The sequence below is a fragment of the Elephas maximus genome, chromosome 9 (genome assembly GCF_024166365.1).
Source record: "Elephas maximus indicus isolate mEleMax1 chromosome 9, mEleMax1 primary haplotype, whole genome shotgun sequence".
Classification (NCBI taxonomy): Eukaryota; Metazoa; Chordata; class Mammalia; order Proboscidea; family Elephantidae; genus Elephas; species Elephas maximus.
The window spans coordinates 100,233,958-100,437,291 of record NC_064827.1 but is presented as its reverse complement, the minus strand read 5'-3'; the positions used below and the strand labels follow the sequence as shown (position 1 = coordinate 100,437,291).

Genomic DNA, 203,334 nt, shown 5'->3' with positions numbered 1-203,334 from the left:
TGCTCCTTCAGCCATAGCTCAAAGGGAGGCAGAGCAACCAGAGCCTCAGAGCTCTACTGTTCGTATCGCTTTCCAAAATAGACACAAAATTTTCTCAAAGGCAAATTTTTGAGAACCAACAGAAATGAAGTTTTTTTTTTTCCTTTTCCCTTTTCTTCTTCTTCTTTTTCCTGCTTATATTCTAGCTAAGCCATAGATAACAATAGAGAGTCTGTATATACATGCAAAACAGAAATAGAAGTCTCACTTAGATTTCTTAGGAAAATCAAGATTCAGCACCTCTTGGGTACGGTATGGGATAGGGACATGGGATAATGAGCAGGATAGAGCCAGGGCAGGGCCAGGAGGGAGATGGCTGGGATTGGGGAAGCTGCAATAGCCAGATAGGGTTTCCAGGCACAGAGGGAGGGGCAGGTGGGTGGTAGAGAGAGAGAGAGAGAGAGTGTGTGTGTGTGTGTGTGAGAGAGAGAGAGAGAGAGAGAGAGAGAGAGAGAGAGAAGGGCTACAGGATAATCCTTGGGCCTTCCATTTTCAGATCTATCTCTTGGGCTACCCCTACAGAACTTAAGGACAAGCTTCTAGCCCTAGAGCTGAGAATCAGAGAACAGGTTGGGTGAGGGTAGCAGAGACACATGAAGGAGGGGAGGAAGACTCAAGCTAGGGCAACAACAAGGGGAAGAGACACTCCGATGGATCCTGAGCTTGTGGCCGGCAGCATGCGGCCTTCCAGCATTATTCCAGGAAGGCTGACTCTGGGACCCAGGGATTCAATCCACTGTGGGGCCTAGGGAAGATATAGTATAAAGGTCCCCCTGCCTGGAATGAGGATCCTGATAAAAGACACCCTTGAGAAGAGGAAGTGACCTTGGGTAGAAGGGGCTATAGAGAAGGCTTTGGAAAAGGGATTTAGGGAGGGAATTTAGGGAGACAAAGACTAGATAGTCAATTCTAGCTTCTGTATTTTGGTTGTGTGACTTGATTCCCATGAGTTAGAGAACTGATCTAGAAGAATCTAGAAAGTGGAGCCTATGCTACCTTCAAATAGTTTTCCCCACAGGCAATCTTAGGAGGGTCCCATTAGGCCCCAAACTGTCTTCTTCTTCCTTGGAAAAATGTCTTTGGGCTGTGATAAGTCTTATTGAAGCAGAATGTTCTTTGCCTCCCTGTTTTCTATCTTTATAAAAAGAGGTCAAGCATTTCTATCACATTTTCTCTAAAGTTTACTTCTTTTGAGTCTTTCATTAGAAAACAGATTCTGCTTTCCATCCAAGTAAAATAATTGGTTATGAAATCAATTACTCCAAACCCATGGTCATAAGCTTGAAAATGAAAGCAACAAAGAGCCTGTATAGCTCCATAACTCAACTACCCAGGAATAACCAATTTTAGCTTTGGATTTTTATTTTTTCAGAATCAGAATAATGCTAATTCCTTCAATGTGGGGCAAAGGGGCTAAGCTGAAGGTCTCTCAGAGGGCTCTGATTTATGGTTTCCCACAGTAAAATACACCCACCTCCCTCTATGCTCGGCTTTCTCCCTCCACCATTCTCCTACCCCTACCCTTCTCCCATGGTGGTTCTGGGCTCTCCTTTAGGAAGACCCTACTTTCCCTGGCTGCCTGGCTTTTCTCCCTCTACTCTTTGGTGCCTCCTAGTTGGCTGTAAGCACCCAGTGTTTCTGATACACAGTCTGAGAGTCTTGTCTCTCATCAGCTGTTGGCCATCCCCAAGGGCCCTTGGCAGGGTCTATTGATTTGGCCCAACAACATTAAAAACCAGTTCTTTTCAACCATGCTGACTTTTGGTTTCTCTAAACAGCATGGCTATCAGATCTCTGGTGTCCAGCCCACAGGTCCTGGCAGAGCACTGAGTTTCCAAAAGCTTGGCCTACCGTATCCAGATCAAATTTAAATAGGGTGCAAATTGCTTCCTTCGCTGGAGTCTACATGGGCTGTCCTCAACCTTCCCCATCAGCAGATCTCCAACCTTGGCTAGATCCTTTCCCAGACTTGCTAATTCTAGCTTGAAAGAAAGAGCCTGTGGTCTTCCAGGGGAGAATTCCATAAACAGCACCATCACCTGTTCCAAGGACAGGAGGAAGGCATGTGCTCTATCCTCCTCACAGACGTTCCTTTCTGTCTAAGCAGAGCTGGGCTTCCTTTGATCTCTGCCTGTTCAGTTGCTAACCAAAAAGTCAGAGTTTGAATCCATCAGTAGATCCTTGGAAACCCTATAGGGCAGTTCTCTGTTCTGTAGGGTTGCTATGAGTCAGAACTGGCTTGAGGGCAACAGGTTTGAGTTTTTTCTCTATTTCACAAAGGTCTTCCTTTATTTGCCACTGAGCTTCTGGAAAAGTGGATTTCCCAATTTTTCCTGGCCATGTATTTTTTAAAGAAGGATTACCTCCTGCCCTACCATCGAAAGCTTACTTTGGGGGTTTTCTTTTGCTTACTACTTGAGAGCTGACTGCCCCGCTTCCATTTCTGCCACCAACTACTCAGGTGACCATGAAAATGAAACAGTTCTTCTCTGTCCCTGCTGGCTGCCCTAGTGCTGGGCCTGGCTCTGCCATTTACGAAGAAAGTCCTGGCTCCAAATATCAGCACTACCACTTTTTGGCTATGTGAACCTGGATGCGGTGTTTGATTAAGTCTTGTCAGTTTCTTTGCCTATAAAATGAGGATAACCCATATCTATCTCAGAGGGTGGTTGGGAGGAACCCAAGAATGTAAAACGTCTGAAACAAACGTTAGCATGTTCTCCCTGCCAAATTAATTCTTTACCCTCTCCATTTCAAATGACTGTTCCCATCCCTCCTCCTGAAGGAGGCAGTCCCTAAGCTGTTCAGCCACCCCCACGGTGAAAAACCAGAGTATCTCACAACTCTGTACCAACTCCACCTTACACAAAATTCCTGGGGAAGCGGGTTAGTCCAGTTTAGTGTTTCCCAAAGCATGTACTGAAGAATAGTTGCTCTGCCAGCCACGCTTAGAAAAAAGGTTTCATTGGAAATAAATGTGAGGAATGCTGCATATTATATCATTACCTTGAAGAGTCACAGTACACATTAGCTTACTGAAGTCCTTCAGTAAAGAAAGGCATTCGGAGCCCCAAGTAGTATGAATGGTTAGCATGCTTGGCTGCTAACCAAAAGGTGGCAGGTCGAGTCCACCCAGAGGCACCTCGGCAGAAAAGCTTGGTGATCTACTTCTGAGAAAGCAGCCATTGAAAACTCTACATGGGATTGTCATGAGTCAGAGTAGACGCCATGGCAACTGGGTAAAGACATTAAGTCAAGTGTTCTACTTACTTACTGGACTGTGGGCCCTCTTCTTTTGTACCACAACTTTTAGTATCCGAGGGACATATCATCATCTGCTCACTGTGGCCTGATCGTCCCAGCCCCTCTCCCCTTGTTAACAATAACTTATGATCCAGGTTGGACAGGAAGAAGTACATTCTAGGCTAACATAGGACCAGCCACTCTTATTTATTATGTGCCATGCAGGTAATAACACAGAAGACCTATAAACAGATTATACTAAAAAGGCATGATAAACGCACAAGGTACTGAACCAGCTGCCATCACAACCCTATGCGTGTCAGGGTAGAACTGTGCTCCAGGGGGTTTTCAATGGCTGGATTTTCAGAAGCAGATTACCAGACCTTTCTTCCAAGGCACCTCTGGGTGGACTTGAATCTCCAGCTTTTCAGTTAGCAGCTGAGCATGTTAATCATTTGCATCACTCAAAGAATCCAGATAAGGCACTAACCAAAATCAAAACCAAACTCACTGCCACTGAGTCGATTCCAACTCATAGCAACCCTATAGGACAGAGTAGAACCGCCCCCATAAGGTTTCCAAGGAGCAGCTGGTAGATTCGAACAGACAACCTCTTGGTTAGCAGCCATGCTTTTAACTACTGCGACACCAGAGCTCCATATAAGGTATTAACCAAACCAAACGCACTGCCGTGGAGTCGATTCCGACTCATAGCGACCCTATAGGATAGAGTAGAATTGCCTCATAGAGTTTCCAAGGAGTGCCTGGAGGATTCGAACTGCTGACCTGTTGGTTAGCAGCCATAGCACTTGACCACTATGCCACCAGGGTATTAAAAAAAAAAAATTATTATTTTTTTCGCGACCCATAAATTATCTCACTCCATTGAGCTGAGCCTCCCCAAAAAAACTCTAAGGGAGGTTGTGCAAGTATTACAGCTTCCATTTTTACAGTCAAGCCAAAACCAAGCTCACTGCCATACAGTTGATTCCAACTCATAGTGACTTATGGAATAGAGTGGAACTGCCCCATGGGGTTTCCAAGGCTGGAACCGCCAGCCTTTCTGTTAGCAGCCAAGTGCTTTAACCACTGTGCCATGAGGGCTCCCTTTTTACAGTCAGGGAGGATTATATCATAGTCCTCCTCATTAGCACAGAAGCAGTCCCTCTCCCATTTCACCACCATGCCACCTCTTGAAGATGGAGCCATAAGGCTTGTTGTGGCTCCCCAGGGTCCAGACCCAGCTTTCAAGTCCAGCTGGGCTGAGGGTTGTCTGCATCAATTCTGAGGTCCCACCCTATTCCACGGAAGCCTGCATAATTTGCCCAATAAAGGATAAGGTGAAGCAGGGTAAGAAATCTGTCGTCTAACCCACGTGTATTATGTTCAACGGAACATGATTGCTTTATAATTGGATTTTTTTGTTCTTCTGAATCCAAAGTGTAAACACGGAATTGGAGTTAAGAGCTTCTTACTTTTAAAACTCCAAGCTGTGCCACTGGCCCATTCCTCTTAAGGGGTTATCTTTCTCTGCACTCAAGCTCCATTTTCTAGACATGCTTCTATTAACTAGGCTTCAGCCAGAATTAACTCCTATAGACACCGTGGGCCACTGCTTTGGGGAATGAGTAGGCGAGAAGAACGAGGCTGCCCTCCAGTGGCGAGCCTGCAAAGAGCAGACACGCTTCCGAAGCCGATGCTTTTCTTCAAGGAATTGAAGGCTGGTCTCGGTATTTCCAGCGCCAAGGCTCCACTAGAGAGGAAACTAGGGTGCGGGGTGTGAATTCTTTCACTATTGCCAGGTTAGGGGTGTGTAAGAAAAAAAGAATAGGCAAATCCAGTGTCTCCCAACCTTCCAATCCTATACCCACCACCAACACCAGTTCCTGTCTATCGACTCAGACCCGTGAGGACCCCATACGTGCCAGAGCGCAGTTCTGCACTGTAAAAGGGCTGATTTTTAGGGGGCACATTGCCAGGCCTTTCTTCCCAGGCTCCTCCGCCAACCTTTCGGTTATCGTCGAGTGCGTTGCTAACCGTTTGCACCACCCAGCCCGACCCTATAAAGACTCCCGGAACCTGGACGGGGGAAATTTTGATTTAACAGGCCAAGAGTGGGAACCTCGGGGTGTCTAATCAGCGTGCCAGGTGATTCTGACCATCTGACAAATTTGGAGATAACGGATTGGGAAGTAACTTTCTCTTTCCCTTTGCTGAGTCCCCAGCAGGGGTCTAGCTCTAGAGAGTCACAGGAACCCAGAAAGTCGCTCTGTTTCAGCAGCATTCGCGAAGCCCCCCGCCGCGGGCGTCTCCAGGCAGCCACCGACTGACACCTCCCAGTGGACGCGGATCCGCCCCCGCCACCGCCCCGGTTTCCATGGCGACCAGGGCCGCGCTGAGTTCAGCAGGCGTCCTTCGGCCCAGGTAAGTTTCCACTGCTCTGCCCCTGGCGCCCTCCGCTCAGCTTAGAAGGGGGCATTCCCATCCAGGACAGGCAGGCTGAGCTAAAAAAATAAATTTCATGATTATTTTACTTATCGATTTGAGTTCTTTTGTGCGCATTCTTATTAAAATTAGGCTTTAAGGGTTTAAGCTTTTAAGGGGAAGGGAATATATGTGACATGTATTTCCAATACTTATACCTAACCTTTTAACTTCAGATTCAAAGGTTTAGGGCAGACTGGCTGACTGACCCTCTGGCTGGAAAATTCATGAGATCTACCTGCCTTAGCAGTTTACCTCGGCGCGGTGGCGGTGGTGAAAGGGGAGGCTCAGGTATGTGGCTTATTTGTGCGCAGTCACCCGCTACGCTGAGGTGGTTCCCAGACCGTAGATTTCCTGTCTCCTTCTTGACTGTCTCTCCAAGGGCAGCTGCCTCAACCGATCCCAGATGGCAGGTTGGGTTCTCAGGTGGCTGTGCTTGCTCTCAGAGACACCTTGGGGTGAGCATGAAGCTCAGGGACCCTAGTGTCTATTCTAATCAACTTTCCTTCGACAGGGACACACCTTCTGGAGGTGCTGGTTTTTCCGCTTGTCAATCCTTAGCCCGGACTTTACCCCCAAAAGAGCTTTAGCTGGCTTTACCCCCCAAAAGCATGTTTCAGCTGGTCGGGTCGCTACCCCCAGGGGTCTTTCAGCTTTAACTTTTGGAATGAAATGATGGACTTTGAGGACTTGGAGGACTTGGAGGACTTCGAGGACTTCGAGGACCTCTGGATGGCCTCTGATTCAGGGGTGCTTCATGGGATCAGTTTGGTGCTCAGGCTGGCCAGTGTCTCAATGAGAACCTAGACATCCAAGGAAGCTGGCTGATGAAGATGAGACGTGGGGATTGCTGGGGGGAGGGGGCGTGGCCTTTACATTGCACAGGGGAACTGCTGTTTTAGGTTCTCCCCCGTCTGAAAGTAGAGTTTTCCTACGAAACCTTCCCTAAGCCCAAGGTTAAGGAAAGACGCAATTATCATGCATTTATATGGGAAGAATTTTTGAGTGTTCCCAGACTCAGAAAATAACCTACCAAATCATACCAAGTAACACATAAAACCCTTAGGAACTCTTTTAGGGTTTTCTGATACCTTTGGATGGTTCTTGCTAGGACACACCAAACAAATCCAGATAAAGCACAGATGCTCACAGACACAGTTCAAAGCTATGGTAGCTTGATGCTGAGATAATGAGTGTAGTTCCCAGGAAAGGAGCTTGGCAATGTCACCCTTGCTGTGGGGGTTATGCACTGCCTCTTTAACCACTTAGTGCAAAACAAACGCTGAACGCTATTTCTACTTTTTGTATTCGACAGTAGAGGAAAGGGAGACACAGAGAATTTCAGAAACTTGTCCAATAGTAGATTCCAGAATCAAACCCACCAGAGTCTAGCTTCCAAGCTCACATTCAGTACTCTGAATTTAACTTGATTTCCTTTTGCCTGCATGGAGTTTTAATCTCCAGTCCTCATGATGTAACTGAATTTGTTCACTCATTTAGCAGTGAACTCTTTAATTGCTGTCTCTGCCTCTTGCCTGTGGTTCCAAAGGGATAGAAACGATCACATCTGTTTGACTGTTTTATTAAGTTCTGTATCTGGCACAGAATAGTCTCTCAGAAAGTTTGATGAATGAATAAAGAGCAAAGACATTGAGTGCTTGAGAAATTTTGCACCTGCCATATAAATTAAGAGGAGAAAGGAACAAAACCAACATTTATAATGACCTTTTCTGGGCCAGACATCTAAGGTGTTTTATCCCTATTCGTGACTGCATTGTGCGATGGGAAAATAGTGTCGGTCCCACTTCATTTTTATTTTATGAATGAGGAACTGAGGTTAAGTCATTTGCTTAAAGACACACGGCAAGTTTGTGCTGGAGCTGGGATTTAAATCCAGGACTGTTTGCCTGCCTCCAAAATCCACACTCTTTCCACACGTCATGCTGCCTGCCGGAACATCTGGGGTGATGTGGCCAAAAAGAAGGGAGAATTTTTTTTTTTAAAGTGAAAATTTGATTGTAGGTGCATTATTCTTCCGCCAGTCAAGAAGAGTGTGATGAGATCCTGCCGTATGTCAGGCATAAAGAGGGGAAGAAATCATGTGAAAAATAACAGAGCATCAAGGCTGGGGAGAATTACTCATTTAGAGGGAGTTTTTCTTTTAGCTTGGTCCTAACTTTGGGAATCCTGAAAATTCTATATTAAGTTAAAAATGAAACCTGTTGCCATGGAGTCGATTCGGACTCATGGTGACCTCATGCATATCAAAGTGGAACTCAGCTCCACAGGATTTTCAGTGGCCGATTTTTTGGAAGTAGATCACTAGGCCTTTCTTCTGAGGCACCTCCGGGTGACCTTGAACTGCCACCCTTTGGGCTAGCAGCCAGGCACATTAATCATTTGCACCACCCAGGGACTCCGCATTACGTTAAGAGCTGGGGAAACCAGGAGCGTTTTATCAGTTACTTCCCTCTTAGGCTAGCTTTGTGTTGTTTTCCCTTTTAAACTAAGAAGGTATTATGTAAACATAAGAAACAGAACAGTAGAGTCTGTTGTATTATGGGGGACTAAAGCAGTGTTTCTTTTTAAGCCTGTGCTATGTTTCCTGGTTTATCTTCCTAGAAGAAGAATGCCTTTTACATTTTGTCACTTACCAGAGTACATGTGGTTTGGATTTTAGGTAAAAAACAACCTCTGTGTCCAGTCGTGCCTCCTTTACATATCTGTTTTCCCCGGTGGTGCAAGCAGTTTGCAATTGGCTGCTATCCTAAAGGTTTGTTGTTCGGACCCACCCTGTGGCACCTTGGAAGAAAGGCCTGGCAATCTGCTTCTGTAAAGATTACAGTGAAGAAAATGCTATGGAGCAGTTCTGCTCTGTAAGACATGGGGTCACCGTAAGTCAGTGTTGACTTGACAGCTATGGATTTGGTTTCTTTTTTACCATTTAGTTGCCATTTTCCTTCCCCTACTTCCCCTCTCATTGCCACTACTTTTTGTACAAACCACCCCTTGCCCCTGCCACCATTTCTGCTCTGTCTACTGGAGGCTTTGGGAGGACAGTTGGTTGAGCAATTTCCTCGGACGCTCTGGAGGGGACCAGCAGCTGGTTTATGCCTGTAGGTGGCACATGCAGACTGCAGCCTATGGAGGGGTGGGAGGTGAGGCTTCCATCTTCCAGGTTGTCAGTGAAATGCAAGGAAGAGCTGTTGAAACAATTAAGGACTGAGCTCCATGAAGAAATCTTGGCATTTGACAAGAATAAGATAGAGGCTTATTAAGCAAACATCTGTTTCTCTATGTGTACTGACACTGCCAGCTCTGCACCATGCTGTTAAATAACTTTAAAGGTTTTTTTTTTTTTTTCCCCCTGTTAGTGTCATATGTTTCTTTTCCATGGGCAGGCTGGTCTGTTTGTGTTTGAATTAATTGCCTGTCAATCTGAGATCTGAAAACATGGTTTGAACTATGCATTAGTTATTTCAATGCAGAGCCGGCTAAATAATTAAACATGAGAGGCAGTATACCCCAGAGCTAAGAACACAAAGTCTCAAACCAGTCAGCTCGGGCTGGAATTCTGGCTGTCCCACCTATGAGGTGTGTGATCTTAAGCAAGTTACTTAACCTCTCTGTGCTTCTGTTTTTAAATCAGAACCTGTTAGCAATTGTTACACAGTTGCCAAGAGACCCTACTAGATCATGATTTTTATATATATATATATATATATATATATATATACACATGTAGCATGCAAAAGCTGTAAAATGAATAAAGAAGACCAGAGAAGAATTGATGCCTTTAAATTACAGTGTTGGCAAAGAATATTGAATATACCATGGACTGCCAGAAGAACAAACAAATCTGACTTAGAAGAGTACAGACAGTATGTTCCTTAGAAGCGAGGATGACAAGACTTCATTTCACTTACTTTGGACATGTTGTCAGGAGGGACCAGTCCCTGGAGAAGGACATCATGCTTGATAAAGTAAAGCGTCAGTGAAAAAGAGGAAGATCCTCAACGAGATGGATTGACACAGTGGCTGCAACAATAAGCTCAAGCATAACATCAATTGTGAGGATGGTGCAGGACCGGGCAGTGTTTCCTTCTGTTGTACATGGAGTCGCTATGCATCAGAACTTACTTGATGGCACCTAAAAACAACAACAACAACAAATATATATATATGTGTATATATATATATATATATATATATGTTGTTTTAGTTGCTGTCGAGTCGGTTCCGACTCATAGCGACCCTGTGCACAACAGAACGAAACACTGCCCGGCCCTGAGCCATCTTTACAATCTTTGTTATGCTTGAGCTCATTGTTGCAGCCACTGTGTTAATCCACCTCGTTGAGGGTCTTCCTCTTTTTCGCTGACCCTGTACTCTGCCAAGCATGATGTCCTTCTCCAGGGACTGATCCCTCCTGACAACATGTCCAAAGTAAGTGAAATGAAGTCTTGTCATCCTTGCTTCTAAGGACCATTCTGGTTGTATTTCTTCTAAGACAGATTTGTTCGTTCTTTTGACAGTACATGGTATATTCAATATTCTTCACCAACACCACAATTCAAAGGCATCAATTCTTCTTTGGTCTTCCTTATTCATTGTCCAGCTTTCACATGCATATGATGCGATTGGAAATACCACAGCTTGGTCAGGTGCACCTTAGTCTTCAATGTGACGTCTTTGCTCTGCAAAACTTTAAAGAGGTCCTTTGCAGCAGATTTACCCAATGCAGTGTGCCTTTTGATTTCTTGACTGCTGCTTCCATGGGTGTTGATTGTGGATCCAAGTAAAATGAAATCCTTGACAACTTCAATCTTTTCTCCATTTATCATGATGTTGCTCATTGGTCCAGTTTTGAGGATTTTTGTTTTCTTTATGTTGAGGTGCAATCCATACTGAAGGCTGTGGTCTTTGATCTTCATTAGTAAGTGCTTCAAGTCCTCTTCACTTTCAGCAAGCAAGGTCGTGTCATCTGCATATTCCAAGGGTTTGTTTTTCCTATTTAAGTTACTGGTTTCCAGATTTCTGTGGTCGTTGGTATGCAACTTCCTAAAAATGGGTGTGTCTTCATGATGGCATTGTTTACAGTCAGAAAACTGTGGAAAAAGCACTGGGCTTGGAATTGAAAGTCACGGGTTCCATCATAACTTGTCCACTTACTGCCTGTGGGTATAGCTGTGGTCCCACTCTTCCCTGGGCCTGTGTGTCCCTCTCTAGCAAGTGACCAACACGGTTGGCCCAGATGTGAGTGAAGCCATCTTTTTCCATTGTGGCCCTAATGACACTCTAATCTGCAGTGTGACAAAAAATAAGGTCAAGACAAGGCAAAGTGCAGTGTAATTAGAAATGAGTAGAAAGTTGAGACCATAAATGCCCTTCAGAATACTTTTTGCAGTCCCAGTAGATCTCTCCTTGATGAGTCACTCCCATGCAGCTGAGGCTGTTGGGACCAGTCTAGAATGCAATGTTCTTGGCTTCAAAAGAGAATGGACAGAAGCTGGGCACTGAGGGAGGGAGAATCTCTTATGTTTCAACTTGGCTGGAGTGTGAAAAGCTGGCTCTTTGGGAGTTTCAGTTGTTATTGAGAACAACCAGTTCACTATCCCCATGGAATCATGTTCACCTTTCCATGCTGGCTGACTTCATGGTGGTAGATCAGTTATTTATAGAGCATATACTGGAGAAATTTGATTGGGGTCTGAGGATTAGATGGTCATGATATATCAAAGTTAATTTCCTGATCGTGCTGTTTGTATTGTAAGTTATGAAGGAGAATGCTCTTCTTTGCAGGAAATTTGTAAAAATGTAGTCAGAGATACTGGAGTATCAGGTCAGCAGTTTACTCTCAGGGGAAAAAAGATTTTTGTACTTAAAGTGACCAACTACCCCTGTTTGCCTGGGACAGTCCAGTTTTAGCATTGGCAGTCCCGTGTCAGGGAAATCCCTCAGTCCCAGGAAAACAGGACTGAAATGTATGAGGAGTTTGAATCCTGCTATCCGCCCAGTCTCTCCCAAACCCTCCTTGCCATGGTTCCTGAACCATCTTGCAAACCTGAAGCTCTGCAGAACACAGTCTAAAAGCCACTAGGCTAAAAAATATTTGTTATTTATAATCACTCCCTTGCTTTTTGAAATGGATGGGTCTCATTTCCCTGGAAAATTCCGTAATGCAAGTATTTATTGCTTCAGGGACAGACATGGTGTCTCCAGAAATTATTTGTCCAGGTGTATAAATGCATGTTTAAGAGAAAGTGTCTATTTGGTATTATTGGTATCAGTATTATGTAGTATAGTGTTAAAATTTAGTATCATTTAGTAACATCTAGGGATATATTATTCATGACATTGATTTTTTATTGGGCAGAGAGTGGAATGCACCCTGGGGACACTAAGCAGAACAACTTTTCAGGGGTTTAAGGAGGGGGAGAGTAGTGGCTGAGTCTAGGTCAATGGAACTTGACCTTTTGAATATAAGGTCCTGGTTTCAACCTGAAAAATCTTTTGCAAAACCACACTGACAGTACTTTTAATACCTACTGTCTTAGGTAGGCTGGGTTCTCTAGAGAAGCAAAACCAGAAAAGCATATATATATATATATCAAGGAAATGGCTAACGAGGTTATAGAAGCTGGAATGTTCCAAGTCTGTGCTTCAAAATAGAAGCTTCTCCTGATTCTCGTAGCTGCAGAGGCTGGTGAACCCAAGATGGGCAGGTTAGAGAGCAGGGCTCTTGCTCACAGGCTGCAAAGATCGATGAATCCCAAGACCGGCAGGTGAGACCACAGGTAAGCTGCTAACTCAAGTCCCAAGAACCAGAGGTTGGAAGAACAGGAGCTAGCTGCAGGATCCAGCGTGAGCAAAAAGCCCCCAAGCCTTGCCAGACTATCCACTTATATTCAGTGCAGGCCATATGCTAAAGGAAGCTCCCTTTCAACTGATTAGCTGCTCACAGCAGATCCCATCGTGGGTGTGATCACATAATATCAAATCTCACCATGGAAGTGATCACAACATCATACAACTAACTGCCAAACCACTGAGAATCATGGCTCAGCCAAGTTGACACACAACCTTAACCATCACAGCCACTGACTGAGAAAATACACGTCAGATTGCTTCTTCAAGTTTTATATGAATATGTATTTTATGAATTGCAGTGTTATTTATTATTCAGACAGTTCTAAACTCACATTAACCAGTTGCTGTTGATTCCGACTCATGGCTATCCCGTGTGTATCAGAGTAGAACTGTACTCCATATTCTTTGTTTTTCAATGGCTGATTTTTTGGAAGTAGATCTCCAGGTATTTCTTCTGAGGTGTCTCTGTGTGGACTTGAACCTCTAACCTTTCAGTTATCAGCCAAGCGTGTTACCTGTTTGCACCACCTAGAGACTCTGAGTTCACATTAAGATTCTTCAACTGCTTGCAGTAATTGTAACTCACTACCTACCTCCAGGGTCTTCAACCCTCTGCTTGGCCAGTTCTTCTGTGTGACCTTGAAAGAGTTGGAACAGAGCCTGATTTCCCTACATAAGCAAGGTGTGGGAAGTTGGGGTGGGGTCCTGCATGGGAGAAAGGTGGAGAGGTAAGGAGAAACCCTCGTTGATTGGAATCAGAGATACTTCACAGGAAGACATGTTGAATAGAGGTTTATGAAGTTGTACCTGGTGGGTTATGCAGTTTACCATTTCTAGGAAATCTTCAGAGAGGCTAATATAAAATTATGAATGTGCAGTGTATTTAGATTTCTTGTAGAAAAAAAAATAAGGGGCCAAGTTCAATGTATTGACTGTGTGGGGCCAAACCAGACTCAGCTGCATGTCCTACAAAGTAGCCATACAACTGGCATCTGTTTGCTTACCTCTCCCAGCTCTAGACTCTAAGCTTTTAAGCTCTATGCATTTGTTCCTCTTGTGTGGAACACATAATAGATCCTCAGTAAATGCCGACTGAATTAAGAAACTTGGTTCTAGACCAGAGCATGGAGTAGATACCAAAAGTTTTGAAATAACCTGCTTGAAATTGAGACCATTTTGATGAGGCCAAATAGGCACTTAAAAAAAATATCAAATGATATTTGGGACAGACATTCTTACCCCAATTTAGAATCACGCCAGGTCTGGGGACAGGGGCAGTGAGAAACTCAGAGATGTTTGTTTCACACAGTCCTTGATCATAAAACACAAAGCAAAACAAACAACAAACCAGACGGTGATTAAAAAAAAAAAACAAAATCATTTAAAGAGCCACTTCGAAATGTCCTGGTTTTCACGGCACCCTGGTGCAAGGGCAGTCCTGACCCAGTCCTTAACCACTGAGCCCCCTGGGAGAGTCCACAAGATACATCTTAGTATGTGTGATTCACAATGGAGTGGTAGCAAGAGCCTTGGATTTGGGACCAGAAAATCTGACTTCCGGTCTTGGCTTGCCATGTAGGAATTCTGTGTCTGGACAAACCCCTTAGAACTTCAGGGCACATCTGAAACCCTCTTGGGGTCGCTAGGAAGATCAAAGGCAAGATTGAGTGAAAACGGCTGTACACTTTCAGGTTATTGACATCAGTCATTATTGCATTCATTCATTTAGAAATTTTCCAGGGGAGAACATGTATGGCCTCTACGTGCCTTTCAGTTTGTCATACTGTCGGAGCTTACGTGTTGCTGTGATGCTGGAAATTATGCCATTGGTATTCAAATGCCAGCAGGGTCACCCATGGTGGACAGGTTTCAGCCAAGCTTCCAGACCAAGACTAGGAATAAGGACCTTGCAGTCTACTTCTGAAAAAAATTAGCCAGTGAAAACCTTATGAATAGCAGTGGAACGTTGTCTGATATGGTGCTGGAAGGTGAGCCCCTCGGGTTGGAAGGCACTGAAAATACGATTGGGGAAGACCTGCCTCCTCAAAGTAGAGTCAACCTTAATGACATGGATAGAATAAAGCTTTTGGGACCTACATTTGCTGATGTGGCATGACTCAAAATAAGAAGAAACGGCTGCAAGCATCCATTAATAATTGGAATGTGGAGTGTATGAACTATGAATTTAGGAAATTGGAAATCATAAGAAATGAAATGGAACACATAAACATCAATATCCTAGGCATTAAGAGAGCTGAAATGGACTGGTATTGACCATTTTGAATTGGACAATCATATGGTCTACTATGCTGGGAATGACAAACTGAAGAGAAATGGTGTTGTGTTCGCGGGCGAAAAGAACATTTCAAGGTCTGTCCTGAGGTACAACACTGCCAGTGATAGGATAATATCCATACGCTTACAAGGAAGAGCAGTTAATATGACTATTATTCACATTTACGCACCAACCCCTGAGGCCAAAGAAGGAGAAATTCTTACCAACTTTTGCAGTTTGAAATTGATCAAACATGGAATCAAGATGCATTGATAATTACTGGTGGTTGGAATGCAAAAGTTGGAAACAAAGAAGAAGGATTGGTAGTTGGAAAATATGGCCTTGATGATAGAAATGACGCTGGAGATTGCATGATAGAATTTTGCAAGACCAATGACTTCTTCATTGAAAATACCATTTTTCAACAATTTAAACAGTGAGTATACATGTGGATCTCACCAAATGGAATGCACAGGGGTAAAATCGATGACATCTGGAGAAAGAGATGATGGAAAATCTCAATATCATCAGTCAGAACAAGGCCGGGGCCGACTGTGGAACAGACCATCAATTGCTCATGTGTAGTTCAAATTGAAGTTGAAGAAAATGAGATCAAGTCCACAAGAGCCAAAGTATGACCTTGAGTGTATCCCACCTGAATTTAGAGACCATCTCAAGAATAGATTTGATGCATTGAACACTAATGACCGAAGACCCGGTGAGATGTGGAATGACATCAGGACATCACATGTGAAAAAAGCGAGAGGTCATTAAACAGACAGGAAAGGAAGAAAAGACCAAAATGGATGTCAGAAGAGACTGTGAAACTTGCTCTTGAAAGAAAAGTAGGTAAGGGAAAGGAAGAAATGATGAAGTAAAAGAGCTGAACAGAAGATTTCAAAGGGTGGCTTGAGAAGACAAAGTAAAGTATTATAATGAAATGTGCAAAGACCTGGAGATAGAAAATCAAAAAGGAAGAACATGCTTGGCATTTCTCAAGCTGAGAGAACTGAAGGAAAAATTAAAGGCTTGAGTTGCAATATTGAAGGATTCCGCGGGGGAAATACTAAATGACACAGGGAACATCAAAAAAAAAAAAAAAAAGATGGAAGGAATACACAGAGTTGCTGCACCAAAAAGAATTGGTCAACATTCAATCATTTCAGGAGGTAGCATATGATCAACAACTGATGGTAGTGAAGGAAGAGGTCCAAGCTGCACTGAAAGCATTGGCTAAAAACAAGGCTCCAGGAACTGACGGAATACAAACTGAGATGTCTCAACAAACGGATGCAGTCCTGGAAATGCTCACTTGTCTATGACAAGAAATTTGGAAGACAGCTACCTGGCCAACTGACTGGAAGAGATCCATATCTGGACCCATTCTGAAGAAAGATGATCCAAAAGAACGTGGAAATTATTGAATAATATCATTAATATTACACACGAATAAAATTTTGCTGAAGATCATTCAAAAGCAGCTGCAGCAGTACATCGACTGGGAACTGCCAGAAATTCAGGCCGGTTTCAGAAGAGGACGTGGAACCAGGGATATCATTCCTGATCTCAGATGGATCATGGCGGAAAGCAGAGAATACCAGAAGGATGTTTACCTATGTTTTACTGACTATGCAAAGGCATTCAACTGTGTGGATCATAATAAATTATGGATAACATTGCAACGAATGGAAATTCCAGAACACTTAATTGTGTTCATGAGGGCCCTGTAGTTAGACCAAGAGGCAGTCATTTGAACAGAACAAGGGGATACTGCATGGTTTAAAGTCAGGAAAGGTGTGCATCAGGGTTGTATCCTTTCACTACACTTGTTCAATCTGTATGTTGAACAAATAATCTGAGAAGGTGGACTATATAAAGAAGAATGGAGCATCAAGATTGGAGGGAGACTCTAATAACCTGTGTTACGCAGATGACACAACCTTGTCTGCTGAAAGTGAAGAGGACTTGAAGCACTTACTGATGGAGATCAAAGACCACCTTCAGTATGGATTACACCTCAACATAAAGAAAACAAAAATCCTCACAATTGGACCAGTAAGCAACATCATGATAAACGGAAAGATTGAAGCTGTCAAGGATTTTATTTTACTTGGATCCACAACCAACGTCCATGGAAGCAGCAGCTAAAAATTCAAAGGACACATTCCACTGGGCAAATCAGCTGCAAAAGATCTTTTTAAAGTGTTAAAAAGCAAAGATGTCACTTTAAGGACTGAGGTGCACCTGATCCAAGCCATGGTGTTGTCAATTGCCTCATGCATGTGAAAGCTGAATTATGAATAAGGAGGACTGAAGAAGAATTGATGCCTTTGAATTACAGCGTTGGAGAAGAATATCGAATATACCATGGACTCCCAGAAGAATGAACAAACCTGTCTTGGAAGAAGTACAGCCAGAATGCTCATTAGAGGCTAGGATGGCCAGACTTTGTCTCACATATTTTTGACATGTTATCAAGAAGGACCAGTCCCTGGAGAAGGCCATCGTGCTTGGTAAAATAGAGGGTCAGCAAGGAAGAGAAAAACGCTTAATGAGATGGATTTACACAGTGGCTGCAACAGTGGGCTCAAGCATAACGATGATTGTGAGGATGGCTCAGGACTGGGCAGTGTTTCGTTCTGTTGTACATACTGTTGCTATGAGTTGGAAACGACAGTATGGCACTTAATAATAGTAACAACACCATGTATGGCAAAGATATACTGAGGAACTCTACGCATGGAAGGGTATTTTTTTTATATCAGTAATTTTTAAATTTATAGAGGCACCTCAGAGGAGACTTGGGTGAATTATGTGGGGAAAGAAGGGGCATTTTGTTTTACAAACCTGGTTTACATTAGAGATACAGGGCTTTGATCCTCTCTCCCTCCCTTCTTCTCTTTCTTTCTTCCAGCATGGGTTTACCAGGGATCCAGTTTTGGTGAGAAGCATGTTAGGTTGGCAGGTGGCCCCTGAGGTCCCTTTGTTGCTTTCTTACCAGTTCTGGAGCCTTTTCTCCATCTTCATTGTACGGTTGCTTACTATCCTTGCCTGGATTCTGACAAGGTATGTAAAAAAAGGTATGAGATTGTTGGATCCGAATAAATTTTCCTTTCCTGTCTTGTCTTTTTTCCTCCTCCCCTTTTAAGCTTTCTTCCTTTGTTCTTTTTTAATTCTTATGCCATTTATAAAAAATAAAACTAACTTATGCACTTGGTTAAAAAAAATTGTACAGTAGAAAAATCTTGAAATAAACCAGGCTACACTTATTTAAAAGTCATCTTATACTTTATGCAAGTTACATAAGGATATATTACATAAGAATATATTTTATATTATATATTTTATAATACTGGCAAATATTCCCTGTGAAAGACAAAGTTAACCTTTCCTTTTCAGTGACTGAGATCCATACTTGACTGAATGATAAAATTGTGATGGTGACGTTTTCCCTTAATACACTAGTTGCCTTGCTCTTTTGGTTACAAACATGCCCTCAAGTACTTATCAAAATGTTTGTTGGGTTTTAGGATGTTAGTGGACAGAATAGACCCACATTGTGGATAGAAGAATCATAGATGGGGTGTTTTTCTTAATGTCTCCTTTTATTTGCAGATGGATCCCTTACCCCCCACACTGACTGTGCCTTCTCCATGGAATGAGGTAGACACACCTCGAACCCGTGACCTGAAGCACTTACGAGCCAAGCGTGTGGCTTACTATGAAAGCATTGGGATCATCAAGGATGATTCATCCAGATATGGCAGCCAACCAGTGTTGACAGCTTCCCAAGACACCAAAGTGAGCCCCTTGGAAAATGAGAACTTTGGGCTAAGATGCCCTCAGAAATTACCCAGTTGTTCAGCAAGTGGAAAGAGTTCTCTGCTCCATCCAGCGTCCAAAGTGAACGCTACTGAAGCAATACGACCCCTGGACCAGAGGACTCAGGAGGAGCACTGGAGAAAAAGCCACCTGGCCGAACTGGATCTCCATATGTTGGCTGATGCACTGGTCCCTGAGACACAAAAACTGCGGCATGTTATCGACTGGGCTCACAAGTTCCTATCCAACCCTCCGGAAAAGCATGGGCCAACGAGTCCCGCGAGTTCTCTAGGACACTTCCGGCCTAACCTTTACCAAAGTTCGCAAGATCTAGGAAGTAAGAACAATGCGCCTCTGAGGTTATTTGTTTCTCCACCCCTGCTCTGGAAAGACCAGTCCAGTACACGAGCAGACACTCGCAGCTTCTCTCCAAGTCCCCAAAGTAACTTGTCAGAAATGGGCCTGTCTCCAGAGTTTTCAGGTTCCTTTCAGGAGATGGGTTTTCCTGGCAATCAGTTTTGTGGGTGGCAAGAAACTGCAGTTAGGAACGTGAAGGAGGGAAGAGCTACTGATAGCTTAAAGCAGATAGAGTCTGCTCGACAAAAGGACAGAACAGGAAATAAATGTATTCAGAGCTCAAGTGGAGAAGAGATGTTTCCTGAGGGGCTGGGGATTCCGTCACAACTCAGACATGCTTACGAAGAAAGTAAGGATTTAGGGGAAGCTGGACAGAGCCCACCCAGAAATGGTTATTTTTGGACCCCACTGGTAGATAGTTCTGATGAGGAACCTTTAGATGAACCCAGGGAAAGTAAGGGGACACCTACAAGGGGTGCTCCATGGAGAAAGTGTAAAGAGTTTTGGGGGACTGCCTTAGCTTTCACTAATGATAGCGCACAGATGTCTCGAACCACAGTATTAGAAAGTGGTGTTTCCTCCTCTGGAGAGCCATACCTAGAGGCCGACTTCAGGAAAAAGTTCAAAGGAGCAGGACCTGTGGGGACACCCAAGGTCACCAGAGCCAAGTTCAAGGCTGATGGCTCCAGAGATGAAGGCCCCACTATAGACCCCATCCAGAACCTACCTGGGAGCCAATTTATGTCTCCCTGTGCCAGCTCCAAAGGAAAGGGAAAGGAATCAGACAATGTGGGGTTCACTTTGGGGTCCCCCCATACTGATAATAACCATAGGAAAGAGTGGAAACTTGCCATCCCATTGAGAGTGGGGGACACTGTCATGGACCAAGTGCCAAGAGGTAGTCAGAACATTATTATGCTGAGCTCTGCTATAAAAATTCAAAGGCAATTTGATCCAGTTCATTATGAAAGTCATTTGGCTCCTCAAATTGCCAGCCTGTCACTGAGTCTGTTAGAGGACCCCTTGGAAAATGTTTCGTCTTATGTACGTTGGGACTCCGATGTCTTCTGTGAACCCGCTGCAGACACACCTGGCACTTGTAGCAGCAGCATGTGCTGCAGCCAATCACCACCACCTGGGATGGAGAGCAGATCGGTACAAACACCCCAAGGGACCACTGGGGAGACAATTCATGAGCAGAAGGAAGAGACACCACCTTTATGTCACCCCATTTTCAGAGACATTTCCCACCATGCTTTGAAGGGATCTTTGCTCCAGGAAGTGGGAGGCAACCCCTCCTGGGGTGGCGACACACCACGTAAGCCAGAGCCAGGGGCCAGTGTCCTGGAGACATACTTCTATTGCTTGCATGTGTTGAACAAGATCAGGGGCCTCCCCTCAAAAGATGAGAACTCTTCTTTGCCTTCCCAGGGACCTAGACTGTCTGAATCAGAGTGGATTACCACATCTCCAGAAGGGAAAGGAAGGTGGAAAGGGGTCAAACTGGACAGGGAGACCAAGGAATGGAGGGAAGGGAGTGAGAGCCATGAAGCTGTGGATGGTGAGGAAAGAATCTGTCCTGAAGGACAAGGCTGTGGTGAAGAGGCAGCTCCTCAAGAGATAAGCTTTTGGAAACCTCAAGGCAGCTATGGTATGACACCAAAGTGGGGGTGGAGGGGAGGAAGTCTCCTGAGCAGCAAACTTATTGGGCCATGTCACATGGCCACTGGGGATGAGACACAGGCTTCTGGCTTCATCACGTGCTTGCTCTATCAACTCTTAGCTTCATTATCCATAAATACAAAATGGGGATAATTATGAGGGTACCATGTAAACTGTAATATACAAATTAGTTTTATTTTGGCAGTCCAAAAGCCATTAGCTAATGAAAAGTAATCTTAGATAATAGTTATTCTGAAAGATAAAAGTGATGATATTCTCCTGGTTGAATATAAAGCTCTCAGGTGCTTGCTTTTTCCATGAGTGTGATATGATTCTATTCATTTAGTTACCTAGAAGTTTGTATGGAAAGAAGCATTTCATGCCTTTCATCTAAAATACATTTTAATAACCAAGTATGAGAAAATAGATTCTGCCTCTCCAATCTGAGTGCTGTGTAGATAGAAAATGATTAATTCATGTTCGTTTTATAGGACAAACCCAGATTATGAATTTAAAGCATCTTCCTAGCTCTTTATGCAAAAAATGTCTTACGTAAATTCATTCTATTTGTTTTTTTGGAACTAGGATACATGATTTATTACACATGATAATAAAATATAACATTCCAAGGTTATTTTGAGAAACAGTTGATATCTATCTAAAATGGTAAAAGTTACACAGTATTAAGTATGTGTAGTGGTTAAGAGCTACAGCTGCTAGCCAAAATGTCGGCAGTTCAAATCCACCAGGCGCTCCTCTGAAACTCTATGGGGCAGTTCTACTCTGTCCTATAGGGTTGTTATGATTTGCAATCAACTCGATGGCAGTGGGTTTGGGTTTTTTTTTTTTTTTTTCTTTTTTTGGTTTTATAATGTTCTTACAAGATTTGGGAAGCTGAGTGAGATGCCTTCCATTAGCGCAGAGTTATCGAGTTGATCTATGTGCAAAATAAAATCTATGTGCTTAATACTAAACGTGATGGATTTTTCACTTTTTATTTTACTCTTTTAGGGAGATTATGTTCTGCTATCCCCAAAGTGACATCCAGGATGACCAGCTGTAGTGGATACTGGGAAATGTCTGATACTACATGTTCATCTCATGTGCATGGAGAAGTAAAGCCAAGGTTTGACTACTGTTTTGTTTTGTCACGTAATATTAACATTTTAAATGGCTGAGTGTCAGTAGTGGCCATCTTCTGAAAAATGAGTTAATATTCTAGATTACACAAGGTCGTGAAAGTAATTAGCCATTGCATGTCTATGATGTGTAAGATATTGTATAGGGAGCTATAAGGGACATCAAAGGGAAGAGTGACAGGTACCCCAGAGCATGAAGTTCCATGAGGAAAGTGCAGATAAAGTGCTTGAGGATCAAAAAGAGAAGTGATGGTAATAGTGGAATCAGGAAAAGCCTTATTCAGCAGATTTGAGGGGGCTTTGAAGGATGAATAGGAGTTCAACAGGAGAGAAAGGGAATTCTAGTTGGTGGAAATAGCATGAGCACAGTCAAAGAGGTAGGATGTATGGCTCTTGTTAAAAAAGAGTCAGTTGTCCAATGTTATTGGATATCTTAGTCAGGATTCTTTTGGCTACAAGTGATAGAAACACAGCTCAAATTGGCAGGCAACAGAGAAGTATTGGTTTGCTTACTTGAAAATTTGTCCAGGTTTCACCCAGTACCTGAACACAATGACATCTCCCCTATTTCTTTCCTTGCTTTTAAGATGGCAAGAAACTTCATCCATTTTTCACCTTCTATTTGGCCCCGAGGAAACCTTCTGTAGATGTTTCTCCTAAAGCAAACTACTCCAAACAGTCCCTCAGCTTTGTTGTTTGTTTGTTCTGGGATCCTTAACCAGCGAAGGGATATAGAAATTAAAGTTAAAACACTTGGTTATGAGTTATAGCCCTGCCACTTGTCAGCTGAGTGGCTTTGGTTAAATGACCAAGTTACAAAGTTAGCCAAATTTCCTCACCTGTAAAATGGGTATAATAGCTATTTGGCCTACCTACTTTGAAAGATTATAGAAAAAAAAAAAGATTATAGTGAAGATTAAATGAATAAAGTATATGGAAAGTTATTATGTTCTATACACATGTAAGATATAATTAGTAAAACCAATAATAATGTGGCTATTTAGCACATCCCAACTTACCCTAGAACCATCTGACCTTTTTGGTGATATGTTTATAGCCCTTTTGTGAACAGTTCCATGTCATCATTGTCATCATCGTCATCAAGTCAGTGAATGCTTCCTTAGTGCTTACTCTGTGTGTGTCAAGCACATGATCTGCAGTGTCTCATTTATTCCTACCAGCAGTCCATTTTACAGAAGAGGTCACTGAGCTCAGAGAGGTGAGGACCTTCTCCAAGGTCATGGTGGGAGAACCAATGTCCAGACTCAGAATCTCATGCTTTGAACCTCTCCTCAAGTACCTTTCTAAGACTTCAGGTACCACATTTCTTAACCAGTTCATAAAAAAAACAAAAACAGACAAAACCCCCAAAACTAGACCTGTTGCCATCAAGTTGATTCCAGCTCCTAGTGACCCTATAGGACAGAGTAGAACTGCCCCATAGCATTTCCAAGGCTGTAATCTTTTCAGGAGCATATCACCAGGTCTTTCTCCTGCTAAGTGGCTGGTGGGTTTGAACCCTTGACCTTTTAATTAGCAGCCAAGCGCTTACCCACTGCGCCACCAGGGCTCCTAACCAGTTCATGCCCATGTCTATATCACAACAGCTTTAAACAGTTTCATATCCTGCAAAGATCTGTTCAGACTTCGGTTACCTTGAAAGTCATCCCTAGAATGTGACTGTGAACTTTTGGTAGAATGTATTTCACTGTGACAACACCTGTGTGTTGTATGATGCTGGTGTAGCCCTGTCTTAAATTACAGCCACTGTACACTATTAAATTAAATGCTTGGGTTTTTTTTTTTTTTGAGCTTTATGACATGGAACCCATTTTCCTTGTTTCATCCTATGACTTTGGAAGTATAAGTGGTTTAACTCTCTGAAACCAAACTTATCAAAAGCACTTTTCCCCCGGGAACTTTTGATTCTTGCCCAGAGATGAGTTTGGAAATAGAAATCTGTTGTCCTCCTAGTTTTCTACGAGCTACAATCAGCAGATGTTTGGACTTGAACCTTAAGCTGTATGCCCAGACCTGGTCTCTGGACTCCAGACACATATATACACCTTCTTAGTTGACACATCCATTTGAATGTTCCACAAGAACTCCCAACTTGGCAGGTCCAAGACTGTGTCCATCAATAACCCTGCCCCCACCCCAAAAACCCCTGCTCCTCTTTCATGTACTCCATCTAGTGGCTGGTAGCACCACTGCACACCCACCTGCCCACACCAGAAACCTGACAGTCATCCATGGCTCCTTCTTCTTCCTCACCTTCCATATTTGGTCCATTTTCAAATCTTGTCCGTTTTTACCGCTTAAATGTTTTTGTGACTCCAGCTAGTCCTCTTCATCCTAACCCCCACTACCATCACCTCTCCCCTGGAGGACTTCAGTAGTCTCCTACCTTGCCTTCCTTTAATTTAACCACTTTGACTCTCTTCCTGATCTGTTCTCCACACTGACATTAAAGTGATCTTTCAAACACCTTAGAATGTCACTCTGCAGTGGGTTGCCATAGCCCTTAGAATAATGATTAACCACATCAGCTTGGAAACCCTGGTGGCATAGTGGTTAAGAGCTACGGCTGCTAATCAACAGGTCAGCAGTTCAAATCCACCAGGCGCTCCTTGGAAACCCTATAGGGCAGTTCTACTCTGTCCTTTGGGTTGCTATGAGTTGGGATTAACTCGAGGGCAATGAGTTTGGTTTGGCTTTTTTTTTTGGTAGGTCTCAGCCAGGTTCCCCTCCTGACTCTCGCCCTCTTCATGCCAGCCACAGAGGCCTTCTTCAGCTCCTCTAGCGCAGGGCTTTTCCCTCACCTCACCCCCAGCCTTCCCACTTGCTGTTCCCTCTACGTGGAGTGCCTCCCCACCCCAAGACCCTCACTCACTTAAGTGATACTGACTCTTCAGATCTGAGCTTAAACACCCCAGTGGAGGTGCCACCCCACCACCCTCAGACTGTTTGCTCCCAGGGTGTTTGTTTTTCGAGGACTTACCTAAAATGTAATGAAATAGAGTGTAAGAAGGGTCCACAAGGGCAGAATCAAGTCTGTCCAGCTCACCAGGAGCTAGTACTGTGCCTATCACTTAATAAGTGCTCAATGCCTATTTACTGAATAAATGAATAAATGCAGGGATAAAGGAAAAGTTTGTTGGACGCTATCCTCGTATTCAATCACTGGTATCTGACATCTACTATATATATGGAATATATAACATACACATATATATTCCATATCTATGTAGTAACTTCCGTGTTGCTTTAAGAGGTAAGAGTTGGGTCCTTTGAAGAGAATAATCCAGATAACCACACCTTTCTCCTTCAGGCACTGGTTTCTTTAAAAGCTTTTCAGGTAGAAATTTTCTAAAATATCTTAGGAAGCTTTCTATCCTTTAGTCACAGTTATTGTCTTGATGATTGATCTTCATTATGAACTCTTCACTATCTATAGTTGTGTGTACTCTTTCTTATCATCATCTATTATATCTCCGAATCATTGCTGTCGCCTGACTCTGACATCTAATTCTTTGCATCACTCTCCTTCCAATCTGTTTTAGACTTAGAAATTAATTAAAGATACTTGTTAAGACTCTCTGTTAAATAAGAGTTAATAAGGGCAGGGCTTCATGGTGCAGTGCTATGTTTGCCTTTTTTTCACTGATGTCCTGGGCTGACTTCTCGTTGCTTGAAATAGTCACAAGTCTGACCATCTGGGATGAGGGATGCCTCTTTTTACACTACACATTAAAGAGCTAAAGCGTCTAAAAGAGAACACAAAACACTGGATAAATTGAATTGAGGAGGACACAAACCAAGCATGAAATTGCACCAAAGAACTTTCCCATCTAAGTATAGTGGCATCTTCAGAAGGTAACTAATTCGTAGTTAGGAACAGAGAAGTAGAAAAAAAAATTCCGTTAATATTTACAGTTAGCCCAGCCGTTATATATTGGTCCACATGATGATAAATGTTTTATTCCAAAAATGTCTCTCACAGTCCTGTTTTTTAAAATTTGAAATAAGGCAAAAAAATAAAAATAAATAGTTGCGTCCTAGATACAATTGGTGTTTGGAGCTGTCTGCATTAACAAGACTCTCCAAATAGAATGCCCAAGCCCTGGCGTTCTCCACTTTTGAAGGCACAATTCAAAATTGTTTTCAGCAAAATACGACGATAAGAATGCACTTCCCCCTCTCCTAAACCTCCTGGATTGGGCTGTTGCTCAGCATTGGTTGCATCTTTTTGGTGGCCTGGTTGAGGCTGAATGAAGTGGGTCATGGGCAGGAGACCATTTTAGACCAGGCAGGGCCAGACGAAGATATTTTCCTGCCCTGGGCAGAGGGCAGCAGTGGTGCCCTTTAATATAACAGCTCCAGAAAAAAAGTTTACTTATTTGTTTACTTTATTTAAGTAACAAACTGACAAGTTGAAGAAAATAATGTTATAAAAATACACGTGGCCCCTTGTCAATGCACGCTTCCTGATAGCTTCCGCCACCCAACTGGCACAGCAGTCAGTGATGCCCTCGCTTCTGTCCAGGTTCCTTCAGGGCCCTTCACAGGACCTCGCTTGTGATGCATACCTGCTAAATTGCCTGGTGTCCTCCTGGTAAAGTGATGAACTTTTTGAGTGAGATTAAAACAGTAATGAGTTTCTTAGAGACGAGAGTATTTTCTACAGCGGGATTCCACACACCCTATTTATGCCAATGCTCCACAGTGCATAGTTTGGGAACATCTCTATAAACTTAAGGAGCCCTGGTGGTGCAGTGGTTACGTGCTCAGCTACTAACCAAAAGGTGGGTGGTTTGAACACTTCAGCTGCTCTGGGAGGAAGACAGGGCAGACTGCCGCCATGAAGATCATGGAAACACTATGGGGCAGTTTTACTCTGTCCTATAGGGTTGCTATGTGAGTTGGGATCAACTCCATGGCACACATCAACAGTATTTTATATTTAGCCTGTTTTGATAATATTTTAGTCAAATTAATTTTTTGACATATATTGAATTTGGTGCTGCATTAAGCCTAGTGCCCTAGGCGGCCACCCATATAGCCTGTCGCTTAACCTGGTTCTGAGACAACCAACACCCCTTCAACAGATTAAGCTGGTCTGACCTGCTAGGCAGGTGTTCTTCCTCCCCAGTTTCTCTGGGATTCTGCCAAACCCTACATGGGTTGACGCAGATGACCTTTCTAGAAGGAGGAGGACCATCTTTCCCTCAAAGTCTATGAGTAGCTGGACTCCCGGTTAGTCTTGCTCCAAGCTCATTCCAGACAGTGAGAGCCTTTAAGCACAAAGTGCCAACAGAGGGCAGATGCCCTTGAAGCCATGGCCCCAGCTCTGGAGAGAAGCCTACTGGAGGCTGTGTTCAGAGCACAGCTTCACCTCAGTCCTCATTGTCTGGGTAATTTACAGTAACTTCTGGGCCTTGTCTTACTTCAGGGAACAACCAACATAGGGCAGTTCAAACCCACCAGCCGCTCCTTGGGAACCCCCTGGGGCAGTTCTACTCTGTCCTATAGGGTCACTATGAGTCAGAATCTACTTGACAGCAATGAGTTTGGTTTGGGTTTATTGAGCAGGTGCTAGGGATACAGCAGTGAGAAAAATTGGCAAAAAAGTTCCTCCATTTGTGGAACTTAGAGCCCCTGGGTGGTGCAGTTAATGCACTTGGCTGCTAGCCAAGAGATTGGAGGTTTGAGTTGTATCAGAGATGCCTCAGAAGAAAGGTCTGGTGATCTAATTCTGAAAAATCGGCCAATGAAAACTCTATGGACACACGTGGGGTTGTTGCAGGACAAGGCTTTCCAGCTCGGGACCAAGTCCTGTTTAGGTGCTTGCCTCCTACTGACCAAGAATGACCAGGAGAGGCTCCGAAATTCCACATGAACAAAGGTTTATTAGTGACAGAGAAGAAACAAGAAAAAAAAAGGCTCGCGAGCCAGGGACGGAGAGGGGCTTCCGACTACGCTAGCCTCCAGTCTTTCTGAGAAATAGAGGGGTTAAGAAATTAGCTGCGTGCGCACCTGGAGTCCAAGGTGGAGTCTGTATGGACAATGTCACGTCAGCGCTGCGCAGTCTCTGTGGCCAATTGACAAGACTCAGGTCTCACCCATTCTCACTGAGCATGTCCCGGGGATTGGCTGATTCTGTTCCTCTTTGGAAAGCAGCTTGTAGGGAAGATATGTGGAACTTCACGCGTCAGAGTCCAGAATGTGGGTTGTCTTGTAACACCACCCCCTATGGTGGGGTCCTGAAAAACAACTTACAAGAGGGATATGCAGGACGCCACCCCCATAGTGGGGTCCTGAAAAACAACTTGAGAGAGCTATGTGGGGTGCTACCCTCATAGTGGGGTCCTGAAAAACAACTTGAGAGAGGGCTACGTAAGACTTTGTGCATCACGGGCTGCACGTGTGTGTTGTCTTGTGACATCACTCACCGGATAGAGTCCCAGATCAATGGGCCTGGTATTCTGGCCTTGAGGCTGTCCAGACTTCTGTCCCTGTCTCAGGGTCACCATGAGTCAAAGGCAACTGTTACCGGTCCTGGAGCTTACGTTATAGCAGAGTGAGAGAAAACAAAACAAACAAATGAGTAAAACTAAAGCATATGACGTGGCAGAAGGTGACAGGTGTTTTGGAGGAAAATAAACCAGCAAAGAGGAAGAGGAACTCTGGGGGTGGGGATTGCGATTTTAAACGTGGTGGCCAGGCATCTGATAATTGAGTGAGGAAGTGAGGAGAGGATCTGAGGAAGGACCTTCTGAACTGGGGAACCATGGCGTGCAAGTGCCCACACTGGGAGCCTCCTTGTTGGTTTTTCTGCGCATCTTTTCAGAACTTTATGTGTGTGTGTGTGTGCATGTGCGTCCTTAACAAATTCACAAGAATGCCATCATACAGAACATATTTTCCACTACTTTTTCCTTAAATGTGTCTTAGAGGTCGTTGCCAGCCAACATGCAGGAGTGGCCTATTTTTTAAGGGGCTGCTTTGTATTCCGCCTCGTGGGCATGCCCTATGCATTTTAACCAGTCCTCCGTAGAAAGTGCTTTTAGGCGGTGGCTGGTTTCATAGTCCGGCTCCAGGCCCTAGAAGCTGAGAGGCATTTTCCCTACACTGTTTCTGCTCCCCTTTCCTGTTTCCCTCCGTGGCCACGTGATTGTATCTTGGCCTTTCTCTTGCTGACACCTGTGAAAACCTCCACTTTTTCTCTCCTTCTAGCCCTTAGCTCAAAAAACAGCTGTCCACGTTGGTTCCAGTTTCCGGGTCCTCAGTACAGTGTCAGGCCCTTGCCTGTCAGCTGCTCCTTTGCTCACTGATGCCAATGTGAGAAGAAAGTCTGTAGGAGGAGTCAGAAGGGCACTGTGCTGGGCATGTCACTGACAGTGTGGGTGCCACTCACCCATGTCCTCTTGCTTCATTTCTTCCTCAGTCTGTACTTGATTCTGAACTGAACTTGCCAGGAATCTGAATGGGCCTCAATGACACTGATCATGACAGTCTCATTCTGGCCTCTAGAGGGTGACGCTTTTTCAGCATGTGATTGGCTGGGCTGGCAATCCCTGCTATAGACAGGCTGGAGCAGTGTGAGCCATTTACTAACTGCAAACACACAGATCCATCCCTTTTGTTAAAAACATTGAAGTCTCTAGAGCAGATCTCTAATGGGAAAATAAATTGCAACACCTTTTCCCAAGGTTGAGGGCTTTTTTTTGGTCTACCCAGATGTTTTCAAAATACATGGGGAAAGTGATAATTTCTGAGCCTCTGCCTATCAAATGTACAGCCCAGTTTGTTTCCTGCCCTAAAATCCTGCCAAACTCTATAAGAGCATTGCATCTTGTTTCTCCTGTGAAAGGCCTTGGAAATGAATTACAAAAGTAATTTGGGATGGAAGCCTCCTATTGCTTCATACAGTCTTTTGACTTTTGTGACATCGTACGTAACTGTTTGTATGTAGAGGTGTCTTTTGTGGTGGTCCTCTTTGCTTCTTTCATTGTCTGGATACTTAAGGGTTTAGCTGTTTTTATAGTAAAGTGTTTTCTCTATGGAGAAGGCATCAAAGGTGTATATTTTGTCTCTCTTCCCCAATCAATTTTTAACATTTTATATTGTGTGGGAACAGAAAGCTGCCCTATCTGCCTTTTCTCGTCCTCTTGGCTTTGTTTTCTCCATCCCTGCTTGTTTAGGAGCCTGCAGTGCCCGGAGCCCTGGTCACTGAAATGTGCTCCGTGGAGTGCTTTGCTGAGGCCAGAGCATAGCCTTGTTTTCCAGGCCCGTGCGGTGGCACTCACATTGCCTGCGGAGCACAGTGGAGGTTCAGTGATAGGATTCTTACCTTCCTTGCTACAGACTCACTTTGAGTCCCACCCAGTGCATCTCATGAGCAGCCACTACCCGTGTGTCGGTGGAGGCTCGTATGTTGCTATGATGCTGAACAGGTTTTAGCAGAGCCTCCAGACTAAGATGGACTAGGAAGAAAGGCCTGGCAATCTACTTCTGAAAATCAGCCAATGAAACTCCTTTGGATCTCAGTGGTCCCATCCTATTGTACATGGGGTCTCCATGGTGAGACTGACTGGATGGCAGCTGATAACGTCAGCTGAAATGTTATTGGGATGAGGTGAATGGACTTTGTTAAAGTGCTAGGAGAAAACCTGAGGTCTTTCCTAATCCTAGTAATTGGCTTTCTTATCAAAAACCTTCCCTGCTTATCTCCACGTGGTGCTGCGTGAATCGGTCCAGTGGGTTAATGAAAATGGTGGAAATGAGGGGCATTGCATTATACATAGGGAAAGAGGTTCCTGTATGCAGAAGGAAAGGGACAGAACTGTTGATGCACGTTTTTTAGACACTGGAGAGGAAGACATGATGACTGTTGAGTTGCCTTTACCTGATCTGTATGTTAAGGAGTCCTAGTTGCCCAGTGGTTAGAGCTAACTGAAACCACCAGTGGCTCTGCAGGAGAAAGATGTGGCAGCCTGCTTGCGTAGAGATTTACAGCCTCGGAAACCCTGCAGGATTGCTATGAGTCAGAATTGACTTGACGGTAGTGGGTTTGGGAAATCTGTGTATTAGATTGTCTCTTACCTTTGAGCATAGTGCTACATAGTCATAGCATTCGGGAGGCTCTTTATTGCCAAACTGCATGTCTTTGGGTATTTAAACAAAGGAAACCTTATATGGGAGTCCTGATATTATTTAAAAACAAACAAACAAAAAAAACATTGCCGTCAAGTCAATTCCGACTCATAGCGAACCTATGGGACAGGGTAGAACTGCCCCATAGAGTTTCCAAGGAGCGCCTGGCAGATTTGAACTGCTGACCCTTTGGTTAGCAGCCGTAGCACTTAGCCACTACGCCACCAGGGTTTCCCTTGATATTATAGATATATATTAAAGGGGTGTGAACTGTGATCACTTAACTATGTAAACAAAATGGTGCAAAAAGGCAACAAAAAGTTCCTTTGTTCTGGGGGCAGCTCTCAGACCAGCGTGTAAAAGCTGTCATTTGCTCAACCAGGGGAGAGAATGTGAAGAGGGAGAGGAGATTTTGTGAGCCGGGTGGGATTGTGATGACAAGGTTCAGGAGATGTCCAGTTGAACTTCCAACAGTATATTCTTTATGATCTGCAAGTGCAAAGCAGTGCTGCCATCAAGCAATTAATCGATTCTCTGTGCTTTATTGCCATAGATCTCAGAGCGCTGCAAGAACAAGCTCGGCTGAAGCAGAGGAGAGAGCTCCCACTGAGGTTTATCCCAGTGCGTACGCCATTGGTAGGTGGCCAGGTCGTTAATAAGCAAAGTGGTCAAATCCGTCAACCTGATGATATGAAGAGAGACTGGTTACACATGCCAGACCCAATTAAAATTAAAACACCAAGAGAGAACTGATAAGAAGGAATGAAGAAAGGGAACCTGGATCTGTGATTCTCAAACTGCTAGCATGTTAGGAACATTTTCAGATGAGCACTCATGAAATCTGTGATCTCAAGAACAATTGTTAAAACTCCACTTCCAAAATTATTTATGGAATCATTATTGAATGCCACCGGCATCGCCTTTCATAATATGCAGCAATTCCCTTCCTCTTGGGGCCCATGGGTGGTGCGAACAGTTAGCACGCTCAGCTGCTAATTGAAAGGTTGATGGTTTGAGTCCATCCAGAGGCACCTCAGAAGAAAGGCCTGGCAGTCTACTGAAAAATCAGCCCTTGAAAACTCTATGGAGCACGGTTGTACTCTGACACACACAGGAGTTGCTATCTTAGTTATCTAGTGCTACTATAACAGAAATATCACAAGTGGGTGGCTTTAACAATCAGAAATTTATTTTCTCACAGTTTAGGAGATTAGAAGTGCAAATTCAGGGTGCTGGCTCTAGGGGAAGGATTTCTGTCTCTGTCAACTCTGGAAGAAGGTCCTTGCCTCTTTGAGCTTCTGTCTCTGGGTGATCTCCATGTGGCTTCGCATCTCTCTTCCCCTATCTCTACTTCTCTCATGCTTGTTTAATCTCTTGTATCTCAAGAGAGATTGACTCAAGACACAACCTATATTAATCCTGTCTTTTTTTTTTTTTTTTTTATTGACATAGAAAGACAACCCATTCCTAAATGGGATTATAACTACAAGCATAGAGGTTAGGATTTACAACGTATATTTTTGGGGACACACGTAAGTCCATAACAGTCACCATGTCAGAATAGACTTGCCAGCAACTGGTCTCTTCATCTTGCCACCACTTGAGGAGGGGGAAGCATCAGGTTCAATGCTAGAGCCACAGGTGATGGAGCCGCATGCCCATCAGAGCCTCAGCCCAGACCTGTCTTCACACTGGTCTTCCTGTGGTTCCTGTGGGCTGTGCTTATGTGATGACGGAGGAGGCGCTTCATGAAGTAAGGAAGCAACTGCTCTTACCAGTGACAGTTCTGCCCTGGTGGGAGCATGCCTTCCCAGGGTGGGACCCTCGTCCGTGGGCACAGCGCACATTGTGCCTTGGGCTCTGCCACTGGCTGTTCAGTTCTGTGCTTTCAGTGACAAGATCACAGAAGAACAGTTCATTTTTTCTGCTTAGGGAGCCATATGCTCTTCATTAAAGGGACGACTCTAGAGAGTTTTTGTCATTCTAAGGTGTTGGGTAAAGATTTAATTGATCTGACAGTGTTGACTTCCCACGTCTGCAGTTAACTTGCCTTCTGAGTTCCTGTAAAGACTGATTTGCACTTATCACAGCTGGAAGGAAACATCCAGATGTTGGAGTTTTAGGGGGGCAGTAATTAACAGCTCTTTCTTCCCTTCCCAATTATGGAACCACAGGAATCGGACAGAGAGAGGGGAAAATATCAGCTTTGTTAGCACAGCAGTGTGGCTCTGGCTATGGATCCGAAGTTGGCACCAGACTCAGGAGACAAAATAGGCTTTACTCTACCATTAGGTTTAGGTACCTTTCTGGAAAACCACAAAGCAGGAGGCCGAGCAGGCCTTATTAGGAGGCTGGCTGCTGCCCAAGCACATCTTTTTTGCCCATCCCCCACATGAGGTGTGTACAGTTGCCATGGACTAGAATCACGGTGTGTGGGATCACCTTGACACAGAGAAGCCGTAGCTCTGTTCTCCCTTCTTTTATACCTTTCTAGTCATGCAGCCTGCGGCCTACCTGTCAACCCACGGCTCCCCCAGCCCAGGTGCAGATTCACTCAGCAAAGAGTGGAAAGACATTTCCCATTTATCTTAACTCTACTGTCTCTAAAGGCACAGTTCTGAGTGAGACCAGGCCATTCCTGGGTTTGACATTAACTTTTTCCTCACCATTACTAATTTAACATGTCTCCAATTGAACTCCTGATACCCTCCATCCCAACCTGTTCCTGCACCTCCCCGTCTTGGTCAAGTCCAACTCCATCTGCCAGTCGCTTAGGCCAAGGTCCTCAGTAATCTGCAACTCCTTCTTTCTTTCATGGGCTATGTCTACTGCCACAACCATGGTCCAAGCCACCATCTTCTCTTCCTGATTGATGGCAAGAGCCTCTTAGCTGCTTTTGCCTTTGCTCATTGCCTTCCCACTGACCACAACGCCCATCAACAGGCTATTTTAAACATGCCAGCCAGAGTGAACCCTAAGAAAAAAAAAAAGAAAAAGAAAAAAGGAATATATTATTCCTCTGTTCAAAGCCATCCAGCGAGTCCCCATCTCACACAGAGTTAAAGCCAAACCCCTCACCACCTCTCTCTCGTCCTCTCCCACACCCCCTTCCTCTTTCCACGGCTCTCTCTAGTCAACTTGCCTGCTGTATTTCTAGCACTTATAGCTACTTGATGTATTACATATTTGCTGTTTTTATCTTTATCATTATGTTTTTTATCTTTATTCCCTGATAGTATGTTAGCTCCATGAGGGCAGGAACTCTGTTTTTTGTTTGTCTGCTTTTCCACAGCTGTATCCTCAGTGCCTGGAACAGTGCCTGGCAGGTATAGGAGGTAAATAAATATTTATTAATTAAGGAACAAATGAGTGAGTAATTGACCGACTGATATAGCTTAGAAGCCTGGCCACAGTGGGCTTCCTCCATCTTCACCCCTAAATTAGAGCTCCCTCCCTACCCAGTTGTTAGCTCACTAGATAACCTCAGGCCTTCCTGATGGGACAAGACAGCGGTCACTGCCCCTGCTTTTCTGTCAGGCACACTGGAAAGAGAGGGCTCTAAGGGGTTGAGCAGACTTAGTTCTCTTTCAAAATTAACTAAAAAAGACTTTCCATCAAGTCGATTCTGACTCCTGGTGCCCTCATGTGTGTCAGAAGAGGACTATACTGCACAGGGTTTTCAATGGCTGTTTTTCAGGTGTAGATGGCCAAGCCTTTCTTCTGAGTTACCTCTGGATGGACTTGAATTGCCAACTTTTTGGTTAACAGCTGAGTGCACCAACCATCTACACCACCCAGGGACTCCATTACAAAATTACCAAACAGAATAATTCACACTCTCTCAAGGGATGAGTGATGGGTGGGAGAGAAGGCAGAGAATTAAAAGAACTTAAGTCCCACCGTTTAGAAGCATGGAGCCACAAGGATAGAGGTTCCCCTGACACATGACCACCTCAATTTAGTGAGAAGATGCTGGCAGACCAAGTGCCTGCTCTGTAGTGGGCCTCTAGAGAAGGCCAAGTCTGTCGTAGACAGTTGCAGTGTCACCTCCAAGTGGGAGAAGTCATAGGAAACACCCAGTGCCCAGATGTAGGTTTCTAGTACTATTCTTTGGTAAAAGGAACCAAGGCTCCTTGGAAAATGGCTGATGCTAGGACTGGAGCAGGGAATATTCAAGTCTAGACAGTAAGGAGTGCTCAAGAGACCAAAGGATGGGGTGTGTTAAAGGAACACCATGTCAAAGGGAACCAACTGAAAGGGCTCCCCGTGGCCAGAACTGGAGCAATTTGAGTAATAAAATAAATAGCATAGTATTGGATTATAACCCAAAGTATGAACTAAATATCCATGAGCCTACACTGTTATAAATAAACAAGTGAATAAGTGGAGTAGAAAATCTAAATCTTCCTTAAAGAAGAATTCCAGATAACTTTTGTACTAATCATCAATTTATGTAATAAGGAAGTGTGGGCTGTACTTAGTGGCTTATTGGAGTATGGGAAAGGGGAAAAAGTAACCTTACAGCGGAGAAAACTGAGAAACACTACCTCAGCCAGGTGGTTAAGGTCAACATCATCAGTGACGATCATGTTGATAGCATATTCCCTTGATGTGATGTGATGAAAATAGCACTTTAGCTCTTTTGGGACTTCCTCAAAACCCATAACCCCAGTCTAACCACGAGAAAAACATCAGATGAAGCCAAATTGAGGACCATTCTCCAAAACACCTGACCAGTACTCCTGAAAAATCTTGAGGTCATTGAACACAAGGAAAGTCTGAAAAGATGTCAAACTGAGAGGAGACCAAGGAGACATGCTGACTGAATGTAATGTGGTGTCCTGCGTGGGTTCCTGGAAAAAGACATTAGTGGGAAAATGAGTAAAATCTGAATAAAGTGTGGAATTTAGTGAAGGGTAAACCACCAGTGTCAGTTTCTTAGTTATGACGAGTAGACCATAGTAATGGGAGATGCTAGCAACAGGGGAGACTGGGCGAGGGGCAGACAGGAGCTCTCTGTATTGTCTTTGCAGCTTTCCTATAAATCTAAAACTATTCCAAAATTACAAGCTTATTTAGAAAAGTGATGGAGACTTAGTAAGCACTTCCATTTGCAGCTCACCCAAGCCCACATAACCTAGAACTTCGTAGGTGGTTGATTCTTGGTGGGTCTCTATTGGATGTGACTGCAACAGCCTGGCCATGCCTTTTATATCACCAGACACTAGTCCAGTTGTTCCACCTGTTTATGCAAATGCTGCATTCCTCAGTCCTTCCTGTTTTGTCTTCAGCCATTTATGACCAGGATATGCCTGACAGCTGTCAGATGAAATAAGTGAATCCCTCTGATGGTTTTCCTGTATTCATCTCTGAAAATTCTTTTATTCTTTGTCTGTTAAGAAGTAATAAAAAGGTAGCTCTTAAGTGGGAGGGGCTCTTTCTGCAGGGAATTATAATTGGTGCCTGCCCCTTCATCACCCTGTAACGGGAAAATATAATCAATAAAAGATGTCCCCTGACTACTGAAAAGCCATGCTCTTTGCTGGAGCCCTTGTTAGCAAATTGCTTTTCCTAGTGACTGAAATTCAGATACTGTGGATTCCAAAAGACTGAACCAGTCAGTCTTAGAAGTACAACCAGAATGTTCCTTAGAGAGGATGGTGGGAATTTTACTTGCTTACTTTGGGCATATCATCAGGAAAGGCCATCTCCAGAAAAGGACACCATGTTTCATAAATTGGAGGGTCAATGAAAATGAGGGAAACCCTCAATGAGAGGGAGTGACACAATGGCCACAGCAGTGGACCCAAACATACCGATGATGGTAAGATGGCACAGGACTGGGCAACGCTTCGTTCTGTTGTACCTGAGGTCGCCATGAGTCGGAGCCAGCTCTGTCGCAACAGTCTTAGTTACCCAGTGCTGCTATAACAGAAATACTACAAATGGATGGCTTTAACACACAGAAATTTATTTTTTCACAGTTTAGTAGGCTGAAGGCTGAAGTGCTAGCTTAGGGGGAGGCTTTCTCTCTGTCAGCTCTTAAAGACCTTATCTCTTGTCTCTTCAGCTTCTGCTTCCTGGTTCCTTGGAAATCTCCATGTGTCTTGGCATCTATCTTACCTTATCTCTCTCTCTGCCCCTATTTTAATCTCTTTTGTATCTCAAAAGAGATTGACTCAAGATAAACCCTACACTAATCCTGCCTCATTAACATAACAAAGACAACCCATTCCCAAATGGAATTATAACCACAGGCATAGAGATTAGGATTTACAACACATATTTTTGTGGGACATAGTTCAGTCCATAACAGCAACTAACGACAACGACAATAGTAATTGGAAGTTCAAAATTTAGACTTCTCACACTTTTCCAGGATAAGTTTTTGCTTTTTTGAATTGGGTGTTGTTACTATGTCTTCCTTGGTTTGGAAGGACATGTGCTCATTGGACTAGAGGGATTCTTGGCTGTTTGATTTCCTCAGATTGAATTTATATGCTACATTTTTTATCTTCTAGGATCTGCAGACAGACTATTTCGCAAGAATGTACTTCAAGGTGTGGAGAGAGAAAATGAGGTACCCAGCCTGTGCACTGTGTGAATAATCTCCCTCCTGGTCTCAGGATTCGAGGGAAACAAGGAACAAGGGAAAAACCTTGCTTGAGTAAATAACCCTGTTACCGTCGAGTCGATTCCGACTCATAGCAACCCTATAGGACAGACTAGAACTGCCCCACAGGTTTTCCAAGGAGCTGCTGGTAGAATCAAACTGCCGACCTTTTGGTTAGCAACTGAGCTCTTAATCACTGTGCCACCAGGCCCGACCGCTGGAGTAGGAAAGTCATTTGGTAACTCGATGGGGTTGGGGAGAACATTGTTGTTCTCTTAGAGAAGGTAGAAGGTACAGACTAGGGGGACACACTGGAGTGAGAGGGAGTTTGACAGTGATAGGGAAGCAGGGGTTTAAGACATTTCATTGGAATTGGATCCTCTTTGGTAATTTTAGAAAGACTCTGGTAAATATTTGAATTGATTTTTAGATTATTTTTATGGTTGAATTGATGTTTATTGAAATGAGACACAGAGAGACAGGCTCTAGAAGAAACACAATTACATTTTTGTTACCTTAACCCACAGGATCTTGGATGGGAGGTGAGCATCTCAGATTTATCCTGGAATTGAGATAAGGGTGTACTCTATCCCGTCTGCCTTATCTATGGGATTTATAAGTTTACGGAGTGAGCAACAGTGAGATGTGCAGCAGCATCTTTGTTAGAGTTAGTCTGGAAGCCAGAGGGTGCCATGATGAAATTGGGACACAGCTTTTCAGAGAACATGTGGTTTAGGGCTAGATGCAGTCCTATCTCCACTTGGTTTCAGTGGTGCCCCAGTTCTGTGTGGTATTATGAGTGATCTCTAAAATGAGGAAGCCTGAAAAACTTCCTCATGGAAGTCTCATTTGGGAACAAAATTTTAAAAATAATGGTCTAATTTTTAAGGGGAGTCCCTGAATGGTGCAAATGGTTAATATGCTCGGCCACTAACTGAAAGTTTGGAAGTTTGAGTCTACCAAGAAATGCCTTGGAAGAAAGGCCTGGCAATCTACTTCCAAAAAATCAGCCATTGAAAACCCTGTGGAGCACTGTTCTACTCTGACACACATAGAGTTGCCATGAGTTGGCATTGACTTGAAGGCAACTAGTTTCATGTTTTAAAACATTTTTATATTTACAGGAAAAACCGAGCAGATAGTAAAGAGAATTTCCATGCATCCCACACCCAATGTCTCAATAAACTGGAGTCATCCACAGGAGGGCAAGAAGGCTGGTGACAGACACTTTACCCAGTTCAAGGCTTCTTTCCAGTCCTCGCAGCTGAGGCCATGTCTCCTGTCGTGGGCTGGGCCATGGCTGTGGGACTGCAGTCTAACAGAGACCCATGGAATCTCCTACCAGCCACGAGTGATATTTGTGAACAGCACCTCACCAGAGATTGGAGTAGAAGACCTTGAAATGCCCCAGGGTCATGAATTCAGAGAGGCTTAGAAATCTTCAGTTGAGCATTCTCTGTTGATTTTTTTCAGTTTTGTTTCCAAACTTTGGGATGTGGGCTCTGTGTTGTGGGTGAGGTGGGCCAAGGTACATAGTGGAGAAATGAGATAACTGGTCTCCTCACAGTATATGTGCTTTGTGCAAATGCTGTGCATTTCATATTTGTTTTTAAAATGTGTGACTTTTCCTCTCTTCACTAGTCTTTTAGTTACGTGTTGTCCTTTGTTCCATTCTAGGAGCACAAAAGAGACGATGATTTCTCAAGGTGGCTACTGCTGCCTGAGGAAATATGGATTTGCATTTTTTCTCTTCTGTCGCACAAGGAACTTGCTCGGGTTGCACAAGTCTGTCACCACTTCCACTGGCTTGCAAGTGATGAAAGCCTCTGTAAGCAGACAAAAGACTAATTGAAATGAATAGGCTATAATCAGGAAGAAGGTGTCCCTATGGCTTTGTCAAGTTTGCTTTCTAATTTTCCCCTTGTCTAAGGAGGTACTGGCCATTATTGTATACGGTAGAAGTCCCTGGGTGGTGCAAATGGTTAAATGCTCTGCTACTAACTGAAAGTTTGGAGGTTTGGATCCACCCCAGGGGTGCGTCGGAAGAAAGCCTTGGTGATTTATTTCTGGAAGATCACAGCCATTGAAAACCCTATGGATCACAGTTCTAGGCTGATGCACATGGAGTTGTCATGAGTTGGAATTGACTGCACACTGACAAGTTTGGTTTTTTATTATGTAGATTGATCTAGTACTAATATTTACTCATTTGTTCCCATCCATCCAACATATAAATTAGATGCTATGAGAAAAAAAAAAGAATGAGACATTGGGTCTACCCTGAAAGTATTTTTACGTTAATAGGGAGACAGATCTAGAGTCAACTTATACAGACACAATTAATAATGATGATATTAGTAATTCTGACTCTTATAATAATTTATTGAGGATTTACTATGCACCAGGCATTGCACTAAGTGTTTTCATTTATTTCCCACACCAATAATATAAGTTAAAACTTTCTCCATCTCCATTTTAGAGATGGTGGGAGTCAGTTTTGGCCTATTGTTGAATATAGCCAGTCTTATGCCTTACTATTTTTAAACAGATGAAAAGAGAAGTATTGGGTAACTCTGGAGGGAGGCACAATTAACTCCAACTGGGAGTAATCCATTTGTGCTAAGTAACCCATTTTGAAGAAAGAATAGTGTTTTGAGTGGTGGAGAAAAGGAAAGTAGAGGGAAGAAGGGCATTCTAAAGAGGCTAACCAGCAATAAGGAAAGCAAAGAGGCGTAGTTTCAGTTAAGGATTATGCTTGGCTACTGATTACAGAGACTTAAAATAACAGTGGCCAAAACTGGAAAGAGATTTATTTTTGTCTCACATGATAAAAAATCCAGAACTAATTTGCACAGGACTGGCTTGACAATGTCATCAAGAAGGCATGTTTCTTCTCTATTTTGGTTCTTCCATCCTTAATTCATGGCTTCAAGGTCACTTCATGGCCACAGCATGGCTGCTGGAGCTCCAACCATCATGTCATGGTTTCAGAAAGAAGAAAAACAACATAGGGAAAGGGAAAAGGCAAACAATCATCTGAGTAAGCCCTCTTTCAAGGTTTTTTTTTTTTTTTCCCTTAAAACCCCATCCAGTGACTTTTATATCTCATTGGCCACCCCTGTCTATAAGGTAGGCTAGGAAATGCAGGATTTTTTTTAAATGTGGGTGTATTGTTTCCACCAACATTATGCAGATTCTGTTAGGAGGAAAAGGCACACAGACATTGAGGTGGTAATTAGCAGTTCTTGGTCCAGGTGTGAAAATGTGCTTGGGGAAGAGTGAGCAGGCTGTGTGTGAAAAGTCTTGGTGAGAAGTGCTGTGGAGAAGGAGGCTGGGGTCAAACCTGGAGGGAGGGCCGTAAATACCATACCAAGAAGCTTATATTTTATCTTTTCGATAGTTGGCAACATTTGAAGGGTTTTGAACAGGGGAGTGGTGGTTTCAGGAAAATCCACCTGGAAGCAACGAGAAGCATATAGCTGCTGTTGAGTCAATACCTGACTCATGGCAATCCCATGCACAATGGAAGGAAAGGGTGCCCAGTCCTGTGCCATCCCTGTTATGGGTTGTGGATTGGACCGCTGTGATCCGTATGGTTTTCATTGGCCGATTTTCAAAAGTAGAATGCCAGGCCTTTCTTCCTAGTCTGTCTTATGCTGGAAGCTCCACTGAAACCTGTTCAGCGTCATAGCAACAAGCAAGCCTCCGCTGACAGATGAGTGAATGTATATGAGGTGCATAAGCCGGAAACCAAACCCAGGTCTCCCGCGTGGAAGGCGAGAATTCTACCACTAAACCGCCACTGCCTTGGAGCATATGTTGTTGCGGTTCTTGTTGTTAGGTGCCATCAAGTTGGTTCCGAAACACTGCCCAGACCTGTGCCATCTTCACAATCATGGCTATGTTTGAGCCCATTTTTGCAGCCACCGTGTCAATCTATCTCTTTGAGGGTCTTCCTTTTTTTTCTTTCACTGACCTTCTACTTTACCAAGCATGATATCCTTCTCCAGGGACTGGTACCTCCTGATAACATGTTCAAAGTACGTGAGATGAAGTCTCTCCATCCTCACTTCTAAGGAGCATTCTCTCTGTACCACTTCTAAGGCAGATTTGTCCATTCTTCTGGCAGTCCATGGTATATTCAATATTTGTCACCAACACCGTAAGTCAAAAGCATCAATTCTTCTTCAAGCTTCTTCATTCATTGTCCAGCTTTCGCATGCGTATGAGGTGATTGAAAATACCATGGCTCGGGTCAGGTGCATCTTAGCCTTCAAGGTGACATTTTTGCTTTTTAGCACTTTAAAGAGGTCTTTTGCAGCAGATTTGTCCAATGCAATATATCCTTGGATTTCTTGACTGCTGCTTCCATGGGCGTTGATTGTGGATCCAAGTAAAATGAAATCCTTGACAACTTCAATCTTTTCTCCATCTATCATGATGTTGCTTATTGGTCCAGTTGTGAGGATTTTATTTTCATTACGTTGAGTTGTAATCCTTAGTGAAGGCTGTGGTCTTTACTCTTATCAGTAAGTGCTTCAAGTCCTGTTCACTTTCAGCAAGCAAGGTTGTGTCTTCTGCATATCGAAGGTTGTTAATGAGACTTCCTCCAATTCTGATGCTGCATTTTTCTTCACATAGTCCAGCTTCTTGGATTATTTGCTCAGCATACAGATTGAATAAGTATGGTGAAAGATACAACCCTGACGCACACCTTTCCTGACTTTGAACCACACTGTATCGCCTTGTTCTGTTTGAATGACTGCCTCTTAGTCTAGGTACAGGTTCTGCGTGAGCACAATTAGGAAGCATATGATAGATAGATAAGATCCTGTTGGTAGAGGGAGTACTTGGAGTCTGGAGCATACTTCGGGCAGCAGATGAGGACAGCAGAGTGCAGACAGTGGGTGTGGAGAGGATGGGAGGCATGCTGAGACTCTGCAGCCAGAATCAACAGGTCTGGGTAGCTGTTTGGAGGTGGAAGTGGGGTGGCCACGACGACTCTGAGGTTCATTATCAGGGACATACTGGCTTCCCTAACTGTCTTGTCACGGCCTCTCTCCCCTGTTAGAGAAACCGTGCCTAATAATGTATCGAGTACTAGTCCCAGAAGTCTACTCTGATATTTCAAAGGCAGGGAACAGTTTCTGGCAAGAGGCCTGGTAATTATAGTGAAGAAGGAGGTTCCTAATTTAGGCCACTTTGCTTTTTGGATCATTATCTTACTTTTGAGAGCTCATTGTAAGCTTCTTTCTTAGGCAGTAGGAAAATCATAGGCTTCCACAGGGGTCTGCAAACTATGGCTCATGGGCCAACTTTGCCAGCTGCCTGATTTTTTAAATAAAACTGTATCAGAACACAGCCATACCCATTCATTTGTGTGTTGTCTATGGCTGCTTTCCCACCATGACAACAGAGTTGAGTAGTTGCAACTGCAAAGTCTAAAGTATTTGTTCTCTAGTCCTTTATAGAAAAAGTTCGCAGACCCTGGCGTAAAACTTAAGACTCTACCTGATTCCTCTTCTTTCAGGGGTTTTTCTAAGAAGGAAAATACTGTGGCTTCTTTTGCTACTGGCCCTGAGATTAAGGTGCTTAATTAGTAGTTCTTATAATGTTTGGAGGAAACCCTGGTGGCGTAGTGGTTAAGTGCTACAGCTGCGAACCCAAGGGATGGCAGTTCAAATCCACCAGGCTCTCCTTGGAAACTCTACAGGGCAGTTCTACTCTGTCCTATAGGGTCGCTATGAGTTGGAATCGACTCGACGGCACTGGGTTTTTGGTTTTGGGTATAATGTTTGGAAACCCTGGTGGCATAGCAGTTAAGAGCTACAGCTGCTAACCAGAAGGTCAGCAGTTCAAATCCGGCAGGCACTCCTTGGAAACTCTATGGGGCAGCTCTGCTCTGTCCTTTAGGGTTGCTATGAGTCAGAATCGACTCGATGGCAATGGGTTTGGTTTTGGTTTATAATGTTTAAAGGAGGTCAGTGGTGGCTCACTGGTACAATTCTCGCCTTTCATGCGAGAGACCCAGGCTCAATTCCTGGCTAGTGCACCTCATGAGTAGCTACCGCCTGTCTGTCAGCGGAGGCTTGCGTGTTGCTATGATACTGAACAGGTTTCAGCGGCGCTTCCAGGCTAAGATAGACTAGGAAGAGAAGTCAATGAAATCCCAGTGGATCACAATGGCTCCGTTCATAACCATCATGAGGATGGTGCAGGCAGTGTTTTATTCCAGGGTCGCTATGAGTCGGGGGCTGGCTCAGTGGCAGCTAATGAGAACAACATAATGTGTGAGCTTTCTTTAAAAAGCCAAGTTTTAACAATAACAACTTCAAATAAAACAAGAAAATATAATAAAATGTTGATTCAGTGCTTATACACCCAAATGATTATCCAGATTATGTGGCCATAGAAGCATATGGTAAATTAGTTGAGAACCCTGATAGGGCTTTTTTTTTTTTTTAATGTTTCACATTTCATAGTATTTTGTTTCTTATTACCATCTCAAGTGTAAATATTAAGTCCTCAAATTTAAATTGTTCTCCAGTGAAGTAAATGATAAAAGCAAAGCGCTTCATTATTTGTGGCTAATTTTAATTAAAGGTCAGTTTATGATTTTTATTTTTTTTTATGATTCAGGACGTCATTGTGCATTTCAACACTGGGACAAATATTTGCATGGAATGGAAACAGAGAAGAAGTCTTTCAGGAGACTTTCATTATGCAAATGTTGCTGAGTCAGCCCCTCTAACTGCCACTGTAGCTTCACATTTACTAAACTACCTGTTGCCTTTTAGTTGCTTCCGGTTCAGAGAGTCTATAGGACAGAGTGGAACTGCCCCATAGGGTTTCCAAGGAGTGGCTGTTGGGTTTAAACTGACAACTTTTTGGTTAGCAGTCGAGCTCTTAAGCTACTGTGCTACCATGGCTCCTTACTAAACCAAAAAAAAAAAAAAAAAAGAGGAGAGAAATTTAGGAATGAATCAGACACCTCTGAGCTTACAGGTGCATGTGGCTGTACACGGTCAACCCAGAATTCCATCTGGCCTGCGGCCACCAGTTTATATTGAGAAACAGCCCTGTGAGACTCACCGTATTTTCCATAATCTTGCTGTACCTGTAGCCCTCAACAGACTGGAATTTTGAGTTGGCTCCATCAGAGTCCAGTTGAGGGAAAGGGTTGTGGAAATAAATGAAGACCACCCAAATGAGAACAAGCAAAGGAGTCCTTGGGTGCTGCAAACAGTTAATGCCCTTAGCTGCTAACCGAATGGTTGGTGTTCAAGTTCACCCAGAGGCACTTAGGAAGAAAGGACTGGTGATCTACTTGGAAAAATCAGACATTGAAAACCTTATGGAAACAAGGGTAGACTTCAGGCATGCCCTGAATGGAGATTATTGGCATGGGGGAACCTGGAGGCAGGCTAACTAGGAGCAGGGCATCCTGTGTGATTGGTTAGGGAAATGTACAAGACTTTCTTTGGTTGGTAGTAAGTTGGAAAAGGGGGTAAAAATTAGGGAAGCTGTCAGTTCCTGATCAAGTCCTGGCTGTTTTGGGAGGGTCAGAGTTCTATTTTTATATGGGGTCTGGCCATTGTCCCTTTGTTCATTCAGCCTCTTAGGGTATTTATGGACGGGTGGCTGAAGGCTTTCCAGTTCACCTGTTCTTCTTGGCACCCTGAAACCTGTCCCTGTTTAAGCTTAGACCTTTGAGAGTTACCTGTCTCCAGGCCTTGTGAAGTCCTGCAGTGGAATTTAGTCTGGCCTGTAGCCATCAGCTTATATTGAGAAACAGCCCTGTGAGGCTCATTGTGTTTTCCATAATCTTGTTGAGAACGTAGGACTCTACATAGTGTCTCCCTAAGGGGACCCACGGAGAGGTCTCAGTGCCAGAAATAGTTGTGACTCTTTTCTTTTATCTCGTGGCACTGAATTTGTAATGGACCATGCGTCTTTAGAAAGTTTGGGGGTATTCATTTTGTTGACCAAGCACAATGCTGACTTCCTTAAGCTTTGCTATCCTTGTTTTCTCTTTGCATTAGTTTTTGTTCCTATTTAAGTTACCATATTTATTTATTTTTTAATTTTTATTGTGCTTTAAGTGAAAGTTTACAAATCAAGTTGGACTCTAATACAAAAATTTATAAACACCTTGCTATGTACTCCTAAATGCTCTCGCCCTAATGAGACAGCACACTACTTCCCTGCACTCTCTCTTTTTGTGTCCATTCGGTCAGCTTCTGACCCCTTCTACCCTCTCATCTCCCTTCTGATGGGAGATGCCAACATGGTCTCATGTGTCTATATTTACATTTATCTCATTGTCTGTAAGCCTCTATGAACTGCTCGAGCTTGTGTGAGGGTTAAGGCTTTGTAGAGAGCTGAGATTCTTAAGCTTGAGCTAAGCATGCATCAGAGTCACCTGGAAGGTTTGTTACACTACAGATCACATCCCCCATCTCCCCTGACCCCCCAACCCCTCCAGTCTCGGGCAGAGCCTGAGACTTTGTGTTTCTAACACATTCCCAGGAGATGCTGATGCTGCTGGCCCAGGGACTATACTTTGAGTACCACTATCAAAAAGAAACAAAATAAAACTGATTATTTATAATAGCAGCCCACATATCAAGCAACCAGTAGTGTGTTTTGTTTGTTTTAATTCTTAATTATGCAACTGGTACTGAACAAGGTGTGGGGTGAGGTGGTTCTTGCCTTAAGGGAGTGTTCTGACTGGCTGCAGAGGTGAGAAACACGAGTAACTCAGAGAAAAGAATGAAATCTCCAAAACCACAGCTCAGGGATGAGGAAGATCAATGTGAGATTGGGTCTTTAGGAAGGGACTCAGGGAGAAAATAGGGTTGAGCTGGTCTTGGAAGGGTTAAATGGTGGATTAAAAAACAGTGAGAAGAGGCCTTCTGATTAGAGGATCAGCTTGGGCAAAGGTTTGGCATTGGAGAAAGGCCGTTAAAAAACCACGCAGATGTTTAACTCCGTAGAGCTGTGTGCCCTGCGTATGCCCAGGGGAGGGGGTCCCCGCACTGCGGGATCAGCTTTGGTTTCATCTTCTACCCTATTTTCCATTTTATCAGATTCCTTGTTGTTGCCTGACAACATCCTGCATTTTTCAGTGTGGTTCTCTCATTCCTTTTGTCTTAATTTCTTAGTGCTGCTATAATAAAAATACCACAAGCATGTGGCTTTAGCAAACAGAAAATTATTTTCTCGTGGTTTAGGAGGTTGGAAGGGCACTGGCTCTAGGGAGATGCTTTCTCTGTCGGCTCTTGGGGAAGGTCTGTGTCTCTTTTCAGCTTCTCTTCCTGGGATCCTTGGCCACCTTCCTGTGGTGTGACGTACATCTCCCATCTGTGCTTCCTTGCTTCTGTGCCTAAGCTACTTTTATACCTCAAAAGTGATTGGTTTAAGTAAGACACACTGATATGGCCTTGTTAACCTAACAAAGAAAGCCCTATTCCAAATGGGATTACATCCACCAAAACCAAACCAAACCCACTGCCGTCGAGTTGATTCCGACTCATAGCGACCCTATAGGACAGAGTAGAACTGCCCCATAGAGTTCCCAAAGAGCGCCTGGTGGATTCGAACTGCCGACCTTTTGGTTAGCAGCTGTAGCACTTAACTGCTACGCCACCAGGGTTTCCATTACATCCACAGGCATATAAAAAACCAAACCAAACCAAACTAAATCCATTGCTGTGGAGTTGATTCCGCCTGATAGTGACCGTATAGGAGAGAGTAGAACTGCCCCACAGGGTTTCCAAGGAGCAGCTGGTAGATTCGAACTGCCCACCTTTTGGTTAGCAGCCAAGGTTTTAACCACTTTGCTAACAGGACTCCACCCACAGGTATGGGGCGTAGGATTTACAACATAAAGTTTTTGGAGACCGAATTCAATCCATACCACCCCTGTTACCTCCTTCACCTGAAATATACTTTTCTCCTCTCTCTACCAGTCTCACAAGGCCCAGTTCAAATGCCAGCACCAACTTAATTAACATAGTCCTGGTTCCTCCCCAGACCTTACTTTAGTGATTAGCTCATAGCTTGCATTGAAGAAAACAGCATTCTTTCACCCATTTACTTCTGTCCAGGTTTTACTCGTGGGGACAGTGATGATTCGCTGGTAGAATTCTGCCTACCTTAGAGGAAACCGGGTGCCTGGCCAATGCATCTCGTGTGCAGCCACCATCTGTCCCCTTTCTCAAAGTGTGGTCCACAGACCAGCATTATCAGTCAGTGTCACCTGGGAACGTGTTAAATGCAGATACTCGGGCCCCACCCCACTACTGAATGGAAACTCTGTGGGTGGGGCCAGCTAATTGGAAGTTTGACAGGCTCTCCAGGTGATTTTGAAAAATGCTGCTCTAGGAGGAAAGCAGGTGATTTTGAAAAATGCTGCTCTAGGAGGAAAGCGGAAACCCTGGTGGCCATGGGGCAGTTCTACTCCTGTCTTATTGGGTCACTATGAGTCAGAATCCGCTTGATGGCAATGGGTTTGGTTTTGGGGTGTGAGAAGAGCTAAGTATTGGCAAGTGGGCAGGAAAACCCTCCCAGAGGGACTGTTCGCTCCTCCCAGAAGAAAGCTTGCTCTCTAATTACCAATACTCCTTTTTAAGAGTCGAGATTCTGCATTTCTTATAAGATGAACAGTTTTAATTTCCTCAACAGTTTGTTTTAAAAACAAAACGAGGATGTTTTCTCCATATGTTTAACATTTCAATGACTTATTTGTAGTACAAATGCCCTGACCACTTTTAAAAACGACTGTAATTCAACCATAGATAGTGAATGCGTTAGAGTGCTGTAACAAATCGGATAATAACCACGATTTAATAGAAGTCAAACTGTCTAACAGTAGTAAGAAAAATGCTGCTGATTAATTTCGTTTTTCTAAAAATCATGCTCATTTAAAGGGAACCATGTCCTTTAAATGGATGTAGTCCTTGGGTGGGCAAATGGTTCACATGCTCAGCTGCTAACTGAAAGGTTTGAGGTACGAGTTCACCCGGAAGCACCTTGGAAGAAGGGCCTGGTGATCTACTTGCAAAAATTCAGCCACTGAAAACTCTGTGGAGCACAGTTCTGTTCTGATACATACGGTGTCTGTCTCCATGAGTCCGAACAGACTTCACAGCAACTGGTTAATGGTATCTCCATGTCTAAAATCTTTTAATACCTTGCTTAATCTTATGACTTACTCAGAGGAAAAATTGAGAAAATAAACCACTTTAGAAATACTGCAATGTTCAAAACCCAAACCAAACCCATTGCCATTGATCTTATAGGCCTTATAGTACAGAGTAGAACTGCCCCATAGGGTTTCCAAGGATCGGCTGGTGGATCTGAACTGCCAATCTTTTGATTAGCAGCCAGCCTCTTAACCACTGTGCCAGGGCTCTGCAGTGTTCAAGGATTTGAAATATATTGCCAGTGAGAATAAGCTTGGCCATATGCATAGAATACACAAGGTGCTTTTTCCACACAAACAAAAATGTATGCACATATACATACAAATATATATGTGATATGTAATATAAACCAAACCAAACCTATTGCCGTTGAGTTGATTCTGACTCATAGCGACCCTATAGGACAGAGCAGAACTGCCCCATAGGGTTTCCAAGGAGCACCTGGCGGATTTGAACTGCCGACCCTTTGGTTAGCAGCTGTAGCACTTAACCACTATGCTACCAGGGTTTCCATATAATATAGCATAGTTTATAATATATATCATATATGTATAAATTTTAGATTAAAATAGTATCTAAGTAGTATTCTCTTTGTTAATTATTTTCTTTTTCAACTTCATTGAAGTATAATTCACAAAATAAAACTGCATCCATTAAAATATACAATTTGAGGAATTACACTCATTAAATCACCACCATAATCAAGATATGGAGCATTTTCACCCTGCTCTGAAATTTCTTTATGTAACTTTGCAGTCTATCCCGTCCTTCACCCCTGGTCTGGGACAATGCTGATCTCCTTTTTGTTAGTGTGGATTAATGAGCATCCTATATAAATGGAATCATCTAGCATATACTCTTCTGGCTTCTTTTGCTCAGCATGACTACTTAGATTCGTTCATGTTGTTTCATTTGTCAGGAGTTCATTCCTTTTCATTGCTGAGTAGTATTCCATTGTATTTATATAACACTTTTTATTTAACCATTCACCTGTGGATAGATATTTGCAATCACTGGATTGTAATAACACAGTTTTTGACTATTGCAAATAGCACTGCAATGAGTGTTGATGTGCAAGTCTTTGTGTGGATATCTTTTTTACTTATTTTGGGTAAATATATAGTGAAGAATGGTTGAGTTGTATACGATAGGTAAACATGTTTACGTTTTTTTTTTTTAAACTTAGTTTACCAGAAAAGTTTGTACAGTTTTACATTCCCACCAGCAGTGTTTAAGAGCTCTAGTTGCTCTACATCCTCACCATTACTTGGTATTATCAATCTTTTTATTTGTGGTCAAACTAATGTGTGTGTAGTGATATTTCATTGTTTATTTGATTTTCATTTTCTTGATGACTAATGACATTGAACACTTTTTCATTTTATTTGCTTATTATACATTTGTATACCTTCTGGAAAGTTTCTGTTCCAATAACATGCCTATTTTTTTTTTTTTTTTTAGTTCTTCTGATTAAGTTGTAAGGGTTCTTTATATATTCTGCTTACAAGTCCTTTACCAGCTACATGTTTTGTACATATTTTCTCCCAGTCTGTGTCTTGTCTTTTCATTTTCTTCATGGTGTCTTTCAAAGAACAAAACACTTTCATTTTGATAAAGTCCATTTTTATCTTTTTTCTTCTATAGCATGGTCTTTTTATGTTTATGACATTGTTGCCAACTGCTAGGTCATAATATTCGTATGTTTCATGTAGAATTTTTATAGTTTTAGCTCTTACATTTAGGCCACTGATTTATTTCATGTTAATTTTTTCAATGACGTGAGAATATGGATACAGATATCCAATTTCTCCAGCACCATTTTCTGAAAAGATTATCCTTTCCCCATGGAATAGCCCTGGTACTTTTGTTGAAAATGTATTAATCATATGTGTATGTGGGACTTATTTCTGTACTTTTTTAATTCTCTTCCATTGCTCTATGTGTTTATCCTTATGCTAACACTGCACTGTCTTGATTATGGTAGCATCATAGTTAATCTTGAAATTAGATGGTATGAGTCCTGCATCTTTATTCTTTTTTTTTTCAAAATTGTTTTGGCTATTTTAGTTTATGTGTATTTCCATGCTTGTCAACATCTACAAAAATTCTCCTGAGATTTTAATTGGGATTGTGTTGAATCTAGAAATTCACTGAAGGGAAAATTGACATATTTAACAGTATTGAGCATTCCAATCCATGAACATAGTGTATCTCTCCATTTATATAACATTCAAAAATAATTTTTCTCAGCTGTGTCCTCAACATTTTGTTTTAGAGGTCTTGCATATCTTTTGTTACATTTACTCCTAAGTATTTTATGTTTTTGATTTGTGAATAGAATTGTTTTGTAAATTTTATTTTTTAATGTATTCTGTCGGTATGTAAAAATACAACTTTTTGTATAAACCTTGTATTCTGTTACCTTGCTAAATTTGCTTCTTATATTTAACACTTATTTTCTTAGATTCCTAAGGATGTAAACAACAATGTTGTCTGAAAATGACAATGTTGTCAGTTTTACGTCTTCCTTTCTGATCTTTTTGCTTTTATTCTTTCCTTCATACAATGGCTAGGATCTTCAGGACAGTGTTGAATAGAAGTTTTGAGAGCAAATATTCTTGCTTTTTTCATGATCTTTGGGGAGAAGAGTTTAAAATTTTGCTATTGAGAATTATGTTGACTTTTTTATAGATAACCTTACCAGATTGAAGCAGTCTTTTTCTATCCTAGTTTACTGAAATTGATATTGCATTTTGTCAAACATGTTTTATGCATCTTTTGAAATAATATGATTTTTCTCCTTCGTTCTGTCAATATGAGAAATTATATTGATTAATATTTGAATGTTAAACTAACTGAAGGGTTGGTGGTTCAAATCTACCCAGAAGTGTCTCAGAAGAAAGGCAGTAATCAACCTTTGAAAAGCCTATGGGGCACAGTTCTACTCTGACACAAATGGGATCACTATGAGTTGGAATCAATGGAACAGGAACTGGTTTATCCTCAAAAGGCTGGGAAGCTCACTGCTCAGCCTCTCAGCTGCCTTTTCTGGTAGGCATATATCCCTAGAGGAAAAAAGCTCAAATGCCAGATTTACCATGGTAGATTCCAGCTTTTCTAGGGTTTTAGGGTGTAATCCCTCACTATTTAGCTAGCTCTTTAACACCTTTAGGATGGAAGTGAATGGAAGAAATGATGAAGTAAAAGAGCTGAAGAGAAGATTTCAAGGAGTAGCTTGAGAAGTAAAGTATTATAATGAAATGTGCAAATACATGGAGTTAGAAAACCAAAAGAGAAGAACAGGCATGGCGTTTCTCAAGCTGAATGAAAAGAAAAAATTCAAGCCTCAAGCTGTAATTTTGAAGGATTCTATGGGCAAAATTTTGAATGATGCAGGAAACATTAAAAGAAAATGAGAGGAATACATAAAGTCACTGTACCAAAAAGAATTGGTCGACCTTCAACCATTTCAGGAGATAGCATATGATCAAGAACCAATGGTACTGAAGGTAGAAAGCCAAGCTGCACTGAAGGCATTGGCAAAAAACAAGGCTTCAGGAATCAATGGAATATCAACTGAGATGTTTCAACAAATGTGTGCAGTGCTGGAGGTGCTCATTCATCTATGCCAAGAAATTTGAAAGACAGCTATCTGGCCAAGTGACTAGAAGAGATCCATATTTGTGCCCATTCCAAAGAAAGGTAATCCAACAGAATGCAGAAATTATTGAACAATATCATTAGTATCACATACAAGTAAAATTTTTCTAAAGATAATTCAAAAACGGTTGTAGCAGTGCATTGACAGGGAGCTGCCAGAAATTCGAGCGGGATTCAGAAGTGAATGTCATTGATGATGTCAGATGGATCTTGGCTGAAAGCAAAGAATACCAGAAAGATGTTTACCTGTGTTTCATTGACTATGCAAAGGCATTCGACTGTGTGGATCAAAACAAACTATGGATAACATTGCAAAGAATGAGAATTCTAAAACATTTAATTGTGCTCGTGAGGAAGCTGTAAATAGATCAAGAGGCAGTCATTAGAACAAGGTGATACTGCGTGGTTTAAAGGTTTAAAGTCAGGAAAAGTGTGCGTCAGGCTTGTATCTTTTCACCACATTTATTCAATCTGTATGCTGAGGAAATAATCCAAGAAGCCAGACTTCATGAAGAAGAACAGGGCATCAGGACTGAAGGAAGACTCATTAACAACCTGTGATATGCAGATGATACAACCTTGCTTGCTGAAAGCAAAGAAGACTTGAAGCACTCAGTGATGAAGATCAAAGACCACAGCCTTCAGAATGGATTACCCCTTAACGTAAAGAAGACAAAAATCCTCACAACTGGACCAAAAAGCAATGTCATGATAAACGGAGAAAATATTGAAGTTGTCAAGGATTTCATTTCACTTGGATCCACAATCAACTCCTACAGACGCAGCCGTCAAGAAACCAAACACATTGCATTGGGCAAATCTGCTGCAAATGACCTCTTTAAAGTGTTGAAAAGCAAAGATGTCACTTTGAGGTCTAAGGTGCGCCTGACTCAAGGCATGATATTTGTGATCGTTTCATATACATGTGAAGCTGGACAATGGATAAGGAAGACTGAAAAACTGATGCTTTTGAATTGTGGTATTGGCGAAGAATGTTGAATATACCATGGATTGCCAGAAGAATGAACAAATCTGTCTGGGAAGAAGTACAGCCAGAATGCTCCTTAGAAGCAAGGATGGTGAGACTTTGTCTCATGTGCTTTGGACATGTTATCAAGAGGGACAAGTTCCTGGAGAAGGACATCATGCTCGGTAAAGAAGAGGGTCAGTGAAGAAGAGGAAGACTCTCAAAAAGATAGATTGACCCAGTGGCTGCAACATGGGCTGAAGCATAGCAACAATTGTGAGGATGGCACAGGACTGGGCAGTGTTTTGTTCTGTTGTGCATAGGGTCTCTATGAGTCAGAACTGACCCAGGCCACCTAACAACAATAACGAGAGGCTTGAGACGAGGGCTAGGTATCACTCTCCTCATGGTTGTTAACTATAGTACATCAGTGACTCTTTCAAAAAAAATTTCTCTCTGAAGTCCAACTTCTGACCTCTTCAAATTTAACCCTTTCATCCTCTCAAGGTAGGTCAGTGTTAGGATTACAGAACTGGTTTTCAGAAACTCCCTTTATAAACATTTGCAATCCAATTAATTGGCACATATTGCCTTGAATACTGAAGTTGAAATATGTCAATATGCCATTATGTATTTTACAAATGTTTTTCCAGCTTGTCATTTGCATTTTGCTTTTTTATGGTACTGTTTTGATGTAGCAGTGTTTTAAATGTTTATGTCATGAAATCTTTTTTGTGGTTTCTGACTTTCTGTTCATTAAAAAAATACACATTTTGTACTTAGAAGGTTTTTTAAAAAAGGTTAACCTGTATTTTCTTCTAGTGCTTTTATGAATTCCTTTTCTACTTCTAAATATTTAATCCATCTGGCATTTGGTGAGTTAGGGATCTAACTTCTTTTTTTCCCCCCAAATGATGAGTCATCCAAATACTTTATGTATATCTATACCTATACCTATATCTATATCTATATCTATATCTATATCTATATCTATATCTATATCTATATCTATATCTATATCTATATCTATATCTATATCTATATCTATATCTATATCTATATCTATATCTATATCTATATCTATATCTATATCTATATCTATATCTATATCTATATCTATATCTATATCTATATCTATATCTATACCTATATCTATATCTATATCTATATCTATATCTATATCTATATCTATCTATTCCCTCCTCACTCTGACCCCTAGATTTATATTCTATTTCACTGATCTGTTTATTCTGCTAACAATGTAATTGATGAATTGAACTCAAATATATTTGTCTAAGTATTTACACTAATTCTGATGATGTAATTATTTGGTTGACAATTGCTTTTAAGTTAAATAACCTTATCTAAGATCTGGAAACCCTGGTGGCATAGTGGTTAAGAGCTATGGCTGCTGACCAAAGGGTCGGCAGTTCCAATCCACCAGGCACTCCTTGGAAATTGTATGGGGAAGTTCTACTCTGTCCTGTAGGGTTGCTATGAGTCGGAATCGACTTGATGGCAATGGGTTGGGTTTTCATTTAAGATCTGCCAAAGTAATTATACTTAAATTAAAATTTTGTAACTTGAATTATAGATTCTCTTTGACTTCCAGTGTAATTTTTGGTTGTCGAATGACAGAGATAATATGTGTTTTTGGGAAACTACCAGTTCTCATTATCCAGTCAGAGGGAGGTGTATGGCTGTAAACAAAACACATTTGAGGTTGTGCCAGCTTCAGTCGTTGGTCTGAATTTCACCTGCTGACAGTTCAATAATCTGGCTTCTGTGACATTCTCACAATGAAATTCGAAGTTAATAATTAACTCCCTGTGTTAACAAACTGAGTGGCTGGAAACAGCCGACTCTTTTGTTCCGGATACAATGCAGCAGTATTTGAGACACCAGGCACATTGCTTTCATGGTGCATAGAGCTCCTGTGCTTGGATTCTGCAGGTGAAGCCAGATGTTTTGAGTAGTTGCATGGTTACAGGGCAGCCAAGGGGTACATGCCAGCATCTTTGAGCCATGTCAGAGTCTCCTTTATCTGAAGTGGAATTCAAGTAGCAGTGACTCAAGAATACCAACGATCATGAAGATGGTGCAGGACCTGGCAGTGAGTTTGGTTTTGGTTTGATTGTAAAAATGGAAGCTGTAATATTTGTACAGCCTCTCTTAGAGTTTTGGGAGGAGGCTCAGCTCAGTGGAGTGGGATAATTTATTGGTCTCTAGTACCTTATATAAAGCCCTGGTGGCACAGTAGCTAAGAGGACAGCTGCTAGCCAAAAGATTGGCAGTTCAAGTCTACCAGCTGCTCTTTGGAAACCCTATGGTGCAGTTCTACACTGTCCTGTAGGGTTGCTGTGAGTTGGAAGCAACTCAATGGCAATGGAGTTTTTTTTGTTTGTTTGTTTAGTACCTTGTGTGTAGCCCTGGTGGTGTAGTGGTTAAGAGCTCAGCTGTTAACCAAAAGGTCAGAAGTTTGAATCAACCAGCTGCTCCTTGGAAACCGTATGGGGCAGATCTACTCTGTCGTATAGGGTCACTATGAGTCAGAATTGACTTGACAGCAATGATTTTTGGTTTTATGCAAATAAATGGAGTCCCTGGGTGGCACAAACAGTTAAGTGCTTGACTAGTAGCCAAAAGGTTCGTGGTTTGAACCCATCCAGTGGCACCTTGGAAGAGAGTCCTGATGATCTGCTTCTGAATGGTCACAGCCTTGACACCCCTATGGGGGAGTTCTGCTCTGTACTCATGGGGTCGCCATGAGTTGTCTGACTTACTGGCAACTAACAACAACAATGCAAGTAAACATCATGGCTATTATAGCAAAAATCACAAAGGTACTACTTGAATGACTGAAGTTTGAGAACATAGTTGTAGACAAGGTTGGTGCTAATGAATAGTTGTTGGCAAGATATGACATCAAATTTGTGGATTAGAAAGATCACATGGGTTGCCATGTAGAAAGTGGGCTTTCATAGCAATGCTGGAAAGATATTGGTACTGCCAGGCCAAGTTTTGGAAAGTAAGGCCTAAAGACTTTAAGTGAATTACCTGCGAGATTTGCTTGTTTGTGATAGAACCAGCATATGCTAGCTCCCAACACCGAAGTTTAAGGCCAGTGTTCTTGTCCCTATGCCATTTTTTCTTCTGGGATAAACTGGAGTTAGTAACTTTGCCTCAGTTCCCTTATTTTAAAAAAAAAGGGAGTCAAAAATAAGTCTGATTTTGTGCCAGGCATTCTTCTGAGACCTTCAAGTATGTTACCTCATTGAATTCTCCCAACAACCACATGAAACATGTGCTGCTATGACCCTACTTTGCAAATAAGGAAATGGAATCCCAGAGATTAGCTTTTCCAAGTCATGCAGCTAGTAAGTGGCAAAGCTAGGATTTGGACCCTGGTATTCTGCTCCAGACTATTGCTCTTAAACACCTAACGCTCTACAGAGAGGTTCTGTTTCTCTAATGCGTGTATCAACCTCAACTGTAAACAGAGGTACAGAGAGCCTGCAGCGTCTGTTCAGTAGTGCTGGGATGTGATACTGACGTTGTATCTGAGTGTCACCCTGAGCTCCCCATCACAGAGCTGAAGGCGAGTGCATCAGTGAATCAATGACTTCCCTGCCCAAAAGCTCAGCCAGGGACAGTGTTTGCCTTGCGGTAACTAAACAAATCCTTTGTCTGCCAGGTGACCAGGGTGGGGCAGGGCGAGGTAGGTGGGGAGAGGAGGAGCTGTGGTTGTCAGAGTTTGTATGAACTCAGTCTGAAGAAAACTGCTCCTGAAAATACACCACCACTGATGGAGGAGACTGATCAAGGCCCTAAGACTCAAGAATTCTCTATCCCTACACACACACACACACACACACACACACACACACACACACACACACAAGCCATGCTGATGGCGATGCCACAATCCCCACAATGTTGAACTGCTGACGTAACTGCAGAGTCGCATGTTACTTTACACCCTGGCCCGCTGGGCTCTGCGTCAGTGGGCAGCCCACAGCTAGTTCCTGGACTTGTCTTTCTGGTTGATTGTTTGGAGAAGACTTAAGGGTGTATGGGTGCTTTTCTCATGACTTCCTGTCTCTGTTCTCAACCCCGTGTGTCAAATGCAACAAACAGTTCTAAGCAGGCCATGCAAGCTTCCCTCCCCAGCAGTGTCTGTATCTGGCTGCCTCAGGGGAGGTCACAGTCACCCTTGTATTTGCTTTGTGGACAGGGGCCACACTGTTTTGTTTCACAGTATACTGGGACACTCAAGAGTTAAACAAACAGCTCTAGGGTGAGAGGGGAGGACTCCATGGCTTCCAGGTGCTGACTTGGGACAGCAGGACCACCCTGGCCCAGACTGACCGCTGTTATGCTTATTGCTCATGGGGTAGTTAAGCCGAGGGCTGTGTGCTTTGTCATTCAGGGGACAGTGTCCAACCCTGGTGAGGACTGACAATGGCCAGGCCTCTAGGAGCATCCTTTCAGGTTCATGCTTTTGTTTCTGTATAACCTGGAGCTTCTGCAGCCTACTGTCCTTTTAATGTACTTGGCGTATCTTTTCCTTTATGTCCTGTTTATTCTGTATTTTTGTCCTAAAAAGTAACTTAGGTCTCTATACCTTAAAACAAAAAAGTGTTAACAGAATATTTTTAAAAAATAGCATGAACAGAATAATTTGCAGGATACACTCATATTCTTTAATTATTTTCTTGGCTGTATTTGTCTCTAATGCCAGGTCTGGCAGCTTTCTGAAAACTATTTTTATATGGCCTTCTTCTTCTCATTTTCTACAGACTTCTTCAAAATTGCATCTTATGTTTATGAAATGTGAAATGATTGACACTTTCAATTGATTTTCCTCTGTAAACTCTCGTATGTTTGATATATTATGTTCTCTGTAGGTGTTAGGATACCTGGTAAACTCAAAATGAATCCTACTAAATAGAAAATCCCCTCAATTCTAATGCTTACTGGATTGAAATCTGTAAATATATCAGCCATTTACTTTCATAAATGTTGTTTCCACTGAACAAATATTTTTACAAGACAAACTCATCAAATAAGTAAGTTAAGATTATTTTGACTATTTTGCCAAATTTAAATGCTGCTAATTTGTTCTTTCGGCCTTGGAGTGGCTGGTGGTTTCAAACCGCTGACCTTTTGGTTTTTATTATCACCATGCACTGGCGCTTCTGAACAATGTCAGTGATAACATATTAATTCTTGAATAAAACCTTTTGAAGGTCCAAATTCTACACCATTGGTGCAGTTGCTGTTGAGTTTTAAACATTAACACACAAGCTTCAAATTAGCCCATTTTAAACGTTATCTTTAACAGTGAGTCCCCGGGGGGTGCAAATGACTAATGCCTTCTGCTGCTAACAGAAGGGTTGGCAGTCCTAGTCCACCCAGAGGCACCTCAGAAGAAAGGTGTGGCTGTCTACTTCTGAATAATCGGCCACTGAAAACCCTACAGAGCACAGTCCTACTACACGTGGGGTCCTCATGAGTTGGAGGTGACTCGATGGCAGCTACTGGTGGTGGTGGATCCTTTAATAGCTACTGCAGTCTACTTGGAAATTAATGCCGAGATCTCCCAGTTACATAGTGGGCTCCCGACACCCATGGACTTAGCTATAGGCTTTGATTTAGAGAGCTGAGTTCATGATGGTTTGGAATCAGAGGAGTTCACTTTGGTTGTGGTTTGTGCCTCCAACCCTCGTAGAACAATGCCTTCAAGCATTTAAACAGTAGGCCCAAAATAAACAGTGATAGCACAGTGATTACGAACATATAAAAACAACTGGGAACTGCTTCAGTTTTGGTATTCTATAGGGCCGCTATGAGTCAGAATCGACTTGACAGCAATGGGTTTGGGGTTTTTTTGGATTTGTGTGACCACATGGAGATTTTACAATTAGATCACTGAGCGTTTCTTCCGAGATGCTTCTGGGTGGATTCAAACCACTCAGGGGCACTTAACAGTTTGCATCACCCAGGGACTCCTCTGCAGAAGAGAGGGGTTGTTAGAAATTATCTGCTCCAGTTGTGCAGTATGCTAGGTGTGCCACAGCTCCACGCAGTAGCCAGAGTGATCTTTTTTAAAAATTCATGTCTGATCCTTCCTTCAAACCAATGGGTTCAAAACCCTCATCACGGCCTACAGGGGTATGCGCAGCCTGACCCTGTCTGCCTTGCAGCCTCGTTATGGGTCACTCCCCGCCTTACCGTCTAAATGCCTGTCACACCAGCCTTTGTTCATTTCCCTGAGCCAAGCTCATTCTTGCCTCAGCGTCTTGTTACACTGTCCCCTTTGTCTGGAACCATCTCCCCAGGTGCCATCTTCCCCCTTTCCCACGTAACCCCCCCCTTCAAATTTCAGTGTAAACATCTCTTCCTGGCAAACCGACTCTAACTCCCTAATGTCAGTTTCACCTATTAAAAACAAAAAACACAACAATAATAATAACAAAAAAACTGTTTCTGTCTAGTCAATTTCAACTTAGGTGCTTGCCTATTAACCTAAAGTTTGGCAGTTTGAACCTATGCAGTGGCACCACATAAGAAAGGCCTGGCAATCTGCTTGCATAAAGTTTACAACCAAGAAAACCCTGTGGAGCAGTTCTACTCTGTAACACATGGGGTTAACACCTGCTATAATCTCCCAGCTCCCTGTACTTATTTAACATTTATCACAGGTCACTAATTTTATAACACATGTGGTCATTTAATGTCAGTCACCCCTGTCTAGACTGTAAGCTGCCTGAGGACAGGCACACATCTGTAATGGCTACATCTCCACCATGCCTATGGCGGGCACATAGTTGGTGCTCAGTAACTTCTGTGGCTCATGACAGAACACCCAGAGACAGGCCCTTCCCCAAAGGCGCTGTCAAAGGGCGCTCTTTACCGTCGTTTTTTTTGTTTCTTATTTCCAGGGAAGCAGATCCGAATTGCAGACTGCCATGCCTTGAAGGATGACTGGCTGGTGGCTCTGGCTCGCCGCCACCCACGTGCTCTCACGCTGCATCGCTGCCGCGATGATATTGGGGCTGTGACCAAGGATGGACTGAAGCGACTTTTTTGGCACTGTGGGGATTTTCTTCAGGTATTGAGTACTCGCCACATTATATGACACATTTTTCTCTCTGAAGTCACTGGGTGGTACAAATGGTTAAGGAAGATCGCTGCTAACCAAAAGACTGGAGGTTCAGGCTACCCAGAAGTTCTTTGGAAGAAGGGTCTGGCGATCTGCTCCTGAAAAATGAACCATTGAAAACTCTATGGAGTGCAGTTCTACTCTGACACACGTGGGGGCGCCATGACTCAATGGCAACTGGCGGTGGTGAGCACAGAATTTAACATTGTTTTTGCATATACACTCACGGTAATTTTTGCACAGTTTCAATGTGTACTGAATTTCTCAGAAACGCAACTGCAAGGTTTATTGAAGAAAGAGCTTGCTTAGTCTTGTTTGAAATTTACCAAGAGATGTTCACGTCTTCAGAAAATCACATCATCGATGACATCACTGTGCGTTGTATTTGGGTCACCAAGACAACACACCTAAAACAGTCTTCATTTATGGAAAATTATCAGGCTCCTGCCACTGTAAAAATGATCTGGAATATGTTTTTTATTTTGTTACATAATTGTTCTTTCTGAGGTGGAAAGAATGGGATTGCAAGATGTTTCAAGCCAGGTTTACAGATATTACCTCCCAGAATATTACAGGAAAATATATATGTGACACATGTGTGAAGTCATATAATTGTGGTGTCTGGGAGGTATGGAGCATAACGCTATTGTAAAATAATCTGAAGATTCTATTATTACCTTTTAAAATTTCTGTTAAGATCATTAATTTTTTGTTACCCTTTTCTTTATTCTCATGCAATTGCTAAGGGATCTGTCTGCCCTGCATGCATTTGTCCTCAAGGTTTCAACAGCTCAATGCTTTAGCTGCCTCTTCAGTTAAGGGTCTTCAGTGGCAGGAAATATTCCTGGGAGTTTACATCTAATGGCAGTGTGACACGGTGGAATGGTAAATTCCTTGTTCAGCATAGGCATACTTGTAAAGGCTCCTTTGAAAATGTGAGTCTGACTGAAACTGTCAGCAAGAATTTTGAATTTTCCATGAGAGTTTCCCTTCATCAGAGTTTACAGATTAACAGTTTAGGAGGACAGAGTGTGTCTGCTCCCTGTTGATGTTCATGAGTCAATTCGTGTGCAAATACTGAATTCCTTCCTGTGAAAGAACTGCTAACCAAAAGGTTGGCGGTTCAAATCCACCATCTGCTCCTTGGAAACCCTATGGGGCAGTTCTACTCTGTCCTATAGGGTCACTATGAGTCAGAACTGACTTGATGGCACCTAACAACAACAACAAAATAACAAACAGCAGCAGAGCTACTCTGTAGAATAGTAAAATTATGAAATAGTCACTCAAAGGGTCATGCATATGTGTGTGTGTATCGGTGTATGTGTGTGTTTTTTAATTTTTTTTAGTCCAGGGAACCAAAGCACGTACCCATTGCTATTGAGTTGATCCCAACTCATGGTGATCACATGTGATACAGAGTAGAGCCGAGCTCAGTAGCGTTTTCTTGACTGTAAACTTTATGAAACAGATTGCCAGACCTTTCTCCCATGGTGCCACTAGGTGGGCTTGAATTGCCAACCTTTCAGTTAGTAGATGAGCATAAACTGTTTGCACCACGCAAGGCAGACTCCTGAGAACAATCATACCTTTTCTACATTTCTGTTTCATCATTTGGGGCCGAAAATTGGTGATTGAAAAGTTTTTCAGAGGAGCCCTTGGTAGGGGTATAGTACTCTATGAATAAATCAGAAGGGTCTTGGTTAATATCAGGAGTGAAATCATCCTGAATCAAAGGGGCTAAAACATCAAGAGAACAATCAAATCTGTGAAAAAGTACATGGAAGGGGCGGCGGAGCCAAGATGGCGGACTAGGCAGACGCTACCTCGGATCCCTCTTACAACAAAGACACGGAAAAACAAGTGAATCGATCACATACATAACAATCTACGAACCCTGAACAACAAACACAGATTTAGAGACGGAGAACGAACTAATACGGGGAAGCAGCGATTGTTTCCAGAGCCTGGACCCAGCGTACCAGTCAGGTATGGCACAAGCACAGAGACCTGCTCCACCCCCCTGAACTAACCCCGGGAGGGGGACCAGCCGGTTCCACGGGCGGTGTGGGATGCAGCCGGTAGGAGAAGTCCCCGGGAGGCAGTGACTGATCTTGGAGCAGAAAGAGCAGCATCCGAGCCGGGGAACCGTCCCGCAGGGATTTGGACTGGATGCAGGTACGCCATAAACACGGAGAGTTGCTCCACCCCCCTGAACTAACCCCGGGAAGGGGACCAGCCGGGTCGCGCGGGCGGTGTGGGACGCAGCCGGTAGGAGAAGTCCCTGGGAGGCAGCAACTGGTATTGGAGTGGGGAGAACAGCGTCCCAGCCGGGACACTCGGTCACGGCACAAGCACGGGGAGCTACTCCACCCATCTGAACTAACCCCAGGAGGAGGCCCAACTGGTTCTCGGAGGTGGCACGGCCACGTGGCTGGAGGGACGAGAAGTCCCCGGGAGGCAGCGACTGATTTTGGAGTCGAGAGTGCACCGTCCCAGTAGGGGAGCCTTGACGCTGGGCGTGGGGCTGGAAGCGGAGGATCTGACCGTGACTCCAGCGGGCCAGACCCCCCGGGGGCAATCTCCACACAGCCAGCACACATAGGCGACGCGCCAGCGGGAATCTCAGATATAATAGTCATTCCAAGCAAGATAAGCAACTCTGGCTATATTCTGAGGTGCTACTCTCCTATCTCTCTGTTCCCTCCCCCACCCTCCCCAGGCGGCTTCATTAACATCTGAATAGCCTGAGCCAGAGGGAGAACTCTGATAGGGATCTGACTGCAGTTTTTTTTTAGCGGATTTTATGGAAAAACTAGTTTCCCAATGATGGCTCGGAGACAACAATCCATATCAAACCACTTAAAGAAGCAGACCGGGACAGCTTCTCCAACCGCCCAAACAAAAGAATCAAAATCTTTCCCAAATGAAGATACAATCTTGGAATTATCAGGTACAGAATATAAAAAACTAATTTACAGAATGCTTAATGATATCACAAATGAAATTAGGATATCTGCAGAAAAAGCCAAGGAACACACTGATAAAACTGTTGAAGAACTCAAAAAGATTATTCAAGAACGTACTGGAAAAATTAATAAGTTGCAAGAATCCATAGAGAGACAACATGTAGAAATCCAAAAGATTAACAATAAAATAACAGAATTAGACAACACACTAGGAAGTCAGAGGAGCAGACTCGAGCAATTAGAATGCAGACTGGGACATCTGGAGGACCAGGGAATCAACACCAACATAGCTGAAAAAAAATCAGATAAAAGAATTAAAAAAAATGAAGAAACCCTAAGAATTATGTGGGACTCTATCAAGAAGGATAACCTGCGGGTGATTGCAGTCCCAGAACAGGGAGGGGGGACAGAAAACACAGAGAAAATAGTTGAAGAACTCCTGACAGAAAACTTCCCTGACATCATGAAAGACGAAAGGATAGCTATCCAAGATGCTCATCGAACCCCATTTAAGATTGATCCAAAAAGAAAAACACCAAGACATATTATCATCAAACTCACCAAAACCAAAGATAAACAGAAAATTTTAAAAGCAGCCAGGGAGAAAAGAAAGGTTTCCTTCAAGGGAGAATCAATAAGAATAAGTTCAGACTACTCAGCAGAAACCATGCAGGCAAGAAGGGAATGGGACGACATACACAGAACACTGAAGGAGAAAAACTGCCAACCAAGGATCATATATCCAGCAAAACTCTCTCTGAAATATGAAGGCGAAATTAAGATATTTACAGACAAACACAAGTTTAGAGAATTTGCAAAAACCAAACCAAAGCTACAAGAAATACTAAAGGATATTGTTTGGTCAGAAAACCAATAATATCAGATATCAGCACAACACAAGGTCACAAAACAGATCGTCCTGATATCAACTCAAATAGGGAAATCACAAAAACAAACAAATTAAGATTAATTAAAAAAAAAATATACATAACAGGGAATCATGGAAGTCAATAGGTAAAAGATCACAATAATCAAAAAGAGGGACTAAATACAGGAGGCATTGAACTGCCATATGGAGAGTGATACAAGGCGATATAGAACAATACAAGTTAGGTTTTTACTTAGAAAAATAGGGGTAAATAATAAGGTAACCACAAAAAGGTATAACAACTCTATAACTCAAGATAAAAACCAAGAAAAATGTAACGACTCAACTAACATAAAGTCAAGCACTATGAAAATGAGGATCTCACAATTTACTAAGAAAAACGCCTCAGCACAAAAAAGTATGTGGAAAAATGAAATTGTCAACAACACACATAAAAAGGCATCAAAATGACAGCACTAAAAACTTATTTATCTATAATTACCCTGAATGTAAATGGACTAAATGCACCAATAAAGAGACAGAGAGTCACAGACTGGATAAAGAAACACGATCCATCTATATGCTGCCTACAAGAGACACACCTTAGACTTAGAGACACAAACAAACTAAACCTCAAAGGATGGAAAAAAGTATATCAAGCAAACAATAAGCAAAAAAGAAGAGGAGTAGCAATATTAATTTCTGACAAAATAGACTTTAGACTTAAATCCACCACAAAGGATAAAGAAGGACACTATATAATGATAAAAGGGACAATTGATCAGGAAGACATAACCATATTAAATATATATGCACCCAATGACAGGGCTGCAAGATACATAAATCAAATTTTAACAGATTTGAAAAGCGAGATAGATACCTCCACAATTATAGTAGGAGACTTCAACACACCACTTTCGGAGAAGGACAGGACATCCAGTAAGAAGCTCAACAGAGACACGGAAGATCTAATTACAACAATCAACCAACTTGACCTCATTGACTTATACAGAACTCTCCACCCAACTGCTGCAAAATATACTTTTTTTTCTTGCGCACATGGAACATTCTCTAGAATAGACCACATATTAGGTCATAAAACAAACCTTTGCAGAGTCCAAAACATCGAAATATTACAAAGCATCTTCTCAGACCACAAGGCAATAAAACTAGAGATCAATAACAGAAAAACGAGGGAAAAGAAATCAAATACTTGGAAAATGAACAATACCCTCCTGAAAAAAGACTGGGTTATAGAAGACATCAAGGAGGGAATAAGGAAATTCATGGAAAGCAACGAGAATGAAAATACTTCCTATCAAAACCTCTGGGACACAGCAAAAGCAGTGCTCAGAGGCCAATTTATATCGATAAATGCACACATACAAAAAGAAGAAAGAGCCCAAAGCAGAGAACTGTCCCTACAACTTGAACAAATAGAAAGTGAGCAACAAAAGAATCCATCAGGCACCAGAAGAAAACAAATAATAAAAATCAGAGCTGAACTAAATGAATTAGAGAACAGAAAAACAATCGAAAGAATTAACAAAGCCAAAAGCTGGTTCTTTGAAAAAATTAACAAAATTGATAAACCATTGGCTAGACTGACTAAAGAAATACAGGAAAAGAAACAAATAACTCAAATAAGAAATGAGAAGGACCACATGACAACAGAACCAAATGAAATTAAAAGAATCATTTCAGATTATTATGAAAAATTGTACTCTAATAAATTTGAAAACCTAGAAGCAATGGATGAATTCCTGGAAAAACACTACCTACCTAAACTAACACATTCAGAAGTAGAACAACTAAATAGACCCATAACAAAAAAAGAGATTGAAATGGTAATCAAAAAACTCCCAACAAAAAAAAGCCCTGGCCCGGACGGCTTCACTGCAGAGTTCTACCAAACTTTCAGAGAAGAGTTAACACCACTACTACTAAAGGTATTCCAAAGCATAGAAAATGACGGAATACTACCCAACTCATTCTATGAAGCCACCATCTCCCTGATACCAAAACCAGGTAAAGACATTACAAAAAAAGAAAATTATAGACCTATATCCCTCATGAACATTGATGCAAAAATCCTCAACAAAATTCTAGCCAATAGAATCCAACAACACATCAAAAAAATAATTCACCCTGATCAAGTGGGATTTATACCAGGTATGCAAGGCTGGTTTAATATCAGAAAAACCATTAATGTAATCCATCACATAAATAAAACAAAAGACAAAAACCACATGATCTTATCAATTGATGCAGAAAAGGCATTTGACAAAGTCCAACACCCATTCATGATAAAAACTCTTACCAAAATAGGAATTGAAGGAAAATTCCTCAACATAATAAAGGGCATCTATGCAAAGCCAACAGCCAATATCACTCTAAATGGAGAGAACCTGAAAGCATTTCCCTTGAGAACGGGAACCAGACAAGGATGCCCTTTATCACCGCTCTTATTCAACATCGTGTTGGAAATCTTAGCCAGGGCAATTAGGCTAGACAAAGAAATAAAAGGTATCCGGATTGGTAAGGAAGAAGTAAAGTTATCACTATTTGCAGATGACATGATTATATACACAGAAAACCCTAAGGAATCCTCCAGAAAACTACTGAAACTAATAGAAGAGTTTGGCAGAGTCTCAGGTTATAAAATAAACATACAAAAATCACTTGGATTCCTCTACATCAACAAAAAGAACACCGAAGAGGAAATAACCAAATCAATACCATTCACAGTAGCCCCCAAGAAGATAAGATACTTAGGAATAAATCTTACCAAGGATGTAAAAGACCTATACAAAGAAAACTACAAAGCTCTACTACAAGAAATTGAAAAGGACATACTTAAGTGGAAAAACATACCTTGCTCATGGATAGGAAGACTTAACATAGTAAAAATGTCTATTCTACCAAAAGCCATCTATACATTTAACGCACTTCCGATCCAAATTCCAATGTCATATTTTAAGGGGATAGAGAAACAAATCACCAATTTCATATGGAAGGGAAAGAAGCCCCGGATAAGCAAAGCACTACTGAAAAAGAAGAAAGTGGGAGGCCTCACCTTACCTGACTTTAGAACCTATTATACAGCCACAGTAGTCAAAATAGCCTGGTATTGGTACAACAACAGACACATAGACCAATGGAACAGAATTGAGAACCCAGACATAGATCCATCCACGTATGAGCAGCTGATATTTGACAAAGGACCAGTGTCAATTAACTGGGGAAAAGATAGCCTTTTTAACAAATGGTGCTGGCATAACTGGATATCCATTTGCAAAAAAATGAAACAGGACCCATACCTCACACCATGCACAAAAACTAACTCCAAGTGGATCAAAGACCTAAACATAAAGACTAAAACGATAAAGATCATGGCAGAAAAAATTGGGACAACCCTAGGAGCCCTAATACAAGGTATAAACAGAATACAAAACATTACCAAAAATGACGAAGAGAAACCCGATAACTGGGAGCTCCTAAAAATCAAACACCTATGCTCATCTAAAGACTTCACCAAAAGAGTAAAAAGACCACCTACAGATTGGGAAAGAATTTTCAGCTATGACATCTCCGACCAGCGCCTGATCTCTAAAATCTACATGATTCTGTCAAAACTCAACCACAAAAAGACAAACAATCCAATCAAGAAGTGGGCAAAGGATATGAACACACATTTCACTAAAGAAGATATTCAGGCAGCCAACAGATACATGAGAAAATGGTCTCGATCATTAGCCATTAGAGAAATGCAAATTAAAACTATGATGAGATTCCATCTCACACCAGCAAGGCTGGCATTAATCCAAAAAACACAAAATAATAAATGTTGGAGAGGCTGCGGAGCGATTGGAACTCTCATACACTGCTGGTGGGAATGTAAAATGGTACAACCACTTTGGAAATCTATCTGGCGTTATCTTAAACAGTTAGAAATAGAACTACCATACAACCCAGAAATCCCACTCCTAGGAATATACCCTAGAGATACAAGAGCCTTCATACAAACAGATATATGCACACCCATGTTTATTGCAGCTCTGTTTACAATAGCAAAAAGTTGGAAGCAACCAAGGTGTCCATCAACGGATGAATGGGTAAATAAATTGTGGTATATTCACACAATGGAATACTACGCATCGATAAAGAACAGTGACGAATCTCTGAAACATTTCATAACATGGAGGAACCTGGAAGGCATTATGCTGAGCGAAATTAGTCAGAGGCAAAAGGACAAATATTGTATAAGACCACTATTATAAGATCTTGAGAAATAGTAAACCTGAGAAGAACACATACTTTTGTGGTTACGAGGGGGGGAGGGAGGGGGGGAGAGGGTTTTTTATTGATTAATCAGTAGATAAGAACTGCTTTAGGTGAAGGGAAAGACAACACTCAATACATGGAAGGTCAGCTCAATTGGACTGGACCAAAAGCAAAGAAGTTTCCGGGATAAACTGAATGCTTCAAAGGTTAGCGGAGCAAGGGCGGGGGTCTGGGGAACATGGTTTGAGAGGACTTCTAAGTCAATTGGCAAAATAATTCTATTATGAAATCATTCTGCATCACACTTTGAAATGTGGCGTCTGGGGTCTTAAATGCTAACAAGCGGCCATCTAAGATGCATCAATTGGTCTCAACCCACCTGGAGCAAAGGAAAATGAAGAACACCAAGCCCACACGGCAACTAAGAGCCCAAGAGACAGAAAGGGCCACATGAACCAGAGACCTACATCATCCTGAGACCAGAAGAACTAGTTGGTGCCCGGCCACAATCGATGACTGCCCTGACAGGGAGCAAAGCAGAGGACCCCTGAGGGAGCAGGAGATCAGTGGGATGCAGACCCCAAATTCTCATAAAAAGACCAAACTTAATGGTCTGACTGAGACTGGAGGAATCCCGGCGGCCATGCTCTCCAGACCTTCTGTTGACACAGGACAGGAACCATCCCCGAAGACAACTCATCAGAAATGAAAGGGACTGGTCAGCGGGTGGGAGAGAGATGCTGATGAAGAGTGAGCTAATTATATCAGGTGGACACTTGAGATTGTGTTGGCAACTCTTGTCTGGAGGGGGGATGGGAGGACAGAGAGAGAGGGAAGCCGGCAAAATTGTCAAGAAAGGAGAGACTGAAAGGGCTGACTCAAGAGGGGGAGAGCAAGTGGGAGTAGGGAGTGAGATGTATGTAAACTTATATGTGACAGACTGATTGGATTTGTAAACGTTCACTTGAAGCTTAATAGAAGTTAAAAAAAAAAAAAAAAAGTACATGGAATGCAGTAGCAGAAAAATCTCCCCACCAATAATTTTCTAAAGCCTGGATTAGTTCATTTGTTTTTATCCCTTTGCAAATAATTTCGAATCATAGGGACATGCAGGTGCTCCGGTAAAATGGGTTTGTTATTAGGCCTGCTCCATAATCCAGTGTTGGATCTTGGTGACAGATGGTCTGTTACCATTCTCTAATTCCCTCCTTTGGAGTTAATTGTTGCTGTTTAATAAGTAACTTTGAAATTTCATATGGATCACATCTTGGTGGGCATTTCCCAAGGTTCCGTAATATATGTGCCATGATTGTCCTTCCAGTGACATCTATTCCCTCCTTTTTATCATGACGTCGAGTCAGTGGGTGGCTGGGAAGCAGCCTGTTTAGCTACTTTATTGGGTAGGTTGTTCCCTTTAATTTCTTTGGTTTGGGGAACCCCCTTTGGTTGGTGAGCTGAATTTTAATTACCTGGCAATCTCAGAGGGGAGCAAAAGGGCTTCTAAGAGGTATGCTATCAAGAAGCCATTTTTAATCTGGATTCCAGAGGAATTTTTTTTCATTTCTTTAACACGCCAAAATCATGAACAATCCTGAATCCATACCTCAAGTCCGTATAAATATTTATCGACCTTCCAGAAGCCAGTTTGAAAGCCCTCATGAGAACAGTCAGTTCAGCTTGTTAAGCTGAAATGATTTCAGGAAGGGTCGCATTTTCAAGAAGTTCAGCAGACGTGGTGGTAACAGTGTATCCTCCCTGGAAATGAGAACTGGTGAGGTCAGGTCTTATAAATATGACCCATCTACAAACAAAACTAGATCTGGATTAAGAAGAGGAATTTCCTGTAAGTATTTCCTAGGAGTTAAAAGTTGGTCTGTCAAGTCCAAACAATCGAGGACAATGATCATCATCACTGGGTGGAGGTAAAAGAGAAGCTGGAATTAAACAAGCCACAGTGTGTAACTGAATATTAGAGGCAGTTAAAAGGAGAATTAACTCCACCTTCTATGCACAAGTTCCATCTGTAACACCCGTCCACCACTTGAGGTCATCCTCAAGTGGCTTCTGTGATTCAAGGTCACTGTGATTTCAGATAATTCAGTTTTAATTTAACTTCTCAAAACTTTCCAAGTTCCATTTGAAGAAAATTCCTGTTGTCTGGGATGCTGAGTTGCTAGGTGAGAAGGTTGATTTCTCTGTCTTTTTTTTACTTCAGATAGGGAATAGCTCCTTGATATTCATGTGAGGGGTCAATAAAAGCAAATGTGGACTGGCTTATCTATCTGTAAGACTGACATCACAGGGAATGATGTCCAAAATTGTCTCAGTTCTAAAGGTTGAGAGAATCCAGTTTCGCTAAGAAAAAATAGTAGACTGGAATATCCAACACATTCTCTGGCTTTTTATTTCAAAGGAATAACATTTTTATGAACAGAATTACATCCAAATATCTATTTTGGAATTCTTGGTTTTCTGAAATTGGGTTTGCCAAATTTCTCTCACCAGCATCTCTCACCTCTGCCTCTCTGTGTTGGTAATGTTGCTCTAAGTTACTCTCAGATATGGTATCAAGCTCAGGAATAGATTAAAGGCCCCAGACCAGATCCAGTCCTTGACTGCTTTTTTTTTTCCCACATTTTGTTAAGCAAATTTAAAAATATACATAAAAGTTGAAAGAATTGTATAGTTAATGCCTATATACACTCCACCTAGGTTTTGCAATTACATAACACTACAACAGATTTAGAAGTCCTGGTGGCACAGTGGCTAAGTGCTCATCTGTTAACTGAAAGATCAGCAATTTGAACCCTCCAGCTGCTCTTTGGGAGAAAGATATAGCAGACTGCTTCCATAATAATTATAGTTTTGGAAACCCGATGGGGCAGTTCTCTGTCCTATAGGGTCACTATGAGTTGGAATCAACTTGACAGCATACAACAGCAACAACAACAACATAATAGCTTTATCACACATCTGTCTAGCCATTCCTGTCTATCCATCAACCCATCTTATTTTTGATAAATATCAAAGTGTGTTACAGACATCTAGTATCCTTCACCCCTAAGCATTCAGCATGTGTATCATTACTTTTTTTTTCCCCAAGGTAAAATTTGTATACAACGAAATATGCATGTCATAAGTGTACTATTTGTTGAATTTTGACGGATGTATACACCTGTGCAACCCACCCCTTTCTAGATATAGAACATTACCATCATCCCAGGAAGTTGCCTCATGCCCCTTCCCAGCCAATCCCCACCCACAACCACCCACAGACACAATCACTGTTCTGATTTCTCCCACGATAGTTGAGTTTTACCTTGCTAGAAGAGAGTAATTTTTAAGCTACAAAATTAATATATATTTATTAAAGAGCATTTTAAAACATTTAGAAAACATAATGGAGATATAACATATGCAAAACATTTTGCAGTTGTCTTTTTTACTTAAGCATTTTCTCAGTGAATTAAAGCCTCTTCATAAAAATAATTTTTAATACTACATAACTGTTGACTCTTTGGACAGGCTCTTATAATCTTAAAGTGACTCTTGAGTTACTTCTCTCTTCTCATGTAATCTGATGCCATCTGAAAGGAGCTGTAGTGGATTTGGTAAACAGGCCTGAAGGGAGAAGAGCTGGTCTAAACAGAAACAGACTAGTTTTCTTTGCTCCAAATATTTTCTTCCTCCTTCTTTTGTAGGGTTGCTATGAGTCGGAATCGATGAGACGGCAATGGGTTGGTTTGCTTTTTGGTTCTTTTGCTGGGCCACTTATACCTCAGCTATTGTCTTCCATGTTGATTTCTCATACTCCCCTGAATCAGTTGTTGTTGAGTTGATTCCGACTCATGGAGACCCCATGCGTGTCAGAGTAGAACTGTACTCCGCAGGGTTTTCAGTGGCTAATTTTTTGGAAGTAGGTCACTAGGCCTTTTTTCAAGACACCTCTGGGTGAACTCGAACCTTGAAACTTTTGGTTAGCAGCCAAGCACGTCAACCATTTGCACCACCCAGGGACTCCTTTCCTCCTCCAACCCCCTCATTAAAATGCCCTTCTGATCATGCTGTTTCTGAAGGACTTCTAATTCATGCTCGCTTGGTTTTAATCTCCCAGGAGCTGAATGTGACAAGCTGCAGTGGCCCTGGGTTCACGGGAGACAAAGTCCTGCTCCACGCAGGGGCCCTTTGCGCTAGACTGACAGCAGTGGACATAAGTTGGTCTGGAGCCACAGATGTGGGTGTGATGGGTCTGATAGACGGCGCTTCAAGGTACTGCACCAAACATGAACCTGTCATCCCCCAAATTAAGTAACTGATAATAAATTAAAAAAATAAGATCTAATACTTCTTGTTCTTATTATGTGCTAGGCACTGTTCTAAGTGCTGTACCTGCATTTATTATTTTAATGCCCAGAACAAGTCTATGAGTTTTTATTATTTTCCTCATTTTCGATGAGAAAAATGTAGGCACAATGAGATTAAGTAATCTGCCTAAAATAGTAGAGCCTGTATCGGAACCATGGCATGGGATTTCAGAGTCTGATTGTCCTCTGCTTTTTGTCTGTTTCCTACAGAAAGAAAATAAGGTGCTAGCTCACTGAGGGTGTTTTTGTTTTTCTTGATTTAACGTTTATCTCTAGCAGAGCTACGTTGTTATAGAATCAGCTCGTTAGTCTCGGTTCAGCACCATGGGGCCATGTTTCTGGATGGACCACGGTCTAGAGCTGGAATCAGAACATTTTTCTCTAAAGGGCCAGATAGTAAATACTGTAGGCTTTGTGGGCCATGCAGCCGCTGTCATAACTACTCAACTCTGCTTTCACAGCAGCCATAGATAATATGTAAATCAATGAGCATAGCTATGTTCCTATAACACTTTACAAAATCAGGTAGCAGCCTTCATTTGGCCCATCAGCCATAGTTTGCTGACCTCTGATCTAGAAAAGTGCTTTTTAAAAACATTGTGGGTAAAAAGAGAGAGTGGAGGGAGAGAGCAGGCTGTCTCATTAGGGGGAGAGTAATTGGGAGTGTGTAGCAAGGTGTATATGGGTTTTTGTGTGAGAGACTGACTTGATTTGTAAACTTTCACTTTAAGCACGATAAAAATTATTAAAAAAAAACAAAAAAACATTGTGGGGAACAACATTGAGAATCAAAGACTTTGAGAATCTAATAAAACCAATGAATGCTCTACCAATAAGTCACATATATACATACATATAACCTTTTACATATGTCACATATCTACACATATATATCATAAATACTGATATGTGTACATCTTATATATTTACATTTATTATATATATTTATATATATAATTGATATGGATATTTACATATATTGATATATTGCCTTGAAAATTTATTCTCTTCAGAAAAATCAGAATATAAAACAATCTTTACAAATAGTTATATCTCAAATATTTTTCATTCAAACTGAAATAATTCCAGATTGTACAATAAAAACACAAAGCAAAAATTAAATCCGTCCCAAAGCAAGTCTAATATGAAGGTTTGTATTGAATGGCCCTCTTCAACATCCTAACAGTCATGACTCATTCTGATGCTAACAGAAGCTGAGAGTTGAGAACGCTGGTTTATAGAGGTGCATAAACGGAATCAGAACTCTTACAGGTCTCTTTATCAGATAATGGGTCGTCATGTAACATGGAGTCCTGGATTTCTCAAATGCTCTTAAACTGAATTTGTGTTGCATCGCTTCCTTTGTTCTTACAGCAATGAGGTGATCCCTACCAAGCTGTATTTTTATTTTGTTTTGTTGTTATCGTTGGTGCTGCCTATGGCAGTGAGAAAAGGATTACAGATCTACATTTCCATTCTTAAGGGTCACCCCTGTTGCAGAACCTTGCACAAGAGCTGGGTGATGTTTCTGATTATCTGCAGAGCTCTACTTGCAGAAACACTTCCTCTAGCAATAGAAAGTTGGCCTGGTCCCTGTATCCATCAGGCGAAGCTAGGTTCTGCTGTGGTAACAAAGAACCTCCACATCTCAGTTGTGTAAATCAGCAAAGGCTTATTTCTTACTCATGCCCTTGCTGGGTGGGCTGGAGGCTCTCTCCACATCATCTTCGTGACTCCAGGGCCCAGACCACTCCAGTGACACCGCCTGGAGCACCGGCACCTGTCGTGGAAGAAGGGAATCAGAGCGTGGGGAAGTGTGCACTGGATTGTAAAGGAACTGGTTCCATTCCATGGCCAAAGCAAAGAGCTCCATGGGGTGGGGAATTGCAGTCCTACCGCATCTCTGGACTAAAGAGAAAACAAAACCTTTGTGAGCAGCCCTCTTGACTATTACAATTGACCTTCTCTACTCTCTTTTTAAGGATCCCTGATGGCTCAATGGTTAAGTGTTTGGCTGCTAACAGAAAGGTGGGCACTTCAGACCCAACAGCTGCTTCACTGGAGAAAGATGTGGCAATCAGATTCCATCAAGATTTATAGCCTCAGAAACCCTATGGAGCAGTTCTACTCTGCCCCCTAGGGCCGCTATGAGTCAGAATTGACTTGAAAGCAATGGGTTTGGTTTTTGGTTTTTCAATCTCTTTTTCTTAGAGTAGACTTGTGGACAAAAGTAACTTTAGTTTTCCATCTGCATCTCTGGCTTCCGAACACTAGCTCTATGAAAGTGGTGATAACTCATCCAGCAGAAGGCAAGGCTTCTTTCAGATTTGCTAATAGAATATTTGATACCAATTGTGATGGTTAAGATTGTGTGTCAACTTGGCTGGGCCATGATTCTCAGTGTTTTGGCAGTCGTATAATGTTGTGATCATGTCCCTGTTGAGATTCAATGTGTGATCACCCACATGTTGGGATCTGCTGTGAGTAGCCAATCAGTTGAAAGGGAGTTTCCTTGGGTGTGTGGGCTGCGTCAAATATAAGCAGACATTCTGGCAAGGCTTGGGGGCTTTTTGCTAGTGCTGGATTCTGCAGCTGGCTACTGTCCATCTGACCTCTGGTTCTTGAGACTTGAGCTAGCAGCTCACCTGCAGTCTTGCCTGCCAATCTTGAGATTCATTGACCTTCAAAGCCTGTAAGCAAGATCCTTGCTTTCTGACCTGCTGATCTTGGGTTTGCCAGCCCCTGTGGCTAGGTGAATCAGGAGAAGCCTCTATCATGACCCACCGACTTGGGATACTTCAGCTACTACAACCACGTGAGCCATTTCCTTGATATAAATCTCTCTCTGTATATATAAATTTATATGCTTTACTGGTTTTGTGTCTCTAGAGAACCCAGTCTAAGAAATTTGGTACGAAGAGTGGTTCTAAGGAAACAAAATTGTAAGGATGGGTTTTCTAAATTGGTTCTCAATTCTGATTAGTCTTAAAGATATTGATGGCTTTGCTTCCAGTAGTAAAGAGGGGACTGCTAAGCCATGGTGTGAGATGGCAATAGAAATGTGAAAAATATCAATACCAACAGATCAGGTATTAGTGAGAGGCAAGGCTCTGGGTGATGGCATGTGTGATACCTTTCTACAATTTTGTCAGAATGAGAAGTATGAGGAAGCTGGTTCCTTGGTCCTACTTTTGCTGAACAAACTGGTGAAAGAAAGAGATGTACTCAGGGCTTCAGAGCCAAAGTGCGAGTGCTGCATAACGACCTCAAAGTTTCCACTTGTGCTTTGAAAGAAAGCCTTATTTCTTGTAGTAACAGAGCTGAATTGCTGAAAATAAAACCCAGAGTCTTATTGTAAGAGCTGCTGAATTACAATGCTAACTCAGCTCCCAACTTCGAGAGGTGTCTGAAGTTAAAGTGAGGGCATTTATTGGGAAGAAATGGGATCCTGAAACTTGGGATTGGGTACATATGGCCAGATAATCAGGAAGCTGGAGACATTGAACCCTAAATTCCATTGAATCACTGCCACCAACAGAACCAGCCCTGTCCCTCCCATCTAAAGAGATTACTCCGTATTTGTCTCCTGATCCACCCTGCCCAGTAAAACCATTAACCCCTCCATTCCCATCTATTGAGATTAGCCCAGCTGCCTCTAAAGAGCCCTTGTGTGGGTTATTGCCTGGGGCACCACCTGAGGCAGGGGCTTTGCAAGACAATGTTGAATGTTCTCAAAACACTTCTCCACTATCAATGTTGGCTTCTAAGCCTATAACTAGACTTAAGTCCCAGTGAGCCCGAAAAGGTGAAGTACAAAATGTTACCCAGGAGGAGATATGCTACACTTCAAAAGTGCTTGTCTTTTCTAATATGTGCAGAAACCTGGGAATATGTGTGGGAATGGCTATTAAGTGTGTGAGGATAATGGTACAAGGAATATAAAGATGGCTCAGTGTGAGTTTATTGATATGTGTCCACTATGCACCGATTCTTCATTCAGTGTTTCAGCTTGAGAAGTTAGGAAAGGATCTAATAGTTTATTTGGTTGGGTTGCTGAAGCATGGATTATGTGGTGGCCTACACTAAATCTAGTTGAAGCACGAGACCTGCCTTAGTATACTGTAGAAGAAGGTATCCAAAAGCTTACGGAAATTGGTATGCTAGTGGATTTATCAGGTTAGACCCACAGACCCACACATGGAGTGCCCAGAGGACACACCTTTTACTACAAGTGTAAGGAAAAAATTTTTGAAGGGAGCCCCAGCATCCTTGAAGACTGTTGTGATTGCTATTTTATGTAAATCAGATTTGACAGTGGGAACTGACCTAACTGAATTAAGATACGTAACTACAGTGGGGCTAGAGTAGTAGGGGCCAAATGGCTGCACTAAATTGACAAAGTGGGCATGGTTACAGTAATGGACAGTGGAATCAAAGCAGTGGTCAGAATAGTCTGACTCATATGGAATTATGGTATTGGCTAATTAGTCATGATGTCCCTAGGAGAGAAAGAGATAGGAAATCTAAAAATTTGCTTGGTCTGTCTAACTCAAATTGCCAGAATAGAGAGTCACAGTCCTGCAATCAATTCCAAGACTTGAGTGAGTTTAAAGGCTTACAACCCCTTGAACGAAGGGGAGGTCAGGTCCCCTTGAGGAAGGACTGCAATACACTGCCAAAAATTTATACTGTTAATCTTTCTCCCAGCCTTCCCCAAAGGAATCTACAGCCTTTTATGAGAGTGACTGTTCAATGGGGAAAAGGAAGTAATCAGACTTTTCAGGGATTACTGGATACTGGCTCTGAACTGACATTAATTCCAGGAGACCCAAAATGTCACTGTGGCCCACCAGACAGAGTGGGGGCATATGGAGCTCAGGTTATTAATGGAGCCTTGGCTTATGACCATCTTACAGTAGGTCCAGTGGGTCCCCAAGCCAATCCTGTAGTGATTTCCCCACTTCCAAAATGCATAATTGGAATAGATATACTTAGCAACTGGCAGAACCCCAACACTGGATCCCTGACAAATGGAGTAAGGGCTATTATGGTAGAAAAAGCCAAGTGGAAGCCATTAGAACTGCCCCCTACCTAGGACAATAGTAAACCAAAGGCAATACTGCATTCCTAGAGGGTTTGCTGCTACCATTAAGGACTTGAAGGATGTAGGGCCTGTGATTCCCACCACATCCCCATTCAACTCACCTATTTGGCCTGTGCAAAAAACAGATGGATCTTGGAGAATGACAGTAGATTATTGAAAACTTAACCAGGTGATAACTCCAATTGCAACTCCTGTTCCAGGTGTGGATTCATTGCTTGAGCAAATTAATACATCTCCTGGTACCTGGTATGCAGCTATTGATCTGGCTAATGCCTTTTTCTCCATACATGTTTCGAAGGACCATCAGAAGCAGTTTGTCTTCAGCTGGCAAGTCCAGCAATACACCTTCAGTTACCTACCTCAGGGCTGCATCAACTCTCCAGCCCTATGTCATAATTTAGTCTGTAGGGACCTTGATCACCTTTCCCTTCCACAGATGTCACACTGGTCCATTACATTGATGACATTATGCTGATGGGACCTAGTAAGGAGGAACTGTCAATGACTCTGGACTTATTTGTAAACCATTTTCATATTAGAAGGTGGGGAATAAATCCCGCAAAAATTCAGACATCTTTCACTCTGTGAAATTTCTAGGGGTCCAGTTGTGTGGGGCATGTTGAAATATTCCTTCTAAAGTGAAGAAGTTATTGCATCTGACTCTTCTCACAACTAAAAAGGAGGCACAATGCCTAGTGGGTTTCTTTGGTTTTTGGAAGCAACATATTCCACATTTCAGTGTGCTACTCCAGCCTATTTATCAAGTGACTCGAAAAGCTGCTGGTTTTGAGTGGGGCCCAGAACAAGAGAAGGCTCTGCAACAGGTTCAGGCTGCTGTGCAAGCTCCTCTGCTACTTGGGCCATATGATCCGGCTGATCCAGTGGTGCTTGAACTGTCAGTGCCAGGTAGTGATGCTGTTTGGGGTCTTTGACAGGCCCCTCTTGGTGAATCATAGTGCAGACCCTTAAGATTTCGGAGCAAAGCCCTGCCATCCTCTACAGATAACTACTCTCCTTTTGAGAAACAGCTTTTGGCTTGTTACTGGGCCTTAGTAGAGACTGAACACTTAACCAGGAGACACCAAGTCACCATGTGGCCTGAGCTGCCCATCATGAACTGGGTGTTGTCTGACTCACAGAGTCATAAAGTTGGATGTACACAGCAGCACTCCATCATTAAATGGAAGTGATATATATGAGATCGTGTCTGAGCAGAACTGAAGGCATAAACAAGTTGCATGAGGAAGTGACCCAAATGCCTATGGCCTCCACTCCTATTATATTACCTTCCATCTCCCAGTCTGAACCTATGGTCTCATGGGGAGTTCTTTATGATCAGTTGACTGCAGAAGAGAAAGCTTGTGCCTGGTTTACAGATGGTTCTGCATGATAATGCAGGCACCACTCAAAAATGGACAGCTGCAGCACTACAGCACCTTTCTGGAAACTTCCTGAAGGACAATGATGAAGGGAAATCCTCTCAATGATCAGAACTTCAAGCAGTGCTCCTGGTTGTTCACTTTGCTTGGAAGGAGAAATTGTGTGCCATTGTATACTGATTCATGGGCTCTTGTCCATGGTTTGGCTGGATGGTCAGGGACTTGAAAGGAACATGATTGGAAAACTGGAGACAAGGATTTATGGGGAAGTGGTATGTGCATAGACCTCTCTGAATGGACTAAAGAAGTGAAGATATTTGAGTCTCATGTGGATGCTCACCAAAGGGTGACCTCAGCAGAAGATTTTAACAATCAAGTGGATAGGATGACGAGTTCTGTGGAAACCACTCGTCTTCTTTCCCCAGTTACTCCTGTCATTTCTCAATGAGCTCATGAACAAAGTGGCCATGGTGGCAGGGATAGAGGCTATGCATGGACCCAGCAACATGGACTTCCATTCACCAAGGCCGACATGGCTACAGCCGCTGCTGAGTACCCAGTCTGCCAGCAGTAGAGACCAACACTGAGTCCCCATATAGCACTGTCCTTCCAGATGTTCAGCCAGCAACCTGGTGGTAAGGTGATTACATTGGACCACTTCCATCATGGAAAAGGCACTGTTTTTTTTCTTATGGGAATAGACACTTACTCTGGATATGGACTTGCCTTCCCTGCACGCAATGCTTCTGCCAAAACTACCATCATCTGTGGACTTACAGATTGCCTCATCCACCATCATGGTATCCCACACAGCATTGCCTCGGACCAAGTGACTCACTTCACAGCAAATGAAGTGCGGCAGTGGGCCCATGCTCATGGAATTCACTGGTCTTACCATGTTCCCCATCATCCTGAAGCAGCTGGCTTGATAGAACAATGGAATGACCTCCTGAAGACAGAATTATGGTGCCTGCTAGGTGGCAATATCTTGCAAGTTTGGGGCCATATTCTCCAGGAGTCTGTATATGCTCTAAACCAGTGTCCAGAATATGGTGCTGTTTCTCCCATAGCCAGGATTCATGGGTCCAGGAATCAAGGGGTAGAAATGGGAGTGGCATGACTCACTATTACCCATAGTGACCCATTCCCAAGATTTTTGCTTCCTATCCCCGTGTCCTTATGCTCTGTGAGTTTAGAGGTCTTAGTTCCAAAGGGAGGAATGCTTTCACCTGGAGATACAACACTGATTTCATTTAACTGGAAGCTAAAAATGCCACCTGGCCACTTTGGATTACTTATGCCTCTGGATCAACAAAGAAGGGAGTTACCATACTGGCTGGTGTGATTGATCCTGATTACCAGGAGGAAATCGGATTGACATTACATAATGGAGGTAAAGAATGCAGGAGGTTCCTTAGGGTGTCTCTTAGTATTACCATGCCCTGTGATTAAAGTCAATGGAAAACTATAGCAACCCAATTATGACGTGACTACTAATGGCCCAGACCCTTCAGGAATGAAGGATTGGGTCACCCCACCAGGCAAAGAATCATGACCAGCTGAGGTGCTTGCTGAGGGCAAAGGGAATATGGAATGGGTGGTAGAAGAAAGTAGTTCTAAGTACCAGTTATGGCCATGTGACCAATTGTGGAAATGAGGACTGTAATTGTTATGAGTGTATGTATGTATGTATGCATCAAATATTTTTGTTTTCTTCACATATAAAAATTAAGATGTAAACAGGGTTAGTGTATTTTCGGTTGTATGTGTATTTGTTATATCATGTTAGGTGCAAGTATGACTTTAAAATTGTCTCTATTCAGAGATTATGTACAGTTTAAGGAGTTGTGTACAGGTGCCAAGTTGACAAGGGGTAGACTGTGGTGGTTAAGATTGTGTGTTGACTTGGTTTGGCCATGATTCTCAGTGTTTTGGCAGTTGTATAATGTTGTGATCACTTCCCTGTTGAGATTCAATGCGTGATCACCCACATGATGGGATTTGCTGTAAGTAGCCAGACAGTTGAAAGGGAGTTTCCTTGGGCGTGTGGCCTGCATCGGATGTAAGTGGACATTCTGGCAAGGCTCCTGCGCTTTTTGCTTGCATGGGATACTGCAGCTGCCTCCTGTTCGTCTGACCTCTGATTCTTGGAACTTGAGCTAGCAGCTTACCTGTGGCCTTGCCTTCCAGTCTTGGGATTTATTGATCTTTGCAGCCTGTAAGCAAGAACCCTGCTCTCTGACTTGCCAATCTTGGGTTCACCAGCCACTGTAGCTATGTGAATCAGGAGAACCCTCTATCCTGAGCTACAGACTTGGGACATTCCAGCATCTACAATCCCGTGAGCCATTTCCTTGACATAAATCTCTCTATATATTTATACGCTTTACTGGTTTTGCTTCTCTAGAGAACATAACCTAAGACGGGTGGCTTTGCATCATATTGCATCATATCGGGGACTCACAATGTCTTTTTTTTCAATCAGTGAGTTAAGGTGATGACTGCCTGATCTCTCCTTTTTAAGGTTCCTTCATTAGTGCTGTTCACAAATTAGTGCTGTTCCTTCTGGGCACAAGTATGATTGAAACTCCAAAACTCACTTGTCATCAGGAGTGGCCATGTGTCTTGATTTGGCTGATAAAATAGGACACCTACAGATGGAAGCTTCTAAGGGCCATTATGAAAATCATCATATGTCCTTTTCTGCCTCAGAATCATGAAAGAATGTGTTGAGATGGATCCCTGAGTGACTCTGAAGGGTCTTTTGTCAACTGGTATTGGACATAAACTATGAGTGAGAGTGCAGGGGAATGGATCACTTTTATATGGCCTTTCTCACCACGATTTTATAACTCCCACCAAACGATTGGGTGGGACTTTGCAGATAAGGTGCTTGTGGCCCACCAAGAGGATTGGACAGCTTGCTAATAGTGAAAATAAGGTGCGTGGCTAATGAGGCAGGATTTATAACACATGGGAAAATCACATCAGATGACAAAATGGTGGACAGTCATACGATACTGGGAATCATGGCATAGCCAAAATGATATACATTCTTGGGGGGCACAATTCAATCCATAACACAGAGGTAAGACACCTCTTTGCCTTTTTTGGTTTTTATGTAGCCAATAGGAAGAAACTGGTCATATAAATAGCACTGTGTGCCTGTGTCCCATTATATTTGGTGATAAAACTAAAATAAGATTTTATGTAAGACTCATTGTATTTCATTTCTACTTTAATTTCTCGCTGATGATTCGCCTGGTGGTGACCAAAGAGGATCTGTATAATGATCATGACTACAGTGTATGTTTTCATTAATTTATCTTCATAGGGAACTGTTCTTGGCTTAACAACATGGTGCTGATGGTGGAAACTATATCTGATCATGCCCAGAAGCATTTCATATCATTTACGCTTGTTTGGAGAGAACTGAAGATGCAGTAAAAAAATTTGAAATGAAAATATGTTTACTGTAAAAATTAAGTCAAAGCAATAAGAAAGAAGTAAAAATATATATTTGTGTTTGATTTATTGACTCTCTTCAAAATTCGTCCATAAACCAAAATTAGAATCCATTGCTTACCAAAAAGAAAATTTCTCTTTAGATGTTTTAGAGGTGATTTGGAGGGTAACAAATTGCAAGCTCTGGTATGAAATCCTTCTTTTTCAATTAAAAAAAAAATTGAGATGTAATTTTTTTTTTTTTTTTTAAATCTTTCAGCCTTCAAAGACTCTCTGTCAGTGGATGCCAGATTACAGACAAAGCCATTAAGGCTTTAGTTAAAAAGCATGGACACAGGTAATAATGTTAAACTTCTCATTTACGTGCTGCTTTACTTTTATGGGAGCCCTGGCGGTGTGGTGGTTTAGAGCTCAGCTGCTAAACAAAATGTCAGTAGTTCGAATCTACCAGCAACTCCTTGGAAACCCTATGGGGCAGTTTTATCCTGTCCAGTAGGGTCACTGTGAGTTGGAATTGACTTGATGGCAACTTGTTTGGTTTGGTTTTACATTTATGCATCACTGTAAGGTTGCTATGAGTTGAAATTGACTCGACAACAATGAGTCTGGTCTAGTCTATCAGGTTACAGAGTGAATTCTTATGTCTTATATTATTTGGTATTTTCATCAAGCAACTATTGGGGTAGCCATTGTCTACATTTATTAGCTGAGTAAACTGAGGCTCAGAGATACAGTAAATTACAGAAGCTAGACCTTTTAGCCTCAAGCACAGTGTTCTTTCTGTTACAGCACAGCTCCAAGGAAACATTTTGAAAATAATTCTTACCTCTCCGCTTGTTCAGAATATCATTTATTATAGAGGAATACTAATCACAAATGACTAGAGACTTCTCCCTTCGTGATTTGGTTTCCACTGTCTTGGACCGAAAGAGATAATACCATGCATTTACTCTACTACTCTGGAAAGATGAAATGATTGTGTTTTCAGTAGCAATCCTTCTCCCACACTCTGAAGGAGGAGTTATCATCCACTGCCTGCAGTAGGAAAACCCATGCACACGCACAAAAACACTCCAGACTTACTGAATTTTAAAAGGAGGGATGAGGCTTGACTTCTCTAACCTGAAGGCTCACTAAGGCGTGGCTTGGGGAGTCTTCAGATAACATGGTGTTAGAACTCCAAGTCTGATCTCTCAGATTATCACTTGTTGCTCACACATCCTGCAGGAATTGTTTAGAAAGGACATTCACAAACAACAGTGTGGACTTGTTTCATATTTTTGAGGTCAAATGATGCTGAGGTTGGTAGATTTTTATTCTTCCAAATTGAGTCTGCCGCAGATTGGTAGACAATCCAAAGGAGTCTAATGAGTTTCACCCTCTGAGAAGACCAAGGTTTAGGTTCTATTCACAACCGACCTCTGCACAAACAGAAAGTTTATCTCAGTAAGTTCCTGTAGAGAAAGGCTATTTATTACCTTCTCCTCAACATTTTGTTTGTTTTTTAATGAAATTTCCGAAAGCCGTTGGCCTCGGAGAGTCTGGTTGAATAGTACATCAAATGTGGTAGTGTGTTAAAAGCATGGCAAATGATGGCCTCACCATGAACAAGAATCAATTGAAACATTCCCAGTCTTTGGTCAACTCTCTTCCTTATGATTTTGTAAATCGTAAAGAATAAGGATCAGTTTATGTTATGTTTCTGAGAAGAACAACATGGGAGCTCTCTATATTTGCTTAGGCCTGTAGGTATATCTGATGCCTTAGACTTTCTAAATTATGAGGAGATAAATATTCTACTAAACGAACCCAAGTAATTGGTCAAATTATTATGAGGGCCAACATTGGCTGGATGGATTGTATTTTGTTTATAGGATACCTATCTTTTTACCCATTGACATATTACTTGTTTTTTCTCAAATCCTACTTCTTTGTGCATCCTTCCTTAAGGAGTAGGGAAAAAAAAATATGGGAACCATGTAAACATATTCATTAGTTATGTAAACTTGGGAAAGTTATGTACTTTCTGAGTCCCAGTTAACTGATTTATAAAGTGTGGATCATAATAGCTATCATGGAGAGCTGTTGTGCAGATTAAACACGATAAAGTACATAAAGCCCTCAGCACAGTGACTAGTACTTAGTACGTGTTCAGTAAATGCTAGTTCAATTGTTTTATTCCAGCCTGTGTTGATTATCCCTTTCTCTGCATGCCTGTGACACATACCGTTTGTTCCCTAGTACTTCTATAAAGATAATCTTGTCTCCTTAATCAACTTTTAAAGCAACAATGCCTTTTGCATTTGCTGAATCTGGCACAACGCAGGAAATAATTTGGGGAAACACCAGGAATTCTCCCAAGGTCAACAGTCTATGAATTGTGTAATAGCTTGATTGGTAGAAAAACACACTAAGGACCGTGGCCCTTGTGATAAAATTGACTGTAGCTGGTCAATAAAACCTCATCAAATGGAGTTTTGATTGGCAAAGTAGACAAGTAAATTAAAGAAGGCCAATATTTCTTAAGTAAATTGGCAGCCAGGCTGTGGTTTCTCTGACTTGTCTCAAGTCTCCTGAATTCTAGTCCTTGAACAATCTCGATGTAAATCAACATTAAATGGAAACATAAAGCTAGAAATGAGGTCTTGGGGGGAAAATTCCAAAACGGTTTCTGTTGCTGCAGGATGGAATCTTGCTTCACACATGCCAACACCATTCCCCTTCGAGTTGTCATTCCCAGCATAGTAGACTATATTATTGTCTGATTCAAAATGGCCGATAGCAGTCCATTTCAGCTCACTAATGCCTAGGATATTGATGCTTAGGTGTTCCATTTCATTTTTGATGATTTCCAATTTTCCTAGATTCATACTTCGTACATTCCAGGTTCCGATTATTAACAGATGTTTGCAGCCGCTTCTTCTCATTTTGAGTCGGGCCATATCAGCAAATGAAGGTCCCGAAAGCTTTACTCCACCCACATTATTAAGGTTGACTCTACTTTGAGGAGGCAGCTCTTCCCCAGTCATCTTTTGAGTGACTTCCAACCTGGGGGGCTCATCTTCCAGCACTATATCAGACAATGTTCCGCTGCTATTCATAAAGTTTTCACTGGCTAATGCTTTTCAGAAGTAGACTACCGGGTCCTTCTTCCTAGTCTGTCTTAGTCTGGAAGCTCAGCTGAAACCTGTCCTCCATCGGTGGCCCTGCTGGTTTTTGAATACCAGTGGCATAGCTTCCAGCATCACAGCAACACACAAGCCCCCACAGTACGACGAACTGACAGACACATGGGGACATAGTGGTTTTTATAATGACTAAATTATATTCATTATTTTTAAGCTTACATAATTGTTTTCTATTTAGATATCAGATTATTATATTCATATATTATTCATATTTTATTTGTTGCTGTTACTTGCCCTCAAGTCAGTTTTAAATCATAGCAATCCTATGTGCAACAGAACGAAACACTGCCTGGTCATGCACCATCCTCACAATCATTGCTATGTTTGAGTTCATTGTTGCAGCCATTGTGTCAATCCATCTTGCTGAGGGTCTTCCTCTTTTTCACTAACCCCCTACTTTATCAGGCATAATGTCCTTCTCCAGGGACTAGTTCATCCTGATAACATGTCCAAAGTACATGAGACAAAGTCTTGCCATCTTTGCTTCTAAGGAGCATATTGGCTATACTTCTTCCAAGACAAATGTTCTTCTGGCAGTCCATGGTATATTTAACATTCTCCGATAATACCAGAATTCTTCTTCTGTCTTCCTTATTCATTGTCCAGCTTTCTCATGCATATGAGGTGATTGACAACACCACAGCTTGGGTTAGGTGCACCTTAGTCCTCAAAGTGATGTCTTTGCTTTTTTAACACTTTGAAGAGGTCTTTTACAGAAGATTTGCCCAGTGCAATACGTTGTTTGATTTCATGACTGCTGCTTCCATGGGCATTGATTGTGGATCCACATAAAATAAAATCCTTGACAACTTCAATCTTTTCCCTGTTTGTCATGATGTTGTTTATTGGCTCAGTTGTGAGGATTTTTCTTTTCTTTATGTTGAAGCGTAATCCATAGTGAAAGCTGTAGTCTTTAATCTTCATCAGTTAGTAAATATTTTATTTTACCTTGTATATTTGTTAAAAATTGACTTTTAAATGCATCAGGATATTTAAATATAATACTTATTTTTAAGTGTAAAAATAATGCGTTTTTTAAAATTAGAACACACAGAACTGGTTGGGTTAGGAACCAAACCATACTAACCCTTCTTACCTTGAAGATCTTCTGTTTATTTTCCTTCAAAAGTTTTTAAAAATTTTATTGTACTCAATAAGGCTCTTTGTCTTTATTTGGTTTCTGTTGAAGAGTTTTTAACTTTTTTTATGTTTTTATTTTCTTAGCTACTAGGGGAAAGAGATTTAATGTTACAACTACAACCCAGAAAATCCCCACTCACTCTATTTTGGTGACTAGTGCACAGTGTGGATTCAGCATAGCTTTTCGAATGGGGCCAATTTTCTAATACTGCTTGCTAGGTAGTATCAGAAGTGTTTGCTCAATAGTATCCTGTTGATTCGGGATGCTGTCTTTATCATATAGAACATTTTCTTCCTCGTCAGGATATGTTTAATGGCTTGTTGTTATTAGTCGCCATGAAGTTGACCCTGACTCATGGCAACCCAATATGTCCAGAGTAGAACTGCTCCATAGAATTTTCAAGGCTGTGATCATCAGGTCATCAGGCCTGTCTTCTGAGGTGCCTCTGTGTGGGTTCAAACCACCGTTTTGGCTACTAGTTGAATGCTTAACCATTTGCGCCACCTAGAGATTCCTTGTTTAATGGCTACTTATTACATTACATTGATTTGTCTGTCAATTTTTGTGCTTATATCACTTTTGTCTATTATATATTTATTGTTCTTCTTGGTTCCTGGAATACTACCAACCCAGAATCACTTTAAAAGAAACTCCTGGTTTAGGGTTTTTCATACCAAACCAAACCAAAAAAACCTATTGCCATCAAGTCGATTCCAACTCATTGCAACCCTATAGGATGGAGTAGAACTGCCCCATAGGGTTTCCAAAGAGCGGCTGGTAGATTTGAACTGCCCGCCTTTTAGCTAGCAGCCCGAGCTCTTAACCACTGTGCTGCTAAAGGTCCAGACTAAACAGATGGTATAAATTTAGGCCACAAAGCAAAGTGAGGGGTAACTTATGGCTATGCATGCTGTGGGAAGATAGCCAAGTTCTGTGGTATCTCCCTTTTGGGGTGAGCACTGATTGTTCCCTCACTGAATGGAAGCCATTTAAGGTCCTAGCTCCGTGTATACACATCTGTGTTCTGACTTCCCTCTTTGTACGTTCCTAGGCTTTGTGTACTGTCTGGTGGTTGTTGTTCTGATGGTCATCATCTGTCCACATAGAGGTGGCCATTAGCAGAGGCTGATTCGTGCCAATTGCTCTGAGACCTTAACAACGCTAACCACCAGGAGTTTGAGTCATTTAATTTTCTTTATAAACATAATTGTCTAAGCAATAAAATGCTTTATTTGATAACTTTCTAAGAATTCAATGATGGCATAGATCTGTGGGTTCTTATCAATTTGATATAAAAAGTACCAGATGTGGCCAGCAATATGTTCCTTCCACTTTGGAAATGGATTCATTGGAATGATAAACATTTAGTCTCTTGGTAAATCCATAAACCCTTTTTTAATGTTAGGGGAAAGGCATTCAGTCTCACTGAGGAGAGGATACACAGCATTGTGTCCAACCGGAAATGTGCATGACGTTTATAAGATGGGTGAAAGCTTGCACAGTGGTAGAAATGAGAATTTTGATTAACAAATTGTCAGCATGCGGCACGTTCCTCCAATTTTCAGCAATTTAAAACCCCAGCATTAATCAGCTTTTATGGAATGCCACCCACTGTTCATATAGCAGCCAGGACGGCAGTAGTGAAGATTTGTAGAGCTAGCATTAGATCAGAGATCGCACTGACTGGAGCGTCTTTATTTTGTGTGATTTTTTTTTTTTTTTAATTTAGCAGTTGGTCAAAACATGCCATATCCTCCTCAAATGACTTCTCTGAGTGTTTTCTTTCAGGACATTAAATGATACTAACAAGTCAGCAGGCTTCCCACCAAGTGGACCTTTGGTGTATGTTCTATGAGCACATTAATATGAAGTCAGAATTATGGGAACACAGGGAGTGTTCACTACTCAAAATTGTCTTTCTCGGCAATGGGAAATAAACCATCTCATTGCTTCCAAGAAACTTAACTCATTTATAAAATAATACTTCTTGTTTTTTAAATTAGTTTTAATTTATCCATTTTTTAAATTACTTATCAGGTTCCTGCAATGTGCAAGGAGTTGCGCGGACTAAAGGGATGCATAAGACATGGCCCTGCTATAAAATGGGTCACGATATCTGCATATGCTCCACTGTTTGGTCCATACATGCTTTTACCTCCTTTATATTCTTGGTCAGAGGCCCTGGATGGCACAGTTAAATGCTCAACTACTAATTGAAAAATTACAGTTTGAACCCTCCTTGAGGCACCTCAGAAGAAAGGCCTGGGGATCTGCTTTTGAAAGGATAAAACCAAACCAAACCTGTTGCCATTGAGTGGATTCTGACTCATAGTGACCCCGTGGGACAGAGTAGAACTGCTCCATGGGGTTTCCGAGGAGCGGATGGAGGACTCAAACTGCCGACCTTTTGTTTAGCAGCCAAATGCTTAATCACTACGCTACCAGGGCCTCAAAGGATACAGCTCTTGAAAACCCAATGAAGCACAGTTCTATTTGACACACATGGGATTGCCATGAGTCTGAATAGACTCAATGACAACTCCTTGGTTTATGTTCTTGGTCTATACAGAATTGAATAAATGTGCCAATACTCTCTATACTTGAACCTGGCTCACTCCTCTGTCTATAAGCCATTGCTTTAAGTTTTTTTCTAGTATTAATGCCAGAGACTGCCAGTTCATCACTACTGGTGTTTTTGGTTTATTTTGGTACCAAACTATATACATTTTCAGAAAGACTATTCAACGTTAGGTAGCATAGACTGTCATCTTAATGGAGAAAAAAAAAATCAATCGATACAGGACTTTTGTGTTCTGGGTGACTTTGTTATTGGTAGATAACCAAGAGTAGTCCTGTCAAGCAAAACAGGATGTGAAATGGAAGTTAAATCACGTGTGGTTGATAGAAGAGAGTGCCAGCCTGTGGGTTGCCCTCAGTAGAGCAGTGTCTTGGTCTCCTAAGTGTGCTGTAACAAATTTCTACAAAGTGGATGGCTTTAAAAAACATAAATTTATTGTCTTACTGTTTTGAAGGCTACAAGTCCAAATCAGAGTGTTGGCTGTGTTGATTCCTTCTGAGGCTTGAGGGAGGAACTGTTCCATGACTCTCTTCACTTCTGGTGGCTCCTGGTAATTCTTGGTGTTCTTTGCTTTGTGTCTACCTCTGTTGATAAATCACGTGGCTGCCCTTCCTCTACCTCTCCATGTCTGTTCTCTTTTATAAAACATCACTTGGATGGGATTAGGACCCACCCTACTCTAATATGACCTCATGGTAATTGATAGTATTTCCAAAGACCCTATTTCCAAACAAGGTCACATTCCTTCACAGTTATGAGGCATTAAGATTTCAAATTAATTTTTAAGTGACAAAATTTCTGTAGCTACTTGGCCCAGGGTGGTGTTCTTCTCAGCTTCATGCCCTGCAGTCAAGGCATGGGGTGGTGGAAAGCCTTTGTTGTTATTGAGACTTATAACTAAACTTCTGGCTATGATTATTTTTAGTTAGTGATTTTGACGGGAGAATTTCAGGGTATGACAAGTTCTAAATAAAAGAGTGGGTAGCTGAAGGGGAGCAGAGGAGAGGATGAGGAGGTTAGGAAACTGAGGTCAGGGTATTGGATGTGTTACCACTTGGCTGTTGAAGTCACCCAGGGTATGGGCAAGAATTGGGGTGGAGAGGAAAGCTGCAATCAGGTGCCAAAATCTTCCATGAATGATGGTGATTGGGGGATAATGGTAAATTGATGTCTGGGAGCTCAATAAATGACAGCTAAGAGGCAGGGGAGAGGGTGATAAACAGAACATCCTATTTAGGGACGGTAATTGTTGGCAAACGATTTTGCATTGGGCAAACCTGCTGCAAAAGATCTCTTTAAAGTGTTAAAAAGCAAAGATATCACTTTGAGGACAAAGGTGCACCTGATCCAAGCCATGGTGTTTTCAATCGCCTCATATGCATGTGAAAGCTGGACAATGAATAAGGAAGGCTGAAGAAGAAGTGATACCTTTGAATTATGGTGTTGGCAAAGAATACTGAATATGCCACAGACTGCCAGAAGAAGGAACAAATCTGTCTGGGAAGAAGTACAGCCAGAATGCTTCTTAGAAGCAAGGATGATGAGACTTCGTCTCACATACTTTGGACATGTTATCAAGAGGGACTGGTCCCTGGAGAAGGACATCATGCTTGGTAAAGTTAGGGGGTCAGCAAAAAAGAGGAAGACCCTCAATGAGATGGATTGACATAGTGGCTGCAACAATGAGCTCAAACATAGCAACAATTGTGAGGATGGTGTATGACTAGGCAGTTTTTTGTTCTGTGGTACATAGAGTCACTATGAGTCAGAACCAACTCGATGACACCTAACAACAACAGAAACAATTACTGGCAAGTAATCATGGAGAGCATAAATGCCAAAAACCTCATGTCTTTATTTTCAGCCACATGACAGTGAGGAATGAATAGTCTCCACTTGTGAGTGATGTGGGAAAGTATTTCCATTAGGGATGTTGCTTAAGGCAAGGTGGAGGGATTAAACAGAAGAGCAAACAAATTCACAGAGGGTTTAATATTTGAAACAGTATTTCCATAGGCTGGGTGGCCCAAACAGTTAAGTGCTCAATTACTAACTGAAAGACTGGCTAATCAAATGGACCCAGAGGCGCCTCAGAAGGAAAGTCTGGTGTTCTGCTTCTGAAAGATCACAGTCTTGAAAACCCTGTGGAGCAATTCTCCGAATCACATGGGGTCCCCTTGAGTTGGAAATGACTCGATGGCAACTAGTTTGGATTTTTTGGATTCAGTGGAAGGGGTTGGATAGAGTGGAGAGGGATTGGATAGGTCAGGGGCCCCAGAAGAAATGAGGGTGGAGGAGAGGATGGATGGACAGAGACTTACACTTTGTTATTTGCTGATGAAAACATGAATGGAAATGCATGGTGGGTTGCATGTAGTCTCTTTGAGGAGAGTAGATATTGGGCCTCATGTCCAGACGACTTCTTTGGGCTTAGATGATGTTGGTCGCTGCAGTTGCAGTCCTCGATCACCTAAACTCAGGTTCAGTTTCTGTAGTTACTTGACCTGGAGTGGTGTTCTTCTTGGCTGCATGCCCTGTAGCCAAGGCATGGGATGGTGGAAAGCCCTTGTTGTTTTTGAGCTTTTGAACCAAACCTCCTGGCTATGATTAGTTTTTAGCTTTTATATCCCAGCATGTAATTGCTTGATGTCACTTGGCTAGGATCTATAATGATATAATCATACATTTTCATAGGATTTACAGGCTTTTGAACAGCTTACAAGTGACTTTCAAGCACATGGTCCCATATAATGTCATACAGTTCCCTTTTATAAAAACACAACATTTTTTTCTTGTGGCTTATTCACACTCTTGGGAAAAATCAGGCTTAGAAAAGGGACTCATATTTTGCGTTTATAATTTTTGTTAGAGTAATTGGTTTTTCAAGTAGAAACAAAAAGCACATTGTGGGAGCACTTAAGGTGTTACCCGTTTACCAGTTTCCATCCAGTTGATTCTAATTCACGGCGACTCCATGCATGTCAGAGGAGAGCTATGCTCCACAGGGTTTTCAAAGGCTGATTTTTTTCAGAAGTAGATTGCCAGGCCTTTCTTCTAAGTGGACCGGACTTGACCCTCCAACCTTTCTATCAGCAGCTGTGTGAGTTAACCATTTGCACCACCCAGGGACTCCACGTGAAGTGTACTCTTTTGTAAATCATCAGTGACCCTGAGTGCGTGAAGTTGAAACTAATTGTGCGAATGTATCTTCATGCTTTTCTTTGGTTTGATGATGGTTTCTTTCCTATCTTTGTTACCTAGAGCTGCCATAACAAAAAGTACCACAAGTGGGTGGCTTTAAAGAACAGAAATATAGTGCTCTCTTTGGCTACACACATACTAAAATTGGAAGGATACAGAGAAGATTAGCTTGGCCCCTGCACAAGGAAGACACCAAATTCATGAAGTGTTCCATATTTTTGGGGAATTCACTAACTAGGTAGTAGACAAGGATCAACCTCAGTGAAGGGAAGGACAACACACAATACAGGCAAGTCAGCACAGCTGTACCAAAGCAAAAGCTAAGAAGTTTTCTGGACACATCTAGACACCTTGAGGGAGAGAGTAGCTGGTGCTGGAGCCTGAAGACCATAGTTTTGGGGGACATTAGGTCAATTGGCATAACAATATTTATTAAGAGAGAAGGAGGGGCCAAGATGGCAGAATAGTCAGATGCTTCCTGTGCTCCCTCTTACAACAAAGACCCCTCCCCCAAAAGTGAATCGATTATATATGACAATCTAGGAGCCCTGAACATCAAAGACAAAGTTGAGGAGTAGGACTGAGCAGCAGGGGGAGGGAGAGACGGTTCAGAAGCAGCAAAGATTTGCCAGACCTGACCTGAGCAGCACCCTACAGGCTGAATCGGCAGGCACATGTGGGCTGAGGCAAGCAGTAGCACTAGGGGTGTGTTTTCTACATCTGGAGAAACTGAGTCCGCACAAGCCTCTGGTGCCAGGGGGAAGAGGTGCTATATCTGTTAAAGTTAAGTGAAAGCATCTAATCTACTGTGCAGGATTAAAATAACCTTACCCCTCTGGGAAGTGCCTCTCACCTCTTCACCTGCTCCCTCCCTGCTCTGCTCCAATCCCAGTTCGGCTTCAGTGACTATTGTGACCCCTGGCCTGGAAGTGGGACCCGTCAAGTGCCCCAAGTCATTCTCCCAGCTTTGGAGAGGGAATAGATTAACAAATAAATAACAAATGGGAAAAATAACCTTTCAGCTCCCTTAAGCCAGGACTTCAGGTCAGGCATGACCCCTTTACCTAGGCACAGGTAAAAGGGGTTCACAGACTTTAAATGCCTTTCACCCTGCCTAGACCTGTTTGGGCCCATTTAAACAGCATAGGCCCCCATTAGCATAGTACAAACATGGTTTATACCTGAAGCCTATTTTCAACTGCATCTGCTAAGGGGGAGTGGAGATTCATGACATTTGGCACTGCCCTGCCCATTAAGTACAGCTCTCACTTACCCACATCAGGGGCCTGAGGACTGGTGGCTTCACTCACTTCACCTAGCCACCCATGACGGGGGTCTGAGAATAAGTGGTGTCTCCCAGTCCTTACAGCCAATAGCATTTGTTATTGCTGTTAGGTGCTGTTGAGTTGGTTCTGACTCATAGTGACCCTATGTACCACAGAAAGAAACACTGCCTGGACCTGTGCCATCCTTACAATTGTTATGCTTTAGCCCATTGCCAATAGCACTGGGTGGCCAAAATCCAGCTGCAAAACCCATTTACCTATGCACTCCAGAGAACAGGGACATGCTTTCCACCCAGGTACTCAGGGACAGCCGTCAGCCCCCTACCTTGTTGAGCACATAACCCCCATGGCAGCAGATACCGGTGCCTGCTGCAATCACCCCTACATAGCCCTGCCCATCTAGGACTGTAGGTAAGAGCCTGCACCACACACTCAGTGATCAATGACCTGAACACCTGAGCTGAATCCACACAAAAAAAGTGAATGGACTCCTGGGCTCACATACCTAGAGGCAAGTCTAACCATCTAGTGACAGGACGTGAGAACTTCAAAGATGCCAATAACCAAAGCAGCTCAAATGGCCAGCCTCTGTGGGCATATCAAAACAAAACAAAACAAGAATCTAGGACACAGTAAGCAAACATAAAATCAATAAATATAATAACTTATGGATGGCTTGGAGACAATAGTCAATATCAAATCACATAACGAGGCAGACCATGATGCCTTCAGCAAGCAACCAAAATAAAGAGCCAGGAAACCTCCCAGAGGAAGAGAATGTCTTGGAATTACTAGAGAAATTCAAAAGATTAATATACAGAGCTCTTCAAGAGATCAGGAAGGAGTTCAGGCAAAATGCAGACCAAGCCAAGGAACACACAGACAAAGCAACAGAGGAACTTAAGAAGGTTTTACAAGAGCAAAATGACAAATTTAACAGGCAGGAAGAATCCATACAGAGACAGCAAATAGAAATCCAAAATATTAACAATAAAATTTCAGAATTAGACAATTCTGTAGAAAGAGCAGAATTGAGGCAATGGAAGTCAGAATTAGTGAGACTAAAGTAAAGCACTTGACACCAAAGTTATTTGAGGAAAAATGAGCTAAAAGAATTAAAAAAAAAATGCAGAAACCCTAAGAATCATGTGAGACTCTATTAAGAGGAATAACCTATGAGTGACTGGGGTACCAGAACAGTGCAGGATAACAAAAAAATATGGGGAGAATTGTGGAAGATTTGTTGGTAGAAAACTTCCCTGATATGAACGATGAGAAGATATCTATCCAAGAAGCTCACTGAACCCCACACAGGGTTGATCCTAAGTCCCCAGGACATATTATAATCAAACTTGCCAAAACCAAAGACTGGCTAAGGATAAAGGAAAAATCATCTGCAAAGAAGAGTCAGTAACTCTAAACTCTGACTACTCAGCAGAAACTATGCAGGCAAGAAGGCAAAGAAATCACGTTAATGAAGCCTTGAAAGAAAGAAAAAAATAATTGCCAGCCAAGAATTATATAACAAAACTGTCTCTCAAATATAATGGTGAAATTAGGGCATTTCCAGATAAACAGAAGTTAAGGGAATTTCCAAAGACCAAACCAAAATTTCCAGAAATACTAAAGAGAGTCCTCCAGTTAGAGAATCAATAACATCAGATAACAACTCAAGACTAGAGCACAGGACAGAACAACCAGATATCAACCCAGATAGGGAAGTCATGAAAATAAGTTAAAGCTAAAACATTGAAAATAGAGAAACAGACATCAATATAAAAAAAAGATGACAACATTAAAACAAAAAAGAGGGACTAAATAATGTAATCAAAGAATTTTTATATGGAGAAGTTAAGGCGATATCAAGGAACAGAAGATTGGTTTAAACTTAGAAAGATAGAGGTAAATTTTAAGGTAACCACAAAGGAAACTAACAATCCTACACATCAAATAAAAAAGAAGAAAAACACAGACTCAGCAAATACAAAATCAACAACAATGAAAAAGATAAAAAGAAAATACATAAAGAAAAACGACTTAGCACAGAAAATTAAGTGGAATAAAGAGACTATCAACAACAGACACAAATACATCAAAAGGACAGCACTGAACTCATATTTATCAATAACTATGCTGAATGTAAATTGACTAAAGGCACCAATAAAGAGACAGAGTGGCAGAATGGATTAAAAAACATGCTTCTTCTATAGCTGCCTGCAAGAGACACACCTTAGACTCAAAGACACAAATGAACTAAAGCTCAAAGGATGGAAAAAACATATCAAGCAAACAACAATCAAAAAAGATCAGGAGTGTAGATATTTATCTCTGAAAAATAGACTTTAAAGCAAAATCCATGAAGAAGGATAAGGAAGGACACCATGTAATGATTAAACGGCCGATACACCAGCAGGACGTAACCATAATAAATACTTACACACCCAACGGCAGGGCTCCAAAATACATAAAACAAATTCTAACAGCACTGAAAAGAGAAATAGCTTCACAATAATAGTAGGAGACTTCAACACACCACTTTCAGTGAAGAACAGAACATCAAGAAAGAAGCTCAATGAAGACACAGAAGATCTATATGCCACAATCAACCAACTTGATCTCATAGACATATACAGAACACTCCACCCAACAGCAGCCAAGTATACTTTCTTTTCCAACACACATAGGACGTTCTCCAGAATAGACCACATATTAGGCCACAAACCAAGACTTAACAGGATCCAAAACATTGAAATATTACAAAGCATGTTTTCTGACCATAAAGCCATAAAAGTAGAAATCAATAACAGAAAAAGCAAGGAAAAAAAACCAAATACATGGAAACTGAGCAACACTTTGTTCAAAAACTACTGGATTATAGAAGAAATCAAGTACAGAATAAAGAAATTAATAGAATCAAATGAGAATGAAAACACATTGTACCAGAACCTTTGGGACTCAGCAAAAGCAGTGCTCAGAGGTCAATTTATAGCAATAAATGCACACATCCAAAAAGAGGAAAGGGCCAAAATCAAAGAATTATCCCTACAACTTGAATAAATAGAGAGCAGCAAAAGAAGCCTTTGGGCACCAGAAGAAAGCAAATAATAAGAATTAAAGCAGAATTAAATGAAATAGAGAATAGAAAAACAATGGAAAGAGTTAACAAGACCAAAAGCTGGTTCTTCAAAAAGATCAATAAAATTGATAAACCATTAGCCAAACTGACAAAAGAAAATCAGGAGAAGAAGCAAATAACCCAAAATAGGAAATGAGATTGGCAATATCACAACACACCCAACTGAATTTAAAAGAATTGTAACAGAATACTATTAAAAATTGTATTCCAACAAATGTGAAAACCTAGAGGAAATGGGCAAGTTTCTAGAAACACACTACCTACCTAAACTAACGCAAGCCGAGATAGAAAAAAATAATAAACCTATAAAAAAAGAAGAGATTGAAGAGGTAATTAAAAAACTTCCAACAAAAAAAATGCCCTGGCCTTGATGGTTTCACTAGAGAATTCTACCAAACTTTCAGAGAAAAGTTAACACCCATACTACTAAAGTGTTTCAGAGCATAGAAAATGATGGAATACTCCCAAACTCATCTTATGAAGCCAGCATAACCCTGATACCAAAACCAGGTAAAGACACCACAAAAAAAGAAAATTACAGATCAATATCCCTCAGAAACATAGACACAAAAATCCTCAACAAAATTCTAGCCAATAGAATGAAACAACATATCAAAAAAATAATTCACCATGACTGAGTGGGATTCATACCAGGCATGCAAGGATGGTTTAACATTAGAAAAACAATCAATGTAATCCATCACATAAATAAAACAAAAGACAAGAACCACATGATCTTATCAATTGATGCAGAAAAGGTATTTGATGTCCAACACCCATTCAGGAAACACTGGCAGTGTAGTGGTTAAGACCTATGGCTGCTAACCAAAAGGTCAGCAGTTCAAATCCACCAGGTGCTCCTTGGAAACTATGGGGCAGCTCTACTCTGTCCTATAGGGTTGCTATGAGTCAGAATCGACTTGACGGCAATGGGTTTTTTTTTTGGTGTTTGTTTTAACACACATTCATGACAAAAACTCTCAGCAAAGTAAGAACAGAAGGCAAGTTCTTTAACATAATAAAGGGCATTTATACAAAGCCAACAGCCAACATCACCCTAAATGGACAGAGCCTGAAAGCATTCCCCTCGAGAACAGGAATCAGACAAGGATGCATTTCATCAGCACTCTTATTCAACATTGTGCTGGAGGTCCTAGCCAGAGCAATTAGGCAAGAAAAAGAACTAAGGGGCATCCACATCGGTAAGGAAGAAGTAAGAGTATTCCTATTTGCAGATCGTATGATCTTAGACACAGAAAACCCCAAGGAATCCACAAGAAAACTACTGGAACTAATAGAAGATTTCAGCAAATAATCAGGATACAAGATAAACATACAAAAATCAGTTGGATTCCTCTATACCAACAAAGAGAACGTTAAACAGGAAATTACCAAATCAATACCATTTGCAATAGCCCCCAAGAAGATAAAATACTTAGGAATAAATCTAGCCAGAGACGTAAAAGACTTATACAGAGAAAACTACAAGACACTACTGCAAGAAACCAAAAGGGACCTATATAAATTGAAAAGCCTACCTTGCTCATGGATAGGAAGACTCAACATTGTGAAAATGTCATTTCTACCCAAAGTGATCTACAGACACAGCGCAATCCTGATCCAAATTCCAATGGCATTTTTTAATGAGATGGAGAAACAAATCATCAACTTCATATGGAAAAGGAAGAGACCCCAGATAAGTAAAGCATTACTGCAGAAGAAGAACAAAGTGGGAGGCCTCACACTACCTGATTTTAGAACCTATTGTACTGCCATGGTAGTCAAACAGCCTGGTACTGGTACAACAGATACGTAGACCAATGGAACAGAATTGAAAATCCAGATGTGAATTTACCCTTCTATGAGCAGCTGATATTTGACGAAGTCCCAAAGTCTGTTAAATGAGGAAAAGACAGTCTCTTTAACAAACGGTGTGGGCAAAACTGGATATCCATCAGCAAAAAAATTGAAACAAGACCCATACCTCATGCTATGTACAAAAACTAATTCAAAATGGATCAAAGACCTAAATATAATGTCTAAAATGATAAGGATCATGGAATAAAAAATAGGGACAATTCTAGGAGCCCTAATAAATGGCATAAACAGAATATAAACTCTAACTAACAATGCACAAACACCAGAAGAGAAACTAGGTAACTTGGAGCTCCTAAAAATCAAACACTTATGCTCATCAGAAGACTTCACCAAAAGAGTAAAATGAGAACCTACAGACTGGGAAAAAATTTTTCACTACGTCATATCTGATCAGGGTTCTAATCTCTAAAATCTACAAGATACTGTAAAACCTCAATAACAAAAAGACAAATAACCCAATTAAAAAATGGGCAAAGGATATGAACAAACACTTCACCAAAGAAGACATTCAAGCAGCTAACAGACACGTGAGAAAATATTCAGGATCATTAGGCATTAAAACAAACAAAAAAAAAGAAAAGAAACAAACAAAACCTGTTTCCACCAAGTTGATACAGACTCATAGTGACCCTATAGTGCAGAGTAGAACTGCCCCATAGAGTTTCCAAGGAGCGCTTGGTGAATTCCAACTGCCGACATTTTGGTTAGCAGCTATAGCACTAACCAAAATGCTTTAGAGAAATGCAAATCAAAACTACAATGAGATCCCACCTCACCCCAACAAAGCTAGCACTAATCCAAAAAACACAAAATAGTAAATGTTGAAGAGGTTGTAGAGAGACTGGAACTCTTAAAAATTGCTGGTGGGAATGTAAAACGGTACACCCACTTTGGAAATTGATTTGGTGCTTCCTTAAAAAGCTAGACATAGGAACACCATACAGTTCAGCAATCCCACTCCTTAGAATATATCCTAGAAAAATAAGAGCTGTCACATGGATAGATATATGCATACCCATGTTCATTGCAGCACTGTTCACAACAACAAAAGATGGAAACAACCTAGGTGCCCATCAACAGAAGAATGGATAAACAAATCATGGCGTGTTCACACAATGGATAATTATGGTGTGCTTACACAATGATAAAGAGCAACGAACAATCCACAAAACATCTCACAATATGGATGCATCTGGAAGCCATTATGCTGAGTGAAATTAGTCGCAAAAGGACAAATATCATATGAGACCACTATTATGAGAACTCAAGAAAAGGTTTAAACACAGAAGAAAACATTCTAATATGCATCAATTTGTCCCAACCCACCTGGAACAAAGGAAAATGAAGAACACCAAAGAGGCAAGGAAAATATTAGCCCAAGAGACAAAAGGGCCACATAAACCAGAGATTCCATCAGCCTGAAACCAGAAGAACTACATGGTGCCCAGCTACCACCAATGACTGCCCTGACAGGGAACATGAGAGAGAGTCCCTAATGGAGCCGGAGAAAAGTGTGGTGCAGAATTCAAATTCACATAAAAAGACCAGACTTAGCGGTCTGACTGAGACTAGAGGAACCCTCGAAGACATGGCCCCTGGATTCTCTGTTAACCCAGAGCTTAAACCATTCCTGAAAGCCAACTTTTCAGACAAAGATTAGACTGAACTATAAATCATAAAATAATACTTGTGAAGATTGTGCTTTTTAGTTCAAGCAGATGCATGAGACTAAATGGGCAGCTCCTGTTTGGAGGCAGGATGAGAAGGCAGAAAGAGACAGGAGCTGGTTGGATGGACATGGGAAACCCAGGTTGGAAAGGGGGAGTGTGCCATCACATTACAGGGATTGCACCTAGTGTCCCATGACAATGTGTGTATAAATTTTTGTATGAGAAATTAAACTTGAGCTGTAACTTTTCACCGAAAGCACAATTAAAAAAAAAAAATTATTAAGAAAATGTTCTGCATGCCACTTTGGTGCGTGGCATCTGGGGTCTTAAAATCTTGCAAGCGACCATCTAAGATGCATCAATTGGTCCCAACACACCTGGAACAAAGGAGAATGAAGAACACTAAAGACACAAGGAAAATATTAGTCCAGGAGACAAAAGGGCCACATAAACCAGAGACTCCACCAGCCTGAGACCAGAAGAAGTAGATGGTGCCTTGCTATCGCCAATGGTTACTCTCGCAGGAAACACGACAGATAGTCCCAGACAGAGCAGGAGACAAGTGTGGAGCAGTACTGAAATTCACGTACAAAGAGCAGACTTAATGGTCTGACAGAGACTGGTAGAACCCCCAAAAATGTGGCCCCCACATGTTCTGCTAACCCAGAACTAAAACCACTCCCGAAGCCCTCTCTTCAGACAAAGGTTAGACAGGACTGTAAAACAAAAAATAATACACATGAGGAGTGTGCTTCTTAGTTCATGCCGATACAGGAGACCAAATGGGAGGCTCCTTTCTGGAGGCAGGATGAGAAGACAGGAAGAGACAGGAACTGGTTGAATGGACACAGGGAACCTGGGTGGAAAGGCGGAGTGTGCTGTCACATTGTGGGGACTGCATCTAATGTCACAAAACAATACATGTATAAATTTTTGTATGAGAAATTAACTTGAGCTGTAAACTTTCACCTAAAGCAAAATAAAAAAATAAATAAAGAACAGAAATGCATTGTCTCATACATCTGGAGGCTAGAAGTTCACATCAGTGCATCTGCAGGGCTGTGCCCTCTCTGTGTCAGCTGTAGAGAAACAATCCTTTCTTGTCTCTTTCAGCTTCTGGCAGTCCTGAGTGTCACTTGGCGTTCCTTGGCTTCTGGATGTATTGTCACATGGTGTCTTCCCCCGGTGTGTGTGTCTCTCCATGTCAGAAAAGATCAGATTTAGGACCCATGCTGCTCTGGTATGGCCTCATTAACATAAGAAAAGAAAACCTCCTATTCCCAAACAGGGTCACATTCATAAGTACAGGGATGAGCACTTCAACATATCTTCTTAGGGGGCACAATTGAAGTGTAACACCTCCACTCTTTACTTTTTCACTCTTAACGTAGTGCTCCTCAGTGCAGGATTGTATTTTGTCTCATTGTACTTTATGGATTCCTTTCGAGGTTGGGGAAAGTGGCAGATATTCTGAACATTTGACTGGTAATAAAAGGGTCAGTTTGGGCGGAAAAAAAAAAAAAACCCTAAAAAAACAAACCGCTCAGAGGGAGCCAAACCAAAAACCAAACCAGTTGCTGTCGAGTTGATTCCAACTTGTAGTGACCCCGTGTGTTTCAGAGTAGACTTGTGCTCCATAGGGTTTTCAAGGCTGTGACTGTTTGAAAGCAGATCACCAGGCCTTTCTTCCAAGGTATCTCTGGGTAGGTAGGTTCTAACCCCCAGTCTTTTGGATAGTAGCTAAGCGCCTAACCGTTTGCACCACCCAGGGACTCCAGAGAGAGCCAAGGGACGTGGAAAGGGCATGAGGTATTGGAACCCAGGCTGGCCTCTTAGAGACGCTCAAGCTTTGAGTAAGCTTCACAACAGCTCTTGAACCCATTTCCTGCCTGTTAACAATGAAAATAATGATAGCTGTTCACCTGGAACAATATAGACGTTTAGTGCATGTGAGGTTTTCATTTCCTCCTCTCAGCTAAATATTTGCTTACACTTGACTCCAAAGTGATGTTTGAAAGTGTAAAAAGACTGCAAAGAGGTGTTTTGTCCAAGACAAACTGGGCAAGCATTAAATGACATGGCCGATTTTATTTTACTCTTTCTGGATATCCTGATACTAGTTGGAGCAGTTTAATGTTGTTAGAGAGCTGCAGGATTCTAATGCCGTTGTAGGTCCTATTAAAGTAAAAAAAAAAAAAGTACACGAAGTTAAATGAGGGTTTGAAAGTTGATGCGTTCTAGCAAGAATTGAACCTTTTGGAGATGAAGAATTGTTTCTTTAGATGAGACCAAGAATTTTTCAGAATTTGCCACTGAGATTTTCTTTTTTGGGATGAAAGGGAAATAATTCTTTGTAGTTGAATCGTCTGACGTCGTCAAGTATATTAGCATGGATTCATCCTCTCTCCTTTCCTTTAGCAGGCACATTGATTACCGACTGCTCTGTGATTGCATAAGGCGTTTTGATCAAAGGGCCACTTATATTGTATGTTTTCTTTTATTGCACAGACTAACAATGTTTTTTGCCATCTCTTTCAGTGGCTTTCCAGCCACCATGAAGACAAGACTCTCAGAGAATTGGTTCTATTCTAATGTCCTCTATTGACTGGCCTAAAGTCATGGTTCATGGACTTTTTAAAAAAGATTACTATTTCTTCAAACAGGGTCCCTAGGTGGCACAAATGGTTTGTGCTCAACTACTAGCCTAAAGCTTGGTGGTTCAAACCCACCCTGTGGTATCTTGGAAGAAGGTCCTGGCAATCTGTTCCTGCTAAGATTATAGCCAAAAAAAAAAAAAAAAACCCTATGGAACAGTTCTGCTCTGTAACACATGGGGTCCCCAATAGCTAGAGTGTGCCTAAAGAAAAATTCACTGATATCGTTAAGATCAATATATTTTCCTTTTCTCTTTTCTTTCTGTGGATAGGTCTCATGCGGGTTTTCACACCAAGATTTCTAAGTGCTGTGTTGAAGGTTTCTTTCCTAACTTGGCACAGAGAGAAATGTCATCTGGACCTTGTTTCTGAAGGATGTTTGAACCTCACTAAATTTTTTTTAATTAAGCAGCTTCCACCACCATTCAGTGAAGCTCCTTTGAGAATGAAGGGACTTTGATTAGGGAAGCACTCTAATTGGATAGGACCTCTCATCATGAAACAGTCAGAACATGTTGATTATACTTTTATTATCAGCAATTCCATTGCTTGACACAAATGTATTTTAATAAGAATTTGGTTAACGTAAATTAGCCTGGAGATATTTGGAACCATCAAAAAGATCAAGTTGCCTCAACGGTTCAGCTAAGAGGTATTTAATTATTTTGTACTGGTTCTGGGACAGATTTGTTTAAAACCTCATTATTCAGAGCCAAACCCACTTATCCAAAATGTAGTCATGAGCCCAGTACCCCCCAAGTGACTTTGCTAACCATTAAAGTCACCTGGATGTCATTAGAAAATCCAGCAGGTTGGTGGGTCTCAAATGTGAGCAAGCATGACAATCACCTGGAGGGCTTGTTGAACCATAGGTGGCTGGGCCCCATGCCCAGAGCTTCTGATATAGTAGGTCTTGGGGCGGGCAGGAAGGTCTCAAGAATTTGTATTTCTAAGAAGTTGCTGCTGGTCTAGGGGTCTTAAACCAAAAAAACCAAACCTGTTGCTGTCGAGTCAATTCTGCCTCAGAGTGACCCTGTGTGTTACACAGTAGAACTGCCCTATGGGCTGTAATCTTTAAGGAAGCCGTTTGCCAGGCCCCTTTCCCAGGAAGCGCTGGTTGGGTTCTTACCATCAACCTTTAGGTTAGCAGCCAATCACAAAGTGCTGGTGCTACCCAGGCACCTTCCAGGGGCCTTGGGTAATAATTTACCAGGAAGTCATACAAAAAGAGGGGTGTGTGGGAATTACTTGATTTCTTCAGAGCTGACTCACGAGCTTGGAGCCTGAGATGGTTAAGATTGTGTGCCACCTTGGCTGGGCCATGATTCTCAGTGTTTATATGTGATCACTCCCATGATTGAATCTGCTGTGAGTAGCCAATCAGTTGAAAGGGAGTTTCCTTGGGGGTGTGGCCTGCATCCAAATATAAGTAGATGTTTTGGGTTTTTTGCTCACACTGGATCCTGCACTGCCTTCCGTTCATGTGACCTCTGGCTCTTGGGACTTGAGCTGTCAGCTTTTCTGCGGATCTTGGAATTCATAGATTTTCACAGCCTGTGAGCAGAAGCCCCACTCTCCGACTTGCCAGTCTTGGGTTTGCCAGCCCATGTGGCTACGTCAATTGAGAGAAGCCTCTATCCTGATATACAGACTTGGGACGTTTCAGCATCTGCAATCGCTTGAGCTATTTCCTTGATATAAATCTCTCTCTCTGTGTATTTATACACTTTACTGGTTTTGTTTCTCTAGAGAACCCAGCCTAAGACAGAGCCTTATAATGAGTAGATGATATATGACTTATTATCTTCCCTGGCCTTTACTATGCCCTGAATTTTCTAGGTAGAAGGTCCTAGAGTTTGGAGGAATTTGGGGCTGATCAAGAAGAGGGGAGCTAGGGTTGCCCAACAAGCTATTCACTGGACCCAAAGCACTGAGAGCTGCATGCTGGAGGCGTCTCCCACCAGCAGCGGCCTGAAGGCAGCAGCTCCTTCCAAAACCAAGACCTGTTGCTGTTGAGTTGATTCCGACTCAGAGCAACCCAGTAGGACAGAGTAGAAGTGCCCATAGGCTTTCTGAGACTGTAAATCTTTATGAAAGCAGACTGCCACATCGTTCTCCCATGGAGCAGAAGATGGGCTGGAATTCCCAACCTTTCAATTTTCAGCTGAGTGCTTGACCACTTCGCCACCAGGGTTCCTAGCAGCTCCTTAAGGACCTTATCATTACAGGGTTTTAGAGGACCTTGTTGGCACAGTGGTTAAGCACTTAGCCGCTAACCGTAAAGATCAGTAGTTTGAACCCAGTGGCCATTCTGTTTCCCTAAAGATTTGCAGCCTTGGAAACCCCATGGGGCAGTTCTACTCTGTCCTCTAGGGCTGCTGTGTGTTGGAATTTGACTGGATGGCAATAGGTTTGAGTTGTTTTGATTTATCTTGTCTGTGACTAGCAGATATTAGGTACGTAAAACAGGCAGGCTGTAAGTGGTTAAAAATCTGCTTGTTTGGGCTATTCTTAAAACAACTGTGGCTTTATGGGCTAATGGACCTCAGCTTGCTGTGAAGAAGTACACAGCTTGGGGCCATTACACAGAGGACATCTTTGACTCATTTGTGTTTGTGGTTAGTTGCTGTTAAGTCGATTCAGACTCAGGGCGACCCTACGTGTGCAGAGTAGAACTGTGCTCCAGAAGGTTTTCAAGGCTGTGACTCCATAGAATTTTCAAGACTGGGAAGCATATCTCCAGGCCTGTCTTCTGAGGCACTTCGGAATGGGTTCAAACTGACAACCTTTTGGCTAGTAGAGTGCTTAGCCATTGCACCACCCAGGGACTTATTTATACAACAGCCCCCAAAACACATGCAAGTAGTAATCCTAGTCTGAGAAATACGTGCAAAAAAATACACTGATAGTATTAACTCTCAGTACAGATCCACTAATACCTGCAAGCCTTAATGCTTCAAAGCAATCAGGTGGGCAGGTTTTATAGGGTCTGTAAGTAATTTGGAAACATGATGGGGAGGTGGGGGAGAGGGTCTATAGTCTTGTGGTATGTACTTTTAATTTGGAAGAAATATGAAAATATTTTCCATAAGCCTCCGCTGCCATCGAGCCTGCGTTCGCAATGTCATGTAACATTCTCAGATATTACATTAAAATGCAGACTTGCCACCAGGATAAACTGGAAATGTCCCTCAGCTGACTTTAGGTCTGCTCTTTTGTGCAGTGGATCTGGGAGCAGAGGACACCATGTCATGACTTCTTTTTCTTCCTCAGCCTCCACAAGATAGAAGTGTTTGGCTGCCTTGCTCTTACAGAAAGGAGTGTGGTCTCCCTGGCCCTACAATGTCGACACCTACAGACCCTGAACATTGGGAGAGTTCCCAAGATTCCTGAGGCCTGCCTGGTCAGGAGCCTGGAGAACTTACAAGAAGTAACTACACTTAATATTGCTGGCCTCAAAGTGGTGAGAATTCTTGGACTGAGATTGACTTTTTCATTGGTCTTCCTGTTCCTATATTGTTAGAATCTAAAACTAACAATGTTTCCATAGCTCCCCACCTCATCATGAAGCAATGCTCTGAAATATGCATTTAAAAAGAGGAAGAATTCCATAGTATCCATGTGATAGAAAGGGTTTGCACATTGGTTATGTCTACTCAAAAGAAGAAATATTTGAAATTGGGGGAGCAGATATGATTACCCTAAGGAAATATTGCTGTTTAGTCATAGACCAGATAATGGAGCTAAAAGTTGACCCATTAGCTGGACCTTTTGCCACTTTTGTGACTGATCAATAAAACCACTGAACAAATGAAAGATAATGTGAAAGATAATGTTAAAGGTAATGATAATAATAAGATGAAAGAGTTGTTGTAGAGTCAATTCTGACTCATGGTGACCCCACGTGTGTCAGAGTGAAACTGTGCTCCATAGGGTTTTCAATGGCTGAGTTTTTGAAAGTAGATTGCCAGACCTTTCTTCCAAGGCACCTCTGGGTGGATTTGAACCACCAACCTTTCAGTTAGCAGCCAAGCATTTAACTGTTTGTACCACCCAGGGACCCCAGTAATGAGATAATGATAATAATAAAAAAAAAGATAATAGCTATCATTTATTGAGCCTCTTCCATGTTCCAGGAACTGTACAAGATATTTGCTAAACACATTATTAGTTTCTCATCTTTCCTACCTGAGAAGTAATGTTATCCCTAATTTACAGGTAGTGTGATTGATTTCTGGGGGTAAAAGGATATATGGCACAGGCCCCAAAGCTAGTAAGTCATAGATCCAGATTTACTTATTTTTCATCACTATATCCCACTGGTTTACTTCTAGATGGAAGGAAAGGGAGCCTGTTTTCCTCCTCCAAATATTAGTAGGCAAAACATGGTATAACAACTGGAAGGCTGACTTGAATCAAATGCAATGTTGATCACAATTTTATATGCTGACGGTGATGAACAGATTGTCATCTTGTGGTATTTGTAAGCTTCATGGTGCTGGTTGAATGGAAACCGCTGAAGGGGTGTTCTGTGTAAGTAGTTGAATTTAAATTTTTATGGACTCGGTTTTCTCTGTTACTATCTTCATCTTGGCGTTCTTCCTTGAACATTGCTCTGAATGAAGTACTGAGAGGAAAAACAATAACACGTTTCTTCTTTCTTTTTAATCAAAATGCCATGCCTGTGAGAAGAATTCTCAATTAAAAGTTGACAATATGTTTTCAGAAGTATTTCACAAACTCAAAATTCTGGGAAGAAATTAGCTCTTACTCTTAGCTCCCTTTAACTCAGAATAAACTCACACAATAGAAATAATTTTACTCAATTTCTAGGAATTTAATCCATGAAGAGTGCTTAAACTAGCCTTATGTCTATCCCGTTGGATTACTTGGTACCTGAAATAAAATGACGGATGCTGTGCAAGGGAAGAGGCTACTGTGTATCACATTTGAGGTTCCTTAATCTAAGCACAATATGGGATTAGAACTTCCATGACTCTGATTTATACAGTGAACTGAGGTTTCTGTAGATTCTGTCACTAAAAAGCCGTGCAGGATCATAGATTAGGGCCCAGCCTAAAGGTCTCTGGAAGCTCTGTTGTTGTTAGTTACTGCAGAATCAGCTCCAACTCATAGAGACCCCAAGTACAACAGGAGGAAATGTTGCCTGGTCCTGCACCATCTTCAAGATCATTGGTATTCTTGAGGCTATTGTTGTATATTTTGAGTGCCTAGTCCTAGATTTGACTATTAGCTTTGCTGTTTACTTAGGGGCAGCCTCAACAGGACATTTAACACTCCCACTCTACCCCCAGAAGCCCTGGTAGTATAGTGGTTAAGTGCTTGGCTACTGCCTGAAAGGTTTTTGGTTCAAACCTACCAGCTACTCCACGGGGGAAAGATGTGGCAGCCTGCTTCAGTAAAGATTTACAGCCTTGGAAACTTTATGGGCTAGCTCTACTCCGTGCTATAGGGTCACTATGAGTCAGAGTCGACTGGATGGCAACTGGTACTGGTAACCCCATCCCCAAAGAGCCCTGGTGGAGCAATGGTTAAGCACTCGGCTGCTAACTAAAAGGTTGATGTTTGAACCTATTAGCTGCTCTGCTGGAGAAAAAACCTGGCGATCTGCTCCCATAAAGGTTTATAGCCTAAGAAACTGTATGAGGCAGTTCTACTCTGTTCTAAGGGGTAGCTATGAGTCAGAATTGACTTGATGTCAATAACAACAACCCCACCCCCACAAATTCCTACTTTACAAAGTGGGAATATTAACTTCGATTTTGTAGGACTATAGTAGGGATTAGAGCGAGTGCATATAAAGGGCTTAGCTCAGAAGCTGACACACCTTAGACACTCCTCAAGTGGAAACTGTAAATATGACGATGATGATGATGCTAACTCCTCTAAACATATTCATATTTACATCTCTAACACACCATCCATTCACTGCCCTGTCTTCTGTGTGCAGAGGGTCTTGTGCTTGAGAACAAGTGTTGGTTTGTTTCCTCCGGTAGGTGACAGATTGCATTGTCCATCTGGTTGTGACAGAGTGTCCTAAACTGGACCATCTGGTCCTCAACTCCTGCTCTCAGGTAACAGATGCCAGCTTGGTGGAAATCAGCACCTATCTGCGATCCCTCAGGTATTTCTTCCCCAGTGAGCATCCTAACCAGGCCCCAGGGCAAGTTATCACTTTTTTCTTCAAGACTGTGGGTTTGGTCTTTGGATTTGTCTTTATTTAAAACACCTGAATACACTGTTGGCAGATGGATGAATAAGAAATGGTCACCTGTTTCCTGGCTGGGACTCTGCCTGAGACATTTTTGCATCTTGGCAGAGTGGCCAGTACCACTCTGTGGAGTTACCTGACCCATCAGTGCTGAATGGAGTAGAATGGGATGTAAAGGAATACAGGTGTGGCTCGGGGATGTGTGAGATTTTGTTTGACCAAAGATTTATTTTATTGTGGGAAAATATATATAACAAAACTTGCCATTTTAACCATTTTTAGGTGTATATAATTCGGTGACATTATTACAGTCACAATGTTGTGCAACCATCACCACTATTTCCAACACTTTTTCATCACCCCAAACAGAAACTCAGTACCGATGAAAGATTTTTTGAAGGACAAATTTATGATACGATTTCAATAACAGCCCTGGCGCCATTCTGTATTCCCAATGGGCCTGTCTCCCGGTTCTACAACTTCCTTTCACTGTCAAACGTAGGCAATAACTGGGATGGAACCAAGAGATGAGGGAAGGCAGGGTAGTCAAAGAAGAAATGTTCTCTGTACAGAAGGCCACTTACCAATGAGTGTTCATTCACCAGTGCAAGGCATGGCATTAAAGGTGATGTTCCAAAGGGTCTGGGCCACATCATCATTTGCTTAGTTTATTCCCATCTTATCCCTCCTCCCCATTTCCTTATAATTCAAAATTACAGAACTGCAAAGGACAATTGGGAACAACCTCCTGTCTTTAGATAAAACGGCTTTATTAGCCTCTGTGCCGGTCACTGTTGCTCCATAACAAACCTTGGAATTTAGTGTTGTCAAATAACCATTCTGTTAGGCTTACAGCCTGTGAGTGGCACAAATGGTTAAGTGCTCAGCTACTAACCAAAAGATTGGTGGTTTGAATCCACCCAAAGGTGCCTAGGAAGAAAGGCCTGGCAATCCTCTTCTAGAAGGTCACACAGCCATTGAAAAACCTATAAAAGGTAGTTCCATCTGAAACACATGAGTCACCATGAGTCGGTTTTAATTTGACAGAAAGTGGTTTGGCTTTTGATTTTATTAGGCTCACAGATTCTGTTGTCTGGTAAATTTGACAAGGCATAGTGGGCATGGCTTGTCTCTGTCCCACAATAGCTTGGGTCTCTACTGGGGAAACCCAAAGGCTGGGGATGACTTGAAGGCCAAAGACTAGAATCATCTAGAGGCTCTTCACTCACATTTCTGGCATCTGAACAGAGATGACTGAACTTTGAACTCAGCTGATACTGCTAACCAGAGAACCTGCACATGGCCTCTCCTTTTGGTTTGAGCTTCCTCACAGCATGGCAGCCTCAGGATAGTGAAATTTCTTATGCGGCACCTCAGGACTTTTAGAGAGTCCCAGCAAACCAAGAGGAAGCTGTATCACCTTATATGACCTACCCTGGGACATCGTATAATATCACTTCCTCTGTACTCTGTTGATTAAGGTAATGCAGGCATGCTCAGCTTTGTGGCGGAAGGCACACAGACCTCACCTTTCAATTGGAGAAATGTCAAAGCTCCTGTGGCCGTTAGAAAAGGGCCATTGCTCCATTCTTTAGTTGAGGCACCTAAGAGGATCAACAATTTGTCATATAATTTCCAAATTAATTATAGATTTATAATTTTTGAGCTGAAGGAAACCTTAATAATTTCCTAGTCCAAACACTCGTTTAAACAATAATGACATTATCAAGACCCAGAGAGGTGCTGTGACTTGCCCAAGGTCACACTGCCAGGCAGTGGCAGGACTGGGCTTAGACACCAGGTCATCTGACTTTCAATTCTCTCCACCACACTGAATGAATAGTAGCAACTAAGCGACGCTCAATACAATCAAATCTTGCTCATGGAAGAAAACTTGGTATGGGAAATGACGCCATCAATAGCGTCTAAAACTGCACAAAATAGTGACCACCACCATTTCATGAGGGAAAGGGTAATGGCTGGAAAGCCCATCGAAATGCCACCTCTCTAATAATACTGCCTTCCATTTGATTAGCACTTTCACAACACACTTACATTAATCATCATGATAAGTCCAAGTGTTAAGCAGTGATTTCCATTCCCAAATGTTATGGTTTGAATCAGGTTCCCCCAAAATATGTATCGAAGTCCTGGCTCCTGTACCTGTGGATGTGGTCCTGTTTGGAAGTATAGTTTTTCTTTCATTATGTTGAGGTCAAACCAGAGCAGGGTGGGTCCTAACCCTACGGATCACAGCAATCTGATCCTGAACTAGTCACAGGGATGCAGCAGGCCCAGGCACCATTTTGCTTAGCGTACATGGAGTAGCCATGTGTCAGGGGCTGTCTCCATGGTAGCAAACAACTACAAAGTGAAGGGAATGAGGGTTTATGAACTGATTCCACAAAGTGACCTTGGACATGGCAGAGGAAAAGAGATAAGTAACATAAAGGATAATAATATGGGCGGCGGGGGTTTTATCCTCGCTAGAGCTTGTGTAGGTGTCTGCATGCATCCTCTTCTCTACAGGAAAAGCTGAAGCTATTCTTTTTCCTGTAAAGATGCCCCAATGATTTCTCAAATCGTTTTTCATTTAGAAAATTCTTCCTCCTTTTTTTCTTGATTTTGATACTTATGAATACTTAAATGAAAGCAGCAAAAAGATTTGAGTTTTATTTGAGCTCTGTTCATGGAAATCCTGTTTATATTATCTTTAATACCTTCTTTTTATAACTCTCTTATGATCATAACATTTGACAGAAATGTAGTGAAGACTAAACTAGATCCTTAGAGCCATGGCGCTTAATGAGACAGGTATGGGGAAGGTAGCAGACAGCTCCTTCTCCACTGTGGAAACGGAGACTTGGGGCAATGCACGATTTGATTTGAATTGCTTTGGTATAAATCTTCTTTACGACAGCAAACTCCACTGAAGTGTCATCTCATCTGGTTAAACATGAAGCTAATGTTTCTCCATTTAAAAGCCTCACATCTTGTTCTGGTAGCCAGGAGAGGCGAAGCCGGTATGACAATTTATTCAACGCCTCTACTGGCCTGTTTTGCTTAAACTGTACAGGTATCTCGATGTGAGTGGATGCCAACATGTGACCGATGCAGGAATTCGTGCTTTGGCAAGAAGCTGCCACCAGCTCAACTATCTGGACCTGAGCTCTACAGGGATAAGCAAAAGAGGGTAGGGGATTTGTAGTTTATTTGGTGTAACTGTGTTTCAAGAGTTTTGGAATATTATTCAGCAATGAAAAAGAATGAAGTACTGTTACATGGTACATTATGAATGAACTGTGAAAACATTATGGTAATTGAAAGAATCCAGACACGAAAGCCCACATATTGTGTGATTCTCTTTATAGGAAGTGTCCTGAATAGGTAAATCCATAGAGACAGAAAGTAGATTAGTCACTGCCAGGGGGTAGGAGGAGTGTGGAATGGGGAGTGACTGCTAATGGGCCTGGGGTTTCTCTTTTGGGTGATGAAAACATTCTGGAATTAGATAAGGTCATGGCTGCACAACTTTGTGAATATGCTAATAACTACTGTATTGTATACTTTAAAATGATGAACTTTATATTATGTGATTGAAGAGCTTTATGGCTTTAGCTCTTATATTTAGGTTTGGATCCATTTTGAGTTAATCATTGTACATGGTGTGAGGTACGGGTCAAACTTTTTTCTTTCCATGTGCAAATTATGGATATATATTTTAACAAGTAAGTTCTTGAGACCTGCATGGTCATACTGTAAGGAATAAACTTATGACCTTCATTTTTGTCCTTATTATCTTATTTTTAGATCTTTTCCAAGTAGTTGAAGTTGCTATGTACATGGCCCATGATTTTAAAAGATTAATTTTACTCCTTCACATCCTCCATAACACATAGAACATTTAGTACACTACTAGGTCATTAGAGTAAAAAAAAAAAATTAGTAAGCGCTAAATAATTCTTAGTTGGTAGCTTAAAGCATTGTCTTTGCCAGAAACACTTAGGGAATTTTTTTTGAGATGACAGTAATGAAATAAAGAATACAGAGGGTGTCTTGATTTGCAATGTGTGCAGTGCTAAGGGTCACAAGCATGTCATTATGTTTGAAGTTTGACTACATCATTTTTTAATGATGCTTCCGCCAGGCGCTCCTTGGAAACTCTATGAGGCAGTTCTGCTCTGTCCTATAGGGTTGTTATGAGTTGAAATCGACTCGACAGCACTGGGTTTACTGGGTTACATTATTTTATCTCATGTAAACTGAGATTTTATATCTGTAAAATGATAACAATAGTTTAGAATAACTAAATTTATAGAGAATAAACTTTCTAATGATTGTACGTCATCAGTGGGCTCCCAGCCTCGAGGTATTATTATTGCTATTTTTAGTTTGAGGCAAAATGAGAGAGCGTGATGATGGCTCTGGTTTACTGGAAGCGATTTTATTTTCCTGGAAACATTAAGTGGTGTTCTCTTAACTATTTGTTCTTATTGATGTATATATTTTTTAAAATTAAAATAGAAGACTGCTTTGTGGTTAAGTCTTTATTCTCTGGACTCACAAAGCTGAGTGCTCCTGGAATGGAAGCAGGAGTGAAGTTCTTGTCATTTGATTTAATAGGTATATTGCAAGCCTATGTTGTTAGGTGCTGTCGAGTCGGTTCCGACTCATAGCTACCCTATGTACAACGGAGTGAAACTCTGCCTGGCCCTGCACCATCCTCACAATCATTGCTATGTTTTGAGCCCACTGTTGCATCCACTGTGTTAATCCATCTTGTTGAGGGTCTTCCTCTTTTTTTCTGACCCTCTCTACACTACCAAGCATGATGTTCTTCTCCAGGGACTGGTCCCTCCTGATAAGATGCCCAAAGTATGTGAAAAAACCCTCACCATCCTCACTTCTAAAGTTCATTCTGGCTGTATTTCTTCCAAGGCAGGCTTGTTTGTTCTTCTGGCAGTCCGTGATATATTCAATATTTTTTGCCAACACGGTAATTCAAAGACATCAATTCTTCTTCAGTCTTCCTTATTCATTTTCCAGCTTTTGCATGCATACAAGGTGATTGAAAATATCATGGCTTGGATCAGGAACACCTTACTCCTCACAGTGACATCTTTGCTTTTCAACACTTTAAAGAGGTCTTTTGCAGAAGATTTGCCCAGTGCAATACATCATTTGATTTCTTGACTGTTGCTTCCATGAGCGTTGATTATGGATTGAAGTAAAATGAAACCCTTTATAACTTCAATATTTTCTCTGTTTATCATGATGTTGCTTTTTGGTCCCATTGTGAGGATTTTTGTTTTCTTTATGTTGAGTTGTAATCCATACTACAGGGTGTAGTCTTTGATCTTCATCAGTAAGTGCAAATCTTCTTGGCTTTCAGCAAGCAAGGTTATGTTGTCTGCCTATCACTGATTGTTAATGAGTCTTCCTCCAATCCTGATGCCGTGTTCTTCTTCATATAGTCCAGCTTCTCAGATTATTTGCTCAACACACAGATTGAATGAGTATGGTGAAAGGACACAACGTTGACACACACCTCTCTTGATTTTAAACCACAGAGTATCCCCTTGTTCTGTTTGAATGACTGCCTGTTTGTCTATGTACAGGTTCCACATGAGCACAATTAAGTGTTCTGGAATTCCCATCCTTTGAAATGCTGTCCATAATTTGTTATGATCCATACAGCTGAATATCTTTGCTTAGTCAATAAAACATATGTTAACATCTTTTTGGTATTATCTGCTATTAGCCAAGATCTGTCTGACAGAAGCAATGATATCCCTTGTTCCCTGTCCTCTTCTGAATCAGGCTCGAATTTCTGGCAGTTCCCTATTGAAGTACTGCTGCAAACATTTTTGAATTATCTTCAGCAAAATTTTACCTGTATGTGATATTAATGATATCGTTCGATAATTTCTGCATTCTGTTAGATCCCTTTCTTTGGATGTTGGATCACCTTTTTTGGAATGGGCACAGACACGGATCTCTTTCAGTCAGTTGGCCAGGTAGCTGTCTTCCAAATGTCTTGGCATCTACAAGTGAGCACCTCCAGCACTGCATCCATTTGTTGAAATATCTCAACTGGTATTCTGTCAACCCTGGAGCCCTGCTTTTTGCCAGTGCCTTCAGTGAGCTCACACTTCTTCCTTCAGTGCCACTGGATCTTCACCATACGTTACTTCCTGAAATGGTTGAATGTCGACCAATTATTTTTGGTACAGTGACTCTGTGTATTCCTTCCAGCTTCCATCTATATTTATGGTGAGCTGTTTGCAGTGAGGACAGAAAAAATATCCAAGGCAAATTCTTCCCTCAAAGCACTTATCATCTAATTAAAAAAAAACTCATTACACACACCAGCAAAATCTAAATGGCTTACACACATGTTTTGAAGAAGAAAAACTAGATGTAGCTTTATGATTGGAAGGTGCCTTCTAAGAAAAGAGTTTAACCTCAGATAGTCCTTGGACTTGTAAGATTGAGGTGGACAAAAAAAAAAAAAAAAAAGGAAAAAGGAAGTCCGAGTGTGAGTAAGATGATCCCACAGTATAAGTTAAAAAAAAGAAATTTTTGGGGGGGTAAAATATATCTAACAAAACACTTGCCATTTTAACCATTTTGAAATGCACAGTTCAGTGACATTAATTACATTCACTGTGTTATGCTACCATCACTGTTATCTATCTCCAAAAGTTTTTCATCACCCCAAACAGAAATCTAGTAGCCTGTAAGCAATAAGTCCACATTTCCTCCTCCCTCCTCCCCCTTACCCTCTGGTAATTACTAATACACTTGGTCTCTCTGCATACACCTATTCTAGATGTTTCTTATGATTATCATAATACGATGTTTGTTCTTTTGAGTCTGACTTACTTCAACTAAACATAATGTTTCCAAGGTTTATCCATGTGGTAGTATTTATCAGAACTTCATTTCTCTTTATCCCATTGTAAGTATATACCACATTTTGTTAATCCATTCATTTGTTGATGGATACTTAAGTTATTTCCGTCTTTTGGCTATTGTAAATAATGCTACATTGAGCAGTGATGTACAAGTATTTGAATCCCTGCTTTCAAGTATTCTGGGTATCTATCTAGGAGTGGAATTGCTGGGTCATATGGTAATTCTACTACTATATGACCCATATAGCAATTCTACTACTATTTAGAGTATTCTTGATTGACAGTTTTTTTTTCTTTCAGCAGTTCAGATATATCATTCCATTGCCTTCCAGCATCCATGTTTCTGAGGAAAAATCAGCATTTATTCTTATGGGGGACCTTTTGTATCAGACTGTTTGCTTCTCTCTCTCACTGCTTTCAGGATTCTCTCTTTAATTTTTGAGACCCTGGCTATGATATGTCTTTGTGTAGATGTCTTTGGATTTATCCCACTTGAGGTTCTTTGAGCTTCTTGGATTTATAGATTCATGCTCTCATTTAGATTGGGGAAATTTTCTGTCATTATTTCTTCAAATATTCTTTCCGTGCCTTTCTCTCTCTCATCTCCTTCTGGAATTCTTATGATGTGTATCTCTTCTTATTGTCACATAATTCATTAAACTATACTCAGCCATATTGAGCCTCCGTTCTTGTTGCTCTTCAGTGTCTGTAATTTCAACTATCTTATCCTCTAATTCACTGATTCTTTCTTCTGCCTGATTAAATCTGCTGGTAAGTCCTTCTATTGTGTTTCTTATTTCAGTTATTGTCCCTTTCAGTTGCAATATAACTTTTTTAGATCCTCATTTTGTTCTTGGAAACCCTGGTGGCTTAGTGGTTAAGTGCTACGGCTGCTAACTAAAGGATTAGCAGTTCAAAACCACCAGGTGCTCCTTGGAAACTCTATGTGCAGTTCTACTCTGTCCTATAGGGTTGCTATAGGGTCTCTATGAGTTGGAATTGACTTGAAGGCACTGGGTTTGGTTTTTTTGGTTTTATTTTGTTCTTGGATTGTTTTCCTTGTTTCTTTTAGCCCTTTGTCTATGTTTTCCCTTAGTTCTTTAATTATGTTTAATGTTGTTGTATTATATCCTTCCTTTTTTTTTCCATTATTTGCTCATCCCTAGATGTGCTTTCACTCCCTTTGTCATGTTAATTTGGATGGGCCATTATTTCTATGTTCTTTGTGTGAATGGTGATTTTTTGTTGGGGCATTGGAATTTTTGAGGGTGTTAACTTTCTTGCTTTTCTCCAGTATTTGTTGTTTTTTCCCTCACTCCTTTCTGCAAGAAACTCTTAGGTGGGCAGAGCATTTGGCTTTTGCATACTGTTTCCTCTCCCTGTTTGTGATAGCTCCTTCCCCTCTGTGGTTTAATTGGGATTCAAAAGTTCCAGATCTCATTTTTCAACTTTCAATTTCTCCCAGACACACCAGAAAATATGCTGTGGTCAGTCTGTCCACCAGCAGGCTCCACAACTCAGGCAAGGTATTGTGTACTAATCAACCTGTCCGCCAGGGGGTGCAACCCCTTCTGCCTGGTTATTATTCCCTTCCCGTCTCTGTTTCTGTGATCATGTTTTTAGTCAGAAAATCCACACCCAGCAAGCTCCCTGTTTTGCCTGAAGTTTCCTTCCTTGTTCTGTGGGGGCTGCTTATGTGTGAGCTGTCAATTAGGGGAAGCACAGGCAGACTTTCCTCTGTTCCAGGAGAAGGAAGGGCTGGCACTCCCAAGAAGGACCTCCAAGAGATCTGTCTTGTTGGTTTCAGAGCCCCATTGTCCCTGTGCTGGGGAAGCAGCCTCCATTTAGGTGACCCACCTCCTGACCCCACTGTAGAGAATCTTCTGTAGGAGTTTGTATTTTTTTTTTTTTTTTTACCAGCTGACAGTTGCTGGTTAGGGGAGGGGTATTCACACTAGGAACAGACCGCCAGGGAGGTCAGCCTTGCTGCTATCAGAGCCCATGCCATAGTATGTTGGCTCTGGGTGTAGCCTACATTCAAGATGCCTGATTCCTAGCACACAGCAGCCTCAGTCAGCTGTCCTCAGTGCTAATATATGCAACCCATTGATTTGTTGATTCTTGCCTGTCTGCAGTTCTCTGCTGCTTTCCTCTGCACCCTGATTCAAAGTTCCTCAAAGCCCAGTACCCTTTCCTTTTGTATTTCATTTTGTTTTTGTGGCGGAGGTTCAGAATGATGGGTTGTTTATGCTGCCATCTTCCCAGAATTCTCTGTCCATTTGCTGATGATTCCTAACTTTAATTTTTTTAAATATATTCTTAACGGAGTTTTGCATTTCTTGTGTGTGTGTGTGCGTGCCTTTTTTACTATTGAGGTACATCTTCATTTATAGATTTGTAAGCATTCTTTCCCTCATGTGTATGTCAGTTTGTCATTCTGTGGGGGTTTGTGTGTTGCTGTGTTGCTGGGAGCTATGCCAACAGTATTCAAACATCTGCGGGGTCACCCTGGTGAACAGATTTCAGCTAAGCTTCCAGACTAAGACAGAGTAGGAAGAAGGACCCGGTGGTCTACTTCTGAAAAAAAAAATTAGCCAGTGAAAACCTTATGAATAGCAGTGGAACTCTGTCTGATATAGTGCTGGAAGATGAGCCCCTCAGGTTGGAAGTCACTCAAAAGATGACGAGGGAAGAGCTACCTCCTCAAAGTAGGGTGGACCTTAATGACATGGATGGAGTCAAGCTTTCAGGACCTTCATTTGCTGATATGGCATGGCTCTAAATGAGAAGAAACAGCTGCAAGCATCCATTAATAATTGGAACATAGAATGCACCAAGTGTGAAAGTAGGAAAACTGGAAACATAAAAAATGAAATTGAATGCAAAAACATTGATATCCTAGGCATTAGCGAGCTGAAATTGACTGGTATTGGCCATTTTGAATCAGACAATCATATGGTCTACTATGCTGGGAATGACAACTTGAAGAGGAATGATGTTGCATCCATTGTCAAAAAGAACATTTCGAGATCTATCCTGAAGTACAATGCTGTCAGTGGTAGAATAATATCCATAGGAAGACCAGTTAATACAACAATTATTCAAATTTATGTACCAACTACTAAGGCCAAAGAAGAAGAGATTGAAGATTTTTACAAACTTCTACATCCTGAAATTGGTCAAACATGCAATTGGGTTGCATTAATAATTACTGGTGATTGGAACGCAAAAATTGGAAGCAAGGAAGAAGGATTGGTAGTTGGAAAATATGGCCTTGGTGAGAGAAATGATGCTGGAGATCATATGATAGAATTTTACAAGACCAACAACTACTTCATTGCAAATACCTTTTCTCACCAACATAGACAGCGACTATACAGATGGACCTCCCCAGATGGAATGCACAGGAATCAAATCAGCTACCTCTGTGGAAAGAGACGATGGAAAAGCTCTATATCATCAGTCAGAACAAGGCCAGGGGTTGACTGTGGACCATCAATTGCTCTTATGCAAGTTCAAGTTGAAACTGAAAATTAGAACAAGTCCACGAGAGCCTAAGTATGACCTTGAGTATATCCCACCCGAATTTAGAGACCATCTCAAGAATAGATTTGATGCACTGAATACTAATGACATCAAGGGCATAATACATGAAGAAAGCATGAGGTCATTAAAACGACAGGCTAGAAAGAAAAAACCAAACTGGATGTCAGAAGAGACTGAAACTTGTGCTTGAACGTCGAGTAGCTAAAGCAAAATCAAAAGCAAAAGGAAAAAATAATGAAATCGAAGAGCTGAACAGAAGATTTCAAAGGATGGATGGCTGGAGAAGACAAAGTAAAGTACTATAATGACATGTGCAAAGACCTGGAGATGGAAAACCAAAAGGGAAGAACATGCTCAGCATTTCTCAAGATGAAAGAACTAAAGAAAAAATTTGAGCCTCAAGTTGCAATATTGAAGGATTCTATGGTGAAAATATTAAACAACGCAGGAAGCATCAAAAGAAGATGGACGGAATATGGAGTCACTATACCAAAAAGAATTGGTCGACATTCAACTATTTCAGGAGGTAGCATATGATCAGGAACCGATGGTACTGAAGGAAGAAGTCCAAGCTGCATTGAAGACACTGGTGTGAAACAAGGCTCCAGGAACTGATGGAATATCAATTGAGATGTTTCAACAAATGGATGCAGTGCTGGAAGTGCTCATTTGTCTTTGCCTAGAAATTTGGAAGACAGCTACCTGGCCATCTGGCTGGAAGAGATCCATATTTATGCCCATTCCCAAGAAAGGTGATCCAACCGAATGCAGACATTATCGCATGATTTCATTAATATCACATGTGAGTTAAAGTTTGCTGAAGATCAATCAAAAGTGGCTGCAGCAGTATATGGACACGGAACTGCAGAAATTCAAGCTGGATTCAGAAGAGGACGTGGAACCAGGGATATCATTGCCGATGTCAGATGGATTCTGGTTAAAAGCAGAGAATACCAGAAAGATGTTTACCTGTGTTTTATTGACTATGCAAAGGCATTCAACTCTGTACCATAACAAATTACAGATAACATTTCGAAGAATGGGAGTTTCAGAACACTTAATTGTGCTCATGAGGAACCTGTACATAGATCAAGAGGCAGTTGTTTGAACAGAACAAGGGGATACTGTGTGGTTCAAAGTCAGGAAAGGTGTGTGTCAGGGTTTTATCCTTTCACCATACTTATTCAATCTGTATGTTGAGCAAATAATCCTAGAAGCTGGATTATATGAAGAAGAACAGGGCAACAGGATTGGCAGAAGACTCAACCTGTGAAATGCAGATGACGCAACCTTGCTTGCTGAAAGTGAAGAGGACTTGAAGCACTTACTGAAGAAGATCAAAGCCTTCAGTATGGATTACTCCTCAACATAAAGAAAACAGAAATACTCATGACTGGACCAATAAGCAACATCATGATAAATGGAGAAAAGATTGAAGTTGTCAAGGATTTCATTTTACTAGAATCCACAAGCAACGCCCATGGAAGCAGCAGTCAAGAAATCAAAAGACTAATTGCCTTGGATATAACTGCTGCAAAGGACGTCTTTAGAAAGTTGAAAAGCAAGGATGTCACCTTGAGGACTAAGGTGCACCTGACCCAAGCCATGGTGTTTTCAATCACCTCATATACATGTGAAAACTGGACAATGAATAAGGAAGACTGAAGAATTGAATTGGGCTGTTGGCGAAGAATATTGAATGTACCATGCACTGCCAAAAGAATAAACAGATCTGTCTTGGAAGAAGTACCACCAGAATCCTCCTTAGAAGCAAGGATGGCGAGACTATGTCTCACATGCTTTGGACACATTATTAGGAGAGATCAGTCCGTGGATCATGCTTGTTAAAGTAGAGGGTCATCGTAATAGAGGAAGACCCTCAACCAGATGGACTGACGCAGTGGCTGCAACAATGAGCTCAAGCATAACAACAATTGTGAGGATGGTGCAGGACTGGGCAGTGTTTTGTTCTGGAACCAATTTGACTGCACCTAATAACAACAACATAACAACAAGCATTCTTTATTAATATTATAGTATTAATGCTTGGCCTTTTATTCTCTTGGGTTATTTTGATATATTGAGTACATTTTAAGATAGAAAGTACTTGAATATCCTCAAAATACATGCACTTTAAAATGTGTTATCAAGATACACACATATAGTTCTTAAACCTGGAAAACTCTGAGTCAAGATAATATATGAGACATTCATTCATCCATTTGTGAGAATCACACACACAAAGCCCTTTATGGAACCCATCTGGACTAAGGCTGCCTTTTAACGTGTGATGTTCTAGGAGAAAGATAATGACTGAACTTGGTCTCTTTCTGTAGAACTATAAGCATATAAATAAAAAACCAAAAAAAAAAAAAAAAAACCGAAACCCAGTGCTGTCGAGTCAATTCTGACTCATAGCGACCCTATAGGACAGAGTAGAACTGCCCCATAGAGTTTGCATATAAAATAAAGTGTCCAGAAATGGATCTCAATGGAAGAAATGGGCCATAGATCTGAATACTCAAAGTATCAGATATTTTTCACTCATTTACTACAGATACATATGTACTACACGTATACATTCCTGTACTTGCAGATCACTGGGCCCCCTAATTTCTATTGCATTTTTAAAAGTTGACATGCTTTTAGCCCCATTTACTACTTCACTAATGTCATCCTTCTTTCTAATTATGCTTCGATCCATTACCTCCTTCATAATTTATGCAGCAGCTGGTAGAGAGAGTAAACTTGTGAGAGTCCCACAAACCTTTACATGAGAAAATCCAATAGTCAAGAAAAATAGAAAGGGAGACACAATAAATTTACTTCATTGCAGTCTTGAAGCCCAATTTTTATTTGGGCCCAATTTCTAATTTATGTTTAAGCCCTGTTACCAATGGGAGTTGTTTCTCTCTTTTCTGTTTCTTTAGTTTTTCGTCTATGAGTATCTGGATAACGTTTTGTAATTATGATCCCTTTGATCAGCTTACTATACATATTTGCACGTTACTTTTAAATGCTCAACAGCAATATACTGAAGAACACAGTGAATATAGGGTGTGCTGGGGCCAATTATAAGCCACTGTTTAAGACATGTGCTCACTAGACAGAAGTAGCTCCCTTGGGTCATGGAGAACTAGTGAAAGTGGTGTGAGTCAGCTAGAACCATGGTTTTCCTACATTACCGATAGTGGTGGGTTCCCTGAATGACAGACAGGTCTGGTCAATTCCCTAATTTGGAAAATATCTCCATTTTAGAAGGTAGCTGTGTCTCTAATTAAGCTGATAAGCAAGAAAGGCACCAGAGAGCTTTAGAAGGATAGTGCTGCCAACAGGCAGAATGAAGACACTTTGTTCATCCTGGCTTGTTTCCAAAGGCCAAGATGCCACTAATTAAAATACAGAGGAGAGAATGACCCCAGACTTCGGGGCTTATTTTGCCACATTTTCAATATCTTACCGACATTGAAATTCCAGGCTGTGTTTCCTGGTAACTATGGCAACATCCCCATTTTTGTTGGCTCTCCTGGCACTCTCTTAAAGGATTATCTGGTTCATGCCTCCTGAGTAACTTCAATTTATATTTCACTGCCATGTCTTAAAACATTTTGATTGACTCGAAAGTGAATTCAAAACCAGTTACATTGCATTGTTTGTTGCACCCAGGACAGAACTTTGGTAGTTTAATTTATAGAGAGGCGATCATCTAGGTAAATATGTAACAGGCATTTGGAGACTCCAGAGTCTCATTGTTTTACTGCAAGTCTTAGAGCAATGGTACCTCCTGAGCAGAGCCTGGCCTATTGTAGTAGGATTTCCTGTAGTATAAGAGAAAAGAATGTTCTATTCTAAAAGTGATGGGAACTTCCAATGGTGGTTAAATAATTTGGAAGAAGCATGTTACGGAGATATAAAACTTGTCCTCAGGGTGCCTTACTCACATGAGTGAATTGTTTTCTTAGAAGAAAACATGAAATAGCACTCTTGTGCTCGTTATGGAAACACTTAATACAAAACTGTGTCCACACCCTGTGGGGAGATTGCAAGGTTTTTATGTTATCGTCTAAGTTCAGGCCAGAAATAAACAGGAACAGTTATAAAAAAAAAAAAAAAAGCAGAGTCCTATCTTCCCATTTACTGTTAGACTACCAGGAATGAGGGAGAGCCTGGGTGGTGCAAACAGTTAAGCTCTCAACTACCAACCAGTTTGAACACACCCAGAGGCACCTCGAAAGAAAAGCTGGCCATATGCTTCCAAAAGGGCACAGTCCTTAAAACTCTTTGGAGTACAGATCTCATCTGACACACGTGAGGTTGCTATGAGCCAGAATTGACTCGATGGCAATTGGTTTTTGGTATGTCAGGAATAAGAGGCAGATAAACTTTTTTTTATGAAGCAGTAAGATTTCTAGCTAAAATGTTCAGGAAAAGACCCATCCTGCTCTTGCACAAGTAGACTGAATCATTTCCTTTCATTTAACTTGAGAGGCAAATTAATTTGGAATTTGGGCTTGAGCGCAATTACCTGGTCCAAAGCCCAGCTCTTTTATTAGCTGTGTGACCTTGAGTAAGTCACCTAAACCTCTCTGTGCCTCTGTTACCTCATCAGTAACATGGGGAAAAAAACAAACAGTGATGCAGAATTTATTATGACTTATGGCAACCCCGTGTGTGTTAGAGTAAAACCGTGTTCCATAGAGTTTTCAATGGCTGACTTTTCAAAAGTATATCACTAGACCTTTCTTCGGAGCTGCCTCTGTGTGGACTTGAACCTCCAACCTTTTGGTTAGTGGCTAAGTGTGCTAACTTTTTGCACCACCCAAGAACTCCTTGGTAACGTGAAGATAAGAATAATTGCACTGGCTTCACAGTACCACTGCGGAGATTAAATGAGTTAGTATAGGAAAGGATTTAGTTGCCTGATCCATAGAAAATACTCTATAAAAATTAACCAATCCAAAAACTCATTGTCGTAGAGTCGTTCCTGATTCCTAGTGACCCCATAGGACAGAGAAGAACTGCCCTATAGGGTTTCTAAGGAGCGGCTTGTGGATTTGAACTGCTGACCTTTTTTGGTTAGCAGCCAAGCTCTTAATCACTGCACCACCAGGGCTCCCTTACATTAGAAGGGGTCTTTTTACTCTTGAGGCCTAAGTAAATATTTGCTTAGGATTACCAAAGTTCCATGCCCAAGATTTTGACAAATTCTGGGGCAGGATTTATGTGCCCATGTCCCTCCTTTTTCCCCTTGCCTCCTGAGCTTCAGTGCCCTCCCACACAGTGGCTGCTAATACAGACTCTTCTAGTTGATTTGTTAGCAAAATAGCCTTCAGTAAAAATGTTTCAAGGTGCCCTGGGAGGGACTTACATCACACCAAAGGAAATGTTTGCCTAAGTCCTTCACTTGTTTCTTACCACCCATCTGTCACTTTGTCATACTGTGGTAGCTTGTGTGTTGCTATGATACTGGAAGCTATGCCACCAGTATTTCAAATGCCAGGAGGGTCACCCATGGTGAACAGGTTTCAGTGGAGCTTCCAGACTAAGACAGATAGGAAGAAAAAATGGGTGATCTACTTCTGAAAATTAGCCAATGAAAATTTTATGGATCATAACAGGATATTGCCCAGTATAGTGCTAAAAGATGACCCCCCTAGGTTGGAAGACACTCAAAACACACAGTTGCTGCAACAATGGACTCAAACATACCAATGATTATGAAGATGGCACAGGATGGGGCAACGTTTCTTCATTGTACTTGGGGTCACCGCGAGTTGGAAACCACTCGACAGCAACTCACAATAATAATTACGTGTCTTAGTGATAGTCGTTCACCTCACTGGCTCCAGCCTGTCTCCATTTTTCTGTTTTCTCTCTTGCTCCTCTCCTCTGTCTTCTTTACTCAACGTCACTTACTCACGGGAGGAAGGAAAAAAAAAAAATCATTGTCTGAAAAGTGGTGTAATTCTCATATGTTGTTCCACAGAATCTTTTCTCCTATAAGAAAGTCTTTCAAGCTATTAACCCAAGCAAAGACAGTTCCCTCCTGGGAGTAATTCTGGTGCTAGATATTAAGATGGTAATGACTTTCACCTCATTACTGTTAGATATACATAAAAATGACAACACTGTAACAATTCCCTGGATTTATCTATTATTACCATTTTTCTCAAAATCTCAGAGTGAAACTGATATCTTTAGATCTTTGCCTCTGACATCTTTACTTTTTTCTTTAATTTTTATGGTCTGGAAAATTTTTTAGGTGTGTTCATCATGTGTATTTTTTTTTAGGAAGTTCCATTGGTGTTCTCAGAACTATGAGGAGGGGCAGAACCAGCAGGTGAAGAGGAATGGGATTGGTAGATGTGGTAGGGGCCAAGATAAATCTGAGGGTTGAATATTTTTTGTTATTGCTGTGCAACCATAGCCATTATCCATTTCCAACTTTTTCTAAAGGATTAGATAATTTTTTAAGACCATTTGTAAAAAGCAAATTTCACTTCCTATTCTAATAGCATTTTCTTCCTTTTTTTCCTTTCCAGAGTTTGTTCATTGGCTAATTATTGTCATATTAGTTTGGAATGTGTGAAACTCAGTTTCTGCAAAAATGTCACCCTGGATGTGGTTCAAAAACTTTGCAAAAACTGTAGACGGTAAGAAAACTTTGACTTTGCCCTCTTGTGTCTCTTTCAGTCTTAAATGTCATCAAAAAATGAAAAGGAAAGCTGATGTTAGCTGTGCATTGGTTTGTGTTTTTTTTTTTTCAGTAAGTCCTTTTTATTGTCTTTAGGAGCCCTGGTAGAGCAGTGGTTAAGCCTTGGCTGCTAGCCAAGAGGTCAGTGGTACAAATCCACTACTTGCTCCATGGGAGAAAGATGTGACAGTTTGTTTCCATAAGGATTACAGCCTTGGAAGCCCTGTGGGGAAGTTCTACTCTGTCCTACAGGATCATTATAAGTCAGAATTGACTCAATGGCAATGGGTTTGGTTTTTTGGGGTTTATTGTCATTTCTATTTTGTTGGCACAGAGTTCTAGCTGTCACTGGATATTTCCCCAAAAAATACCTTCTGAAAATTTAAAGACTAAACCAAGTTTTCATGCCTTTTCAAAAGCAGAAAATATATGAGTTTCTTTGTGCTTTGGAATTTACAAAAAATCAAAGAAATAATATTTAGAAAAACTTAAAATGAAATATCTCCTACTCAGGTTGACCCTGTCCTTGGAATATCATTTACTAGAATTTAGCTGAAGTTATCATTTCAGGTGTCCTGTATATCATGCTGAAATTGACTTGATGACAATGGGTTTGGTTTTTTGGTTTATATTTAAGAATTATTTGATTGGATCAGAGCCAAGATGGCAGAATAGTCAGACATGCTAAGCCATCCAGCTGCAACAAAGACCCAAAAACCAAGTAAAACAGATAAACAGATGTCAATCCTAGAACCCTGAACCTTAAATGAAGGGATAAAAAATTAGATTGGAAGTCCTGGAGTAGAAGACGAAACTGATAGAAAATGGGGAAGAAATAGAGATACCAAGTGGAAGTTCTTGGCCAAATGTCATGACTCAGCATTGCCATCTTGGAATAAAGCCAACAACCCTATAGGCAGAAAGGCACCTCAACAGGATTCCCAATAGGTGATAGAGGTATGGCATGGACACATCCAGGACAAAGTAAGATGATATTTGCTGGCTGCAACTGAAGGAGAAGCACAAACTCTCTCACCTGAATATAGGACAAAGGGTAGTATTAGCCAAACCAATCCAGGTAATGAACTCTCAAGGATAAAACAAAACTAAAAGATTCAAAAAGGGAACTAAAGATACCAATCTGTAAATGATGACAGTGTCAGAACAATAAAAAAGTATATCCATGAGGCAGATATAGAACTTTCAAATGGAGAGGAAGTTGAGGTGATATCAAGCAATAAAAGGTTGGTTCAACTTAGGAAGACAAGAGTAAATTTCAAGGGAGCCACAAAGGAAGTTAACAAACCTACCTATCAAAATATAGAAGAAAAACTTAAAGTGTCGGTAAACACAAAATCTACAATAAAGAAAGAAACAAAAAGAAATTTCACAAACAAAAGGAACTTAGCACAAGAAAGGAAGAAAACATCAGCACTACAAAAAAAAAAAAGCACTACAAAATGACAGTAATAAACTTGTACCTATTGATAACCACACTGAATGTAAATGGCTTAAATGAACCCATAGAGAGACATAAAGTGACAGAACGGATTAAAAAAAACGTGACCCATCAATATGCTGCCTACAAGAGAAACACCTTAGACACAAAGACATAAATATATTAAAAATCAAAAGATGGAAAAAATATATATCGAGCAACCAGCAACCAAAAAAGAGCAGAAGTGGCTATACTAATCTCAGATAAAACAGGCTTTAAGGCAAAATGCACCATAAAAGACAAGTAAGGACATTATATAATGATTAAAGAGGCAGTCCATCATCATGACACAACCATAATATATATCTATGCACCCAAAAAGAGGTCTTCCAAAAATAAACACTAATAAAAAATAGCACTTAAAAAAGAAACTGGCAGTTCCACAATAATAATAGGAGACTTCAACATGCCACTCTCAGTAAAGGACAAAATATCCAGAAAGAAACTCAACAAAAATACAAAAATCTAAAGGCCACAATCAACCAACTTGACCTCATAGACATATATAGAACACTCCACCCAACAGCAGCAACATATACATTCTTTTCCAACACACATGGAATGTTCTGCAGAATAGACCACATCTTCAGCCACAAAGCAACCCTCAATAAGATCCAAAACACTGAGATAATACAAAGTGTCTTCTCTGATCACAATGCCATAAAAGCAGAAATTAATAACAGGAAGAGCAATGAAAAAAAAATTCAAATACATGAAAACTGAATAACACCTTGCTTAAAAACCACTGAGTAATAGAAGAAACCAGAGATGGAATAAAAAAAATTTCTAGAGTCAAACGAGAATGAAAACACATCACAACAAAACCTCTGTTTCACATCTAAGGCAGTGCTCAGAGGTCAATTTATAGCAATAGGCACATACATCAAAAAAGAAGGGACAAAATCAAAACATTAGCTATACAACTCGAACAAATAGAGAACAACAAAAGAAGCCCACAGCCACCAGAAGAAAGGAAATAATAAAAATCAGAACAGAGATAAATGAAATAGAGAATAGAAAAACAATAGAAAGAATCAATGAAACCAAAAACTGGCTCTTTGAAAGGATCAACAAAAATGACAAACCATTGAACAGATTGACAAAAGAAAAAAACAGGCGATGAAGCAAATAACCTAAATAAGAAATGAAATGGGGGACATTACAACAGACCCAACTGAAATAAAAAGGATCAGAATAGAATAATATGGAAAACTGTACTCCAACAAATTTGAAAACCTAGAGGAAATGGACATTTCTAGAAACACGCTGCCTACTTAAACTAATGCAAACAGGCCGAGAATCTAAATGGACACATAACAAGAGAAGAGATTGAAAAATTAATAAAGATAAAAACAAAAACAAAAAAACCTTCCCCAAAAAAGCCCTGGCCCAGTCGGTTTCACTGGAGAATGCTACCAAACATTCAGAGAAGAGCCTGCACCAGTACTACTCAAATTATTTCGGAACATAGAAAAGGAAAGGATACTTTTGAATGCATTCCCTAAAGCCAGCATAACCCTGATACCAAAACCAGGCAAAGTCACCACAAAAAAGGAAAATTACAGATCAAAATCTCTCATAAATATAGTTGCAAAAATTCTTAACAAAATTCTAGCCCATAAATTCAGCACCATATAAATAAAATAATAATATACCCTGACCAAGTGGGATTCATACCAGTTATGCAAGGAAGGTTCAACATTAGAAAATCAATCACTGTAATCCATCACATAAATAAAACAAAAAGAATGAATCACGTCTTTATCTCAATTGACTCAGAAAAGGCATTTGATATAGGGGCACTGTTTTTTTTTTTTTTTTTTAACACCCATTCCTGATAAAAACTCTCAATAAACTAGTTAGGGTCGCTATGAGTTGGAATTGACTCCACGGCACTGGGTTTTTGGGTATACAAAACCAACAGCCAACATCCTTTTTAATGAAGACAGACTGAAAACATTCCCCTGAGAACAGGAACAAGACAAGGATGCCCTTTATCACCTCTCCTATTTAACATTGTGCTGGAAGTCCTAGCTAGAGCAATAAGGCAAGAAAGAGAAATAAAAGGTATCCAATTTGGTAAGGAAGAAGGTAAACTATGCCTATTTGTGGATCATATGATACCATACATAGAGAACCCAAAAGGCTACACAAGAAAACTACTGGAACTAATAGAAAGATTGAGTAGAGTAGTAGGATACAAGATAAACAAAAATCAGTTGGATTCCTATATACCAACAAAGAGAACTGCAAAAGGAAATCAGAAAAGCAATACCATTTATAATAACCCCTAAAAAAATAAAATGCTTAGGAATAAATCTAATCAGGGATGTAAAAGACCTATACAAACAAAACTACAAAACACTACTGCAAAAAAACAAAAGAGACCTATATAAATGGAAAATCATACCATGCTCATGGATAGGTAGACTCGACATTGTGAAAATGTCAAGTCTACCCAAAAAATACCCAAAGCAATCTACAAATACAAAGCAATCCGTATCCAAATATCAAAAGCATTCTTTAAAGAGATGGAAAAACTAATCATTACATTTACATGGAAAGGAAAGAGGGCCTAGATAAATAAAGCACTATTGAAGAAGAAGAATAAAGTAGGAGGCCTCACACTACCTTACCTCATAACTTTCTTTTCAACTAAGGTAGTCAAAACAGCCTGGTACTAGTACGATGACAGACATATTGACCGATGCAACAGAATCGAGAACTCAGATGTAAATTCATCCACGTACGGTCACCTGATCTTTGGCAAAGGCCAGAAGCCCATGAAATGGGGAAAAGACAGTCTTTTTTAACAACTGCGTGCTGGCAAAACTGGATGTCTATCTGCAAAAAAAAAAAAAAAAGAAACAGGACCCAGACTTCACACCATACACAAAAACTAATTCAAAATGGATCAAAGACCTAAATATAAAACCAAAACTATAAAGATCATAAAAGAAAAAATAGGGTCAATGCTAGAGGCCCCAATACACGGCATAAATGGGATACAAACCATAACTAACAATACACAAACACCAGAAGATAAGCTAGATAACTGGTATCTCCTAAAAATTGAACACTTGTGTTCATCAAAAGACTTCACCAAAAGAGTAAAAAGAGAACTTACAGACTGGGAAAAAATTTTCGGCTACGACAAATTCGGCAAAGGTCTAATCTCTACAATCTATAGGAAATTCAACACCTCTACAACGAAAAGACAAATAATCCAGTTAAAAAATGGGCAAAAGATATGAACAGACACTTCACCAAAGAAGACATTCAGGAGGCTAACAGACACATGAGGAAATGCTCACAATCACTAGCCATTAGAGAAATGCAAATCAAAACTACAATGAGATACCATATCACCCTAACATTACTGGCATGAATCAAAGGAGGGGGGGTGGAAACCCATAAAATAACAAATGTTGCAGAGGCTGTGAGGAGACTGAAACTCTTATGTACTGTCGGTGCAAATGCAAAATGGTGCAACCATTTTGGAAAAGGATATGGTGCTTCCTTAAAAAATACAAAAATAAAATAAATAAAAATAGAAATACCATACGATCCAGCAACCCCACTTCTAGAAATATATCCTAGAGAAATAAGAGCCATTGCAGTAATAGACATATGCATACTCATATTCATTGCAGCATTATTCACAATAGCAAAAAGCTGGAAAAAACCTAAGTGCCCTTAAACAGATGAATGGACAAACAAATTGTGGTACATACACACAATGGAATACTATGCAGTAATAAAGAACAATGATGAGTCTGTTATACATTTCACAACATGGATGAATCTGGAGGGTATTATGCTGAGTGAAATAAGTCAGTCACCAAAGGACAAATACTGTATGCGACCATTATTATAAAAACTCATGAAAAGATTTACACACAGAAAGGAGCAATCTTTGATGGTTAGGAGGGAGGAGTGGGGTGGGGATGGAAAAACACTAAATAGACAATAGATAAGGGGTAACTTTGGTCAAGGGTAAGACAGTACACAATACTGAGGAAGTCAGCACAACTTGACCAAGGCACGGTCATGGAAGCTTCATAGACATATCCAAACTCCCTGAGGGACCGAATTACTGGGCTTGGGGCTGGGGACCATGGTCTTGGGGAGCATCTAGATCGATTGTAATAACATAGTTTATAAAGAAAATGTTCTACATCCTACTTTGATGAGTAACGTCTGGGATCTTAAGAGCTTGTGAACGGCCATCTAAGATACTACACTGGGCCCACCCTGCCTGGATCAAGGGAGAATGAAGAAAACAAAAGGGAAAATTTAGTCTACAGGACTAATGGACCACAACTACCACAGCCTCCACCAGAATGAGTCCAGCACAACTAGATGGTGCCTGGCTACCATCACTGACTGCTCTGTCAGGGATCACAATAGAGGGTCCCAGACAGAGCTGGAGAAAAATGTAAAACAAAATTCTAACTCACAAAAAATGACCAGACTTACTGGTCTGATAGAGACTAGGGGAACACCGAGAGTATGGCTCCCACACACCCTTTTAACTCAGTACTGAAATCACTCCTGAGGTTCACCCTTCAGCCAAAAATTAGACAGGCACATAAAACAAAATGAGACTAAATGGGCACACCAGCCCAGGGGCAAGGGCAAGGAGGCAGGATGGGACAAGAAAACTGGCAATGGGGAACCTAAGGTCAAGAAGGGGAGAGTGTTGATGTGTTGTGGGGTTGGCAACCAATGTCACAAAACAGTATGTGTATTAATTACTTAAGGGGAAACTAATTTGCTCTGTAAACCTTCATCTAAAGCAGAATAAAAACATATATATAGACTGGAAGGAACATAAAGTAGTAGTCAAGGTTATTTTAAAGACTTTTCAACTTTTCATGCATTTCTCATGCTTGGTATCTAGGCTGACCTGTATCCAATCCACATAATATGTGTCTTGTCTTTTTTTAAGATTGAAGATTCTCCATCTCTACGGCTGCACTGTCACTCCTGGCCTGAGCAAGATTAAAGAAACTTTCAAAAGAGTCAAAGTATTTCATGACATTTCTGCTCCTACCTGTTAATATTCTTAGGAAAATACTATTAGCAAAGACTTTGAAAAATATACCTTGTTAAATATGCCCAGAGAACTTCCCAATTAAAGTGAGGTATAAATTGTTCTTTTTTATTTAGGTGGAGATAATCAAGAAATAACTACATGTGAAACTTTGACATCATATTAATTCATTTTTGTATGGAAACCCCACCCCCCCAAATACAAAATTTTAAGTTCCTGGTGTTTTCTTCCTTGTTTGTATTATATGTTGTAATGTATTTAAATTATTACCTGAGATTACTAATTGGCACGTACAATGTAATTTTCTTTAGTTACTAAAAGTATAATGAGAGAAGAATGTGTTAGATAACTCTAGAAGGAACTTTACTCTTTTAAACCCCACACAGATTTAATTGTAGACACGATGGTTTCATATGTACCACAGCAACAATCCGCCAAATACAGTGCTGATTTCTGCAGGACTTGTGCCAGGGCATTGCAGTAGCTTCTATCTAGCCAAAGAGTACTTACTGTTTGGGAAATGGTATAGCTTGGAGGGAAGGGCACATGTGCAGCAGGTGTGGGAGCAGGAGTGGAGCCCTTTGGGAACATTTAGGAGAACTAATCTCTTTTTAGAAGGTCAGGAAAAGGATAATAGAGCTGAGGCGTAAAGCAGGAGAGGAGGATATCTAGTCAATATGGTGGAACTGATGGGGAAATACCAGATCCCACTTAAGCATATAGAGATATAGAAAAAAATCAAACAAAAACAGTGTAAAAGGAAGGCAAACTCAAAGCAAGGAAGTTGCGGTAGATTAATGATAGCCTCAAATTCTTTCCTAGTCACATTGAGAGGTGGAGACTAATTGTCTTCTCCTTGAGTCTGAGCTGGCCTTAGTGACCTGCTTGACCAATAGAATATGAAACTAGGTCATAAAAAGCCTTACAGTTTTGACCTGAGATTCTTTGAACTTGTGGAGCTCTGAATCACCATGTACGAAGTCTGACTACTCTGATAGGAGACCATTTAAAAAGAGGCCCTCAGACACACAATGGAACACTATGCAACAATAAAGAACAAAGATGAAGTTGCGAAACATCTCACGACATGGATGAATCTGGTGGGTATTGTGCTGAGTGAAACAAGTCAATCACAAAAGGACAAATACTGTATAAGACCACTATTATAGAACTTATGAAAAGGTTTACACACAAAAAGAAACAATCTTTGATGGTTAGGAGGGAGGGGAGTGGTGGGGAGGGACAAACACTAACTAGACAACAGGTAAGTGGTAACTTCGGTGAGGGGTAAGACAGTACACCATACAGAGGAAGTCAGCACAACTTGACCAAAGCAAGGTCATGGAAGCTTCATAGACACATCCAAATTCCCTGAGGGATGGGATTACTGGGCTGAGGGCTGTGGGGACCATGGTCTCGGGAAACATCTAGCTCAATTGTCATAACATAGTTTATAAAGAAAATGTTCTATATCCTACTTTTGTGAGTGGCATCTGGGATCTTAAAAGCTTATGAACGGCCATCTAAGATACTACACTGGGCCCACGCTGTCTGGAGCAAGGGAGAATGAAGAAAACCAAAGACATAAGGAAAAGATTAGTCCAAAGGACTAATGGACCACAACTACCACAGCCTCCACCACACTGAGTTCAGCACAACTAGATGGTGCCCAGCTATCATCACGGACTGCTCTGACAGGGATTACGATAGCTGGCCCTGGACAGAGGTGGAGAAAAATGTAATACAAAATTTTAACTCACAAAAAATGACCAGACTTACTGGTCTGGCAGAGACTGAAGAAACAGTGAAAGTATGGGTCCCTGGACGCTCTCTTAACTCAGTACTGAAGTCACACCTGAGGTTAACCCTTCAGCTAAAGATTTGATGGGTCCATAAAACAAACAATAATACGGAGAGTTCAACCATGTGTATGAGACTAAATGGGCACATCAGCCCTGGGGGGCAAGGATGAGAGGGCAAGAGGGGACAGGAAAGCTTGACAAATGGAAACGGGGAACCCAGTTGAGAAGGGGAGAGTGTTGACATGTTGCAGGGTTGGCAACCAATGTCACAAAACAATATGTGTATTAATTGTTTAATGAGAAACTAATATGCTCTGTAAACCTTCATATAAAGCACAAAAGAAAAAGAAAAAAACAAAATAGCAGCTGTACAACATGATGAAAGTAATTAATATCACTGAATTGTACATACAAATAATGTCAAAATAGCCAATGATATATATATAATATATATGTATATACTTACCACAATAAATTTTTTTTAATTAAAAAAATGACTTTTTTTTCTTAAGAGGAAGATTTTCTGTAAAGGCTTTAACATTTTTATGCAAAAAGTATTATAAATTAAACTTGGGCAATATTAAACAGCATGGGCTTATAAGACCAAAAATGAAAACCCTCAAAAGCTACTTGGTTTTAAATTTAAATAACATGTCAAAGAGGTTCCAGTGATATGGCGTCATGTGTTTCTTCCAGCCCACGTCAGAGTTCTTAGTTTTTAAACCTTTCCCTCTTTTCCCCTTCCTCCTTTTCAATAAAACTAATTTACATTTGTGTATTAGTTTACTTTTGCTGCAAACAAATTACCACAAATAATAGCTTCAAGCAATATCTATTTGTTATCTCACAGTTTTTGTTGGTCAGAAGTCCAGGCTTCTGTAGGGTTCTCTGCTCAGGGTCCCACAAGGCTGAAATCCAGGTACTGCCAAGCTACATTCTCCTCTGGGGCTCAGAGCCCTTCTCCAAGCTCACTCAGGTTATTGGCGGGATTCAGTTCCTCACAGTTGTAGGACGACTGAGTTCCCCATTTTCTTGCTGGCTGTCACTCTCAGCCTGGGTCACTCTCAACTCAATGCGGTAACACTCAGGTTTTAGCCACACAGTCCTCTCACAATATGGCAGCTTCTTCAAAGCTTGTAGGAGGCTCTTCTTCCAGTTTGCTATGATAGTCTTTTTTAATATATATAATATACACATATTAAATATATAAAACAAAACATTCACCAATTCAACAATTTTTACATGTATAATTCAGTGTCATTGATTACATTCTTCATCTTGTACAACTATTATTGCTACCTTTTCCAAATGATTCCATCACCATTAACATAAACTCAATGCCTCCTAAGCAAAAATGCCCCTTCTTCCCCTCCCTCCCACCCCTGGTAACCACTATAACCTATGGCTTCTGTACATTTGCTTATTTCACATAAGTGAAATCAAACAGTATTTGTCCTTTGGGGACTCACTTATTTCACTCAGAATAATGTTTTCAAGGCTCATCCATGTTGTGGCATGCATCAGGACTTCATTGCTCTTTATGGTGGAGTTATGATGGAGACTTATATAACATAATGTAATCACAGGAGTGACTCTCCTGTCCTATTCATGGTCCCACTCACTTTCAAGAGGAGGGAATTATAGAGAGCATGTACGCCCTGGTGGCATAGTGGTTAAGTGCTATAGCTGCTAACCAAAAGGTCAGCAGTTCAAATCTACCAGGCGCTCCTTGGAAACTCTATGGGGCAGTTCTACTCTGTCCTCTAGGGTCGCTATGAGTCAGAATCGACTCGACGGCAGTGGGTTTGGTTTGAATGTACCAAGGGGCTGGAGTTTGGGGTCATTTTAGAAGTCTGCTTACCACAGTTGGCTTATTTTTTTTTACTGTCCAAAAGCCGAATTGCTATGAATGTATTCCCACAGGATTCTATTTCTATCCCGCCCCCCCCCACTTCCTGCATATAGAATATAAAATGCAAACTTTTGACTCCACTGAGAGGAGCAAGATATATGAGGGATACAGTTTTCTAAGGACAAATGAACTTTGCTTGGTTACTATATAATGGGATCAGAAGTTTGAAACTTAACTCTTCTTATTCAGTTCTAGTACCGAATGATACTCTGGTCTGGTTTGAAATATGAAATGGTGTTTGATACTGTTTGGAGCATTATAAAAAAATAACCAGTTGCCATCGAATCGATTCTGATTCTGATAATTAGTTTATTATCATGAAATATGTACCAAAATCTCTCCCACCTCTTTCTCTCTTCCCCCACAACAATGCTATAGATTGGTTGCAGAAATGATATGCAATCAAAGAAGTTTAACTGAGTCTATAATGCTTTAGTTTTAAAAAATGATAAAATGTTTCCACTTGACAATTCTGGGTGGAGGTATATGAATATTATATATTTTTTTCTTTTCTCATCGTTTAAGCAAAAGTTTAGTAGATCAGTGTTATGCACTGAATTGTGTCCCCCCAAAATAGGTGTCAACTTGACTAGGCCATGATTCCCAGTATTGTGTGATTGTCCACCATTTTGTGATCTGATGTGATTTTCCTATATGTTGTAAATTCTACGTCTATGTTAATGAGGTGGGATTATTGGCAGTTATATTAATGAGGTGGGACTCAATCTATAAGACTAGGTTGTGCTTTAAGTCAATCTCTTTTGAGATATAAGAGAGAAGCAAGCAGAGAGACATGAGGACTTTATATCACCAAGAAAGCAGTGCTGGGAGAGGAGTGTGTCCTTTGAATACGGGGACCCTGTGCAGAGAAGCTCCTAGATCAGGGGAAGATTAATAACAACAGCCTTTCCCTCGAGCCAACAGAGAGAGAAAGGCTTCCCCTGGAGTTGGCGCCCTGAATCTGAACTTCTAGCCTTCTAGACTATGAGAGAAGAAATTACTCTTTGTTGAAGCCATTCACTTGTGGTATTTCTGTTATAGCAGCATCAGATAACTAAGACACTTAGTATGATGTCAGTTTGCTGAAACATTGTTGTTTTAAGTCTTCAAATCGTTTTTTTTTTTTTAAATCACATTCTTAGGAATAATAAGTCATGGGTAGATATTCACGAGAAAACTAAGGCTCAAGCCCTTGCAGGGTTACTTATGTTTGAGAGCATTCCTGAAGCTCCCTCAGTGGTATGCCATTATGTAGATATCTAGTTCTATCTTAACTGGTCTATAGGATCTCTCTAGGGCAGAGAGTGTGAAGTCAAGATCAGAGGAAGGCTCTTGCAGTTGAAGGAAATCCTACACATTAGATTACAATAGATTCTCATTGAAAGCCTGTTCTACTTACCTGGTGGAAAGGCAGAAGGTGCCCACTCCACCTTATAGAAAGTTGAACTAATTAATGACACGGTGGCAAGGTGTAGATTCTCATAATTCACCACCCTCATCATGTCTAACATGGAGTTTCCCAATGTGTGTTCTCAAGAGTACCAACTCTGGGAAAGCTCGTAGAAATTGAAACAAAAATAGATAAAAACAACATACCAAATGCTTCCATAGTCAGATACTTTTAGGAAATACTAGGTTAAACACATACAAACAGTTTTCCTTATCTCATCCAAGAGGCAATAAAGTAGGACTCTTTTCCAAATTTATTTGAGTTTTACAAATGTATTTGATCAGAAAACTCTTTCTATCCAGGAATATCTTTTCACTGCCTTGAGAAACATGCTCTAACAAGATTATCTCTGATTTTTAAAACCCTTGCACAGCCACAGAGCAAGCTGATCTTTCCAGAAGTCCCACTGATAACTATAGGCAGGCTCTCCTTACCCACTGATTCGCTGGCTCCCAAAGGCTGCTCTGTTAACTCAAATTCCTGGCTAGCTGCATCCAAATACTAAAATAGAAAAAAAGTGCCTCCTATTTCTTTCTCTTCCTCTCTTTCCTGAAAAAAAAAAAAAAAAAATTAGAGCCTTCCCTTGAGCACATTGCTGGGGATATTCAAAAGCATCCCTGCAGCCTGATAGTTGAGTCAGCACAATGCTTGCCAACCAATGTCCTTGAAGAGAGGACACAACAAAATTGTGAACACTTTGGTAGGAGACCAGCCTCCAACTCTCCCACTGAGGCTGGCAAATAGCTTACTTAAGCAGAAAGAAGAAATGCTAAAGTATCTGTTTGGTATTTATATTTTTCCATGGCAATAAGGTGCTATTAAATTAATCATGTAATGAAGTCTGGCATATTTGGAGGAAAGTAGGAGACTTGATGGAGACTAAAGTGATATATAAAGTGAGACCAGATTTCAGAGGGCTCTGAATGCTCAGATGAAGAGTTTGCTCTCGGTTCTCTTTTCATTGGGGGACCACTAGGACTTTCTGAGCTAGAGTGCAGGCTTTCTCTACCTTAGCACTATTGACATTTTGGGACAGATCATTTTTTTCATTATTAGGGACTGTCCTGTGCTTTGTAGGAGGTAGCCAACTGAAAGATCCCAGGTAAACCAGCAAAAGAACTACCTACCCGAGCCCTGCCCAAATTGAAGACCATAGGATTATGAAGAAATAAAGTAGTTGCTGTTTTAAATCACTAAGTACTGGGTTGGTGTGTTATAGAGTCAGGAATTGTCCAAATTCATGACGGATAAGGATCAAGATCAGCACAAAGCTGGTTCCTATCAGGCAGAGATCTGTTGTATATCTGCCTTCCCAGTTCTCCACAATTTCTGTCACCAACCGTTTCTACCACAACATTCTCTACTTCTCTGTGGGGTTTGATAATTCACTGCCACAACCACACAGAACTCACAGAGCATACTCATAGTTATGTAGTTTATTAGGAAAATAAGCTACAACTCAAGATTAGGATCAACTTGGGAGTAACAGGAAAAACTTGAGATCGGGAACAGGGAGCACATAGGCAAGGTCTGGAAGACTCCCCCAAGGTGAAGAGCACATCCCTCTCTTTTTCATTGCAGGACAGCTTCCAACCAGGACAAGTCTCTCAGCTGCTCTCTGCCCTCAAGATTCTTTGCTGTCAGGCCTCTCTGCCTTTGACCTCTCTGCTGCCAATTGGTCCAATTCATAGCCAGTGTAGCATCCCTCTCTCAGCCTTGCAGGCCTTCTCTTAGCTGCATAGGTGCTGATGCAGGACCCCTTCTGGGACTCTTGCTATCTCAGTTTACAGCTCTTGACCTGTATTACAGCTCTTTTAGGAGATTCCTGCAGGAGCCTGGTTTCATAATGCTCTGCTCCAGGCTCTTATTTGTCTTGAGGTTTCCTCCTCCCACTCTGTAAACCCTTGTTGGGGGGGTAGAGGGTGAGGAGGGTTTGGGGTTTACATAAGGAAACTCCTTGTCAACTTCAAGCTTGGCCCTCCCAGCAAGACCACAAACCGACCAATCTCCTCGAGGAACTACTAACCGCTCAATTCTATTGGGTGGTTTTACACATCACCTTTCTAACTAATAAACAGACCAATCCCTGCAAGATGAGTAAAATAGGCTGCCCCGGTAGACTGTGGCCCAACCAATCATTTTCTGGCAGAATCACAAATCCAGGGCCAGAAAGGTCAGATATAAAAGAAACCCACTGCACTGCAGTTGGGTTGCTATGCAGCAGTAGGTAACTAATAACATAGGTCTGAAATAATTAGTGTCAGTGGAAATGGAAAGATGAATGCACAAGACATTTGAAGAATATATGTTTTTGGGTGACTTTTTAATGAAGTGGCTCAAGGACAGGGAGAAGCAGGTCAAAGCATGTAAGAAATCAGAAATAATGAGGAGCACAAAGTTCAGAGTGAATTCAGCAATGCTGTTGCCTGAGCAGCCTTCAGGAAAGCAAGTCTGCCTAAGCCATTCAGAAATATTACTAACTCATCTATTTTGAAAGCCACAGATAATTATTATTGTCAAAGACAGTGATAGTAATATTTCAAAGATTCAATTTAATAAAGTATACTTGTAATGATGTAAAGGTGTTACGAAGCTAGTCACTTTTTACTTTATGTGGAAACATCAGTCTTTAGAATAAGCTGTAAAAGACAAAAACTCAAAATCAACTGAAAAACACTTTATGTTGCACTGATGATAAAATTCATTTCAATTGCACAGAACTATGTGCACTTCCAGTTAGGAAGCTGAGAAGGTTAGGTTGCTAAGACCAGGGCTTCTGCTGGAACGCCTCTCATAATTCACTAGTTAAATTCAAGCGTGGGGCGTATCAGTCGTCTTTACAGTTGGTAGATGCCGTCGGAGTTGAACACGTTTAGTGTACTATTCAAGAAGAAACAGTTCCTCAGATGTTTAGCACTTGACTTTATGTTTGAGAACACTGCCTGAACTACTGCAAATCAGACAAAGGTCTAATCTCTAAAATCTACAGCAAAACCCAGCACCTCTACAACAAAAAGACAAATAATCAATTAAAAAATAGGCAAAGGAAATGAACAGATGTTTCGTCAAGAAGACATTGAAGGGGCTAATAGACACATAAGGAAATGCTTGTGATCACTAGCCATTAAACAACAAACAACAACCCACTGCCCTCGAGTAGATTCTGACTCATAGTGACCCTGCAGGACAGAGTAGAACTGCGCTGGGGGTTAAACTCGATTTCTTAAGAAGTGTGCTGCAACGGCGTTTGATAGCATTTGGAGGTGTCATCGCAGCCAGAATCTCAGCTTAAAACCAATCCCATTCTCAGCCACCCTTGGTTAGTTTATGATTAAGGCTTTTCCAAAATCCAAAAACTTGCTCTACTCTTCTCTGTGATTTGCTTTTCATCATTTGCCCATCTGCTTTAACTTTCCCAAGGAGTTAAGGAAAAGGGGTGCGTTCAGAGACGGTTTGGGGAGAAAGTTTCACTTGCTGATTTGCGGACCCTGCAAAGGCCACCTTGGTTTTTTCCCTGGGGGCGAAGGGAAATTTGCAGTAGTGCGTGGTGTTCAGAGTTTCTTTTTCCATGCTGGCTGTAGGCGCTCCCCAAGCTTCCAGGCTGTGTCCCGGGGGCTGGGGCCCGGGTCTTTGCCACTTTGGCATCCTCCGTGGTAATCCTTGTATTCGTCGTGTTCCTAAGACTGTGTAGAAAAGGAAACATTGGTGGGCATTTATATTGCTGGGCATAGATATGTATTTTACTGAATTCACTCTTAATTCTCAGAACAAACCGGGAGGCAACCTTTATTAACTTTCTTTAGTGGGGAAACTTAAACTCAGAAATTTGGACCTACAGATGTAAAGGAACTTGCCAGTTAATGAAAGAGGAGGCGTTTGATCCCAGATGTGAACTGCAAAACTTTGTTTTTTCTACAACAGAATAAAATGATAAATTATACAATATATTCCTTGCTCCTAAGGCTCAGAGATAGCCTAATACCAGGTTATTAACTTAATACTGAAGGAGAAAGAGATGCTGGCTTGAGAGCGTTCAGGGCATGGAGGAGAGAGGCTCCGATTTTATTCTTTGAGATTCCTTTGCATCCATCTATGCGTGACGCCATGGAGTGTTTCTAGCTGCTGTTTGCAGTCCTTCCTCAGGGAATACAAATCTTCAGCGCTGGGAAATGCTTTTCTGCTTTCTGTTTGGATTTTAGCTGAAATGATATTAAGCCTGGCTGCAATTATTAAGAAGATGTGAAAGGCATTCATTTTGGTTGGCAACTCACTTACCTGAAACCAAGACTCAGAAAAGAACGTAATTCTGGAAGGCTTCCTTGGCCTTGCTCACCTGCTTACAGTTTAGACCTGCAGGGCCAAAAGTCCTTACTTCCTCCTCCGCCCAACTTCTCCCTCTAAGTTTGGAAAGTAAAGTAGGAGAAAGCTCTGATTAGCAGGGTGTCTGGGGGACATAGCCTCCAGGGTTCCTCCAATCTCTGTCAGACCGGAAAGTCTGGTCTTTGTGTCTGTGTGTGTGAATTAGAATTTCATTCTACATTTTTCTACTGCTCTGTCCAGGACGTTTTATTGTGATCCCTGTCAGAGCAGTTGGTGGTGGTAGCCGGACCCCATCTAGTTCTTCTGGGCTAAGGCTGATGGAGACTGTGGTTCATGCAGTTTCTCAGTCCTTTGGACTAATATTTTCCTTGTGTCTTTGTTTTTTTTAATTCTCCTTTTCTCCTGATGGGATAGCGCAGTAGATGTATCTTAGATGGCCACTCACAAGCTTTTAAGACCCCTGAAGTCCACCTTTCAGCCAAAGATTAGGCAGGCCTATAAAACAAACAATAACTCACATGAGGAATGTGCTTCTTAGTTCCATCAAGTACATGAGATCGAATGGGAATATCTGCCCAAAAACAAAGACAAGAAGGCAAAAAGAGACACAAAAACTAGACAGGTGAACACTGGGAACCCAGGGTGGAAAGGGGGAGAGTGCTGCTGACACACTGTAGAGATAACAACGATGTCACAAAAAAATTTGTGTATAAATTTCTGAGTGAGAAACTCATTTAAGATGTAAACTTTCACCTAAACCACAGTAAAAGTAAAAAAAAAAATTTTTTTTCATCAAAGTACACTTAAAGTCAAGAAGGTTGTTTGTAGGAGGCTCCATGTATTGTGAACATAGCCCAATAAAAACTATGCTGCAAGCAGAAACTTTCTTTGATGTTTTGTTTTCTTTAAAAAAATTGATGTATTTGTTCATTTTACTCCACAATATATTGGTGCTGGCTTCAATATAAAATATATTTTCTTCTAAAGGGGAAGGTTGTCTCTGTAGGAAGGTCTGCCATTTCATCACATGACTGTGTTTGCCACCTGGTGCTCTACCTCATACCATGTGCAGTCCCTTGACCCATGCCCATCCTGGGGGCTTGTACGTCTAGTTTGAGAAGAGTAGATATTAGATACAACAGTGTTTAGTTCTTGCAGAAGCAAAACATGGTAATGTTGACAGGATTTCTGTTTCAAATATCACTCAAGCTTTCTGATGAAAATTTTAAGTAGTTTTAGTTAAACTCTTCAGTAAGCAATAGTTATGATGTTGTTGTTTGTTGATGTTTAATCAGCTCTGATTTATGACAACCCCATGTACAATGGAATGAAATATTGACTGGTTCTGTGCTATCTTCATGATTTTTGGTAATCAGAAAAAATTCTGTTGTGATCCACAGGGTTTCCATTAGCTAGTTTTCAGAAGTAGATTGCCAGGCCTTTCTTCCTAGTCTATCTCAGCCTGAGACCTGTCCACCATGAGTGAAGCTGAAGAAAATTAGAATAAGTCCATGAGAGCCAAAGTATGACCTTGAGTGTATCTTACCTGAATTTAGAGACCATCTCAAGAATAGATTGGACATGTTGAACACTAATGACTGAAGACCAGATGAATTGTGAAATGACTTCAGGGACACCACACTTGAAGAAAGCAAAGGGTCATTAAAAGACAGGAAATAAAGAAAAGACCAAAATGTATGTCAGAAGAAACTCTGAAACTTGCTCTTGCATACCGAGTACCTAAGGCCTTCCCGAAGAAATGATGGAGTAAAATAGCTGGACAGAAAATTTCAAAGGACAGCTCGAGAAGACAAAGTAAAGAACTATAATGACCTGTGCAAAGACCTGGAGTTAGAAAACCAAAAGAGAAGAACACGATAGGCATTTCTCAAGAAGAAAGAACTGAAGAAAAAAATTCAAGCCTCGAGTTGCAATATTGAAGGATTCTACAGGGAAAATATTAAACGACCCAGGAAGCATCAAAAGAAGATAGAAGGAATACACAGAGTCTCCATATCAAAAAGAATTGGTTGACGTCAAGGCATTTCAGGAGGTAGCACACGATCAGGAACCAATGGTACTGAAGGAAGAAGTCCAAGTTGCACTGAAGACATTGGTGAAAACCAAGGCTCCAGCAAATGATGGAGTACCAATTGAGATGTTTCTACAAATGGATGCAGCGCTGGAAGTACTCACTCATCTATGCCAAGAAATTTGAAAGATAGCTACCTGGCCAACTGACTGGAAGAGATCCATATTTATGCCTATTCCCAAGAAAGATGACCCAACAGCAAGTGGAAATTATCAAACAATATCACTAATATCATGTGGAAGTAAAATTTTGCTGAAGATCATTTAAAAGTCGCTGCAGCAGTACATTGACAGGAATCTGCCAGAAATTCAAGCCGGATTCAGAAGAGGACATGGAACCAGGGTTAACATTGCAGATGTCAGATGAATCCTGGCTGAAAGCAGAGAATAACAGGAAGATGTTTACCTGTTATGTATTGACTATGCAAAGGCATCTGACTGTGTGGATAATAACAAATTATAGATAACAGTGTGAAGAATAGGAATTCTAGAACACTTAATTGTGCTCATGAGGAACTGTTCATAGATCAATAGTCATTTGAACAGAACAAGGGATACTGTGCGGTTCAAAGTCAGGAAAGGTGTGTCAGGGTTGTATCATTTCATCATACTTAATCAATCTGTATGCTGAACAAATAATCTGGGAAGCTGGGCTATATGAAGAAGAACAGTGAATCAGGATTGGAGGAAGATTCATTAACAACCTGTGATATGCAGATGACACAACCTTGCTTTTTGAAAGTGAAGATGACTTGAAGCACTTAGTGATGAAGATCAAAGACCACAGCCTTCAGTATGGATTACACCTCAACATAAAGAAAACCAAATTCCTTGCAGCTGGATCAATAAGCTACATCATGATAAAAAGTGAAAAGACTGAAGTTGTCAACTGTTTCATTTTACTTGGATCCACCATCAATGCCCATGGAAGCACACACCCAGTGCCATGGAGTCGATTCCGCAGCAGTTAAGAACTCAAACGACACATTGCACTGGGCAAATTGGCTGCAAAAGACCTCTTTTTTTTTTTTTTTAATTTTGCAAAATCAATAACTTTTTAAAATAAATTTTATTGTGCTTTAAGTGAAAGTTCACAAATCAAGTCAGTCTGTCACACGAAAACCCATATACACCTTGCTACACACTCCCAATTACTCTCTCCCTAATGAGACAGCCCACTCTCTCCCTCCACTCTCTTTGTGTCCATTTCGTCAGCTTCTAACCCCCTCCACCCTCTCATCTCCCCTCCAGGCAGGAGATGCCAACATAGTCTCAAGTGTCCACCTGATCCAAGAAGCTCACTCCTCACCAGCATCACTCTCCAACCCATTGTCCAGTCAAACCCATGTCTGAAGAGTTGGCTTCAGGAATGGTTCCTGTCCTGGCCCAACAGAAGGTCTGGGGTCCATGACCACCGGGGTCCTTCTAGTCTCAGTCAGACCATTAAGTCTGGTCTTATGAGAATTTGGGGTCTGTATCCCACTGCTCTCCTGCTCCCTCACAGGTTCTCTGTTGTGTTCCCTGTCAGGGCAGTCATCGGTTGTAGCCGGGCACCATCTAGTTCTTCTGGTCTCAAGATGATGTAGAAAAGACCTCTTTAAAGTTAAAAAAGCAAAGATATCACTTTGAAGACTAAGTTGAGTTGACCCAAGCTATGAAGTTTTCAATCGCCTCATATGCATACAAAAGCTGGAGAATGAATAAGGAAGACGGAAGAAGAATTGATGCCTTTGAATTGTGATATTGGTGAAGAATATTGAATATACCATGGACTGCCAGAAAAACGAACAAATCTGTCTTGGAAGAAATACAACCAGAATCCTCCTTGGAAGCAAGGATGGCGAAACTATGTCTCATGTACTTTGGACATATTATCAGGAGCAGTCAGTCCCTGGAGAAGGATATCATGCTTGGTAAAGTAGAGGGTCAGTGAAAAAAAGGAAGACCTTCAACGAGATGCATTAACACAGTGGCTACAACAATGGGCTCAGGCATAAAAACGTTTGTGAGGATGATGCAGGACCAGGCAGTGTTTTGTTCTGTTGTACATAGGGTTGCTAGGAGTCGGAACCAACTCGACAGCACCTAAAAATAACAACAACAACAAGATCGCCAGCCTTTCTTTCGAGACTCCCCTTCCAACCTTTCAGTTACCAGTTGGGCAGATTAACCATTTGAACCACCCAGGGACTCCAAGTTGATAGTTACCAACAAGGGTGTATTTGGAGAGGCAGAGAGAAGCCCTTAAGTGTTCTACTAGATATGGTTCCTAACAGCCCGCCCTGGGAGAGCTGCTCCTCTGGTCCCATGCTGATATTCCTGGGGTGAGGCGTTATTCAGTCCCCAAGAGCAGCTACTGCTTTTCAGTCACGTCTTTTCTAAGGCTTTGCTGCTCACAAGGGTGTGCTCCTCAGACCAGCAGCACAGGCAACACCTAGAGGCTTTTCTAGAAATGCAGAATCTCGGGCCACACAACAGATCTGCTAAGCAGTATCCATATTTTAATAAGATCCCTGGGTGATTCGATCGTGTATTAAAGTTTGAGAGGCCATGCTCTGCAGAAGGGTCATTGCTGAGGAAGCAAAAAACAAAAGACGTGAGGGTGTGAGGTGTGGCCATATTTGCTCTAGAGCTGCTTAAAAAGGTAGAAAAGACTTGAAGAAGGTTGATCTGAGATAGAAAAGATACACTTCACTTACTGAAAGTTTTTCTTTGGGTTGCCTCTTGATTATTTACAATCTGAATTTTGAAGTATTCATGATTGGATTTATTATGAAGATAAGTCATTTATACTTCATCAAGTATATCGCGTATTTTGTGAATGTATTCTTCAAAGACAAAATGCACATGCAGAAAATGCATATGCATATAGCTTATTGAATTTTCACAGACTCAACCCTGCTGTAATCAGCTTCCAGATCAAGAAACAGAGCAGCTCGCAGAAGCCCACGTGGGCTCCCTTCCAATCACTGCACCTCCCCCGACAAGGGTAGTCTTCATCCTTTGCTTGTTTTTTTTTTTTTCACTTTACATACATGGATGCAAAGCAAAGCAAAGCAATCACTTTCTGATGAGTACAGTGCGTCACCTACCTCACAGGCATGTGAAAATTGGACAGTGATAAAGGAAGACAGAAGGACAATTGATGAGTTCAAATTTGTCCTGTTGGAGAAGAATATTGGCTATGCCGTAGACTACCAGAAGAACTAACAAATAAGTCTTGGAAAAAATGCAACCAGAATATTTCTTAGAGGTGAGGACTTTGGCTTGCTTACTTTGGATACATGATCAGAAGAGACCAAGCCCTAGAAAAAGGAGACCATGTTTGATAGAGGGTTAGTAAAAATGAGGGGAGCTGTCAATGAGATGGATTGACACTGCAGACACAACAAGGGACTCAAACATATCGAAGATCATGCAGATGGTACAGGACTCAATTAAGGAAAGACTAGTGTTTCTTTCCTCGGCTCTCCTGGGGGGCTGAGGTTAGACTCCCTCAGGAGATAGTGCTTGCAGACCTGAGGGTTGTTGGAATGATGCCTGGCATATTACTGGTATTTAAAAAACATTACCTATTAGGATCATGCCATTTGCTTGAATGGGAATCATATTACCATTAAAAGAACTGACTTCAGTCCTTGTTGATGGACTGGCTCCAAAGTACAGACATTATCATGATATTGCCAAGGCGGCTTGGCTTCTCTCTAATGAACTGTAAAGGGCTCTTATTGATTTGCTTATTAACTGCCCAGAAAAGGCTTCCTCCCTGTTCCTAGCGCCCTGCAGCTCCTTAGCATCCTCTGAGGAGGGCCAGGGTGTGTGCTTTATGCCACATTGTGATAAGGAAGCTGCTTTCAAGGCCGATTCTACCACGAATCACCTCCTGATTGTGGTCCAAGCTACAAATGGATTTTTTTCCATGGGGCAGAAACATAAATGGCTCGAGACCCACCAAACCCCCCTGGGCTGTAGTGTTAAACTCAGGAATGCTCCTGTTTAATGGTAAGCTGAAACAGGCTGTAGAAATGTACATAAAGACACCAATCCCAAATGGATCTGCCTTTTCCACACATCCTTACAGAGATTTCTGTCTAAGCCTGGAGCATCTCTGCTCACAAAGAGTCAAAGTGTCTATTAAGTCACAGAACATTCACACTGAAAACTGTCTAAGAAACCACTTGGTGGAATGCCCCATTGTACAGCTGAGAAAACTGAGACCCAGGTGGATTAAATCAATGCCTCTGCTAATATTTTTCCCCTGATATTTTATGTTATCGAATTTATATTTTCTGAGTGATAAAGATTCCCCTATCTCATTCTAATAAAGATATTGTTCGACCTCACAGCTAAAATTCTTAGAAACTTTATCACTCTTCCTGATAACATAAGAAGTGGGAGAAGGACTCCATTTTGGTATTTTTGAATCTTTTCTCGTCTAATCTTAATTCCACTGATCTTCGAAGGGCATCATGTTTTTGTTCAGTCAAAAATATTAAATATTAGTAATTTTATATTTTTCAACCTAATAAAACCTAACCTACTCTAACCCGTTGCTGTCAAGTCAATTCTGACACATAGTGACCCTATAGGACAGAGTAGAACTGTCCCACAGGGTTTCGAAGGAGTGCCTGGTGCATTCAAACTGCTGACTTTTTGGTTAGCAGCTGTAGAACTTAACCACTACACCACCAGGGTTTCCTCAACCTGATAACTGGATGTCAAATACAGTCTATGTTTCTGTAGTTACGTATGCTGTGAATTTTTTTTCTTTATTCTTTCTTTTCTTGGTATGGAGTATACTTTAAATATTATAATGTTGAAAGATTCACTGTGTTTAAGGAGCAGTAAGACTTGCAGAGATATGAGGTAACAGTCATTAATATACCCCTTGGATTTTAACCTCTCACAACATCCCTGCCTTCAAGAGGCCCTGGTGGTGCAGTGGTTAAAACTCTTGGCTGCTAGCTGAAAGAAAGGTCGGCAGTTTGAATTCACCAGCTGCTCTGCGGGAGAAAGATGTGGTATTCTGCTTCCAACGGTTTTCAGCTTTGGAAACCCTATGGGGCAGTTCTACTCTGTCCTATAGTGTCGCTATGAGTCAGAATCGACTTGACGGCGCTGGATTTGGCTTGATTTGGAATATTGCCTTTAGTGCCTTTTTCCTACACTTACACTATCAGGTACCAGGGAGGGAAATCAGTTTAATAAAGAAATTTGAACCTGTTGCCTGGCTAGGCAGAGAACAACAAATTAGATTTGCAGTGATGTACGGTCGAGCGGGGTAGCTGGGAATGACACTGCCAGAGGTGGCCTTTCCTCTGGCAGAGGTCATAGGTCCTAGCGATCTGGATGCATGTTCCCTCTTCTGATCCAGACCAGCAGCCCCTACACAAGTAAACCAGGAACAGAGAGAGGCCTGAGTTTGTGAAGTCAGCGGGCACTGCTTTAGGAGTTGGGATTCACAGAGAACAAGAAAGACAACAATCCTTTCTAGCTAGAAACTGATTATCAGTAACTTTGTCTTGTAAGGAATTGGGTCAAATTCTTTGATAGAGCTAATTTTGTTGGAATTTAATTCCTTTAACAAAAAAGTCAGCCGTGTATAAACCGACATTAGTTTTATTCTTCCAATTGGACAGGGGTTTTGGCTAGCTGTTTCCTGTTTTTCATTCCTGCTTTCCCTGGAAGTCATAAGAATGGTTTTCGCCATCTTAGAGGGAAACCCTCCTCACCCCCATATGGATTCATGAAGGGGCACACACCGAATGTAAGGGAAGAAGGGACCTAGCAGCCATATCACCCAATCAACCCTGGACAAAATGGAATTGCCCTTACATCAAGTTTCCTATGAAGGAAATTGGGAAAATGTATACAATAATAACCATACCTCCTGATTTTTAACCACGCTACTATGACCATTGTGCTGTGGGCTTCATATAAGTTAGGTTATTTAGTCCTTACAGCAATCCCATGAGGAACAGTTGGCAAGCTCAGACTGAGAAAGAGTAAGTACCTTGTCTACGATTAAGAGCGCTAGCAGATGGTGGAACGGGGATTCAAATATGGGCCTGTCTGATTACATCGGTCACATATGACCTTACTTAATGAAACCGTAGGAGGGAAATGTTAAACGTCAACCATCATTATTTCATCTCTCACAGAATGACATTATCCAAGACCAAGAGGATACAGGTTTTGGATATCAGCCATGCATTTTCAGTTCCTTCTCTGAATCATAGCTATTGTAACAAAAGCATTGGTTTTTTTCTGTAAGAGGACGACCATTAATACCTGCACTAAATAAAATATAAAAGAAAGATACTTCAGTGTGAATATTTAGTAAAATACCCTGGACAAGTAGCTTTGTGTCCTTCCACTACTGAAGACTGAGAAATATCAGACAGAAAACAAGGTCCCTTTAGGTTATTCTAGGAAGAAAAAAGACTGGTATCTCTGAGAATAAAGAAAGAATCAGACCTTTGGTTGAATCTAAACTAGTGGCAAAATGATTACCAGGATGCAACTATTTAAATCTGTATATGCATGTGAAAGCTAGACATGAAAATGGAAGATCAAAGAAGAATTGACCATTTGAACTGTGATATTGGCGAAGAACATTGACCATCCCAGGAACTGTCAGAAGAATGAACAAATCAGTGTCGGAGGAAGTACAGGCAAAATGCTCCTTAGAAGTGAGAATGGTGGGACTTTGGTTTATTTACTTTGGACACACCATCAGGAAAGACCAATTCCTAGAAAAGGACGTCATAGTTGCTAAAGTAGAGGATCAGCAAAAACATGGGGAAACCTTAAGTGAGATGAGTTGACAAAATAGCTGTGACAGTGGACTTAAACATACCAACAGTTGTGAGGATGGCACTGTTTCTTCTTGCTGTACACAAAGTCACCATTAGTCAGAGCCTACTTGACAGCAAGTAACAACTGCAGTAATTTGAGCTACAGAAGGTCAAAAACCACAATTACAATCAAGATAGATTATTCTTGTGCATTTTTATTCTTGTGAGTGATTTTTGCCTTGGTTTTCTTTTCCTGATTCACCTTAGATATTTATGGTTTACTTTTTTTAACGTAAGTGTGGTAAGTGAACAAGCTAATTTAACATTATTTTGATAGCCTTGGTATCCCAGTTCCTCTTCTCCCACTCTACCACACTACCTCTCTCTAGTATTGGGACCTACCTTGTTTAATAAAACAAAATGAAGCACAAATAATTTAGTGACAGAAATTTGAGAGAAGACCTGGCCCAGAGGACAAAAAATGCCATTTAGTTGAAAAACAATAGGACATCATGATTTGAGCCACTCAGTTGGCCCTTACCATAAATTCCTGAGTAACAGTATTTGTCTTTTCAGGTAACCCAAAGAAAAACTTATTGAACATTTTCCATGTGCAAAACACTGTGTTAGATATTAAGGACAAGGAGATGAATAGATTAGTGAGCATTTTTCTCTTCAGCTTTTTAAGGAAGAGACACACATAAATAATCCTGACATAAAACTGTAAGTCCTAGGGTACAGATAAAATAACACGTTTTGTAAAGCAATGCTAACTTATGTTTTATGATTATATTTTATACTTTCTGCCTTATTGTAAACTCTTGGAACCTAGAAATTTGCGTTTTCCTAAATCTTTGCACCTAATAATTGCCTTGTCCAGCAGTCTTTTTTAGCAAGTAACAGATACCCAAATCAGATTTTAAAATATTGGCTTGTACATTCTGAAGTCCAGGTGTAGCCTGATATCTGCTTTAGGCACAGTTGGATCAAGCTTTCTAAAGATGACATAAGAATTTCTGTACGGCTTGGCTGTGATTTTCTCTGTATTTACATCTTTCTCCAAAGACCTTCTTTTAGTGGGATTAAAGATAGCTTACTGGTAAATTGCATGGCATTGATAACCCTTGCGTAAACAGAGTTTCTCTTCCCAATAAATCTAGCAAAAAGTCCTAGAGTTTATTCTTAATGGACTGTTTTAGATTGTGTGTCCATGGCCAAAAAAGTAACTGGGGCCAAAGTAATGGGATGCACTGATTGGCCAGTCTGTCACATGCCCATTGCTTGTCAGATGGGGGGATTAGGGGTTGAAAACATAACTAAGAGCTGAAGAGAGGAGATTCCCCACAGGAAAATCAAGGTGTAGTTACTACAGGAAAGGGAAATACTTTCTGGGCAACGCAAGCCACACATGTCCACCACAAAAAGTACTCAGCAAATATTTGTTAATTGATGTATTGATTAGTGAGTCTGGGATAAGTGAGATGGTGATAAATACATGTGAAGGGAAACACAGCCAAGGTAAATTGTGAAAGAAAGCCAAAGAGATAGGCAGTATCCTGCAAGGCCTTTTGAAAATAAATCAACAAAAAGGAGCTGATCTTGTCTGTTTGCACTGTTTGAGAAGAATTAACTGAGTCTGTGATTGGTAACTAGTTCTGAGGCCTTGCTAAGGTCTGCCTCTGTGATATGAAAATAGTATCACAGGGCTCAGAAGGTGAGTGTGGTTAACTGTCTGACACTGCCAGAGTATATGAGGAGAAAAATGAAACAAAATAAAAGTTTTTAAATCATCCCTTGGATTACAACACAAACAATTATGAGAAGTACAGCATGTATTGAAGCCCTGGTAGTGCAGATGGTTAATATGCTTGTCTGCTAACTAAAAGGTTGGTGGCTTGAGTCTACCCAAAGGCACCTTGGAAGAAAGGCCTGGTGATCTAATTCCAAAACATCAGCTATTGAAAACCCTATGGAGCTCAGTTCAGCTCTGACACACACGGGGTCACCACGAGTCTGAGTCTACTCCACAGTAACCAGTTTAGACCACGTATTAATCAGACATCCTTGTACTACGTGAAACTGCCCGGGCCTTCCCTGAAAAGCCGTGAGGAACAGGCACTTCTTATTTGAGCTATAGAATGATCTAAATTGACAACAATATAAATACGCTTCAAAACAAAATAAACTATTCCTAAGAAATTATTGCCTATAAGAAACTTAAACTTTGCTAAATACATTATATTTGCAAAGTAGAGGAACTTTTAAAAGTGTATCAATGCGTTTATATTTTTTTCTTAATTTATATTATTAATTTTTAATCAACTCATTGATTAAAGCTTTGAGTAGTTCTTGCTTCGCCACACCAGGGGACTGGGGCCAGCTTTAAGAGGCCTTCAAGTCCAGCCACATGCCTCAAGGAAAAGCTGTGCCTGGTATCGCAGATGACTGTCCTCACATGTCTGTTTTAGCATCTCTCAGTTCACAATGTCCCTTGCCCAACTCCAAGGAAACCATGGAAACAATGCCAAGACTTAAACATTTTTCCACTACGATAAGCAGTAAGACCAAAGGAATCTGGTCATGAACAAAAACAGAGATTGAATGGAAACAGAGTTTTTCATAAAAGCATACATTTGACATTTCCACTCTGGACACATAGATTAAGAGGCTGTCTCTCAATGTAAACCAATTCAAATTTGATTCTGACTTTTATCCTCCCTCAAGAAATGATTTGCAAGTATGTGCTGGCCTTTTGCTTTGGCTTCACTATTATTTCACATTTTGCTTGTAATTCTTCTTATGGAACACTAAGAACACTTATTTGTTTTTAATTCAGGTTTCCTGAAGTATAATCCACAGTCATTAGGATTCACCCTTTCTAGTGTACAGTTCTAGGAGTTTTGACAAATCTGTACAGTAATGCAACCACCACCATAATCAAGATAGAGGACAGTTTATCACCCTGAAGAGTTTCCATACCTCTTTGAAGTCAACCCCATCCTCTGGCAACCATTAATATGTTTTCTGTTCCTACAGTTTTACCTCGTCCAGAAAGTCATATAAATGTAATCAAAGAGTTTGTAACATTTTGAGTTTGACTTCTTTCACTTAGCACAATGCATCTGAGATTCCTTCATGTTGTTGAGTGTATCAGTCATTCAGGAAGAATACATTGAGATATTTTCCTCCAGTTTCTCTTTTCTAAAGCCAAAGTCAAAATGCAAACTCTGGATCTGTCACCATTCACAACTTTGTCCATGGTTAAGAAGGAACAGGTATATTTATGGCTGTTTGTTCCTTGGCATGCCAGGAAATGGACAAACACTCTAATGGCATAATCATAATTCATAGCTACTATAGATTTATAGATACTATATTGTGTGTTCATAACATCCAAACATTTTTTAGTCCAGTGATTGGGCACTATAACTAATTAGGACACCCAAGGCAGAGTCTGTATGTAGTTTCTGTTTTTTCTTTATTGCAATAGTAATGTCATACACATTTGTGACTTAAGGATACACTATATAAGTTTTCTTACCTGACCCACCTTTTGCAAAATGAATTGCTGTTGAAACAAAGGAATCAAGAAGATATACCTCTTTAAAGGAGGAGGGGACAATGGATAGAGGATCCTGTTTCCCAAACGTAAGTCTTTCAAATACCACCTTCATGATCTTTGTTCTACCCACTTATCACCCATATTATTACTTAGTTAACAATTTTCATCATTGGACTCAGAGTTTACTAAAATAAATTTATTTTCAAAAGAAATTTTTTCCACTACTGTTAATGGAAAACATTTGCTATAAATTTAAAGTCATTATGAAAAATACCCATGGCTATAAGTCAGAATCGACTAGACAGCAATGCGTTTTGTTTGGTTTATGAAAAACGTCCAACAATTTAAAAAGTCTATACATATTCTCGTATCATTCTAAATCATCTTTAGCTGATGAGTATCACCAGTGGGGTGTGTGCACACAAACACATGCACACACACTTTTGGAAACACTGCAAGTATGGATCAATGTCCCCTGCTTTAAATGCTTCTTCTCAACCATGTATTCTCTGCACACTTCAGTATGAAGAGTCAACTCTAAGCCCTAGCAAAGCATTAAGACCTATTTAAAATTTCAAAATGCAATATGTCTTTGTCCTGGAATGGGCCAGTAATGTGAAAACTGCATCCAAAAATGGAGAGAACCAAGAGACCAAAGAAAAGGGTGGGCAACTCCAGGGTGGAAGCAAGGAGTCTATTAGGGAGTCTTACATATGAGGTGAGTACTGGGAGGCTGCAAGACCTGAGCAGATATCCACACTTAGCAGTGGGAGGGCAGAGACCCTATAGTTGTGGTGGACAATACTGGCTACATGCCAGGGACTTACATAGGAATGCAAACTGTAGTGAACTAGTGGACTGCATGAGGGAGTTCATGTTTGGCCTTGCAAAGCCTGTTTCCCTTTCAGTCCACCCCTTGACATTAACTCTTACAATCTGGCACATTCCACCACTTATGCCATTGTGTGAGAGACTCCATTCCCTCCCTGCTGGGAACAAAGATAGAAGTGGGATAGGCCACTTGGTGCCTGCACATGTGCACAGGTACACATGTGCAAGAGGCAGAGGTGGTTGTTGTATGCCCAAAACATGGGGAAAGCTTCTCTGATAAGAAGGAACTGGAAGAGAGAAGATGACCTAATTCCCAGCCCCCTTATTTTTATTTATTTATTTTTTTATCAGAGAATGTTCTGGGCCAAAAGTGTTTACTTAAGCATCCTGGGTGGGAGGCATACAGGGAGACCATTCCCCTAACAGTCCACCCTCCCGCCTTCTCCCCTCAGGATGACAGAAAAAGAAGCAAAGCAGTACCAAGTCCTGGTATGCCCATTTCTCATTTTGGACGTTGAGCTGCATGTCTGTGGTTTGGTGCGTAACTCTAGTGGGCGTCATAGCTGTGCATCATTTGAGGCAGTATTTAATGAGGGTTACTAGGAGGAATTTCCCCAGCAGATTGATCAGGTCTGCTTGGAGGAGAGATCTCAACCAACCACCCCAGCTGTGGCTTAACCTAAGCCAACTGAATAGATCAAAGGGCTGCATTTGTCCAATCTTATGTATGTATAACATGTCCTGATTCATTTTATGTAAAAAAATATTTCTCCTAACATGGCGCATTATACAAACAGTACACATTTTAGTACAAGTCATACAAAATCTCCCTTTCTCAGCGTGATTGAACATATTACCATTGCTGGAGCAGGCTAATTCAGACTTGGAGTAGTCAGTCAATGAGCATTGGACCACCTGGTCATATTCTGCAAGTTCTCCGTGTCCAGAGCAATGTCAAACTCAGTCTTATCATCCAGTCCCGTTCCATTTACGTTTTTAACACATGGAGAGATGTACTTTCTTATTCATCTCCTCAAGGTGACCATTGCTGAGTGAAGCCAAGGTCAGCATGATTGAGCAACCCCTTTTAGTATGTGGTAGCATATGGTCTGTCCACTACCTGTCTTTTTGTCATATTATGGTGGCTTTCATATTGCTGTGATGCAGGAAACTATGCCACAGGAATTTCAAATACCAGTAGGATCACCCAGGGTGGACAGAATTCAGTAGAGCTTCTGATCTAAGACAGACTAGGAAGAAAGGCCTGGCAATCTACTTCAAAAAAAATTAGCCAATGAAAAAACCTTATGGATCACAACAGAGTGTTGTCTAACTCATTTGCTTTGGACATATCATCAGGAAGGATCAATAGCTGAAGGAGGATATTATATTGGGTAAAGCAGAGGGCCAGCAACGGCAAGGGAGATCATCAATGAGAATATAAGAATGCCAGAGAATATGAGAATGATGCAGGACTGGGCAACATTTCATTTTATGTTCCTAAAGTCTTTACAAGTTGGAGATGACTTAAGAGCGATTATCTATTTGGTCTGTACCTCCTTACTCTAAACTAAAAATTGAACCAGAACTTTGGTCCCAAATGACTTAAAGATGTAAAACATTTACTCATCGATGTGCATATTCATATATTCATGCTAGCATAACCTTCCTACATATTCACGGGTTGCCAGAAGAATCTGTGTAAAGACAAGTCTCATATTTTGTAAGGAAAAGCATTTTTAAAATCTCTCTGACACATGTCAGCATGCCCTTTGACAAGACAATTGACCTTCATAATGTTAATCATCTCATCTGTTTAAAAGGGACTACAATGACTGTCTTACTTCCTGTTTAATAAAGCAATCAAAAGGATTAATGGGAGAAAACCCTCAAAGACTCCAAGCTCTCTCCAAAGAGGCAGCAGCGAAACAGCAGGCGCCTCTTGTGAACACACATTTGTCTTCTTCCTGTAAACTCCTCCTGAAGGACATCAGGCTTCCAGCTTATATTTAATTGGCTGATTATGTTGTCACTCTTCAGCTCCTTGCCAAGTCGCAGGGAAGAGCCTTCTTGGAAACCGTAGTTTCCAAACTTTCTCCAGCTATGCAGTTTAATTACATCTAGCAAAATGACAACAGAGCTCATAATTAGCCTGGAGATTAATTACTACTAAATCAGTCCAAATACCACACCTACCAAATTCAACACAGGTGCTTCAATGAAGAAAAGACAGCTTTCTCAATACCTAGCAGAAGGTGGACATGGAAGCTATGCTTTATAGATGCTCTTCCCGTGAGCTTAAAAATACAACCTGTGCAAGATACCTTGTGTCATTGTAGCCAGAATGTCCCTAAGTATTCCATAAAAACCAGACCCATAAACACTCCAACAAGGGCATCAAGCCTCCGAAATGGACTACGGTTAAATCAACCTGCTTTCTATGCAGATGTTTGCCATCTCTAGCTCTCTTTCCTTGCTTTGTTGAGGAGTCTAAAAAACATAATTTACCTGCTGCTTTCAGAATGACAATGAAAGAATGAGATAAAGTCAAAAAAGCTAGCAAAAAAATTTGTTATAGCTCAAGTTCATCCCGTGACCCTTGAAAGTACCTATAAGCCCACGAGTGGGTCACCATACTCCCAGACAGAATGATGATACATTACCAGGTCAAAGACTCTAAAGCCAACAATTGCCATCCTCCCTCCCCCTTGAAAACTTCTATTTCCTCTCTGATAATCACTGAAAGAGAAGGATAAGCTGGCTAGACAGGGAAAGATAGGATTGGATTCCACTTACAATTTTGCCCATTTCTTATTCCCCTTTACCTACAAATCATGTGGGGCACCTTTAAATTTATGCATACATTATATTCGTTAGAGAACACTGGTATCATCACTGTTTTATAATTGAGGAAACTGAGACAAAGAGAATGTAAGTAATTTACCCAATAGCACAGAACTACAGAAAGCGGAGAAGCTGAGACAGGAATCAATGTCCTTATCAACCACACAGAGAAGCCTGGAAGGATACAGACCCTACTATGAGTTCAAAGGGAACTTAAGGGTGAAGATATTCCATTTTAATTCTTACATTTCTCTACTGATTAATATGTTTCAATAAGAATGCGATCCTTTTTTTTTTTTACTTTTATTGTTTAAGTTATCATATGGTAAAACTGACTTTTTTTGAAGCACAGTTCTATGAATTGAGCACACGTATGGAGAACGCTTCTTAGAAGCAAGGATGGCAAGACTTCGTCTCACGTACTTTGGACATTTTATCAAGATGGACCACTCCCTGGAGAATGACATCATGCTTGGTAACGTAGAGGGTCAGTGAAAAAGAGGAAGACGCTCAGGGAGATGAATTGACACAGTGGCTGCAACAATGGGCTCAAACATATCAACAATTGTGAGGATGACGCAGGAACGGCAATTGTTTTATTCTGTTGTATATAGGGCCGCTATGAGCCAGCACCTAACACCAACATGACATAGGTTCAAGTAACCACCAGCAAAATCAGGACACAAAACAGCTCCATCACTCCAATAAACATCCCCTGTTCTCCATCTGGAAACCCTGATGGCGTACTGGTTAAGAGCTATGGCTGCTAACCAAAAGGTCGGCAGTTCTAATCCACAAGGCGCTCCTTGAAACTGTATGGGGACAGTTCTAGCCTGTACTCTAGACTCGCTATGAGTTGGAATCAACTCGATGGCAAAGGGTTTGGTTTTGGTTTTTTGGTTCTGTCTTTATGGGTCCCTGGGTGGTACAAACAATTTGTGTTCCTCTACTAACCGAAAGGTTGGTGGTTCCAACCCACCTAGTGGCACTATGGAAGAAAGGCTTGGTACCTACTTCCTTAAAGATTATTGTTGTTGTTGTTAGGTGCAGTCAAGTCGGTTCTGACTTATAGTGACCTTATGAACATGAGAATAAAACACTGCCTGGTCCTGCGCCATCCTCACAATTGCTGCTATGCTTGAACCCATTGTTAAAGCCACTGTGTCAAACTGTCTTGTTGAGTGTCTTCCTCTTTTTTGCTGACCCTCTACTTTACCAAGCATGATGTCCTCCAGGGACTGATCCCACCTGATAACATGTCCAGAGTACGTGAGATGTAGTCTTGCCATCCTTGCTTCTAAGGAGCATTCTGGTTGTACTTCTTCCAAGATAGATTTGTTCGTTCTTTCGTCAGTCAACTGTATACTCAATATTCTTCTCCAACACCACAATTCAAAGGCTTCAATGCTTCTTCAGTCTTCCGTACTCATTGTCCAGCTTTCGCATGCATATGGGGCTATGGAAAACACCATGGCTTAGGTCAGGGGCATGTTAGTCCTCAAGGTGACATCCTTGCTTTTTAACACTTTAAAGAGGTCTTTTGCAGCAGATTTGCCCAATGCAATGCATTTTTTGATTTCTTGACTGCTGCTTCTACGGATGTTGATTATGGATCCAAGTAAAATGAAATCCTTGACAACCTCAACCTTCTCTCCATTCATCATGATATTGCTCATTAGTCCAGTTGTGAGGGTTTTTGTTTTCTTTATGTTGAGGTATAATCCATACTAAATGTTGTGGTCTTTGATCTTCATCAGTAAGTGCTTCAAGTCCTCTTCACTTTAAGCAAGCAAGGTTGTGTCATCCGCATAACCCAGATTGTTAATAACCCTCCCTCCAATCCTGATGCCCCATCCTACATGCAGTCCAGCTTCTCAGAATATTTGCTCAGCATATAGATTGTATAGGTATGGTGAAAGGATACAACCCTGATGCACACCTTCCCTGACTTTAAACCATGTATCCCCTTATTCTGTTCGAATGACTGCCTCTTGATCCATGTACAGATTCCTCATGAGCACAATTAAGTGTTCTGGAATTCCCATTCTCCACAATGTAATCCATAATTTGTCATGATCCACACAGTTGAATGCCTTAGCATAGTTAACAAAACACAGGTAAACATCTTTCTGGTATTCTCTGCTTTCAGCCATGATCCATCTGACATCAGCTATGACATCCCTGGTTCCATATCCTCTTCTAAATCTAGCTTGAATTTCTAGCAGTTCTCTGTTGATATACTGCTACAGCTGCTTTTGAATGATTGCCGGCAAAATTTTGCTTTCATGTGATATTAATGATATTGTTCAATAATTTTCACAGTCTGATTACCTTTCTTAGGGATAGGCATAAATATGGATCTTTTCCACTCAGCTGGCCAGGTAGCTGTCTTCCAAATGATGAGTGAGCACTTCCAGTGCTGCATCCGTTTGTTGAAACGTCTGAATTGGTATTCCATCAATTCCCAGAGCCTGTTCTTCTCCAATGCCCTCAGTGCAGCTTGGACTTCTTCCTTCAGTACCATCAGTACCTGATCATATGTTACCTCCTGAAATAGTTGAACATCAATCAATTCTTTTTGGTATAATGACTCTGTGTATTCCTTCCATCTTCTTTTGATGCTTCCTGTGTTGTTTAATATTTTCGCCGTTAGAATCCTTCAGTATTGTAACTTGAGGCCTGAATTTTCCTTCAGTTCTTTCAGCTTGAGAAATGCAGAGAGTGTTCTTTCCTTTTGGTTTTCCATCTCTTTGCACATGTCTTTCCAGTTCTTTGCACATGTCATAATACTTTGTCTTCTCAAGCTTCCCTTTGAAATCTTCTGTTGAACTCTTACTTCATTTTTTCTTTTCGCTTCAGTTACTCGATGTTCGAGAGCAAGTTTCGTAGTCTCTTCTGACATCCGTTTAGGTCTTTTCTTTCTCTCCTCTTGCTTTCTTCATGTATGATATCCTTGATGTCATTCCACAACTCCTCTGCTCTTCAGTCGTTAGTATTCAACATATCAAATCTATTCTTGAGATGGTCTCTAAATTCAGGTGAGATATACTGAAGGTCGTACTTTGCCTCTTGTGAACTTGTTCTAATTTTCTTCAGTTTCAGTTTGAACCTCCATATGAGTACTTGATGGTCTGATCCACAATCAACTCCTGGCCTTGTTCTGACTGATGATATTGAGCTTTTCCATCTTCTCTTTCCACAGATGTAGTTGATTTGATTCCTGTGTATTCAATTTTTTGAGAGTTCCATGTGTATAGTTACCATTTATGTTGGTGAAAAAAGGTATTTGCAATGAAGAAGTCGTTGGTCTTGCAAAATTCAATCATGTGATCTCTGGCATTTTTTCTATCACTAAGGCCATGTTTACCAACTACCCATCTTTCTTCTTTGTTTCCAGCTTTTGCATTCCAATCACCAGTAATTATCAGTGCATCCTGATTGCATGTTCAGTCAGTCTTGGAATCCTTAAAGATTACAGCTAAGAAAGCCCTGTAGGGCAGTTCTACTCCGTAATACATGGGGTCGCCATGAGTTGGAATTGACTCAAAGGCAATGGGTTTGTCTTGCTCTCCCTTTAGAGTCACATTCTTCTTCCAACCCCTGGCTGCCATTGATCTGTTCTTTAACACTATAATTTTGACTTTTTAAGAATGTCACCCAGTATGTAGGCTTTTATAACTGGCTTCTTTCAGCACAATGCCTCTGAGATTTATTCAAGTATGCATCAATAGTTTATTCCTTTTTATTATTGAGTAGTACTCCCTTGTATGGATGCACCATTGCTTGTTTACTGATTCATCCATTTAAGGCTTTTTGGGTTTTTTCCAGTTTGGGACAGTTATGAACAGAGCTGCCATAGACATTCATGTACAAGTTTTTGTGTGAACCTGAGTTTTCATTCATCTAGACTATTTCTGAGTGGGATTGCTGGGTCGTATGGCAAATGTATGTTTAACTTTATAAGAAACTGTCAAACTGTTCTCCAGGGTTGCTTTACCACTTCGTGTTCCCACCAGCAATGTATGAGAGTTCCAGTTTCTCTACATTCTCACCAGCACTTGATATTTTCAGGGCTTTTTTTTTTTTCTTTTCATTTTAGCCATTCTCATAGGCATGTAGTAAGAATGTATTATTTTTTAAATTAAGAAATGGAGAAGAATTGAGCATTGCTGACAAGGGTAGGATAAATAAGTCATCTCCTAAGGTGCTGGGAAGTAGAAATATAAGTTAACTGTGTCAGAAAATTACAGTTACATAGAGAATACTTCTTGAGCACCTAATAAGTGCCTGTTATGCTCCTAGTATGCGTGTTTCAAAGCCTTCAGAATGTCCATATATTTTGTGGTTTTCTTTTCATTTCATCATTGCTATTTTCTGTTTTTTTTTAGAATGCTCATAGTTTGTTTTTGTAACACAACACTGAAGAGTAATAAAAAGTTGAGACCAAAAAAGATAATATATATTAATAGTTTGTTGTTTGGGAGGACACTGTCCTCTGCAGATAGATGAGTCAGGAGAAGGAGATGCCCTCACACAGTGTATACAGTTACAGAATTTTCCCCATTTGCTTCACCCAAAAGCTTTCTTTATCTTTTCATCTACCAAAAGCACCATGACATGTGGAAGAGTTAGTTTATTCCCTACAGATGTTTTGTGAGTATTTGACAATGAGAAATTAATTAGAAAGGATATAAGAACCAATTGATTTTCTGGCTGCCAATTGTCCACTTTTCAGATTATTTATGGGAGCCAGAAAGAAAATAGGAAAAAAAGGCAAAGGAGAGTGACTGGGTTGGAAGGCAGAAATGGACTGCCCAGAAATTCAATTACAGTAATCCCTGCTGGCTCAAGACTTTCACTGTGTCTTTGCCATGTCCTTCTTGCCAAACCTGGGCCACAGGGCCAAATGACGTGAGTATATTACATTTGAGTCCCAAAGATCTCGCTCTCCTGATTTTGTATAGATTATCAACAACATCTTCGGTGATGCAGAGAGAGCAGGTTTAGGAAAATTATTTTTGAAAATAAGAATCCATATTATAAAGAGGCTAATGAACATGGCCTCAGAGTCCCTGGGTGATACAAATGCTTAATGGGCTTGGCTACTCACCAAAAGTTGGGAGGTTCAAGTCCACCTAGATGCACTTCAAAAGAAAGGCCTGGAGATCTACTTCTTAAAAACCAGCCATTGAAAACTCTATGGAGCACAGTTCTAATTTGACACACATGGGCTCTCTATGAGTCGGAATCAACACAATAGCAACTAACAATGAACATGGATGGCCCCAAACTGAGGGAAAACCAGGAAAAGAGATGATTCTTGGAAAGTACATTCACCCAGGGAATGTAATATATTTAGGGAAAGACATTTCTACCCAGAGCAGTCTCATGTTGGCTAGTGACCTCAGTTCTCTTAATCCAGTTGAAATTAAACTAACTGGTTAGAAATGCTTTTCATACTTCTTTTGCACAGGATCTAATCATGTTGTTGTTGTTATAAAAAGAAAGTTAATCATTTAGGTGCTGTCAATTCAGTTCTGAGTCATACTGACTGCACTCATCTGTCAGTTTGTTGTACTGTGGTGGCTTCCATGTTGCTGCCATGCTGGAAGCTATGCCACCGGTATTTCCAACACCAGCAGAATCACCCATGGTGAACAGCTTTCATACTAATCATAAAAAAAAAGCAAACCCATTGCCATTGAGTCAATTCCAACTCATAGTGACCCTACAGGACGGAGTGGAACCGCCCCACAGAGTTTCCAAGGCGGAGCTGGTGGATTCAAACTGCTGACCTTTTGGTTAGCAGCCATAGCTCTTAACCTCTATGCCACCAGGGCTCCAATACGAATCATAGAGACCTAGAATTTTAAAGGTGGTTGAATGTTTGATTTCATCTTTTAGGACTGTTTACACAGCTAGAAAGCTGAGCCCTAGGGAAGGGAAATAACTTTTTTCAAAACAACACAGCTATGTCAGAGCAGAATCAGAACAAGAAAGATAGGCTTCAGATGTCTAGTCCAGAAAGTGGGTCAAATTTATTTATTTTTCCAATTTACATAGGAGGGCTATTAAAATGCATTGCCTTTGGAGATTACTGTCATCATCTATAACAAACTGAGTTTTTTAAATTACATTTCTTGCAGAAATATCATTCAAGAAAGGAGAAGAAAGAACAGGAAGAAGAGGGCAAGGAAGAGGAGGAGAAAGAGGAAGAAACTGCTCAAAATGCACATTAAAAAGTTTTTGCAAAGTGGTTGGGAAAAAAACATGTTTTCATTAAAGAAGTTTTTAAGAATAAGCTTCTCATTCTTACTGAGTTCCAGCTGATCCTAAATATTCTACCATTTTACCATTTTTTAATTATATCCTAGTTTTTTTCTATCTCTGTCATATGGAAGATCTGTAATAAAACTGCAAATTAATTTTAATTTCTCAATCAATTTTTAAAGAATGAAGTTCAGCCACATTACTTTGACTACACTATACATTCAAGAACTACTGGTGTGGACTTGGCCTTCAAAATGAGTGTGAATAAAAAGGATCCAGGAAAATGGATGAGGCTTCTGGTAGCAAAGATAAGTAATGGGTTTTCTCTTTTCGAAGAGTTCATTTCTTAGCTCTATGAAAATATATTCGAGTTCATTTATGACTATTTAAAATCTCATCTACTTTTCATGTTATTACCCACATTCAAATTGTGGGGCATGTAAAGATAATATGTCCAACTGTCTTGGTTTAGTATTTGGTGTGTAAATTTGAATAACAATTGTATTAACTGGTCTTCCTTGTAGGTGTGTGGATATTATTCTATCACTGACAGTGTTGTACTTCAGAATAGATCTTGAAATGTTATTTTTAATGATGAATGCAACACCAATGGGCTCATGAACCAAGTGGCCATGGTGGCAGGGTTGGAGGTTATGCATGGGCTCAGCAACATGGACATTCGCTCACCAAGGCCAACTTGGCTACAGCCACTGTTGAGTGCCCAATCTGCCAGAAGCAGAGACCAATACCGAGTTCCCGGCATGGCACCATGATCTGTCATCCACTGAATACTTTAATTCTATAGCACAAACTTGCAGAGTGGTACAGAAATTTATTGTATGATTTTCCATTTATTTCCACTTTATGCCAGTATATAAATTCTCTTCATCTCTCCATTTACTTAACATATCAGTTCTTCAGAGGGGAAAATTTCAATTACATGGAAGCCTCCCAACATTGTCATTAAGAAGGAAACATAATAGATGGCAAAATCCCAGGCTAGATGTTCATATGGAAGAACTAATGATTACCTTCAAAGTCCACATGTCTTTAATTACAGCATCATGTTCAGTAAAGTTAAGGCTTTGTCAGCCATCTGCTAGAATCTCAGAGCTTGAAAGGTTTATACATTTATACGGGAGGGGAGAATTTGTAGCATTCAAAATTGATAAAGTAACAAGGAAGTTACTGTCAAAACGGAATGAAATAGATTGCACTGCAGTTTTCTTTTTTAAAATAACAAATTCTCCAGAAAAACAGAAAATAAACTAACAAATCATCTGTCACTACACATTTCCGAATCCTGCACTTTTATGGTACTTTGATGGTTAAGGTTGTATGTTAACTTGCCTGGGCCATGATTCTCAGAGGTTTGGCAATTATGATGTAGTTTGGCAGCTATGGAGGTCCTCCATAATGAGATCTGATATAATGTAATCAGCCCCATGATGAAGTCTATTAGGAGCAGCCAACCAATTGAAAGGAATTTTCCTTGGGGGTGTGGCCTGAATCCAATATAGTTGGACTTTCTGGCAAAGCCCACTGGCTGTTGCTTGCTCTGCTCTGGATCCTCCAGCTGGCTCCTGTTCATCTGACCTCTGGCTCTTGGGACTTGAGCTAGCAGCTTATCTGCTGATCTTGGCATTCATATGTCTCTGAAGCCCATGAGCCAGAAGTCTGCTGTCTGACCCGCCAATCTTGTGTTCACCAGGCCCTGCAGCTACATGAGTCAGTAGAAGGCTCCAGTCTGAGCCACGGACTTGGAACTTCCCAGCCTCTACAACTGCATGAGCTATTTCCTTGATAAAAATCTCTCTCTCCCTAGGTATATATTTATACACTTCACTGGTTTTTCTTCCCTAGAGAACCCAGCCTAAGATGGCACCCCAAAAGAATTCAGTCTACAGCGTATGCATGCAGACATGAAGCTGCTTGATTGCTAGTCCCGACAACTGCATAAATTAATGACAACCCTCCACCTCCCCTCCCAAAAAAGATTATACTCAATAATGTTTCAAAATAATGTCTATTCCTCCCTCCCCCTGCAGGGCTCAAATTATATATAATAAATAATTTCAACTAGTGCTTCTTGAGCTAGATGTGAAAAACTGGGCCTAAATGAAAAGAAATACTCTTGTTTGCTGTAATTACTTCTTCTCTGAGGGATAAAACAAATCTAACCTAGACCTTTTACAAGATTCACTATGATCTTGGGCTCAGTTCTCTATAAACTGGAGAGTATTGGACTGTCGGATTGAGCAGTAAGAGATGGAGACGAAAAACAAAATGAATTGGCTGCCATAAAGTTGACTCTTACTCATGGCGACTCCACGTGTGTCAGAGCAGAACTGCACTCCATAGAGCTTTCAATGACTAACACCTTTCAGAAGTTGATCATGAGGTCTTTCTTCTGAGGTGCCTTTTTTTTTTTTTAATTGAACTTTAGATGAAGGTTTATAGAACAAACTAGTTTCTCATCAAACAGTACACACATTGTCATATGACATTGGTTGACAACCCCATGACATGTCAACACTCTCCCTTGTCAACCCTGGTTTCCCTATTACCAGCTGTCCTGTTCCCTCCTACCTTCCAGTCCCTGCCCCAGGGCTGGTGCACCCCTTTAGTCTTGTTTTGTTCCATGGGACAGTTCAATCATTGGCTGAAAGTGAACCTCAGGAGTGGCCTCATTACTGAGCTGAAAGCGTGTCTGAGGGCCGTAATCTCAGGGCTTCTCCAGTCTCTGTCAGGCTAACAAGTCTGGTCTTTCTTTCTGAGTTAGAATTTTGTTCTGTATTTTTCTCCAGCTCTGTCTGGGACCCTCTATTGTGATCCCTGTCAGAGCAGTCAGTGGTGGTAGCTGAGCACCATCTAGTAGTACTGGACTCAGTCTGGTGGAAGCCGTGGTAGATGTGGTCCATTAGTCCTTTGGACTAATCTTTCCCTTATGTCTTTAGTTTTCTTCATTCTCTCTTGTCCCTGAAGGGGTGAGACCAGTGGAGTACACTAGGTGGCAGCTCACAGGCTTTTAAGACCCCAGACACTACTCACCAAAGTAGAATGTAGAACATATTCTTTATAAACTCTGTTATGCCAATTGAGCTAAATGTTCCCTGAGGCCATGGTCCCCACAGCTCTGAGGTGCCTTTGTGTGGAGTCAAACCTCTAACCTTTTGGTTAGCAGCTGAGCACCTTAACCATTTGCACTACCCAGAGAGGGAAAAAGGGGAGAGAGGAATTACATCCTACTGAGAATGTATGGGCATGAGGAAATTATACAAAGTCTTTTCTTGTTAGTGCCAGGTGACCCTGTCACTCAACTTTACTGGTTTTCTTTTCATGTTTGTGAAAGGGGTGAGGAAGGACAAAAATGTTTGCTAGTGAAAGGATTCTGGCTGAAGTAATATTAGAAAGTACGGTTCAATGGAAAAGAATATCAGATTGAGGCTGAGGAGTCTCGAAGCCTGTCTTAACTTCACCACTGATTTTCTCTGTAGCTTTGGAAATGCTGAGTCTCCCCTGGCTCTCCATTTTATCACCTGTAAAATGGGTAACACCTGAACTACCTATCACCAATGAACGTAGATAACCAGTAAGAAAAGATTTGTAAACAGTGCTCTGCAAACAATTTTATTCTGGCAAAGTGAAGCTGCCAAAAGGAAAATGTGTCCCCCTCTGTATTTGTATTCATGATTTGATCATATTTTTTAGTGATAATATGATAGGTAATACTGCCGACAAAGGTTAATCAGTCATTCTAAATAGTTCTAGCTAATTCTTATTACAGCCTAGTTTTCAAGGCCAAACTACCAAACATGTTTTACAGTATGGCTTCTATTTACTTTTCTAGAGCCATTCCACCACACTGTCCACAATTGTCTTAGTTACCTAGTGCTGCCGTAACAGAAATACCACAAGAGGGTGACTTTAAAGAATAGAATATTATTTTCTGAGTTCTGGAGGCTAACTGTCCAAACCAGGGTCTCAGCCACGTGATTCCTTCTGTGGGGCTCTTCCCTAGTTTCTGGTGACTATGGTCAATCCTTGTTCCTTTGCTTTAGATGGGTGCTTACATGGCATCTGCCTTCCCCCCCCCCCCCCCCCCCGTGTGTGTCTGTCTATTCTGCTCTTTTTATAACTCAGAAGTGATTAAGTTTAGGATTCACCATACTTTGGTAGGGAACCCTGGGGGTGTAGTGGTTAAGAGTTCTGCTGCTAACCAAAAGATCAGCAGTTCGAATCCACCAGGTGCTCCTTGGAAACCCTATGGGGCAGTTCTACTCTGTCCTATATGCTCAGTATGAGTCGGAATCAACTTGATGGCAACAGATTTGGTTTTTTTGGTTTATACTTGGGTATGGCCTAATTGGAAACCCTGGTGGCATAGTGGTTAAGAGCGTGACTGCTAACCAAAAGGTCGGCAGTTCGAATCCACCAGGCACTCCTTGGAAACTCTATGGGGCAGTTCTACTCCGTCCTATAAGGTCGCTGTGAGTAGGAATCAACTCCACAGCAGTGGGTTGGTTTACGGCCTAATTAATATAATAAAAGAAGAGTCCTATTTCCAGAAAGGATCACATCCCCAAGTACATGGCCAAGACTTCAATACATATTTTCTGGGGACATAATTCAGTCACAACAAGCCAGTGTTTTACCTTACATGTATACTTTCCTATCTTGGTTTATGCTAGCTTCTCTGCCTAGAACCCTTAACCCTCACAGCCCCTGATCAAGGGCACTGATTGTCTTACGTCTAACTTTCCCCTTCATCCTCAATCCTTCCCCAGCTTCCCCTGCAGTATTCTCTTTAAGTCCTTCCTCATGGGTATTATAGCCCACCCTCAGGCCACACCAAACTAACCCCACTTTGCCTTCCACCCACTGACAGGTCAGACCAGCCCCTTTCGTGTCCTCTGTAGGCAATGCATTGCATTCAGCTGATACCAGTGGAATCTTCTACAGGCTCAGGCTTGGAAGAGGAATGAATTGTCCTTCCAGGTAAGTGTGACATTGACTCCTGATAGTCTCTCTCCACCAGTGTTACTGAGGGAAGGAACCCAGGGGCAAACACAAGTGGTCGCTAACATAATTCATCATCTTCCAGAGAGGCACATGGTTTGGTGAGTCTGAGGACCCCCGTCTCTACCCACACCCAACCCATGGAGTAATGCTTAGAATTGCTCTTGTAAGCGCAGCTTTAACCCAATACCTCAATAACTCTTCCTGGCTTTACAATCCTGAAGGTGCACTTGTTACTTCCCTGGGCTGGTTTCCATTTTACAGAAAAGCCACATTAACTCATGGAAACGACTAGGATGGTGACTGGTATAGAGTTCAAACCATGTCTCGAATCACCTAGTCGCTGCCTGGTGAAAGGGTGGGAGCTTTGGTTCATCCCACCCATGAGGAATAATTTTTCCTAGGTAGTGCAAGTGGTTTGCTTTGTACTACTAACCTAAAGGTTGACGATTTGAACCCACCTAACAATACTGTGAAAGAAAGACCTAGTGGTCTGCTTCTGTAAAATTACAGCCAAGAAAACCCTATGGAGTACTTCTACTCTGTAACAAATGGGCTTGCCATGAGTCAGAATTGATTGGATGGCAATGGCTCTGGTTTTTGGTTTTGGTGCATATTTTATAAGGAAGCAGTTGACCAAAATTATATAAAGTCATAAAAAGACCTAAAGAGAAAGGAAGAGAAAGAGAGAGAGAGAGAGAAAACCCCTGGTAGTGAATTACCACCACTGCACTTGATAAATTAAGAGTCCCAATAGGATCATCGAGTGTGTGAGCACCTCAGGAGAGCCCAGATGGTGTTACTCACCTTATCTGACTCTCTCTCATTGAATTAATGGAGGATTTAATTTATATTTTGAACACAGAATTGAAACATTCCTATGCATAGAATGATCCAATAAAAACAACTTCATTGCTACACATTACACAAGACTGAGATATGGCAGATCTAAAACCTTTCTATGGATCCTGTGCACATTTTCATGAGAACAGAGCAGGTGAAAGATGAGTGTTTCTGTAAAGTGGAAATGGCTGGCATATGCACAGGCATTTTGTAAGTACTGCAATCTTCACAAATATGCAAAATATTGGCTCAATGGTGAGAAGTTAATTATCCTGTTAAGATTCTGTTGAAGACCTAATTTTCTAACTTTGTAATTTTCTCTTTCTCTTTTTTCTTTACTAAAATAGAATCCTTGGAATTCCTAAATTCCAGACTCTGTGAGTCAGTGATAAGTGCCCTGGATTTTCTGAACTTGTTTTTAATGCAGAAGGATAGAACAAAGTCTGAGATCAAATCCTCCAATCTGTACTTGATTGTTAACAGCTTTGCCACTGACCCAGCATGTGATCCTGGGCCCCTCACTTACTCTCCTGGCACCCGTGTTCCTTCATCTGGAAAATAAAGGTATTATAAAAAGAGCTCCCTCCCTCAGAGGGCTGCAAGGAAGAATTGTGATAATTCATTTCCCTCAATCAGAGCCAGAGTTATTTGTTGTTAGGTATGGTCAAGTCTGTTCTGACTCATAGCACCCCTATACATAACAGAACAAAACATTGCTTGGTCCTGTGTCATCCTCACAATCATTGCTATGTTTGAGCCCATTGTTACAGCCCCGTGTCAATCCACCTCGTTGAGGGTCTTCCACTCTTTCATTGACCCTCTACTTTATCAAGCACGATATCCTTCTCCAAGTGTGTTGATCCCTCCTAATAATATGTCCAAAAGTAAATGAGACAATGTGTTACCATCCTTGCTTCTAAGAAAAATCCTGGCTGTACTTCTTCAAAGACAGATTTGTTTGTTCTTCTGGTAGTCCACAATGTATTCAATATTCTTTGTCAAGTCCATAATTCAAAGGCATCAATTCTTCTTCAGTCTTCCTTTTTCACTGTCCAGCTTTTATATGCATGTGAGGTGATTGAAAATGGCTTGGGTCAGGTGCACCTTACTCCTCAAAGTGACATCTTTGCTTCTTAACACTTCAGAGAAGTCTTTTGCAACGGATTTGCCCAATGCAATATGTTGTTTGATTTCTTGATTGCTGCTTCCACGGGCATTGATTGTTGATCCAGATAAAATGAAATCCTTGACAACTTCAATATGTATCCTGTTTATCATGATATTGTTGATTGTTCCAGTTGTGAAAATTTTTGTTTTCTTTATGTCGAAGTGTAATCCTTACTGAAGGCTATGGTCTTTGATCTTCATCAGTAAGTGCTTCAAGTCTTCTTCACTTTCAGCAAGCAAGGTTGTGTCATCTGCATTGCAGGTTGTTAATGAGTCTTCCTCCAATCCTGATCCCACATTCTTCTTCATATAGTCTAGCTTCTCTGACTATTTGCTCAGCAATCTTGAAGAAGTATGATGAAAGGGTACAACTCTGGTACACACCTTTTCTGATTTTAAACCACACAATATCCTCTTATTCTATTCCAGTGGCGCTTTTTGGTCTATGTACAGGTTTCTCATGAACACAATTAAGCTTTCTGGAATCCCCATTCTTTGCAATGTTATCCATAATTTGTTAAGATCCACACAGTGAATACCTTCGCATAGACAATAAAACATACATAAACACAATTCTGGTATTCTCTGCTTTTAACCAAGATTCATCTGAGATCAGCAATGATATCCCTCATTCCATATCCTCTTCTGAACCTGGCTTGAATTTCTGGCAGTTCCCTGCTTATGTATGGCTGTGGCCATTTTTTAATTATCTTCAGCAAAATTTTGCTTGCATGTGATATTAACCGTATTGTTCAATAACTTCCTCATTCCGTTGGAATATCTTTCTTTGGAATTGGCATGAATATGAATCCCTCTCAGTTGTTTGGCGAGGTATCTGCCTTCCAAATTCCTTGACATAGACAAGTGAGGGCTTCCAGCATTATGTTCATTTGTTGAAGCATCTCAATTGTTATTCTGTCAATGCCTGGAGCATTGTTTTTTGCCAATGCCTTCAGTGCAGTTTGGACTTTTTTCTTCAATACCATTGGTTCTTGATCATATATTACCTTCTGAAATGGTTGGACATTGACCAGTTCTTCTTGGTGCAGTGATTCTGTGTATTCCTTCCATCTTCTTTTGATGCTTCCTACATCACTGAATTTTTTTGCCCATAGAATCCTTTAATAATGCTACTTGAGGCTTGAATTTTTTTCTTCAATTCTTTCAGCTTGAAAAATATCAAGAGTATTCTTCCCTTTTGGTTTTCTAACTCTAGGTCTTTACACATTTCATTATAATACTTTACTTTGTCTTCTCGAGCCAATCTTTGAAATCTTCTGTTCACCTCTTTTACTTCATCATTTCTTCCATTCACTTTAGCTACTCTACTTTCAGGAACTAGTTTCAGAGACTCTTCTGACATCCACATCCATTTTTGTCTTTTCTTTCTTTCCTATCTTTTTAATGACCTTTTATTTTCTTCATGTATGATGTCCTTGATGTCATCCTACAACTCTTCTGGTCTTTGTCATTAGAGTTCAATGTGTCAAATCTATTCTCGACACGGTCTCTAAATTCAGGTGGGATATACTCAAGGTTGTATTTTGACTCTCCTGAACTTCTTTTAATTTTCTTCAGCTTCAGCTTGCACTTGCATATGAGCAATTGATGATCTGCTCTGCAAAACTCCCCTGGCCTTGTTCTGACTGATGATATTGAGCTTCTCAACTGTCTCTTTCCACAGATGTAGTTGATTTGATTCCTATGTATTCCATCCAGCCATGTACACCTATAGAGTATGTTGTTGAAAAAAATGTATTTCTGAAGAATAAGTTGTTGGTCTTGCAGAAATCTGTCATATGATGTTGTTTCTATTATCAAGGCCATATTTTCTGACTACTGATCCTCCTTCTTTGTTTCCAACCATACAGGATATTAATAAAATACAAGCAATGAAGATACAGATTCTTATGGATTGAAAATTATGTGTTGGAAGTCTAACCCTTATACTTGTGGATGTAATCCTGTTTGGGAATAGGAATTTGTTATGTTAATGACACCTATCCGTGTAGGGGGTGTCCTAAAAGTAATCACTTCTGAGTTATAAAAAGACCAAATTAGACACAGAGGAAGCACAAACTAAGGGAAAATGGATGCCATGTGAAGATGGTCTAGAAACTGATTGAGAAAGGTGAAATAGATAAGGATCCTTCACATAAACAGAAAGAGCCTTCTCCAAAAGCCAGTGCCGTGATTTTGGACTTGTAGCCTCCCAAACTGTAAGAAAATAAGTTTATGTTCTTTAAGGCCACTCACTTGTGGTATTTTATTGCAGCAGCACAAGGAACTAAGATACAGGTGTTTTAGGATTCTTAAGATAATGAGCTAAAGTACTGTTTAGTTTTCAAATATGATGACAGATATTTCAAAACTTGGATGCTGTTAAACCTTAAACTGGAAAGAAGGTTCTCATGGGAAGTGTGTTGGGTAGTGTCAGGGATTGAACTGTGTCCCCCCAAAATACCTGTCAACTTGGCTAGGTCATGATTTCCTTGAATTATTGTCTACCATTTTATCTTCTGATATGATTTCCCTATGTGTTGTAAATCCTATTACTAGGATGTAATAAGACAGATTAGTGGCAGTTATATTGATGAGGTCTACAAGATTAGATAATGTCTTAAGCCAACCTCTTTTGAGATATAAAAGAGAGAAGTGAGCAGAGAGACGTGGGGACCTCATACCACCAGGAAAGCAGTGCTGGGAGCAGAACATGTCCTTTGAATCTGAGGTTCCTTCACTGAGATGCTCCCAGACCAAGGGAAGACTGATGACAAGGACCTCCCTCCAGAGCCAACAGAGAGAGAAAGCCTTCCCCTGGAGCCGGCACCCTGAATTTGGACTTGAAGCCTACTAGACTGTGAGAGAAAAAATTTCTCTTTGTTAGAGCCATCCACTTGTGGTATTTCTATTATAGCAGTCCTAGATGACCAAGACAGGTAGGGTGTCTGAAGAGCCTTGGAGCTGACTGCATGAGCCAGGAAAGCCGCTAACTCTGCCAATCTTTCATTTCTCCATTTTCAAAATAAGGAGTCAGTCTTCCTTTGGCTAAGTTTCTCAACAGGCCAGAAGTTCAAAGATTTCTACCATAATGAAGAGTGTCCTCTTTTCTTCCATAAACATCAATAGAAATGGCTTTATTTTACCTTATAGCTCACTTCTTGGAGGCCAAGTATTCAATGGTAGGTTAGAATTATTTCCATGTATACCAAGTTGGATCTTTTTTCAAAAGAAAATACTGACTTTGTTTTTCTCATTATAAAATAAATTCCACATTACAATGACAGAAATCTATTATTTTACTTGTCTTGTGATAACAATTTCATATAGTTTTCTCCATGGTTTTATGAGAAGAAAAACAAAAGCATGTATTATTACTATTAATATTTTAATAGTAACAGGTTTACACTATATACTTATTTTGCAAATTATTTTTTCCTTAGGAACCCTTTCTTGTCAGTAAGTATAGATGTATCTTGTTCTATTTAGCAGTCGTGTCATGTTTTTTTAAGGAGTCTGTACCATAATTTAAGCATCCTTCTGATAATTTTATTTTGGCTCATTTTCCCCAATCACGAATTTTCTGTTAAGAACATTCTTCTATCTACATCTTTGCACAAATGAATGACTATGGCAGAAAAATTAATCCGAGATAGGAGCTTAAGATCATATTTTAAGATGTGTTTTGGTTTATGAATAAACCCACATGTCAGTATCCACATCTTATTAAAATACAGCACAACATGCTATCCTGTGTGGCAAATGAAGGATATATAGAACCTAAGTTATTACATATATTAAAAACCTAATTAGCCATTTGTCTCAAAATGATTATATATATTTTTAAAATGTCTGCCTCCTTTGTTTGCTATAAATATCCATTTAAATACATAAAATATACTAAATATCATTTGTCTGAATTCCATCAAGCAAATCCATTGGAGCACGACGGCTATATAAGCAGTGGAGCAGAAGGCCATGCTATTACATGGATAAATGGTCTGGAGTTACTGAAGCAAGAGAAAAACAATCATGGTGACATGGAGTTCTGAGCACGCTGAGGCAGCCATGTTTGGGGGGAGGGGCAAGGAAAGGGAATTGCTCTTAAATAGGAAAAGCATGATTCCCATGATAGTCCATAAAATCCAGTGTACATGTTTACTTTAATTCAGAGAAATTGTTCTGCTATCTGCCTATCAAATATTTTAAGCTCATCAATAAGTTGTAGTCATTTCCCCAACATATATACCGGAAAGTTTTATGGGATGATTTTCTTCTTCTAATCACCCAAAGGTCTAATGGGGTAGTTGGTCTGCTTCCCTAGTAAAATGTAAATAGCTTTTGCCTCAGGTCAAAGTGAAGTCAGCTGCCCTATGAGGAGTTCATCTGTGACATCCACAATAGCTGTCCAGTCTCAAGAGGTTATTTGAGATTAGGGCTTCTGACAGGAAAATGGATAAATAAACACATACACACAGAGCAAGCACTGGTTTCCTAACCAAACAAACTTCAGTCCTTAGTCTGTGTCCTTTGCCCTATTAAGGCCTGAGAGAGCAGCAGCCTCCTCCTATGTCCTCCCAGTTTGTCACAAATCATGAGTCCTTCCTCAACCACTGTACAGGCTGAATTGCCCCATAGAAAAGACCACAGCCAGACCCCAGCAGGTCAAGGATTCTCTCCAGGCTCCACTCTTATCTCTCAAGCCCTCGGGCTGTGGTCTAACAACCCTAGTTGTGGCCCTGTGGCTTCACTCCTATTTGCCACCTCTGTTTCATCCATGCCCGTTATATTATCTGCTCAGTTTTAGTGGTGGCTTTAGCTTTTCATGAAGTCCCTGGGTGGTGGTAACTAATGCACTTGGATGTTAACTGAAAGTTTGGAGGTTTGAGTACACCTAGAGACTCCGTGGAAGAAATGCTTGGGGATCTACTTCCAAAAAATCAGCCACTGAGAACCCTATGGAGCACAGTTCTACTCTGACACACATGGGTTGCCATGAGTCAGAGTGGACTCAATGACAACTGTTTTCAGCCTTGTGTCATGTCTCATGGTCTCGTGAATCATCCCTTAGTCTCCAATGCTGAACCCAGGTCCCGAGGACCAAGGCCCTTATTTGGGAGGAGATTGGACCTACAACACACAAATCAGGATATAAAACACTAGAGCACACTCTTCAAAGGTACGGCTCAGCAATCAAAGGCCTGAATTCATGTCTCAGCTGCAGCATTTTCTAAGCCTTTACTTGTACAGTTATACACACATACACACATCAGTAAATGTATCTAATCACGTATGGTTGAGCCTTCCAGTCACATTTACAATAAAGCTCAAAGGACTGCTATAGGACTTTACTTCTCTCCCTCTAATCTTGGATCCATTTCCTCTGTGTTGGTATACTGCTATCCTTGTGGTAGTAGGGTAGGATAGCTATGGTAGCTCTAACAGATTTGAGTTCAAGTCCAGCAGGAGAAAGTCTCTTGCCCTGTCCCGGGATCCCAGCAACATATGTCATTGTATTTCATTGACTCTAAATCTATCAAATGGCATTCCCTAACCCCACTGTGTGGCCAGTAACTTTCAAGAACTGCTTGAGACCTAAATTTCAGTCACCTATTCCTCCCCCAGCTACAAGTGAAGTACATGATTTGGGTAGAACCTTCAGGGAAACTGGATTTGTAGTTGGCAGAAGGGAATATGAATGTTGGGGATGAATGAACAAGTACCTGTGCATTAGGATAGCCAGGGCAATTGTTTGATATTTTGTGCCAGTTACTTTAATTATGAAGTAGTTCAATCAAGAGTTTCTAAACACTGACAGAATCAGATAGTAGGAAGGCTCACCAATCCTCTGGCTCCTGGTATTCAATATGTGCTTCCTGGACCAGCTCAGCAGGTGGCATCACCTGGGGGCTGGCTACAGTTGTAGACTCTCAGGACACCTGGACCCATTGGGATAGAATTTGCATTTTAACAATATCTCCAGTTTGTACAGTAAAGATAAAAATTAATGATCTACCTTAACTCTCATTTTACAGACCTGGAAACTGAGGTGAGGCAAATGAAGAGTCTTGCCCAAATTCATGCAACCACTAAGTGGTGGAATTGGAGCCAGACTTAAAATCCAGGTCTCTTGCCATTCAGGGAAGGTTTCAGTTCAAGTTGACACAAATTTTCATAGTGAACTTTTTCTCCACTCATAATTGTATTTTTAATACTTTTTTGTTTGCTTGTTTTCAAAACATATAAGTCACTATATCCTAAAGGTTCAAAGATACACCTCAGCTTCCAAAGGTCTGAATGCAAATCTCAGCCCCAGCTTTTTCTACCTCATAAATTTGAAAAAGTTGTTTGACTTCTGTAAAATGCTCATCTACCTACCTCACAGAATCACTATAGGAATTGAAGGAGACAAGGCATCTATGTATGTTACATATATTTCACCACGATTTAAAAAAAAATAGCCACCGAAATACACAAAGCTCAAAAATATTATGTTTATCATTATTTTCCCCAGGATAAATTTTCCATCCATTCATTTTTTTCATCCACTTCTTCTCAGGCATCGGCAATACAAAGATGGGTAAAAGTGAATACCTGCCATCAGGAAAAACATACTCTACCAGAGGAGCTAGAGTAGCAACAAATTGGGCTGTGACAAAGGCAAAAACATCAGCATTAACAAAATGCCCCAAAAAGACAGGAAAAAAAAAAAAAAAAAAAGAGAGAGAGCAATTAATCTCCCCTAGAACGAAGAAAAAAAAAAAAATTTTTTTTTTTTTTTTTTTAGAACGAAGAGGCTTCATAGAACAATGTGTATGGGCTTGAGCCTTGATGAAGTAACATGCAATTGATATTGATGGTTGAGGAGAGTGAGAAAGAAATAAGATAGCACCCCCAATAGACTAATATAAAATGCTTAGCTAAAAGTGACTTCCGACAGAGGCTGAGGTGCTCACCAAATGTTCCCAACTCCCTTGCAGTTAAGTGGGGCTATGTGACTAGTGGTAAGCCATGGATGAGGGCAGAAGCGATGTGTATGAATTCCAGGGCTGGGCATAGAAGAGAAGGCCCAAGAGCACATGCTGCAGTGCTGTAGTTTCAAGATGGCGGAGCTGGAGTGATACTATGAAGCAGAGTCTTCTATCGCCCCAAGTTAGACAAGTGGTGTGAGAAGTAATTGTTGGCGGTGTTAAATCACTCCAATTTGGAGTTACCACAGCATAACCCAGACTGTTCTGACTTACAAAAAAAAAAAGGAAAAACTAGTTACTATCAAGTTGATTCTGATTCATAGTGACCCCACGTGTGTCACAGTAGAACTGTGCTCCATCAGGTTTTCAACAGATGATTTTTCCAATGTAGATTGCCAGGACTTCCTTCCGAGGTTGCCTCTCATCGTTGTTGTTGTTAGGTGCCATCTAGTCTTTTTCGACTCATAGTGACCCTATGCACAACAGAATGAAACACTGCCCAGTCCTGAGCCGTCCTCACAAGCGTTGTTGTGCTTAAACCCATTGTTGCAGCCACTGTGTCAATCTATCTCGTTGAAGTCTTCCTCTCTTTTCTGACCCTCTACTTTGCCAAGCATGATTTCCTTCTCCAGGTACTGATCCTTCCTGGCAACACATCCAAAGTGTATAAGATGCAGTCTCACGATCCTTGCTTCTAAGGAGCATTCTGGTCATACTTCTTCCAAGACAGATTTGTTCATTCTTTGGCAGTCCATGGTATATTCAACATTCTTCTCTGATAAATCAGTTCAAGTTCCTCTGTAGTCTTCCTTACTCATAGTCCAGCTTTCACATGCATATGAGGCAATTGAAAACACCATGGCTTGGGTCAGGCGCACCTTAGTCTTCAAGACGATATCTTTGCCACTAGGTAAACTCAACTCACCAACCTTTTGATTGGCAGCAAGAGCTTTAACCATTTGCACCGCTCAGGGACTCCTTCTGCTTACACAGGCAGCTAAAGAACATCGAAACTTGACTCTTCAATTTACCCAGAAAATCATGGCCTCAGAAGTAGGGGTGGGTGCAGGGATTGACCTCAGGTAAAGTGGGGGGAGGGAGTTATTGCTAAACTTAATTTATTTTACGAAGCAGCTATTTCTGATCATATTTCCCTTATTCACACAACAGCATTTTTCATGATTTTAATCTTGAAATCCTAATAAAGGCATGCACTCTGATGTGGCCAATGAAACTGTAATACATCACTGGGTCATAGTGCACGTTAGCGTTACAAAAACTGTTGTGAATTGTCTGAAGCAAAACAAATCCATCTGCCTGTCTTCTTATGCTACTTAAAAGCCACCCAACCATCTGAAATCAAATTTCCTAGGAATAAATAGTCTACAAGGTTGAGACCTCAAGTGTGGCACTTTTAACCTCTAGCAAATTTTCACAGCTGAGCGGTAAACTCCTCCCAAACATTTCTATAAACAAACAAATATTTTATTGTACTTTAGATGAAGGCTTACAGAGCAAATTAGTTTCTCATTAAACAATACACATATTTTTTTTAACATCCATCCCCATGACATGTCAACATTCTCCCCTTCTCACCCTTAAATTCCTTGTTACCAGCTTTCCTGTCCCCTCCTGCCTTCTAGTCCCTACCCCTGCTGGTGTGCCCATTTAGTCTTGTTTTGTTTTATGGGCCTGTCTAACTGGCTGAAGGGGGAACTTCAGGAGTGACTTCAGTACTGAGGTAAAATGGTGCCCAAGGGCCATACTCTTGGGGTTTCTCCAGTCCCTGTCAGGCCAATAAGTCTGGTCTTTTTTTGTGAGTTAAAGTTTCGTTCCACATTTTTCTCCAGCTCTGTTCAGGACCCTCTATTGTGATCTCTGTCAGAGCAGTCCATGGTGGTAGCCGGGCACCATCTAGTTGTGCTGAACTCAGTCTGGTGGAGGCTGTGGTAGTCGTGGTCCATTAGCCCTTTGGACTAATCTTTCTCTTGTGTCTTTGGTTTTCTTCACTCTCCCTTGCTCCAGGCAGGATAGGACCAGTGGGAGCATCTTAGATATAAGCTTTTAAGACCCCAGATAGGATGTAGAACATTTCCTTTATAAACTATGTTATGCCAATTGAGCTAGATGTTCCCTTAGACCATGGTCCTCAGCCTTCAGCCCACTAATTTGGTCCCTCAGGGAGTCTGAATGTATCTACAAAGCTTCCATGACCTTGTCTTGGTCAAGTTGTGCTGAGTTCCCCGGTATTGTGTACTGTCTTACCCTTCACAAAAGTTACCACTTACCTATTGTTTAGTGTTTTTCCCTCCCGAGACCTCCACTCCCTTGTAACCATCAAAGATTGTTTCTTTCTATATGTAAACCTTTTCATGAGTTTTTATAATAGTGGTCTCATATGATATTTGTCCTTTTGTGATTGACTCATTACACTCAGCATAATGCCCTCCAGGTTCATCCATGTTGTGAGATGTTTCCTAGATTCATCATTGTTCTTTATTGCTGCATAGTGTTCCTCAGTGTGCATGTACCATAGTTTGTTTATCCATTCATCTGTTAACGGGCACTTAGGTTGCTTCCACCTTTTTTCTATTGTTAATAATGCTGCAGTGAACATGGGTGTGCATATATCTATTCATGGGGGAATACTGGATGTACTTCTAGCTTTTTAAGGAAGCACCATATCATTTTTGAAAATGGTTGTACCATTTTACATTCCCACCAGCATTGCATAAGAGTTCCAAGCTCCCTTAAGCTTCTCCAATATTCGTTATTTTCTGTTTTTTTTAATTCATGCCAGTAATGTAGGGGGAGATGGTATCTCATTGTGGTTTTGATTTGCATTTCCCCAGTATCTAGTGATCACGAGCATTTCCTCATGTGTCTGTTAGCTGCCTGGATGTCTTCTTTGGTGAAGTGTCTGTTCATATCCTTTGCCCTTTTTTTAATTGGGTTGTATTGTCATTGGTAATAGACATGTTAGGTTTCCCTATAGATTTTAGAGATTAGACCTTTGTCAGATTTGTCATAGCCAATTTTTTTCCCCCTAGTTTGTAGGTTCTCTTTTTACTCTTTTGGTGAAGTCTTTTGATAAGCATAAGTGTTTAATTTTTAGAAGATCCCAGTTATCTAGCTTAGGAGTTTGTGTGTCTCTAGTTATGGCTTGTATGCTATTTATGCCATGTATTAGGGCCTCTAGTGTTGACTCTATTTTTTCTTCTATGATCTTTATAGTTTTTCATTTTATATTTAGGTCTTTGATCCATTTTGAATGAGTTTTTGTGCATGGTGTGAGGTATCGGTCCTGTTTCATTTTTTTGGAAGGTGGACATCCAGTTTTGCCAGCACCATTTGCTAAGAAGCCTGTCTTTTCCCTCATTTAAATGAATTTGAGGCATTTGTCGAAAATCAGGTGACTGTAGGTGGATGGATTTACATCTGGGTTCTCAATTCTGTTCCATTGGTCAGTGTCTGTCATTGTATCTTAGCTGTGTAGTATGTTCTGAGGTCTGGTAGTGCAATACCTCCTACTTCTTCTTCTTCTTCAATAGTGCTTTATTATCCTAGGCCACTTTCCTTTCCATAAAAAGTTAATGATTAGTTTTTCCATCTTTTTAAAGAATGTTGGTTAGTATTTGGATCGGGATTGCACTGTATTTGCAGGTTGCTTTGGGTAGAATTGGCATTTTCACAATGTTGAGTCTACTGATTCATGAGCATGGTATGTTTTTCCATCTTTGTAGGCCTAGTTTGGTTTCTTGCAGTAGTGCTTTGTAGTTTTCTTTGCATAGGCCTTTTACTTGCCTGGTTATGTTTATTTCTAAGTGTTTTATTTTTTTAGGGGCTATTATAAATGATGTTGCTTTCCTCATTTCCTTTTAACAGTTCTCTTTATTGGTGTATAGGAATCCAACTGACTTTTATGTTTCTCTTGTACCCTGCTACTCTGCTGAATCTTTCTATTAGTTCCAGTAGTTGTTTTGTGCAGTCATTTGGGTTCTCTACGTATAGTATCATATCATCTGCAAATAGGGATAGTTTTACTTCTTCCTTACCAATTTGGATGCACTTATTTTTTTTCTTGCCTTATTGCTTTAGCTAGGACTTCCAGCACAATATTAAATATAAGTGATGATAAAGGGCATCGTTGTCTTGTTCCTATTCTTAGTGGAATGTTTTCAGTCTCTCTCCATTAAGAATGCTTTAGGTTGTTGGTTTTGTGTAGATATCCTTTATTATGTTGAAGATTTTCCCTTCTACACCTATTTTATTGAGAGTTTTTATTAGAAATGGGTGTTGAACTTTGTTGAATGCTTTTTCTGCATCGATTGAGATGATCATGTGATTCTTTTCTTTTGTTTTATTTATTTGGTGGATTATATTTATTGATTTTCTAATGTAGAACCATCCTTGCATACCAGGTATGGATCTCTCTTGGTCAGGGTGTTTTATCTTTTTGATATGATACTGAATTCTATTGGCTAAAATTTCTTTGAAAATTTTTGCGTTTATTTTCAGGAGAGATGTTGGTCTGTAATTTTCCTTTTTTGTGGTGTCTTTGTTTTTGTATCAGGGCTTTGCCAGCTTCATGGAATGAATTCAGAAGTATCCCTTCCTTTTCTATATTCTGAAATAGTTTGAGTAGTGCCAGTGCAAGCTCTTCTCTGAATGTTTGGTAGAATTCTCCAGTGAAGAAATCTGGCACAGGGCCTGTTTTTTTGCTGGAGTTTTTAAAATTACCTTTTCAATATCTTCTCTTGCTATGGGTCTGTTCAGATTTTGAACCTAAGTTTGTGTTAGGTTAGGTAGGTAGTGTTTCTAGTAAGTTGCCCATTTCCTCTAGATTTTCAAATTTGTTAGAGTTTAGTTTTTTGTAGTGCTCTGTTATGATCCCTTTTATTTCAGTTGGGACTGTTGTAATGTCCCCGTTTCATTTCTTATTTAGGTTATTTGCATCCTCTTGTGTTTTTCTTTCATCACTTTGGTCAATTGTTTGTTGATTTTGTTGATCCTTTCAAAGAACGAACTTTTAGTTTTGTTGATTCTTTCTATTGTTTTTCTATTCTCTATTTCATTTATTTCTGCTTTGATTTTATTGTTTCCTTTCTTCTGGTGGCTGTGGGCCTATTTGGCCGTTCTCTATTTGTTCGAGTTGTAGGGTTAATGTTTTGATTTCACCCCCTTCTTCTTTTTTGATATGTGCATCTATTGCTATAAATTACCTCTGAGCACTGCCTTTGCTATGTCCCAGTGGTTTTGGTATTATTTGTTTTCATCGTTGTTCGATTCTAGAAAAATTTTTTTCCATCTTTGACTTCTTCTATTACCCAGTGGTTTTTAAGCAAAGTGTCATTCAGTTTCCATTATTTGATTTTTTTCCCTTGCTCTTCTCTTTATTAATTTCTGCTTTTATGGTGTTATGATCAGAGAAGATGCTTTGAATTATCTCAGCATTTTAGATTCGTTAAGGGTTGCTTTGTGGTCTAAGAAATGGTCTAATCTAGAGTACATTCCATGTGCATTGGAAAAGAATATGTACTTTACTGCTGTTGAGTGGAGTGTTCTATATATGTCTATGAGGTTAAGTTGGTTGATTGTGGCCTTTAGATCTTCTGTGTCTTTGTTGAGTTTCTTTCTAGATATTCTGTCCTTTACTGAGATTGGTGTATTGAAGTCTTCCACTATTATTGTGAAACTGTCAATTTCTCTTTTCAGTATTATTAGAGTTTGTTTTATGTATTTTGGAACTCTGTTATTGAGTGTGTAAATATTTATTATGGTTATTGTGGACTGTCCCTATAATCATTATGTAATGTCCTTCCTTTTTTTTTTTTTATGGTGGGTTTTGTTTTAAAGTCTATTTTATCTGAGATTAGGATTGCCACTTCTACTATTTTTTTGTTCATCTTTGCTTGATGTATTTTTTTCCACCTTTTTGTAGATTTTTTGTTTACTGAGACTTTATGATGTTCTTCTTTATTTTGATGAGTAGGTTTGTTAACTTTCTTTGTGGTTACCTGAAATTTAACCCATCTTCCTAAGTTTAAACCAGTCTTTTATTACTTGATAATGCCTTGACTTCCTCTCCATTTGAATATTCTATATCTACACTGTTTATTCCCCCTTTTATTGTTCTGATGCTGTTGCCCTTTACAGATTTACCTCTTTGGTTCCCTGTTTAAATTTTTAAGTTTTGCTTTATCCTTGAAAGTTCATTATCTAAGTTGTTATCTGACTGATGCTGTCTTATGTGCTAGGTTCAGGTTGTTGTCTGATTTTTTTTGTTCTCTAACCGAGACTCCTATTAATAATTCTTATAAGTTTGGTTTGGTTTTTACGTATCCCCTTAATTTTTTTAAATCTGGAAATATCCTAATATCACCATCATATTTGAGTGAGAGTTTTGCAGTGTGTATTTTTCTTGGTTGGCAGATTTTTTCTTTCAAGATTTTATGTATGGTATCCCATTGCCTTCTAGCCTGCATGGTTTCTGCCAAGTAATCAGAGTTTAGTCTTATTGTTTCCCCTTTGTATGTGACTTTTTGTTTTTCTTGAGCTGTTCTCAGGATTCTTTCTTTGTCTTTGGTTTTATTGAGTGTGATTATAATATGTCTTGATGTTTTTCTTTTGGGGTCTATCCTATATGAGGTTTGTTGATCTTTTTGGATGGTCAGCTTTTTGTCTTTCATGATATTAGGGAAGCTTTGATGTCAGCAAATCTTCAGTGATTCTCTGTTCTGGCACTCTGATCACACACAGATTTTTGCTTTTGATTGTATCCCACATTGTTCTCAACGTTTCTCCATCTTTTATCTGATACTTCCTCAAAGTAGTATCTAAGAATTTGCCTTCAATTTCACTGATCCTGTCTTCTATTGTTTCAAATTTTCTCCTTAGACCTTCCATGACACTGTCCTTTTCTGAAATCTTGTTCTTTATCTTTTGGATTTCTAACTGCTGTTTTTGTATGATTTCTAGTTATTTATTTTGACATTTTGTTCCTGTATTATTTTCCTGAATTCTTCCATTGCTTTGTCTGTGTTTCTCCTGATTTCGTCTGTATTTTCCATGATTTTGTCTATTTTTTCCTTATTTTTGACTGTATTTTCATTAATCTGTTGGAGAACTCTGAATATTAAAGTTTTGAATTCCATATCTGTAGTTCCAGTGCTTTTTTCTAGTAAAAGGTCATCTGGTGTTTTATTTTGGTTGCTTTTTGAAGCCATCCTCTCCTTTTTTTTTTTTTTAATATGTTTTTATATTGTCTGCTGTCTCTAGGACATTCAGTAATTATGTTCTTCATGTATTGATTGTAGATTTGTTTCATCCTGCTTTTTTTTTGTTTTGTTTTATTTGGTTATATCTGGGCAGGTAGGCTTAGTGTGTTTTCTTGTTTACTCTGCTGTGGGCATGATACTTCTCACCATCTCGTCCAAGTGAGTAGGGCCAGTCGCCCAGCTATGAAGCAGCAGGGTGGGTCCAGCAGGTGTGTAGGGTCAGGGATAGGTAATTTTTGGCACAAACTGGGGGTGACAGGGCAGGGATGGGGGGCAGTGCAGGGCAGGGTCCAGGAGACCTGTCAGTAACCTGGAGGCATGGCATTTGGTGCATGGTGCAGATAGGCAGGAGGGAAAGGAGAAGATGTGATGTGTGGAGCTAGGTAGGTGGGTGAAAAAAAGAAAGAAGAGAAAGAAACAAAATCAAAAAGAAATAAAAAGAAAACAAAAGTAAATAAAATGGCAGTGTGGTAAGATTTCGTGGCTGGACTTGGAGGCAGGATAGACCTGGCGATGATGTGTGCTAGTGGAAAGAGAGAGAAGAAACCAACAACCATAAAAAATCATAAAAATAAAACAACAACAATAAACAATACAAAAAAATGATGGTGGGGAGCTGGCCATTGGGGGTGGGTGGAATTGGAGTGATGGCCAGGTGATGTTTCTCTCTACAGCTGGCACGGCTGGGCCTGGCAGGAAGGGGTGGAGGCAGAGCAGGACCTAGATGGGAAGAAGAAGGAAATGGAGAAGTGGGAAGATAAAGAAAAATAAAAATATGGCATTGAGGAAGCCAGCCTGCGAAGGCAGCGCAGACACAGGGAGGCTATGTGCCAGAGGATCTCCAGCTGGGTGGTACAACACAGCCCGCCTAGTAGTTGTGGGAAGTGCAGAGGGCTGGGTGGATGAGAGAAAGGAAAGGAAGGAAGGGAGAGAGACAGAAGATACAAAAACAAAACAAAAAAACCAAATGGCAGCACAGACCAGGGGAAGCTGTGTGCAGTGACTCTCCAACTGAGCTGTGCAGCAGCACGGCTCCTCCAGAAGAGGCACAGGTGGTGCACAGCATTGGTTGGGAGGAAGAAAGGAAAGGAGAGAACAGAAAAGAAGAAGAAGGAAGAAGAGGAAGAGGAAGAAGGAGAAGGAGGAGAAAGCAAAGGAGAAGAAGAACAAAGCAAACAAACCAAAAAATCACAGCCCATCAAGAAGGGGAGGGGACTGCACACAGGGCTAGCTGGGTAGGAGAAAGGAGTAGAAGGAAGGGAAAGAGAGAAGCAACAAAAAAAAGCCAATAAATAAAAGACAAAAAACAAGCCAAAAGAAAAAAACAAACCAAAAAATCACAGCCTATCATGAAGAGGAGGGGTGGCACATGGGGCTAGCTGGGCAGGAGAAAGGGGAAAGGAAAGGAAGGAACAGAGACGCAACAGAGAAAGTCTACATATATATTTCAAACAAAAGTACAAAACAAAAATAAAATGATGCTGGTGGGGCCAGCCAGTAGAGGTGGGCCAGACCCTGGTGGCAGTGAGCTGTTGTCTTTCTGGCCAAGCAACCATGACCCATTGGAAAGCTGCGGAGGCTGCATAGAGGGTGGGAAAATGTGTATCCCTGGTTACTGGGTGCTCTGTCTTCTGCTGGGAGCTCCATGGAATTCCTTCCCATACTCCCTGTCCACAGTCCTTGGTGACTGAGGTCCAAGATGGAGAATCTGGAGGAAGGGAGCTAGTATCTCTCCAGCTGAGCAACTGTGGCCTGTTGGAAAGTGGTAGAGGCCTAATACAGGGAAGAAGAGTGGGGGGTGGGTTACCAGGTTCTCTGTCTACCGTGCCCCCTGTCTGTGTTCTTTGGTGGCTGTAGTCCAAGATGGCGAATCCAGCCATGTTAGCTGCTAGGGGACCTCTACCCAATAGCCCCCCTTGTTCTGTGTTCTCTGTCAATTTCTTATTCCATTTGGTGGTCGATCAAGTTCTTTATTCCTTCAGTTGGTGCTGAAGTTTCCAGGATTGATATTTGTATCTGTTTTACTTAGTTTTTCAGGTATACTGCAGAGGGACAGCATGGTGTTTCTGTTTATAGGGCATGTTGGCTCCACCTCCCAAATAACATTTGTAATGGTAAGCTGACAGGCTTCTAATGAAATAGTTCCAGTGTGCCACTATAATAACCTACTTCTTTTGATTATATTTATTTTTAATGATTATTTTCTGTGAATGTTAATTCAACCTGTGCCTTTAACTTAGGAAGGGGAAGGGGAGGCGTGCATTGTCTCAGACTGCACTGCCACCTAGAGGTGGTGCTGAAGAAAGAACCCATTGCTATTCAGAGAGCAGAGGCAGCTGTTCTACTGCATAGGGCTGGGCAAAAGAACTGAAATGATTCCTTCAGTTTCACTTAAACAAAATTTATTATGAAAAAACAAACAAACCATGACCATAGATGGGTTCACTATAAATATTTGTTTTAAAGAGGGAGGTCCTTTAAGGAATGGTTCAGGGGGACGTTCAGAAAGTGCCTTTTTCTCTGCACAGTTCTTCTCATTGCATAGGTTAGATATGATTTGCAGCTTGAATGGAAAATCATTTGGAATGGATCATTACAAAAGTCTGGATAGTTCCAGATGGTTGGAACTACAATTGGACTGAAAAAATAAAATTTGTTCAAAAATGATTCAGGCTCAACTCAGAATACAAAGAGGTATTGTGGAGATAATAAAAATGACAAGGTCAATGACAACTTGGTGAATACTTAAGCTCTGCAAATGACAGAATTTGATGGATATATTCCTGATAATTATCGTTATTTTGAAGGCAAACTCAGAAACGTTTTGTTGTTGCTATTTTTAGCAAGATTTTTAACTTTCTCCCTAGGCTATGCCAACTTGTTTACAAATGCAAAGCACTTCCGATAAACATGAGGCACCTGTGTTTCATAGAGAAGTTATTTCTAAACTATTAATACAGTGAAAACACCATGTCAGAAAAAAGACCGTTTAAGCAGGTTTTTGAGAAGACAATGATTTAGACAATATTATTGGGCAAAAATCTGAGACAAGTCATTCAAGAGCTCAGGGATTTTCAGCTGTGACTTCTTGGTGACATTTTAAGCTGATAACGATGGGCTCCTCTTCAAACTTTAGAAGCACACATACACTAGCAATGCACTCTGGGTACTACAGGTCACATGACAACCTTAGTTTGTATCAATTCTCTGTGATCAAAAATTGATGCAGAAAGAACAACAAATCAAAGCCCCCCCCCCAAAAAAAAGATTTGCAGCACAAAAATCTCATTACCCACAAAGTACAAAAGTCAAAAGGGCAAATTAACAACTCTAGTCATTGGAAGATATGATCATTTTCAGAAGGGCAAAACTTGCCATAAGTAAAATAGATCTTTACGTTTTTGAGTATGTGTTATGATTCCAGCACCATCTTAGTGGTTTTCTCACTTAGTCCTCACAACAACCCTACGTGGTGGGTACTATCATGCCCCCATTTTACAGATGAAGACAGTGAGGTGCAGAGAGATTAAGTAAACTTAGAGGCAGAGTCCTTGGGTGGTGCAAATGGTTAAGCACTCAGCTATCAATCAAAAAACTGGAGGTTTGAATCACCCAGAAGCACCTCAGAAGAAAGGCCTGGAGATCCTTTGGATACCTACTTCCAAAAGATCATAGCCATTGAAAACCTTATGGAACACAGTTATCTCTGATACACATGGGTCGTCATGAGTCAGAACTGACTCAATGGCAACTAACAACAGCAAGAAAACAAACCCAAAACAAACCTGCTACCATCAAGTCTTTTCCAACTCAAAGCAACACATAGGACTGCCACATATGGTTTCCAAGGCTGTAATTTTTACAGAAGCTGACTGCCACATTTTTCTCCCACAGAGTAACTAGTGGGTTTGAACCATCGATCTTACAGTTAGCAGCCAAGTGCTTAACCACTGCACCACTCAGGGTTCCAGGAACAAAAACAAACTGCCTTATAAAAGAACACTTTCTCTGGAAACTGTACTGCCATTTCCTGTCTGATTATTCAAGGTGTTGTCACAATTTAGTGAAGGTCTTTGCCCATATCTGCTGCCACTTTCTAGTCTTCCTTTACTGGATGGATGCCCACTCAGGCCAGATCACCTAGCTGATAGCCATAAACTAGGGGCCATAAACCCTTATCAAAGTTCCAGGACCTAATAGCTTTTTCTCCTCATCCTTCTCCTGTAGGAGCTGAACCAACCCATTAGTCCATCATACCCGTGATGAATTTCCTTTTCCCGCCCAATGTTTGTGTGCACCTTCCCTTCCCAGCCTTGGCCAAAGGTGACTTTTCTGAGGTCAATTAGTATGCCATGTCTGAGGTAGAGGTGCTCAATAAATATTTGAATAGGATCGGTGGGAGTATTTCCATAGCTTAATCAAGCCAGAGACATTTTCATAATGATGGGGTCCCTGGCAGCACTTGTGACCTTACCCAAGACCCCTGGTGGCTAAAGATAGAAAGTGGTCGATTGCCCACTCATATTCATTGTGCTCCCTAGGATGCCTCTGAGAGAATATGAATGCTGAAAACCCTCAATAATAAAGACTATACTAGGTTTAAAAAAAAAAAAAATCAGCCAAGGGAAATGAGGCTCATCTGCAAATGTCATTGTTGCACCCACAGATTCTTCCAGGCAGGCAAGGGTTAAAGGGAGGTCATTTCACTGTAACTTTCAGAACCACCACTGTTCCTACAACTTGTTCAGTTGGCAATATAATTATCAAGGTTCATGCTATCAGGATATAATAATATCTACATTTCATGGGACTGGGAAAAAGTAGAGGTACATGAAATCCCAGGATATACTCCTACTATTAATCCCATTGGACAATACCTTCTGTTTCACTCTTCCAGAAGGAATCAATGAATAGAAAAACAAAAGAAAGAATGAACCAAAAAAACAAACAAAAGAAATAAGTGAATAAAGGACTCAAGATTTCCTGGGCCAGTCAAAGGTAAAATGTGGCCTAAGGCAGTCTCACCTGAACATCCAGACAATGGACGACCATGAAGTCCAGTCCCTACATGCACCTAGGCAGAGCCTGTAGCCAGAAGGTGCATGCGGTCTAGTCATCTGACTGGCCTGCCAGAAACTGGCCTGCTCCAGCAAACTGAGCTCCAAGGATCCAGAGAGCATTTCTGCCATCATGCCCAAGAAAGAGTACCAGTGATCAAGGCCAGAGTAGCCTGTCTGCAATGGGCTGTCAGAATGAAGGAGGTTTGTGGTGGGTAAACAGAGTCAAGGTAGAGAGCCAAGGTGAGGATTCAAGAGGTCAGAGAACCAGAGAAGATGAGCCAAGAAAATCTGAGTGGATGGGCAGGTGGGTCATCTATGCCACCAATGGAGACCATGAGTATTTTGCTTGGCTGGGCTTTCTTTTTGCTTTGTGTTTATTTTTTAAAACAGGTAATAGATACATAGGACAACCCTCAAAAAGTTCCAAAGGATTTTTTCTTTTTTTAAAATATTTGTTCCATTTGGCTTTCGAGTTCCCTGGGAAGGCCCTTACATTCTGGCTGCATCTGTCCTGGTCATCACGAGAAGCAGAAGGCAGCCTGCTGCTCTATTCCCTGTGATAAGAGCAGGCAGACGAGGGGAAGAACACAGGTCTCCAATGTCCCAGTCCTCCAAGCACAGCAAATACCTTTAGAGAATGAGTCACCAAACTCTTTATGGGACAGATGCTTCAATGAGGAAAATCTTCTGCAAACTAGAGGTTCATGTTTATAAAACTCCTTGACATAATTGTCACATACACCATCTCATTTGGTTGTCTGTGAGAATGGCAAAGTAGCAAAGAGCTAGAAAGAAATTCCACTGGCAGCACTGACTAGGTATCAAACAACATACAAAGTATGTAACTTCCATCACTGTTTAATCTAAATGACCACTTAATACAGTTAAGATGAGGAAATTAAAAGAAAACATAGGTTATGTAAGTTGCCCAAGGTCGCAGAGTTAGTATGCAGCAGAAGTGAACTTCAAGGTAAGACCTGTCTGATTTCTAAGCCCATGCTGAATACGATGGCCTCTCTCTGCCCCAACTCAAGAATTCATAAATTGTGGAGTCACTTTTCTTCTAGATCGTAGATTCTCAATGGGGGCAATATTGCCACCAAGGAAGAGAAATTGATTCTTGGAGGAGGAGGGATCTTAGTCTTTTGGTGTATAAAGCACAGATAGGCATGGAGCACATAAACAGGTGTACAGTATTAAGTATAATACTTCCCCCCCAGGAAAAAAAAGAAAAAAAAGCCCAAACCCACTGCTGTTGAGTCAATTCCGACTCATAGTGATCCTATAGGAAAGAGTAGAGACCCATAGGGTTTCCAAGGAGCAGCTGGTAGATTCAAACTGCTGACCTTTTGGTTAACAGCCAAGCTCTTAATTGCTGTGCCACCAGGACTCTGTTAGGTGTAATAAACCAAAACCAAACCCACTGCCGTTGAGTCGATTCTGACTCATAGCGACCCTATAGGACAGAGTAGAACTGCCCTGTGGAGTTTCCAAGGAGCATCTGGCAGATTCGAACTGACAACCTCTTGGTTAACAGCTGTAGCACTTAACCACTATGCCACCAGGGTTTCCGTTGAGTGTGATAACCCCCCAGTGCCATCGAGTCGATGCCAACTCATAGCAACCCTATAGAACAGAGCAGAGCTGCCCCATAGGGTTTCCAAGGAGCACCTGGCGGATTCAAACTGCCGAGCCTTCGGTTAGCAGCCATAGCACTTAACCACTATGTCACCAGGGTTTCCATTAAGTGTAATAGTAGTGTTAAATAGTATGGATACTAAATTTTCATAGGGGAACAATTAGGAAGAATATGTCTAAAAAGACTCTTTAGGGGGACACTAATGGAAAGAAAAAGCTTGAGAGACACAGATCTCTCATATCTGTGATGCGGGCCTTTGGTGCCTTTTACTGTATCATGGTACCTCCTACTCACCACATATTTCCATCAAACATATAAAATCTTCAAAATTAGGGGTTGCTAAATTTGAGATTATTCATCAGTGGCAATTTATTTTAAAAGTGGAGCTGCCTCAGAGCTCTTTTTAAATAGTCTAGGTTAGAAAGAGTTCAAGTCAACCTTTACCATGAGAGCCGAACTCCGAGCGTCCACTGAGCTGACCCGTCTTGACCACCACCATCTGACTGGCCACAAGCCATCACCTCATCTTGCTTTTACTGATCCTTGCTGCTCTCCGCTCCTCCCCCAGGCTTCCCACTTTTTTTTTCTCCATTTCCTTCTCCCATCTTCTCCAAAGTCCGTATCAGGAAATGGTTTGAAATAGGCCTCAGGGGCCAAGGCCAGCCTGGTAAGTTCATGGCCATGAAAGATGGACCATTGTGGTTCCCCTCCTCCCTCTTTACCAGCTCAACTTTATTGGTAAAATAAGATCTGGGGAAATGAATACAACTTAATTCAAGCCTGCCCAATAAGAATTTACTATGTACCTGAGGGAGTCCCTGGGTGGTACAAAGAGTTAATGTGCTCAGCTGCTAACCAAAAGGTTGGAAGATAGAGTCGACCCAGAGGCATCTTGGAAGAAAGGCCTTTTGGGCCACTTCTGCAAAACCAGCCATTGAAAATTCTGTGAAGAACAGTTCTCTTCTGACACAATGGGGCTGTCACGAATCTGAGTGGACGCCAAGGCAGCGAGTCTTTGTACATGGAGGAGCTGGGAAGGGGTGATGCCAAAGGACTTTCTAAATGGAAAGTGTGATTCAGGTCTTCAAGGAACTGAAGACCTATGAGCCACATTTTCCTTTTCAATCCTGATTAAAAGAATTTTTACACAGAACCTTACTTTCTTCTGATTTCTTCAGTCCTTCTCCGCTTGGCTAAGGAGCCCAAAATAAAAACAGAACCCTAAATATTATCATCATTCTTTTAATAATTAAAATTTTCGGTCTTCAGTTCTTTGAGGATGATCTCAATTACTACCTGACTGTAAAGACTTATGAATATTTCCTTGAAGTTTTCCTGAGATTAATTCCTGCACCGAAAGTGTAATGCACAGGTGTGAGCGTATATGTCACCTATCCTTGATTGCTGTTCTGTAAAGTGCAGATTACCTGTGGGTGGGATGGAAGAATTGTCAAAGCTCCTAATTTATCTGCTAGACTCTGAGTTCCCTGAGGGCCCAGATGGTGTATTATTCATTTGTTTGGGCTTCCTCCTCCTCCTCCTCCCCCTACACACACACCCACACACAACTCAAAGCTCCTATCTGTAGCAGGAATTCTGGAAATGTTTTATGACTTAAAAAAAAAAGAACACAAGTGAGTGCCTACGTCACAAAAGGGAGGGAGGGAGGGAGAATGAAGGAAGATTTTCATAAGACCTGAAGGATCCTATCAGGAAGGAAAAAAGACATCTCAACTAGGTTTCTTGATTTATGTTCTAACTAGTCATTTTGTGATTTGTAGTCTTTAATATATTTTATTCGTATGAACAGTTCTTTTCCCCTAAGACTGACGCTTAATTTCCCAAGACTTTATGCCTCTTAGGCTGCTTAAAAAAAAAAAAAAATAACCAGATGGTCAGTGCTCTGCATCAAATACCTCCAGTAGCTCTGTTAGGCTCTCGTTTGTTGTTGTTAGACGGTGTCTGGTCGATCACTACCCTTAGTGACCCTATGTAGGATGGAATGAAACGCCGCCTGCTCTTGCACCATCCTCACAATCCTTGCTATTCTTGAGCCCATCATTGCAGCCACTGTGTCAGCCCATCTTGTTAAGTGTCTTCCTCTCTTTTGCTGACCCTCTAATTTTCCAAGTATGATACCCTTCTCCAGGGACTGGTTCCCCCTGATAACATGTCCAGAGTACATGAGGTGAAGTCTTGCCATCCTTGCTTCTAAGGAGCATTCTGATTGTACTTCTTCCAAGACAGATTTGTTTGTTCTTCTGGCAGTCCATGGTATATTCAATATTATTTACCAACATCATAATTCAAAGGCATCAATTCTTCTTTAGTCTTCCTTTTTCATTTTCCAGCTTTCACATGCATATAAGGCGATTGAAAATACCATGGCTTGGGTCAGGCATTCCTTAGACTTCAAGGTGACATCTTTGCTTTTCAAGACTTTAAAGAGGTCTTTTTAAAAAAAAAAAAAAATTTTTTTTTTTTCTGCAGCAGATTTTCCCAATGCAGTTTGCCATTTGATTTCTTCACTGCTGCTTCCATGGGCATTGATTGTGGATCCAAGTAAAATGAAGTCCTTGACAACTTCAATTTTTTCTCTGTTTATTATGATGTTACTTATTGGTCCAGTTGTGAGGATTTTTTGTTTTCTTTATATGAGGTATAAGCTGTGCTGAAGGCTGTAGTCTTTGATCTTCATCAATAAGGGCTTCAAGTCCTCTTCACTTTCAGCAAGCAAGGTTGTGTTACCTGCATATGGCAGGTTGTTTATGAGTGTCCTTCCAATCCTAAAGCTGCATTCTTTATTTAGTCCAGCTTCTCAGATTATTTGCACAGCATACAGACTGAATAAGTATGGTGAAAGGATACAACCCTGATGTACACCTTTCCTGACTTCGAACCACGCAGTATCCCCCGTTCTGTTTGAATGACTGCCTCTTGGTCTATGTATAGGTTACTCACAAGGACGATTAAGTGTTCTGGAATTCCCTTTCTTTACAATGTTGTCCATAATTTGTTATGATCCATGCAGTTGAATGCCTTTGCGTAGTCAATAAAACACAGGTAAACATCTTTCTGGCATTTTCTGCCTTCAGCCAAGATCCATCTGACATCAGCAATGACATCCCTCATTGCATATTCTTTTCTGAATCCGGTTTGAACTTCTGGCTGTTCCCTGTTGATGTACTGGGGCAACCACTTTTGAATGATCTTCAGCAAAATTTTACTTGCATGTGACATTAATAATAATTTCCACATTCTGTTGGCACAGTTCTCTGGAATAGGCACAAATATGGATCTCTTCCAGTCGTTTTGGCCAGGAGGCTATCTTCCAAATTTCTTGACATAGATGAGCAAGCACCTCCAGTTCTGCATCTGTTCAGTGAAACATCTCAGTTGGTATTCTGTCAATTCCTGGAGCCTTTTTATTTTTATTTTTTTGTCATTCCCTTCAATGTGGTTTGGACTTCTTCCTTCAATACCATTGGTTCTTGACCATATGCTACCTCCTGAAATGGCTGAATGTGGACCAATTCTTTTTGGTACAGTGACTCTGTGTATTCCTTCCATCTTCTTTTGATGCTTCCTGTGTCATTCAACATTATCCCTGGAGAACCCTTCAATATTGCAACTCATGGCTTGAATTTTTCTTCAGTTCATTCAATTTCCCAGTTCTCACTTCTCTGACTAGAAACCGTATTGATCAATCAAATCAGTTCCCAACTGCTGCTCTGATCCAGCTGTATATGCAGCACTTCTTGTTCTCACCCTGACCACCTGGAGCTAGGTCAGAGCTCACAAGTTAAAAGGAATGGTCCTCCAGATGACCAAGTCTGCCCAAGACTTCAGATGCCAGCCGTAAGTTTGGGACTCCCCAGGACACCATCATTTTTTACCTGGTGGCTATAAAATCAGGGGTCCATCTACCTCTTCAGGATACAGCCATAAACTTAGGGGTCCCCAGCCCCCTAACTTCTCACTTCCTTACTCCCACTACTCCCTCAGGTTTGATAATTTCCTAAGCGACTCCCAGAACTCATGAAAATCTCTACACTTATGAATATAGTATTATTAAGGCAAAAAGGATACAACTTAGGACCAGTATAAAAAAGACACATAGGGTCCCCAATGCGAAGCTTCCATGTCCCCAGAAGGGTATGTCATCTGTCCCATACTGATGTCTTTCATTAACCAGGAAGCCCATGGAGCTTCTGTTTCCAAAGACTTTATGTGTATGTGTGGCGGGGGAACAATGTATAGGCATGGTTGATCGAATCATGCCCCTTCCCGCCTCCCTGAGGTCACAAGGTTATTTTTCTGGCCTGGCCAGCCCCCACCTGAGTCACCTCATTAGTATAACCTGTCAGATCTGGAGCCCTCTTAAATAATAAAGGCATTTGGATCAACGGAAAATTCCAAATTCTTTAAGTAAAGTTAAATTCTTTACCCCACAGATGGCCATCTAGAACCTTAAACAGAACACTAGTCACATTATAACATCATCCACCCCTTCAAGGCACTTCAGCTCAGTGAGTCAGGACAATAGAAAGAAAAGATGTTTTCTGGGACAACTTCTGGGTACACATTATGTTCATAAAGTCCTGAGATATTTTCTTCTCCAAGAGCATTACAATTCAATAAATGTGCATGATCTTTAAGACATGCATTTTCTGAGGAAAGGTGGTGTGAAATACAATTAAAAAGACATCTTACTTTAATTTCAAGGGGTTTCTCTTACCCATGAGCCCAAAAATAACAGTAAAAGCCTGACCCAAAAAGCTTCAAAAGTATTGTTTTTTTTCCCAGGAACTGCTAAATTACTTTGTATTGTTAACTTATTTTTCTTTTTAAGGAAAAAGGTGACAAACAGTTGAAGAAAGAATGTTTCTTCTCACCAAATCAGTATCATTTACAATACCCCCTAACAAGATAAAATACTTGGGAATAAATTGAACCAGAGACCTATACAAAGAAAACTACAAGACACTACTACAAGAAACCGAAAGAGACCTACACAAGTGGAGAAACATACCTTCTCATGGATAGGAAGACTCAACATTGTGAAAATGTCTATTCTACCCAAAGTGATCTACAGATACAATGCAATCCTGATCCAAATTCCAATGGCATTTTTTAATGAGATGGAGAAACGAATCACCAATGTCACATGGAAAGGGAAGAGGCCTCGGATAAGTAAAGCATTACTGAAGAAGAACAAAGTAAGAAGCCTCACACTACCTGATTTTAGAGACTATTACACCACCATGGTAGTCAAAAGAGCCTGGTACTGGTACAATAACAGATACATAGACCAATGGAACAGAATTGAGAATTCAGATGTCAATTCATCTGCCTATGAGCAGCTGAGATTTGACAAAGGCCCAAAGTCCATTAAATGGGGAAAAGACAGTCTCTTTAAAAATAGTGCTGGCATAACTGGAGATTCATCTGCAAAAAAATGAAACAAGACCCACACCTCATATCATGTACAAAAGCTAACTCAAAATGGATCAAAGACCTAAATATAAAATCTAAAATGATAAAAATTATGGAAGAAAAAACAGGGACAATGCGAGGAGCCCTACTACATGGCATAAATAGAATACATAACGTTACTAACAATGCACAAACATCGGAAAAGAAACTAGGTAACTAGGAGCTCCTAAAAATCAAACACTTGTGCTTATCCAAAGACTTCACCAAAAGAGTTAAAATACAACCTACAGGCTGTGAAAAGATTTTTGGCTATGACAAATCTGATCAGCATCTAATCTCTAAAATCTTCAAGATACTGCAAAACCTCAACAAAAAGCACCCCAATTAAAAAATGAGCAATGGGTGTGAACAGGCACTTCACCAATGAAGACATTCAGGTAGCTAACAGATACATGACGAAATGCTCACGATCATTAGCCATTAGAGAAATGCAAATCAAAACTACAATGAGATACCATCTCACCCCAACTAGGCTAGCATTAATCCAAAAAACACAAAAGAATAAATGTTGGAGAGGCTGTAGAGAGACTGGAACTCTTATACACTGCTGGTGGGAATGTAAAAGGTACAACCACTTTGGAAATCGATCTGGCACTTTCTTAAAAAGCTAGAAATAAAAATATATGATCCAGCAATCTCACTTCTTGGAATATATCCTAGAGAAGTAAGAGCCCTCACACGAATAGTATATGCACACCCATGTTCACTGCAGCACCGTTTACAATAGCAAAAAGATGGAAACAACCAAGGTGCCCATTAACTGATGGCTGGATAAATTATGGTATATTCACACAGTGGAATACTATGCAAAGAACAGTGAATTCGCAAAACATCTCATAACATGGATAAATCTGGGAGACATTATGCTGACTGAAATTAGTCAGTCACAAAAGGACAAATATTGTACAAGAACTCAAGAAAAGGTTTAAACACAGGAGCAAATATTCTTTGATGGTTACAAGGGTGGGGAGGGAGGGAGAGAGGTATTCACTAACTAGATAAATAGTAGACAAGAATTATTTCAGGTGATGGGAAGAACAATACACAACATAGGGGAAATCAGCACAACTGGAGTAAACCAAAAGCTAAGAAGTTTCCTGAACACAACCAAACACTTCAAGGGACAGAGTAGCAGGGGTAGAGGTCTGGGGACCATGGTTTCAGGGGGATATCCAGGTTTATTAGCCTAACAAAGCTTATTAAGAAAATGTTCTGCATCCCTCTTTGATTGAGCGGTGTCTGGAGTCTTAAAACCTAGCAAGCAGCCATCTAATACGCATCAATTGGTCCCAAGCCACCTGGAGCAAAGGAGAATGAAGAACACCAAAGACACAAGGAAAATATGAGCCCATGAGACAGAAAGGGCCAAATAAATCAGAGACTCCATCAGCCTGAGGCCAGAAGAACTAGATTGTGCTTGGCTATCACCAACGACCACCCTGACAGGGAACACGACAGAGTCCCTGATGGAGCAGGAGAAAAGTGGGGTGCAGAACTCAAATTCTAGTGAAAAGACAAGACTTGATGGTCTGAGACCAGAGGGACCCCAGAAAAGACATGGCTTCCTGACTCTCCGTTAGCCCAGAACTAAAACCCTTCCTGAAACCAACTCTTCAGACAAAGATTAGACTGGACTATAAGACATAAAATGATGCTTGTGAAGAGTGTGCTTCTTGGCTCAAGTAGATACATGAGACTAAATGGGCAGCTCCTGTCTGGAGGTGAGATGAGAAGGCAGAAAGGGATAGGAGCTGGTTGAATGCACAAGGAAAATACAGGGTGGAGAGGAGGAATGTGCTGTCACATTATAGGGGGATCAACTAGGGTCACATAATAATGTATGTATACATTTTTGTATAAGAAACTAAGGAGCTGTAAACTTTCACTTAAGGCACTACAAAAAAAGAAAAAATACGTAATAAAACATACAGCCATTTAACATTTTCTACATGTTAAAAAAAAAAAAAAAAGTTCCTTCTAGCCTGGCAGTAAATAAATCTTTGCAAACTCCTTTTGACAAAGACATTTGTTAACCATAAACTAGCTCAGAATTGATCTAATGCAAAGTATGTAACTTTAGGTAATTTCCCTTCCTTCCTGAGAGATGAGGCTCCTTTTATCGCATTAAAACTTCCTGACTACATCTAAAGATTTGTGCATATGATTGCCCCACTCCCTCTGCCATGCTAGAGACCTCCTAGTAACCTGAAGTCAGCTGATTCCAGCAAGGAGGGGCTGGGTTCAACCAATCACTTTTAGATTAGCCAGTGGTTGCTTTTCCAGTCTTCTCCCTCTTCTCTTTATAAGCTTCATTGCAACTAGCCTACATTGAGCCATGTTTTTTGTTCAGAATCAGAATGGTCCCCCTATATGTATCTAGAGTCACTGGTTGAATAAACCCTATGTTTTAATTTCTTTGTGCTTTGATTGTTTTTTAACAGCAGGATTCCAAAAGACTTGGGTTTGAATCTCAGCTCAGCCATTTAGTCCCTGAATCAACAGAGCTAAGTCACTCAACTTTGCTAAGTCTGTTTCCTCATCTGTTGAAACAGGAGTTACTGCAAAGATAACATGAGAAAACATGTTTAAAGCTTGTAGAACACAGTCAATACTTAGGAAGTATTCCTTTTCCCATCTACAATAAGAAATGCATACCCTATCTGTGTCTTGCTGAAATATGAGCTAACCACAAGTCTTATTGAGGCTTAGTGGTACCCTCTTGGTGGACAGCTTAAAAAATACCAAACCAGTTGCCATCAAGTCAGTTCCAACTAATGGTGACCCCATATGTGCAGAATAAATCTGCCTCATAGAGTGTTCAAGCTGTGACCTCTCGGAAGGCAATTGCCAAGGCCTTTCTTCCAAGGTGTCTCTGGGTGGGTTTGAACTTCCAACATTTTGGTTGGTAGGCAAGCACTTAACTGATTGCTCCACCCAGGCATCAGCTAGGGATCCTTTACAGTAGACTGTCTGCACATGGCCCACTCTCCATGCCTCAGTGCATATTTTACTCATGTGTGTGTGCTCAATGCTCCCACTGAAAGCCCACTGAGTCCAAAATCTCAGGAGCAGTAAACTCCTCAAAGGGCCATATCTGCTTACAGCCATTTGAATAGCTTTAAAAGGATAAGAGGCACAGGGTGCAGATTAGCCACACAGCTGGTGGGGAAGCCCGTAGGAACCCACATTCTCCATGTTGCTGCATAGCTGGAATTGCCAATGGCTCCATTTTCCCTAATTGATGAGGAGATGGCCTCTGTTGTGATCTTGTCAGCTAAAGCTTCCTGGCACAAGTTATGTTTAGGCTAAGACGGGGGGATGAGTAGGAGTTAGCTGGGTAGCTAACGGGGGGAGAGTGGAATGAGAGTAGAAAGGGTCTCGCCCACGAGAGGTTATGAGGATAGACACAGCACATCCTGAAAATTCTCGCGATTGCTGGCTGTCACGCCCCAAGCTGTCCACCTGCTACCCTGTTGGCCAAGAGGGCATGGCTGGGCCTCAGCCCTGAACACCAGGGTTATTTTCTCAAGGCATCTGCCATTCTTTGGTGTCACCAGCCAGCTTGCCAAGGCCAGAAAAACAAGTGTTTTGGAGATACAGTTTAAATGCAGACACACCTTAGAATCAAAATTACTTCAGGGACACCTGCAATAAAGCTGAAGGAAACACCCAAAAGGCCAAAGGAAGCGTGCTTTATTGGATTTACAATGCAGAAAATATTTGTCGTTCCTTAGACATTTGCATTGCTATAAAAATTACACTTTATGGTATAATTATTAATGGTATGAAGAGAAATAAACAGTATAAATGAAATATGGCCCATACTAGGAAAATGTAAACCATATAAATCAAAATCATAAAACAATTACACAATGCTCAGAGGCCTAGTTAATATATAGACAAAAAATTTCTTACACACATATACAATAAAAGCCCACAAAACCATCACTCTGAAGCTGATCACTGTACAAATAGGAAAATAAATCTTTATCTTTAACCTCAATTTCATCTTCAGCAGGAGGGTTATGCAACTTGGGTTTATGCAAATTACATTTAGTATTAAATAATCAAATGTCACATATGTCACAGAAAGCAACTAGGGAAAAAATAAATTAAGAAAATGCATGAGGCTAAAAGTTAAGAGTGAAAAATATCTCTTTATCCCATATTCTTTTCCAGGAAGAAGTTAAAATATTATCCAATGTGTCAGGACCCA

The 203,334-nt window shown here is 40.9% G+C and overlaps 1 protein-coding gene and 1 non-coding gene across 5 annotated transcripts; both read left to right on the top strand.

Annotated features, from left to right (window-relative positions):
• The first annotated feature begins 5,662 nt into the window (after positions 1-5,662).
• LOC126083303 (uncharacterized) lies at positions 5,663-133,951 on the top strand. Of its 4 annotated transcripts, none has more exons than XM_049896886.1 (16): positions 5,663-5,706; positions 5,943-6,057; positions 17,826-17,977; positions 18,527-20,741; positions 21,764-21,878; positions 31,601-31,683; positions 37,569-37,627; positions 39,338-39,488; positions 60,439-60,608; positions 72,895-73,049; positions 83,352-83,429; positions 107,098-107,287; positions 109,842-109,969; positions 113,133-113,249; positions 127,062-127,172; positions 133,663-133,951. In XM_049896886.1, the coding sequence occupies exons 4-16, from the start codon at positions 18,527-18,529 to the stop codon at positions 133,772-133,774; spliced, it is 3,684 nt and encodes a 1,227-aa protein (XP_049752843.1). In that variant the 5' UTR covers positions 5,663-5,706; positions 5,943-6,057; positions 17,826-17,977; the 3' UTR covers positions 133,775-133,951. The 4 variants fall into 4 exon arrangements, with proteins under 4 accessions (XP_049752843.1, XP_049752842.1, XP_049752841.1 ...); XM_049896885.1 differs by having other exon boundaries at positions 17,826-17,991; XM_049896884.1 differs by lacking the exon at positions 17,826-17,977.
• Positions 93,315-93,420, top strand: LOC126083467 (U6 spliceosomal RNA). Its single transcript, XR_007518813.1, has one exon. It is a non-coding gene; the product is annotated as a U6 spliceosomal RNA (small nuclear RNA).
• Positions 133,952-203,334: the final 69,383 nt, after the last annotated feature.

Bases quoted from the DNA above. Each gene is read 5' to 3' on its own strand.
- LOC126083303 (XM_049896884.1), top strand. From the start codon at position 18,527: ATGGATCCCTTACCCCCCACACTGACTGTGCCTTCTCCATGGAATGAG. The intron at 20,742-21,763 runs GTATGACACCAA...TTACTCTTTTAG, and splicing joins GAAACCTCAAGGCAGCTATG to GGAGATTATGTTCTGCTATC. The intron at 39,489-60,438 runs GTAAGCAGACAA...TCTTATTTCCAG, and splicing joins TGCAAGTGATGAAAGCCTCT to GGAAGCAGATCCGAATTGCA.